We start from the raw sequence: 288,358 nt of genomic DNA on the forward strand, positions 1-288,358 counted from the left end.
AAACAACTTTTGTAAACTCTTGGAAGGTAGAGACTCTCTTCATTTTTAGAGTATTCCAGAAAAACCTGGTCTCCTGCCTTGTAGACAGACACTCAAGAAGGACTTCACCAACCATAAAAGAGTCCCATGCCCAGCACTCAGCCATGGCCCTCAAACACTCTGAGCTGCTACAGTCCTGGCCGGACTCATCTTTTCATCCCTGGGGCCCAGAGATCCACACTGTCTCGTCACAGAGACTGTTCTTGATGGGTTAGTGGCCTAACCACTCTCTGATTCCTGGCTGAAATGTCCCTGTGGCAGGGCCAATGGGCCCAGTTCTTTACCAGAGGCCCTGAAAAACCATCTCATCATCCCTTACACCTATCATCTATCTATCTATCTATCTATCTATCTATCTATCTATCTATCTATCTATCTATCTATCTATCCCTGGGAGGCTCTCAGGATTGTCCTGGTTTCCTCAAATCTAACTGAACCATGAAACCACCCTACGGAGTGGATTATCATCCCTATCTCACAAGGTATGCAAGCTGGAGTGTTAAGTGACTATGCTGACTAATTTAAGCCCAGGAAGCTATAAACAAAGTTCAATGCTTACTGCATAATTTGTTCACTGGGTTCTGCTCTCCTGGTACCAAAGGAGAAGAATTTATGGCTTTTATCCTTTGTGGTTGTTATTTCTTCCCCTTGTCTGGTTATCTGAGGGACTTTAATTCCTGAAATCACAAGGTAACAGATAGCCTTTAGTGTAAAAAAACTGAACTCACTGCAATTACTTTCTGAGGGGCTCTAGATATGAAGGAAACCTCTAGATAAGGATAGGTAACAAAGTTTCCTTGGTCTGTACACCAGTTTCAGTTAAGCAGTGGCTTGTTAAAATGTATTTATAAGACATCTTAAGTCAGGAGTTAATGAAATTTGTCATTTATTTCATCTGCTGTAAAAGGATAACCACACAACTTCATTCTTGGGCGTCTTCTCTTGGTTATTTGCATGAATTATTTATCTTACGTATGGAAATTTAATACATGTCATAGAGCTGCAAATTACACAATCCATCTTTGGTTTTGTAGCTTGTTGTCTAAATGGGTAATCAATCTCAGCTATTAGTTTTATTTATTAAACCCAGCTCAAGAAGTAGAGGTTTGACCCCATTTTACATTATGCTAAAAACATAGATATGGTTAGCCCAAGATGTTGGATGCAGGGAAACGAAGAAGAAAACCAATTTAAGTGAAAGGTGAATTAATACGTGTTATGCCAATCCTGCATGTCAGGATTGTGCCGGGGAGATTAATGGATTGCCCGTGCCAGGGCAGAAATCAGAACAGGTTGGCCAGCAGGTAAAAACATTGAATTAATTAGTGGTTTCAAAAGTCATTCTGAATCAGCAAAACACACTGGAAACATTAAGAAATGTGCAAAACCCACCAGCTTCTTGTTATCTGATATATATATATTTTTTATAGTGCTGTTTTCCATCTTTGGATCCTCAAGAAAAATGTATCAGAATAGCTCATTAGCTGAGTTAGTAAGTCCAGTGACAGACTGCCCAGAAAAACGAGGCTTGAAACTGTTCCTGAGTTAGTTTTCATGTGGCTGCCTTTCATTTGAAGGGAAGAGTATAAAATAAAGGAAGGGAAGATTTTGACCCTATGACTAGGCATCTGAGTTCGGGGAGGGGAAGAGGAAGGAGGAGTTACAAGAACAGAAACTGAATTTAAAAAATTCAGGACACACTCAGGTGTTCACATCTTTCTCTCTCTCTTTTCTCTCTCTCTCTTCCTCATATTATGACTTGCATTTATCACTCACCTTCTTCTTATTATTACTTTTTAAGATTTTGTTTATTTACTTGAGAGAGAGTGAGAAAGAGCACAGAGGGAGAGGGAGAAGCAGATTCCTTCACTGAGCAGGGAGCCCTATGCAGGCCTTGAGGCCAGGACCCTGGGTTCATGACCTGAGCTGAAGGCTGATGCTTAACCAACTGAGCCATCCATGTGCCCCTATCACCCCACTTTTAAAAAAATTTATTTATTTATTTATTTTAATTTCTTTTCAGTATTCCAGAATTCACTGTTTATGCACCACATCCAGTGGTCCATGCAATACCCACCAGCTGGCTCGCCCAACCTCCCACTCCCCTTCCCTCCATAACCCTCAGTTTGTTTCTCAGAGTCCACAGTCTCTCATGGTTTTTCTCCCCCTCCAGTTTCCCCCAACTCACTTCTCCTCTCCATCTCCCCATGTCCTCCATGTAATTCCTTATGCTCCACAAGTAAGTGAAACCATATGATAATTGACTTTCTCTGCTTGACTTACTTCACTCAGCATAATCTCTTCCAGTCCCGTCTATGTTGATACAAAAGTTGGGTATTCATCATTTATGATGGAGGCATAATACTCCATAGTGTATATGGACCACATCTTCTTTATCCATTCGTCCGTTGAAGGGCATCTTGGTTCTTTCCAATGTTTGGTGACTGTGGCCATTGCTGCTATGAAAATTGGGGTACAGATAGCCCTTCTTTTCACTACATCTGTATCTTTGGGGTAAATACCCAGTAGTGCAATCGCAGAGACATAGGGTAGCTCTATATTTAATTTCTTAAGGAATCTCTACACTGTTTTCCAAAGTGGCTGCACCAAGTTACATTCCCACCAACACCCCACATCTTAAAATAGTCTGTAATTTTAAGGTTTTCAAATTACTAAAAAATTGACTTTTATTAAATAGAGTAGTATGAAGAAGCCCAGGAACTTGGTCACCAAATATATTGCAGATAGAGAGAGGAGAGGGTGCTGTGGTCAAAGGATTGGCTTGTAAAGGTGTTTTTTCCTTGGTGTTGATAAACATCTTTTTCAGGCAGCAAAGCCTTCCTATGCACTACTTCCCTCTGCCTGAAACATTCCCTTTCTTCATCTTCTGACTCAACTTTCAAATGTCAGGGGATGTGTCTTTTCTGGGAAAGCTTTCTATTTCTCCAGACTAACTAAAATTCCTTTGTCATATAGAGTCTCATGTAATTTCCACAAGACCTTCTTTCATAGCAGTTACATTTATGTTTTTTTTTTTAATTTAATTTTATTTATTTATTTTTATAAACATATATATATATTTTTTCCCCCCAGGGGTACAGGTCTGTGAATCTCCACGTTTACAAACTTCACAGCACTCACCATAGCACATACCCTACCCAATGTCCATAACCCCCCCCCAACCCCCCTCTGCCCAGCAACCCTCAGTTTGTTTTGTGAGATTAAGAGTCACTTATGGTTTGTCTCCCTCCCAATCCCAACTTGTTTCATTTACTCTTCTCCTACCGCATTAACCCCCCATGTTGCATCTCCTCTCCCTCATATCAGGGAGATCATATGATAGTTGTCTTTCTCCGATTGACTTATTTCACTAAGCATGACACCCTCTAGTTCCATCCACGTTGTCGCAAATGGCAAGATTTCATTTCTTTTGATGGCTGCATAGTATTCCATTGTATATATATACCACATCTTCTTTATCCATTCGTCTGTTGATGGACATCTAGGTTCTTTCCATAGTTTGGCTATTGTAGACATTGCTGCTATAAACATTCGGGTGCACGTGCCCCTTCGGATCACTACGTTTGTATCTTTAGGGTAAATACCCAGCAGTGCAATTGCTGGGTCATAGGGTAGTTCTATTTTCAACATTTTGAGGAACCTCCATGCTGTTTTCCAGAGTGGTTGCACCAACTTGCATTCCCACCAACAGTGTAGGAGGGTTCCCCTTTCTCTGCATCCTCGCCAGCATCTGTCATTTCCGGACTTGTTAATTTTAGCCATTCTGACTGGTGTGAGGTGGTATCTCATTGTGGTTTTGATTTGTATTTCCCTGATGCCGAGTGATATAGAGCACTTTTTCATGTGTCTGTTGGCCATCTGGAGGTCTTCTTTGCAGAAATGTCTGTTCATGTCTTCTGCCCATACATTTATGTGTATCCAGGAAATTATTTTCTTGGTATCTGTCTCTCCTAAGGGAAAGTCAACTCCAAGAGGTCAGGGGCCATGCTTGCTTTTTCTCATTATTTTGCCTCTAGCTCTTCGCACAGTGTTTGGAGCATAACAAGAACTCAACTAATATTTGTTAAATAAATGGGTGAAAAGCAAGAACAATTTTGCTCTTGAATTTGGGGGGAAGAGGAATGCAAAACACAACTTTTATGCCTTTCAAAACCATGATGGAAGCAGTATTCTTGTGACCAGTGCAAGGGGAGGAGTTCTCTGTGGTATCTTAGCTCTGGGATGACCATGTAAATGAACAGCAGCTTCGCAAGAAGAGTGTCTGCCTAGTTTGGAAATGACTGTGAAAGGTGTTCTCATGGTTGATTCATTACTGTGCAATAGATACATTACTGACTTTAAAATTGATATCAATTTTCTATCATTTGGTTGAAAGAAGAAGAGAGGAGAGAATTGAGATGGACTCATTGAGCACCTTGGTTATTTATAATTGTATCATTCCTGCTTTTTCTACCATTGTTGCATCTACTGACCTTCCATGACATATTTCACTGCTCTTATGCAACAGGAGGGGCCAGCACCTGGACCATCTTGTGGAGAGTAAGGTATGATGCTTCCTTTTGTCCCATGATCTCCCCTCCCTGACTCCCTTGTGGCCTTTAGTTCCTTTTTGCTTTGTCAGGGAAGGTGTCGCCTATGGGTTTCCTCTTCAAACTGCAAAGGAAATTCATAATTGAGTTCTTTTTCAGCCTGCCACTTGGCTTAGTGACAAAATCCAGCTATTGTTTTCAAGATAAATATAAAACTGAGTGGTAAAAATCAAGATGAGTAAGAAGCGCTCTGTGGTTCCTTTTCATCTTGTCTTTAATGAATTCAACACATGTTTGTTGCATGTCTTTGATACAGAAGGCACTGTGGTATGTATTGACTAATAAAAAAAATGACTCACGGTATAATGGAGAAGCAAAGCTGTAGCTAGCGCTATAAAGCAGACGGTGATAAGTATTAAGGTAGACAAAAAAAATGTTATGGGAACACAGGAGAAGGGAAGAGTAATTCCAATTTAAGAATTTTGTAAGACTGTGTGAAGGATTTGGACCTTGAAGATGGGTTTTTAATAATGGGGAAAATTTCAGTGGGCTTACAAAGGAAGAGGGTCAGGGCACCTGGTTGCCTCAGTTGGCTGAATGGCTGGCTCTTGATTTCAACGTAGGTCATGATCTCAGTGTCCTGGAAGGGAGCCCTGTGTGGAGTCAGGCTCCATGCTCAGTAGAGCGTCTGCCTGAGGATTCTTTCTCTCTCTTCCTCTGCCCCTCCCCCTGCTCTCTCTCTCAAATAAATAAATAAACCCTAAAAAAAAAAAAAAAAAAAAAGAAGGAAGGAAGAGATTCTTCTAGGTAGAAGGAATAAGGGACACCTGGACAAGAAGATAAGAGAACAGAAAATGCTTTAGAAATATATAATAATGCTCTATGGCTGGAGTTCCCAATGTTTGGAGATAAAACGAGAGACAAGTTTATAAATGTACATTGAATCTACAGAATAGATCTTGGATGCTATAGTAGATAGTTGAGACTTGATTCTGTAGATAGTAACTGTTCAGGAAAGGTTGTCATTATCAGAATCTTAGAAAATTTGAGTATGTAAAATAGTATGGTTTAGTAAGAGAGGTGAATTTCTATTCTGATGAGGTAGTGAGAGATTAGCAGGGGGCTAGCCCAGTTTTTAGTGGCCATCATATGTCTGTATAGTTACTCTCTATGGTTTTTGGTGTTACTCTACTTGGGGCAGGTACATGGCTCTGTTGGGAAGCGGGTAAATGATACTCAGGTCATCAACATGTATTATCTGCAAAAGCAGCTGCCTGCCCAGTGTCCTGGCTGGTAATGACTGGATCCTTGAGCCCCAAGGAAGGCAATAGAAGAGGAACAATGCCCCTCTCTGTTGCCCTGCTGGTCTGCCTGTGCTTTTTCAAGACTCATAACATGACTCAACGTTGTCCATGGAGTTTGATGTTCATTTCAGTTTTGTAGATTTTTGTAAGTGGAATTTCCTCCCATAGTCTGGCAATGGGATGCCTGACAGTCTTTGTTTTCATTCTTTGTTTCTTTCTGAGTGTCGTTTATCTTTTAGTATACAGTCAAGGAAGCCTGAATCTTGGGCTACTATCCAGAAGTCATATTAGACTAGAAATGAATGCATTATTTTCAAGTTATTTTGGTGAATTCATTGTTCCACAATAATAGAAATAAGAAAATATCATGATGTATTTTTTCTCTGTAATTACTTACAAAAATCAGAGAAGATCAGAGAGGGTTGGAAGATCATCTGGGCCACTGTTAGAACAGTCCAGAGGGGAAAGACTCAGGGCCAGAACTCAGGCCAACATCATGGAAATGAAGTGGAGAGGATGGACGGAAGGGTTGTCAGATGGGTAGAATATATGGACATTTATTGTTGATTGGTTGTGGCTGCTGAAAGAAAGGGCAAATTTACAATATTACCCAGGTTTCAGGCTTCAGTGCCTGAGCAGACAGATGAATGTGCCACATCAAGAGGATGAAGAAGTGTGAGAGTAAAGCTTTCCATGAGGCCAACCGTGAGTTTTTTGGTTGAGTTGGGATTGAAGCACCTGTGAAGTTTTCAGGCACATATACAAGAAGAGGGTGGAAAATGTATGCGGTAGATCTTGGGAGACACACCTGGTTCAGATTTGCTGGTCATTATTATGTTACTCTTTTTTGTGTTTGAAGATTTATTCATTTATTTTAGGGGGAGGGGCAGAGGGAGAGGGAGAGAGAGAATCTTAGACTCCTGGCTGAGCGTGGAGCATGATGCAAGGCTTGACCTCACAACTCCAAGATTACCATCTGAGCCAAAACCAAGAGTCAGTTGCTTAAACGACCACACCCAGGTGCCTCTAGGGTATTACTCTTTATGCCAAGGAATTGAATGTATTTCCCAAGGGTGAACGTGTAGACTATGCAGATAAGATGGCCAAGGTCAAAAGCTTTAAGACCATGATGTGTCGTATGGACAGAAAAGGAGGAGAACACCAGGACATGAGAAGGAAAGGAGCATGAGCATCAGACAGAAGGACAACCTGGAGACTGGGTGAGCTGAGGAAGGCAGAAAAGAGAGTTCCCTTTCAGGAGCTGGATTGGGAAATACCCACCCTCCATTGACACACATGGAAATGGTGGCTAAAATACACATTTTGCCAAATACCTAGCCAAACTCTAAGGGATATTCTCTGCTTACTGGGGGAAGTGGGGGGAGAGACTCAGCTAAAGTAGTGAACAGCAGTTGACACATTAGCATTGCTATTTATCCCAGGGAAGTGAGAGAATTTCCCAAGGGGGAGCAGGTAGACTATGAACATACAAGGTCTTGACCTCGTGAATATGCTGCCATCAATCCATTCAGCTTCCAGGGCAGGAAACATCCCTTGGTAAGTGGGTCTACAAAGCCCCCTGGGAGTGAGAGTCGTGTCTGTAATTTCTCTGTCTAGTGGGCAGCCAGGCCCCAGAGAAGGGACTGTGTTGCCGTGGTCCTGTACAACTCCACCCACTGGCCTCATAAGGACGCTGGAATTACTCCATCCGCCATGGATGCTAGGCAGGAAAAGAAGCTCCTGTTCTCGGCAGAACAGCATAGAGACTCCCCCCGAAGGTAGTGGCCCTGAGGACTGGCTCAGAAGAAAAGGTTCATAGCACAGAGGAGACTGAACAGCATGGAAACAACACTTTACCACCACATGATTCACTCTCTCAGACTTTGAAATAAATGTTCAGAATGTTCAAAGGGATAAAAGAAAGAATGGTATCCCTACTTCAGGAACTGGACATTTCTGGGGAAAAGAGCATGGGGATTTGAAAAAAGAAGCATGCAAACATTCTATGTTATTTTTATTTTTTTAAAGATTCATTTATTTACTTTGGGGGGGAGGGGCAAAGGGAGAACGTCAGAGAGTCTCAAGCAGATTCTGTGCTGAGCTCAGAGCCTAACAAGGGGCTCTATTCCATGCCAGTGAGATCATGACCTAAGCAGAAAACAGGAGTCAGGCACTTAACTGACTGTGCCATCCAGGTGCCCCAGCATGCAAACATTTTAAATAATGAAAGATGTTGTCATTAAAATAAAGATTGACAGATAAACATTAGAGTGGATGCAGATGAAGACAAAATTAGTGAATTGTAAAATACACCTGATGAAACACAAAATGCAGACCAGAGAAGTAAAAGAGCTAGAAAATATGAAGAAAGATGGAGGATAAGATAAGCTTCAATATACAGCTAATAGAAGTTCCAGAAGCAGGAAGTAAAGAGTATGGTGGAGAAATAATAATTAAAAAGAATTATCAAAAGTATTTTAGAGCTAAGTTTGAAAAGACACACAGAACCCCAAGCAAGATAGCACAACATCTAGAAACATTATAACAAAATCATAAAACTTCAAAGATAAAGTGGAAACATTTTAAAACTATAAGAAGTAAGACAGATTATATATAAAGGAACGAATTAAATGGGCAGTTGACTTCTCACATGTGATCTCTCAGTGCATAGAAACAGAAGACAATGAGATAGTTTCAGATTGCTAAGGGACAATTAAGCTGTGCATCCACTTACATGTCGTGCAAGAAAAAGCAAATAGTTTCATATATTTCTAAGGAAGATTATTCCTCACTGGTTCTTCTAGAGGGAATTTCTAAGGGATTCCCATCAAATAAAAAGAAACTGAACCCAGAAGGAAGAATGAGAAAACCAGTACATATAGAAAATTGATGTCTGAGTGGACACTGCAGACCAGTGGGGAAAAGACACATGAGTCAGTAAATGGTGTGTAGCACTCCGTTACTCTCCAGGGAAAAACAAAATGAAATTGGATCCCTGCTTTACTCTGTATACAAAAATCAATGTTCAGTGGAATAATTTGCAAGGCAAAATTATTACAGATGAAAATTTAGGAAGACATCTTTACTACCTCAGAGTGAGAAAGAACTTATTAAACTGTAAAGAAAAGGCTTGATAAATTTGACTGTGTTAAAAATTAAAAGGAAAAACCTCCCCCCTCAAAAAAAAAAAAAAGAATTGGTATGCAGAATAATTTTCAGGAAACTCTGATAACCAGGAACTTAAAAGAAAGAGGCTTAATACTAGTACTAGTAATTGGAGAAATGCAAATTAAGTCACAGTGGGATAGCAGACTGGCAAAACAGATAAATAGACAATAGCAAAGGCTGAAGAGGATTTGGCATAGAAAACTGGAAAAAACTAATGTCCATTCAACATAGTAAATGGATATTTACAATATTTACTAATCGGGACATAAGTTACAGTATCTTTGCACAGTGGAATGTTATACAGCAGTGAAAAAGGATGGCCATAAGCTAAGTACCTGTGCATGGATAATTCTCACTCATAATGCTGAGTGAGTAAACTAAGTTGCAAGAGAACAGATATCGTATGACATCATTTATATAAAGTTAAAATTTAGAACAATATTTCTTGTGGTCTGAGGATTCATACATGATAAAATTGTGAAGAGAAGCATGGGGAGGGATGGTGTGGTTCAAATATAGGAGGGCAAGTCCCATGACCTAGAAGTGTTCACAGGGGTCTCCCTGTTATTTATTAGGTTGGGAGGTAGACACATGGACATCTGTTGTTTCATTATGTACACATTTTCAAGTCTCAGGTCATGCATATTGCTTTTCTAAAATGAAAAGAGTAAATCATAGAAGAGGGAATGGAGAGGCCTAGTGAGCACTATTCTTTCTCCCTGTGCCCCAGCCCCTTTTTTCTTTTTTACTGGGAAGGGAAGAAGAGAAGAGAACGTGTTCTCTTTCTTGACATAAGATGATCTGGAAGAATTTGAAAGTTTGCACCATTGTGTAGATAAACTGACGTATGAAACAGCAAAATGATGAGTTCAAAGCCAACCTGTTCAACTTTGTTAGTACTTTTTTATTTGGAGGTATCAGGTACAAGGTGTGAATCATGATGTACACAGGAATGATATTGAATTTATTAGGAAACAAAGCTCCACATGATTTTTTCCTTTACAGTCTTTCTTCTTCTCTAACTAACCTAGCTTTTTGAGAAGAACCAAAAGGATACTTATAGAAAGAAGATCAAAATTAAACATATTGGAAAAAATTAAACATATGGGATCATTGATGATATTTATAAAACATATTCTCCCAAAGAAGCTGAAATTTGATGATATGAAGATCTGAAAACCTGTCATCCAAAGGTAGATTTTGGTTGAAATTTTTTGTTTCTTGTTTTCAATTCCATGCACTAAACTGGGTATATTTACATAGCTTATGTCAATATTCACCATAAAACTTGCAAAAATGAAAGAACTCACCAACAGCATCCATATCTCTTCAGTAGATATGGGGTAGATATTTATAAGTGTGTGTTAAAAATTATATGCTTTAATTGTCTCCTCTTTGAAACTAAATCAGTCACCCTCTGGGTAGGGTACAATGTGTTCTGTACTGAATGAGAACCCCTGCTTGGAACAAAGGTGTTGCTGAATAGCTCTGCCAGAGACCTTTATTTCAAAGGCAGAATTTGATTTCACAGGAAATGTGAATCTGAAAGTATTTTACTAGTAATTAGCTTTTAAAATAGCAGAGGTTTCATAGTCTTCATTTATGCTTGGAAGCTGCACATGGATTCTGTGGGGGCTTTTTCTGACTTGCATTAAATTCTTAGGAACATGCTATATTCTAGCTAGGAAATAAAGAGATACCAAACTTGGCCTTCACTGGAGATAGCAACTTCAGAGTAGTCTTGGGGAGGCAGTAAGCCCAGAAGATATGGAAACCCTAAATGTTCTTAATGGGTGCTGTCCCAATCCAGGCCACCCCAACCAACCCCCTTATATTTTTGTCCTCATTTCCGGTGAAATTTTAAAAGAATTCATAATCATAATAACATTTACTAAATGTTCAATCTTATGGTCCCCATTCAGAGATGATAAAACTGAAAACAGAGAGGCTAAGGTCTTGCGAAGGCCCACAGCTAATAAGCAGCCAGAGTCAAGTTAAACCTGGGCAATATGATTTCCAAGTCACTCACTTAGCCACCACGCTACAACTCTTGACATATTGGAAGACATTAAATCAAGGTACTGGTGTGAGTTACTGATATAAGTAGATTCTATCACACTTCCTCTTGTCATGGCTGGTTGACGTTATCTCAGGTAAGTTGAGGCTTAGACTTTACCCCAGCTCTTTACGTATGCAACATGCTACTGGGTAATAATGCTAAATAGTTTTCTAAAGTGGTGATACTAGTTTAAACTCTCAACAACACTGTAACACTGCATGAAAGTATGACTTATTCCACATTTAAAGTGTTCGCTGATCTAATACGTATGAAATGGTATCACATTGTGGTTTTAAATCACATTTCCTTGATTATTGATTCAGTGGAACTTTTCTCACATCTTTTTGGGCCATATATGTTTCCTCTTCTATGAAATGTCTAATCATGTCTTTTACCCATTTTTAATATTGGGTTTTTTTTTTTTTTCTTATTGATTTGTAAGAGCCTTTTACATATGCCAGATACTAATCTTTCATCTCTTATATATTTATCAAATACATTCTCATAGTTTGGATCTTCTTGTCTTCCTTTAGATCATCTTGATAAATAAAAGTTCTTAATCTTAAAGGAGTTAAATTAATCAATCTTTTTCCTTTATGATTTTGAGCTTTTTTAAAAAAACCACGTAATATATCTTACCCTACCCCCAAGATAGTCAAGATATTCTTACGTATTATCTTTTCAAAAATGTATGGTTTTGCCCTTCACATTTAATCCTCTCATCTAATCGGCCCTGATGATTTTCATGTATGGTGCTGGGTAGGGATCCAATTAAAAAACCTTTTTTTAATCATCAGGTAACCAAATGTCCAAATACCATTTATCATGTGGCTTTCCTGCTCCTGCTGATCTTCCATGTCTCTCTGTCCCTCTGTCCCTCTATCATGAGTGAATCTTTCTGCTAAGGATGGACTGTTTTTGGCCTTTCTATTTTGTTCCTTTAGTCTGCCTGTCTAATACTCCATTGGTTCCACATTGTCTTAATTACTATAGCTTGATAATGAGTTCTGATGTGGGCTGGGCAAATCCTTTACCATATTCTCCCGTGCTGGTTTTGGCATTCTTTGTTTATTTATTTGTTGGCTTGTTTTTGTTGTTTTGCATTTCCAAATCCATTTTAGAATTAGTTTGTCAGGTACCATACATAAATTTGTTAGTATTTTGATTTGATTGCATTAAAGCTATAGATTAATATGAGGAGAGGTGATATCTTAAAGATATTGTTTTGTTTCTCATTTATGGTACTGTCCTTTCCTGATTTTATCCTTACTTTGTTATTAACATGAGTTGGGGCATGCATCTTTTTTCCTATCATTTAAAAAATCTTGTATAAAATTGGATTTTCTTATTATTGAATGTTTGGCAAAAATGACCCTTAAAGTTGGCCACACCTGATAATGTGTGTGCATGCATGCATGTGTGTGTGTGTGTGTGTGTGTGTGTAAGAGTGACTAATTTTTTTTTAATTTTTTAAATTTATTTTCAGCATAACAGTATTCATTGTTTTTGCACCACACCCTGTGCTCCATGCAATCCGTGCCCTCTACAATACCCACCACCTGGTTCCCCCAACCTCTCACCCTCCTCCCCTTCAAAACCCTCAGATTGTTTTTCAGAGTCCATAGTCTCTCATGGTTCACTTCCCCTTCCAATTTCCCTCAACTCCCTTCTCCTCTCTAACTCCCTTTCTCCTCCATGCTATTTGTTATGCTCCACAAATAAGTGAAACCATATGATAATTGACTCTCTTTGCTTGACTTATTTCACTCAGCATAATCTCTTCCAGTCCCGTCCATGTTGCTACAAAAGTTGGGTAGTCATCCTTTCTGATGGAGGCATAATACTCCATAGTGTATGTGGACCACATCTTCCTTATCCATTCGTCCAGAGTGACTAATTTTTAACCACAGATTAAATTTGATTGATTGGTAGAGTGTAGAATCTACTTTTATTTTCTATTTCTTTTTGGAGGAGTTTTGGTAACTTGTGTTTTCCAGGGATGGTATTGGCATAAATTGTGCATATGATCTTTTTCCTATCCTGTTAATCTGAGTTGTGTCTTCAGTTATGTCACTGTAAAAAAAAGTCAATCAGTATATTCTTTATTGATGGCCTCTCCCTCTGTTTTCATGACTTCCCTTTTCAAAGGTTTGTCTGTTGAATTATGCTTTTCTGGTAACCATATACTTGATTTCTTGATTCTCTACCTTAGACCTTTATCTTCTGTTTTAGGGGAAATTTCTCTTACATTTATTATTCTCTTCTTTATACTTTCTTGAGACTTATGCTGCTTTTTTGGTTTTGTTTTTTTAATTTGGATGTTGATTTATTAATTTGGGGCCTTTCTTTCCTAATGTAACTATCTGAGGCTATACATTTTCCTTCATCATTTTATTTGCATCTTTAAAGGGTACATACATCTCATTATTGTTCCATTCAGTGTTTTCTAATTTCCATTACACTTACATTCAGAAGACTGTTTTTAAATTACTAAAAAACTGGAATTTCTAGTTATTTTATCATTAATTTCTAATGGTTGTATTTTTTATCAGAAAAAAATGTGATTGGATGAGTGATAGTTATGATTTATTAATAGCCTGGCACAGAGTCAGTTCCTGTAAATGTCCCTTAGGTGCAGGAAAATCACACATACTACTTTATGTCTGAGTTTTGTGTTCATTAGAACAAGCATGTTGATAATGTTCTTTAAATATTAAAAATATTTCCTCATGTACTTGATCTTACTTGACCAGTTCATTACTAAGCAAATACATTAAATTTCCTACTATGATGATCACTCATCGTTCTATCAATTATTGCTTATATATTTTGCATGTATGTTATTATGTGCATAACAGTATAGAACTGATTTCCCTGGTGAATTGGCCATTTGATCATCAGAAAGTGCCCTTTTAAAATGGCTAACTTTGCTTTTGCCTTTAAAATTTATTTATCTGATATAAATGTAGTTATACCAGCTTACTTTTGGTTAGTTTTTCCTAACTTCTCTTTCATTTTTTGCTTTTCCAACTTTCTGTGTGTGTTTATGTTTTTGATGTGCTTATTGTAAACATCACATACCTAGATTTAAAAATAATCCAGTCTGGGGGCCCCTGGGTGGCTCAGTTGCTTAAGCGACTGCCTTTGGCTCAGGTCATGATCCTGGAGTCGCAGGATCAAGACCCACATCGGGCTCCGTGCTCAACAGGGAGTCCTCTCCTCCCTCTGACCCTCCTCCATCTCATGCTCTCTCTCTCATTCTCTTTCTTTCAAATAAATAAATAAATAAAATCATTAAAAAAATAAGACTAATCCAGTCAGGCAGTAATGTATTAGAGAATTCAGTCTACTTATATTTCTTGTCATTAATGACATTTATAATTATTCCTGTTATCTTCTTTTGTGATTTCTATGTATTTTCTTTTTTCAGTTTCTCTCTTTCTTTTTATTTCTCCTTTCTCACCTTCTTTTGGATTGGTTGATTTTTATCTTTCTGAACTTTTTTTTTTCCATTTGGAAGTTGGACTCTCCATGGTTACTCTTAGCAGATACCCTAGAACAGTATCTTTCAAACTATGGGTGGTGAAATCAAGTCCCATGGGGGAATTGATCAAGACTTTAAAAAAAACTATAGAAGAGAAGAGTACATAGAATAGCAAATATGTAATTAGAGAAAATCTTGTTTTCATGACGGTGTTGTTTCTCTATCTTAGAACAGGGATAACCTCCTAAATCTATGGATTTTATTTTCAATCATTCAAACAGCCAGATTGCAGGGTCCTATAGAGCCATATTGGAGCCTGAAGCAGAAGGAAAAATGTGTGCACTTTCCAAGATATCCTCACCTATGCAAAATATATATACTTTTCAGAATATCCTCTCATACTGTGGACCAAGGGGAAAAAGTGACCGAAAATTCAACAGTTGAAAAACCTGATTATAATAGAGCCCCATGTGGCCCCATCTGACGTCAGGCCAGTGTCTACCCTCACAAACCCAACCTGGGGTGGGGGTGGGGGTGGGATGTGCCCAGATTAGAAGGGACAGTTTCTGCTGCACAGTAACACAAGGTGGCAAGTCCAACAAACAGCAACAGCCAGGCTTTGTTCACAAGTTTGATATTTTGTTCATTATGGCTTTTCTGGTTGTTTTGATATTTAAAGATATTTCATTAACAAAAAAAATTTTTTTTTAATCGGCCTTTAAGCATTTCTTACTTTCTAGAAAGCTCCTCGTTGCCTTCAAAGAGATGTGGTTTTTGGTTTTTGTGGGTTTTTTTTAAGATTTTTATTTATTTAGTCGGCAGAGAGAGAAAGAAAGGGAGAGAGAGGGAGAGAGCAAGCGCAAGCAGGGAGGATCAGCGGGCAGGGGAGAAGCAGGCTCCCTGCTGAGCAAGGAGCCCAAGGTGGAGCTCCATCCCAGGAGGCAGCCACCTAAGGCGTCCCTCAAAGAGATGTTTTTAGTATTTGATTCAGCTGTCTTCTTTGTTTTCCACCAGAGACTCATTCCTTGCATTGACCCTGTTGTGCCCCCCGGAAATGGCAGTCTGGAAGGTTCCTTACTGTAAGATGTGAAAAGGAGCTCAGCCAGCATCTGAAGACTGGCATATGGGTCTACCTAACTCTGCACTGAGGCCCTCCAGGCTTTCCAAGTTCCCTTTGCCCCCCAGGAGCAGAGCAGAGGCTGTCTAGTCACAGAAAAGATATACAAAGAGAGAAACTCCTTTCAAAGGACAAACTTGTTGAAGTTTAATTTGTTTTTCAAAGACAACTCATGCTTTCACATTCCAGGCCCAGTTCTAAGGGTTTTGTGTCTGTTAACTCCCTTCATTCTCATGGTCCCCTTCGGAGGCGGGCACTCTTATCATTGGCCCCTCTCCACAGGGAAGGAAAACAGGATGAAGAGTTGTGCCCCTGGTCACACAGACAGAAAGTGGGGAGCTTGGCTACACACAGGAGCTTGTCTACCAGGGCCATGCTCCAGGTCACAATGCAGCCCTGCCTTTTAATGCTACAGAATGACGTGTGGTTTCTATCAGCCCAAAACAAGGCTCAGCAAAGGGCTTCCAGATTGACCCAGTTTCCATGTGCCCCAGCAGCTCCTGTGGGTCCAATATAACAGTTACCATCTCCATGTTTTTAGCTAGTTGGGCCCTAAATATGTTAATTGATCTCTGTGAGGATACCTGCCAGGGCAAAACCACCAAATATGTGGTTTTTATCTGAAACATACTGATGACTCTTGGAGGAGTTGGGATAATCTCGGTATCGATTATGTGTATACGTTTCCTTAATTACTCCTTGCTGTCTTAATGGAGAATTTCATCATCAATCATGCACATATCACCTGAATTGATTCCCAAGGGTGACCTGCTTCAGCTTGCAAACACTGCGAATGACACAGATCACTTCAGGTAGCTTTGAAAGGGCTGTGATGGGTTGAGTAGGCTGCGTTCTGGAGTTTTATATTTCTTGTGTTCTGTCACTGAATCCCACTCCAGGATTATGCTTACCAAACGCAGCCTTTGCTTTAACCTTATACAAAGATATTTGGCTTTCGTGAGAACCAATTTCATCATTTTTCCAGTTTCTTTTCAAATAAGAATTGACATAAGACTCAGGAATATAAAAGACTAAGAGTAAAAATTTGGACTAAGTTAAACGTGACTTTCACTAGTGTTTCTTTCTTTTTTATTTTTTTTTTTAATAAAAGCTGTATTTCCCCTTACAGTAGGTGATATATTGCTGGTTTTTGGAATATATAATAAAAAAAATACTTCAGTTTTGACTTCTTTCTTGTCATTCTCCTTTTTCTTCTATGATTGATTTAATATTCTCTCAGGCAAGGCATTTTTTATAAGCAAACAATCTTCTTTGTCAAAAAGAATCAAATTGTGACTTTAAATATATTTCTTGCATCAGTTTAAAAGGAAATCAAATGCTTGAATAATGGAATTAATCCATGGTAGATTTGCCTCTCTGTTAAAGTTCGGATGCCCTGAGAAGCAGACTCTGAGTTAGAGATTCCAACCCGTGTGGAGGGGAAGGAAGCAGGATTTGGAGGGGGAGAAAGGGGGTTGTGACAGTCTCAACAAAGGCCTCAGCTCACCCCATGGGGAGTGAGAGATGACCCTTCAGTGTTGCCTCCTGTTGGGCAAAGTTGGGCCTGTATACTCCTCTCTCAATCACTGGACAAAGGCTATGCCGGCTGAAGGAGGAGACATTGGACAAGGCGGCTATCAGTAACCAATGAAATTCCAGTTGGTCAATGATGCTGCCATGCCCAAGGGAGGAGACTGAACGTTTCAGGCAAAGGAACAGGAATTCAGGAAGCAGAAAGGACTCTGTGTTTTTGAGAAACAGAAGAGAGGTCTGAGAGATTGGACAAGGATTAGCACAGTGGAATATGACATTGGATGAGGTTGGAGATATTGTTGGCCATGGTAAAGGGTTTGGATTTTATCATAAGGGCAGTTCTCCAATGGGAAAACCATTGAATATTGAATCTTGTTCTGTTTTGGTTTCTATTTTTCTCCCCCACCTTTTAAAACTGAAGCATAATTATCATATAATGTTACATTACATACATATAATATTACATTAGTTTCAGATATATGATATAAAGATTCAATAATTCTGTGCATGCCCAGTACTCATCAAGGTAAGTGTGGTCTTAATCCTCTTTATTCACACCCCCCCCACCACTTTTCCTCTGGCAACTTCTAGTTTGTTCTCTCTATTTAAGAGTCTGTTTTGGGGGGATGCCTGGGTGGCTCAGTCCATTAAGTGGCTGCCTAGGCTCAGGTCATGATCTCAGGGTCCTGGGATCAAGCCCTGCATTGGGCTCCCCACTCAGCTGAGAGCCTGCTTCTCCCTCTCCTTCTGCCTGCTGCTTTGCCTGCTTATACTCTCTATCTCTGTGTCAAATAAATAAAACATTTTTTTAAGTCTATTTTTTTGTTTGTCTTTCTTCTTTGTTTGGTTTCTTAAGTTCCACATATGAGTGAAATCATATGATATTTGTCTTTCTCAGGCTGATTTATTTCACTTGGCATTATACTCTAGCTCTGTTCATGTTGTAAATGGCAAGATTTCATTCTTTTTTATGGTTGAGTAATATTCCATTATAGATGCCACATCTTTAGCCATCTAGGTCTAGACATTAAGGCTGTTTCCATATCTTAACTGTTGTAAATAATGTTGCAATAAATATATGGGGGCATGTACCTTCTCAAATTTGTGTTTTTGTTTTCTATGGGTAAACACTCAGTAGTGGAATTACTGGATCATATGGTATCTCCATTTTTAATTTTTTGAGGAATCTCCATACTGTTTTTCACAGTGGTGACCCCAATTTGCATTCCTACCAATAGTGCACAAGGGTTCTTTTTTCTCCACATCATCACTAACACTTATTTCTTGTGTTTTTGATTGTAGCCATTCTGACAATTTTAAGGTGATATCTCCCTGTGGTTTCTGTTTGATTATTAGAGAAGCTGAGCATCTTTTCATGCATCTGTTGGCCATCTGTATGTCATCTTTGGAAAAATATCTATTTGGGTCCTCTGCCCATTTTTAATTGGATTATTTATTTCTTTGGTGTTGTGTTACATAAGTTCTTTATCTATTTTGGATATTCACCCCTTATTGGAGATATCATTTGCAAATATCTTCTCCCATTGAGTAGGTTGCCTTCTTGTTTTGTTGATGGTTTCCTTTGCTGTGCAGAAGCTTTTTATTTTGGTGTAGTCCCAATAGTTCAATTTTGTTTTTGTTTGTCTTACTTAAGGAGACATATCTAGAAAAATATTTCTGTGGCTAATGTCAAGGAAATTACTGCCTATATTTTTTTTCTAGGAGTTTTATGGTTTCAGTTTCACATTTAGGTCTTTAATACATTTTGAGCTTATTTTCGTGTATGGTGTAAGGAAGTGGTCCAGTTTCATTCTTTTGCATGTAGCTGTTCAGTTTTCCTAGCACCATTTGTTGACTAAATTGTCTTTTTTCCATTGTATATTCTTGCCTCCACTGTTGTAGATTAATTGACCATATAAGTATGACCATTCATGTGACCATATTTCTGGGCTCTTTGTTCTGTTCAATTGGTCTGTGTATCTAGTTTTGTGCCAGTACCATATTGTTTTATTACATCTTTGTAGTACATCTCGAAATCTGGGATTGTGACACTTCTAGCTTTGTTTTTCTTTCTCGAGATTGTTTTGGATCTCTGGGGTCTTTTCTGGTTCAATACAAATTTTAGGATTATTCTTTCTAGTTCTGTGAAAAATGTCATTGGTACTTTTATAAGGATTGCATTAAATCTATAGATTGCTTTGGGTAGTATGGACATTTTAACAATATTGGTCCTTCTAATCTGTGAGCATGGAATATCTTTCCATTAGTTGTGTCATCTTTGATTTTTTTCTTTCATCATAACAGCAGTGGAAAACCATTGAATATTGGAGGTTGTTTTTAAAGATTTTATTTATTTGAGAAAAGGAGAGAGAGATAGAGAGAGAAAACAAGCATGGGGATGGGAAGAGAGAGAGAGAAGCAGACTCCCCACTGAGCAGAAAGCCCTACACCAGGCTTGATCTTAGAACCCTGATATCATGACCTGAGCTGAAGGCACATGCTTAACCTGCTGAGCTAAACAGGCACCCTTTGTTTTGGTTTTTAAGTAGAGCATAGAGGCAGATAAACAATGAAATTAATGAAGCTTAAGCCTTAGGACATCTTATTTGCATGAGTCCTTTCAAGGACCTGCGAGGAACCCTAGCAGTACATTTATCTTGGTTCTAGACAACTTTCAATGGTTGAGGACCGTGGTCTCTTTCCACATTAACTTCCCTTCTGTCACACTCCCTTTTGAGGGGTGGCTTTGGAGTGGCTGTAGTCAGTTTTAGGATCTGGCTCTGAGGACTTTGAGCAGGGATACATCTACCTTGGGTTTTGTGAAATATAAATATATGGGTCCATAGCCATTTCTGTACATGGCTCTGTTGCTCCTCACCATCTCGGTATCAGTACCACCTGACCTAGTATAAAGACATGAAAGTTCAGAACCAGAGGTTTGCCTTGCAGTGAGTGCGTACTCTATAGCCCCCAGGTCTTGAAGTAAGTGGGTGATGGGTAATGAAGAGAAAACATGATCTGAAATCTTGTATAAATGCTGTATATGAAATCCTGTATATGTATATAGTTCACGGACAAGTGCTCTAGACATCAGATGCATAAAATTCTAAGCAGGGGATTTGGTCTTTATTGATGCTTATCTCTCAGGACAAAAAAAATATAAACAATTATAAATGCCCAATAAATTTTCTTCTTTTTATTTATTTTTTTTTAAGATTTTATGTATTTATTTGACAGAGAGAGATCACAAGTAGGCAGAGAGGCAGGCAGAGAGAGAAGGGGGGAAGCAGGCTCCCTGCTGAGCAGAGAGCCCAATATGGGACTTGATCCCAGGACCCTGAGATCATGACCTGAGCTGAAGACAGAGGCGTAACCCACTGTGCCACCCAGGCGCCCAGTTTTTCTTCTTTTTAGGTCAGAAATATGAACACTAGAATTTAACTAAAATCTTTGTGTTTGTAGGGCATGAATCTGTAAGTGTCCAAAAAGCTTTGTGTGTGTGTGTGAACTTGAATGTTAAATATCAATTCAAAAACATTAATACTAAGAGAAAATGTAGCCGACCATGCTTGAAGATTGAATTACCTTTCTGTTCTCTATATGGAAAATGGTATTACAAAAGTGTTGTCACAGGAGGAGATAATCAAAAAGTGATACAGTAAAAAAATTAAGTATTTATAGAGGTGTGTCAAATGGTTAATTTATAAAAATGGCATGTTGTTTATGTGTTTTTGTATATTTATTTTCTTATTTAATTCCATATTCATTTTTTGGATTTTTAAAGATGCCTCTCCCTGCAATTTTATAACATTCAGATCCCACAAAAGCTGGCGTGGACCCACTTCTGACTGGAATGATGCTGAGATATCATGACCTGAGCTGAAGGCACAGTTGGGCCTTTTTTTTTTTTTTTTTTTTTAAATGAAAGTAGTGGGTATTATATGGAGAAAAGACAGGAGTCAAATCAAAGAGGCCACCATTTGCATCCAATTAATCACAATTCTTTTGAGTGTAGTTATTGGAGAGGGTATCAAAATGGTTAGGTGTTGGTATTTGTTTTCTATTGGTCTGCTTTCTAGAGTCAACAGAGCCTCGGGGGTGGGGGGGCATTGGCCCTGATTAGCATAGTGCCACTTCTCAGATTTTAATGTGCTTGTGAATCACCCAGGATGTGGTTAAAATGCAGCTGCAGCCTCAGTAGTCTGGGGCCTGGGATTCTACATTTCTAACAAGAGCCCAGGTTTTCCCAAAAGAGGTTCAAGGATCTCATTAGGGGGTAGTGGGATAGTAAAGCATTGTGGATCTAGAGCCAGACTTCCTGGTTTCAATGCCCATTTTACTACAGACTTCGGACTTTGGTTGAGTTGTCTAATCTTTCCAGTGCTCAGGTTTCTCATCCGTAAATTGGGGATGCTAATAATAGAATCAACCATAGAAGGTTGTAAAGAATAAAAGAGATGAATCATGGTAAGAGGTTATCACGATATACAGGCTCAGAAAATGTTTGATATCACTGTTCTTGTTGCAGATAGAACACTTAGCTTGGCTATGAATAGCCAAGCGTGGCTGCGACTTCTTGTGCTTGACTGCCGAAATTCCTCATGCATGTGGAAAGAAAGAGCCCGTCCCTACATCATGGATGAAGAAAAACCAATCCAATCACCAAAAACTTACAAACAATGACATAGATTTGCAAATCAACATTACCAACTAAAATAAATATTGAGGCTAGTCAAGAACATGCTACATTACTAACCAAATCACAGAATATTGCATCTAGAAGTTAGAGACCTTATAGTCCAACCACCTCAGTCTGCAAACAAAACAAAGCAAACAAATGAAAGAGGCCTGGTGGTCATGACTGGTCACATTACATTGTGTAGGTAGAATCTCTATTGAAAAGGGAACACATACTCGTTTATTGATACGTTGAGATCTATATAAACCAATCTTCATTAGGCTCCTATTAGTTGTAGATGGAATTGTGTTCCTCAGGATGATATATTGACATTCCAGCCCCTAGTACCTGTGAATGTGACCTTTTTGGAAAAAGGGGCTTTATAAGATATAATTAATATTTGATAATATAATCAAGGTCATGGAGTGGGTCCTAATCCCACAAGACTGGTAACCTTTTAAGAATATAGCTTTAGGGGCGCCTGGGTGGGTCAGTGGGTTAAGCCTCTGCCTTTGATGCAGGTCATGATCTCAGGGTCCTGGGATCAAATCCCACATCTGGCTCTCTGCTCAGCGGGTAGCCTGCTTCCTCTTCCTCTCTCTCTCTCTCTGCCTACTTGTGATCTCTCTGTGTCAAATAAATAAATAAATAAATAAATAAAATATTTTAAAAAACCCCCAAAACAAGGAAGATAGCTTTAAGACAGAGTCACAGGGAGAGGATCATGGGATGACAGAGGTCGAGATTGGAGCGATCAGTTGTGGGCCAAGGAATGTCAAGGACTGATGGCCACCAGCAGAGGATAGGAAGACACAGAGATGGATTCTATCCAGAGTCTCAGAGGGAGCAGGGTGCTGCAAACACCTCAGTTCCAGACTGCTAGCTTCCAGAGCTGTGAGGGAATACATTTCTGTCGTCAGCTGCCCTCTCTGGGGCTTTGTCATGGTATCTCTAAGAAACTCACACAGAGGGCTTTATCCTTTCCCTGTTGTTCCCAGCTCCTTTCTTCCTCCTCTGCTACATGGAAAGCTTCTTGAGGGTAGGGATTGGACTTTGCTCATGTTCACGTCCCTTGAGCATCTAGCCGTGCTTAGTCAGGGCTCAAGGAGCATTTGTTGAAATAATTGTAGGCTTCCACAGAAATAATGCGGCTCATCATTTGAGATTATAAATTCCCTATAATTTGCCTGTCAGCTTTTGACATTAATTGTCATTGAGGAAACAGAAGAGGTGCCTCTTCATTGCCAAGAGATGTTTGGTTAGAAAGGGGACATAAATATTTACAGGGAAACACAAGAGCTTATTTTAATATCATTTTAAGAACAGTAACTCCTGCTCACCGAGAGTTTGCCACGTGTCAGGCTCTGTTCTGTGGTCAGTATATCTTCTTTAATTTAATCCTTATAACGTCCTGGTGAGGTAGATCCTATTGTCAGCCCCAGCTTCCTGATGAAAAATCCCGAAGCTTAGTAGCTGTAGAAAGCCAAGTGGAGAGTCCGACTTGGGCAGTCTGATTGGAAACTTTGCTAGACCATTCGACCGTTGTGAAGTGCGGACCCTGATCTTCCCTTTCTGAAAAAGCCTCAACTTTGTGTTTATGTGTAATAACGTGTGTAGGCTGCTCTCCCTGTAACTGTGTGCACGTGTGTCTGTCAGCACGTGCTGACCAGGAATTTAATCTGTAGTGTGCTTGTTATTTCTGTGTACCTCCTGTCTGTTCGCTTGGACCTAGCTAGAGCGGAGGAAGCAGGTCTTTCTTAAGCTGTTGTGCTACTTGGTACGTACACTTCTCCCTGTTGGAAACCCCAGGTTTTTATCTGAGTGGCTTTGCAGCTCTGCACTGCAGAACCTACTGGAAGCTGCAGCTCAGGTGCCGAGAGCCCCTCGCCGTTAGGGCTCTTGGCTCCTGTTTTGCTTCGGTGCTTCTGTGGGGTCGCCCCTTGTGTGAAGGAGGGCTTCTCGAGCAAAGGAAGAGTTAGACTTCCCTAACTTGGACCATTTGAGTTTATGCATGAAGACTGATAAATAAATATCTTCCTGTGCTTCTACAAGCCAGAGTCCTGGGAAAACCCTGGTAAAGTTATCAGAGAAAGGAACACTACCAAAATCTAACATGGCGGGCTCTCTGGACACAGTTGGATTTTAGGGCTTCTGGGACCCATGTGGGATCTTTATCCAGAAATCCATTCTTTCCAGGGGCTGCTTCATCATGACTTGATGGCTTGTCCTTATTGAGAAAATCACAATGGCTTTCATTATTTTTGATTCCAAGAGAACCATAGAGAAACCTGGTAAAACAATAACAACAAAACAAAAACCGGTAACACTGGAGAGATGATTAACATAGGACTCCTTCCAGTCCCCTCTGGTCCTCATACAAAGAATTAGGCTCCATCCCAAATCTAGAAGAGGACTTTGGAGCCATAGCTTCAAAATATTTCATACATCATATTCTTGTGATAGGGAAGAAAACCTGCTTCCATAACCCAGTAAAGGATTCTTATTACAGCTTCACCTTAAACCTGGATGGATGCTTTACTCTGAATTCTTTTCTGAAATTCTGACCTGGAGGATGCCAGAAAGACAGTTCAAGTCAACCTGACCATAGAAGTAAGACAAGCCAGGGTTATCAGAGTTCTGCTGTTCTAAGTCATCTTGGAAGAGTTACATAATTCTTATGAGCCTTGATTTCTTGTCTACTTGATGGGTATAATAGCTCCCTGGTGATGCTAAGGATTATGTCAAGTGTATATGAACCAAACAAAGTTAGTGTCTGGCCGTATCTTATCATGAAAACAGATTGATGGGTTTTCACCAAATTTGGAGGGGCTATCTGAAGGGTTGGATTAAAATACAAGCCAAGTAGCAAGGACGACATTTACTTTGGGTGGTGGCTAAAGGGACACCTAGAACGGGTGGGCTGTTGTTTTACATAACAGCCACATGAGAGGGAGACAGTGAGGTCACGTGCAGTTGGAATGAGCCAGGCCAAGGTTTTTGGCCAAGCTGTAGCTCGAGTCACCCCACAGGCAGACCCTGAAAGGCAGTGCTGATCCAGAATGAGGCCAGTGCTCGCAGCAGAATCTCTGTACGCCTTGAGTCGGAATCTTTGTAGTAGTTAGAATTTACTTCTCAGTGATTAGTAATTCTCTTCAATGACACAGGATGGGCTTGTTAAAAACCTACAGAGACCGTTTAGCTTAGGATTTGGTGCAGAAGTTAGGTCAATTCCACCACATCCCCCCCTTCCTGCTCTCCACCTCCCCGACCAAGAGTAAGGAATTCATTATTAATGTTTCATTTTGTATTAATCGTACTTAGTCATAGCGACTCTGTCATTTCTGTGGAGATAGAGCAGTCCAAAGGCAATAACAGCCTAGTATTTCAGATGCACTAGGATGTTTTGGGGAAGAAGCCATCATTCTCTAGCACACCAGTATTTAGTCCCTGCAAATACTAGAACACTGAACTGTATTTTGGTTTGCCTGGCTGTCCCTAAAATCTTTTGAAGGGTTGTGAAAGATCTCGATTAATAATGAAAGAGTATATTTCTGGGTTTAAATAACCCTTCTCTCTTGGCAAGTAATTGTAGAATAATGATATTTTATATGTAACTATTTTCTATGCTGAAGGGGTGAACTAGTTTTACTCTCTCGGGTTTAAGTTTCACTTTTGATTTTGACGTGGTACCATGAAAAGTCAGTCTACTGATTGAAACGACACTTCCTAAAACTAGGTGTGAAAATTTTAAGGACAGTTTGTCTTAGATCTTTCCCTCAAGATAACAACTTGTTTCCCCAAGTTGATACCTTGAACTCAACTATTAACAGAGAATGTTTTCTTGTCACGAGTATCTGATATGACAGCAGCTTTTCTTCTGCGTTACAATAAAAACACTGCTGGTCCACACAGGCGGCCAGTTTTTCAAACCCCTGCAAAGGTGTGAATCCTGATGGCACAGTTAAAAAATATAAGTGCCTTTATTTTGCATCTGCCTGATCTGTTGAATGTTCGTTTCTTACTCTTCCTTGTAAGGGGTATCATAACCACTCAGAAGGCTGAAGCTTTAGATCTGCCCTGGACAAAACCTTCTTGCCCCCCAACCCCCGTGACCCCCATTCCTGTCTGGGCCTGTAGAGGAGGTGATTTCTGCCAATCTCTGCGAGACAAGGACTGTTCCAACCCAACAGCTAATGCCACCCTCCTTGAGAAATACCGTGAGGCCCAAAGGGCTGAGGAAGGAGAAAGGCAAGAAGGTGCGCACCACCTCGTTGGGGGAGACCCAAACAGCTGCCCTCAGGTGTCACGCTCAGCTCTTGTCTCCTTAGCGCACCTGGCCGTGATATCTGCAGGGAACAGGCCTCCCCATTCTGCGTCTCTCGGCAGCCACAGCTGTAAGCTATGTCCTCTTGCCAGAAGGCTCATGCTCTTGCCAGGAGCCTGTCCTGTGGGTTAGTGGACACTTTCTTGCCTTAATGAAACGGACATATTGTTCCCATTTGGTTACTAAAGTTCTCTTCGTTATTGGGCCAAATCCCAAGGAGGAGGGCCAAGTGGCGGGGTTTACCTTTATTTCTAATTTCAGAACTTCCAAAATGATCCCTTTAAGTTGCTTTTCTTATTGTTAGAAAGCCAAAACCAAAAAAGCAAAACCCGTCAATCTCCCACTTGAAGACCAGGGCTCGCCTTCGTTTGAAGTCACCAAAGGTTTTCTCCGCGACTGTGAAGACTGTTTCATGCGGCTCATGATCCATCTGTCTCAACACAGAAAGGAGAAAGACTAGAAATCCTTTTAAATGCTTCTTTTATTTCATTGGTTGTACATTGGGTGAGTGAACTGAATATTACAACCAAAACATAGAGTTGATACAAATTAGACTCCTGTTTACACTGTAAGGTAATGAATGAGGGAATTCTTTAAGTGTTACAGAAAGATTTAGTAGAAATGTTACCAGTGGTATGGCTGAAGGAATATTTCTGTGAAGTGCTGTTATATTCCTGAAAACCAAGAGTGAAATGTAGTTCCCATACAAGTGGCGAGTTCATCTCTTAACTACAGTATTTGTTGAACTGCTATCTTCATGTCTTGGATATTGGTGATTTTATTTTTGTAATTAAACAAAGCATTTAAGATTTATTCATCATAGTCAGACTTCTGAATATAAACAAACTTTTGGCAAATAATATTTATACAGAAAAATAGTTTTAGATCCTCTCAAATCCCAGAATTATTCTATAAAATTACATTATAAATAAATAAAAAGCAAAATCTGTTGTACATATATTTGTACATCTATGCATTTGCCTTGCCTCCTCCTTATTGTAAATGGCATATTTATGACTCTTTGCATATTATAATCACAATTCTGGAAAATGGATATCATAGTAAAAATACAGTCTTCTATATCTGTTTGGGGATACAGGTGATGTTTTTGATGCTCCATTATTAAAGGGCTGAAAATAGCTGTGTGCTAATAATTTTAAAAATCAAAATCATGAAACAAAAGAAAGACAACGTGACAACAATTAGTCTACAAAAATATTTCAGTGATTCCTGTAATTCACCTTTTCGTTATGTACTAGGTTCTCAATGAGTTTAAGTGAAATAACAAAGAAAGAGAAAAGAAAAGACGAAAACAAGTTTGAATGTTTTAGGCAAGTTGTAGCGTAACTACATTGTTATAGTTGAGAAAATTACAAATATCGATAATACATAAAGATGAAGCTACCAAAGAAATACAAGTTAGATACAATACTTTCCCACAAATTAAAACAAATGCCACAATACAAGCACTACGTAAGATCACACTTAAGAATGTGATTTTCTTTCGATGGGGTTATCAAATCTACAAGATAAGATGGTCATTAGACGTCGACCGACATGAATTAAAATGGCGGATCTCTTTTTTTTTCTCCAACAAAAAATGATATGGTTGGTGCAGCTAGTTTTCAGAACAGGCGGTGATGCCAAAATTTAAAATATTTTACATTCAATCTCAAAAGTCAAAATACTTCAATCGCTAATATGTTCACAAAGAAAATGGATGTTTTAAACAATTACACAGAATATTCATTTATAACAGCTGTTTTGTTTTTTAAACAATAATTTAAAAACTATGTAGGTACTGTATACGCTATGTGCAACATATAAAATGTGAAATATGAAATATTTGGTACGATAGTGTTTAAAATAAACTTTAAAACAAACTTTCTGAACAAAATGTAATTGTATCGCTATTACCTTGAAGATCAACCAAGTATTTAAAAAAGTAAACAACATTAAAATATGTTTCATTCATATATAGTATATATATGTATGTGTATATATAATATGTATGTACTTGTATTAAAGTTTTTTATACTTTTGAGACATAAAATATGCTTTAAGGTGAAAGAATTAAAAGAACTATTTTTTTTTCCATGCTGTAGTCAGTTACAACCCTTTAATCCAACTTTTGAAATGCAAAACAGTAATGGAGTTTTTAAAAAGTGAAACTATCTACTTTTTGTTTACATAGTAATTTAGATTAAAGTCACAGTCAAATTTTCAGTGACTAAACTCAAACTTACTTAAATTAGAATATTATACAGATCTCCTCACCTACAGCTTCGTTGTTTGACTAGGTTTTTAGTTTAGAAGTTATTCTGTAATAGGCAACCGGATGGTGAGTTGGAAAAACTAACCCCTTAGATTAGACTGTTGGCATGGGCCTCTCGTTCTTGTCAAGCTGGATGAAGTCTGGCAAAATCTAGGCACTTCTACAAAGTCTCTCTTATAAAACAACTTTAAAAATATACTTGTAAAATAATACCTTCAAGACTTTGTTTGGTGGGGTATGAAGCTCATACCGTGCAAAGTTTCTTTTTCAATCTAGTTAATGTTATTCTAGAATCACACGATTCAATGCGGCATCTCCAGGCAAACCAAATACCACACTCTGATGTGTCCCCCGTACTTGTGCTTGAATTTCCACTCAAATTTTAGACCTGTGGGACAGGTGTGAGTTTTACTTCACTTCTCACCTTTGCTGCAGCATTCGTGGTGTGAAGAAGCGAACCACACTCTTTGATCCAGTGGGCAAATGAAATGACAGTAATTGGCGTTTGAATCGAACCTGCCCTTGGAACAGATTTCTTAACTAATGCGAACTGTTTATTGCTAACTTGGAAAGAGTCTCAATTGAAATGAGTACATTGGTTGGACTTTCCTGCATCAGCTATGGTTATGGAGATAAGACAATATTCCTAGGACAGAAACTATGTTTAGAAACCCTTGAAAAGTAAACTTTATCCTTTATGTCTTTAAACGTCACAGCTGGTCTCAGGTAGTTAACTATCTTAGGTTGGAATATACTAAGCATACCATATTTAATACTCATATATGATGTAGCAGCACTAGCTTCTTACAGTTGTGGTCTGTCCGGAAGAACTAATTCTTTATTTAGCATGCAGTTTGTGGCAATTCTATTGAGGAGGAAACAGGATAGTATGTACAGTAACAATGTTTAGTTATTCTCAATGCAGATTCTTGGCATTCCATTCCGTTTCTGCTGATTATTTCAGAATTATCTGTTAAAGAGAAAGACAAGCGTGCTTTAGACATCCTCCTCAGAGGGAAAATAACGAGCATAAGTTTTACTCTTTGAAAACGGGAATTTTCTTCCCTTTCTCATTAGGATATATTTTCATCTTTTGAGGCAATCGTAATTTTGAGCAATCCCCACCCTTCGTGCCGAAAAATTTTACACGTAAGCACTCCTGCCATGTGGCCGCTGTGACAAATGGGGATTTGAATGCACGCTATCGTATTTTCTGTAAAACTCAGACAGCGTATATGTGGGCATCCAGTGTGCCTGGGCCCTGATCTCCTTTATTAGTTCCTGCTTCATGTCTCTTTCTGATATGTTCCCATTATCAACCAATTAGTATTTGCTAAATATTATGATCAGGGAGTCTAATCAGAGAATTAGTTTGTACATGGAAAGTTGTGGGAAAAGGTTAAATGTAAATATTTTTAAATGTATGATAAATTGTTATTTGTTAACTTGCATATAAAATTCAGAGATGTGTTCCCATCAAAAGTAATTTTGTTCCCAAGGTATAAAAACAACCAGTTTCAAATTCAGGGAACGTATGAATGTCCCAAATCAAAGGGAAAAAGGGGCAACATTCTAATAAAGCAGTTAAAACATTCTAAATAAATCCAAAAGCACAGACAAAGCTGAACTATCAAATGCAAATCATGGTCCCAGGAGCCTGATTTCCAAGTTCATTTCCAACTCCATACCTTTGCAAAAAGACAGGGAGTTTGCCCTGTCTGACCCAGTCCTCTAAATGTCAAGCTTTTAAAAAAGCCAACCTTTTAACACATTCTAACAAAATTATTTACTCTTTGAGCCATGCTTCAAAACCAATCTTTGCGAAATTACTGAAATATTTACTTATTAAACTGCTGAGAACCTATGTTTAGGGAAAGAAATCAGTGAAAATTCTTTACGATCAAGCTAATATTCCCGCATACTGGGATCCAATTCCTAGTAAGAGCCTCATTTCTATGTATAAATTCTTAGCCCACTATGTTAGAATTCACATATATAAATATTTTCTCTTTCAAGTGGGTGTTCCTGCAGTTTGCATAATATACTCAGATAATACCAACTCAGATAATTCCTCCCACGAAATAGACAGGAGTATCCATTGATTTATTGGAACCTACAGATTTGCGTGGAATTGATGAAAGTAGAGCAAGAACTCATTTATGTTAAATATTTATACTAAATGGAAACTCAAAACTTCAAAGTTCCTGAGAATTTAATTAATTGGGAAAAATCACATTCCTTGTCTTGCATCCTGATAGATAAATAAAAATGAGATATAATGATCTGATATGTAAATATTATCATGGTATCTTTGACTAGCCACTGCAAGTTGCCAATATCAAATTCTTTGGATGGTTATATTATAACTTCACTTTGGGGTTTACCTGTTTGGTTATTCAATAGGAATTATCCTATTTCGTCCCTTAGCTTCATTGCCATCTGTAAGGTTCCAAATTAAGAATGTGTTGCGGGACACCAAATCGTGTCCTTTTCTCTTTCTTCTTTCCTTTTACTTTAGCAAGACTCCCTCTAAAATATTTACAGCACAAAATCTTGCAATTTCTTAAAATCAATACATAAATAATATATATTTTATAATAGATTCATATCCTTGTTTATTAAGTGACACCAAACTGTCGTACAGAATGATATTCTTAGGCACCTGGAAAGAAAAGTATTCTACCGCATGCCTAGCAATGGGCTATTATAGAAATGAGTTAGAGCAATGCTTTGGACTCATACCTGACAGAGAGATATGTACAACCACCTGGGTTTAAGTGAACTGTAAATTAACCTTGAAGTTCACTCAGAACATTACCTAGACTCACCCAGCCTGCTCTTACCCCCATCCCAGCCTATATCAGATCCATTACATGGATAAAGACAATATAAATGCCTGTTACACGAGGAAGCCGTCCGCTATTACAGCTGCCTGGTGTTTAGGCCTGGAAATTGGCTCTACCCTGGTCTCTATCCTCAGCTAACTTGTGGAGTATCCTCTGGGATATTAAAAAAAAAAAAAAAAAAAGGAAAAAAGAATTACTCTCCTGGCAGCTGCAAGCTTCAAGAGGTCCAAGAGATTTGACTTTAGAAGGTAAGAAAGCTGTGCGTGTTTCATTTTTTGGGTGGTGACATTTTCTGGAAAATATAACTTGATTATTAATTTTTCCCTCCTGAGAAATAGAGCTCGCTGGCACAATCTTTAGTGTTCTCCGGGGGGAGACACAGTCTGGAAATACAGACAGGTGTCCGGTGAGGAGTGGCTACGGAGTATTTCTGAAGTAACCTGCTGCCCATTTGATTGCTATTTCTGACGTCAGGAGACTGCAGTGTGACGTCAGACACTAAGGGCCCGAGGGCCCTCAGAGGGACAGGGCAGTTTTCTGCTGGGGGATAGCTCTGGAGGGAAGAGAAGAGCCAAGTGTGTGTGTGGGTGGGGAGGGGCTGGGTGTGGGGAGAAGGGTGTAGAGAAGCCATTTCGAGGGAAAGAGGATTCTTCTGTCTAGTTTTAAATAGGGGTTTCCTTTACTCGGATGTTTTTAATTCGCATCAAGAAACATAATTTAAAATCAGATGAAAAGGTACATCTGTGTGCTTCTCTGTTGAGTCTCCAATTCTATACGGATATATAAAATATGTCCTACATAAAAACGTCTTCAATCTCCATTGTAATTTTAATGGCCGGCAGGGTCAAGACCTCCAGAGGGTGTCTGAATATTTCAATAAAGGCACAAAACGTTCATTCTTAGAACAGCAGGCTGTGGGCACTTGGGTGGCTCAGTTGGCTAAGTCTGACCCTTGATTTCTACTCAGGTCATGATCTTAGGGCTGTGAGATAGAGCCCTACATCAGCTCCTCCCTGGGCGTGAAGCCTACTTAAGATTCTCTCTTTCCCTCCACCCCACCCAACCTGAACTCTTTTTATATGTGGCCCTGAAACATGGGCTATGAATCCGATCTGACAAGTCCTAATCCTGAGCCTGTCCATTTTAAAGAACAGTTAATTAAATCGCAATTCACCAAAGTGACCTCGACAGACCGGCTGTTAGTGGCATCCTTCCTTCCCTGCGCTTGCCAAAACTGAGACCAAAGTTCCTTCCTCAACCCCCAGGCCCTGCAGCCTGTGTTTTCTTGGAAGGGGCAATGGAAAATTCTCCTGGGGTCTGCCAGAGCTATAAGTCAGAGAAATGGCTACCACATTGGGTCCCCTAGAAATCCCCTCTCTGTTGTTTTGTTTTTATTTGAATAGATGCCCCTTTGATTTCCAGGGGGCTCTGACTGGTTTTGGCCAGAACCCTGAGAGCTAGGTCAGTATCGCCAGTCATATTTTCGTAGACATAGAAAAGGCAGCACAAATGGCTTTCACTGGTTTGCACGATGTACAAAGTGCTTGTGCAAGCCAATATGAGTTCGAGATGTTAACTCCCTCCACCTACTGGCATGGGAGTCCCCTCCAGGGTATAGTGACAGTCTGCATTGACCAGGGAAAACAGGGGTTCCGAAGGCCATGTCTATACCTCTCATGGTGCCAGTGGCGATCAGTGCTCAGAAGAACCGTTGTGGGAGCCTGGGAACCAGGGAAAGGGGAAGCCATGGGGTATAGTTTAGAGCATTGTGGGGGGAGAAAGCAGTCTGTCTGGAGGAGCCAAATGGGCAGAGGGACCATGGGGCTGCTGGGCCCCTCCCCAGGAAGTCCTTGCCTGGACGGCCAAGCACATTCTACCCCAGGCTTCCTCCAGACCGAGGCCACGTGCACAACTGCTCACGGCAGCAGAAACCCTGCCTCAGTCCCAGGTCTGCTGTTTGAGCTTCTAAGGACCACAACACCATATAGGACAGGACAGAAATAAAATATACCGAACAGGGTGTACTTCTGTCCATCTTTCTGATAGGCTTGCCTCTTAAATTTAAGTATCTTCCCCTATAAGGAGAACCATGATGAAGAAGGGGGATAAATTACTAAAATAAGATTTTAGTCCATCTTGTATGATGAATCAAATTTCTGAACTTTTGAAAGGATTACTTTTAATCCCCTTCTCCACTAAAAGGAGAACACACAAAAAATGGGACTAGCATCAGCTAGTCCACGAAATCGGCAATTCTATTTTTAGAACAAAGATACACTTGATCTCAAAGCATGACCACATGTGTGAATCTTTGGTGGACCCTCTGGTTGGAACAGGCGTGTCTGTGAAGCAAAAATAGCAGTTGGCTGCCGTGGGGTCTACTTATTAATTATCATTTCCTTCAGGCAGTTGGATTTTTCAGAATCTGACAATTCTGCTTCATCCACATTCTTAATTTGTTCCCATATGAACGTAGTATACAAGTAGACTGATATTTATTTACTGAAGAGAGAATGTGAATGGCCCCGAAGAACATCCAGGGCGTTGTTTTCCCATGAAATGTGTGATGGGCAGTCATTGACTAATCTCTGTGTCCTTGGTGAAGCGTCTACCACTGCCTCGTGGTGCCATGGCAGTCAAGCTCGTTAAAAAGAAGTCTGGGTCCTCGTGCGGTAAACCAGCTGACGGGGGCGGGGCCCCAGCAGGCAGAGCACGTGAATGAGTGGGTCAGGTAGGGAGTGTGGCAGATGGAAGGCCCTGTGCCTACAAGGAATGGAGGAGAAGCTAACCAGCTCCAGCCAAATGCTATGTGCAGAAACCCGGGCTCTACATTGCTTGACCCAATCTTCATTTTCCAAAAGAAGCTGGAAATTCAGCAACTAATTCACATTACGGAAAATAACTGTGTGGCTCACGTATCTCTTTAGGCTGTGTCCTCTTTGAGCATTACTTATTGGAAGGAGCTATCCACTAAGCCTGGATGGCTGGCTTCCCGAGCCGGGCAGACGCCAGGGCTGGAGGCAATACCGAGGGAGCCAGCGGTCATCGCTGCGGGGCGGGATTGGAGGAGGAGGTCTAATGGGGAGTTAATCCTGCAACTTGCTGACATTTGACTTTCACCCAAAGAACACGGTACTTGACCAATAGGCACCATCTAAGAAAAAACTACTGTCCCTCCCTTTACTGATTCACCAGATAGGAAATATCCACATTGCCTTGTCTCTTCCAAGATGATGCTAAATTTTGGCTGAGCCATCCATATGCTCTGACCCTTGGTGGACACTTGAAAGAGAGCTGACTAGCGTGAGAAATGCACTTGGTCGAAACACCGAACTTGAGTGTGTCAGCACCATCAACTCAACTGCCGAACTGACCAGCCCTTGTGTCAGAGCAGGCTAAAGAGGACAAGTCAACATAGCATTTCTCCGGGCTTCAGAGGCACCAAGTATTACCGCTTTCTGAGTTTTCTACCTTGTGATGGATATCCAGGAACTGAACATATGAATAATTATGGAAATTGTGAGCTTCCAGACGACTTCTAGAAATATTCACGCTTTTTATATAAATGTGTTCATTACCACCAAGTTTCAGGGACGTCAGATGAGCTGTCTTTTAAAAAGTTAGCTCAACATTAAAGGCAGTAGGAAGGCTTACTGCTTGGCTTAATTGAGAGGAAAATCATTTCAGTGGGAAGACCCAACTGTTCCTATGGATCCAAACCACAGAACAATTCGAAGGCAGGAATAAGGTTTTACTCAAACCCTCCTGAGGAGAGCCATCCAGTAGTGTGTTTGGGTGCAGTTGAAGACGTGGATAAAGCATGCCTTATAAAATATTTGTGTAGTTTTGCTGAAATCTGAAGGCATCTCAGTGGATCTCAATAGCACTCACAAGGGATCTCAAGTGGACATTTCCAAGCAAGGAGGCTTCATTAATGGGGTCCATGGCAAAACTGGTTTTGTAACAAGGCAGTGTTTCATTTGTCTGTATATCCCTAATGTCGGGGGTGGGCAGGGCATGCAGGAGGCACTTACTAACTGCTAGGTGCATGGAGGGCTGAATCAATATTTACTGAGGACACAGTACCATGATGCTGGCATCGGCGGAAGGCCAATGAACACTTACAAACAAGACATGGCAATGGCAGCAGAAGAACCCTCTGGACAATACTGATCTCTGCAGTCTTTCAGGGTGTTTATGGATTCGGGAATATCCAAAGAAAACAAACAGGCCTCTCCTTCCTCTACTCCTTGTTATACACAGATAAGAGGAAAAATCTTCCAGGCTGGGGGAAGAATCCCTCACAAAGATGGAAACATGGCAGAGAAACAAAAACGCCACCTGATGAAAACGTCTAGACTTGGTTGATCCCTTAGAAGTCATCTTCTGCGGTTACAAGGCCCTATTTCTTCAGAAGGTAATTTCTAAGAGGATGTTTCACTATCTCCTTAAACAGAACTAATTATTAATTTTAAAACTGAAAACTGAATGGAATTTCCTAAAACTGTGGCCCACCTAAGGAGGCTTGTTACTCACCATCCTAATAGCTCGCTCGTTCTTTCTTTCTTTCCTGTCTTTCTTGTCTCTCTCTCTCTCTCTTCCTTCCTTCCTTTCCTTTTTTTTTTTTAAACAGTTTTTTCTTTTAATTCTGTCATGCATGTTTTTCTTCACTACTATCTACCAGCATCCCCCTCACACCACCCAATCTCTCCACGGCTTAATATTCTCTCCATCTTTTCCCCAATATTCCACACATCTTCCCCAGGGCAGTCACTACTATCTGAAATACCCTGATCTTATCTGAGAGGCCAGACTTGTGATATATTCTGGCTAAGGCAAACTGTACAAAGGCGGAGAGACATTTGTATGTTTTGGGCTGCAAAATAATTCTGTACTTAATCACAATATGAATTACCGAAGTCAAAAGTGAATTACTTTAATTTCGGTGAATGTAGCATGATCAGAGCAATTCTAATAATATATGTTAATAAATGAACACTTTTAAGCATTTTGGTCCATTTTAAGATGATGTGTAATGAGCAGTATATAAAAAGATGTTTTGGAAAATAATCCTATTCATTATCTGGGGGGGAATATTGTTCTGAGAGAAGGCAGCGTCTCAGGCCATATTTGACTTGTTTTCAGAACGGGGTTTTATGAATATAGGCAGGGCACATTTTGGGCTTGTGGGAGAAAATTCTCACATGTGACAATGGGTTTCACTCTTGAGAAGGGAAGCCGGAGGCTGGCTGGAATGCCCACAGTATTCAGCAGAACTAACGGGCAGTATATTCAGGATCACTGTTTTGTCCTCCGTCATTAATGGAAAGTTTACATTTAGAGTTCTAATTCCTTTGTTTTCAAGTGACGTCATTTTGTTGAGGACTCACTTCTGGTATTTTCCATCCTATAATGGCTGAACAGAAAGATTTTTCAGATATACCTTTCAAAATATCAAAAACTATAAGTTAAAAACATTAATAACTGAGTTTCTGTACAAAAGGCAAAAACACTGGCCTCATTGAAAACTGACCAGGGTCTACACTGACAATTTATATTATCTGGACAAAACAGGTACATAGAAATTCTTGATTTGATATTCTTCACATAAGCCCATGTCACATGTGGAAAAATCTAGACTCCTCTGAGTACGGGGAAGGCTCCGATCACGATCCCTTTTCTACCCCACACCCAGCCTTGACCAGCCCAATTCCCGGGAGGGAACTCTGAGGAACATTACTGCTGCTTTTACAGTGAGACAGGAATCTAGTCTAAAAATCCCTATGCTATCCAAGGGTGACTCCTTCTCCTGTAGGATATAAAGGAGGAAGAAGGAAAGGCATAGGAGAGACTTTTTGTTCACTGGGCTTCCCCCAGTGCTGCAGAAGTGTTTAAAAGAAAAACACATTCAGGAGTGTTGTGTGCTTGTTCAGGGACAGGGGAGCTATGGGACCATGTTAGCTCTGCAAGGGCCAGAGGAGGGCGAAACCAAATCCTAGTCTGGGAGGGCCCCACGACAACCAGGAAAAAAGGAGGCAGATCAAGCCATGGCATCCATGGGGAATGGGCGGGTGGGTGGATGAACGCACCTGGAGGTCGGGCAGGGACAAGTCCCAGATTTCCTCTTCCTATTCCTGCCCAGCATTCCTGACTGCACACCACACATCTCATCCCTACTCCACCAACCTACACCAGCCAACATCGCAGCCACAGAATTCACCAGAGGTGATGGTTCCTTTGCTCCAGCAGGTGGAGAAGGTGAAGGACTTTTCCATCACAGCACTGTCTGGGGCTTTGAGCTAGGCACGTGCTTTTGGCATCTGTCTTGAATCTCAAAGACAGAGAAACATCCACGCACATGGTATCTGGCCTATTCTGTGCTGTTAATACGGTGTTGTCCTTGAGCAAGGTCATGCATTAAGTGAACCCTGACAGATCAACCTGGAGAACTTACTATCAAGTGCATCACTGTCTCTATGAGAGAATTATTTGAGTTTTAAACCAAATGACAGAGGGAACTCTGAACAAACATTTTTGAAACTGGGGACTGTCTGCATATTAAAGGAGGCCAAATTTCTCTACTATCAAGAAACAATAGATAATATTTGGGCCACACTATTTAAGAAAATACTCTTAAACATTACAATAAAAATTATAAAACATTTCTCTAAAAATATCGTATTTAGAATATGTTCCCTGAGATGTGTGGCATGGGAGGCTAGCTGGGATTAAACAGACTGCCCACATCGGAAGCTATTTCCCTGAAGTTGACCTCTGGGCATGAAGGTGGATTCTAAGAAAACATTTTTTATACCTTTACAAAAGAGTTCATGCAGCAATGGAAAAGAAACTTCAAGAACAGTCATTTATACCTGTTCTTTTCAAAATGGGATTTTTACTCCAAGTAATAAATGGAAGATTTGGGCCCAGAAAAAGCCCAGAAACAAGATCCTGTTGGATTCAACCTCAAGTCCTCAATCCTGCTCAATACTCTGCTTTTGTATCCACCACCATTATGTCAGGCTTAGAATCCTGAGCACATTTTGGCTGTAGTACTCATCTTAACAGTGGAGCAGAATGTATAATTTATCCTGTTGACAACTGGCTTTTAGGACACCAAAGGCAGGGCAGTAAGCAAATGTGAAGCTTCAGTAAAAGGAACGGTAAGCTTAGTGTGAGGTGCACACATGAAGAGTGTCTCTGTGTCATCATCTCGTACATTTCAACAACTGGTGGGATGACACTGCCATCTAATAAAACTTTCAGCAAAACTATGGTTTTTTTCCTACTTTAGTCCTTTTCCTGTTTGAGTATATGTTTCACAGAGACAGAGAGAATGAGGTTGGTTAACAAGACTACTTAGTTGTGTGTAAAATCATAGTGCAAAAGTAAAATCAGAGTCCTGGAGTGGAATTTCACGAAGCTTGTCTATGCCACGAACAAACTTCTGACCCTCTGAGCCTAGTTTCTCACTTTGCCTGTACAGCACGGGCATCTGGGGAGCTACACAAGGGTACCATCTGTCTTCCCTAACAACTCCGAGGAAGAGCCCAAATATGGTATAATAGATGGCAAAATGGACACCAAAAAAGAAAAAAAGAAAAAATATAAAGAAATCTCCTACATTCTTTTTTATCTCTTTATTGCTGTCCTCTGTCAAAACTCAGTGGGTAAGACCTTCCTTTGGGTATTTCTATTTTTTGAGATGATCCTTATTAGGTGATAATCACTTTCACTGGAATTACTTGCATGTTGGTTTGGGGCCTGTCCCCCTTACCAGGTTAAGCTCAGGAGAACAGGGACTATTTTGTTTGATTCTGTATTCCCAGAATCTTGAATTTTAATGACACACAGTAGGTGCTTAATAAATGTCTGTTGAGAAAAAGTATAAAGGTGCGTTGCTGCTGAGCCAACAATGGGCTTTTGTTACGGCTTGGCATCTCAGGAGACACCCAGCTTCCAACAAGGATGGCTCGCTGAGGAAGGACTTGTATTTGCCTTCAGTTACCTGCTTTATGAAAACTCTTAAAGGAAAACACAGCAACGAGAGCATTTTTAATGTAATCAAAAAATAACTCTGAGCTATGGATTTCACAGAAGCACCATCAGACATCTTGTTTCCAACCATACTCACTGCTTCTTTGGAGAAATGTCTGTTCAGATCCTTTGTCCAATTTGAAAAATTGTGGTAAAACAGGAATAGCTTACTATTTGCCCTTTTAACCTTTTCTAAATGGTTAATTTCAGTGGCCCAGGGACACTCGCCAGTGAGCAACCATCCCTATCCATCTCCAGAACTCCTCAGCATTCCAAAACAGCACTCGGTTCCCAGTAAACTCCCTATTCCCCCTTCATCCCAATGCTTATTCCTTCTTCCCTCTCTCCTTCCCATGTTTGGGAATGGGTGGGTGGGTGGATGATCGATGGCTCTCTGTGTCACACCTGAGTCATGAGCAACTTCCTAGGCTCACTTTCTAAGTCAGCTCCCTGCCTTACTTACGGCGGAACACCCTCCCAGGGCTCCTTTCAGTTGCCTCCTCCAGGCCGCCCCAAACAACCACTCCCAAGTAGTGACGTTCAATGACCCTGGGACTGGTATGAAGGTACAGTTCTGTGGAGACCTTGGAGACAAACAAGGTCTCTCTTTCTAAATTACCATTGTTTGAAAAAGTCCTGGTTGAGAGGACTCCTCCTGGCAGACTCTTTCCAGCCAGAAGTTATTTGCCAGTTTGCCATCCTGGGAAGGGGGAAATGGTGCCCCTGTTCATCTGCTGTCTAGCTCTTGTTTACTAGACTCAAATCTGAATTCCCTAGTGGTTTCATCAAGCAACAGTATTTTCAGACTATTTATGATATTGAACTTGACTTCAAAAAGGCTTGCTTCTATGAGAACTTCCTTCTCAAACGGTTACAACTTTAAAAACTAAGAGTGAAACTCAAGAGACAGAAGTTTTTAAGGGAACCACATAAAGAGGTTCATCCTGACCCTACACTGACCACAAGCTCCAACCTCATTTAAAGATGGTGGAGACACAGGAGAATAGGATTTGGAGGCGAGCAAACCTGAATTCTAAAGCTGTCCAGTCACTTCCCACTTGCTTGAATCTTCAATTGTTTAAGATTTGCTCTCCTCTGGAAAATGGATAAAACCCTTCACAGAGTTCTGTTGAGAAGTAAATGAAATAATGTAGAGCAGGTGTCTGATGCTTAATAGTGGTTACTGGTAAGTGTTGGTTCCCTTCCCTTAAAAGAGAAGGGGATGAGTAAGATTTGGCTTCAGCTTCTGTTTAAATGGGCTTTCAAATAATAATACTGTGCATTTAAATATTCTATGATCTGTATGGCACTCCATCTGTGTTGGTAATAAACCCGATTTTGATGCAATTCAGAGATTAAAAATGTCAAATACACTTACTTTCGTTTCCATATTTGCATATCCTGACCTGTCACTGATAACTAACTATAGGCCAAATTTCTCATTTATTCATGAAAAAGTCTTGACTGTCACTCATGCTAATAATTTTTCAAACCCAAATCTTTTATTACGAAAGCATCAACTGCCATCAGCGTCTGATGATCAGTGCCATAGAAAGCGAACATCCTATGAGAGGCCGGATTTCCCACGCTTTAAACTTGAACGTCTAGCCCCACTGGGTGTGCTGCCATTGGTAAAGGATTTAGCACCTCTTATTCTTGGCACTCCTCATCTCTCCAGTGGGAACCAAACATGGTCCCTAACTCATGAGTTGACTTCTCAGATCATGTGTTTAGTAAGTACTGGCAGTAGGAAGCACACAAGATGGCTGTTTTATTTGGTAGTATTTCATCCATTTTAAATTCCCAGGCTAACACGGGGCACCTGGGTGGCTCAGTCAGTTAAATTCCCAGGCTAAGCCACAAAACATGAATATTTTGACAAGGTATACGCAGCATTCGCTAAATACTTGTAGATCACTGTGCTTAAAGCAAACCATGATTTATGGACACTTGTGCATACCAGTCTCTGCTAACACATGTCTACACCTCTATCTTCAAGACCTTCACCTCTCTTTTCCTGGATCCCACATACACCACGGACAGAACCAACAGGCTTATGAGCTTATGTTAAAAAACAAAAAACAAAAACCACAAAAAACAAAACTCTTAAAAACCTTTTTCTGTGGGGTGCCTGGGTGGCTCAATGGGTTAAGCCTCAGCCTTTGGCTCAGGTCATGATCTCAGGGTCCTGGGATCGAGTCCCGCATGGGGCTCTCTGCTCAGTGGGGAGCCTGCTTCCTCCTCTCTCTCTCTCTCTCTCTCTGCCTGCCTCTCTGCCTACTTGTGATCTCTCTCTGTCAAATAAATAAATAAATAAAATCTTGAAAAAAAAAAAACCTTCTCTGTGGCAAAGAAATACAATGGGCTTTTCTTTTCAATCTTGACACACTCCTTAGATTTCGCTTTTTTAACGTCTTATTCAAGACCATTCTTCACGTTGCGGGGGGTCAGAGAAGAGCAAAGAAAATGTGAACAATAGCAATCGATCCACACAATCCCTTTCTCCTGAATTCTCATCACTAGAGTGGTTCTCTGGCCCTTTCAAATATTTTGGTGTAACAATGACAAATATTGAAAGAATGGTGGAAGAACTATGAAATTATTACTGGAAAAAATATTTGGAGAAAAGAAGGATTCAAGTTTAATATCCCTGGCTTTCTTTTTGATTCCTCAAAAACCTTTCTAAAGTCTACAGGGCAGAAGCAAAGCTATTGACTATTCAAAAACAAATATGTAGACAATACACCCAAGCTACACTGTGGTTTGACAGAGGACAGGGTGTGGTGTTAGAAGAGTTTTTAACCCTTACATAACGTCGAGGAGTCACTTAACCATTCTAGGTCCTCCTCATTGTGCAACGGAAGGTTAGGGAGCTTGGGATGTTCTGCCACTGGATCCATGATCTTGGCCAAGCTCCTTGGCTTCTCGAAACTACCATTTCCTCATCGGCATACTGGGGATAAGAACAGTCCCTTCCAGGGCCATTTTGGGTTTTAATAATTCTGTGAAAGCCTTATTAGCACCATGTCATGTCTCCATAAAGGAGAGCTGTTGTCTGGGTGTTGTCTATGGGCTCTCTACTTTGTGGACCATTGGATGACCATTTAAAGCACATTCTCAGGAAAGCAGTGTGGTGAAAGGAAAAGCAGTCCTCTAGGAAGGACACAGATAATTGGGTTTTAGTCCTGGTTCTCTTAATATTTGTGTGACTTAGATAAGCTGCCCTGCTGACGTGGGTCCCTCTTCCAGTTTGTAGCTTGCGCCATAGCTTTCTTTTGTACGTTACCGTGGAGGTATGGCAGGATTATGGTAAATTTACCCCTATAACTTACTCCTTCCAGGACTAGGAGTTGTCGATGCCAGTCTTGGGTCAGACCTGCCTTGCTTGATGCAGCCCTGACTCCGGGAAAATGGGGGACATTTACAATGTCCAGCTTAACGATGTTGCTCCCAGAAGTGCATTGTGATACATAGTGACGAGTGTCTGTATTTGATTATGGGAAGCTCATTCATATGCGCTCTGAGAATCTCTGGAAACTCCCAAGCGAAGGGCATGATGTTAAGAATATAATTTAATCACTGAAAGTCAGACAGACCAAAAGCACCTGCGTATCATACCTGATGTGGAGGCGTGCCAAATTCTAAATGCTAGAACAGCTATGGTTTTTCCAACATCAGAAAATACCAGTGAACAAATTGGTCCTTTGTGGCACAAATAAAAGGGAAGATGTGTCAACAAGAACCATCTTTCCATGTGAGTCACTGGAGAGAGGTCTTATAGAAGCTGGTGAGGCAGGGTCAAAGAAGTTGGTAAAGGTTTTAGAGAAGCTGGAGAAGACCCTTAGAGAGCCCTGAATTTCCCTGATTCTTAATTATTCATCCTTCCCCATACTGTCTGTTTTCGCTCTATCCCAATCTTCAGTGATGAAGTAGCTTCCTCCCCAGGAAACCTGACCTTGGCCTGTCCCAGCTCATTTCTACCTGCTCACTTGTAGTGGATCAGTGTTTCCAAGTTTCTCATTTAACATCCCACGGTCTTGCTCTCATCCTGCCCTCCCAGAGCCTCGGCAACCAATCCCTCCATGCCTGCGCGACTGAGTTTTCCAGTCCTGACCAAACTCACCCTCTCCTCACTCCCGCTCTCTGCAGCGTGGCCTACCGCAAGTCGTTTTGCCCACGTGAGCAAGTGTCCACCCCCTTCCCAGAGATCTAACAAAATCATAGCTGTTTTCTTTGCCTCTGCTGCGGGATAAAGCTCAAGACTGATCCTGAAACTCCCGTCAGAACCACAGAGGCTATTGGGGAAGAGACTGGAGTCAGGGGGGAAGCACAGACTCCAGGGGCAGATAGACCTGAGGTCACATGCTGCTCTAGTACTGATTCGAGCTCTGGCCAATCTAAGCCTTGATTTTGTCACATGTAAAGGAGGGAGAATAGGACCCACCCGATAGGGTTACATACGGGAAGGCACGTAAAGCAGGATGGTGGTGCCTCGTGCCTGTGGGTTCCTTTCCCCTAACCCCACGCCCATCTCCAGCCCTTATACTTCACACTGGTTCTTCTTTGTCAAATTCCCACACATCCCTCAAGACCCACCTCCTCATCCCTTTAGGGGTAAGGGCCTGCCATGGAGCGTACTTCCCACGGAGTATCGTTTGAGTCTCTATTTCACTTTGTGACAGTCCCTGATCGCTCCGTTTCTCTGACTAGACAGTAACTCTGGGTAGTGAGCCCTCCTCCACACTGGCGGCCTCCAGAATGATCAGCAGGCTCCGCCACGACTGACCTTGGAGCCATCGCCTCAAGCACTGTGGCCCAGAGGGAATGCTAGCAGAGGCTGAGAGGCCAGACCTAATGCCAACTGTCTGCGACATGTGTTGGCATCACAGCCAGTCCGTGAAGGAACGGTCGGGGTGGCTGCCGTCCCTCCTCCTCATCAGGGAGCAGTGAGGCTCTCTCCTCCCCATCTGCCCACACAGAAAGCCTGGCAGCTCCCCAAACACACAGGTAGCCGTGCGAAAGGGCGGGCAGCAGTGGCCGGACTTGGGGAGGTAAAAGCCTGTAAATCAAAACTGTACTCTGTTCCTAACAATTTTTATTAAGACTGAGACCCCAGGGCACCTGGGTGGCTCAGAAGGTTAAGCGTCTGCCTTCGGCTCAGGTCATGATCTCCAGGTCCTGAAATCGAGCCCCAGGTCAGGCTCCAAACCCAACAGGGACTCTGCTTCTCCCTCTGCCTCTCCCCCTGCTTGTGCTCTTGCTCTCTGTCTCCCAAATGAATAAACATCATCTTAAAAAATAAAATAAAGAAAAGACTGAGACCCCATTTATCTTTCAATCCTTGAACATGGATCTGAATTCCTGCCCTGTAGCTCGACTCTCGTTCCTTAGGGATCTAGAGCTGAAATAAACACATATACTGCATGAATTGTACATCATTCATTCTGCTCAGAAGAGAAAAACCCCAAATTAGGAAGGTTGGACATGATTTTATTACCATCCACAAAAGCCCATATACTCCTGGGCAAAGAACTTCTCCGTCTAAAAAGAGTCCCCCCAGCTTCCATCAAAATGCAAAAGAGGATGGGATTTGAGGTATAATAAGCAGGACAATCCACCAGGCAGTCAAGTTCCACATAAGGACCCTTGACATTTTCTCTTCAGCTGTATAAAACTAGAGCTGATATTATGTCTTTAGGTGCAATCTACAAAAGAATTCTACCCAAGTGTCTAACCATGAGGTGTAAATTATTCATGAACAATGGAAATGTACTAGATGACAACACTTACATAACTAACTTAGCCTTCCCTCAGAGTCTGCAGATACATTTATTAATTAAACCTCACGGTAGTTAGTCCTGCAAAGCAGCGGCTTTGGAGGCAGAAAACGGAAAGGTCTACTGCCCTCTTCTTTTCTGATTTCTTGAAGAGAAAACATAATCTGCGTCTGTTTGGCTCTCTGAGATCCAAGACCCACCTCTCCTCCAAAGATGTTCTGACCACACCTGATGCCAAGTCTGGTTCCCGATGCCCTCGCCACACTGCACAGGGCATTCACGTTCATCATGCCAGTAGCTGTGACCAACAGCGTTCACTGAATGCAAATAACACAATTTCAAGAAATTCATTTATTTTTTTTACGTGAAGAGATAGGGCAGGTTCCCGTCTCCACACACCCATGTGCATGTGCACAGGCACACGTGCGTACACACACACACACACACACACACTCTTACTCACTGCTGCTGTTCTCCACAAAATACTTGACGGGACAATTCTGCCTCATTTGAAGCTACCCAATCCATTCCTGAAATGGAACCCCTTCTGTAGTTAGAACATCGGCAACAAGTTAATGATGGCTAAGCAGCTTCTGCAGTCTGGAGTCTATTGCTGGGATAGATGTCTCTACCCGAGTACTAGCCATTGGGGCTGGATTTTGACATTTGCTGTCTGGGTCTTTCTGGAGTGCAGTCTAGTTGGGCCCCAGCTGCTCTGCATAATTATCTGTCCCTGGGAACCAGCAAACAGGGAAGAAGGAGGACTCTGAGCTTCTGTTTGTGGAGGCCAGTTACTACTCTGTGTTCAGCAGAGGAATTTCACAGAAGCCTCCTCCCCACCCCCTGCCAAGGCTTTGCAGAACCAAGATTTTTCTTATGGAAATAAAATAAAATAAAATAAAATAAATTAAAAAAACAGGCTCCAAATGGGTCAAGTGGTGAATAGTGGGGGATGTTTAATGCCTCCTACATTTATCCAAATATAGTCCTGACAGATGGCTTTGCATAAGAGATGTGCTATAAAACTCTTTGAGATGAGAGTTTAAGTAAAACATGACCTTACCCTTCTAGATTTCTTGGTTAGTACAGGCTAACTTACGTATCTGCAAATCCTTATGCAAATAGTTTTATGCACAATTATTTGTGAGATAGAAGTAAAATCTGATGGTTGGAAGCTTTTTTTCTTCCCTCTCAAGTTATCTGTAGCAGGCTTGATAAAACATAACATGAATCTTGCTGCATGTAATTATTTTATTTTTTTGCTACAATATTGTTGCCATTGATTATCATATACAGTAAATTTATGCCGGGCAGGTGTGAAAAATGAGATTTTCTGGCTTATAAAATATTCTAATAAATAGAGGGTTATGTGTGTATATTATTAACTAATTTTCAATAAACTCTTCTCAGTTCAACTTTCTGTTGAATGGATTTCATCTCTGGGGGAGTGTTCAGAACATGTGACAAGACCTAGAGGTCATAATTTTAAAACCTCAATCATCACTTTCTGTAGATGTGATTTTTTTTTTCACATCTTGCCAGAAATAGAATTTGTTTTCACAAGCTTTGAAAGTACTTTCACATACTTTGAAAGTATGGGTGCTCCATAAAGAGTTTCCTAATAGTCAAGGGTAAGAATTTTTCTTCCCAGCACAGGCTCAGTTCCCAAAATGAATTAGATGGACAACTGTCCTCACTGTCCCCATAAGCCCTCACTGTAGAACATGGGCAATGACTATTCACTCCACATCTAGAGGGACTCTTTCTTCTGAGCAAAGGCTTGGGGGGGGGGTCTTTGAGCTTTCATGGCTCTGAAGTGTCACTGAGGTAAGAAGGGGGAAGCCACACATCAGGGGTAAGCACACTGGAGACATCTGACCAATGAGTGCATTCAACTGCGGTCCCTGAAGGGACTGAGCTCAAGTCCTTCGGGGGCGACTTCCTGTGGCTAACCCTTCCTGTCAGCCCAAATTTCTTTTTCTGCCAAGGGACATTTACTGGGATGGGTCTTGCCATAGTATGAAAGAGTTTGTCCATTTGTGTTGGGTTCAAAATAACACTCCACGTCAGGGGCAGAGGCAAGGGAGAGGAGACTTTTACCAGGGGCCACCGCTCAGTTTAGCTCTTGTTAAAACCCCTCACTGGTCTCCACAGACTCTCGTGCCTCAGATCTGTCTGCTCATTTTCCCCAGAGCTCTGTGCTGTCACTATCCTTCCTGAAGACCTTCATTGGCCCAATCAGGCAAAAGCCTCTGCCTTGGCATTGAAGGATCAGAGCCGGCTACAGCCAGCCCTGCACACTGAAGCCCTGACCCATCAGACTGTTGGATCTCGGCCTCGACTGTACACTTCCCTGCCCGCCTGCGTGTGGGAGCCTGCCCTCCTGTCTTTTGGGCAAAGACGCTCAGAGGAGCGCATGGGTGGAGTCCTTGAAGGACTCAGGGGCCGGAGAAAGCATGTCTACCTGCCGGGGTGCAGGGACAGCCTCGACACACAGACTGTATTTTAACTGGGCCTTCAAGGACGTTATTAGGTAAAATGAAGAAACTCTGTATATAGATGAACAGGCTGATACTTAAAATGTAGTTATTTGGAATTTATTTTCTCCCCTCGAGACAGATGTAGTTTTGAAATAAAAGCCAATAAAGCAATGACAGCACAGACTATTATAAGAATTCAAGTTACAGGAATTTCCATCTGTACTCGTTTTGTTAAATGAAATATCTTACAATATGAAAAAACTGGGTAACCCAGTATGCTGAGCGATCTGTATGTCTTTTAATGTATCCCGAGATGAAATCTGTCCCACTATAGGCATCTAGAGCCTTACACATTCTGACCATCTGTGAGGCTGAAACGGACTGATTTATACGGTATTCTCATTTTCCTTTCTGATTTTCCTTGTTGCCAAGCCATTTGTTGGCTGATGGGCCGAACTCAGAGTAAGGTCTAGGGCAGTGAGTCACAGAGAACAAGCCCATGAGCCTGCTTCACTAGGACTAATGATGAACTCTTTTTGACTTCTTATCTTCCTCCTTCTCATTTTCCGTGTACAGATACTGCTCGTCATTTTCAGTCTCCTCACTGGTTACGATCTCACACAGAATATTCACATATGGTTACATATTACAATTAATATATAACTGCTAGAGGGTTCTAGGTGGGAGCCGGTTACTACATCTCCGGCTCGAAGCCAGCCTCCGGCTCGGTTCATCTCCCTGGCTTCGGAGTGACCTTGGTTTGAGCTGAGACCCCTTTACACTGTGCTGCTCTTGGGTCTCACGTGCAAGATAGTTGTAATTGGGGAAAGAAGTGACCTTTGTGTATTTAGAATGATGAGAAAGATGGTATAGCATGGTGATGAAGATTAAGGCTTCTGGAACCAAACTGCCTAGGATTCAGTTCCAGCAAGACCATTTGTTAGGTGCTTAACTTTGGCCAACTTAGTTAAACTCTGTTTCGGTTTTACCACCTATAAAATAGAGATGACCAAGGTTGTCCTCATGAGACTGCCGTAAGGAATAAGAAAGTCTCTCTGTACATAAATACCCTCTCTCATATAATATAAAACATATGGTATGATATATAATGTAGTATGTAATATGTCATATGAGAGAGAAACCAATAGAATAGTAACAAGTCATTTGTAAATAATAAAACTAGGTAATAGTAAAATCATTAAATACAATTTGTATATTAAGGTCCAAAGAAGTCATTGCTAGTAAATGTGTTTATTATATTTTTGTTTCCATATCTATGCCCAGAGCCAAGCAATTGTTTTATAGTTCCCCAAAGTATTTGGATTTTGTCTTCGTTGAATTTCAAGCTTCAAGTGTAAGTTCAGCTGAAACTTTCATTGCCGGCACCTCAAGGAAGCCCTGAGGATAGAATTTACGGCTCTGTGGCTTGTTCATCTTGGCTCACCAGGGGCTGACATGTAAAGGAAACTGGACTGAGGATCTGTCTTGGGATGTTCTGGTCTAACTTCTGTTGTCTATGAATGACTTGGATCTAATTACACATACCTATGAGGTTTGTGCTATTTGAACGGTCTAAATTGATCCAATGAACTGAAAGACTGTCAAAACTCCAGCACGTTTTGTGTTAAAGACAGATGACTCCACGGAGGAAAAAGGAGGCAGGATGCTTAGCACACCCTGAGGTCTGAAATTCCTACCTCTACTTGCCAGGTCTGCTAGTGTCTGCCTTTCTATCATCCCAGACTCTGGGTCCAGCAGAACAACAGTGCGACCACAGGTCTGCAGGATCTCAGGACTAGAAGGGACTTCGGAGGTAACCTAACGCCAGGCTTCCTTTCACAAAGGAGGAAACTGAGACCTACTGCATTTAAATGACACCTCGTTCACGCAGATATGATTCCATCTGAGTTTAAAGGGTGAAATTAACAAAAGGATAATTTGTCATGTCACAGTCATCAGCAATCTCTGACTTCAGGAGCTCTGGAAAGATTTCTAAGTTCTTTTGCAGCTGCTTTGCTCTTTGAAACTTGTTGAAATTACGTAAAACATATTACGCCTGAAAAATTTGTATTTATGACTATTTCTTTTTCTGTGGTTTTCACCAAGAGCTGCTAAAGGATTTCTCCTCTTCATCACTTAAGTGCAATCCAGCAATTCTTAGATCCAATAAACTGCAAAATACAGGGTCTAGGATTCTCGAAGCTACGTCTGGTACCTCTTTAATAATATTTAAGTGTAATTGAAGTTAAACCTGTTAGTTCCTTTATCAACGGCAGTCTGCTCTAAAATGATATATTTTAGCTTTTGCGTGTCCCATGATCCCTCCTCCTGCTTCCCTACACACAAACCTACACATACATGCCCACAAACTCTCCAATTATTTTTCCACCAAAGGGAGCCCCAAAAATCATTAGGCTGGAAGAAATATTTATGATATGTGATTAAATATTTATCATAATAATGGAATTTATCCTCAAACTCCAAAGTATTCCTTTATTTTGACTTCCTTTCCATTCTTAAGAAAGATTTCTCAGTATTAGAAGTGCTTGACTTGCTGGGCGCCCAAGTGGCACAGTCAGTCACATGTCCGACTCTTGGTTTCAGCTCAGGTCCTCATTTCAGGATCCTGAGACTGAGCCCCATGTCGGGCTCCACACTCAGCATGGAGTCTGCTAAAGTTGGTCTCTCCCTCTGCCCCTCCCTGCTATGCGCTTGCTCCCACAGGCAATCTCCCTCTCTCTCTCTCTCTCTCCCTCTCTAAAATAAATAAAGGTGTCCCAACTTGCCATCATAATGAATACTACTATGTTATAGTTGTCCTCTTATGAAAGGACTTTGTCACCAAAATTCTGTCAAGAAACCACAAAAATGTGGTTCAAGAAGACAGGACTTACACATAAATATCCAAATATCTAGCTTCCTCGTAACGAACGAGCAAATGAAAGGGGTGCTTTGAACCTAGTAATGGAAGGATGCAAACTTTCTCTCTCTCTTCCATCCCATCATTTCTTTTGACTATTCCCAGCTTAAAAAACGTATTTGCTATTCTTTGTTATATCTGTTTGGAGGCTGAGTTGGCTTTCCTTAGAGGTAACCTGGAATTTTTGAGGTGGCAGGTGAAGAGCTAAAGAATTAGCAACAGTTTATATCTGCCTCTGAGAGCACACGTGGGATTGCCCTCCCCCCTCCTCCTCCTTTCCTCCTTCAACACAATTCAGAGGACACAGTCAGAACTATCAGGGGGTTTCACTAGTATTGCTTCATTCAAGTGCACTCACGCTCGTCTTTCCAGGGATGAAACCTACGGCCCTGGCATCACTTATTCACTTGAATGTAGAAAGTATGAATCAGCCTTTCCCCTCTGTAGAAGGCAGTGTGGAACCTACCACTGATGCCCCGACATGATCTCTCCCAATTTCTCCTATTAGCTCGGATCTTCCCTCCTGCTCACTCCTATGTCTCTTTTACCAGTAAAGTTGATTTAAAAAAAAAAAATTAAGCTAAGAACAAAGCCGAAACCATTGCTCTTGTATGAAGGGCAAGCATGCGTAATAATGCGTTTCTCTAGGCGAGCTCGGGCGGGTCGACGCTCACCCATCTTCATGCGCAGCTCCTGTGCCAGGAGCACAAGACTGCGAGCTGGCTGGCTGGGGTTAGGGGTACAGTCAGCCTGTGATTACAGAGTGGAAAATGGCCAATTGGTTCTCACTGAGAAACAGGACATCCGCGGTCTTCCTGGCACATGCGTTAAACCAACAGAGTTAAACAGCCCTACTCAGTTATATCCAGCCTTTGTGAACTCAGCGCCCCGCACTCCTCTTCCAGCATGCCGTGGCTCTTACACCAGAATCTGGACCAATTGTGAAGTGGGAACCAGTGACTTTGGGGGCACAAGCGACCAAGGCGAGATGTTGACAAGCATTATTCAGACCTTAAATTTGACACGAAGGCAAAAGGGGAGACTTCTAAGAGGAGAATTTTCTTTTTCCTCCCCAACAGAGATCACGGGGTCTGAATGAACGGAATCGAAATAGAGCCAGTTTTCAAGCACCCACGGGCGAGCTTTTACGATTTTTCTCTGGCAATTCACAAACCACTGGATACGTAAATGCTGTACTAAAAGGAATTGAAGCCTGTCAGGTTAATTACACAATATTAGGTACGAAAACAAACAGTGCAACACAAAACATAGCTACATCATTATTTGCAGTAAATGTTAACTCTAAATAAGTGCAACCTGTCCATAAATGCTTGCTATAAACTAATTAAAAAAATAAAATTTGATGGATAAACATGAAAAAAAAATTCTCACTGAGAATTTTTTTTTTAAATATCAGCACTCATTTAGAGTTTGGGATTTGTGAAAGAAAGCTTTAAAAGGAGCAAACCTGATTGGCTGTGGCTGTTGCTGCGAAGGGGACACTTGTTGCAGGAGTTGTTGCTGCAGAGACAGTGGCTGACGTAGCGCTGTGCATCATGGGTACTTTCAGGAGGGGAACCATGGGAGCAATGAACAGGAGGGTGTAGCATTATGGTAATAGAAGTGGTATTTTGGCATGGTGAATATCAGAGCAGCAAGCCATCATGGGTTAAACCAGCAGATGGCATGCAATCACAATGCAAAGCAAGGAAGCATGGGAGAGAAATAAAAAAGGGAAAATAGCTTATTACAAGTACAATTAAAGGAAGTTTTAAAACATAATCAGTGATTCCCAGAAAGGCCAAAGCAGACTACTTTGGTTGATGTATTTATTGACATTTTTACTTATGACAATTTATCATTCCCAATTTGGAGCCTACGGTTGTAGGTACTAATAGGTCTCTTCCAAAAATGTGAACTGTAACGTCCAAAGAAGTAAGACTATGGGATACTCGGCTTTTGTCATTCTAAAACATCCAAGGCTCAACACGTAGGCCTAATTTGGGGTAGGATGGTCTCTGGAATTAACTGCGGTTCAATTGAACATTTTGTCAATTAGGGACTGCTTTTTTTGAACTGAAATTGCTGGAGGTTGGGGTTTATCCTGGATTAATAAACAGTAGAGCAAAAATCGTGGCCTTGACATAAATTCTGACGTAGTTACTGCGAAATAGCCAGGCAAATTTGGCCGATGTTAATTTCTCTTTATTCTCAATGGAACGCATCCATACGTCCTAAAGACAGACTTTTCTACCAAGGCACTGGATGTGTAGAGATAACGATATGGTATTAAAATTTAACATCTAAGGGGGGGGGCTAACGTCCAAATAATCACCACAAATAAATTGACACTTATAATTAAAAAGGATGCTAAAACAAGGCAATTCAGACAGTTGTTTTCAAAATACATCCATTTATAATTTTTAAAAATAAATACTTCTGGGAAACTCTGATAACTCTAACACACAGCAAAGAGGAGATAAAGGCACACCACTATGAAACTTTAAAACATTGATGAAATTAGCCTGCCTTTCTGATAAAGTCAGCTTTTTATTTCCTCTTACACTAAACCGTATAAACTCTAAAGAGAAACAAAATACAGATCATTAAAAAGCAGTACTTGTGGTTTTATGTCTGGCAGTGGCTGTTCTAGCACAGTGGTTATTCTTGTCACATTAAAACGATTATTTTCTTAAATAATACAAAAATACATCTTAAAAAAAACCTATACATTAACTCTAAAGCCAAATAAAGCCTTCAGGGCTACCATCGCCTAAAGCATTTCTACCATCTCTGAAATAAATTTCAAGCAAGTGAAGGTACTGTACATAATAGAAAAATACAAATAAAAAAAGGTTGAAACCTACCAATACTGGTAGCGGGAGTCATGCACAAAACTGACCCTGCGTGTCATGCAATGGCAGGTGGAAAAAGTGAATAAAGGGAAAGAAACAGGTTAGCGGTTTAGAGTTAACATTCAAAGTGAGATTGAAGCACAAGCAGAAATCAGTAGGGTTAGTTAACACAGTCCTTAGAGTTATTCACGTTTTTAGTATAGAGACAAATATCTCTGACTTGTTGGAAGCCAATATTACTCAAAGCTCACTCCTTCGATACTTTTCACTTTTTTTACTTGGCTCCGTCGACATGATTCTTCTAAAGAATGGCATGTGACAATGTCGAGAGTGTCCTTCCTCTAAGACCTCCAAGTATTGTACAGACCTCATCGAGGTAAACCTCCAAGGTAGGAAGTGGGTATTTTACAGATGAAAAATCTGAGGCACAGGAACTACTCCAAGGTCATGCATAGTGGGGACTGAGGGTAAGGCTGGAATTCTACTCCTAAATCCAGGTCAGGGTTTCTATTCGTTGGATTACACTGACCTTATTGCATTAAACGTGTGTTTGCTTGTTTGGTTGTTTCGTGTTAAAAACAATGTGAAAATCAAAACAGTAGCTAAGACTCTGTATCCTCTAAATCAAAGCCTCACGGGTCAGGTGACTTTTAGATGATTGCCTGGAAGCCCTACAGCACAGGGAGGGAGACTGATGTTCTTGTGACAGAACGACCCGGCTGTGTACATGATCTGTTTTCATCACAATAAAGGAGACTAAAGAGCGTAGAGGCAAAACCATGCAGAGCTGGGGCAGACTTAGGACCGGGCCTAGCGAGTGTGTCATGGTGGCTAATAGGTGAACCCTGAGGGAGATCTTTGGCAAAACTCCTAGGAAATCTCAGGTTGGTGTCCAAGTGGCACGGGGAGGGAGGAAGATTTCAATCCCTCCAGCGGAATAGCTGCCTTCCCTGTGGTGGCCATATTAATGTACTTGAATCTGAAAATTCTGACCCTGAAGAGAAATGTTACGTGGTAAAGCACTGAAAAACTGAATTATCTACTTCTGGTTCAGTTCCTTAGGCTAAAAATCAAGGTATGCTGAGGATTACATACCTGAAGATGGGGTATCATGGAGGTGACAGAGGATTCGTTTTTAATGAATGAATGAAAAGTCTCTGTAACAAATGGGTGAACCCGCTTAGGGTTTTAGAACTGCCCTCTGAGATACCAGGTGAAGAATGTGAGAGGCATAGACCTGTGTTCTCTCTGCCGCACTGTCCACACCTGAGGGATACTTTCTGCCTGATCTGTATTTGGGTCAGGCTAAGTTAACCAGTTAGGGACAGAGGCTATTTAACTGGGTTATTAATGGATTCTTCAGCAAACGTGTGCCAATGAATCCTTTACACGCACGCACGCACACACACACACACACACTCCTCAAAATCCTTCTCTTTCTCCAGCCCTATCTTTCTAATCTTCATAAACAAACTTCTGGACAGTTGCCTGCTCATAAATTTTCACTTCCCTGACCCACATGCTCTTCAATCTTCTCCAAGCTGACTTCCATATTCAGGTCTCCTCCAACTGCCAATGTCCTCAAGAACTCCCTCTTTCTGCAGTCAGTAGGATCTCTTCCATCTTCATCTAACGCGAATTTGGTAACATTTAGCACTTGGCCACTCCCTCCATAATAAACCACTCTTTCCCCTTGGATTTTCTAATACCACCCGACCCCGTCCTCCCCTCCCACATACATAGACACACACACAGTCTACATCTTACATGCTGGAGTTTTTCAGGACTCAGTTCTGGTTCCTTTTCATCTACTCTGCGCTTTTTCTGGGCCTATCATTCAATCCAGCATTTAAATACTATCTATAAGCTCAAGGCTTCCAAATTTATGCATCTACCTTCCCTCTTGAAGTTCCCTGCTCTGGCTCACCAATAAGCCAAAGCAATCCTCTTTTGAAAATGAATCTTACATTGGTCTGTCTGTACATCTCTACTGCCACTCTTCAGGTCCTGATCGCCATTATCTCTAGGCTGGGCCATGTCATGACGTCCTAGCTGGTCTTCCTGCTCGCATTCCCATCCCCTGCCTAATATGCTCCACTCTACACCTTTCTAAATACAGGTCTGTTCACATCTGTGCTGGAAATGATTCACTGCTTTTTCATTGCGTTTAGGATAAAGACCCCCTATGGTTCACTCTCTGACTATCTCCCCAGCTCCATTCCATACCCTTCTCTGAGGGCGGGCACCGTGACCCAGGCAGATTAGCCTTTCATTTCTTTGAACTGAACACATCACACTTTTGTCCTACTTTTGGGCTTCCCACAAGCTGTCCCCTGTGCCTGGAATAATCTTCCTCCCACTCTTTTCATCTTCCTGGTCTCAAGGTACGTATCAATTCTTTAGAAAACCATTCCATTGTTCTTTTACCTATCTCCATCTGCCATTTATATTAGTTTATTATTTTCAAGCTTACTGAATTCTACTCTTCCAGTTGTTGGCCTTATAAAGCATTTAAGTTATATATTTATACTGACATTTATTGGACATCTCTCTTCCTCTCCTGTCAACTCTGGGAGGGCAGGACTCATGTTGGTCTAGGTTTCCGGGGCCCAGATTGACAGGGGATCAATCGGTTGAGTGAGGGTCCTTAGTCATCAGTGAGTGTAATGGGAGCACTTGGTTCCTAAAATGTATGAAAGTGCCCACTTTGTGAGTGACTTCATTTTAAAGAAAACCGTGGCTGGGTTCAAAGTCATCCCTATACAAATTCTGCTATTCTCTTGCATTCCAGTGTGTGTGTGTGTGGGGGGGGGTTCTTTTCTGTGTCGTGGCTGCGAATGTCCCTGGGTTGCAAACCACCACCACCAGCCTCTGTAGCCACGCTAACCTGGGACTGAACAAGTGACTTCAGCTTCAGTTCAGGATGTGGTTGAAATGCTTGACCAAATTCATGTGATGAGCCCCTCACCCACCGTGGTCTGAAAGTGATAAAAACATTAGAAATGCATAGCTTTGGCTGTGCATGGCTGTCTGACTCAGTGTCAGATTCTGCTCCCTGTCTTTTCTGCTCTGCACCCTCTTCCTACTCCTTCAGGATTTTGCTCTGCAGCTAAAATGAACAGCTTGCAATCCCTCAAATACGTTCTGCCCAACCTAGGCTCTCTCCCACCGGCCTGGGATGCTGTTCTGCCACTGCTAAAATCTTCCTTTCAAAGTCCTAAGCAAATTTCTTCTCAGTTTCTTCTTCTTCTTCTTCTTTCTCAGTTTCCCTTGTCCCCACCACCCACTGCACTTGCTGATGGCCTGAACACTGCTTTTCTCTGCACTCTCAAATAGCTTTGCAAGTGCCCCAAGGGGCCCTTAACGCTCAGCACTATATTGGTTTTTCCTAGTTCTGAACTCCTTTGTATTCTCATTACTGGATCTGGAACTCAGAACTTACTCTGTGTTTAGGAACTGTTTGCCCAATTAAGTGGGGGGGGGCATAAATTTTGCTATCTTTGTACAGGTCCAGTTTCCACCAAACACGGACAAATCTTTCACCAAGGTGTGTGATAGAAAACCTTATGTAACCTTATGATTTCAGGTCATTAGGCAATAATTATACTAGTGCTTTTCCTTGTTTTACTTATGCTGTGCACGCAAGATAATGAAATAAATCAAAGAGGGACTCAGTGGGTCTTTCTGTTCTGAGCAGCTGAAGCATTCCATTAAGGCACTAATTCTATCCACAGAAACTTCTCAACTGTTCTCTGCTGCGGTTGCACAAATATTTCAACTCTAGAATCTGTGAGTCAGGATTCTTTGCGTATTTCCATGCATTATGTATTCACCCTGCAGCACAGACACACGGCCTCAGTTTTTCCATCTGCAAAATGCAAATAGTCATGCCTGCCACTGGCAGAACTATCTTGAAGAATAATGAGACAATGCCTATAAGAACACTTACAGTAACACGATAAACCTGTCAGAGAAATGCCGAGAATTATAACCCTGCTGTTTTTGTGAGTGTGTGTGGTTTCTGCCACTGGCCTAATGCAGCAAAGAGAAAGTATTAACTCCTAGATTAAAATAATCCCTATCAAAAAAGGAGACAAGGAAAAGTCTCACCCACTACAAACGAGCTAGGGCATCAGCCAAGGTGATAATTATATAAGCATGGTTTTGGAGAAGAATCCCGTATTTTGAACAGTATTTCATATTCCTATCTCCACATCCCGGAGGCCGAATTCCTAAAATCCAAATTCACATGGTGTCAATGTATGATATCGTATATCATATATGATATCATATAATATCGTATAATAGCAAAACTCCACTGTGTGGAAGAGATGGCAGGTGGACTGACTGTGATGCTCACGTCACACGGTCTGCAAATACTGACCCATTATGTCATACACCTGCAACGAATTCGATGTGATATACTAATTATACCTCAGGGCAAAAAAAATGAAAGAAAAATTAGGGATCTTAAAAAAAACAACCCCCAGATTTTCACTATGAATGGCCTTTTAGTAAAGAGTAACCTCCAGGAGTATGTAAGATGCTCTGTGTTTCATATATATGATCATTGTTGATAAAAGTACTTACAGAAAAATCAAACTCTGTCATTTTAAAAATAATGGGCCCATCTTCTACCAAACGGCAAAAATGATTTTTGAACATTGTTACTTAATTTGCAGAGATTTAAGACAACAGTGATTAACAATGAATGATTATAGTCATTACTGTTTTAAAATTGAGTTGAAAATGTGGTTTATGAGTAAGAAAGCCCAAAATAAAACGATAGCCAAAACAAACACTGAGATTTCTGTTGGGGATTTAAATGGGGGAACAATTATGCTAACTTTCTTTTGATTTAATTGTTTTTTCTTTCATCATTTAAGAAAAACATGGGAAAACTTCTTAGAAGCTGAAATACCATTTCAAAGCATGAGTGCGATATAGCTGTTTACTATGATACTGATATCATGTTACAGATGGAAACACTTGTAATTCACGGAATGAATTAGGCTAGAACCCACTTTTGGGCTCCCAAAGTCCACACAACCCTGGGCTGCCGGACACACTGGGACAGTTTTTAAAGGATCCAGCAGGGGGCGGAAGTGCACAACCACAGCAGCCCATACAGCCCCCCCACCCGTCCTAGATACAATCATTTCATCAACAATAATCAGGTCATTGCATAAGGGATGCTTATCCATTCTTGCTTTGGAAGTCTTTAAATGGTTTCCGGGTGAAAGATTTTTAAATGAGGATTCCTGCAGTGATTTAACAGAGCTGTCATTATTGGACTGAAGTGTTAAAAACGAGTTAGAGGCCTTCAGACTTTCACACAACTTAGGTCCAAGGTTTCAAAGGCATTGCCAGGAAATGGTAGTGAAACTGCTACCCAATCTCCAGAAACACATTTGTCCTTTTATGCTTTACCCCTCGGTACATTCCTCCCACCTTCTTTTCTCCTACGATACCTAGTGACGAGGTCTATGAAGTAAGACACTTAAGGAAATCATAGAAGACCTCGAGGTAAGTTAACCCACTAGAAATTATTTTACAAACATGTTACATCCAGTGGATTACAAGTACAAGTCCTGCGGTGCTATAAACCTGCTCTGAAATGTCACTGGCTAAGGCTGTAATCCACCAGGAGGGAAGCCCCAGTTAAGCACTGACATAGAGACTCACCCTACAGGTTTGTAAGTCTCCTTAAGAGAAGAGCAGAAGGGAAATATGAAAACTAAACACTAAGAACAATTTGCTTACATGACTTATATGTTTACTATAATAAATATCATTAATAGGTTGATCACTGTTTTCAAAGTATAGCTTTTATACAAAAACACCACAGAAATATTTCTTCTACTCCCTCCTACGTTAATTCCTAATAGGCTACAGGATTTAAAGAGAAGGATAATAGACCTGAAAATTCCAACCACGTGGATTAGGACCAACAAGCTCTTTGTGATAAAATTATTGTTCATCTGTATTTACTTTTGAGTCACTCCCATGGGATGACAGTTTGGACTTCAAAACTAAGAACTGAATGGACAGTCTCCTCACAAAAGCCTAAGTCATTCTCTGGTTCTTTATTTTTTGAATACTAGGAAATTTTATTTATTTTGAGACTATCATCCTGCTTCTCACGCAGACCAAGGAAGTCAAAACCATGATCCATTTAAGGTGACTCTGTGTTTGTATATGGTGTACGTAGGTCTGTGGTCAGGGAGGTGGGTAAAAAATGGGGGAGGGCTGCCATGCATTATGCTTTTGTTTCTTCACTTCTATCTGCTGGTTTATAAGTCTCCCAAGCTCTACGGAGGACTCTGTGATGCCAAGTGTGGAAGCTGGGTAGTGCCATGTCATGGGACGTTGGCTGGACTGGTCACAGGGACACTAGGTGCCGGCTCTTTGTGCCACCTTGGGAAGTCACCTCCCACTTAGGGGGCCTCAGTTTTGTCATCTGTAAAACAATCGCCTGCCTGAGGAGATCATGAAGAATCCTCTAAGCTTCGAGATTCTGTGATTAACAGAATTCATCTCTTAGTGGAATGATGCAGTTAATGGACCTTAGCAGTTACTGTTATCAGGCATTGGCTTAGAAACCGAGGATACGAGCTCTATCTACTTGTGCGCTTGGTGAAGTTGAGAAGGATGGCAAAAGAGAGAGGATGAATGTCAAATATGAGTAGAGGATTGCTTTAATTTGAATAGCCTTGTCTCTTTTTTTTTTTTTTCTTTTAGTGCTCGGAACAGGAATAGGAAAAAAAAAAACAGGTTAGTACTTACTGGAATTACTATTTTTAGGTCATTCAGGGTTAAAGACAAATCTCAATGGTCACACAGAAAAGGTCTCGTTGACATAAACGATTTTACACAGCGTGTGTAAATGCGAGAAACAAAAAGGCCTCCCTGCTCTCTGCCTCTCACGGGTTCGGTCTGTCACTGGACTCTACAAAATATTTGGCTGTAGGAGCCTAGCAGCCTTTCGCTCTCATTCCGAGCACAGTACATCTAGCTCGATAGTTTAGGACCATGACGAGTCTCAGGCTGTACTGACTGTACCTTTCCAAGCAAACTAGATGCCACCGAACAGCTTAAAGGAATGAGAAGGAAGCACATGACCGGAAGGGCACACGGACACGGACTTGGGACTGTCGGGGCACGCACCTGTCGGGATAAACGCCGCGTGCTGCTGCAGCTGCGCACTGGTGAGAGCCTGCTGGTAGTGCAAGACGCTGGGATTGAAGACCGTGCTGGCACCGTTGCTTTTTTCAAGTGCTTGTCTCTTTGGTAAGGGATGAAGAGCACCAGGAGGAAAGGCCTATAGGCAGAGAATGGGATAAGACATGTATAACTCAAAGTAACCACACCTCCAGGGTCCGCAGAGATCATCAACTACGACATTCTTTTTCAAAATGACAGCTAAGGAGATGCCTCTGCCATGCACCTTAATTTAAACAGCGGCAATGTCGGGTGAGTGAGGATTTGTTATTTGAGAGCGAAAGCATGATTTCTGTAACCCAAAACGGTGGCATCTCAACTAAGGAAAAGAAAAAACTATCAAGCAACACCAACAAAATAAATAAATAAATAAAGGAAAAAAAATTTAAAAATGTTTTCAGCTTTTAAAATGAGTTAAACTACTCTAAGGGGTGGGGGAGAAGCATTTGTGTTATCATTAATACCTATTCTCTTCAGTAACTAAATAGCAATTGCTTGGATTTAGAGGTTAATAAGAATTATAAGGAGTATTTTCCGAGGCAAGTAATTTAAATTTGCTTCACTCTTTTGCAAAAGGTATTAAAACTTGTTAGGATTAATTTATTTCACGTATTACATATGAAAATGAGATGGCTAAACACCTGATTGAATTTTCTCCATTAATTAATAATAATGATTGTCTGCAACCAATTTTACAAGTAATACAAATCTCAGATGGTTCTCTGAAAAGCTACATGCAAAGCGAAAGGTGAAAGGTCAAAGTACCAGGTCTACAGATGCTTCGAGAGGTCGCTTCATTGCTTTGGCAGTCGACTGAGTCTTTTAATAACAGGCAGCGAGCACATGATGGCAGTGGGCCAATGGGATTCAAGCGAATTAACATACAGGTAAACAGCAAGCAGAGGTGCATCATGGGAACGGCATTGCATTGTGGATAGGTGAGAAGGAAAAAAATATTCTGAATGCAATATACAACGTACAAAACACTAGGCATGCACAACAACAAAAATGTTCTCTAAAGAAATGAATATTACACCTTAAATTAGTATCGAAGCAAAAATGCATCTACTATACCTTAGTTAAAAGCATATAAGAGAGTAAAATATAGATGTTTGAAATTCAGGAAAGTTAATTAAAACAGCAGCTTGCATACACACCATAAGCATTTTTTATATTGCTTCAGAAAAAAATGCAAAACTTTCGAGGGCCATAGGACTGAAGAACTTCTGATAAGTTAGTTTTCGAATGTAAAGTAACGAATGCGCTAAGTATAAGATCCGAGTCAAAAATAAAAGATGCTATTTTCAAATTTTGTAAAAATAATTTTTAATGAAGACCTAGCCTAACAAAATGAAGTGGCAAACTGAGACAAGAAATTCAGGCAAAAAAATATTCAAACACAAGATTATTGAGGCAAAACTGTTTGAGTTTGGATCTTAATTTTTTGTCTGAATCATGTGGGTAATTGTCTCAATTCTTCTCTTCAGTCTGCTAGCATGAATCTGGCAATGAGGGAGCAGGTTCCAAACTTGAGTTTTGAAATTGAATAGTAAGTTTATCAAATTTCCCATTCTCGATCCATTGTACTCTTTCTACCGACTAACTTATCATCCATTCTGTTTTCCACTACATTTGAAATTATAATTCAATTTATCTCAATCAACTTACCGGATTACATTAAGAAAATACCATTGAAAAAGGTATTTTGTGTTCTTGGTTATCAGAATCATTTATACTTAATAATTCTGTGTGTACTTTGAGTTATAATCAGTGACCAACCCAGTTAATGAGAAGTGGAACTCTCGGCTACAACAACAGCTAAAAATAGCAAATAGCTAAAAAAATAATAATAATAAAATAAAAAAGTAGCAAAGAACTGCTTGAAATATTAGACAGAAATAATATTTTTATAACCATACTTTGGGGCAGATAGTCTCATTTAAACAGCTGAAATAATAACAAAGATTGATTGAATCTTCACCACAATGAAACAATTTTCCTAATCCTTGATTATTGCTGTAAAAGATGGAAAAATTCTATGATGGAATTCTGTGAAAAAAAAAAAAAAAATCAAAGGAATAGCTCCAATGCAAATAAAAAATGAAATACCCCTTTTCTATGTGTAGCACAATAGGTAAATCCCTAAGGTTTGTGTAATCAATACAAATTGTGATATTCTAAGGTTCTGAGTTGGAACTACAGCATTTGACATAAAATGGGACAGTACTAAACTCTCAAAATGGGAAACGATGACATTTTCCTTTGCAAATCAAGGGCTTTTCATCATTTGATGATTCAGGATCAAAAGTACAGAGCTGACAGGAGGTAAGTTAAAGATAGGGGGCAGGGTGGGTAGGAGTAAAGTGGGTAGGGAAAGGATTGAAGGCAGAGAAGAGATTTAGAACAGCCAACAGAGAAAAGTTTTGGAAGCAATCTTGAGAGAGGCCATCAACTAATATGAAATCAGTGTTCTGAGAGTAGGATCACAACATTTTTAAAACCCAGAGAGCTCCACATAAGAAAGCTTATTTGTACTGCATAGTCTTTCTTCAGATATAAGTTCCCCATTACGAGACTCCCATGACCCCATGTTCATTTAAAATCTTTGGTTGCTGTAGAGCTTTTAGATTGCTAAAGAATGCAATTCTTTAATAAAGCTTAAATTAATCTGTGCTAACTACATAAGACTGGGCAGCCTGTTCTCCCAGAGTGCACTGAGAACACCAACCCGGAATCATTTTGGCCTCAACCTTCTAGAACTCAGTTCTCTTCTCTTTTCCAGTTCTGGGGAGTTTGAGAGCCAAAGCTACTGTTGGGTTGATTTTGTCTGCTGTGCTAACTGGAAGATTATGTCTCCAAAGGCTGGTATTGAGGAACAAAATTTCAACTTAACAAAGCATCACTTAATGAAGTCTCTGAGTAGGAAAAGAAATATTAAATATTTCTTCCTAGAATAATCACCTGGAAGGTTAATATTTTTTTTTCTGATCTTAGGTTGATGAAACTTAATGTCCACAGAAATTAGAATAATCTAGAAATGTGAAAAAACTGAGAGCTTTCAGCTGAGCTGGACAGCAACGGCATCTCCTTTTCTCCCACTGCGTACCGTGGGTTATCTTTACTAGATGCATTTGTCGGGTCTTTTCAAGGAAACGCTAAGGTTCTGGAGGGTTGAATATACCTATCAGTATCTTGCACACCTCATGCTTTAAAGCACATGTGTAGAGTGTATTTTTCAAAAAATCTGGGTGGATTAATAATTGCATTATAATATGGTTTTGGGGCACCTGGGTGGCTCAGTGGGCTTAGTCTCTGCCTTCGGCTCAGGTCATGATCTCAGGGTCCTGGAATCACGTCCCACACCAGGTTCTCTGCTCGGCAGGGAGCCTGCTTCCTTCTCTCTCCTCTCTGCCTACTTGCGATCTCTCTGTCAAGTAAACAAATAAAATCTTTAAAAAAATGATTAAAAAATTATGGTTTTGTAGTACACAGACATTCTGATCTAGCAGATATATTTGGCATAGGTTTAGCTACACTGGAAGGTCCTCAGGCTCAGACTAGACCCGAAAAATCACTGAGCCTGGTGGGTCTTGGGAGCTTCCATAGGTACCTAAGCAGAGAAAGAGGTTCTCTTTAGTTGAGCCTCTACTCTGTGTCAGTCACATGACATCCATTCTTGCTGGCCTCACCAACATTTTGGATCCCCTGCCCTCTCTGCACCCCCTGAAGTTTTATGTACAAGCAGACAGGTTTTCCTTTCTCTGAGTCAAAGGACAATCCAATTGTAAGTCAAGGCGTGCCAATCAAGGGCCCATGCTGGGCATTAGGGGCAAAGACCAAATCTGAGAAGTCAGAAAACCCTGACGACAGTGATCAGAGCTGCCATTTTGATGCGGAAGAAAGGGATGTGGACACATAGGATGGAATTCAAAATTCCTTTATATGTTTTCTTGGACAGTTGAAATTTCTCTAGCTGACGGCAGCTGGTCCTGTTTGCTTTTACAAAATAGGAATCTGTGTAGCCCCATTTGGAGTGTGTGAAGAAAGACTGCTTGCTTGAAGATCAGATACCCTTTGTGTGAAAATTACCAAAGAGAAGCTCTGTCTGGCTTATTTTCGCATTAAAAAAAAATCTGTTGAGGATGATGCTCAGGTTTTAAGACGTATTGTGCAAGAATCGGGCTCTAAAGGAAATAAATGTCTCCTTTTCTGGAATCAAAGCTTTAAGTGCATTTTCAGGGTCCAATTAATCAAAAGAATGGGAAATCCCTGGACAATAATACAAACTGCATTACAGAAATTCTTTGTGTTGGGAGATGGAGCCCAGGTGAATGGAATACTAATATCTTCTGACTGCAATCATCACTCCCATTTGTTCTTTTAAATAAGGAAATAAGAGGGTTTTTTCAGTGTATTGAGTAATCTTGCTGCTGGAGCAGGAATACTTCGACTTTATCCAGCTGCATTGAGGCTGGTTCAAATGAGCCTCTTGCTTCAACTAAAAAGACATGACAGATTCAAGTAATTTTCATGTCATTGTCAGAAAGAAGCTGGCTTTTGTCCTGAAACTATATTCCTTTGGGTTGTCTCTGAGGATGTTGGAAGATCCCCTGAAATATCAGAACACTCCAAATTTGGGCACAGTATGACAGTCCCAGGAACTGTGGTAACTAAATATCCTGACATCCACGGCAGTAACCTCCATGCACCTTGACGAGTATGATGTGCCAGTGTGTGGAAGGGCGCCTGGCAGGGCACGCAGAGGGGTACAGGCCGGGTCTTCGAATATATCAGGTCGAGGAATGACATGTTGGGGTCAATGGTCATTTCTTCTCTTCTCCCCGTCACCCACCACTGACCTTTATGGGCTGCACTGTTCCTTTGATGACTGAAGTGTACACTGATCGTGGATGTTCGTCTGGGTGGCTTCTCATAAACCAGCAGATACAATCAAGGCGCAGAGAAATTCAGGGCTCAGTTCTCCGGTCACGATTAGTACCAGCGGTTTGTTGTGGCAACAGGTATTTGAGGTATAGGAACTAATTTTTTTTCATACCCCCAGAATCTCATTTCCTACCCCACTGACCAGCACTGGCTATCGTGACCCAGACTGAGCCAATCATGGCATGCTATTATTCTAACCATGAGGACAGCCACGAGAATAATCTTTTTTTTTTTTTTTTCAGAATAACTTTAACTGCTCTTTAGTTGTTGTTGTTGTTTTTTTTTCTCATTAGAACTGCTGTAGAAGATGCTGTTTTCTCTCCTGTCAGAAAACAGAAGAATGTGTCCCCACAGGAGTCTAGACCCATGGTCATTGTTGCATTGAAGAACCTGGTCTTAGAAGATAGAGCTGATATACCAAGGGAAGCAGAAAAGAGGAAAAAAAAAAAAAAAGAGCGAGTGAGAGATCTACTGATTTTCCAGTTTCTGGAACAGGTGCCCCTAATCTCTATTCGACTTCCCTTTGGAGAGCACCACATGAAGTCTAACTTTTTAATTTAAGCTACTTCAGTTGGGTTTTTGTCTCTTGCAGCCGGAGTTCTGACTAGCCTTGGGGACATACCCTTGCTACCCAGTTATGATTTATAATGTCAGCGCAGTGGAAAAAATGTGCCTAACAATCACCTAATTTAGGCTAGCCTAAAATAATGATTACAGCGGAAACAGTTTTATTTCTTATAGGATGAGGTCTTCACTAACAGGATGGTGAGACAGATTCCACATTGGAGAAAGGTACAAAAGACCTCCCTCGCTTGCGAAAAGTGTTCCTTTCTCATCAGCATTAAGTAAGCGATTTACTCCTTTGTATTCTCAATACCGGATCTGGAACCCAGAACTTACTATGTGTTCAAGTTCCACCTCCACACACCCCCTCCAGCTCTACTCTCAATTACAATCAGTTTTGCCAACTGCTCTTTTAGCTACAACAAAAAAGAGGGAGAATTTCTCTGTATTGTAGTTAGAAGATTGCGTTTTAAAGCGTATCTTTCGTCTCTGAAGTCCTATCTGTCTCTTCTAAGGAAGGACTGCCCACTGGGTCCCCGCTGGACCCCATAGTGCATTTCCATCATCACTGAGGAGCACTGTTACTCTCACTTACTCAACTCCAAGCTCCTCAAGGGCAAGAAAATCTGCTTAATTTCTGGATGCTTCCCAGCAAGGGTCCAATGCATGTTAGCTCTCATCACGTGTTTTGAATGAATGAATGAATGAATGCACAGTGTCTATCCAATAGTATAATAGGCTTCTGATAAAGCCAGCGATCTCAGCTAATGCTAATTAGCAATTTCTACAACCTAGTGTGATGGTTCGCAAACCCTGCCGCACACTGGAATCCCATGAGCCGTTTCAGAAAAGGCCACTGCCCAGGCCACACCCAGACCACTAAAATAAGAAACTCTGGGGGAAGGGGCCGATATTGGAACCTTTCAAGACCCTTCAGGTAATTCCAGAATATGCCAAGTTTGAGAACCAGGGTTCTAGGCAGGTGCTTGTCCACTGTTAACGTGTATACAAAACACCTGAGGATATTTTAAAATTGGAATTCTAATCCCAAAGGGCTTGGGTGGAGCTGAAGGGCTGTAACAGATTCCCCAGGGATGAGGAGGAAGACGAGGAGGAGGAAATTTAGGAGGAGCAGCAGGAGGAAAACACGGAGGAGGCAGAGGAGGAGCGGGATCGAAGAGGAGGGGAGGAGGTGGTGGCAGCTGGTTTCTAAGGGACATTACAGTGACTCAGGAGGCGGGGCTGGGTTACAGCCCCCGCCCCCACCCCCGCCCCTTTTTTAAAGCACCAGTTGGTAGAGCTCCATTTTCATCTGTTTCCTTTCCTGACTTCATGTTCTGCGCACAATTTCAGTTAGGGGGAGGAAGTTTGAAGGAAAGCGGGGGAACAGGAGCGGGTTGAGCCAGTCACTGCCGGTCACCTGTTGCGGGCCGCTGCGCTCCGCGGCAGGGCAAAGCCATCCTTCCCTCGCCGGGGCGGCCCGGGGGGGGGCCCCCCTTCCCGGTGGCTCCAGGCGGCTGCCCACCCGGAGGAGGGGGAGGGGGAGGAGCAGCAGCCCCGGGAGGGCTCGCTACGGGGTGGGGTGGGTGCTGGCGGCTCGCGGGGGTGCCCTGCGCCTGAGGGATTTACTTATTGTGCTGAAGAAGGGAAGGAGGGGGGGAAACAAAAACAAAACAAACCGGGAAAACACCAACAGAACTTAGGCAGCGGAGCAGCGGGGATGGCAGCCTTCCCTAGTTCCCGGCGGCGGGGAGAGCGTCGGCATCCCGCGGGGCGCCCCGCGGCTCCCCGGGCCCGGCGCAGGAAGGTGCGCGGCGGGCGCGCCCCACTTACCATGACTGTGGCCGCGGCCGCGGCTGCCTGGGCGGCCACTGCCGCTTGGTTGGCTTGGTGCTGCGCAGCTTTGATTTTGGCCTGCAAGTGTGCAGGAGGGTGAAAATATTTGCATTTCTCCCTCATGCAACGCCCCTTTATGTAATCCATACAAACGGTTACGGTGTTGTCGTTTGTGTCGATCATGGTGCTGTCTGCGGGGTGTGCAAAGCGGCAGTCGGTCTCCCCCCGGGCACAGTTTCCTCGCTGGAACTCCCTGCATACCTAGGACACGGGGGGCGAGAAGAGCGCAAGATGCAGAAGGACGCCTGAGGGCCGCCGGCGCAGCCATTTATGTTTAAAATAATTTTTTTTAAAGGAATAAATGCTTTTCCTTTCTTTTCATGGTGGCTTTTGTGCCATTTCGATACAAAATCTGATTTTGAGTCAGGGACTCAACCAGGATCAAACTGATGAGTTTGGCTGCGACCTCTTTTCTGAAGTGAAACTCTGGATTGAGAAAATAAGGTGAAAGTCTGCAGCTGGGCTAAAATCACGAAAATCAACAAAGACTCCCTTTATCTCTGGGTAGTGTGCATATCTCTGTATCTACTTTACAATAATTAGGACACAAAGTATGTGTATATGTATCTATATATAGTATGGAATTTGGACATGTATGTCCATATCCAAATCTCCTCCTGTCCTGAGGACTCTGGGATGCCACAGGCTTGCGGTATCACAGACCAAGCCTCTAGGGAGGGGCTGTACAACTCCAGACAGAACTGGGGGAAACAGACTTGTTCCTTCCCTGAGGATGGGCGTGGGTGGGGTGGAACTAAATACCCCTGTTTCCCTCTAGGTCTCCCCTGCTCTACAAAGATAACTTACAGTGGTTAAGTCAGAACTATTGGACCTACGACATTGAAACTTGCATTTAAAGCCACTCTGTTATTGTTGACAGCACAGACAGAAAGGAAATATAAAAAGGAGAGAAATAAGTGGAGGAGAGTAGGAACAGTTTGAAATGATGTGTTGCTGTTGCTTTTATAGTCCTTAATCCTTAGTTATCCTGAAGTCTCACATACTAGAATGTTCCATCCTCTACGGATACTGGTGGATCAAAAGTTTACCATGTAAAGAAAGTTTTGTTCAGAATTTAAGGAGTATTCTTAATTCTGCCCTGAATGTCAACAACATAAGATGATATGGAAAATAAATAGACAAAATAATTATATTTATAAAATATCAGTAGCAGGGCAGAACTAATAGTAAAATTGTAAGTTATTTCCCTTTTAGGCTCTCGTTCCAAAGTCAATATGTTGAAGTGGTGGTTGGTATCTTGACCATCAGTGACGTCATATGAAGTATCACTAATGTGACAGATGAGCCCCGTGCAAGTCAAAGGGGCTTGCAAAATACAGTTTCACTGACCAGTGGTCAAGAGAGTTTGAAAGGTAAGCAGATAGGTCACAAAACTGCTCCTTCTTTCCTCCTGCTTTGGCTACAAGCCAATATTCCATCTTTAGTTCATAAAATGTACAAAATAAAAATTACTCAGCTGTTCCCATCAATTCTGAGTCAGCCTTCCTTTCTAAATGCAATCCTCCGGTCTGAGACTGCATCGGAGGTGCAGACTGGCCATCAAACGTTTTCCAAGGGTCTCTGTGTGCGGCCAACTTCCTGCCTAGTTTGAAATGAACTCTAAGCTGCCCTGCTAAAGTCACTGTCAATTATTTTTCAATGTCTTTGTCCACTAGTCCTGATGGGGAGGAGGATTTGTCCCCAACTCAGCTGATTTGATTTATTTTCTAAACCACACATTCGGAAACTGAACACTAAAGTGCCAAGGGGCCAGCAGGTGGAGCCCCAAACACTTTTGCAGACCATGAAAGTTCTGTTCTATACTCACAGGGGTGGACTGGATCAAAACAGTACTGTTAGGAACTATAGTCTTTTCATTTGGGGATCCATAAACTCCAGATTGAAGCTGATATTAGGGAGCCACATTTTACTGCCCTCAAGAATTAAGTGGTAAGTATTTATAATTAAAAAATTTTTTATTGGGTCAATATTTAAACAAATGCACCTTGAAAGAACATTCTCCAGTGATCCAGCGTAAGCACAGTGAACATCCTAACTGTGTATATATCACCTAACAACTCTAATGGGTAATGGCATTAAAGGAGCTTGTTGAAAAATCTACGAGAATCTTTACGTACCTGTATAAAATGCTCGTTAACTATCACAGCATATAGTACGTAAGATAAATCCTCTAACTCTGATGAAAGAGAAATGTTACCCCACAAAGGCTGGCTTGACTCATGACTTAACAGTTATGTTCTATAAATACATGACCTTGTTTTCTTGACTTTTATAGAACAGTTAAAGAAAATATCTCAATCGATAATTAAATTGGCCCAGCTTCCAGTTCCCCTGCTTACCAACAAGACAGCCAGAGCTGAGATTCTGGAACATACCAATATAACCGTATTAGTTCTTAAAATATTGACATATGATCACACCAAGTGGTCAACAGTCATGGTTCTACTTACTCCCACCCCTGTGCCCAAGTGTCCCCCCATTGGCCTGACTGCTGGGCCTCTGATTTGCCCATTCTCAGACCTTTCCAGGATCCATCAGAGGTTAACGCGTGGCACCTGGAGGCCTTCGGGAGCCTTCTCTGTGGTCTGCACAGTGATTGACTGATAGTTCCCTTCGTTGTTCAATACTCTGCCCCTGAACACACATTCCTGGTAGGTAAATTTTGTTTGTGCTAAGCTAATTCTTTTCCTACAGACTCATTTCCTTTATAGTCTGCCTTAAATGGAAACCATAGAATTACGAATGCCTGGCTTTTAGACGAATGTGTGTGTGCGCATGTCCGTGCACATGGCTGTTTGTAAGACTGAATGAATATTTTACACGGGTTCACTTACATAGAAGTACACTTCTACCCCAAATGCATCTCAAACCACAAATATAATTGAAGTACCTCCAGCTTGTCAGTCCTGAGAAGTTTCTGAGTTGCAGTTGAGCCCGGGACAGTGACGGGTGGACTTCCGGGAACAATAACGGGTGTGGTGGGTAGAATTTCCGTTGGGACTAACCCAACTCCAGGGGTTACAGGTGCTAAGTAAGGAGCAAAGCTAATCGCCGTGTTTGTCCCTATGGCGGGACCTACAGGAAAAGTGGGCTGTTAAAGGAAGACAACATAGGACAAAGATTTCTTTAGAATAAAACTTTAAAAAATCACCAGCAATTCATCATAGACAAGACTCTGTGTGTGTATAAACCGGTATCTGCGAAAGCTCATTAAGCTTCCCTGTTTTGTTTTGCTTAATAAAAAATGAAAGCCATATAGATCCTCTCTTCCTAAAACCATATCAAAAAATCATGGGAGAACATTGCAGAAACCTAATTACAGTGAACAGGTTAAACTTTTATTTCTATGAAGGCGTTCTCAAGAAAAGAAAATACTAATTCTCACTGTAATTGCTCATCATTCCAAACACTGGATGTTAGTAAGGGAGTAAAACCTACGGAAAGCTGACTCCAATTCTCTCCTTTCTCCTCCATGGCTTTCAAAAAGGACATGAATAAAGGAAAAACCTTGAATGGCGCCCGACTTTCCAGTTGATCAAGTTTGTACATTCTCAAAAAGCAGGGATTATTTGGGGCTGCATTTTCTCAAACTCACCAGCATGTTCCCGTAGCCCATCACTAGCATGCACGTATCCCAGTGTTCATAGGCAATATTCATGGAAAGCTGCTATTTCATTGTCCAGCATAGCCATGTCTAGATACAACCCTCCCTCCCTAAAAGTTTTGATGGAAGAGCATCATTTGGCCAATATCTCAATTGGCCAATTTTTCAAATGGCCATTCAAACTTAGTTTGGTTTCCTAGGTCAAAATCAGCACAGCCGTGATAAATGCATTCCGTACCTTATTTAAACTTCTATATCCCTACACTCCTTGTCCACAGCTAAGAAGAAATACACTAAGGGGTCCATAAGATGATTATTTTTAAAAGTTCCCCCTAAAAAATACATCTCTCAGAAAGGAAATAATATAAGAGAACAAGAAACTTTGCCTGACTCTTCTAGAACCAATGTTAAAAACTGAAGATGTTGGGATGCCTGGGTGGCTCAGTTGGTTAAGCAACTGCCTTCAGCTCAGGTCATGATCCCAGAGTCCTGGGACCGAGTCCCGCATTGGGCTCCCAGCTCAGCGGGGAGACAGCTTCTCCCTCTGACCTTCTCCCCTCTCATGTTCTCTCCCACTTTCTCCCTCTCTCTCTCTCTCAAATAAACAAAATCTTTTAAAAATGTATTAAAGAGAAAACTGAGGATGCTGAAGATTTTTCTTAGAATAAATTTTACACCAAATTGTACCCGAATGGTTTTTGTTGGTTGCTTGCTTTTTTAGTTAATGGATGACTTTTAACTTATTTTTAGGACCAGTATGCAGATATTTGCAATTATGTGTTAATGCAATTTTCTAATACCGAACCATGCCATTGGCCCTGTCACTCTGCTTCGCTATTTATATATTGTGAGTAACATTTTTGTTTTCTATTTATGGCTCTGAATGAGCTGTTGAACATATGGGAAAAATAACAATCTATGTTTATTAAACAAATTTTTTGTTGACAGCAATAATGGAAAAATATCTCTTATGAATGCTCATGTTAGAAAACAGTGAAATATTTATAGTCTGTACAGGGAGTTCTCAGAGAGTCTGGAAGTCTTTACCATAGTGGCTGGGGGCCACAAGAGGTGATTCTAATGGACTGCGAGCGCTGCCGTAGCCCTCCCACGAGGGGCTCTTAGATCTTTATGGCTCAGACGTAAAATTCACTTTGGGACAGAGTTGCAACATGAGGTCTCAACATGGGAAATAGATGGCAGTCAGGAATTTTTTTCTCCAAAATTTTATATGTGTATGTTTTCCATTTTCAACCCATTTGAGCCATAATTACAGAAAGTTGTGGTTTTCAGGAACTATAGCTTTTATAAGTTAGTGTTCTTGAAAGAAAGCCAAGTGATTTAAATGGTATGACTACATAATGTTAGAATTTAAAAAAAATCAACCCTGAAAGGTCATAAATCACAACAGATCAGTGATTCAAAAAACTAGCTCTATCAGAAATGTCTGTGGGGAATTTCTTAAATAGAGATATGCCAGACTCAATAGGTCTAGGCAGGGGCCCTGAAATTTGCATTAAAAAAAATTTACTACATGATTTGATGTGTGGCCCAGTTTAGGCACCACTGTCCTAGATGAATTGTGAAAGTATTAAAACACTTGTACTCAAAGTGTCATTTAACCCAGAGACCAATTATCAAAGTAAACATTGAAAGAAGAGAGTCCTCCCCCCACACCCCCAGTTTTGACTTTCTGTAGCAGCAAATTCTCAACCCCTCCCCCTGTGGATCATTTGAAGTCAGGGTCAGAGTGGTGACATAAACACAGCTTGAAACTTGACTGACAAAAGGATGTCAGAACCTCAAAACTCATTTCCTGAAACCTTTTCACGTATCAACAAATCTATTACAATTAGGAAGATTGTGTTTTCCAAAATGTATGTTACTGTTCATCTAATGTAATGATCTAAAATGAATGTTGCAGTTTGCTTTACTAATGATAGCTCCGATACGGCTAGGAGAGAGTATTATTTAAAAATAAAGCCATAGATTTTAGACTGAGATTGATCTGAATTCAAATCCAGAGCTTTGCCGGTTAATGTTTATCCTGGGCAGTGAGCTAACCTCCCCGGGGTTCAGTTTTCTCAAAAGCAGACAGGACATAAAACTTTAAGCTCAGCTTAAAACCTTAAGCTCAAGAGTTGGGGCAAACTGGGTATTATTTCTCCAGCCCTTTCCCATGGTCAGAACTCCGTAAACAATAGCTCTCATCAGTAGTGTAAAATCTAGCATTAATAAGGTTTTTCCCCCAAAAGGCCCACTGCTTCTAGAACAGGAATATAACCAGCATAGTAATGTGATAACAGAGGTATAAACTCTATTAGTGTTTAATAAATGATAGCTAATGTCTTCTCTTTTTTGAAATACGGGCTGGGAAAATATATACTTTCTTTCACATGTAGCTGAAAGTTAAAAGTTTATAGGTCTTAGGAAGATAGAGTCCATGAGATATTTTCTCTCTCTTTAATAAGGTGTTTTTCACTGAAGGTAATGAGTAAGAATTAAAGTTAAGGTCCTCTTTGGAGACGGGCACTCCATCATTATCACTGTTGACAGTAATACCTTATGCCTCTGAAGGGTTCCCAGTGTTCAAATTGTTCTCACACACCTTGTCTTCTTTAACCTTCTCAATATCCGTGAAGGGCAAGGGTGGCCGTGAGAACTTGCAGGTGAAAGCAATTTAGAGTAGAGACCAAATGGATCATGCAAGGTCAATGCCGCCGAGGCAGAGTCAGGGCAAAGCACCCAGTTTGGGGCTATTTCCCTTCCTCCGCACTCCCTAGATTGCTGGTAATTTCTTAAAACAGAAGAGGGACAACAGCCCCTGCCCCAGCTGCACTAATGTCTCTGAGCATAAGGCCAGAGTGCTGGTGGGGAGCTGTGTCCCACCATCAGCCTCCTCCACATGGGAGGGGCGGGTGAGGCTGTTCCCTACAGTGGTGCCCTGGAAAAGTGGATCCCAGATCCCAGATTCAAATTAAACTCCCCCAGTAGAGTCCAGGCTGACATCATGTCCTCGCATCTGAATTTAGGGCTTAGCTGCAGCTAAGAAGAGAAGAGCAGCACTTCCAAAGGATTCTGGTCCCGGGGCACACCAGCCAGTGCCTGGGAGCCTTGGCCCCATGGTTTCTGCAGAAGGCCTCCCGCCATGTTTGAGATGGGATCCACTGGGTTCTTGATCATCTCTCAGAACTAGCTGCAGCTAGAGAGGCCGGAGGACAAAGCGACGGCATCTTCTGGACAAAAATGGCTTCTGAAATGCTGGCCTTGCTATTTGTAATTTCTGTACTTCATTCCACATTCCTGTGTTTCTCTCTTCAGCTTCTCCCATGCTAGTCTTCTTTCTCAGTGCATTACACCAGTAGATCTGGGTTCAAAGACTTCTCTATCTCTCTCTCACACACACGTACACACACATTCAGCACGTGTTCTTTGATATTTTGTAGTGGAAGGAAAGATCAGTGCTGTGTAGTAATGACTAAGTGGCCAGAGGTGTTTTATGGCTCTAAAATTTAGTCAGTTAACTTTTTAAAAGAGGAGCGTGAGAGTTTATACATGTAGAAAGCTTTGACTTCAAAGGGTAGGTATTCAGCCCTCAAACTGAAAGGCTTAAAACATGGCATCCCTTAAGCCTGCTCTCTTTTCTTCTAGAAGCATCTCTGGAAGGCAGACTACTCAACGCAAGACCTTGTCCTTGAGGACTGAGTTGTATAGGCTCTTAAAACTCGATCCTAGTAAGGCTACCCATCCCCACACTTCTTTTTCTTTTTTTTTTTTTTTAATTGGCATGCAACATTATATTAGTTTCAGGTGTATGATGTAATGATCGATATTTGTATATACTGTGAAATGATCACCACTGTAAGTCATTAAGATTTATCACCATATGGAGGTACAGAATTTGCCTTCCTGTGAAGAGAACATTTAAGATTTACTCTCTTAGCAACTTTCAACTATGCGGTATTCTTTTTTTTTTTAATTTTTTATTTTTTCAGTGTAACAGTATTCATTATTTTTGCACCACACCCAGTGCTCCATGCAATCCGTGCCCTCTCCAATACCCACCACCTGGATCCCGCAACCTCCCACCCCCCACCCCTTCAAAACCCTGATTGTTTTTCAGAGTCCATAGTCTCTCATGGTTCACCTCCCCTTCCAATTTCCCTCAACTCCCTTCTCCTAACTCCCCTTGTCCTCCATGCTATTTGTTATGCTCCACAAATAAGTGAAACCATATGATAATTGATTTTCTCTGCTTGACTTATTTCACTCAGCATAATCTCTTCCAGTCCCGTCCATGTTGCTACAAAAGTTGGGTATTCATCCTTTCTGATGGAGGCATAATACTCCATAGTGTATGTGGACCACATCTTCCTTATCCATTCGTCCGTTGAAGGGCATCTTGGTTCTTTAGACAGTTTGGCGACCGTGGCCATTGCTGCTATAAACATTGGGGTACAGATGGCCCTTCTTTTCACTACATCTGTATCTTTGGGTAAATACCTAGTAGTGCAATGAACTATGTGCTATTCTTAACTGTAGTCCCAAGCTGACTATTACCATCCCCATAAATTACTTTTTTTTTAAGTAACTGGAAGATTGTATTTTTTTTTTTTAAGATTTTATTTCTTTATCTGACAGAGGGAGAAATCACAAGTAGGCAGAGAGACAGACAGAGGTGGGGGTGGGGGGGAAGCAGGCTCCCTGCCCAGCAGAGAGCCCGATGCGGAACTCGATCCCAGGACCCTGGGGTCATGACCTGAGCTGAAGGCAGAGGCTTAACCCACTGAGCCATCCAGGTGCCCCCTGGAAGATTGTATCTTATGACTCCATCTCACTAGCCCCTTTCCCCTGCCTCTGGAAACTACCAATCTTTCCATCTGAAAGATTGATAGATAGATTCTATCTACCTATCTCTCTATGAGCTTGTTTTTTTGTTTTGTTTTTCTTCGTTTTTTTTTTCTTTTTCTTGCTTTCTTTTCTTTTTTTTTTTTAACTTCTATGTATAAGTGAGATCATATAGTATTTGTTTTTTCCATGTGACTTATTTCACTTAATATAATCCCCTTGTGGTCCATTCACGTAGTTGCAAATGGCAAGACTTCATTCTTATTAATGGCTGAATGATATTTCATTGTATATACACCACATCTTCTTTACCCATTCATCCATTAACAGACCCTTGGGTTGTTTCCATATATTGGCTATTATAAATAATGCTGCAACAAACATAGGGGTGCAGGTATCTTTTCAAGTTAGTCTTCTCTTCTGTGGATAAATACCCATGAGTGGAAATAATAGATCATATGGTAATTCCATTTTTAATTTTTTGAGAAACTTCTATACTGTTCTCCACAGTGACTGCACCAATTTACATTCCAATGCAATGGATTTCCTTTTCTCCATATCCTGGCCATACTTGGTACCTCTTATCTTTTTGATAACACCATTCTAACAGATGTGAGGTGACACCTTTCTTTTTCTTTAAAGACTTATTTATTTGAGAGAGAGAGAGCATGTGTGTGTGTATGCTCGACTCAAGGGAAGAGTAGAGGGAGAGAATCTTTAAGCGGACTCCCCAGTGAGCGCAGAGCTCAACACAGGCCTCCATGTCATGAACCTGACATCATGACTTGAGCCAAAAACCAAGAGTCTGATGCTTAACCGACTGAGCCAGCCAGGTGCCCAATGTGAGGTGGTATCTTACAGTGATCTTTATTTGCATTTCCCTGACGATCAGTGTTGTTGGCCATCTGCATGTCTGTCTTCTTTTAAAAAATGTCTATTCAGATCTTCTTCCCCTTTTTAAAAATAGGCAGAGGATTTTGTTTTCTTCTTTACTATACTGTGGTATGAATTCTTACTGTATTTTGGATGTTAACCCCTTATCAGATATATGATTTGCAAATATTTTCTCCTATCCCATAGGTTGTCTTTTCATTTTGTCGATGGTTTCTTTTGGTGGGCAGAATTTTTTAGTTTGAAGCAGTCCCACTTGTTGATTTTTGCTTTTTGATGCCTTTGCTTTTATTATCAAATCCCGAAAATCATCACAGGACTGATGTCACCACCTATGTTTTCTTTTAGGAAAGGAGTTTAATGGTTTCAGATCTTACACTCAAGTCTTTAATCCATTTTGAGTTAATTTTAGTGCATGGCATAAGACAGTGGTCCAGTTTCCTTCTTTTGTAGGTAGCTGCTCAGTTTTCCTGCATTATTCATTGAAGAGACTTTTCCCATTATATATTCTTGGGTCCTTTATTATAAATTAGTTGACAATATATGAGTGAATTTGTTTCTGGGCTCTCTATTCTGTTAAATTGATCTAAGCATCTGTTTTTTATGCCAAGACTATACAGTTTTAAAAAAATTTTTGCTAACATATACTGTATTATTAGCCCCAGGGGTACAGGTCTGTGAATTGCCAGGTTTACACACTTCATAGTACAGTTTTGATTACAGTTTTGTAATATAGTTTGAAATCAGACAGCATGATGCCTCCAGCTTTGTTCGTCTTTCTCAAGATATTTTTGGCTATTCAGGGTTTTTTGTGATTTCATACACATTTGATGATTATTTGTTCTAGTTCTGTGAAAAATGCCATTGTAATTTTGATGGGGATTATTTGAATCTGTAGATCACTTTGGGTACTATGGCTATTTTAACAATATTAATCCTTCCAATCCATGAGCATGGAATATCTTTCCACTTAGTTCTGTCTTCTTCAATTTCTTTTCACCAATATCTTATAATTTTCAGTGCACAGACCTATTACCTCCTTGGTTAAATTTATTCCTATGTATAACTTGATGCAGTTATACATGGGATTTTTTTCCATAATTTTTCTGATAGTTCATTATTAGTGTATAGAAAGATGACAGATTTCTGTGTTTTGATTTTGTATACTGCGATATTACTAAACTCATTTAATAGTTCTAACCACTAACTTCTTTATCTTGAGTGTAGACACAAAGGCTGTGTGTTGGGTGGAGGGTGCGGTGTGCAAGGAAGGAAAGGAAAAGAATTACTGTTATGTCCAATTAGGAATCAGGGAGAGAAAAACTGCCAGGAGGAAAAACTGAAGGGGACTTTTAAAATATGGTGAGTTTGAGACAGAAGAGTTATAAGAGGAAAGAATGGTAGGTGTTTTCATTCACTCAGTGAGTTATTTTTTGGTACAAACATTGTAGCAGGCCACCATGTGTACACTTATTAAATGTAAACCCTAATGGGAAAGAACAAACAAAATTATGACTTACGTTTATGGATAGACAGAAAGGAGGAGCCTCCCTGACAGTGATGGAGGTTTGTGGTGGGTCACAGAGAATGAATCTGGAGTCCTTCTGGACAAGATCAAGTTACCATGTGATGAGCAGTAGGACACTTCCAGCAAGAGTTTTGTGTGTTCACAGAACTGAAAGCCGGGTTTGGTTCCAGTGAATACAGAAAGAGTGGCCCATGATGAGGTGGTGAGCTGGTGGGGCCCGGGGCACAGACCACATTCTAGAGCACAGTCATGGTTACATGTTTACACTTTGTTTCTAACGAAATGGGAGAGCTCTAGTGTGTTTTAAGGGAGTGGTATGATGCTCTTATGTGTTACAGATATTCCTCTGGTAATAAAGCAAGAGTGGAATAAAGCAAGAGTGGAAATTGACAGAGTAGAAAGGAAATATTTGAATAACGGACTGATGGAAGCTTGGGTTGGAGAAGGTAGAGAAGGAAGCAAACTTGAAAGCAGTTATGACAGGACCTGCTGATGGACTGGTTGTGAAAGAATCTGCTTAATTTTGGTTTTGAAACTGCTGGTTCCATTTATTGAAACGGGAACATTGGGCTTGAACATGTCACATTCCTGTGAGCAAATATGTGAACTTGGGGCTCCAAGGAGAAGACTGGAAATACATATAGGGGAGTACTCAGCTTACAGATGATTTACAGCCATGGGAATGAATGAGATCATGAAGGAAATGCCCAGTGCCAGGAACCTCCATGTACAGCAGTCTCCGCACATAGTAGAGGAACACAAAGGGCAACATCGCCAGCCTTTTCTTGGGGAGGAGGACAGATCAGAGAGGAAGGAGTGTTCTACAAAGGAGAGGCTGATTATGTGGGTTGAATATGGCTAAGAGGTCAAATGAACACAACAAAGCCAAAAGAGACCACTGGTTTAGCAATATGGAGGTCACTGATGAGATAATCAAGGGACTAGGTTTAGGGTAGATGGAAGTTAAGAGGGAGTGGAAAAAATATCCATAGTCCTTTGGAGAAGGAAACCTAAAAATGGAGTTGTACCTGCTACTCTGTGTTTATCAGTGTATTTGTCTTAAGCAATTCCATGTGTTATTCATTTCTTGTGGCCTGTCTGACAAATTGCCACAAACTTGGCGACATACAACAATGCGAATTTATCCTTGTATTGTTCTGAAGGTCAGAAATCTGAAGTCGGTTTCACCAGGTCCAAATCAAGGTATTGGCATTTTGTGTTCCCTCCAGAGGCTCAAGGGAAGAATCTATTCCTCTTCAGTCTTCTGGCGGCTGCTGGCATTCTCTGGTTTGTTGTCTTGCCACCTGTCTCTGCCTCTATGGGCACATTGCCCTTTTCCTTTTCCATATGTGCCAACTCTCCCTCTGCCTCTCTCTCATAAGGCTCCTTGTGATTGCATTTAATCCAGGAACACGGCCCCATCTCAAGATGCCCAACTTCCTCATATCTACAAAGACCTAGTTTCTTTATAAGGTGACATTTACATGTCCCCTATACCTTTCAGGGCCGTTATTTGGCCCATTATACTATACTAGGTCACTAATTCCTGAGACTCTGAAGTTGTTTGTAGAGTTGATGATTTTAAGTGCATCATACTTCTCATTCCGGGATTTCTTGGGATTTAGAAACATCTATTGAAATATTTAAATGTACAATTCCTTTTTCATAGATGAATCATGGTTATTAACTCCTAATTGATATTTGAGACAAAACATAAACATAACTTCCAAAAAGAAGTTCAACTAATAGTTAACAATGGGAATGGACTTTTCTTATCAACACTGCCATTATTAAGTACCAGGGTCAGTCTTTAAGAATTCTAAATAAATAAGAAGTGAATGATTACAATGAGTGAGACAGACACATAATGCAATGTTACTATGTTGACCTTGGTTCTAAATTTATTCCTATAGACATTATTTAATATGAATAACTAAATTATTTTTGTTTTAGGTAATTTAATAAAATAATTTACATGCGTATATCAATAGAGAACCATAAATTATACATGTGTGGTTTTAAATAGATCCACTTAAATGCCTATCTTTGGTGTTAAATGTATTCAAAATGCTGTCTATGGTGTCCTTAGATCTAAGCTCCCCTCTACTCATCATTTGGGATATACTTATTTGGGACCTCCTCCAAGTGGCATTTCCTGCCTCATTCAAAATCATAATTCCCTTTGCCTGAATCTTACTTTGCCTGTCTCATGGCTCTGTCTATGCCCAAAAGACTGTCTCATTTATGTTGGAGCCTCCTGCACCTGGCACTTTTTTTTTTTTTTTTCCTTTTTACTCTAGGCAGAGATGGGTCCTGGCTACTTCGTGCCACCATTTTTGAGCAGAAACGTGGAGACAAGCAGAACTGCGAACCATCTGCCCAGATTCTCTCCCTCTTCCTACGTTCCCACCCTTCCCATCTCATCATGCAGACACTCAACAAAGTACTTCTCAGGAGTAGCTATCCTTTTTAATTTAGCAGCTTTCAATAACATAGACTTTTCACACAATAAAGACTAATTTTTAAACAATAGTCTTTTGTGTATGTACTTCTTTATAAAAGCAAATTTCCCTCACTTTACTGGCTTTGGCTTTTTAAAAAAAATTAGCTTGTTTTTGACAATTCACCAATGTAAATGAAATTCCCTCAAGCCAAATGCACTCCTTCTCCCCTGGGCCTCGTTCCTAAAACAATTTCCAGACCTTTAAGGAAGTACTTTCAAACACTGAAATCAAGGAGAAAATACGACACAATACATATTCAAAGACTGAACTCCCTTGAGCATTTAATCTCGTGGCCCTGGGCACAGTTGCCACACCCTTGGCCAGCCTCAGAGAGACAGCGTGGGTGGCTAAGGCAGCCTGCTCTGGGAATGCCTTGGGGCCCCCAGGGGGCCGCCCCTCAAGATGTCTTGACTTCCAATGCCAGCCCCCCTGCCTATTAGCTGCATGACCTTGGGTAAATCATTTAACTACTCCGGTTTCTCACTTTGCTCACCCTATAAAACGATGCCAGGGAACCAAACAGTCCGCTAGGTTGCTAACAATCTAACAGGCATCGACGCCTCCTCTTTACATAGATCATCGCTGCATACTCCACATGCGAATGTAGAGAACCCTTTCTATTCTAAGGTGGTTCAAATGTGGAGTTTACCGGTGAGCAAGAGTTGGAGGGAACAGATTGCCCAGACACCGCTCAGTAACCGTCTTTGCCTACTGCGTCCACACACATTTTTTCGATTTAAGTAATTTCAAACACCCTATTTTCAGCATCCATTTAGCTTCAAAGCTATTTGCTTTAATTGTAGCCAGAGACAAAGTAGAGGGAGGCCATTTTAGGTCAATGTGGCACTGCCTGTACCAACACTTTAATCACCAAGCCCTTCATTAGATGCGAAGTACTCACCACTGGATGAAGTGGGGTTCCTGGAAACATAAATTGCATCTGCTGGGCAAGCATCGCGGCAGCCGTTTTTTGCTGGATCAGATTGTTCCTCCCATTAATTTCTAGTTGAGTTTTTAAATGTGTTGGAGGATGAAGATACTTGCAGTTCTCTCTTGAACAACGGCCCTGTAAAACGAATGTTTTGGTTTTAGAACTGTTGGGAGTAGCTTTCACCTATGGCCAGCCATTTCCCAATTGCTCCACGTACACAAAGGCAAGGATGCCGTGCGTGTGTGCGTGCGAGTGCGTGTGTGCGTGCGAGTGCGTGTGTGCATGCGAGTGCGTGCGCGCGCATGCGCACTCGTGTCGGAACGTACGACGGACTTGCAACATAGAAGGTGTGAATCAGGCAATAGATGATTATCGATCTTGCTCAAACCTGTTCAGCAGAGAAGCTTTCTGAGATTTTTTTTGTGGTGGTTCTTTGTAATGAATTCCAACTCTGACAAGAGACTCTAAAGAAATCTGAGTGCTAGGAACAAAGGCAGACCCTTCTCCTAGGCGGGTGGAAGGCAGCCAGAGGAGCATTTTTTAAAAAATTTTTTTTTTTTTTAAGATTTTATTTATTTATTTGAGAGAGAGAGATCACAAGTAGATGGAGAGGCAGGCAGAGAGAGAGAGAGAGGGAAACAGGCTCCCTGCTGAGCAGAGAGCCCGATGTGGGACTCGATCCCAGGACCCTGAGATCATGACCTGAGCCGAAGGCAGCGGCTTAACCCACTGAGCCACCCAGGCGCCCCCAGAGGAGCATTTTTTATGGGAACTTATCAAAAGGACTCTCTGAACTTGCTCCATGGTGGTTTGTGCATGCTGGAGTGCTGACCAAGGATGAATGGTTACGTGCCGAATTTGTGCAGTGGGGACAGTAATAAGAACTTCTTGAAATGCGTGTTCCAGATTGGCTGAAGATAACACTTGTCCAAATCATTGAAGAAGAGGCAAAGGTCTCTAGTGTAAGAGTGGATATTTCTTAGTAATAGATACATTAGTGAACATTCCAGGCATTAAACTCAGATAATTACCTGCAACTAATTAGTTTGATACTCAAAAGCTGTTACCCCACGTCCATGCCACCACTCCCATGACAGTTGTATCAAATTTAATGTCACAATAGGACACAGTGAAGAGTGTTTATGGCTAAAGTAATAGTTTGATGTTAAAGTCGGCCCGACGAAAACAATTAATTAGGTGACAGGTGTGCATAAAGCCAGTCTCGGAGAGTAATTGCAAACGTAGTGTTCATACTGAATTCCCAAGTTTTCAAAATTACCGATTGAGAGAATCATGTTGATGTGTGAATTATGCAATTTCTGGAGAACGAAGAGCAGACTGTGCTAACCCGTGTATTATCATTCCCTAAAGAATTAGTCTGTTTGCAACCAAAAACAGAGAATATGGGTTTGTTTACCAGATATAAAAATAATTTTAAGCGGCAAGCTTGGGGGATCTGGGGAAGCAAATTTGTTTACAGTCATCCTAATTCTAAACATCTGGAGTTCTCACTCAGTTTCCCGCTCATTTCAGCTGCACTTTTGGCAGCGTAGGCTCCCTCTCCAGCATGAACCTTTCCCCGCCGCCATGGGGAAGGGCAGATGTCAGTGGCAGGCGGGGTCTTCATGGTCTGGGCTCATCAACCAATGCTGTCCTAAGGGTCTACTTTTAGCATTAGCGGTCGTGTCACCCTCTGCAGGCAGGACACAGGCAGGTACTAACTAGCGACATCAAAAGGAACTGGTCACATTTCGATAATAAAATTCTGTAACAATGGTTATGGGTCAGTATGTCTCCTTAGTCTCAAACTTGTATTTTGAATGTGTCCTGCAGCTTCCTGTGTGTGAAACAGCCATCCCAAGTCAATGATTAGAAGGTCTGTTATAAAGACATATGTAAACTGGAACCATGATGAAAAATAATCTAAATCCAAGAGGCCTAGGAATCTCTCTCTTTCTCTCTCCATCTAATTGTCTCTGCAGTTTGGGGCAGGGTAGTTTTTATCCTAACTTTCCTTTGCTCTGTGTTTCATGATGTCCTCCCTTGACAGTTGCTGAGGTTGCTAAAATCAAGTCTCCGAGAAGCATGCGTGTGGAGTCAGCTCCTATAACACAGGTGTGTGACCAGTCTCTGGATTGGCTGTGTATAGGCCAAGTACCCAAATACGCTCTTATCATCCATGATGGGAAGTCCTTTGTGGGATACAAGATGTAGCTCTGGACCATCAGCAGGAGTGGGAAAGGATTAAACGGAATGCCATTTCTCATACAGAAGCTATGCATCCCAGACTTCTGACAACCTCACTCCACACTCTCTTTAGGCCCTTCATCTGGAGGCTGACCCCCAGAAAGGCTCAGGTATACAAGATACCCGTATAAGGCCTGTGTGCACAAACATACAGCTGGCCCTAATGAGAGAATTCGGGAAAGGAGAGTTCCATACCATGGGGATGGAATCTGTGAAGCACCCACACTTCTACCAGCTTGGCTCTTCAATTTTAATTATCCATATAAGCGTTCCTCTGATTCACTAGTCTAATGTAATCATTTGTAGCTATATGTAAAAATTTCGATTAGGCTAGAAAAAATACGGTTTTCTTATAAATGCTATTATCTTTTGATACAATTAGGACACTTAAGGAACAATATAAACTATTTTCAGCCAAGAGAACATGATTTACAACACTGAATTAGTAATTTATTGATGGAACCTTCTTTTTCATGAGAATTAATGCAATTTCCTAGTGTCCTTACTTACACACTTGGAGTAAGGCATGTTATTGATCACTCACGTGCCAGACAATCTATACATGGTTATCTCATTTTCCCCTTACAAAACAGCCATAATGGTACCTATCTTACAAAATAGCAAATGTACTCAGAAATATTAAGGAACTTTTCTGAGGTCATATAATTGGTAAGTGGTAGAGCTAGATTCTAAATTCATGTCTACCTGACTCAATTTCATCACTACACCAAGCTATTTATTAGTAACAGTTAAAATCTAGAAAAGAAAAATATCTGGCACTATCCTTGATAAAATAATATGTGTGATATATATTCTATAACAATAAGATGTATAACTCAATTTAAAATGTGGTAAAATATGAGAATTTGAGGAATGGAAAAAGATTATTTGCCGGGGTCTGTCCTTCTATAGGGGGTTAGAGAAATGGTTAAGCTCACGGGTTCTGAAGGTAGATTCCTGGGCACATAACTTGATGCTGCTCATTCCTACCTATGTAAATGTGAGCAAACTACTTAAATTTCTTGCGCATGCTTTATTTTATTTGTACAATTAAAAACCATGAATTGTGTTTTCTCTAAGGGGTGTTGTAGGATTCAATGAATTAATATATGCACAAAGTTTAGAGGTACATATGCCTGGTACATATAAGCACTGAGTAAATGTTGTTAGTATTACCAGAGAAGGGGGGCACCTGGGTGACTCAGTTGGTTAAACCTCTGCCTTCGGCTCAGGTCATGATCTCAGGGTCCTAGGATGGAGCCCTGCATAGGGCTCTCTGCTCAGCAGGGAGCCTGCTTCCCCCTCTCTCTCTGCCTGCCTCTCTGCTGTACTTGTGATCTCTCTCTCTGTCAAATAAATAAAATCTTTTAAAAAAATATTACCAAAGAAGGAGAAAATATTTGTGTATGATACTTTGTTTGCAGGAGGTGCAGATCACAGATTTATTTGTATTTTGTGGCTTTTTGGTTCTTCCGTAGAACAAAGTTGTATTTCAAAACTTGGCAGGAGCTACTTAATTACACTTATTCAACTATCTTACATTTAAAAATATTTACAGTTCTCTGGGGTATTTCTGTAAGTCCCCATATTTAAAGAAATAGCTCTGGAGCACCTGTGTGGCTCAGGGCATAATCTCAGGGTCCTGGGGCCCCGTGTCAGGCTTCCTGCTCAGAGGGGAGTCTGCTTGTTCCTCTCCCTCTGCCCCTCCCCCCAAAGTGGGCTCTTGCTCTCTCACTCTCTCTCAAATAAATTTTTAAAAATTTAAAACATTAATAAAAAATAAATAAACAGCCCCGCACCATAGTTCAGTCTAGTATTAATATGGTGTAGTGTGTTGCACCATGGATGTTTGAGGCATACTAATTCAAGAACTGGGAAAATCTAGGCAGAGTTTCAGTAAAGGATCCTCCAGGATTCTAAAATCCTAAAGGAAAAGCAACTGTCAAAATATAACGAGATATTTGACACAGTAAACAATTTGTAAGGAAGTTTTTGTGAAGGCCTAAGATCTGCCAGGATATGCAGCATCGCACAGAAACTGCTGATGATCACAGCAAGTTGTCAGAACCGAGAGGGAAAGGGCAGCGTGCGGAAGTGTAGAGCGTCTCTGGGTATCATTGTAAAACACAACGGCAGCGTCAAAACTAGTGTCTCCCGATTTCAGTCCAAGAAATAATGATAAAAATGTCTTGGAAAAGTCTTCCTGTGGCCTCTGGGACTGTTTTTTGTTTCATTTCAACTCTCCCTACCTTTTAGTTCTTGGTTAAACACTGTGTCTGGGAAAGGGAGAGAAGTAGGGTCCGGCCTCTAGAGAAGAGGACTGAGTGGATCAGGGGAGGCCAGGGCACCCATTTCTTCTAGAAATGAAACACAGGAGCCCAGGTGAAGACAGAGAGATGTGCCCATCCAAAGGGTCAATGTGGGGACCAAACTCCTGAGGACATCAGGCCTTCAGGTGCTTTGCTCACCCCCAGTAGTATGGAGACCACAGGTGGTCTGGATCACATTCACCGTCGTCCTTGGTGTACGCCCAGGGTAGGAGCTCATTCATTCACTCACTCAACAAATATTTCCTGAGATCTTACCATGTGTGTGCCAGGCATGGCACCATTTAACCAAATGATGACACAGATAACTGTATAAATTGTGATATGTGTTCCGAGGAGAAAGCTGAGGGGCGGGGGGTGGGAGATCGTCGAAACCGAGACTGGTAGGTCAGGGAAGGACACCCAAGAAGTGGCATTTAAACTGGGACCCAAAGGATAAGAAGGAATGTGGGAAGGGAGTGAGTGGTGCCCATGTGTGTGTGTGTGTGTGTGTGTGTGTGTAGGGAGAGAACACAAAATGAAAACGAGAGGAAGAGAATGTGCGAGGAGAATGTGCTGGGTGCACCAGCTGGCAACGTGCATGAAAAGATTCCTGAGGAAGGAATAGGGAAGGGGGTGCGCGCCAGAGCAGGGGTAAGAAGACAGCAAAACAGGAGCCCACCGGAGCACAGGGTAAGGGGTTTGACCTTGGCCACCACAGATTTTTTAAGCAGGAGCTGACCATTGTTTTATGCTGGCTACCTGCAAAACTGCACCCTGATTATTCGGTTTTGTACTACTTTCATTTACTACTCTCTCCACTATTATTATCGTGTTTGGAGACCACGTATTTAAAAGCAAAGGCAGAATTCCATCGGCGTCTACACAGAGTGGGTGCAGTTTATTCTACCTTCAAAAATAATCTCTATTCTGGGAATATTTAGATTAGGGAGGATTGGTTGGAAGTAAAAAATGTCAAGCCGAATTAAGTTTATTAAAGTAAGCGACCATGGAAGATTTGAGCACGGAGGACCCATGTCGATTCTCACTGGAACGCAGAGAGATGATAAGCTGGAATCTGTACTTGGCAGGACAACAGATCGGAGCCATCAGAATTACACGGCCATTACGTTCCACGGCGTGGGATTGAATAAATGCAGCCGTGGCTAAGAAAAGATTTCAGAATCAGGCCGGTGTGAGGGGGGGAAATACATAATTAGAAAATGAGATTTTCTAAATGCTTATTTTAAAACAAGTAATTTTTAGAATCTTTGTCTAGTATGCTCCTAATTGAAAAAGTCAATTAAAACATGGAAGCCGACAAGAAAACAGATTAATTAGGAGATTGCTAAAGGAATTCACAATAGGAGCTTTTGCCCACAGGAAGAGCTGACAGCATATATCCCACTCGTTTTCCATGGGAAAAGCTATGGATTTTATAGGATGTACAATTCAAAGAGTCCAGAGGCCCTAGCTGTTATGTATCGCTTGAGGATAATTTGAATTGGGTCTTGGTGTGGGCTGAGTCATTCATCAACGGATTCTAAAAAGATCCTTCTGGGGGAGAAAAATTCCAGTTGAGATTCAGGGTCATTGTCTGACCTACTGACTTCTGTCTCTTGAAGTTGGGTTTTGGACACTCCTTGTTTTCAGTACATGATGGTGTTAAGGAGTGAGCAGGCCAGGCTCTGGATGGGCAAGGGCCGACTGTGGTGACTGACGACGGATGTCTGTGCTCTGAGAGTGGCCTGCAAGGACCTTTCGAGTCTGGGAGTCTGCCCTGAGCTCCAAAGCTGGCCATGGAAGAGGTTCTCAGATTCCCTTGCGTTGCACACACGTGAGACCTGCTTAACGAACTCCTGATGTGATGACAGATTCTCATCCTGGAGTCCCATTCTTGAGACCTGGTCTGTCTTGGAACCTCTCTTAGAGATGCGGTTTGCAACTGTGGTAAAGGGAACAGACTTTCCCTGGACTTCTCTGGCTCTGGATCCAGCTCTGCTGTTCTTGCCCTGGGGCTCACAGCTACAACACGGGGACAAGAGTTCCCACCTCTAGACTTGTGGTGAAGATGAGGAGTTCATGCACATGGAGCATTTGACAGTTTCTGGGACACAGTGAGCCCTCCGTAAGGTTTTGATATTATTCCTCTCACCATCCTCGTCCTCATCAACACCCTTACTGTTAACACCTTTGCTGCACAGTAGAGGAAAAGAAATGGTATTAAAAATTGCCCCTCTAGGCGCCTGGGTGGCTCAGTGGGTTAAGCCTCCGCCTTCAGCTCAGGTCGTGATCTCAGGGTCCTGGGATCGAGCCCCGCATCGGGCTCTCTGCTCGGCAGTGAGCCTGCTTCCTCTTCTCTCTGCCTGCCTCTCTGCCTACTTGTGATCTCTCTCTCTGTCAAATAAATAAATAAAATCTTTAAAAAAAATAATCGCCCCTCTAATCCTCATTTGGTTTCTCCATCCCTGGGCTTCCAGAAGCTACGAAGCTCTTTAACCCTCTGTTCCTCTTGTTCTCATCATCACTGCCAACACTGGCCATTTCTCTCTTCAGAAGAGCCTCCGATCGGGTTCTCTGATATTTTTCCTGCTCAAACCTGCCAGAGCTGATTGGCATGGTATGACTCATCTAGAATTTAAAGCTAAGCATTCCAGTGGGAAAAATCTGGAACTCAGGTTGTGGCTTCATCCCCAAATGGTTACATGAACTTTTACAAACCATTATAATGGTCTGTGTATCAATTTTCTCATCCATCAAATGGGTACATTCATATTCCCCTACCTTGGCTTCTTCTGCTGGCTGTGACAGCTAGAGAGACAGCAGCAGAAGTTGCTCGGGAAACATCGTCATTTGCTCTAGGTTGTCGATTCTGCATCTTTTTTCCTCTCGAATGTTCTAGTAAAAGGGGAAATCTAGTAAAAGGGGAAAGCTACACATACCAACAGTTACAATAAAGAGTGACAACCAGGGACTTAGCTGGCAACAGCTCTGTAATGTTCTGAGAATAGTTGAGAAGTCGACGTGACAGACAAGGCATGGGGCACACCAGCAGAAGTGGCGAATTAAGTCAAAATTGATTAAGTCTAGGAGGATTTATTAAGTACCTACAGTGTATGCAGCTTGAAAGTGAGAAATTCAATCAAATAGACCACTGTTTTGGCCCTCGTGACACACAAAGTTGTCCAGCAGATGTTTCTAAGGAACTGAACTGGCCGGGTGAGTTTCAGAAACTCTCAAGTTTTTTCAGGGGGATTGGGCAGGGAAGAATGCCCTTGATTTGACCAGGGAAGCAGATTTATATTGGTCTATCATTTTTATGGGCCTATGTCAGGTGGCAAAAGGCTGAGTTTAACACTGGGCCTGAACCTTCTCTTCCTTCTGCAGCACATTTCCGGAAGGATATGGGCAAGTAAAAGTGTAGTGGAATAAAATGGTTATTCACATCAGGGCCTAATTTATAACATTAACTATGTGGCTGATATAGCCGTACTCGAAGGCAAGTGACAGATTAGGCTTTTAAGCTTCTTTTGAATTTAAATAAACTAATTGAACCACATGAGTTCCTTGTATTATTAGTTCCAACTACATAATAGAGCAAATAAAATACAACCACATAAGGACTTTGGAATTAGAAGAAGCTGAATTCGGGGAATCGCTACAAGCAAATGATAACCAGAACTTCCATCAAAATGAACAGTTGCCCAGATCATCAATATTATGTATGAATTTAAAATAAGCCCTTTCTGTTTATTAGTAATTTAGTTCAATTTCTATTACAACTCATCTTTTATAGTCTATATATGCAATATTCTTTTGGTAAAGAGCATAAAACACTGCACTTATTAAAGAGAGATTAAAAAGGGCACATTTATAATCTGATCTTCCCTTTTCTGGGGAGTGTTCCTTTATCTCCCGCTCTCACGGGATGGAGGAAACTCGTAGGAAGATCTAAGGAAAATGGGAGAAGTGGCCAGATGGGGACACTAGGGAAAAATCACAAATGCAACCCCTCCAATTGTCCCCACCACCAACACGTGCACAGCTACCAGTGGGGGAGAGAGAAGGAAGTCTGAAGCTCGTTGAGCAGATGACTGGCCCAAGTGATAGTGGGAACTATAGTTTAGTTTGCTTTTTCTTTTTAGAAAACCACCCAAACCGGCATTACCTGTCATTCCGCTGTTGCACCTGGATGTGGGGTGACGCCCAGAGCCCTCTGCCAGTGCTAATGCTTTTGTCTTCCTTAGAGAGTGCTTCAAATGCTTCTGGGTTTTCCCAGTTCTAGATACTGCATTTAGGGCCATTTGTTATCAATAGAGGACTGGGGGCAACTTAGGGCCATCAAGAGTACTTTGTGAACAGATTTGGGACTAACGCACCATTATGCCAATGCAGTGCCCCCTTCCTTGTATCTTTCTTTTTTTTTTTAATTTTTAGTTTTTGATTTTTAAATTGAAAAGTAATGAATAGACAGTGTTAATATTAGCTTCTGGTGTATAATATAGTGATGCAACACTTTTGTACATACTCAGGGCTCATCCCAGTAAGTGTACTCTTAATCCCCTTCACCTGTTTCACCATCTCCCCCCACCCCCTCCCACCGACAGCCATGTTTGTTCTCTGTATTTAAGAATTTATTTTTCCTCCCTTCCTTCCTTCCTTCCTTCCTTCCTTCCTTCCTTCCTTCCTTCCTTTCGTTTACTGAATTCCACATGTCAATGAAATGGTATGGTATCTCTCTTTTTCTGATTGAATTATTTTACTTGGCACGATATCCTCTAGGTCTAGCCATGTTGTTGCAAATGATAAGATTTCATTCTTTTTTATGGCCGGGTAATATTCTATTGTATGTCTACACCACATCTTCTTTATCCATTCATCCATCAGTTAATACTTGGGTTGTTTCCATATCTTGGCCACTGTAAATAATGCTGCATCAAACATAGGGGTGCATATATGTTTTCAAATTTGTGTTTTTGTTTTCTTTGGGTAAAAACCTAGTAGTAGGAGAATTATTGGACCATATGGTAATTCTATGTTTAGTTTTTTAAGGAATCTCCATACTGTTTTCCACAGTGGCTGCACCAGTTTGCATTCCCACCAACAGTGTCACAGGGTTCCTTTTCTCCACATCCTAACCAATACCTGTTGTTTCTTGTGCTTTTGATTTTAGCCATTCTGACAGGTGTGAAGTGAAATCTCATTGTGGTTTTAATTTGCACTTCTCTTCTCTGATGATGACTGATGTTGAGTATCTTTTCATGCGTCTGTTGGCCATCTGGATGTCTTCTATAGAAAAAATCCCCACCCCACTTCTTAAATTGGATTATTATTTTTTTGGTATTGAGTTGTATAGGTGTTTATATATTTTGGATAGTAACCCTTACTGGATGTATCATTGGCAAATATCTTCTCCCATTCAGTAGGTTACTTTTTTTGTTTTGTTGATGCTTTCCTTCATTGTGACAATGGCCTTATTCCTTTAAGCACTAATGGGGAGTGCAATTAAGACCTAATTTTATAACCATTTTAGGTAGGCAAAACATAAAAACCGATAAACGAGGAAATGAGACAAAGAGGGTTGATCGTTTGTAGTTTGCTATTTCAAAGCATGTTTAAATCTTTATTTTTTAATGGATTTTGATTGCCTATGCAGTTTCAGTTTCTCAGACCATTTTTTTCTTGTCATTGGAAAGAGCTGTTAGTTTTAATTCAGGAGCCACATCCTGTTTTTACTGGTCTTTTCACTTCAGATATTAACTGAAAATGTGCCAATTAAGAGAAACCAGTGACACCAAAAATTGCCCCCACATTCTTGAGAGATTTCAGGAAACTAATTTCTGGGCATCGGATGCTTCAGTTGAAAATGATTTTATCTGACTGGAAGGGGAATGTCTTTTGTCACAGAGGTACACTGGTGAGTGCGGACTGTGAGAAAATATCAACATAACACACAACCTGCTTGGTGGCTGTTGGACTTCAGTGTCTAGATTTCCTAACATCACATTCATAACTGTGTGCATTGCCATGGCCATGGGTGAAACAGAAGCTCTATGAAATATTAATATCACAGCAGTTGGAATTTTCCTGTGGGGAAGGACACACGTTTCTTGTCTATTTATTCTATTTTTCCTCAAAGCCTAGCAGTACAGGGACCCTTACACAGAGGGCACTCTGTGCATATTATCAAATGATTGTCCTTTCTTCTCCTTGACAAATCTCATTGAGCCCCTTCTATGTGCCAAGCCCTGAGAGAGAGACAGAGAGAGAGAGAGTGAGTGTGTGTGTGTGTGTGTGTGTGTGAGCCAACAGGAGAAGCGGCAGAGGAAGAGGGAGAGAGAGAATCTTAAGCAGGCTCCACACCCAATGTGCAGCCCCACATGGGGATCGATCTCACAAGCCTGAGATCGTGACTTGAGCTGAAATCAAGAATCGGATGCTTTACCGACTGCACCCCTCAGACCGTTTAATAAACGGTCAGCTAAAACAAGAGTGATCGATGCCAGGAGAGGGGGAATTCAGGGTGCCATGTGCACATACCGCTCCAACCACTTTTGGGGTCAGGATAACTCTAAAGGAAGGGACATTTCACACTTAGTTAAGATCTTCATCAGCTTATCCGCTGGACCTACGTTGGTGGGGGATGGGTAAGGAGGAAGAACTGGCCATTTGGAAAATTAAAACAAGCCAGACTCATCCACAATCACTCTTTAGAAGTTAAATTCCTGAAGCCTTAGAAAGGCCTTCACATGGCAGCTGGAACAAAGTAAATGCTCAGTAAACGCTGGCTGCCCTTTTTATTCTCACTGGTTGTTAGTGATCCTAGAAGCTGGCCACTTTTTAAATAAGTGACCTTTTTTCCAAAGACATAAAATGTTATTAGACATCTTCTGTTGTTGTATCGTCTTTTTCAGTCTGATCTGTAAACCGAGTGGTGAATTACCCACCCTCACTGAGGTCCTCCTGGAACTGGGACACAGAGAGATCAGCAGCCTAAATGGCTGGTGTTTAGGGGAGATCCCCCTCTACAGCTGGGCCATTTATCAAAAGACTGAAAGTGCTTCTGTCCTAGTTAGAAAACAGCTACTGTCCCAAGCTTGTGGAGTATCAGATGTTTTCCCTACTTCTCTGGTCACTCTGGCCACTCCCCTGAATCCTAAACTCTTCTCCCCCCTCCCCAACACACACACACACACACACACACACACACACACACACACACACTCTCTCTCTCTCTCTCTCTCTCTCTCTCCCAGGAATCCACGTGTTAAATCCCGCACAGCAGGGGGCCCTGTCCCAGCTCTGAGGTCTGACTGCTCCCTGCGCACCCGAGAGGTACTTATTTTAAAATACTTTGCACATCACACCTGATTATAAATATACCTGTGACAAAGCCAGAGTGTCCTGGTTGCTGGTGTTGGAGCTGGGAAAGCTTCTAGGAGGAGGTGGGAGAAGGATGGGTGAGGAACGCAGGGGCGCACGGGGAAAGGGGTGCACAGCAAGGGGAAGAGGACAAGTAAAGACACCTGGAAAAAGAGGAAGATCTGGTGAAGAAGTTCTGGAAAAAGATGGAAAGATCTAGTGTCCTTTCAGGAGTGCTCATTTTTAGCCACACAAGAAGGTAACGCTTCTCGCAGGCTTGTTTGCAATTCTTGGTGGCGTGGGCCTGGCCAGCCGACCAGACTGCAGCAAAAGGAAGCTGCACTTTGTTCGAGAAAACACCCCCTGGGCAGGTGTGGGCATAGGCTCTGTTTTGCAGCGCAACTTGCTGCCGGAGAAGCTGAATAGCTACATAGCAGAGGTGTGGGGCTGATCCTGCGGTCTCCTGAGGGAGAGCCACACGCCTCTCCCTTCCTTTATTCATTCAACAAACATTTTGGAAGCATCTGCTCTATGCCAGAAACTGGGATGGAATTACGCACCGGGGACTAAGATGTGGTCCCACCCTCAACAGAAATAGCTCAGGCTTATGTAACGGTGTGCGTATCATGTACTAGGCCGCCTCAGAGTGCGTTCTGTAGATTGTGCTCTAATCTTCGATATGAGATCTTAACAGCAGTAGAGCTACTGTTCTCATTTGATGGAATGAAAGGGAGGCACACAGGGGTAAATGACCTCCCAGGGTCATACAGGTAGAAACGGCAGAGTCAGGCATCCCAGGCTGCCGTCCGCAGAGCCCTTGATAAGAAACTAGAAATCCAACAGACCATTTGTATCACACCTTAAAAAGCATTGTGGAAACACAGTATCTTATGACAGCTTCACAACATTCTCACAATATGGCACCCAAATTTAAAGGTAAAAATGGAGATCAGAGCGATTTGAAGGTACTTTCTAAGGCTGAGTCAGAGTCAGCTAGGACTCAGTTCTGGTCCCAAGTGACTAAAATGCATGTCCCTCTTCACTGTCCCCGGTTGGTCACTGGAAGAGCTATGGGTAACAATTTTTGGCCCAACTTATGAAAGATGTGTTTAGAACAGAGAAGCAGCCTTGTGTGATAATGGACATTCAGGAGGGGACAAGGGGCTGCATTGGGTCAACCCAGAAGGCTAAGCCCCGGTACCTAGAATGTGATTTTATTTGGGGATAGGATCTTTACTGAGGTAATTAGATTCAGATGAGGTCATTAGGGTGGGCCTTAAGACAGTAAGACCGGCATCCTTATAAAAAGGAGAAATTCAGACACAGGAAAAACATGCACAGGGCAGGATGATGTGGACAGACACAGGGAGAAGTTGGCCACCATAAAGCCAAAGAATGATGGAAGTGACCGGAAGCTGGGACAGAGGTCTGGGATAGATCCTTCCCCAGTTCTTTGGAGGGAGCACAGCAGTACTGACGCACCTTAATTTCAGACCTCTAGCCTCCAGAATGGTGACAGAATAAATTTATGTTGTTCTAAAACACTTAGTTTTCAGTACTTGTTACAGCAGCCCGAGGAAACTAATACAGTGACCCACAAGAAAGGCTAGCTGATGGGCTTCACAAGACTAGAGGATTTCCCAGCAAAGCACCCTGCTGTCTCCTAACATAACGATTTGGTTCAGTCAATGTGTGTTCTAACTTTTTTCACCGACTCAGGTAACAAGATCCCTTGCCTGATCAAACACGAATGGCAACAGCTTCTTAATCCTTCACAAGCACGATGATTTTCCACAAATGAAACTAGCCAGCTTAAATGCTATCAGATTTTTCATATGGAAGATTTAATAGGAGAGATTTATTTCAGTAAAAGACAAAATGTTTCACTAAAGAACTCATTAGTAATGCATAAAGGCCTACTGAGTCTCTGAAGATCCATTTTCAAAGAGAAATGTTGGGATAATTTTTATATCCTGATTACAGAGAAAGACTTGATAAAAATTGTCCTTGATATTAAAATTGCATGGGGTGGGGGAGGAGAATCATTCAGTGAAGGAGGAGGGAAGTCAAAGAAAATGTGTAAATTTGGCCAGCATTTTGAAGTTGCTTTGACAAAGGTCGATCTGCATTTCTGTGGTCTCCCTCATGAAGCGATGCCACCTTCACAGGCACTTTGATGCACTGAGGGAACATGGCAGAGAAGAGGGTACAGAGAAGGGGCCTGCTGTGTTCGGCTCAGGTTTCCTGTTATCCCACCCTCCTGAGCCCCTAACCTGTTTATTCTTTCCTGGGTTCCTAAGACAAATCCTGAAATGAACCTGGGTCTTTGCCCTGGCTGATGACTCAGTATCCCCAGTTCTGAAGGTTACATGGCTGTTCTGACCCAAGCTCCAACTTTCTGCCTTCCTCTTGACTCTGTTTACCTGCTAGATATCCCAGTTCTTACATTCGAGGGTACCACAGGGCTTCTCTCTTCACCTCCAAGTTCAAGGTCTGAGAACCTACCTCCATTCAGCCTCCTTCCCTGACCAGAGCTTTGCGTGGCCCCTGCATCCTGAAAACAACACCCCCCCCCCCCGCCCACCGCAGCCTGGGTCCGGCAGTCCACTAGGGACAGCTGCTCCTCATCCACATCCACAAAGGATCATCTTTCTGGGTTTGCCCCCACTGTCACCCAGCCTCAGGGGACAGAAGCCCTGCAAATTTTTCTCAGACTTCTTGCGGCTGAATGTTTCTCCAAAATGTATCCAGGAGGGTAGAGTTTCTGAGACAGAACTCTTGGCCTCAGGGATAGCATCTCTTCAGTCCAGTGGGCAGAACCGTCTTCAGAGTTTGGGGTCCCTTTTGGTCAGATCTGGCCAAAAACTGAGATATGACATTTCTCCCTCTTCCTCTTAGGACCTCCCTATAACCTGTTCATGGAAGAAGTCTTTTCTCTTAGTGAGCACCAAATAGTCCCCATCCATTGTGACTGGTTGGATACTTAAGCTTCTGATATTCCAGAAACTGCTGGTCAAGTTATGTATAAACTGAATCTATCCATTATTTAAAGAACCTAATGTTTTTTTAAAAAAGATAATTACTTATATGATAATTATTCTTGGTAATATTTACCCAATGTAGATATTATTATTATTACATCATTATTATTATCTGGTTATTATTGTATATATGCCAGGCATTGTGTTAAGTGTCTCACGTGCATTGTCTCAGACAGGCCTGTGGGTCAGGGAGGCACCAGTAATTCCTCCTTGTGATAATTAGTTGGGGGAACTGAAAGTTGGGGAGACTGAAGATCTTGTCCTAAGTCAAACAAGCAGCAAGAGGTAGAAGCCAGAGTTCATCCCAGGCAGTGTGACCCCTGAGCCACTGCTCTTTATCACTGTGTTTCTTTCACTTGTTCATAGAATCATAAAAATTATGTTTAATGCATGCTTATGATATGCCAAGCATGGTGTTAAGTGCTTTCCATGAATGATCTTTTTGGTGTTCATACTAAGCCTCTGCAGTGGGTCTTATTTTTATCTCCCTTTTGCAAATGTGGAAACTAAGGCTCAGAAAGGTTAAGTAACTTGCCCAAGGCCACACAGCTTAGGAAAGGGAAGATCCAAGATTTGAACCTACTTAGCCTGACTCCCAAACTGCCATGCTCTATGAATATAGATTATGGATTTCTACCATATGTGTGGTATGATGCTGGGCCGAAGTAAATACAAGGATGAAAAGTAAATTGTTCCTATCTTTGAGTAACTCTAGACATGTATATCTGCAATGCATATACACATGAATAGAAGAAAGGGAAGAAACCAGAGTAATAAGTAATAGTTAAGTCTAGTATTAGCCGGAAGGATGTAACATTTCATAAATCATACATTCTTGCAAATCCAATTAAAGTGATTGAGTACATTTTATAAATACGGTTGAATTTTAATACATCACACTAATAATTGAAGGGAACAACCAAACTAGGCCTGTCTCAGCATATCTCCATATATCAGAGCAGCAGGACCACCAGCAACAGCAACAGGGGCAACCCTGTGATGAGGAGACTGCAAGCTTTCAAAATCAGGAGGAGAGACTCCTGGATTTCAGGGAAATAAGTGGATTATATGTATATCAAACTATAGCTTAAGAATTATGCACACATGTTTTAGACAGATACCTATGCTATGCTTATTCGAAAGGCCTAAAGCCCCAGCAGAGGGCAGTTTCCCCAGGAAGAATGGCGGGGGGTGCTCTCTACCTCCTTTGGATGATTCTGGCATGAAACTTCTGCTTGTCCAGGGCCCAGACTCTGACACTTCGTGGGATCTCTTGGGAGGTTTTGAGCTGTATTTATAGGGCCAGTATTCATTTTTATCTACTCAGTGTCACCTGGTTGCTTCTGCAATCAATAAGGACAGTTCCTGGCTCTGGAGCACAGTGAATGTCACAGAATGGACCACACGGGCCAGACTCTGCAACGGGTACCTCGTCTATCACAAAGTCTATTGTCCCCCATGTGGAGTTATCTGGCCCTAGATATATGGTGACTAGGTCCCCCACATCGTCGCTAGCCTTTCATTCCCATTACCACCTTCAGGCCAGTGCAAGCCACTGGATGTGGTGGGATGGTGACAACAGACCCTCATCCACCTCCCCTCCAGCAGCACTCTGCCCTTCATCCAAAACTCACCAATCCCTCTGTCTTCATGGGGCTGATCTTCTAGTTAGCACAGACAAGCAATAAGCAATGAGTATTACAAACAAGTAGGTTATACAGTAGAATGTGTCAAGTTCTGAGGGAAATAAAGGTGAGGTTAATGGGATGGGAGTGCTGTAAGGGGGTGGGCAGCTCTTTAAAATTCAGTAGGCAGGGCCAGATTTATGGAGAAGGTAATTTTGGAGCAAAGACTCAAAAAGAGTAGAGAGTGGGGCATGGCCTGTGTCCAGAAGAAGCACATTCTAGGTGGAGAGGACAAATGCCCAAAGGAGAAAGCATGCCTGGCATGTCTAAGGCCAGTGAACCAGGAGGTGTACCAGGATCCCATGCCCCTGGGTAACTTAAGTCGGGGCAGAGCTGAAAAGGAGGTCAGAGAAGTAACAGAGGTTCTGTCTTGTAGGGCCTGTAGGCCATTGGAAAGCCTTTGCTTACATTGAAGGAATGGAGATTCTGAGCAGAGGAGTGACATGATCTAACTGACATTTTTAAGAGTAGACAGATGGGGCAGAGTAGTCACAGGGAGAATGGCTGTGCCGTGGCAGTCATCCAGGGGACGAACTATGATCCTTATACCAGGCCAGTGGCAGTGGAGGAGAGAAGTGGTGGGTTCTGGTGATATCTTGGAAGACCCAACAGGACTCCCCAGTGTATGAGATAGGGATCATGAAAGAGATCAGTAAGGAGGATAGCAAGGGTTTGGGCCTGAGCCACTGGAAGGGTAGAACTGACAACAACCAAGAGGCAGAAATCATTGTTCAAGCAGGTTTGGGGAAATGCAGGAGTTGTGTTTTGGACTCACAGAGTTTGAGATGCCCATCGCCTAGTGAAGTGGGGGTTTCAAGCAAGCAACTGGATACTGGAACCTCAATTTCAGGAGAGAGGTGTGGTCTGGTGATGCCTGTCTGGTAGGCCTGAGCATGTGAAAGGCATTGACTGCCATGAACAATCCTCCTTGGTTATAGGCCTGGGCACCTTACTCCTCGCTCTGAGGACCCCACAGAAAATCCCTTCCTTCCTGAGTCCTACCCAGATGTCCTTATCAGCGAGCAAGGCCTCCCATGTTGTCAGAAAGAGAGCTTCCTTTCTAGGCTCACCTCTGCGAGATCTGTGCAGCCTAGACCAAACTCCATTTGAAGCTGGGAAACCTAAGACCTGATGACTTCCTGCCTCCTCTCTGGCTATGTTCCAGCCATTTCCATTCCTCTGTCCTCTTCCCCATTTCAAATTATCCAAATTCCACTTGCCTTGCAAGGCCTAGTTTCACTGACCTTCCTCCATGCGAACCATGCTCCACCTGTCCCCAGCCACCCCCGAGGAAGTATTTTTGCCTTACCTGCTCTTCTGGGGCAGCACCTAACCCCCAATGCCTGCTCTTATCTTTAGGACTTAGTCTCAGAGATTTACTGTGACCTGTTCCTGAGGGGAGGCTCTCCCCCGTGCCCCGGAAAAGTCAGTCATGAAGACCACCATGTCTGCTAGAGAACATGTACACCATCCATGTTTGCTTAACAAATGAATCTTCAGAAGACACAGCTTTTCAAGGCCAGACCATTGTGGGTGGAGATCTGGCAGGGTGGGGGTTAAAGAGGAACCGAGAGATGATTTCCACTGCTTCAGAGGCCATTTTTTCCCCATTTGAGGATCCTTAAATAACACCAATCCACACTGGAACCTAATAGAAGTGTATGTAGTAGGCTTTTTTTCCCCTATAAGAACAAAAATACTATTGCGAGGAGTTTTAAAATAGACTCAACGTGTTCCCTGAAACAAAAATGCCAGCAAGCATGTGATTTTCCACTTTTACCCATAAGGCAAACAGCTACAAATTAATACAAATGATTAACATCTCTGAAAATCGCTTTCATTTTCATGGAGGCTTGCTATACTCCGGATGTTTTACATGCACTGACCCTGATTCTCACGACAGCCCTGGAGTTCCACGTCATGAGCTTTCCCTCACAAACTGAGTGAAGTGAGAAGCAACTGACCTATGTTGAATAGTTTTTCGGAGTCCCAGAGCTCACAGGTGGTAGAGTTAGGATTCTAACAGTTCTCTTGAGAGTCAAGGGCAAAGCTCCTTGTACCTTGTTGCCTGGCCTCCTTGCCTCCCCAGGAAGCCCCCGGCCCTAGAGTTGTTGACCTCAGTGTCTAAGTCGCTGATTTTCTCAGTAGTGGAGAGATGTCATGGCAGACGCTTCCAATCCTCAAGTCCCCGGATGGAAGTCATTTTCTATCGGTCATTCATCCAATGTGTATTTAATACTTCCATTGTGGCAGGTGCTGCTTTCAACCCCAGAGAAAGAGTAATGAGCAAAAAAAAAAAAAAAAAAAAAAGCCTACCCTCAAGTACGACAGACATTAAACAAAGTCAATAAGTAAAACACAGAGTGCCAGGGAAAAAATATATCTGAGGGGGAGAAGAAGGTGGCGGGTGGATAAGTCTGTCATTTTCATTAGGGTGTCTGCAGAAAGTCTCAAGGAGAACTTTCCAGGCAGAGGAGGTAAGTGGGGCGGGGGCGGGGGGGGGGGAGGCAGGAAGTGCAATGATCCTGAGGCAGGGGTGTGCCTGGCATATTCTAGAATAGCAACAAGGACAGTCTGGCTGGAACAGAGTAAGGGCAAGAGTGTAGCTGAGACTGGAGAGGTGAGGGGAGGTGACTAGAGCGTGAAGAACCTCACAGGTCATCAGAAGGACTTCGGCTTTCACTCCAGTTGAGATGCAAAATCAATGGCGGGTTAATGCGTTGGACGCTATTACCCAGAGGCTTCCCTGTTCTTCACGGATTTTTCAAATGTGTTAGCCACTTTAATAAATTATGAGAAAGTGCATTATGTCAGACTCCCCATCACGAAATACAGCTGATCTCATACAGATCCCCATTTAGCAATGCTCTTGTGATGGGCAGGCAGGCTGGAGGCTGGGACAGCCTGAGGGGCTTAAATAACAGAGGCCCAGGAACAGGGGCCGCCATCTCTCCCCAGGACACCAGCCCCCAGACCTTTCCCACTCTCCTCCTTGAAAGGAGACGGCTGGCTCTCCTGGGGCCTCCACCCCAGCCTCCACTCCAACCAGCTGGGAATGGACTAGGCCGTCTGCACTGGGGGGATAAAGCCGTTCAGCAAAGGCTGTTCAAGCAACAGGCAGGAGGTGCTCCTCCTCGGAAGAAAGGCAAGAGGAGACAAGGGCCTTTGGACAGAGCTCGGAAGAATCCTGTTCACCCTCTGCCTTACAATATAAAATCATCCTCAAATCTCATGGCCTCCAGTTTTGCCCTTCTGTTTAATAAGATTTTTTTTTTTTCTTAATTTGATGAATAGCCCACAAAGAGAACACCGACTCTTTAGAACGTGGGTTTCTCCCTCTGGGAAGGGACCTGACAGTGTGCAGTGAGAGGGCAGGTGTGTGGCTGGATGTGTGGAAAAGAGGGAAAGCAGAGAAAAGCACTGAAACTCTGCCTCAGGATAATCACACGGATGGCTCAGTCTCTGTCTTCAGGATTTAAAGTGAACACGTTGGACCCACATTTAAGAGTGGCAAATGTTAGGAGGCTGAGACATTAGACCCTCAGAAGTCAGGATATACCACTGCGAGCCTCCGTCTTCAAGTTCACAGCCCCGAGACAGAGGGTCGTTTGCTTCCTTCTAACATACACACATGCAATTCCTTCAAAGAGTTTTCTGGAACTCACTTTACTCTGAAAGGATCAGTGCTGCCCTTCATTCAGGGGAACATGGATATACGTGCCCTCCCCACACCGCCTGATGGTGGACAGTGTCTTGCAAAAACATGTCTGAACAGCCTCCAAGGTCATAAAATGCTGTTGTCGGGAACAAAATGCAGATTCAAACACACGATAGTTAACTGAATTCACAACAACATTTGGAAGGTGTGTTTTCAACACAGAGATAAGAAAAACCTAACCGGTGGCACATAGGCTCAGAGAAAAATGGTCAATGTTCAAAAAGGAATTTTAGTTCTTCAAAAACCTGTGAGTAGTGAGTGATAAATAATAAATGAATGTAAGTTGCAGACTATTGACATTTCAATTCAAAGCTCAGTGGCTGTTGCTGGAGTGAACTAGACATCGGTAAGACAAAGGAAAGGAGGGCATCCTGCTGTCCTGGGTCCGAGCCTCACCAGGAGAGACGGATTTTGGGGGGATATCTCCTACTTATTTTTGGCCCAGGCCTTTGACAATGAAAATAACTCTGAAATGATTAAAACTTCAATGTGAAATAATTTCTTAATCACTTTGCTCAGGTAAAAGAAAAATAGTCGACATCATAAAAAATACGTGAAATTAGGAGAAGGACCTAGAACAGAGAGGTGAGGAGGAAGATGGGCTAGAGGAATTACCTCTTTTTATCGCAAGAGGGTGCTGGATTTTATCAAGCGCCTTTTCTGCATCAATTAAAATAATGTAGTTCCTCCCCTAGTTCCTCCCCTCCCTCCCCACCCCCTTCAGTCTGTTAATGTGGTTTTTAATCACACGGATTGTTTTCCGTGTTTTTGGGAACCTCTTTGCCAGAGGCTGGACCGGTTTGTGACCCATGTACCTGTGCTTTTCTTCCAGCCAGTTTTCTCAAGTTATTTCCTAGGGTGGTTCATTTCTAGACTGCCCCCACATGCCGTGGGGATTTGAAAATGAAAACATTTTCCATGTTTCAACTCAATGTTAAGAGCTAGTTCTTGGTCATAATTAGTCGGTTTCACTCAAATGGAAACTGGGGGTCCAAGTTCTTTTCCTTTTTTGAAAGAAAGAGCAAGAGGGAGAGTGGAGCAGAACATTCATATCAGCAGCGAGCCACAGAGCAGGTGACTCACTGGCTTGAGTCACCAGAAGAGTATGACCAAGGTGGGGAGGCCTGGGAGGGCCCCTTGGACAGAGAGTCGATGGGACCTAACCCATCCCGAGCCCATTAGCATTAGCCCAGGTTAGCATGAGCTTCATGCAGCCGTCTGGGCGATCAGGGTTTCCACAGGACCATCAACATCTACGCATGTTTACAAAAATCACTTCTGAAAACCAAAAGCTGTTTCAAGAAATTAACAGCTTTTTCCAAATAGTACAATTTCACTTTGCTGTTTTCGCATTTCTGGAATCTTTTCCTCTCCTTATAGCTAAAAAATGAGATCCCATTAAAACACAGCCAACAAGTACAATTTAAATACGTGAGTTGGCTTGTTCTTTTAAATTTAATTGTAAACTTTATTAAAAATTTGGGATCTACGGGGGGGTGATCACCCTTCAGAATTATTATTATTACTGTGTTTGAGGACTCCCTTGGATGTTGTCCATAATCTTGGTGAAATTATAATCTTGGTGAAGAAATAATTTTATCTCTTGATTATTCTCAAGGAGGCTATCATCAACTTGTTCCTCTCAACAGCTGGGGAGTCTTGTTTATGACGCGTACATTATACTCCCTGCATAGATGCATCACAATGAACTATTTCTCCCATTTTGGTTCTTCGCAGTTTTACACATTCATAAATAGTTTGGTGACAAGTGTTTTCTCCCACACAGCCCCTCCCCCCTGCCATTTTTCTTTCCTCCGTGTAAGTGGAATTATTGGATTAAAAAGTATGGATTTTTGCATGGCGTTTAATGTATCTGGAATCCGTGTATTCGTAAATGTAATCTTATCCGAGCACTCAGTATATCTAGATATTTTCCCAAGAACTAATCATATTACACTGATTTTTATCAGACAATGAGCACATGTTTTTCTTTTTTACCTTAACTGCCAGGAAACTCAGAGTTAAAGTTCAAATCCAATACTGTAGTGAGTTCACCTCAGGTGACCATAATGTGTTTCTCATTTCCTTCCCATTGATTTTCTACTTCGCTGTCCCTTTTAAAGACAATGATGTTGAATTCTGAGAGGTCCCTCAGATTCCTTTTAGAAGCAGGCTGGAGTTATAAAGCTCACTCACACACACACACACACACACAAGCACACACACAAATGTGTACTCACTGTATCAAACATAAAACTTCATATAATTAGCATCATAAAATCCAAATGATCTTGGATGTGGGGTCTGTGATGACGTGGAGTGGTCCCCTCCCTCCACGATGGCCACACCCAGCTAAAGAGGGGCCATGACTTGCCTGGGAGTACTAGCTGGAATCAGAGCCGGGACCAACTAGGACTCTTCATGCCCGATCCAAACCCTGAACAAAACACCAGGAGCCCATCGTTTGCTGTACGGGACACCTTGACATTTCTGCCAGAGGCTCAATCAGGAAGTGCTTCTCTCTACGACACTGTCATTGCTCTCTCTCCTTGTCTGATTTCCCATCACCACTGTCCTGCGAGGCTGCCTTCTTGCATTCCTAGAACAGCTAGTAGAGTCCTCGTTCTGTAGCCCATCTCACACATGGCTGCTGCAAGAGTCCCCTGGGGCTGCGAGAACATAGGACCACAGCCTGGGCAGCTTGAACCACAGAACACACAGTTTTGGAGGCTAGAAGTCCAAGATCAAGGTGTTGGCAGGGCCACCCTCCCTCTGAAGGCTCTGGGGAAGGGTCTTTTCCAGGCTTCTCTTGGCTTGTAGATGACCGTCTTCTTCCTGTGTCTCTTTGCCTTTTCTTCTGTCTATTGGATCTCTGTGTCCAAATCCCCACCCCCTTTTTTAAGTAGGCTCCATGCCCAGCATGAAGCCCAATGCAGGCCTTGAAATCACGACACTGAGATCAAGACCTGAGCTGAGATCAAGAGTCAGACACTTAACCTACTGAGCCACCCAGGTGCCCCCAAATTTCCCCTTTTATTAAGAGCACCAGTCACACCAGATTAGGGCCCATCCTCATGACCTTGCTTTATTTTAACTTCATTACTTCTGTAAGGACCTATCTCCAAACAAGGCCAAATTCTGACATACTGAGGGTTTGGACTTCAACATATGAGCAGGGGGATGCATTTCAACCTCTCAGAGTCACAAAGGTCATTTTGCTAAGTTTTCATCTCTCTGCTCAAAATCTTTCATTGTCCTATCCTAGTGACTTGAGTCCAAATTCCTCAGTCTTGTTCAGGCTCTCCCACAACCCTGTTTCAACGTATCTTTATTATTTTATCTCCCTCCATGCCCTATAGTCCTCGACATGGCAGTCCGCCAGTATTTCTTCTAGAATTCCAAACATCCCACACTTTCTTGCCTGCACGCCCATGCTCGTGAGCCTCCTTCTGCCTAAAATGCCCTCTCCTCCATGTCTACAGGCCCATCTCAGCACCCTCCCCTCCACGACGCCTTCCTAGTCCCACTCAGGCATGTCTCCTCCTCCCACAGGGCTTCGTTTTATGTACCTGGCTGACAGGGAAGGATCTGATCACTGTATTACAACTATTCTGTGTTCCCTCCTGCCAACCTGCACCCTCCCTCAGAGTCAGGACTTAGCCACCATCTCCTAGCACCTTTTCTTTTCTAATTTCCCCTACCATGGCTGCAGGTACCTTTTATGAACACAGAGGAGGAAAAGGAGATTTCTGCTATGGAGATTAATAATAACACCTAAGGGTCACAGGAGACAACTCTTGTCCTAAGAGTATGCCCCTGAAGCATGATACACATGAACAGTGGAATGAATAATGACCGGATGTATCATCTAAGATTGGTGGTTTGTGGGCACGGTGAACAGGAAACAGTTATTTTTACTAAGAAATTCCCTTTGTCCTCATCATTTTCCCCTCCTGACAAAAAATTCCATGAAGTTCATTTCTAAAGAAAAGTAAATATCCAGATGGCCAGAGGAATGACCTTTCTCTAATGGAGGGGATGAATTTGTTATCCAGCCAAATGTTTGAAATTCTTCTACCAGCATGCATAATTGAGAGAGATGTGTTAATTACCCTTCAGTGACAGCTGGTAGGACTTCCTAGACAACTCTGTGAGGAGTCTTGATCTAGAATCATTGTAAGTGGCTGTACTGTGGGGCTCCAAAGGTAAGGCCCTTGCAACAATTTTTGAATGGGCAGGTCAATGCGCAGTTCTCTATGAACTGGGGCCTGCAGGCATTATGGCAGCTGGCCAATGCTTGTCAGGCAACAAAAGCACTAGTGCAGCTCTTTGTGTGACATTTTGATGAGTGACACAGGGAAAATCCCAAAGATGCAATCCCTATTATTATACTAGCTCTATGGGTCAAAAAAGGATATTACCAAAGAAAAAGACAATTCCAGAAAGTGAGGTTGAGATCTTCCTATTATTCCCTATGACTGTGAATCCATAGCAATGATCCACATCGTGGACTGTTATTTAAAGGAACTGAATGCCCATCTCTTGACTCAGCACTGTGGATATTTTGAAGAGGAAGCAAAAAAACCAATCCTTGCTCTAAAGGAATCACCATCTTGGCATTGGTAGAAAATAATTTAATTCTCTAAAGTCTTTTCCAGATCCAAGATTTTATGATTCTATGATCATGAACAGCAAAAATTGTCTTTAAACAGCAAAAAATGTCATAAATATTCTTTTATCTTGAAAGCAACATATTCCCTGACTAATATAATTTGCCATATTGGTTCTACATTAAATTGCTCAGTTTTTATATCACGAATCTGAACAAGAGAGCTTTTGGATTTACTTTTCCTTTTCCTGTTGCCGACCAAATATTTTTTTCTTTCACCTGGAGTTGCATGAAATATGGAATTACCTGACCTCTCTGAAATCCAATATAATGGCATGTCAGCTTCTAAAGTAACCACTTTGTTGTTTATTCATACATTTCTGGAAAAACTATCTGGTTTTGGTTTAGTCTAGGGAAAATACATTCAAGTTTTTTCCCCTTCGAATGTGTAGAAGAAAAATATACATCTCTTTTAAACAACTGGAATCAATTTAAGGCTTTGGCACACGCAATGGAAAAATCAATGGAAGTTAAAAGTTGAAAGGTAAAGTTTCCCTCTACAAGTGTCAATAAATTTAGGTCCGCTAAGAAAAATAAAAGGAAGATCTCTGACAACAAACTAGAATGGTAGCTCAAATAATCCATCCATCAATTAATATGGTTTTATTGAAGATACACTATATGTTGAATGTTGGGAGGTAGTCTCCATAAGATTTAGGCATCCTTTCTATCCCTCAAATAGTTTTCACATGCACAAAAAATACTGAATAAGATGCTATGTTGACAACAAGAATCAAGATTCCAAAGGGCTAGGCATGCTGGAGGACTCATGAACATTGAGTGATCTAACCAAGGTTGAGCCTCCCTATAAATTCCAGAAATCTTGTTTAAGAACCCATCCATATACGCTTCCCAGCTAGAAAAGGATGTCCTTGAGCCTTGTTGTTGTTGCTGGCAACCAACATCAGTCTCTACTGAGCCCCAGGTGACCAATGTCCAAAGGCTTTCTACTTATCATGCATGTTTTTTGGCCACATGGAAAATGAGCTAATAAGTAGGACACCTATTTTTTTTTTTAACCTCCCTTACCAATGTTGGGAATCCCTTTAGGTTTTTCTGAAAGCATTTGCTATTTTGTTCCTTGCTCAGAGGGAGCAAAAGTTAAATGGGGATCACCAAAGGGTGAGCTTCCCATTTAGGTCCCAGGCATTTACACCGGTGGCCCAAGGCCAGACTCCCAGTAGTGCCCACAAATTGCTGCAGTATCATGTCATACGTGTCACTTAAGTTACAGTGGTGGCAAGAAGAGGACATTAGCATTTAGTCTCAGATGGCAATTAAAGGGTTTACAAGTAAAGGTTTTGAAGAAAAGGCAAGGAAAGAGAAGTTATGGCTTGGACAAAGGGGTATCGGGTGAGAAAGTGAAAGTCCCCAACATTGTCAAATACCGCTAAGAGGTCGAGGAAGATTAGAAGTTGCAAAAATGATCACGGAATATGGCATTTAAGTAGTCATTGGTAATCTGTTCAAGGTCAGTTTTGGTGGAGCACTGGGAACAACAGGTTGCAATGCAGCAAACAAGGGTTGGTAAGTGGTTATAGAAATGTTCTCTATGATTCCCCCTTCCTCTGTGTAAAGAGAGAAATGGAGTATGTGCAGGCTATCAGTGGAAGTTGCTCAGCCAGCATGCCTCCATGCTTGAGGCAGAGAAAGCCCCACTGGAACTCTGGTCTGTTGTTTTCCTTTAAGCGGCGTGTGCGCGCACGCTCATCCATGAGCGCGCACGTACGTGCATGTCTGTGTGCGTGCAGGCACGCGGGAATGAATGCGTTCCTTTCCTGTACCTTCTTCACCTCTACCCCTGCCCAGTCCCTCTTACAGATGTAAATGACGATGGGGGAACTTTCTGTCAAATGTCTTGAACCCTTGCAAGAACCGTGCTATAAGAATCTGACAAAAACTATTGACAGCGTATAGATAGATCTGAAATTTTGAAGTAATGATTTAGGCTTTTAACCAACTAAAACCATTATGGCCCGATATTAGCTGAACACTGGGCACTGAGCAGTTTTCTGATTCGCTCATTTTGCCTGATACATGTGTAAGTCTAAGATTTCACTCTTATTTCCAAGTAATGTAATAGATTATAATTAGCTACAAAGGAATTCTCTTATTATAGTAATTTCTTAATTATGCATAGGGATAGAAAGAAAATTAGAGAATAATAGTAATTCATCTAAAAACACACTTTAACCATTAGTTTTAAATTCAACCCAAGAATTTAACCAGAATTCCTGATAAGAAGTCAAGAAAGGTGATATCTCAATGTGGTTTTAATTTGAATCTCCCTGATGGCTAGGGACTCTGAAAAACAATCTGAAGGGTTTGAAGAGGTGGGGGAGGGTGGGAGGTTTGGGGAACCAGGTGGTGGGTATTAGAAAGGGCACGGATTGCATGGAGCACTGGGTGTGGTACAAAAACAATGAATACTGTTATGCTGAAAATAAATTAAAAAACTAAAGTTAAAAAAAAAAAAAAAGGAGTCAAGGAAGGAACCTAACTGGAATTTTACCTTTTTAGAATTTCTGTAGGGGTGATAATGAGCAGTTACTTGCTCAAGGGTGGGCTGGCAGTTAAAGAAGGAAGAATATGGGCAAAAAGCCCAATAGAACACAGAAGAGTGATTTCTAACCTTTCTCTTTTCTTTTCTTTTCTTTTCTTTTCTTTTTTTTCCTTCCGTCCTTCCTTCCTTCCTTCCTTCCTTCTTTCCTTCCTTCCTTTCTTTCTTAGCAGCCAGTTTCCAAAGAAGGCTGATGCAAAAAACCAATATATAAATCAGATACAAAGTAGAAAAGTCAAACAGAGTGTCTCCACATTAAGCAGGGTTAGAATCCCTCTCACTTTCCTCCCCTTAGGGACTGTCCCAGAGGTAACAACATAGTATGTATTATTTTAGTTCCATATGGCTATGCATTTATTTGTAAGAATTGAACAGTTTTCAGAGCACTGTCATTTTGGTCACATCATTCGATGCTTATGAAAATTCGATGAGCTAACAAGCAGACTAGATATTAGCAGTATTATCATTTCATTGCAAATCACTTGCTTAACGTCACCTAGTTATCAATGGTATAGATCTGGAATCCAAAGCCATGTCTTCAGAATTCTTATATTTGATATACTATAAAATTCTTCATTTGTCAGATCGTTACACTCCTGGTTCAGGTCAGGTATACTAAAGAATTTGGATAACACAGGAGAGGACAATAGCAAATATCATTAAATTAAAAGTAAATAAATTTGTTTTCATATGTTTGAACTATGTAAAAGGATACACAAAATTTTTAATATAAATTTCTAACCTGTAGTTGGTATAAGCAATGATGAAATAAACACCTCTCTACTTCACCCAACTAGGTCAATCCCTACAAAGTTTAGGTAGATAAAATACGCGACAAAGCTTTCTTGTCTGAATAACATAGAACTGTGTTTCTAAATATGACTTTCCAACAGAATTAATCAGAGAACTTTTTAATAATGCAAGTCCTTGCTCCTTCAATGGAAAACATAAATCAACAGGTCTAGATTGGAGCCACTTTTCAGGTGTGGAGTTAGGTTTTTTAAGACAAATATAAAATCAGAGAGTAGACTCAACTTCCCCAGTTACTGTCAGAGAGCGAGCTAGAAGTTTTGGGAGAGAGCATTTCAGGCCACAACAGTATCATTTATTCAATTATAGCATTAAATTTATCCCAGTGACCCGAAAGAATCGGTGCATATCCAATTATGCCTAATTTATACCCTGGGATGTGCTGGTTCTGGCTCAATGTAAAATCCTGGTAGAATCGCAATTTAACAAGCTTGACAGGACATCAAAATTGCTATGTTGTCTCCAAACCTCATTAAATGAAAGCCTACACTTTCCTATAATGTTCAGAGGGAATACACACTATTATTATTTTTCTATTTGTTTATGTAAAGCAAATGCTCAGCAAATACTTTATTGGAAAACAAGAACCAGTTTGAGGGAGTTGCTGTGAAAACAAGGCATTTACCACCCAAAGCAGTGGGTGCCCAAGAGAGTAAAGATTTCATTGTCCTTTGTGGTTACAGCATTTAACAGAATGTAATACATTCTTTACGAATATGACAGGATTCAAAACATCATGGTAGCAGCCTGGGCAGGCTGCAGTGAACCGACAGCCGGCTAGCTGAGACATGCTTGGATCCAGAACCTTCCTTACATGTCCTCTGTCTGGAGAGTCTCAGAACATGGCGCCCTCTTATTTTCCCTTTGGGTGCCGTGACTCTCCATCTCGTTTGCTATCACGTGTTGTTTCTCTTGGCCTCCACTTGTGGGCAACCCTGCTCCCCAGTCCCCAGTGCCCTCCTCTTCTGACTCTCTTTATTTTTCCATGAGGGGTAAGCATTAGCCTCTTGACTTCTGCCACTCAAATGGGGATGGCAGGTCCAGTCCCAAGATACTCAAGAAATTTCTACCTACATATACGCCTGCCACCTCATCCCCCACAAAACTTACTGTGTCCAATGCCTACTTACATGTTGTTCTCCCTAAGGATCCCCCCACTTCTGGGAATGGCCTTATGATTTTTCTCCATGCCCAGGGCTCAAGCTTGAAGCCATGTTTGAAGCAGGGCAATGAGGCACCAAGACAGCAGACTGGGAGGCGCTTGGGGCAGGGTTAGAATACCTGCTCCACTCCTCAGGTGCTGTAGAGTCCTTCAAATCTCTAAACCCATCTCCTCAACCACAAAATGGGAAAAATAAGGTCTTTTCCACAAATTTATTGTGGGAAGGGGCCCCTGGGTGGCTCAGTCAGCTAAGTGTCTGACTATTGATTTCTGCTCAGGTCATGGTAGCAGGGTCATGAGATCGAGCCCCACACTCAGCTCAGAGACTGCTGGAGACTCTCTCCTTCTGCCCCTCCCCCCACTCATTTTCTCTCTCTCTCTCTCTCTCTCTCTCAAATAAATAAATCTTTTCTTTTAAAGATTTATTTATTTATTTATTTGACAGACAGAGATCACAAGTAGGCAGAGAGGCAGGCAGAGAGAGAGTCGGAAACAGGCTCCCCCCAAGCAGGGAGCCCGATGCGGGGCTCGATTCCAGGACCCTGGGATCATGACCCGAGCCGAAGGCAGAGGCTTTAACCCACTGAGCCACCCAGGTGCCCCTCAAATAAATAAATCTTAAAAAAAAAGTTATTGTAGCGATTGATGATATGACCACTGACATCCTAGACTAAGTGTCCCCTTTCTCTCTTCCTTGACTTCCTTTTTGCTCTCAGTCCGCAAGCCCTTCCTGGGAATTCCCTCTCCCTTCCTTTCTATTCTATTATTCCTGGAGCCAACAGACCCTGGAACATACAGTACGGACTCCACACCAGTCTCCTGGAAGTTTCTCTGGCTTTACTCTATGGACGTATCTGTGCCTGCTGTATTTGGGTTGAAATCCTCGGCATGGGACTTGGGTCTGCCACCTACCAGCCTTCAGAAACAAGATACTCTCTACAGGGTTCAGTTGCTGCGTGTACAGAATGGGCACAAGCTCAGAGGGTTGGTGGTGCGGATTAAGTGAAATACTGCTTTTCAAGAGCCTGGCATGGTGCTGGGCATATAGTAATATTCTAGAATTGTGAGACACAGTCTCTTTTTCACTTGCAGTGAATCCTACATGGTGTTACCAGACTACAGGTTGTCAACTTCAATTTTATCCTTTCCTTTTCCTGCTCAAGGAACTCCGAGGCTTTCCCCCAGGGGATCGCACCTCCCACCAAAAGAGCTTTAGGCGAAAGTAGGAACTATGCCATTTGGCTTTCGGGTTCTCTGTAATATAGGCACCTCCTGCCATATCTTTCTAATTGATTGGGATTCTCTTCTCCCATTTGATTGGAATAATGAGGCCCTTCTAGAGAAAAGCTCTTCCAACAGCATTTGGGACTTGTCTGTGGCGTGGGTCAGAGAATGAAAGAAGGGGACCTAGCACAGGAAGAGAACTTCTCTGAGGCTTTCCAGCTGAGAGGGGCCTCATGAGGAAGAGGCAAATGGCGATGTCTGCAGCACAGGGAGAGAGAGAGCTGAGTGACCTCCAAGGCCAAGGACATGTTAGAGAATCACTGCAGAAACCCAGCGGTGTTCCCAAGGGCACAATCTCCGAAAAAACACTGCAGTACTGTCACCCCGTGAAGAACCGGGAAAGGGTCCACCCAGAAGAAATGTGACAGAAGTAACAGAGCTTCCTCTTGAGCCCCCCAGGTTAGGGACACGAAGACCCTGCCTGCTCTCCCTTCTAGTGACTGCATGTCGCCTGAAGCAAGGCAGGGCTCTCGTCACCATTTGCTTATAGGCTGAGGGTGTTTTCTGTCCGTGAAACCCCTTTTCTAAGCTGGTTAAATTGTTAAATTGGGCCAGTGGAGCTGGAGTGACTCGTAGAGTTTCTTGCTCCCAAGGCTGGGGGAGAACTCCGTGCCAAGCGAAGCATGATACAGCATTTCCTGCAAGTAACTCAATATGGTACCTGAGCGCTCAGACACCAGGGTGACCTCAGCCCCAAAGCATATGGAATGACATCCTGTGACTCAACCCACTCTCCTCCCTGTCCCTCAGCAGAGCAGACTCAGCTCCATCCCATGACATTGCCTCTGCTTTTCCTCCGCCTGAAGGGCTCTTAGACATACAGTGAGGTAATGAGAAACCAGACAAATCTGGATCCATCCAGAAAATAGATAGGTCTGGACACAAATTGCACCTGTTCCACTTACTACCTCTGATACCCTGAATTACTTAGCAGAAGAGCTCTTTGCCTCAGTTTCCTTATCTGTAAAATTAGGCTCTCTACCTTAATGATGTGTTGGAAGGGTAAGTGAAATAATGAATATAAAATAGCCTGGCACTGTACACAGCATACAGTAGGGGAACAATTAAGGATCCTCCCTCCTTTGAATACATGTGAATGGTTTTATGTCTTAATAACTACTACATATGTCTGGGGACCCAATTCCAGTCTCATCTCACTGAGAGGTCTTTTCTTAAGCTTCCTTCCCCAGTCACCATTCACCATTTTCAAGTCCTTCTTACCTTAATGGCTGTTCCTCTAACTTGGGCATAGCCACTGCCACTGTTACTCATCATTTAGACGCCAATGTGCTGTTTGGCCAGTTAGACAGACTTTCTGAAGGGGAAGGTTAGTGTCAGCCAAGATTTTCTCCTATCACTTCTATTTCCTAGTGTAGCTTGCATTGCCATAAATGCTCAATATCTTTTTGTGAGTTACGGAGTGAATGGGCAAATCTCAGTGCAGGGACAAAGACCAGGGGCCACATATCTTTCTAATACAATCATAGTCCAGTAGGGTTGAGTTTCAAAACTCAACACAAAAAGAAGCATTTCAATGGTGGCTAGCCGGAATGGATGGTGGAGTATAGATATCGGTGATGAGGAGTAAGATAAAGAGAAAGGCAATATTGCATGAGTTATGAGACGTCAGGTGGGAGGTCAAGGGGGCTGCATGGAGTTATCACCCAACTTGGACAGATCAGGCAACTGATCACCATGACAACTCCAGGCAGTCATAATGTCTCCTGCTCATGGTAGAAAATTCCAGGAACACTGATAAAGCAAAGATTTCCTTTGATATGCTGCCTCAACCTCACTCAAGAGTAAAATCTCATGTTCCTTCTGTTCTCTATTTGTATTATGTTCTCTATATGGTGAATGAGACAGCTAGCTGTCCACCAACATTATTCTTCCCACTTCCACCCCAATAATTCATGGTTGGATATATGGTCATCTAGCAGGGACCTGCATTGCCGACCCCTACCCTGTTGCTATAACAGGTGGATGTTTGGCCAAATTTTCACCGAAAGATTGGGAGTGGAAAGGCTGTGTGCTATCTCCCATTTGAGACCCTTGAGATGGCAAGTGGGCTTCTATATTTTCTCCTTTCCTTTAAGGCTAGTTGGAACTTGGATATAGCAGTGACCTAGCCTCGACCGTGCAAATTCAAAGACTCTAAGATTTAGAGAATTACAGAGCCATGATATGGGAGGAGCCTCAGCCCTGTATGACTGTGGAGCACCCACCACATCCCGTGTGAGAGTGACATAAACTTCTTGTTCACTGGTCTATGTCATGGCGTTAAAAGCCGTACAATTATTGGGTCTCTGGTTATAGCTTAGCTGTTGCAACCCAATTGTAGCATATGTATAACATATAAAATACTATACATTATATAATATTAGATATAATTATGTAATACATATCACACATAAATATCTATTATATAACATGTGCTGTAACATACAATATGGTATACAACACATATATAATAGGTACATTATATATGTACCTATAGAAATTCCAGTCTCATCCAGAAATATATCTTCTGGAATGCATTTTAAGTACAAACAGATAATAGTATACAAAATGTTGCAACTAGCTTTTTTCCCCTACTAAATAATATGTTTTGGAGATTTTTTCCAAGTCAGATGTGTATGTTTTTGATATAGAAGACAGACAGACAGAGGAGTGTTTCCACCACATTTTTTATGGGTCACATGTACTTTGTAGTGTCAGTGGTACATAGTTTATTTAACCATCCCTGCATAACCTTATTAATTAGTTTTGTGATGTTTTTACTTTTCACTGTTATTAATACTGCTGACACGAACACCCTAGTACATGCCTTTTGATTCAAATATATAGATATTTCTTTAGTATAAATATCTAGAAATGGAATTGCTAACTTGAATACTATCAATATTTAAGCATATAATCTGTATTTCCAAATTGTCCTCCAACAAGTCTCAGCCAATTTACATTTCCAGAGCATATGGGAGTGCATCATTCTCTGCAACACATTCAATATTAGGAATCTTTTATTTTGCCCAGCTAATGCTGGGCAAAATAGAGAGAGAAGAGTATTAGAGAAAGAACCAGAAAAATCTAGAGCTTCAATTCCATGTGATAAACTACCCTCGACAGCCACACTTCGTGAAACGGACTCACTCGGACTATTCTTATGATCACAACAGATTGCTGCCTCTCTCTCAAACCTGCCAGGTTCGTGACAAGTTAGGCACTTTACCAGCCTCTTGGACTCAGGATTACTTCTGCCCACACATGCCTGCTTACCATAATGACCATTATGAGGATGAGTCGTAATGCCCCAGTGAGTTTGTCTTTACATGTTAATAATGTAAGTAAATTCTGTTGAGGAAACTAAGCTGTGTTGTCCCCGCAGCTGAGGCCCAGTGCGCATGCAGGGGACCTGCAACCCCTTCTTCTTATCTTTTTATTTTAAAGATTTTTATTTATTCACTTGAGAGAGAGAGAGAGAGAGAGAGAGAGAAAACACAGGGGGAGAGAGAGAAGCAGACCCCTGATGAGCAAGGAGCCTGATGCTGGGCTCCATCCCAGGACCCCAAGATCATGACTGAGCTGAAGCCAGACGCTTAACCGACTGAGCCACTCCAGTGCCCCCCAGTTAACCCTTCTGGGTTTTCCCAACATAAGCAGGAGGAATAAAGCTTTTCCATTTCTGTTTCCCCTGCCCAAATCGTTTTTAGGAAAGTTGATAATTTCCATTATTAATAGGTCTGGGCTAAACATTCACCAATACATGCTCTAGTGCTAAGTCCGTGAAACAAAACCATAATGGTGAATGATAGATGGAAAAGTAGCTCTGGAATTCGAGCAGGCCTGAGATAATTAGAGAATGATTGCACAGGAGGAAAGGCCTAGACTGGTGCAAAGCAAAGGGAAGAAGAACATGGGTTGACATGGGGTCAAGTCCCCTAAATGGTCCCAGTTTATGTGTGATTTTGCATAAAATCTGGAATTATGCTATGTCTCTGTTTTCTTGTCTTTTGGAGGTGGCATGTCTATTGAGTGCCTGCCATGCACCAGCCACCATTGTAGGTGCTTGGCATACGGAAGATAGCAAAATGAGGTTCTGGCCCTCAAGGAATTTATATTCTAGGGGTGAGGGAGGGAGAAACAGACACCACGTGATTAGAAGCACTGATGTCTTCATTGAGTCAGGAAATAGTTACTGAGCTTATACTCTGTGCCAAAGACCCTTCCAGGACTTGTTTTGAGAATCCCACCTTCCAGGATTGTTTGAAGAATGCCATGTAATACCCAGACAATGGCTGGTACAGTTGACAATGTGTAGATAAGCTCAGAAAATGGCAGCCATGATTCTGATGTTGATTTTCTTGCATTTGTCTCTTCTCCTTTCGAAAAACATTTTGTTTATCTATCCATTTTTAAAAAATTCTTGAATATGTGTATACAGTTACTGCTGCTCTTTTTACAAGTTAGCATTTTGTCTTAACTCTTGTTTCAAAAGTTATTTCTTCAGGTCCCTGGATGGCTCAGTCAGTTAAATGTCTGCCTTCAGCTCAGGTCATGATCCCAGGGTCCTGGGATTGAGTCCCACATTGGGCTCCTTGCTTGGCGGGGAGCCTGCTTTTCCCTCTCCCTTGCTCATGTGCTCTCTCTCTCTCTCTCAGATAAATTAAAAAAAAAATCTTTAAAATACAAAAATAAATAAAATAATAGTAATTTCTCCTTTGGAATGGCAAGCAGAACCACAGTTATAATTTCACCTGCAACTGCATACAGACCTCTGGGAATCCCTGTGGGAGAACGAACGGTCAGACTCCTTTGACCTGCAGCAGGACCTTTAAGCAGAGTGTATTCTTTACTGTCCCACAATGGTTTGATGGGGGCCCTCACAGGGCCTGCTCTTTAAGCAGAGAAAGATCCAATAGGGAGACATGGCAGATGGAGATGAATGGAAACAGGCAAAAGGGCAGAGATGGGCTGACTAAGAATACAAGTGGTCTCATGGAGTCAGAGAAGAAAGACTCAGAGGTGGCATGTTCCACCCTCTTAACCACTACCACCACCACCATTTTCCTAGTCATGTCTGATAAGAAGTTTCCCTGATCTCCCCCAACACCCAGTCTGAATTGGCCAACTCCCAGGATGCTTCCAGAACACATGCCTGGAACTTTCCATGCTCCAGGGCACATAGATACTCTTCCAAGTACTTATCACACCAGATGATAGTTGCCTGATACTCATTTCTGACTCTACCCCACCCCCACCTCCACCCAACATGACCATAACCCTCACCAACATGAAGCCTTCACTGTTGGATTCTCTATGCCAAAGACAGTACCTGGGACATATCAGGATTCAATACATTTGGTTGTTTGATGAATGAATTAGGCAGAGACAGAAAAAGTAGAGAAGTTAATAAGCCAAAGACCTAGAGGGAAAGCCCAAGGACAAAATGAATCTCCACTGAAAAGCAACATAGACCTTCAAACAGTGGCTCTTATTCAACAGTGCTGAAAGATAAAAAAGCTTAAGAAAAAATTGGGAATAGGTAGGGCCACAGAGAAGACCTCCAGAGTGGAATGACCTCTCCCATCAGAGAAGGTGAAACTGGACTCTTGCCTTCTGAGATCCACTTGTCTCTTCACCTAGTCTATATTCAGCCATTTAAATGGACCTACTGTCCAAACGGCAATGAGCCAAGTTCACGTCATGCTTTATATATCGAGTCTGTTTTAGTAACATGGAGTTAGACTCGACTTCTGGGGCCAGAGATCTAGAGATCGTCTGTGGGACTGGCCTTCTTCATTTTCTAATATATACAGTGAAATACTCAAATAGAACATCTCAACTAATAATAATCTTTTTCTTCTTTTTTCAGCACCATTTGCAACTACCTGCAAATTTAAATGCTAAAGAAAAGTTGATGGCATCATCTTTACTATCTTATTAAGCCATACTTCTATTAGTGATGATTCACTAGAGTACCAAGAATAGGTACACTGAAAACTTCTATAGCATATTAATGTGTTAAGCATCGCACCACACTTAGTTCCTGGTATAATTTTGAGTTTCCTCTGGGGGGAAAAACAGTTCTTCTGGATTCTTTTTATAAAAAAACCACCTTGAAAAAGCTTTCAGATACTCAAAGATGTGAATCTTGCTCCATTCCCTTGTGTATATCTGATTTAAAGGTTAATAAGTAATTAGGAAGAACACTCATCCAAAAATTACCAATTAATATCCCATCATTTTCATTAAAAATGCTATTAATTATATTGTTGTACAAATGTCCTGGACTAATAAAAAGTTACCTAAAGCAATTCTAAATCTTTTGGGGAGAAAGAGAAATTAATCAAAATCAATCGCTTTTGAAAATTATGACTTGGGGTTGAGAGGTCAAACAAAAGAGGGTGTTAAAATAAAAAAATAGAGACCAGCCTTGAAAATTTTCTGAGCAGACAAAACCAGGTTAGTCATACAAACAAAGTTTAATTTATCTTATTTTGCAAGGTTAATCTGACCTGGCTCACTTCTTGCTTATGTCTCTGAACGTCATAAGCAAAATGTGAACTGTTTCCCAAGGTAATGGGAGGTAACTGCTGACAAGTTCTCTATGATTCAAGAAAATTCTAGTACTGTAACCAGTCACTGTGAAGGATAAACTTTCTCACAAGAGAAGCTACTTTACAATAACGTACCCCTGAGCCTCACTGTTTTGGTCCAAGTGCTCCCGGTTTTCAAACTGTCTTTTTGGTTGTGTGTGCAATAAACTTAACACTAATTACTACTTCAGTGATTTGCTGTTTTTACTTCTGTTATTTATGAACTTTTGACAAGGGGAAATGAATGTCTCTGGTATTTAGTGTGGATAGAATCTGACATTGACAGGGTTGCATGGTTTATTTTATGTACCCAGTCATTATCACTAAGAAAACCTATCTAATAAGACATCTTGGCAGATGCTTAATGTGGAAGTCTGGCAAATAGTAGTCCTTTGGTTTTTATAATGTAAAACAGTCCTTATAAATGAGATCAAACTTCAAAACTATACACATATATTTTGCCTGTTTCTAGGAGACTGTGATTGGAAAGTTATGATTAAAATCTTACATATTTTGTTCTATACCTTAAACTTTGTTCTACACCTTAAATGCTGGTGTTAGTCACTTAGTAGAAATCCACAGAATTCTGAAGTTGGACAGTTCATGATTAAAGTTGTACCATCACTTTAAGGACTCCACTAGATTTCATTTTACTTAACAGTGTTACAGACCTCCAAATTACTCTGTTCTCACCCTCTTATCCATCACCTCCTGTATGGACCAAATGTCTATTTCTACTGTGTGCATTTAGGCTAGGCTAGGCAACTGGCTAGTGTTTGGTAAAGATTAGAACTGGGTAAAGCTGCAGTTCAGCACCATTTTTTATATGTAACAAACCTACCAGGAATACTTACCATCAATGAAATGAACCAAGTGTGGTATTAGGAACTATATAATCAACCCAGACACAAACTAGTGATTTTCCATTGCATCATAGATATTTACTGGTTGCTAGGCAACCAAATATTCTGCCACTGACACCAGGGAAAATTTCTCTTGCTAAGCTTGGATTGGCCATTTTAGTAATTAGTTTTGCCCAAGACTGCCTCTTAACATCCCTGGCATAGAACTTTTTAAAGGACCCAGTACAAAGCCCACGCTTGTGTTATTTGTACAATTCCTGAGATGGGAACTGTTCCCCTCCAGGCATGTTCGTCGACCTCTTTCTCACGTGGAATGAATGTCTGTCTTCACTGTTTCCATAGAGCCCGTCTCCTTCTCTTTCATCATTCCCACTCTGAATATTTGGAGACGGCTTTCATGTTTTCTCCAAATCTATCTTTCTTCAGAGTAAACATACCTAGTTCATTTAGTTATTCGTTCCCAATGCTTCATGCCCTGTTTGCTCTCCCTTCCCAGTGGCACCAGTGGCATTAACTGGGATGGGTTGATGTTGTTCTATGGTTTACAGTTATGGTTAATCACTTGGGGGCTGTCGTGTTGTTGGTTAGTCTCATTAAAATGGGAGTAGGAATAAGAAATCAGAGGGTATGGGACAGGGGTCTGATCTTTTTACCCTGACTTGGACAAGGCCACCTGGGAGACACCATACTTTTGTGCCTTTACTAGAACCTTGGAAGACAAACAGAAACATTCAGTAAGACCTTCAGGGATGCTTACTAGGTTTATGCAGCATGAGAACAAACAGCTTCAGGGTGTGATGAGATCATCTGGAGTAATATTTTCTAAATTGGGCCTTGCATATGAATCATGGAAGAGTTTCTAAAAATACAGATTCCTGGTATCTATACTCAGACTTACTGAATAGATGCCTCCAGAAGTCCCCAAGAAAAAAAAAAGAACATGTGGAAGCCACAGATAAGGGGTATCCAACGTGAAGGTCAGTCCTTCCTTTGAGCTGATCTCTACCTAGCCCAGAAAGTTCTTTACCATGACCTGTTTTGGCTGCCTTTTTGCAGCCCATACTTTTCTCTTCTGAGAAAAGCTCTTTCAAATAATTAGTACCAAATAGTTTAGTATTTAGTTGTTAATTTTTCGAGGTTCTTAGTCTCTCTGGTTATTTCATAAACCCATCAGAGCCGGAACTACATCTTGCACATCTGGGTCTCTGGAGGAATATGGCACAAGACTGGACAGCCATGGATTGGCTGGTGAGAGGTTTGGGGGCCAGTAGACAAAAAGGAGAGAGATGCAGGAGAGCAGCTGTAACCGTTTACGATGATGGAGAATTAAAGAAGCCTTTCTTTTCAAAGAAGTTTCTTCTGCATTGTACTTGGGGCCTGCTATCGGACATAAGTGCTAGAGTTCCTGGAGGACGTTGGTCTCTCCCCACCACATCAAGCCTGATCTTTGGAGACACCAAGCAGTCACTCACAAGACTATGTTATCTAAACATGGTCGGGAGGCCTAGGATCCTTACATTTCTAGCCCACTGGAGCACCCGAAGTAAACGAATTCTCTCTCTTCTGGTGCAAATCTACCATCTGACAAAGTCTATAGTGAGGATACTGTAATAGAATAGAAGGGTCCCTGGGACAGTTATGTCGGCTTGTTACAAAATATCAAAGACCCATGAGGTTTTAAAATTAATTCAGTCTGGAGGATGAAAGACTCTCGAATGATCTTAGACCCTGGTCTCCTCCTGCCACTCCTTCTCCAGGCAGAGTGGCCTCCTCACCAGGCAAATGGGAACACGTCATCCTCTCCTGTAAATCTTAGGAGGCAGAGCAGAGGACTCAGACTCCTACACAGTTTCTCTCTTAGTCACTGTACCGGCCCCTTCTCCCCCTGACGGACTCATCCAGCTCTAGTCGTCCTGTCTCCTGTTTCCAGAAAGAGGGAAGTGCTTATATCTCCAGGCTTCAGGGCTCCCTTTCCCCTGTGCCTGGCAAAGCTCTTCCCTCTCCACCTGGTGACCTCCTCCTCGTCCTTTGGGTCTCTGCTCAGAAAGCAGCTCCTTGAAGAAGAGATCCCAAGCCACCTTTCATGCTGAAATTCCTCCCCAAGCACACTGAGTTCTATCCAAGTTTATTTCCTGCTTAGCACTTGTCATGGTTTGAATATAATTGAATTTTATTTTTCTGGCGGGTCGGGGTGGAAAGGGGACTGTTTCTGGCCCTCCGTTTTCTGTCACTCTCCCTAGAACAAAAACCCTGTGAGGTCCAGAAACTGTGCTGAATTTATAACAAGTTGTATTGCCAGGGCCTGGCCCACTGCCTTTCACTCTGCGGGTACTCAGGATTTCCTGAATGCACAGCAGTCTGGAGAAGTTGTGATTCTTTGATTAGTTTGTTTACTTTCCTCTTGTTTCCTCTACTCCACTGTGAGTTCCCCAGGAACAAGGTGCCTGTGTCTTGTTTAAAACACAGCGCTCAGCACTCCATGGCGGCCCAAAGACGCCTCTAGAATAAATAAATGAACAAAGATATTGAAGTTCTCGAGGAAATGAAACTTCTTTCTCTGCGGCTTTATAGACCACTCCGAACATCTGGATCTACTAGAATTCTTCATTAAGAATTCTGCTCTCCCCATATTTTCCTGCTATCCTTATGCCCGCTAACAGCCAAGTGCCCGACGGGAGCAGGAGAGAAGCGATATGAATTAAATTTCTCAAATGAGGCTGCTGATGATTAATTTTATTTCCCAAGCATCTGGGTCAGTGCTTCGTTTCATGGCAGGTGTGGAAATAAATAATATCTTTGGTGTCATTATTAATGATTCTACGGAGAGCTGGGAGCACTTGCAACGTTCTTCTGAATGAGATTTGAGATGCGGACCAGACAGGTATTTTTGAAAAGCCTAGATGGGCTGCATGCTACTTTTCAACAAACACGCTTTTGTATTAAGATGGATCCCGAATGTGCCTTGGTATCCATATCCCTTATTCAGTGGAAAACTAAAAGCGATAATTTTTTAAGAATACAAGATGTCACTTAAATAAGATGACAGTAGACTAAGTAAAACGTAAACATGCCTCAAGTTGAAACCAGTCATTTTGTTTTGTTTTAACTGGGTTAAAACCTCTGAGTTGCTCTCCCTTCCTCCTTCTCCTGGCAATAGCTCATCTTTGAAGGGTCTCACCACCCATTATCCATAACATTATCACCACCTCAGTCCTATGAAATGGTCTCACCAGATATACCCCCAAGGTGCTGGTGGGTCAGGCAGGATGGCCAGGTATGGTCAATTACAAATAAACATCCACCCCCCGAATCCCAAAGGTGGGTGCTGGGCTGGGGGAAGGATTTGTTTTCTGCCAGTTTCATTCTTCTTGGTCATGATGGTCTTGAGAAAGAGGAATAGAGACTAAGCTATAATCTTTGAGCCAAAGGAAATGGAACCCAACCAAGTGGAAAGAATATGATACTTAGTATCATCAGGTCAGTTCACAAGGAAATTATACACCAGGTGCAGTCTGTCATTGGGGAAGATCCCCCAATGGGCCCCGGTCTCCCTGGCCCCAGAAGCCAGTCCCCTGCTGTGGCTTAGACCTTAGCACTGAATGCCTGCTGCCTCCGGCTCCTTGGGGACTTGCTCCCGCACACTGAAACAGACACGTTCTAGGTCTGTTCCAGATTTCAAAATCTCTGGTCAGAACCATTCCCTGCCCCACTCCATCCACCTCCGCCCACCATGAAAATTTGCTTATTCGATGGATCTCAAGTTCTTCTCCTTTGTTAACACAAAAAGGCCTGAGGAACTTCTGGGTTCCTCTCAGGTAACGTGTGGACCCACCAGCGATTTTCTAATGACAAAGTCTTTCCTGTGTGCATGACTCAAACAAGGGAGTCTGATGGTGGTGAGTCAGAGAGTATGGACGGGTTAGGCCCTACCTTTGAATTTTACGGAGTAGTAACAATTCCTTAGTAGAATGGGAAACAGACACAAGAGTGGCTCACTTTTTCTTCTGCTGAGTAGGTCTATTAAGGGAAAAGGAAAAATAAAGCTCACCTGTTACAAAAACCTCTTTAGAAACAAAAGGAATATTATGACCATCACGAAGGAAGGAAGGAAGGAAGGAAGGAAGGAAGGAAGGAAAGAAAGAAAGAATCTCTGAATAAAAAAAAATAAGATTTGCATTGAAAGAGTTTCTCTTCATGAAAAACTGTACCTTAAATAATTTCTGTTGCTCAAGATGAATAAATTCTAGAGAGAAGTTCAGGACAACAGCGTGTCTATAAATAATGACACTGGGTCGTGCCTTTAAACATTTGTTAAGATGGTGATCTGGTGTTACATGTTCTTACCACAATAAAAATGAAACAAAACTAAAAGTTTTTCAGCATCCTTATTTTATAGCAGACTAGTGGAAACATTGTCCAAACCCAGAATAAGTCTCTAACCAGTCTTTCAGAACTGCTGAGTTGCCCACAGTGGCCCAACGAGCAGATCTGTGAATTTTAATAGCTCGCTGCTGCCCCTTGTGAGCGAGTCTCCATGTGACCTGTCTATCAGGGCAGCCAGAAACATGAGCATGACCCAGAAACACCTTTCGGGTTGTAAAGCAAAGAGCTTATTTGTACAAAGCCTTTAGCTTTGAGGTTTTATCTGTCTGTAGATTGACGGAAGATATTAAGCAGTAGATAGCTAGGGAAGTGATTTGAATTTTGTCAGAGTAGGGGTATTTAGAAGTGTAAGACTTAAGGATACATTTATGTATTTGCAAATACGATAGGGCACCCCATGAGCACTGGGTACAGGGATAGAGCAATGGGATCCCCGTGCCTTACAGCCTCACCTTGTCATGATGGAGGCAGACCACGAGGAGACACAGAGATAGATCACATTCCATAAGGATAATTTCTGAGCTGGCTTTTGTGGATAGAGGTGTGCCCTCTGAGCCAAGCCCAGACCAAAGTCAAGACCTAAGGCAGGCAGCTCCGTGGGGGGAAGAGCATTCCAAGTGGAGATAGGCAGTGCAGAGGGTCCTGAGGGATAAAGAGGCCAGTGGGATAGGAGCTCAGTGGTGAGGGGGAGCGTGGTTGACTTCCGGGGCCAGAGGGCTGCAGGGAACCTGCAGGGGGTCTGAGGGGCTGTGAGGTCAGAAATGAAACAGACAGCTCCTAGAAGATTTGGGGAAGAGAGTGACATGACCTATATAGGTCACTGTGCTTAAGGAGGGTGTGGCAAAAGCCAGAGCTATTACAGAGGCTGTTACAAAAGTCCGTATGTGATATGTGGTGGTTGCAGCCAGGGCGGTCATCGAATTTAGGATATCTTCTGAAGGCAGAGAAAGTAGGACTTATTGCTGGTGGATATGGTGGTAATTGGAAGAGAAGACTGAAGCTGGGTTTTAAGATGTTTTATTTGATCAGGTGAATAAACAGCACCTTCTGAGAACAGGGACAACGGGAAAAGTAGGTTGAAGGGGAAACCAAAAGCTTATTAGTAGACGTACTGAATGGGAGAGGTCACTTAAATATCCAGGTAAAAATGTCAGGCGGGAGATCGAACACATGAGTCTAGAGCTTAGGGGAGAAATCAGGGCCAGAGCTGGAAATTAAGAAATGTTCAGCATACGAACGATGCGTAGAGCTATTGGTTGGATGAGGCCATCTAGGGAGTCCAGTTCTCTGGAATATGGGCCAGAAAGTACCGAGGCTCTGAGGCAAGATCACGCTTGGTGAGTTACAAGGGTAAGGTGGTGGGTCACTGTGGCCGTGAGGAAACACAGAGCTGTTCAAAGACCAAGCCTGGAATCATGCGGGCATTTAGAGGTCAGAAGGAGGAGGACTCAGGAAGGAAGACAGAGCAGGAATGACCAGTGAGGTAAGGGGAAACCAGAGAGTGATTCAGCAACACGATGTGCATAAAGTCTTCCAGGGATGATTCAGAACAGGTGATAAATTCGGTCTGCCCTCCGTGATCGCAACCGATGGGAGGAGGGGTGTACACTCTTCTATTCGCAGTGCCCAGCGGCCCCTGGCCCACGATCAATACCTGTTTATTGGTTTTGAACAGAGGTTAAACATGGCGGCCTACAGATGGAATCCAGCCTTTAGGTACGTTTTGTTTGAACTTCAGGATTTAAAAATATTTTAATTGGTTGCCAAGGTTCAGAAATTGGGAAACTTTACACCAAAATAACGCATCTCCGGATCTGGGAGGTTCTGTCCGTTAAGTGTCTGCCTTCAGCTTGGGTCACGATCACAGGGTCCTGGGATCGAGCCCTGCGCTGGGCTCCCTGCTCAGCAGGGAGCCTGCTTCTCCCTCTGCCTGCCACTCCCCTGCTTGTGCTCTCTCCCTCTCTAATAAGTAAAAGTTTTTTAAAGATTTTATTTATTTATTTGACAGAGAGAGACACAGCGAGAGAGGGAACACAAGCAGGGGGACTAGGAGGGGGAATGCTGGCTTCCTGCAGAGCAGGAAGCTGAATGTGTGGGGCTCGATCCCAGGATGCTGGGATCATGGCCTGAGCCAAAGGCAGATGCTTAAGGACTGAGACACCCAGGCGCTCCTCAAATAAATAAAATCTTAAAAAAAAAAAAAATCCCAGGATTCTCATAAGGCAGGCCACAGCTGTGCGTGGGTGAGTGGTGGCTGCCATATTCAGTGGGGTCCTGAGTTCTTCAGTTTCCCCTCTGCAGCCTGCACTGGTCCCTGGGTTTCCCCAATGGTGAGTGCACAGTGCCTCCCTCCTATTTCCTGCTGAGCTCTGCAGATCTTGGTTCACACCTCTTATTTAGTGAAAGAGGCAATGAATGAATGAATGAGTGAGTGAATGAATGAGTCATCCGGGCACCTGGAGCCCGCTCAGATTGGGGAACTGTACAATAATGCACAGAAAAGCCAGGGCTCAGATACAGACCCCCAGGTCAGGGCTTTGACTTTAAATCTTCGCTTTGTCCATTATATTAACAATGTCCTAAAATAAAACTCAAAGTCTGAATGAAAGGAGGAGGGGTCCTGACAACATGCTATTTCCATCTTGAGAAAAAAATAGAGTATTAAACAAATCATGGTAAATGTGTCTTTCTTCTTAAGCTTTGGTGGGGAAATGGTTTCATAAGAAACTGCTACACAGACGAACAAAAGTTAGCATCACCGCCCAAGGCAAAGTGAATAATAAATAAATGTAATTATTAAAGAATATAATTAAGGTTAAGAGAGATATTTTACTCCCATTTGGTTTTTGGAGAAAATAAGTTTTGCCATTTTTCTCTATGAAATATTTTTACCTATTTTCACATGTTCTAAACACAGATATTGTAATCATAGAATATCAACTGATCGTCTCTCTTCCTCTACTCAGTACCAAAGATTGGAGTTTTTCAAGCCTCCTCTCTCTTGCCAACTCCGATGATGGCTCGTGCCTATCCAGGGCGGTGTGTAGAGACAGTTTCTGAAACCAGTCTGGGCTCATGAATTAGACTACGGTGTTTGGTTTCTGACGTTTTCCAGGTTTCGATATTATTCTTATGGTTGAACTAAGTCCCCCTCCACCCAAAAGAGGAATTGGAGGATGAACCCCTATTCCCCAGAAGGTGGCCTGATTTGGAAGTAGGGTCATGGTAGATATTTATGGCTAATTAAGAAGAGGTCCTACCAGAAAAGGGGAGCCCTAACCTAATGTAACTGCCGTCCTCATAAGAAGAGGAAATTTAGACATAGACTCAGAGGGAAGACCATGTGAAGAGAGACACATGGGAAGACACATCTGAAGCTGCAGGCAGAGATTGGAGGTGTGTTGCCACAAGCCAGAGAACACGGAGTTTCCAGAAACTGGAAGAAGTGTCGGGGGAACACGGTCCTGCCAACGCTTGACTGGACTTGCAGCTCCCAGAACTGACAGAGGATACATTTCTGTTGTGTTAAGCTGCCCCGTCTTTGGTAACTTGTTCTGACAGCCCTAGGAAATGAATACAGAGATCATTTTGTCTAACTCTTAATTTTAGACAGGTTCGAATGCAGGTTTCTCGATGGTAGATGCTGTGTCCCCAGGAAGGGGACATACACTCATATACACCACATAGGTGCTATCCCTAAGCAGGACACTCGAGAACTTAAATGGGTTCCGACTGCCCTTCACGGGAGCAATGGCCCTCCTCTTGTTCCAAAGTTAGAGGTAAACTCTTCCTTAGCATAGAAATATCTTGAGTATCAGGAGGTATCCGGTACTAATCTTGGCCCAGAGAAATAACAAAAAAGCATCTTTAATGACCTTCTGGTCTTCCTGTGCCCCCTTTCATGTATGAGTCATCTCTGTAGATGAGAGTTTCTTAACTTGCAGTCCATGGAGAGTTTCTAGAGGCCAACATGAAACCCTTGAGATCTTGAGATTTGTTACAATAGTCTGTATTTGGGGAAAAACTCTGTAGTTTTTATTCATTCTTAAAGATGCTATACTTCTCTACAACTGAAACGAGAAGGAAAAAGAAAGCCTGAGGATCCTCGGCATGGTGGTCAGGATCAAGCTAAGGTTTTGTGCCGGGGGAACAAGGCGTGGGGATGGAGTGGGCTGATGACATTGGGTGGGGACAGGATGAAGAGTCTGGATTTAGATACATGGAGCAGCAGGTGAGTATGGACCATGCATATGGGGTGTTTGGTGGGCATTCAGAGCCAGAGGGTTGGCAAGGAAAGGGCATACACCCAGAACGGTGATGGATGGGCACAGAGACGGGAACTGAATGCTGAGTTGCAGACCCCCTTTCAGAACTGACCACCAACCTGACCTAGGAAGGGCCAACACTGAGCCTTGGCCAGTATCCACATAGAGGAGCAAGGAGAGCAAGAGGTGGCCCTAGAGGTGAAACAGGAAGGAAGGTTGCGCTGGGAGAAGAACTAGGGGTGTACCATGGGGAAGGGGGGAAGAGCAGGAGAGAATTCCAAAGCCGGGGCTGACCAGCTTACAGAAGGAAACAGAGATGTTAAAGACAATGATGAACCGCCATGCAGAGACGTTTGGGGTCTGAAGTTCACTGATGATCATCCCTAAGTCCCTTTTGAAAAGTTGTGGGGATGGCTTTGTTAATTTATGCATTCTGTGAATGGTTATTCTTGCCTTTCTGCTACACACCAGATGCCGTGCGAGGTGCCTGGACACAGAGATGAGTAAGACGCAATCCTACCTTTAGGAAGCTTACGGGCTTATGCGGGGACACACACTTAGGGGTATAAACTGTTACATGGAAGTCTGAATAATGTCACGAAGGGGTGAGTGGCTGATTTGCCCTGAAGGGCAGAAGTCGGATAACAGGGAAATGGACCTCTCGTGCCGGAAGTAGAATTGGTGGGTCCAAGAATCCTTAAAGTAGAATCTGTCCTGCCCTTTATCATAACAGCCAAAATCAGAATCACATGGGCATGTACACACACACACCAACATCATGGACGCACACCACTCTTGTTACGGAGACCTAGTTAGTGATGGTATAATGTTTGTAAACAAATACAAATAAAAATAAATATATGTGCCTTGCTTTCTCTCTTTTTCAAATATTTCGTTTTTTAGTACCTAAACTGGTTTATTCCTGGGGGCTTCTATTTAAAATGTTTTTGACACTTCAATATGCTAAGCTTGTTAAACATGAATATTATTAAGACATTAGGAGACTTAGAATTCATTAGGCCAATGATTTATTCTATAAAATGAGTTAAGAGGAGGGAAGAGGTGGCAGCTTTGGAGTCACACTTACCTCCAAGTAGGTTCCTTCCCCACCATTTATAAGTTACATGTGAGTCACTTACAATTTTGAACCTGCATCCACAGTTACAATGGTTGGGTGAATAATATTTACCTCACAGAGTTGTTGGAAGGAACTGATAAGGCATGAAAAAATGCCTGGCAGATAGTGGGCTCTATATGACTACAGAGATTTCTATTGGTAAGGAAATAATTGACTGAGATTATATTTTCAAATCAGGCCAGAATTGAGCATATATTTTTAAAAACACTCAAGCAAATTTTTTTAAAGATTTTATTTACTTATTTGTTAGAGAGGGGGGTGGCGAGCGAGAGAGAACAGGAAGATGGAGGCAGAGGGAGAAGCAGGCTCCCTGCCAAACAAGGAGCCCGATGTGGGACCTGATCCCAGGACGCTGGGATCATGACCTGAGCTGAAGGCAGCCGCTTAACCAGCTGAGCCACCCAGGCGTCCCAACACTCAAGCAATTTCTACAAAGAATTTCCCTTTATTTGAAAGCAATTCAAGAACATGAAGTTAAGGTCAAGGCCAATGATATACCTTTTTTAGTATGTTTTCACGAACTGTCCAAAATGGTCACCTATCATTTTCAATTTTGAAATTTTCACCCATACATATGAAGACTAAAATTTTATTTGCCACCAGCCAACTTATAGCCAGCATCCTGTAAATAACTTGAGCAGGATCTAATTTTTTTTTTCCATTTTTGAAACTTAGCACCAAAGAGAGAACAATAAAAAGTAGTTTCTGCATCATATGTAGCTTCAGAGAAAGTGAAATAATTTACTTGTCAATTTTCCAATGGTGTATTACACTTCCAGGGTCATACTTGTGTCTCCAATTCCTGCACAGAGCTCCCTCATTTTGAGATCTACTGAGATACTGAGAATGGGGGCAAAGCACATGACTGCGCAGGTTGTGCACTGCATAACTCCAGGGGGTGCTGGTCACGTAGACTATGTTGAGAAATGCACCCTACTGTACAGCCGTATTGTGGAAGCCCTATCTGAGAGGCTTGAATACTTTCCTGATAAACACGCTCTATCATTCAACATTATTTATTGAGCATCTAATGTGTATGAAACACTGTTCTAGGCTCTGGGGATACAACAGTAGTCAAAAAAGATACAGTCCTCATCTATATGGGGCTTACATTCTAGCAGAATGGAGCAGGCGCAGATAATGAACAAAATCTAAGTATGGATACGGTTTATCAGAAGGTGATCATTGTTAAGGAGAAGAGTAAAGCAAGATGATGAGGAAATGGAATGACAGTAGTAGGGAAATAACTATTTGAAATAAGGTAAGCAGAAAGGCTTCACCATTGGCATTTTGATTGGAAGCCTGAAGGGAATGAGGAACAAGCTGCTCATACAACTGAGGCAAGAATATTCCAGGCAGAGCAAAGAGCAAATACTAACACCCTCAGGTGGAAACCTAGTTGGTACATCCAGGGGGAAGGCAATGAGGTGGGGTGGCTGAGGGGACAGGGGTAGGACTGTAGTCAGGTTACTGGGGTGAGAAACAGGTCTCCTAGGGCCTAAACAGCTTTCCTAAGGATTGGTCTTTACTCAGGTGAGATCAGAAGCCACTGGAAGGCCTTCAATGGGGGAGTGACATCATCTCATTCAGGTGTTAAAAGAATCATGCTGTCTTTGAAGGAAGTTTTATTATGTAAAGTCTAAACAATTTCCCCAAATAACTCTAGGAGTGTTTTTTGCTTCTGTTTTGTCAAAACTAGCAACATGATTTAAAAAATTGTTTCCTTTCTTAAATTCAGTCTGAATTAACATGTTGAAGTAAATATATTAAATACTTCATCAAGTGGTAAATACCAAAATCTTTCATCTCAAAAAGCATTACAGCTAATTCATTTATTCCTTTCTGGATGTTTCAATTTGCAAAACAAGCCAGATTAGTTCCTCTCTCCGTTACAGGGAAAAGAACCTGGAAAGAAAAATCTTAAACATCTCAACGGTGAGGGCAACTCTTTCATGGATTATAAAGGCACAGAGATAGGGTTGGTCAAGGCTGCAGGGAAGTTAACTGCTCACGAAGGAATTTGCATTTTGTCAAGTTAACCTAGCTTGTAAAACACAATGTTCCAGAATGTTCTGGCCTTTTGGAAAAAATGTAAGCAAATCCACTGTTAAAAAAATTATCACAAATGCCATGCATGCTCAGGGGTTTCAGTTAAACTGCAAAAAGGTAACTGTTGGGAATAAAGTCCAGTTGTCATAAAAACTCTGCTCAATTTTCTGAATCCTCTTTTATGAAAGTATTTATGTACGTACAATTCTCTTCACAAAAGCTTCAGCAAATCTCTTGTCTAACCACCCTCAGATTTGTTTAGTATGTATTTATGGACATTTACTCATAGATGCAAATGACTCATAACAAAAAATAAAACAAAACAAGGAATAACTTGGGTTTGAACTAGACCAGTCTCTTTACTGATATGCCGACACAGTTTCCTCTTACCTATTTTTGTACATAAAAGTATTCCACAGTGTTTGAGAAAATACCTTGTAGCAAATAATAACAACAAAAATAATGCCTGCTTCAAACCTGATTTCTTGTAATGTCATGACTAATTTGCATCACTGAGCTGTTAGCACTCATACCGTAGACTCTTAAGAGTTTGGACACATGAAGAGTTGGACGCTTTATAGGTTGGACACGTCTTGGCTATAAAGCCAGTCATCAGAATCAATGTCTATGCTGTGAGACTTTATTAAGAAGGGAAAATAACTACCATGACTAGTCCCTACCATGTCTTACCCTATGTTAGGCATCTCTCACATCTTAGGCCTGTTAGTCTTTTTAGTAACCTTACAAAGTTGGAAATATTACAACAATTTTAAATAAAAGGAAACTGAAGTCAAGGAGGTATAGTAATTTATCTCAATAATTTGCCTGTAACCAGCCAGAGTTCATTCAAACCTTGCACTTCTGTCTTAGGCTTGATCCACTGAGTGACGTGGTCTTATTTAAAAGAGTAAATAAGATTAAACAGCTTAAGTATGTTTGTCGTCATAATTATTCTTATTAGCTACCATTCTTGACTATCTTTTTTATTTACCTGTCCTTACCGTAAGAACTCGTAATTCTTACAACCACCTTGCAAGGTGATTGGGCCAGCATGGTGCTGGGTGTTGCACACGCTCAAGCCAATTTCACTGGTGAATATCCTCATTTTACCCATGAGACAAGAGCTAAGAAGGGAGGGACCCACCCAAAGTGGGGAAGAGGTCAGGTCCGATTCTTGGGTCTGTCTTATTCTTCTGGCTGTGGACTCCTTTCACATTCTTTACATTTTGACTACTTTAAAAATAAATAACATCACACTCAAACTGAATAATCTGAAAATTTACAATTCTCAAAGGGATCGGGTAACTTAAGGCAATATGTAATTTTGCTTCAACACTTGAAAATGATTCTACTAGACACTCTGGAAAATGATCTTTAAAGCTCCACATTTTCATGGCTTTGTTCATGTTTTCATGCTAAACATAACTGTTCTGGATCCTTTCTCTATAGGTTGGAATCCTCAAACAATTGTGGTCCTGGGTGAATCCAGAGGGAGTTGATAAATTAGAAGGAAATGGAAGTTGTTGTTTTCTTGACATTCAAGAAATACTTAGCCTTGATACATTGGGTATATCTTCCTCATATTTCCTTAACTAGGTTAAAGAATTGGAAGTTTTAATCCTAAAACATTGGCTTCATAGTAAATGGCAACAAAAGGTTTGGATTAATACAACAAAGGAAGTGGGATGACCTGGAAAATGAATTTCTCATCTCTGACCTGTTTCCACATCTTGAAGTTCTTATGATCTAGTTTTTAATCTACACTACTTTTTATAGTGGATGTTTCCATTGGTGACAACCACAGAAGCAAATACATACTTAGTTTACTTGTTTGACTAAAAGCAAAATAAATACTAATACAAAAATGTGCTTATACTGTTATATAACTATGATTTATCCATCTATTTATTTCTGTATAGAAAAATAATTCATACTTTTAAAGTCTAATCTAATAAACTTTTTATGTGAAAAGTAGTAAAATAGGGTAGTTATTGAGATAAATAGCCTATCTAGTTTTTAAAATTTTAACCCTCAAAAGACTTCTCTTGGTCTATAAATGTATCCTTCTGCTTTTAGTGTATAGACACATTTTCCCTTTAAGACATACCTAAGTATATGAAATCATATTTCAGTTTTGACTTACAAATATCATAAGATATAACTTCGTACTTCAAGATAGAAATCATTCCCCAAACATACCCAATCTTTCAATATCCAAGGAGAGGCTAACGTCACTATTTTGTAAACCCACAGCATGAGTTTTCCCAAGAGCATGGATAAACTTTTTTTTTTTTTTAACTCTTTGGTAAGCTTATTTATATGAAGTTTTGCAGACATGTAAACCTTAAGCTCTTTTCAGACCATGTATCTTATCTCCATTGCAAACTATATCATGATGATATTAGAACTGTCTTAGACAACTTAAGACTCACAGAAATCATATTTTAGGGCAAAATAAACCTCAAAGAATTATGGGTTAAGTCACCCCTATTTCTTTCAATGAGATATTTCATTATAATTCTGTTTCTACAACCCCAAGCCCCACCAGACTCGGTGTATACTTAGGTTCTTACAACCTCCTAAAAAATTTCTTGAAATGGCCAGCTGGAAGCTAGCTTTCCCTTCTATGGATCCCCACAGAGGTCTCTTTCTCCCTTAAGGCACGTGTCCCTTTCTGCCTAGTATTATAGTTATTTGCTAACATGCTGTATTTTCCCTCCCAGACAGTGAGCTCAAGGATGCCATCTTGAATCACATTCATTTCTTCTGCGATGGGTTAACTTACGCATAGTGGGTTCTCGGGAGTATTGAGTGTGACTCAAAAATTTCTGTTAGCCATGACAAACTGCCAGAGAGAATGAACAACCTATTAAGAAGTATTTCAGGAAGCCCTTGGTCAGGAAAGAAAGCCACAAGAGTAGAGAATTCTTCGAGAGGAGAAGCAGATTAACTGGCACATAAAAGTGACACATTCAATTTCTTCACCTTTATATAACCTCCAGAAGATCAAACGTTAATAAAATATTTATCTTCAGTTGTCACAAGCCAGACTTTGATTTAAAACTCTTGGGTACATGAATGTCATGCCAGGCCCAAAATATACCATCATGTATTTTTAATTTAAACATTGGTCTGTGAAAAATTTATGTATGCCTGGTATAAAAAAAAAAAAGTGGGTGAAAATCTCTCAAATAGTCAACAGAAACAAGAAAACAGAATCTAGAAACAACTGTGGAACTCCCATACAAGTACCATGGAAAACAGTCCATTGGGAAACCCAATGTGCCATTGATGTGACCCAGAAAATGCATCCCCTTACCTTGAGGGAATCAAAGCAGGCAATGACTCTTCCATTCTCCACCTGGCAGCTCTTGGGGGGGTGAGCAAATTTGCACTCCTCATCGGAGCGGGAGCAGGTGCCCCTCTGGAACTGCCTGCAGACCTCTAAGGTCAGCCATTTTGTGTCTCTGACAGGGGCCACGTTCAAGGCCATGGTGCTCAAGCGCCGGGGACTCTGCTCGTTTCCGTCAAATGATGAAATCAATCCAGGTCCCAATGATTCTGAAACTACTGTTGTGAAAAACCCCACATGTGCGTCTGAAGGTAAGTGATAAATTGCTTAGTGAAGTCCAACCCAGGAAGCGGTGAGGAAGGGATTTGTCGGCAGTCAGTTACTCATCAATCAATATGCCCCACTTGAAGACTGCGGGCCGCAGCAGAAGCACGCGCAGTGTCATCTCCGGCTGCAAACGTCCGAGTCTCTTGACCGATCTGCAGACACAACTGTTTTTAATAAAGTGACTTCAAGATCATGGCACTCCTTGGGAGAATATTCAGTTCTGACGCTCACCGCTCTTGACGGTGCTGGAAAATAAGCCACCTAGACGCTCAGATCTTGGTAGGATTTCTCCTTCCTCCCAACCTTCCCAAATTTTGAAATCGAGCAGTTGGCAAAGTCAGACAATTGAGGTATCTTCATCCACTGTAAGGTCAGGGTAACGTGTCTTTGACGGAAGAACAATTTGAACGCCACAAGAGCTCGGGCTGCAGCTTCCAGCAAAAGTGACTTCGCACAGGCACTTTTAAATCACGAAACCTGCAGAACACAAAGAAAACATCAACTTACACCCAAACTCGGTAGAATCGACACTTTGACAAACTGTTTTCAGCTCTTATCTAGAATTTGCAAAAGTGCAGTTTCGAGCTTTGAGCTTAGAGACTAGTGAAGAAGGTTATGCATTAGAGAGAGAGAGAGACAGAGACAGAGAGGGAGGGAGATTACGCAACTGCAACCGTATTGCAGAAATGATCTAGGCAGCAGTCCAAAAGTTAGGAATGACTCAAACACATGAGTGTGGCAGACACAATAATTAGGCATTCCGAAACAATCCCATCTAATGTGCCTCATTGCCAAAACAGTGTATTAGAACCGTGGCTTCCGATTAATTTCACATTTAGGCCATTGATTTTATTGTTGGAAATGCTATCAACAATCATTCGGGATGTGTCTCTCCTATATAATACGGGTATTGGCATTTTGGATGAAGCATGAGCTCCCTATCCTTTACATCCTTTCCGGTTTACAGAGATTTGAACTTAGAAATGGATCTGGTAGAAGCCTCCTAGTATTTATTTTTAGGTCTCTCAGACTTCCTCTCTACTGTTAGTACTTCCTTCACGTTAGAATTCCCCTCTACCCTGTATGCACTCGGAGGGTAAGGACAATTTGTATTTGTCATTTCCATGTCCCTGGTGCCTTAGTTCATGGCCATTAGGTCCTCAAAAAATATTTACTGACCGATTTCACTGAGGACTGCCTCACCGACTCAAGGGATGAATGCAAACTAGTTTTAGCTTAGTTTGGTATAGGTTCTAATGGAGTCATAGTCTGCTCCATTCTGGGGAATGCTGGAGTTAAATCACATTCCTACAACAAAAATGTAATTAGTAGGGGCACCTGGGTGGCTCAGTGGGTTAAAGCCTCTGCCTTTGGCTCAGGTCATGATCCTGGGGTCCTGGGATCGAGTCCCGCATTGGGCTCTCTGCTCAGCAGGGGGCCTGCTTCCCCCTCTCTCTCTGCCTGCCTCTCTGCCTACTTGTGATCTCTCTCTCTCTCTTTCTCTCTCTCTGTCAAATAAATAAATAAAACCTTTAAAATATGTAATTAGTAAATTCAAATTTCTGAAATCACTATATTTCATTGTTTTTAATATTTTCAAGGATTACAGAGTCATTAAAATATTAGAAATTTAACACGGCTGGGTTCAGGATGCATAAAAGACTGAATATCAGACATCGATCATTTTCATAAATTTTATGTGCTACAAGCTACGTTCACCGCATGCCTCACCTTGATGTCCTTCTAAAAAATTTTTAAATAAGAACTTAATGGAAACTGGAAGTCGATTATTTAAAATCAGCATGTACAAATACGTTCAGGCAGTAATAATTTTTGTATGGCTCAGAAATGTTCCCTGAAAAAGTAGGTCTCATGGTAATTAGGTTTTGTTAATTCCAGGTAAACCCGGGCCGAAAGGGCTTCCTTGCCATAGGGTTTTGTTTTGTTTTCTTTTCGTCTGCTCTCCAGTGAGTCTCTAACAGGGGAAGAGAAACAATGGCATCTCTCAAGCTTATCTGATCAATAGAACATTTATTTAGCAGGACACCTCTTGGGACTAGTAGGAAACGCTACTTCATCCCAGGACTTTTTTTTACTTGTTAGCAGAAGTGTTTGAATGAGTAATAATTGTATGTGCATTTAAGGAAATTGGCAAGCTCGGGAGCTATGACACATACCTAACTCCGAGTGTAAAATATTTGAGGGGACAGGCAGGCTCCTGCTTGTCTGTTTGGCGGCATTGTGTTCCCAGCAGCTAACATCAACTCGCTTAACTAGGCAGTTCAAGAAGAGGAGTTTAATAACCAAATTTACTTGGGTCAGGTTTCGCAAACCAGCCTGGACCTGCACCCTCATTACCTCAACCCCCATTACTAACCCCCATGGAGAACAAAGGATGAGGGAAGCAAAGGACAAGAAAACATTCCTGCCTGTGTATTCTGTGGAGCCAAGGGACTACTAATGAGGTTTCAAATGATAGGTTGGCCCCATCTAGTTCGAGTTCCACAATATTTCATAGAGCCCCTGAGTCCTATGGACCAGGGTCTGATGGGATTCCAGGACAACAAAGATGCAGGAGAACTCATCCCCAAAGGCAGCACAACCTTGGTCATGGCTTCATGTGTAGGGAAAGAAATAGGCAAACATGTATTTATGCACAGATGGTAAATGAGTAATGACTCAAGTATTCCTCAAAACCACGCAGGAGCAAGGCTTTCAACTCAGTCCAGTGAATGGGGTGCCCATTTGCTTATACTTTTGGGTAAAAAAGTATTATTTTCCCGGGAAAAAATAGATTGCCATTTCTAGTTACTATGAAAATCCAGCCAGAATTCAGCGGGTCAGGCTTTGGGGGGGTGAACTTGCTTTTAAAACCAGTGGAGCTGGGGCACCTGGGTGGCTCAGTGGGTTAAAGCCTCTGCCTTCAGCTCAGGTCATGAACCCGGGGTCTCGGGATCGAGCCCCACATGGGGCTCTCTGCTCAGCAGGAAGTCTGCTTCCTCCTCTTTCTCTGCCTACTTGTGATCTCTGTCTGTCAAATAAATAAATAAAAAATATTAAATAAAATAAAACCAGTGGAGCCATGCTTTCTGATGGCCAGAGTCCTGTGACCTTCCAGAAGGAAATGGAAGTACACTATATTGTACCTAACAATATTGCTATCTTCTCATGAATACCCTCTTTCTTCCAGCTTACTCTGTTTCTATCCTAAAAGTTACAGGGCTACTGTTGTCAAAGACACTGTCTCCCTTAGGCCATCCCCGCCTCCATCTTCTGGAATGGGTACAAGCAGGTACTTGTGGAATAAGGGAGAGAGAGCAGATTGGAAGGAGGTTAAGGAAGGCCACCAAAGGAGGTGGCCAGTGATGGGTAAGGATGGAAGAAACCAACTTTTGACACAGTTATCAAAGGATAAGACTAAACTCTGCTAACACACAGACCAAAATCTGTATTGGATCTACCAGATTACAGACTCCCTGGAGGAGGGTGGCATGTTAAGGCTTTGCTCTCCAGTAAGGAGGCCACCAGCTATGTGTAGCTTCTGAACACTTGAAAGGTGGTTAGCGCCACTGGGGAACTAAATTTCAATTTTTTATTTATTCTTAATTAATGTAAATTTAACTTAAAGATTGATCCTTAGTTTAGTGACTGGAAAACTTCCAAGTGTGCTTGGATTGACTCAAGTACATAAATCTACTTTTCAGTTGTACATTTTATGAGACCGAAATACAGATCCAGAATTTCCAATGAAATCCACTCCTGAGTTGTGCTTTACGTGTGAAATTCACACTGTTTTCACATCCTTCATACAAAAAATAATGTGAAAATGTCCCGTTAATATTGTTTCATATTTACTACATCGTGAGTTGCTAATATTTTAACTCACTGGATTAAATGTTACTATGAAAATTAAACTCACTTGGCTTCTCTTTATCCCCTCCAGAATTCAGAGCAATATGTAGCTCCTGTTAGATTTCTATTGATGGTAACGTCTTAGGAGCGTTTGCATTTTTTTTCTCCCAGCCAACACAGAAGGTAATGGAATGGTAGAAAGTACCCTGCCTTATGAGCCAGCTTCTAGCCTCATTTTGCCAAGGTTCCTTCATGAGACCTTGGGTAAGTCAGTTTCTTTGAGATCCAATTCCTTTATCTGTGAAATGTGGATAACAATTCCTAACTCCATGACATGGTTGCTGCCATGAAGGACAGAGGACGGAGGAAACAGAAAATACTTTGTAAACAATGACATGCTGTCCTCACGTAAGGCGAAAGGAGGAGCTACTCTATAAATATTTATTGAATAATTCTGTTTCAGGATTCTGTATCAACAGGCAGGCTTATGGCTTTCGCAGATGCACAGATGCCAAAAGCAGGACAGTGGATTCAAGATCAAAGGAACCGAGAGAATGGGGTCCTGGGGGCCACGTATCTGGAGTATCCCTTGGTTCTCAGACTGATTGGTTCTGCACCCAAAGAGAACCCACAGAGACGTTTCCCCAAGTACCAATCCCACAGTGTTCTTACGAAAGCCTCACCGGTCCCTGCTTTCTTCCTTCAGTTGCTACCAATCCAGAAATGCATCAAACACTCTGGGGCCCTGATAGTGACCCTGGATGTGATGCATACCCAAGTATTCGGGAAGCATTGCCGGGAAGCCTCCTTGGTTTGAGGGCTTGCTGGAAACACGGAGGCGGAGGCCATCCCCCAGCGCTCTGGGTGCATGGGGAGGAGTGGGCAGCATTTTTTAGTTCATCTGCCCAGAGGAGCCCTCGGAAAATGTGTCCGAATGGAGGGGGCACCTTTTTCTCATTCTCAAAAAGGTCCCATGTACGCTGCCATTGGTCCTGCTTATATGCAAGGCACCTTTTACCTTTCCCAGAGGTTTCTGGGCTCCACTGGGAAAGCAGGATCTCCTACTTACATGATTTTCCAGTTCCTTCTCTTTTATACTTCTCCCAATGCTCTGCTCGTGCAGCCATTTTTCTCAGTTCTTTTTGACTCATGCTTCAGTTTTATTTCCAACATTCCAATCAATGCTATCCCCAATTAGCTCCTTCCGGTGCAGAACCCAGGCAGAATTTAGAAGTAGTTCTTCCCAGTGATTTCTCTAGCCTGGTTTCTTCATTGGGGTTCCTCACCTTGTCCCCTTCAGGCCTTCGGAACCTTGTGTTCTTCCCGCTCCTGGCTTTCTGAGCCCCTCAGAGAGGAGGCGGTGACCGTAGCCTTGCAGGCTGACCATTGATATGGCCTCTGAGTCTTGATATCCTGCTCCTCAAAAACCCCCACCGCTCCCTCTGCTGATCTCTCTCTAGCCCACTTTCTAACAGTACCTGGTGATCGTTTTTAAGTGTGACCCCCTAATTCTCAAGAACTTAAATATTGACTTATCCAACCGCCTGCCCCCAGGTTTTGCCCTGTGTCTGTAACAGACCTTCCCATTAGTTTCAAATCCTCAGAACTCAGAATATGCTCAACAAATGTTTGTCAAACGAAATCCTGATCCTCCTCCAACAAACATCTGCACTATAATACGGACCAAAGTGGAAACAAAAGGAATAAGGCTCTGAACGGGGAATCTCAGTATTATCCTGGAAGGGAAATCAGAGCCGGTGGCATTGACTTACCCTGTTTCTTGCCAAGGAGGTCAGGGGTGAGAGTGAGGATCTGCCTCCGGGATAAATGATTTGATCTTCAAAACCCAGCATCGTTAACCCTGCGATTTGCAAAGTATAATAGCTGGGCTAGCACAGCAGAGGCCTCTGGGAGCTCATTAGGATGCAGATTCCCAGGCCTCGCCCAGAGGTACTGACTCAGAAACTCTGGGGGTGGGGCCCAGCAAGCTGTGTTTTAACAAGCCCTACCAGGGTGACGCTGAAGCCTGCTCCAGGCTGAGAACTGCCATCGTAAGCATTTCTCCCTGGCCCCCCTGTTTGTGCCGAGGGCATAAGGGTGGCAGCCCTGAGTTGATCACAGGGTCTCAAGGTCACGGATTCCCCCAGAAATCACTGCAGGAGGGCTGGCTGAGGGCCTCTCCCAGAGGCTGTGTTTCTGATGGGTCGAAACATAACTCAACTCAACAAAAGACACCTGAGAGATCCGTCCCAGACAAGACTTCATTCTACGAGAATTGCAAGAATAAATGAACTCCCAGCCTGTAGGTTTTGTTCGGGATGAAGCAGGCCTTTCGTCGGGGCGCATGGGGCTTTGTTTCGAGGAGCCTTGTCTGAGGGAGGACCGTCTCGGAGGCCCAGTGGCCCCTAGGAAGCAGCCCCATCCTGCTGGAGATCTTTACAGAGGAGCTGCTTTGTAGCGCCCCAATGTAACGAATATCGAGCTCCACTGCGGGACCCGTCTTCAAAGGAAAACAAGATTGAAGTTCAAGGATAAAGAAATGAAGTTCTGTAGTACTTCCTGAAATACCAAAGGACTTGCTGCTCGACTACAAAATAATCACGGGCTATTTTTAGGGTCTTTACTCACACGACACTTCATTTTTCAAAATACACTTAAAACTCCTCTAGGGGTTCGATTTACTGAAAGCTGTGGCTTTGGACTGTAAGAAGGAATGGGCCGCTCACGTCCGCTCATGGCTGCAGGACGGTGCAGCAGGCCCGTCTGGAAAGCACGGCCCGGGCCCCTCAAGCGACGCGACCTCCCTTCATTCCACACCCCTCAGCTCCCAGGCAAGCCCAGGCCGGGGACCCCAGGTGTCCTCACCTTGCTGACGCTTTGGAGCTAGTTTGTACATTTTTGAAGGGAGAAACATCAATCATGCCCGATCTTGAGGCTGAGATTGATCAAAATTTGAGATCGCCTTAAGGAAAATAGCTCACTTTCGGTCACCTATGGCATTTAGCTGTCTGCCAGACATTGGCCTCCTAGCGAGCTCATCAAAGGGTCCTTGCAAAACAAACAGATTTCTGAGTCAGCCAGGCAAGGACTCATTATCCATTAAGTAATTTATGGGATGCCTTTAATTTTATTTTCCATAAATCTCATTACCATAAAGAAACTATGTCTCCTTGAGTTTCCTAATTTCTAATTTGGAGCATCTTTGGGTTTCCTCTTTTTAATGTTTAAAATTCTCCAAATATATGTTTAAAGCATGATTTTTTCCTTCCTGTGAGCAGCCTGACGATTGAACATCCCCACTTCTATTTCTGGAGCTTGATTTAAAATAGCTCTCAGTGGGCTCTCTTCCCTGATCAATGACGGGCCGTATCCCGCACCTATCAGATGCAGATGCCTGGACGGGAGACGGACGGGAGAAGCTGCCGGCTGGAGTGCTGTGTTGAGAGCCACTTGACCTCCAGGAGAGGGTATAATCCTGCCCTGTAATCACAGTCACCACGGAGAAGAGGTCCCTCCTGGGGCCTTCCCACAGGAAGCCCAAGGCACCAATAAAAATACAGAAACTTGAGAGGCCCCACGGCAAAAGTAGAAAAGGACTTCATTGACTTCTTGAAGAAGAGGGAGTGGCAGAAGTGACTGTCCTTAAAAAGATGCTTCTTTGTAGAACCTTGAAACAGGTTTTTAAATTTCCTGAAAATATACATGAAATGGCATTCTGAGACTTCTGCGTGCTTTGGGGGTAAGAATCAATTTTTCTATGTGGGGTTCTAGTTGCTCCTCTAGCCTGATTAGCTATGTGATGTCACCTGAGCTCTCTGAGTTCCAGTTTCCTGTTTGGAATCAAGGGGTCGAAAACAGCAAAGCCATAAATACATGTACTGCAGCCAGTATAGATTAAATAGTGTAAGTACTCCCCACACAGTATCTATCCCTTATCAACATTAGCTATGGCATCTATATGCCTAACATCTATGTGTACGTACACACAGTCACACACACACACAACCACACACATACACACATGTAAGTGACAGGTGGAAATAACTTCCGCTCACTAAAAGTCATAAAGTTCTAGAAAGTAAATGAAATCTAAATAACAGAAAGTAGAAAGGGCCTTTCTATGAAGTTAGTACACTCTAGGAAGTCCTTCCCAGAATATTACTTAGACCAACTTTTGATGGATACTCTTCTAAGACTAATTACAAACCCACATCCATTTTAAGCAGAGAAAGAACCAGGCTAACAATAATAATGCCTTCATCTTATGTGGTACTTTTCTTCTGTGGAACACACTTTCAAATACATTTCCCTGGGGAAATCAAAACACTGGCCACCCAAGGTCACCATGGTGGGTCTGATAAGTCAACATTCAAGACAACAGTAATAAAAGGAGAAATTCCCATCCCCAAATTTTCTCTTGTATCTTAAAAGGCAAGCGAAAGATTCATAAAATCCGGGTCTCATTTTAACACATGAAAATTTCCAGTCCATTTTCATTGCGGTTTCCAGGAATGGGCAGAGAAAGAAATCCCATCTTTAATTAGAAGAGGAGAAATGTCTAAATATATTCCTAAAACGACAGCCAGATATAATATATTCAACACATATTTGTATTCAAATTATGTTTTTTCACTGTGTCTGTGTTTTCTATCTAAACATTTATAATTCAGTTAGGAGATGCTCTTATGAGAATAAAAGCAATCGTATTAGATACCATTTAAGACTGACCGCACTTACCGGTTTCCTGGATGTCCAGGACCCAGTGGCTACAGTCAGAAAAAATGATTATTGAGCTGCAGGCTGCAATCTAGCCCCTGAATTCCCAGAGAAGTCTTTGTCAGAACTTCCATTTCCTTCCCTGGCCACAGCCCTGGTGGACGGGACTGCTTTTCAGCTGACCTTTTCCCCTCTCTCTCTCCACTATCACCAGCCAAAAGGCTATTTTATCTATCTATACACCTTAACAAATGTCAATCCTCCCTTTTTGGACAAAAGTTTTTAACATAGCTTTGATGATCACCAAATGAAAATAATAAATCACAGAGCCAACAAATTCACATGTTGTAAAAATCAATATATTACACCACACTGAAATACAACTAAGATGTCAAAGGAGGTTAATGGTTAATAAAACAATGTGTATTTTGAAATTTCACTGCTTAGGGACACGTATGTTAGAAGAGAGAATGAGGCGGTCGGATGCTTACCCCCCGATGCATGTAACCATGATTATGAGTGTGACAGGCACAAATGTAGACTAAGAGGTGTAACAAGTGATGTGGCTTTTCAAAATGTCAAACAATTCTTGTTACAGTTTCTAACAAGTTAAAGGACAATCTTGCCTCAACTTACACGATTGTTGCCTTCTTTAAAAATTCAGTTATCTTAAAACTGTCTAAAAAGTAAAAATAAATAAAGAAAGAAATACTTTGCACAAAAAGAACAGTTAAGATCTTGACCCAATCACTATGAACAGGGTTTTTAATCTCTGTGAATGTCCAGCAGGACACTCGAAAGTCACAAGCCATAGGCCGGTTCTTCATTCAAGAGAGTCACGAACATTGCAAGATGTCAACATCCTTCATTCACTCCTGCCCATTGCATTTTCAATAGGCTCCCTAGTCATCTGGACAATGGGGAGAAAAATGTTCCCTTAGATTTCCAAAGAAATTTGTCCTTAAATTTATAGGGTGGTACTGTCCCCACTGAGAACAGTGCCACAGATCTGCCTAAGTCCGACTGAGTAGTGTCGGGTATAAACTGTCAGGATCATTAGCGGAGTAGATACTGGGGAGCCCCAAAGGGATCTAGATAAGACCCCAGTTGAAGGAAGCTCTGGCTGGTAGATTCACCCAAGATACATTAGAATGAGAAGGTCTCCCAGACGTTACCCTTGGTTAGAGATGATAGCAATGGTCCAGACAAGAGGCAGAATTATATTGCAGTAGTGAGAAGGAAAAGGAAGAGGGTAAATTCATTAGAGGGTAAATTCATTAGAAACACACCATCTTTGGGAATGAAGAGAGCAGGGAAGAGATTAGTTAAAGAGGACTTCAGAATTTGGATCCTGTGTGGACACCAATGCTCTTCCCAGGAAGAAGGATGTCGGGGAGTGGAAGCTAATTGGAAATAGGAGCATCGAGGTTGAAGAGAGAGGGAGAGAGATTTATGTCCATATCTACATCTATGTATCTATCCAGGGAGACATGAGAAAGGTTTGAGCCCGGTCAAGGACAGTCCATTCAGTTACATGGAAGTGACAGAAAGAAGAGGGCTAAGTGAAACCATGGAAAAAGAAGAACGAGAAACAAATGGTTCTTTGGATATTGCAGCATCGAGGGTGCTGAAGAGAGTTTCAGAGCTCCAAGATGGAGGTAGTAGCCAGAAGGGTCCACTGGCAGCAGACCACAGGCACGTGGACAGACGTCATCGTGAGGATGTCACTGTTGTTGACTCTCCAGGTGGCAGCTTCCCTGGTTCACAGTTGTGGAGGGGGAGGGCAGCTGGGAAATGAACGCTCAGTGCCTGGAGCTCTTTGGAGTATCTGGTGTTGCAAGAATGCCATTAGCAACAGGAGAAGTTTGGAACTCGCTTTGCTTTGCAGTCTGATGGGCACTGATTACCTGCGTGCTCCCAGGGAGGTGACCCTTTGTAAACCTGGGCTTTGCAAGCAGAATTGGAAGGCTGCACTAGGTGAAGCCCCTGGGAGAGTGGGAGTGTGCTTGCTTCTCCCGTCTCACTGCCAGTCTTCCCTTTCTTTCCTGAGTGGAAGGAGGGAAACCCAACAGGAGTATGGAGAAATGGCAGGACAGAGCTGTGGGCCAGAGAGCTGGAATTGTCCCAGAGGACGAGGTGGGAGGAGGCCACCAGCTCCAGCGGAGGCCCCTCGAGAAAGAAGATGTTCATTTCTCAGATGCAGGGCTGGAAGAAGGTGGGAGGTGAAGGAGACAGCCTGGTTTTCATCAGGAGAGCAGGAAAATGAAATGGGGCCACTTTTGTCTCGTGGCCCTCGCCCTCTGAGACTGATAGGAGATGTTCTACCTGCCCAGACAGGCAAGTGTGGGTCTGGGGCTTGCAGAGAGCTCTCAAAGCTTCGGATGGCCCTTGCAGGCAGGCAGCAGAGATGAGATCAAGGCAGAGAATGTCAAGTGGCCCAGGAGGCAAGACCTCGGTGTGAGAGCACAAGCTTGTTCTGATAATCAAAGTATGGTTTCGTCCCTTTCTCCATCTGCCTTTGGCATCTGAGAGCCATGATAGAGAAGGGATGCTGTCAATTTCAAAAGTCAAGGCCATGGAGACAGAACACTTTAAAACAACAAGAAGGCCTGAGTGCTAGCAAGAGCACCCGGAGAGGTGACTAGAGTTGACGACGTGGGGGACCGTGCTGTTGTCTTCTCCTTGTGGAAACGGTGTCTGCTCTCTGAGAGGGTGTCTCAGAGAACATCTAGGTTTGTTAAGTATCTTGCGGGTGGGTGTGAGTGACGTTGGAAGCGGGCATGGCGGGTATCCCTCACCAAGAGGCACTGGGTCAAGTCCCATATGCTCTGGAAAGGACAGAAGAGCCCGTGGCTTCCGTTGGCCCGAGCAGCCGCATGGAAGGAGCTGTGAGAAGTGCCCACATCTCAATGGGCTGAAAAAGGCAAGTGCTTCGAGCAGACTGACAGATTCCTGGGACATCTTTAATGGTGAGATAAGACCCAGGTACCGGCTTAAAACAAACATTTGTTGAGAACCTTTTGCTAGCACGTTTTTGAGGTGAAAAGTCCTAAAGCCGAGAGATCAGAGTGTATGCCCGGTGGCCAGTGTTCGCTGGAGGCAGCGGAGGCTAGCAGAGCCATGGCTGGTGAATGTGGAGGGGGTGGGGAACGGACTTGAACACAGGCAGTTTGGTTGCAAAATCCACCTGGCTCTGTTTCACTACTCTCTCCCCCAGTTTATGACTCTAAGCCCACCAGGCAGTGACAACTCCCCAGAGTTGCGCCCTTTCCCTGGGTCTTGTCTCTGTCGCCTCTGTCACCTCTTCCTTCCCCTTCCTCCCTCTCTCTGACAGACCACATCTGATCCATTAGGAGGTTCCTCTGGCTCTAGCTTTCTAACAGATCCCAAATCTAGCCCCTTCTCACCACCAACACGGCGGCCACCTTCCTCTAAACTACCATCATCTGAGTGAGTGTGATAGGCTCCTAACCAGTCTCCTCCGCTTCTCCCCAGACCCCACTGCAGTCCCATCTCAACACATTATTCTGGGACACCCTCTGCCAATGTGATCAGATCATACCACTTCTCTGCTCAGGAGCTCCCAATAGCTCCCCACCTCCTGGGTGTGAAAGCCAAGAGGCATGACCATGAGCAGCCCACCTTAAGCCACCTTAAGCCACCCTTCCTTGCCTGGGGCTGGTCCTTGAGCAGCAAACATTGGCCTGCCCCAGGGCTCTGACCTCACTGTTCCCTCTGCTGGAAATGTGCCTTCTCCCAGTTAGTCACATGGCTCAGATGTCTTCCTATAGGGAGGCCTTTCCTGATGTAATATGGTTTCAGTCCTACTCCCTCACTCTAGCTCACCCTGCTTTATTTCCCTGCAAAGTCCTTATCCTTATTAGATCCTCACAAATAGACTTACTTAACTTTTCAGTTTTTCCCCCAACCAGAATGTAACACCTGTGAGGGCAGGTCTGTGTGTATCCCTGACAGCTAATGCCACACAAAAGCTTTAAGACATAGTAAACACTCAGTAAACATTTGCTGAATGAGTGTGTGGATGAATGGACAAATGAAGGAATGAATGTACTACAACAGCTCGTAGTGTGTGCCTGCTTTATGGTTTTGTTCCATCCTCATGATGTGATTTCAAATATTCCTCAACTGTTGTCCTCGTTATTCTGTCGGTCCTCTGGGACTCCAATTTCTTAGCTTTAAACTAGAAGGGGTGCAACGAATTTTAAGGCCACTTCTGCCCTTAAAGTTCTGGGATTGTACAGTGATTGGCAAGGTTGACTTAAGGAGAGATGTATTTTTAGGAACTCTTCTGGAAATCTTATCAGCTCTGCTGGGTTTGGCCTAGATTTGTTACCAGGCTGTTTGAACTGTGAGATCTAACAGGAGCATCTGCATGGTGGCGGGGGGAGGCATTTGGAGAGACCATTGTGCTCCTGCTCCAGAGTCCAGATCCAAGGGAGCACCCAGGTAGGGTGGAGAAGTGACCAGGTTTTGCACTCAGCACCAGGACGGAGCAGGTGTCAAATACTTAAGCTCTAATCTGCAAAAAAGGACACAGATCTAGGGTCTTGGCACCCCAGAGATTTAATACTTTTTAACATTTTCTCTCCTCCTTGAAAAGCACATAGAATGCTACTGTGCACCAAGAACTCTCCAACACCCCCAGCCCAGTCTTCATGGGTGCAATGGTGGGAGCTGCTATGGTCTCAGTCCTAGAGGAGGGTCTTGAACTTTCTGAATGGGAGCCATACTGGCTGCTGAAGGTTGTCAGCAGAAAAGTTTGCTGAAAGTGGATGTGAATATGTTCCTTGATATGAACATATGAACATATGAACCCCAAGGGGTTCCATCGCTGGCCCTGGAGTTCTGTAGCAAGCGAAGGTCCAATTTTTGAGCCACATGGACCCTCAAAACAGCGTACTATGGAGTTCTGACATATATCTGAAGACAGACCAGAGAGAGCAAATCTTCCTCTGCTCTTGTCCCCTGAGACAGTAGCCCTAGCCAGGTCCCCTTGTTCCCGAGATGCAGAATCCAGCAGTTGATAACATCCGAGAGAGGTTCTGATGAGAAGAATCTTCTAGTTCTACAACCTCTTCTCACATCCAACCCCACCCCACCAACTACATAACATGGTTATTCTGGCATGGAACCAGATATGGGATACGCAGATTGGACACTCCGAAGATTCAGAAGACCCCAGAAGGAAGCGGAATGCTACTGGTGTGTTTGAACACTATGAAAAAGATAGCCACCAGGGTCAGACATGCCAAGACGATGGTATTTCATTAATATTTAATGAAATAGGTATTTCGCTACAAAGCACCGTTTGACTTAAGCAGAAAAAGAGAACCCAGAAAATCAGGATGAGGGAGCGGTCCATCTATTAAAACAGGATTTTTAATGTCATTTCACTCACCCTAGAAGTTAAAAAAAAAAATCAATTTCCTGCCATAGTTTTTAAAATCGCTGCGGACAAGGAATGACTCAAGCCCTAAGGATAAAGCAGGCTACAGAAATGAGTCTGAGTCAATGATTCCTTCCTCTTATCTTTCAGGAAATTGAACTAACTGCTAGAATGGAAATCAACAACAAATATTTACTGCACTTAAAACTGGGAGCTCTGAGTAATAAAAAAAAATTAAAAAAAAAAAAAGGAAAAACGTGACAACAAAGTGCATATTCTATAAAAACATAACGCACGCTGATGTAACCCAGGCAGGCATCATCAGGTAACAGGATGCTAATCCCTGGAAGCAGGTAGCACCACAGGATACCTGTCAGATCCAGCTCCCTGGGCCCTTTCTTTCCTCCGCACCCTGCCCCCCTCCCCAGCAGACGGGGCTCCTCTCCTCCAGGCTGATCACTGCCTCCCTGCTGCCACCAGTTGACGTTATTTCTAAGCAACGGCACCCGGTGCTGTGTCACCATGGCAACAGCGGGCCACCACTCCACGGAGTGCAACCGGGAAACTGGGGGAAAGGAAAAATAAGTCACGGGCTCCGCTGCTCCTGGTCACGAGCAACTTCCGAGGAGGTCAACGTGCTTCCCATTTTATGGAAGGGGAAACTGAGGGGCCGGCGTGCTCCCTAATTCCTGCGAAAGGAGAAGCAAAGTGCAAAGCCTAGGGATCACCGCCTACACCTGGGGCTTTGCTCCCTTGTGACAGGGCCATTTCTAGGAGTCCACTGTGAGGGAAACAAACAAACAACAGAGAGAGAGGTGCTTCGGTATCACGGAGATGAACCATAAAATCTTCAGACGTCTATTTTAATGTATATAACGCTGCTCTCTCAACGACATATTTTGCTTCCCCCCCCCCCCGCCCCGCCATATACAATTCTTATTTAAATGTGCCTACTTTTGCTTTTCGGGGTCTAATGACCTGTGGACTTCACTGGGTTCCTTAATCTCTTCTACCAAAACTGCATTTCTCTTGAAAACGTATCCATTTTCCTCTAAGTATTTTTTAAGAGGCATACTGCTGAGTTGGAAAATTAATAACCTGGCATAACCTGGGTTACCACCCTCGTGACAAGCTCTCAAGTTACTTGTTCATTATTTTCCAAAATGGTTTTATCACCTGCGCTCCCATGTGCCTATTTCTATGCTCTTCTAAGGTTGCTTATTTCTCAAACTGGTCTGACCTCCTTCTTTAAGAGAACCAATAGCTTTGAGCCAGACCAAATCTGACAAGATAAAGCGAGAGAGAGGGAAAGAGAGAGAGTCTGAACAATATCTTTTCTGGAATGTAGATGATCCCATGGCCACTCTATATATCCCAGTAACCCCCCGAATTTAGGGTCATTAATAGTGTGTATGAAAAAGCCAACTTGTCCATGTAACAGTGCTTTTACATGTAAAGCATTACACGTAAAGCATTATTTTGCTAATGAAGTCTCTTTTTAACAGGGGGTAAAATGCAAACTAATTTTTATGATTATAATAGAACTCTATATGCAGGCATAAATGATGTTTTGCTTACTGCCATATAATCAACATGACTTTCTTAGAATTTAACAAAAGCGTGTATCTATATGAGAAACAACTGTTAAGAGTCGAGAGATGCCGTTTGCCCTTGAGCAAACCACTGAACTTGAAACTTCCATTGCCCCGTCTATACTTGCTTGTTGCCTGGACCAAGAGATACGCCGTCTATGCAGGAATCTAGAGGACCGGAAGCGGAGCCCCAGTAGAAGGCATCTCATCCCTAGGTTCTTCGTTGACCCAGAGCAGCAAGATTGCAACACTGAGGTTGGAGATTTTGGTGAAGGCCACATTGATAACCTCTGCAGCACTTGGCAGAGATGATCCTGTCTGCACTACTTTTTTTTTTCCAGTAAGAATGACTCAGCAGCAGAAAAATATTAAGCTTGGCTTCAACTTCTTCACGGTGCTGGTTGCTTGAACTAACTCCCCATCAACTATGAGATCTATTCCAGCTTCTCAAATGGTGGTTGCTCTATTTCCAAAGAACCACTGAAGATGGAGATCTTGTCCCCAAGCCAGCAGTTTTAAGGGTTCACTCTTACGCATCTTAGGCCAGTGCTTTAGGCATTTCCCATGGCTTCCTTCAGATTTTGGATACCAAGGGTCAGGAAGAGGATGGGGTGCTTGAACACACAAGTCCTTGGGTAGTTTGCTGACACTTCGTAGGAAACCAGCTCACTCCTCTCATCCCCCACCAAAAACACACTTAGCTTACTAGATTACAGGCAGTTTCTGGAAAGAAAGGGCCATCAACACTTCTTTTTCCAAAGTGGAAAAGTGTAAGAAGTAAAGGCTGTCTGAAATATACTAGACTACCTTGGGGAGGAGCCTAATTGCCTAATTGTCAGCAAATGCGTAGGGCTGGCAGTTAGAAGAGCTGAGTTAGTTTCTGCACAGTCACACGGAGATTTGGGGTGAGTCACAGTCCCTCTCTAGAATTTGGCTTACCCAACCATGAAAAGGAGATGTTGGACCAAGCAATGGTTGTCCGACTCAGGTGTGAGTAACCACACAACCGAAGGCAAATATATCGTGTAGCTTGTGAAAGCATCAATTTTACTAAAAAAAAAAAAAAGTTGGGATAAAAGGGAAAATCAAATACCTTCAAGGGTAAGTAATTTTGAATTTTTTATATTAGAGCAGATATATACAATGGAGTAGAAGGTACCATTTAGAGTCCTCAGATAAATAAGAAGCCTCCTTCTGTCAGTCATTCTCAGTCTCAGGTGACCAACTATTCTCTCCTTTACTTTAAGGATGCCTCAGTGGAAACACTTCAGAAATACTGAACAACAGGGTCTCTAGGGCCACCACTGCCTTGGACGCGCTAGGAGTCACGTTTCTTGCACAGTAGTGGCAAAGATCTTTAGGGAGACATAGGTGACCCCATGGGGTTTGCTTTGTTACCCTGCAACAGAACACAAAGTTAAAGCTCAAGATTTCATCTGCATCGCTAACCCTCCTTGGAGAAGAAAACAGTGCTTCTCCAGATCGTTCCCATGCCTAAAATGATCATGACGGCATACTTTGGATTCAGTGTCACAACTTTGGGGCTGGGAAATCTAACATACTCACTTATTTACTACAATATCAGAGCCAGCCAAGGGCACCTGGGCTGTTCATGTCAATGAAAAGTTGTGTCCATTTGGTTTCAGTTGTGTTTGCTCTCACTTGACAAGATCAATCTTGCTTTAGGAAATCTATCAAATTAACTATTTTTCTTAGGAGTCCATGCTGTGACTACGGATAACATGTATTTGGAATTGCAGATCATCTTATGTCCCTACAAGTGTAAGAATTAAATGTTAAAGGGGTGATAGATTTAGGGTCAAAGAAGTCAAAAAGGCGAGTTCAAATCAAATGGTTAGACTGAAAAATAAATTTTCAAAATAGAGGCAAATGCTTTGCAGAAAACATTTTAGAGATAAGTTAGACTTAATACATTAGAGTAAGTTGATAAATTAGTTTTTATTTTAACTTAAACTTTTGCAACCAAAGTTTTCATGAGCTACTCCTGGAATATTACTAAATGCCTTCCTTTTTATCATAATGTAACTAAATCTTCCATCATGCTAGGAAAATTAGAATATGTTATGTTTTATTTTTAGGTGTGGATCATAGTTTATTTTTTAAAGAGAAATCATAAATATTAACACATTTGGAGATGGTTCAGTGTTATAATATTTTAATCTAAATATCTAAAATGCTTCTTACTCAGCAACATTTATCATTAAAAATTTTATATGCTTGAAAAATTGTTGGGAAACTCCTAAGAAAAATCTAGTACATTTTCACACATGTAAGCTTCCAAAGAACACTATATGGATAACTTCTATAATAACTATTAAAAAGAAGTATGGTGTCACTATAAAAAGAAAGTTTTTGTGCATCACTCTTTTACAAAGGGAGGATTCCTAAAGGATTTTTGTGTGTGTGTGTGAGTGTGAAAACCAGTAAACTTGAAACATGTTTACTTTTTCCACATTCACCTGTATAGCAGCAGACTTTCCTCAACTCAGGGGAAAAAAGAACTGGACAGGCAGAAAGAGAAGTAATGATGAACAGGATTCCCAAGTGATATTTGGTTTTACTCACATGTCACAAGTGTTTGTTTTTCAGAAGATCAAGTTTTAGCTCATAAGCATATAAATAGTGTAATAAGAACCTAATAAGTATGTAAGTACTCACTTGATATCATTTAATCAAGACATGAACATTTTTGGGGGCGGTTAGGTGAGCAGAACATACATCCCTAGTAAGTGTAAGGGGGGGATTCTATTGGGTTGGGACTAGACTTCATCGTTCTTCTGCTTTAAGTACAGGGTTCAAGAATATTTGTTGAGTGGATGAATGGATGGATGGATGGACAGACGGATGAGACAAAGGAAAAAAAAAGTAATTGGCTGTCTTTAATTTATATTTCAAACTTATATTTTCTGTGAAGCAGGAAACTTAAGTGCCATCAGTCTAAAAGTACCGCCCTCCATTTTTTAATATCATAAAACTAATATTTGTGAGATACTTAAGTATCTTGGGTTTCAGTTAGCAAGATGAAACATCTACTGCTGGTTGCTATAATTAGTTTAAGATTCCCTGGGGAAACTTGGATTCATAGCAGGATATAAAATGTAGAGAAACCTCTGTCACTAACCATTTATTTTTGAGAATTTTCAGAAGATGAGCTGTTCAAATTTTTTTTAAAAGTCAAGAAATAGTGCAACCAATACATTAATATGTAAGAGAAATATCTGGTGTAACTGTTGAGAAAGAGGAGAAAATGTTGTCATTATCTTGATTTGATATGATTATATATCCAGAAAATTCAAGAGATTTAAATTAAAATCTCACAAGGAAAAAGTGATTTCTGTTAAGCTGCCAGAAATGAGATAACTAAATAAACTTAAATGGAAACAACAGTTTTCTTGTTTTCTTTAAAGAATCAGGTAGAATATATAATAGAAAATATATCACTCATAACGGCTACGTAAAGCATAAAACAATTAGGAATCATCTTAACTGAAAATGTTTTGGACGAGAAATTAACAAATTTTACCCGGAGATACAAAGTATCACTTAAAAAAAAACTGAGAGCTATTTCTAGATTAATATTCCTATCACTTAAAAGTACTAGTTCTTGCCAAATTACTTTATGGATTCAACACAGTTTTAATAAAGTCTCTAAAGGATATTTGGTTCTTATTGGAGGAGGCTGTTATAAGTATGGGAATGAACTTAATGACTTTGAGATTTTTCTGAAAGAAATAGATGAGGACAGAACACAAATTTCATAAAAAGAATCATAATATATGGGATTGACCCTAGAAGAGGGATATTTGTACTATCAATCAAAATCAATTAAAACTGTTTGTTACTGCTAAAGAGTACACAGACAAATCAATGCAATTGACTAAAAGCATCTTGGAAGGGATGTCAGTATACCCAAGAGTTCAGGATCCAATATAATAAGTACTACACATGGAAAAAGGATGTCTTATTTGAAAGGAATTGTTCAGAAAAATTGGGAAAATGGAGAATAAATTGAATTTGTTGAATTTATTAACTCAACTTATACTAGCCACCAAAATAAATTACATGTTGATTTGATTAAAAAGATACTCCACAAAAGGGCAAAATAATTTATTGGTGAATCTTTGGTAAGAATCATGGAAGTCATCCTGAGAATAAAAACACAACGCAAACAACAAAAAGGTCAATCCACTTTTAATGACTTCGATAAATTTTAACTGAAAACTTCTGACTTCTTGGTACGATGTCAACTTGAGCAGGAGAAGCTACCTAACTCCCTCATCCAAATCCCCAGTGAAATAACTACAAGTTGATAAAAATATGGAAAGAGAAAACTTGGAGCTAGAAATAGGGAAACTGTGTCAGTTTTATGTTTTGAAATCTCTGTTGCTACTAGTCCTACTGAAAAATCCAATATTTTGCCGAGTAGCTACACGAAACTGAAAGTCAGCGTTTCAGTGGTTTGTCTCCCTTGTGCAGTGGGAAAGGCAATAGCAAGGAGGCTTGGCTGGGTTGAATGCTTGGCATGAAGGCTAAGCAGAGGAAACGCTGGGTGGAGAGTAGTAATCCCTAGGGCAAGAAACTGAAGCAGAGATGACATATCCGCTCTGGGTATCCCCTGGCTGGAACTCCCTCCCAGCCACCCTGAGCCTGCTTGCTGCACCACTGAACGCCATCCGGCTCACACTAAGGAGTCCTCTGCCTCCTATCTGGGAAGAGGAGTCTCTTGATAGTCAGGTGGTAAGTGGGAAGCAACGAAAAGATTTCTGTGCCCTGTCTTGAATAAAAAGAATCAAGCCTGGACAGGCCTCTTTTTGATAAAAACAAACAAACAAAAACTTAGATATGCCAAAAAGATCCAAGTGACACCAGCAGAAAGATTCTGCAAATTAAAAAAAAAAAAAAAAAAGAAGGTCAAGATGGACAGCTCAAGGTTTATCATAAAAGAAAATGAAGAAATGTTAAGATAGCATCTTGCTTTGTGTTTTCGATAAAATTCAGGAACGCCCATCCTTTCTTCATAATCTTTGAAACAGAGAAGTTAAGATGGTAAGAAGAGACAAAAGACGGAGTTGAAAAGGGACTGAAAGAGGCAGGTGCCTGGACGGCATCAGAAAGAAAAGTGAGGAAACCACCATTTCAGTAGCAGAATTAAAACTTAATTTTATGCAATAAAGAGCACTGTCAGGGTACAAAATGGAGTCACTGAGGTGGAGAATACACTTGAGACATATTTATACAACATAGAGAAAAAGGAAAAAGAGGTTGAAATGATCCAAGAGCTGCTCACAGATACACAGGTCAGAAAACAAAAATCTAAATGAAGAATGACTCATGTCCCTGGAGAGATAAAAATAAAAGAACAGTTGAAATAGCAGAATTAAAAGATACAGACCAGAAAATTGGGGGAAGTGCAAAGGGAGCCAAGAAAGAAGAGACCTCCATGTCCTAGGTAAAGCCAACGAAAAGCTCTGAGAACTTAGAACATTCTAGAAATCAACTAAGATAAGGGAAAGTTTCTAACATTATTTAGCCCCTCTGCCCAAAAAAGAGTTAACTACCAACAAATTGACTGGCTTGTCTCTTGCATACAAAACATTAAAAGTCAAGAGAAAAATGTCCATAGAGGGTGCCTGGGTGGCTCAGTCAGTTGAGCGACAGCTTAATTTTGGCTTAAGTCACGATCTTGGGATCCTGTCAAGCCCTGCACTGGGCTTCACGCTCAGCTTGAAATTCTCTCCTTCTGCCCCTGCCCTCTCTCTCTCTCACTGTCTCTCTCTCTCTCTCTCTCTCTCACACACACACACACATATAAAATGATAAAATCTTAAAAAAAAAGTTTATTGGGGTATAAAACATTAAAAGCCAATAGAAAAGTATCTAAAGAATGTTCAGGGAAATTATTACTCCAAATAACATACTCTGTCATGTATTTCCTACATGAAAATAAAAAGAATTCCCCAATAATCAAGGGGTCAAAAAATATACAGTTCCTAAGGATCCCACTTTGAGGGATATATCCTATAGGAAAAAAATCAGGTATGGGATTACATACTTAATGTATCAGGATATTAATCACAGCATAATTTATGAAAATAAAAAATTAGAAACAATGTCAATGTTAAGTGACAGGAAATACCAAAATAATTTATTATATGTTCATATTATTAGACACTAAGCATCTCTTAAATTCTAGCAATGCAGAATGTCAGATTCAAATGCTTACCATGTGACAGTATATATTTTGTATCTTTTCTTCAGGAGGCAAATATTTTATCATCAGAAAATACAATAAAACAAAAAACATTCCGAAAATTCTAAAAATGCCCCTTGGGCTTTTATGCTGGCAACCATGTCATTTCCTCATTTAAAACTGAACAATAGGTCAAATGTCACGAAGATCTAGAGACGAGCATTTATAAAATGTGAATATACTTTCCAGACTGAACAACCTAAAAGGCAAGAAAAGTAGTAAACCAGGGAAATCACATTATTTTGCTAAGTTTGGACACATTTCCATTGATAGGGACTCTGCCCACTTAGTTGATACAATAAGCAATATTGCATATCCTAGTCTGTTGTCCAAGTCATTCAGCAGAAGTTATTATAATAAGCGTGACTGAAAAATAAGTCACAAGTAAAATACAGTTTAATATTTAAACAACTTGATGTTCATTTGAATAATTCAAACTCGCAGTGAGTAGGTTGTGGTAGGGGGCTGGCCAACTTTTAAGAAAAGAGATTAAATAAAAGAATGAACAGAGTGACAATGGCTTGCAAATTGTAGCTTCCTAATATAGTAAAATTTGCATAACACTTTTCATGGAACTTGGCATAAAAATGTTAAATTATAACTCCTTATTATTACTGCTAATAATAAAACATAATTAATGTAAAATTAACCACTAAGGAACCAAATGAGACCGTTTTAACATTACATTAAAGGTACAGCTCCACCTCTCTTCACCTCCTTTGATTTTATAGGATTGCAGAATAAAAGGGGGGATCCTAAGGGAAAAAAAATTATCTGGATTTTATTATTCATAACAGTGATAGCAAATATCGAGTTTCTTTTTTGTATTTTACATGGTTAAAATATTATGCTAGGGCTTGATCCCTTTGGGGACTTAGAGCACATATTTTTAGAAGGGTTGGCTAAGGCTTGGGATGAAGCACGAGTCCATGATATCAGCAACCCGTAATCACTGTCTCTTCCTTTAATCAGCTAAGCTATTCAACCGTGTACAAGAGCCTCAAACACGTCTACGAAATATTATGAAAAGTAAATTGTTATGCAATGAGTAAATAATTACATGTTAAATCCAGGACTACTAACAAATATGGGAAGGAATATTTGCCAAGAAACATTGTTTCTAGTGCAACATAAAAACATTGAACTAGAATGAAACTGTCTGATGACAAATTATTTTAGGTTTAAAAAGTATAATGAAGGATTTGCTCTGTCGGCTCTGACACAGACTGAATGTTTTCAAGACTTGGGTACAGCCATGTTTGGGGGTAAAAATCACAGGTACAGTAATTGGTGTGCAGATTCAAATATTAATTTCTTCTAAACTGTTTAAGATACAAATAATAACCACCCAATCAAAATGTGATTAAAATACAGAGTAGGTGACATTGTTAATCTTCCAACCACTCTGCTTTCCTTTCTTTCAACTGTCTGACTAATGAATGAACTAAAAACATCTAGAATTCTACACAGTTTTCATATAAACAGTGAGACTGCCTCAATCACCGCAACACTTGACGTTTGAATCCACACATTATCATCCCAGATCGTGTCATTATGTTCAGCCAATAAGCAAGAGAAACAGGAGAGAAATTATGCCTTCCCTAAGAGCTCTGAGAGTGACTATAGTAACATTCTTCTAGAATTAAAAGCTGTCCTAGATCTTAGGAAATATCCCTTCTCCTGTCCCTCTTTCAGAGGGAATCAAAAGACAATTCAGAATTTTAAAAATCAGGGTAGCATACCATTTTAAAGGGAAAAAAAAGTCTCAGCCTGTTCTCTGATGGCTTTTATGGGGTTCAAGCATTATCAGGATTCAGATGCCTATTCCTCCAAATATTCTTGAACATAAAGAAACAAACAAAGCGTACTGTAGTTCTTAATGACATATCTTTTTTTAAAAGATTTTATTTATTTATTTGACAGAGAGAGAGAGACAGTGAGAGAGGGAACACAAGCAGGGGGAGTGGGAGAGGGAGAAGCAGGCCTCCCACTGAGCAGGGAGCCTGATGCAGGGCTCCATCCCAGGACCCTGGGATTATGACCTGAGCCCAAGGCAGACACTTAATGACTGAGCCACCCAGGCGCCCCAATGAATTACCTTTTTAAAGAAACATGGTGGACAATCTCAGAGCTCTCTTCATGTCTTCATTAAAAATTTTAATACAATTATGATCATTAATATTAATCATATTTATGGAGAATTTTATAGAGTGAATAAAGTACTTCCAGCATGCATTATCTCAATAAGTGTCAGAGGTAGACAATGGTGCTCAAAGGATCGGTGTGGAGACCATCAGCCTGCTCACTAAGAAACAATTCTAATTACTAGCTTCATTACTGAGGTTACTCAACACTTTCTCCCCAAGATTACCAGTCTCCGTCTCATTTTGACTCTGCAAGTGATTCAGATTCATGACTGACTGCCCCTGTGCTATTTACAGAACAGCAATAAGTATATTAAGAAAATCTACTGGCTTTGCGATAAAGCGGACTATAGCCAGCTCATAAAGCTGGTATCTGAGTCCTTCAGCAGGAAGGAAAACATCCTTTCTGGGGGAGCCTGTCCTGTTGTGCGGTTTGGTACAATAGCTCTCTTTTTCTTTCCAGGGTCAAAAATTCAGCAAAAGAAATTAATAAAAAGCCTTCTCAGAGAAAAAAGAAGAAGAAAAAAAGAAGTTTCTCTCTACCGCCCACCCCAGACTGCCCCCTCCCACCGAAGGAGAGATGGAGAATTTTAGAAATAGGAGTTTATTCACAGAGCTTAACTAAAAGCAGACTTCCTCTGGATTAGAACTGCAATTTACATACTGTATAAAATGTCAGGATGATATTCTGGTTTCTTACACACACTGCTGATTTTATTGTATACTTTACTGTCTTTATCCTCCTCTAAAAATTTACCCTTTCTAGGTTTAGATAATTTTCTAACATAAAAAGTAGGTATTCACTTTTTTTTTTTAATAAAAAGGCAAAGTGGTTCGCCATAAATGTTTGAAGTTCCGTAGGCATTCACTCTATATAGACACATACACACCTAAATATGTATATGTAGACACAAGAGAGAAAGAGAGAGAGAAGGAGAGAGTGTGAGACAGAAGGAGAGAGAGAGAGAAACGGGGGAAGGGAAGCGGGAGGGAGAGGGAGAGAGAGAAATAGTAGTAGCCAAAATTTATTGAGGACTCTTAAAATGCTAAAGTTCTAGAATTACTAGTCAATGCATTAAATGTTCTTGCAAAAGTCCTGTTTAAAAGTTGGCACAAGTGGCTTATGTTTAAATTCTGAACTCCACACAGGAATTGCAGCCTGCTTTGGAAGCTGATTCCAAATTAAGCCCCATATTGACCTAACAGTCTAACCTTCCTAAACCTTATTCGTCTTATCTATAAAATGGGACAATATTCCATATCCCTCAGGAAGTTGGGAGCATTAAGTTAGAAAAACAAATGTTTTAAAACAATTTGAAAGCAATTGTCAAGGTACCTAGAACATTTTAAAGCAGTTGCTTTAAAAAGAGTTAGTTCCCTTCCTCTGTCCTATTGTTTGCCATTTAACTTTGAAATAAAAGAAAACTGTGGTGCTCTGTGGACCTGGCCCTGAGCTTCAGATTTGTTTTAGTGAAGGGAAAACTAGCACTTGTTCACTTTCTTTCCCAAAAAAATGTAATGACTACACATGAAATTAAAACAAAATATCAAAATACCATTTTAAAGGGCTCATTCCCATGTAACAGCACCCTGCACTCAGTTCCCCAAATACCATATTCAGTAGAAAGAAAGGTCGCAAAAATATTCTGTTTTTCAAACTTAAGAAAAATAAAAACGCATTCACGTAGCTACATTAGTAAATTCAATGTACTTTTCTCACTTAGGGTTTAAGTGAATTAAGGGAGTTCAGTGACTACCACTCTGGTAGAAAGAACCTTCAACTGCTGGATTTTGGAGCTCCCTAGAAACTGTTACCAGAATCATGGAAGTTACCATCAGTTTGCAGTCTGTTCTGGGGATGATTTTGTAACAAGACCAACTGCACAGGACTTCTGAATCACCCAGCCAAAGGCAGCAAATGGATTTCACTCAGTTTCTCTCTTCCCACCTTGCCTGTCCACAGCAGGCATGACTAATCAATCCCGGCACTTTCTCCCTACAAATCTAGTCTTGGCAAAGGAAAATTTCTCAAAACAAGTTTCCAGGCAGGCAGCCACTACCAACTGATCAGAGTTCCCTTGTGAGTTGAAACCGCCCCCAGACTAGGCTAAAGGTTACCTTTGAATTGCTTATGAAAAATGGGGGCAGAGGGGGTGTGCTTGCTGAATAAATTAACAGTCTTAACATGGTTCTAATGGGATTATTTACGCTCCTTATGAGACCAAACTTCTTAGGCATTTCATTACCGTTCATTTAGATATAAATACCTATAATACTTCTTATAAATCCTTCCTATCTCTTCATTAATAAGAACTTCTTAAGAGCCATTATGAGAAATACTCTTGGCCAGTTCAAATTGCCGTATGTTGTTATAATTAATAAAAGTGTACATCGTCACGAACAGCCTATAATTCAGGCTCTTTAATAATTAGATTGAAATGAAGTTTTATTATATTTCATTTTCATTTTCTATAGCAGGGGAAAGATGGATGCCTACCCCAGTACAGACCTGGGGTATCTTTCACCCAGATAAGCCTCTGTTTTTATGGGCAGTGTAAAGATGTACCCAGAACTGATTTCTTCAAAACAAGCAATGTGAAACAAAGGTCTGATTCTTTGGCCAGTGGGCACCAGCAGCAAAACAAACAGGCCATTATATTTGTGGCAAAGAATGAGATTGCAAAGTCAATGAGGAACAAGGCACATTATCAGCTGGTCTACATTGTAAAACAATGACACAAAAGGGCCGTTAATACATGAAAAAGCCAAAGTTTCATGGTTCTTGGTGAACATCAATGGTTTGCGGGACCATCGTGAATGTAAGTTGACTTGTCTGTATTAGTTTCCAGATTTTTCTTGGCTTTCCTGAGCCTATCTATTTATTCAGCAGTGTTATTGGGCAGTGGCCTCCTCCCCAACCCCCACCTCCGGCCACCAACACCCGTATCCCTCAATTTGTTGCTTTCAAAATTACAGCCTGTTTTTATTCAAGACAGCTAAAAAAAAGTCATGCAAGCAAACTGAAATTCATTTCAAAGATCTTCACCAGTGGGGTTTTTCTCGGGGTGTGTGGTAATATTTGCAACAAACTACACGTAAGTAAATCATCACATTGGAATTTTACAGGCATTTCTATGACCTAATCCTGTAAATCAGTCTTTAAACTATGAGGAATTTTGAAACCACCATTATCCAGTGTCATGTGAGATGAATTGTGTTGTAATTTCGTCATTTTTCGCCAGCGGGGAGGGCAAAATACTGTCCACACTGTGGCCAAGAGAAGGGTGTGGTTCCTGTTCCTGCCTTTTTGATGCTGTGAGAGACAGAGATGTGGGGAGAACCAGGAGAAATCTTTGGACAAGTTTTTACTCCATCTCTTTTTTCTTTCCTTGCAGCTTCTGATGAATGATAACAAAACAAGATCTATGCTAGAAGATAAAAATCTCCCTAAATATCCAGCCTTATCCATGCTGAATAAAATAGTTTTGCTTCTGTGCATTCACATTATGCTGTTTGCTGGCAAATTAAATCTTAATTCATGTGTTTTTCCCTTGAAGGGTTGGGAGGAAAAAAGAAAAAAGGAAAAAAGAAAAGAAAAGGAAAGGAAACAGAACAAAACAAACCCCTAACTGCCTATTAGTTTTAGTTTATAGATGAGGCTTGATAAGCCTCAGAAGCCCCTAATTAGAAGGAACGTGCTAATTAGACGGAGATGGTGACACCCTTCTTGACTTTCTTTTCGTGCTGCCCTTTGGTTTGTCTCCACTGCCCTGGAAAACCACTCTCCCTCTCCTGGCCCACTGCACCCGCCCCCCCCCCCAAGTCCTCATGTCCTTGGAGTTGACCTTGTTGCTGTTGTGTCTGGCTAGAACATGATTTAAGGACCCTAATTTTTCATCCCCCTGAGTAAACCGGAAATCTATCTACCTAAACCACAGTGGAACTCGATGTGTTCAGGGAACACAGTCTTGTGATCACCTTTGTCTCCTATGTCCACTGCACACACCCGCCACTGGCCGCTGCTGCAGACAGTCACTTGGGGAAGGATGGACCGAGGATGCCCAAGACATGCCCTAGCTCTGGGGCTCTGGGCAGAGGCAGAAGGAGAGAGAGCCCAACGGAGGCTCCTTCACGGTGAGCACACTGCTGGGCCCCCGGACCAGCGTGGAGCCCTCCTTGGTCCTGCATTTTGCCTTTCTCAGGCAACACCTTGGGAGGATGACATCAGCAGAAAGGACTCCATGATACGTGCCACTTACAGTAGCATCCCTACAGATCCAAGCCTAACTGTACTCAAACTGTCGATCAGGCAACACAAAAGAGAGAGACAGAGAGAAAGAAAAACAAACAAACAAACAAACAAACCATAAACCCACAAGTCCTGCTCATTTCAGGCTTCTTAACAACTCATAGGCGCCCCTCCCCCACCCAAAAGCTCTCTGGGGCCTGGGAAATTCCTATTTCTTATTATATTTACTGAAATGAATGCTCTTCTTCTAGTCTCTAAGGTCCTTGGGGACTGGCAATGTCATGCCTGTTTCTGAGTTCCCTATGGGGCACCAGGCTGCACCAGGCTGTACCCTAGAGAATCAAAAGCTCATGGTGAGGATTATATTTTGGACGGAGGATGGCAGGTAGCAAAGCTTGGGACACAGCTGCTGTGTGTTTTGGGGGCCTGCCTGGAACATGTCTCTGAGCCCAGCAGGGAGCCTCCACCCAGTCGGCCTGGTCCACCCCAGGAAGCCAAGAAAGGGCCCTGAAGAGACAGGGCTCTTGGGCACAGGCTGTGCCTTACCTGCCTGATAGAACCTGAAGAATAAGTGAGCTTTACCCATAAAGAGATGAACCTCTGAGCCCAGCGCCCGCTCCCCACTTTTTCCTAGATTCAAATACCGTAAAGCACAAGGAAGAGCTCAAAGAATCGCCTTTTGGGTTCCCAAGGACACATGTTGTAATCGAAGTTTCTGGAAGTCTAAGAATGTAGGGCGTTCTGCTAAAACCCAACCCATTTCATGGCAGCCAGCCCTTTCTCCAGGTTGTGGGAACACAGGCCCAGCCTTTCCTTGTAGCCAGCTTTAGGAGGCATCAGAAGTGTCCTGAATCAAGCAATTTCCTTTCCGTGGAACCCCATGTGTGCACACAATACGAGCTCATTTCCTCCTATTGGCTTTTGTTTGAACAGTTTCCTTTGATAGGGGATGTCTTCCGCTCTCCTCGGAGGTCGAAATCCAGGCATCCTTCTCAATTCAAGACCCATTCCAGTGGGAGGCGGGCCCAACTGACCACACTCTGACGGCTTCTTCCTCCCTCCCATCTTCCATTAAGCATTAAGTGTCTGGGGTCCCCCCATCCAAACAGGGTTCGTCCAGGGGTCTCACTGGCTTTACAGTGTGCACCTGCGTACGTGCCCACATGTGTCCTCACTCCTCACCATGACTGCTGGCTGCCAATCAGCTTTGTTTTGCTTGCTTTACGTAGCATCAGCGTACTAGGCACAAGTCGGATTTTAATCAGGCCTTCTGAATGGAGGGAATGAGCATTTTGAAAAACGATTCACAATGGATTTGCAGATTTGCAGATATACTTTGATTTGGAAACACTTAGAAATCTTTCTCAACTGAAAGCTGAAACGGAGACTTTTCTATCCCAGAGTATCATAAATTTCTCTTTGTACTCCCTCCTCTATTTTTGTGTTTCTTTTTTCACTTTTCTGTCCTTATTTCTTCCTGGGTGCTGACCAAATAAATGGACTCCATACCACATTTCTTTCCTGTGTGTGTGTGTCTGTGTGTGTGTCCCAGATCTCAGGCCCGGAGCACCAGGACCTAACTTGTGAAAATGTCTCTGCGGTTGACAGGTTCTCGGAGGGAAGAAAAGGACATGCCATATTGAGTCTCCCAACAGAGGCAACTGGGTCACTACATCCAGGAAGGAAGAAACACACAGTTGCAGGAAACACCTTGGAGCAATCCTTGCTTATTTATTCTCTAAGTCACAAAGGGCCAACCTTTCCCCAGAGACCAGAATGTCAGAACGGACTGGCAGATGTCAGGAGTGTTTCTTGGCCCCAGAGGAAATGCATTCATTTATTCATTCATTTCCAGAAGTTTAAGTTTGGGAGTTTGGTCCCAATGTGAGCCAGTCACCATCTGCTTGAATGACCTAAAAACGGCCCGAGTGGGGACAGAATCGGTTTTATCTGTGCCAAAACAGCTCAAGGCATGGGCTGTCATGGAGCTAGGTCAAGTGCTCCATTTTCACAAATGCATTGTATACAGCTTTCCAAACATGGCCCAGTCCTTCTGTTTTCAAAAGCGACCGCATTCCTCTGGTCTGTGTAATGGGCTCCACTGTCGTACCAGCCCTACCAGATGTAAGAGTTCCCTAAAGTCTGGCATAAGATCTTTTTGGAGAATATCCTTGCGTTTTTGTGGCAAAACCAGGGACGTCTTTGTGAGTGATAACAAGACTTGAAGAAATTTCAGAAATAGTCATGTGGGAGTCATTACTCCTTATGGAATTATTAATTGGGGATTATTCCCCAGTAGCTTCATGTTCACCCAAAGAAATATATCCAAACATTGTATATTGAGTGTTTATTCTGTGCAGGATAGAGAGTTCTTGGCATAGATGATCTCATTTAATCCTAATCATCACCCAGAGAAGTGGGCCTTATTAAGTACATTTTTTTTAAAAAATTGAGATGCAAGTACATGTTAAAATGTACTTGAATGGCTCATCTAGTCTGTGGTACAACCGGAATTTGAATGCAGGGTTTAAACGGTCTCTTAACCCCTGTGCCGAGAGGTCTGGTCATCTGTTTCTGCAATGAATACAGGTTCGTGGGCCCTGCCCCACACATCCCAAGTGAGAATCTCAGGGGCTGTGGTCTAAGAATCTGTCACCTACTTTTAAAGAAGCTTCCTGACAGTTTGGGCACAGCAACAAAACCAGCATTTGGAGGAATTGGTAAGGACTTTGAAATGGGTTGGGAGGAAAACACACTTCTTTCTTCTCTAGGGGTTGGAGTTGGGTGGGGCAGAGAATGGAGTAGAGGAACACGACCTTGGCCCAGTGACTGCAAGAGCTCATTCTGGCCTTGACTGTGGGCATACTTGTCTTTTACTTGGTTTCAAGTGGCCCTCAAGGGTAAATAAATAGGTCAGTCCATTCTGGTGAGATGTGCTATACACATCATGCGCAGAACATAACCAGAAGCCTGTGTCCTACGGCAATTAAGCAACTATGAAAGTTCGCGTATGAAAGTTAGTGTGCTCTGGATCACTCCCCAGTTGATGAATTTTGCTCTTGGTCTCTGACTGTCATTGCCTTCATCAGCCAACTTCTTCTCTGAAGTTCAAATGCAAAAAAGCACCCTGGCCAAAGGGGCTAGGGCTTAGCTGGCCTGTCTTCAGCACTATAGTCCAGCTACACTGACATGTGTGCGATCTATAGGGGAAGAATGCATCCTCTCTTCACCTGTGATTGAAACTTCTGGATGCCTTTCAGTGGATGATGGACTGTGAGCTCCTGTGAGTATGACTTGTAGCTAATAATCATCTATACAAATCTGTGACTCAGTAATAAGACACTTTGATCATTCCTGTGCATTCCACAAACATTTACTGAGCATCTACTACCTGCCAGGTTCAAGTTTAAAATGCGTGGGGGGTTGCTACAATAAGGAGACTCTCTGTGTGGCATCTATGTTTGCAGATCATTATTTAGGGAAAGAATGCTAGGCCCATGATTATCTTTTTGCTGACCTCAGTGAAATGAGGGTAAAAGCTAAGGAAAATGATAAAAAAAAAAATCCAGAAGAACAACAAACAACATTGGTATATGCCTTAGGAAGAAGCAGCAGATGCCGTATTATCAGGAAGCCTACAGTGAGGCAAAGCCGAGCTCTTATTAATAATTGGGGATCGATGCAGTGTGTTAGCCTCGCCACTATAGTTATTTTGAATAAAGCAGGATTCATTTCAAGGCAAAGACTTCTGGGAGTCTCTCTGGAGAAGCATTTAGTCCTCGAGTTACACTTTCCTTCCAATTTATCAGATGGTTTTCACCTTTCCTGTTATAGCAGACTCCCACCTGTTCCTACAAATCTTCAAAAACCCGATGGTTTCATCCCATCCATCCCCGGCAGCCTCCTTGAGTTCAAAGCTGCACCAGGTGCTCTCCATCAACCTAGCCAACCCTTCCTCAATCCCACATAGTTTCATCTTAGCCCCGGTTCCTCTCCTCCTCCCTCCGTCATCCCTTTGATTGCCCCGAATATTCCACACCCCCCCAATGTTTTCACTTCCGCTCTCCTGGCACCTGGCCCTTTGGCCTCCTAGCCCCCACTCTCCAGGTGTCTCCCAAAGATCAGGGCACTGTCTTTACTTCTGCACGTCAAGGCACCAGGCTCAGTCCTCATTTCACTGAACTAACTTCCTTCCTTCCTTCCTTCCTTCCTTCCTTTCTCCTTCTCTTTCTTTCTCTCTCTCTCTCTTTCTTTCTCTTTCCTTCCTTCCTATTATCACTTGGTTTTAGGAAAACCAGATACTCATCAGTATTACATCACTGACCCATGTCATTTCTAGGACCTAGTGAAAAGCCTGATGGCTTCTCACATATCCAGAGCATTGAGATGCCCTGAGCCCCACACACCTGTCTCAAGGACCACATGACATCTCCGCAAGGCTCTTCACTCCAGGCTTCCGTGCCATTGGAATGTGCCTAGGAAATTCCCCCAAATGTCAGCATTCCCGAAAGCCGTGCCTTTGACCATTTCCTAGGTCACACTTACTTCTTTACCTATCTCAAACTCCTCTCTGATCAAACTCCTCTCTTTACCTATCTCAAACTCCCACTCCCTATGAATGAGTTCCCAATGTATATCTAGTTCTGTATTCAACAGAAGCCTAGACCTATGCTTCCAGGAGAACATTCCAACTTCAAACTTCCAAAGACCAGAACCCATCACCTGTCTTCCCCTATACTCCCATGTGTTTCTGTTCCCAATGTCATGAAAGTTTCTGTCACCGACGCTCATGGTCTCTGAGTCTTCCTGGACTCCCCCCTGCCCCACTCCTTTTCCCTCAGCTTCTACCAGTCCTGTCCTGGCCTTTTGGAAAGATGCTTCCACTGAATCCTTGTCACCACTACCCTCTCCATCATGACTTCCTGGGGACCTGCAGTCCTCAGCTCTAAACCGTGCTCACAGAGTTATCCCCCCAAGCAGTGTCTGACACCTACAATCACATGCTCACAAAATTTGGTGGATCTCTGTTTCACTTGGAATAATGTTCAAAATTCCAAGTCTGGCATTCAGGGTAGGCCATCATTACGGCACAATCGTGCCAAGCCTTTCCGCCGTACCCCCACGAGTACTCTCTAGACCCTGCCCCACGCTCCAGGAAACCTGCCTGGGTGCTCTCCCAGGGTAGGCACCGTGGTCTTGCTTTCCTTCCCAGGCCATGTCAGAGCCCGTCTCCTCCAGGAAGACTTCCATGCCTCACCTGGACAGCAGGAATCCCACTGACATGGAACCTTATGCCTCCCTTGTGGCATGGATCCCCTTCACTGTGGTGGTTTATTTATATACCTTATCTGTCCTACCAGCGTATAAATTCCACGAGAGCAAAGGAAGTGAGGAAAATTTAAGATATACTTCTTCAACCTTTCACATGGACTTTTTTTTTCCTCCTCCTGCAAATGTTTCTGTTGCCAAGAAAACATCACTGAGTAGAATGCATCCACCCTTGGCAAAACAGGTAAGAAATGAACAGTGATCCACCCCTTCCCATTGACAAAGGGCTTGCACTGTGCAGCAGGCACTTCTGGCAACTTGTCGCCTCAGATCTTCACAGCAATCCTGAAACACAGTACCATCCCTTGACTTGTGCCAACCAGGAGATCAAAATTCCAAGTGACTTGGTGACTTTTGTTCATCTGAAGTTGGGGAACCCAGAATTCAAATCCCTGTTGAGGACCCGCGAGCTTCACATTCTTGCCATCCTTAGTCATCCTTACTTACTTTTTAAGACCCGCATCCCCTTGACTTATATGGACTCCCGTGAATCTAGGGTTGCAGGGCAAGAAAGGGCCAAGGGTACCATCCTCTGCCACCCCCGTGCGGTTCCTTTCCTCCATGAGTCTTGTTTGCCCAACAGGATTAAAAAGAAGCCCCAAAACACTGAAAGCGAAACTTGCAGGTATTTGGTAAAACATAAAACATAAGCACAGGGAGAGAAAAGGACATGCTTTGTACCCTAGGACAAAGCGGCATGATTATTATCATTCTTATTTAACACTGATGATCTCCTTTTCAAGTCTGAGTTTGAAGCATTAGCTTCCCACTGGCCCCGGGGGTAGGATGTTATGGGGCTTCACAGAGCTCGTCATTAGAGGGGAATGGAGCCCCATTCCCTGCTGGAGCCCAGAAAGTATGGGAGATGCAGATAAGGAGCGGAGGCTGCAGGGGGAAAGGATACAGGGGCCCCTTCCCAACTCTCTTTCCCTTTATCTTATGAGAGACGGTGTCAGGTAGCTAGCTACGTTTTAAAAATTTTATTAGAAACAGAAAGGTCACACATCCGAAGTGTCCAGCTGACTGGATTTTCACAGAGGGAACACATCTGTGTGACCCACACCCAGATGGAGAAATGCTCTATTAGCAGGACCCTGAAAGCCCCTCTCCCCAAAAGGGTGACCCCTCTCTTGAACCAGCTACTACATCGCACTAACCGGCCACATTCTAAATGAACCCTTTGACTGTTCTGGCCAGGACAGCAATGTGTTCTTTGAAAAGCTTTTCTGGCAGCAATCACCATTTCAAAGCAGGGAGGGGGGAAAAGTGTGTGTGTGTGTGTGTGTGTGTGTGTGTGTGAGTAATTTTGTGTGTAGGAGAAAAGTGTTTCTAATTTTCAGTCTTGCAAATGCGAGGGGAAGAAGGAAGACGGGAAGAAGGGAAATAAGTCAATAAATGTGTCTCTTTCTGAGTCCCCCATTAGAGCTGAAAGAGCTCCAGCGACATGCCATTTTGAGAAAAGAAGGGAACAGAATCGTCCTTCTCTACCTATCTCAGCTGGGGCTGGAGCCGGTCTGCTCCTATTCCCATAACCTTCAAATATGTGGATAGGTTGATGCTGATTATTTAACAGCACAGTGTTCTCTAGAAGCCTGATATTGTATGGAACATATGGTTTTGATTTTGGTGGTTCTTTTTTTTTTTTTCCTTCTGTTTTTAGCCAGTGAGCAAGATGGAGAGTGTCACAAACCTAACTCCAGAATTTGCTGGGTTCTGCCAAACTGTACAGGGAAATCCACTCCCATGCCGCTGGCCCTCCAGCTTTGGCAGCTTCAGGGGGCCCACGGGGGAGCCACAGAGGGCTGCGGGCTCACACGGAACTGCACTGACCAGATCTAAGACAGCGACTCCGTACTGTTGACAAAGCACACAGCCCTGTGTCGCCGTTTCCCATGACTCTCTGCACTAATTGTTCAGGTTGGAAGGAAGAGATCAGAACATCAAATAAAAACCCACAGGCGCAGAACCATTAACTCAAGACCCGACATGTATCTGGCTCAACAGACTGACATCCACTCTGGTTTCCACGATGTTTTAAACAGTGACATTCTCCAACTTCCCATCCAGGGTTACTGGCTGTCAATGTTTCAAAAAATAATCCTTCCTCTCAATCATTTTTTCTGATCAATTATTTAGCATGGTCTGGGTTATACGACATAAATTTTACCCGGGGTGGGGAGGCAATGGGAATTTATGCTCCCTCGTAGTCAGCTAGGAAATTTGTAGTTTTAATTAAAAAGGCAAATTTTAGCTGGGAAGAGAGTGCTGGTTGGGTTTATGGACATTAGTAAAACTAGTAGTAAAGGGTTGGGTGGGGGGGAGAAAGGCAGAGAGAGGACCTGGGGATCTTTAGGTTAAATTTCAACCTGGGAATTTTCCCAAGAAAAACTGGAAGGCTTGTCTCAAGTTTGAGAGCCTTTGAACTGGCTTTCTCTAGACGAAAACCTGGCCGGCTAGTCGGGAAATAGTTGACCAGCCCTTCCTTTGTTTGCTCAGGGTGGCCCTGAGTAGGGGCCCCAGGCGGAACTGAGGGAGAAAATCCTTCCTGGTTTCTCCCTCTCCAAGGAAGGACAGGTGAGCACAGCCCACTGTTGACCGGTGCTGGGATTAATCAGTTCCTTTGGTGACCTTGGCATCTGCTGATGGCGAAGTGCGTCTCCAAGCTGCTGAGGACTGTGTTGAGAGCCACAGAGGATCCCAGGAGGACTAGAAGCCGAGGCTAAAAGGATCGCCATTTTGTGGAGCCGAAAAACAGAAACAACAAAACAAAAGGACACCCAAAACATGTCCTTGACCTCTGAAAACTGCTTTAGTGTGGTATTCAAATTGTGTGGATTATTTATCTGTATCTGTGTATATACTAACCTATACCTGTTGCTGTGTGCGTGCACATATATTAATATCTGTGCGTATATATTAATCTAAATATGTAATATATTCATCTAAATCTCTATCTTTATCTGGATATAGAAATATTAATCTCCACTTATATTAATCTAAATCTGTATATCCATTATTAATTTTTATCTCTACCTATCTATGTACATACATACATCTAAATCTATCAGTCATCCTATGGATTTTTCAAGTCCATGTCTAGCACCTTGCCAGATATTTCCAAAGGTGTCTAGAGCCTATTGTTGGGACTGAAGACACTTTTCAAGCATTCCACATCACTGGGAAGGTGTCTGTCCCTCCTCACCTCACCTCTACCTCTCAGCTCTTCCCGCTGTGCTCAGGCCTGAACAGAGCTCAGGGAGCTCAGTGCCCCACCCCCGTCCCTTGATCTCCGCTGGTTCAAGGTTCAAGTAGGATAACAATATAGGTCCACGAGAGAAACTCAAGAGTGTCCTAAGTTGCATAAATAAAAATATTATAGCCTAAGTAAGGGAGTGACCAACCGCTCTCATCAGAGGAAGCCTGATTGCTATAGGTTAACTTGTGACGAGGCATTTGGGTCACTCTGAAGACCCAAACGAGGGCTGAGGAGTGAAAGTCCCTGGAGTCACACCTCATTTCAGCACAAGGATGAATTTTACAATAAGACATCGTGGTGTATGAGCGTCCTGAGGTAATGACTGTCCAGTCAACGGAAGAGGAGAAGCCGCTGCAAGGACCTGCTGGCCCGGGCTGCGGGAGGGGGTGAACACACACGGTGCTCGCTAATCTCTCCAATTCCTCCCAATTTGGGATTCCCTCTGATTTGCCTCTCATGCTTACGGGTTTTGTCAGTTGGGGGGCTCTCTGGAGGAGGCGCTGTTTGGCCCTCGAGCGTGTGAGGGGCCCCTCTGTGGGCTTTGACGTGGCTCCCCAAGCTCTCCCTCCCCCGCCCCATCCCGCCACCCGAGCACCAGAGGAACCGAGGTACAGGTGAGCCGCAGCTCCCGGGGAGTAAGGAGTTAAGGAGACCAAAGCTGTCCGTGGGTCCCTGCAGCCCCAGAGGCAAGCGAGTCCCTTTGATCCTGACGCTTAATTGCAGCCTAGTTGCAACAGGGAACTTTAAAAGAAAAGAAACCGAGAAACTAGAGATAGGGTTTGTTTAGTTTCCTGAGGGGATGGTCTTTGTGGTGGCTGCCAGGAAGCTGAGACTTTAGGGCTGGAAGGATGGGCTTCCTAAGGGGGCAAATAAAGAGACCTTTCTGCCAGCTCGGGGCCAGGGGTGAAGGGAACCCCAGAAACTGCGGGCCCCTATGTGTGCCCTTCAGCAGGGAGGCCAGGGACCCAGAGCAGAGCGAGGGAGAGGAGATGGTGGGCAAGCTCCGGAGCGGGCCCAGCAGGCGAGCTGGGGACGGCCACCCCTGGCCTCAGAGGGGCAGCGGCGACACGCTTACAAGAAAACACCACAGGCAGGAGGGAGGGCGGTGGACAGGAAATGGGATTTTGAAGAATTCTCACAGGGTGCCCCGAAGCCCCAGCACCACACATCTCGCCTCACAGCCGATAATGGGCTCTTACATATGGTATCTAATTAAGGTAGCCAGAAGTTGACATCTTTAGGTCTTTAAGCTTCTTACACACACACACACACACACACACACACACACACAGGGTGAAGAGTCAAGAAACGGCCAACTAATGACAACAAATAATGGAGAGAAATCTCCAGCCGTCCCCGGTGACTGATCCTGGCCCCTTGTGAGGAGGAGCTCCTGACTAAAACTGAGCTCAGGCGTGCACGGGGACGCCAGCCATTCCTTGTTTGTGTCCTGCCTCACCATTGAGGGAGTTGGGCCAGCAGTGTGTGCAGATGCCAGAAAAGTTTCTCTACAGCAAAGCCCCAAGGAAGCACCCTTGGGAAAGGCCTGGGTGTCTGGAGGCCACCGGCAGCTTTCGCGGACCCTGGCGAGTAACTCAGCCTCCCTGGACTTTCTGTTCTTCATCGAAAGGCGTAACTGAGTCCATGTACATGAAGCTCTCGGCAGAGGGCTTGTCATACAGTAGGCACTCAAACTCAATAGACACGTGTTTCCTTTCATTCCTAAAATGTTATTGGTAAATTAAAAATGCCTAAAAACACTGGCCATCTGTGTGTGAAGTCAGTGGGCATCTGGGCAGGGAAGACGTCCTCTAAATCAGTTTAGCTCTACTCCTGGGCCAGGAAAGTGGGGCCACATGTGGGACAGACAGGAAAATGAAGTGTTCAAGGAAGGGGAGACAGATGGACACAAAACCAGGTGTAAGACTTGTAGAGACATATAAAGCTGTCCCCAGTCAGGCCTGGCCATTTCACTGAAGCCACCACATTAGACAGCCATCGTTTCTAAAATTGTCTTCATTGCTATTGCAAAATGTGAAAACGAGCATTTTGAAACAAATGCAATTTTAACTGCATATAACAATCCTTCTTCTCTACTCTTCGTATTCTTTGGAGAGCATGAGCGGAGAATGGCATTATCTGCACCACTAAGAGAGACGACGAGCTTGTCAGAGTTCCCTGAACTAATCCACGGAGGGCGTGAGGACTAGAGTGGCTATGTCACACTCTCAGGCCCCTGTTCTGACCACTGTCCAGAAGAAACAGTCTAAGGCTGGTTTCGAACACAGAGATTTCATAAGAGAGAAGGACGCCTGGAACAGACGTGTAAACACTAGTCTTCCCTCGAGACAGTGATCACATCTCTCAGGGAATTGGTAAGAGTCTCTGTCCACAGAGAAGACAGCTATCATGAGCACAGGGAGACATCCACAGACCCACAGCCCATAGCCACAGAACCGCCGGAAGCCATGCAAGTCCCTACCTCTCGCCCTTGACCATGGAGGTTTGGGGGCAAGGCTCAGTGGATAAGTCAGTTCAACTTCACCCCCACGCTGAGCCTGAGCAGCCCGGAAAGGCTTACTGCGTTGAGGAGGTGGGTCCTGGCCCCAAGCCCTGTGGAGTCCTCCTTTAAAACCATGCCAGACCCAATCATTGGCCACCATCTACACTAATGCTAGCAAAGCTGCCATTGCGTTCTAGAGCCTTGTGGATGAACAGCGTGTTCATCATCTGGGAGCTTACTAGAAATGCACACTCTCGGGCCCCCTCCAAATTCACCCAATCAGAATCTACATGTTTGATAAGATCTCCAGGTGATCCATTATGGCACGTGGAAATTTGAGAAGGGTTCTGCGGTGTACACACTGTAGGATCTGGTATGAGGACAACCATCATTTGCCTACTTTGAGTGCTTTCTCATTTTCTTGAGCAGGCCTCATGGCTGGGTTTAGCAGAGACCTGCTAGATTCAAGAACAAATGGACCTCTGGGCCTGTGAGACTAGGATGACCAGTGTCCAGGGAAATCTCCAATCACTCTGGAATTCCCCTCCTAACCAATAACCCCACCCCAAAAATGTGTATTTCAAGGTACAGATGCTGAAGTCTTGATAATTGCTAGTTTTAAGTGTCTTCTCGTGGTTATTACTGAAAACCTACTTTTTAAAAAGTCAACTGTATATATGAAAAACACAGCTGTGAGGATCTCCTTAGCCATCCAGTATTCTTTTAAGATTTTACTTATTTAAGAGAGAGGAGGGGAGGAGGAACAGATGGAAAGAGACAAGCAGACTCCAAGGTGAGTGCAGAGCCCAATGCAAAGTTTGATCCCATGACCCTGAGATCATGACCTGAGCTGAAACCAAGAGTCAGACGCTTAACTGACTGAGCCACCCAGGCGCGCTCTCCTTCCGATAATCTGTGACTCTCACCACTACAGTGAACCAATATTTCCCTTCAAAGGGCCAGAGAGGGTAAACTTTGTGCAGTGGGATAACACGGTGTGGGAGGCTGCTCTATCATCCTGTGGAACCGCAGAGACTGCTGTATGGTGCTTAAAAGTCTTGGTACTCATTTTTTGGCGGGGCGCTGGCAATTTTGCTCCTTGGTGGGTATTTCCTTTCTTGATTCTTTGCCAGCTCTTCTTCCCTCCTAGGCTTCTGGCAGTCCTCCCCCCATGGCTCATCCTTGGTCATCTGCTTGTCTCCTAAAGGTTACGAGCATCCATGGCCTCAATTATGATTTCAACATAGGTATGTCTCAATTTACATTTGAAACCTCGTATTGAAGCTGTTCTCCATCTCCACACTGTCGAACGTCTATGGGGATAGCCTGCTTGGATGACCCATCATTAGCTCAAGCACCATGACCAGAATTCAAAATCCATCCCCTCCTTCCTCTCCTCCATCTCATTCCTTTCGGTTGGTCCCTTTTCCCATCTACTCCAAATTTCTGTTAGGGTTCCATCGATATTTCTCCTAAAAGAAAAACCGGTGTCATTTTGGCTCTTCTAAGCTCTCACTAGCTTTTCTTACATTCCCTTCAAGACACCTTCTGGATTTGCCCTTTATCCTCCATCCTCATGCTGCTAGTCTAATTCAACCCTTTCCACATCATACCTAGAACTTTCAAACTTCCACCTCTCCCTTATAGGTCATAACTGAACACTGTTAAAGCATTAGATGTGATGTTATAGGTCACAAATAATTAAACTCCTCATAGCTCTTCAGGTCTGCTGTATACGGACGGACCTCCCCACTAATGCTATCTCCCACTGCTCCCCAACATTTCGTCCCTGTTCTCCAAAGACAAGTTTCCACACTGGCTTCACACATTCCATCGTGCTGTTCCCCCTCTCGAGAGGACCTCTGATTTTGACCACTGCCTTCTCCAACTTTTTTGAACATATCCCCCTATCAGAAAAATACTTTGGAGCAGGAACAACTGTTTTCAGGTTGTTACTTATTTCTAAACGTTATACTTGCCTAACAGTACTAATATGTTACATACATTACCAAACATATGAAAATTGACATTTTAAAAGGATGAGTTAAATAATGTATAAGATGCAAGTTCAGCTATTCCTCCGCTAGTGAATAACCTTGCCCTACCTCGGCTTAGGGTATAGACATGGCACTGTAGAACCACTGATCTGGACAAAATATATCCACCCAAAGCTGTAGGAAGCATCCCTTCCTCTATGAAGTTATCTTCACAGATAATTCTACCTTCCCAAACTACCAGAGCATTTAAAATTACAAGTAGTAAATCACTGATGTAATATATATTTCACCAATACTTTCTAGTTGATTAATTGAAGCTTGCATCTAGGATGCCAGAAATTTATATTTTTAAAATAATTCAATATCTTAATTAAAAACATGACTGTCTTTCCAAAATTCCTTGGGTTGGGCTCGATGCACTCTATGCAACATCCATAACCAGAAACTCCAAGTCAGACCGCAGGGTGATTTCATTTAAAGACTGCTTTATTTCATGGAATATCACGTGTACAGATCCCCCATAGTTTTGAGGACCAGCTTTTCTGGTTTTTGGCTACTGACATTTTTGAACACAGAGCTTTACCTCACTCAAGTTCAGTTTCTGTGAACTGAACTCAGTAAAAAGGGGACAAAAGGGGATGCTGTGATCAAAAAAGAGTTGATTAAAAACTGATTTATACACATAAGGCATTATTATTATTATTACCCAGCATTTTTGCATTATTATGTAAATGATATCAGGTATGTCTGAGATTTCTAAAAATGACAGGCCTCCCCAGGCATGAGCAGACTCAATGAGATGCTCTCATGGGCAAATAGAATAATCTGAATTTTGGTTTCATTCTTGACTTTGGTTTTTCCCAGGTCTACAAGCCATCTGCAACCATTAATGAACTTTATGTTCTAGAAGCTCCTTCCTGTCATCCACAGCCAAACTCACCTTGCTGCTGTGTGGCTGGCTCTGGGCATGAAGCCACTAGAGGTTCTGTCCCCTGATGCCTTCGGAGCAGTCAGAGCCGAGAGACGCAAAGCCTATCAACCTCTCTTCTTGCCCTGCTTGGCAACTAGACTGCCTCCAGTACTCGTCATAACGGGTTGTCCAGGAAAAGTTGTAGGGACAGGAGATAGTGACGTGCATACACGTACCAGGGACACTCAGAAGTTTTTCCTGCTCTTCAAAATTCAAGTCAACTAACCACAGACAAAATAAAAATGAACTTTTTTTTTTTTTTTTTTAATCCAGGTTATAACTCATCTGTTCCAGGGGCTTTACCTAGTGCTCTAATATTAGGCTCCTGGTTTTTAAAACCCTGTTTTTGAACTGTTAATTGAGATAATGTCTGTGAAAGCCCTTTTGTAAAGTGTATACGTATGTTAATTATCCTTCTGGGGACAGTTGTGTGCTGACCTATTCTTATCTTATTTGTAAGTATCTTGTTCCCTGCCGATTGTGGATTGCAAATGCTTAAGAATGCTTAAGAACCAGGACCTGCCTCGCCGGCTGCGGCTGTTTCCTGCCTCCTCCCTTTGTCCTCTGAGGGGGGCTCAGCACCCCCAAATCTCTTACAACAGTCAGCTTGCATAGACGCTCATAAACCTTAGCACTGCCTATCTGCCTGCCAAGACTCATAACTAAAAAGAATTCTTTAGTTTCGTTTACCCCATAGGTCTGCCCTCTCGGCTCTCCCCAAGCCGGGTCCCTAACCTTGCAGCTGGTCTAGCCTCAGAAAATACACAGAGATGTTAGGGTAAAAAAGAAAAACAAAACAAAGCCAAAACTTTGTGTTTAAAGGGGGAAATAATTTTTTTTTTAAAGTAACTGTTTTTAAGGGGGAAAAAAGGTGGGGGAAGTTTAATCCTCCAAGGTCGGGAATCAGGTTTCCTTGCTGGGATTGGGAATGGCAAGATAATTGCATCAGGGGCTCCCCAGGTGCCCTGAGGCTCAGGAGTGTGGGAGAGGGTCTAGTATTTCCTTTTGGTGACTGGTGTTTAAGGCTTTTCAGATGACGCGTCCATGTTCCCCAGTCACTTAGGGGCTGAATCTCGGCTGGCTGAGACTGGGCGATTGCTCTCAACAGCCTCATATTTGGGATTTTTCAGGGCACTCTCATTTGTCTGCTGTTCCTTTTACATCTCTATATGTTACTTCAACAGCATTTATGCCGAGAAATGTAACAGAGGTGAAGAAAGTATATTTAGACACTTAAAACTCAAAATTCCTTCCTTTATTCTCCCCCCACAAACACCAAGAACTGTCTGAACCCACAATAAGTGCCTGATAGTCAATGAAATTAACGTGAGCCAGTAAATTTATCATTGAAGTCTTTGAAACTTTCGATTTTGCATCATTTCTGTCTGCCCTTTATTTTGCACGTACAGTGAGTCAGTTGTTAGGTAACTGACTTGTTCTAACCAAAAGAACCCAAGAGGTATTTAATAAACACTTGTTGACTGATTGATGGAATATACTGACCTCGCATCTCCTAGACAACGTGTTCTTTGTCAGAGCTCTAAGGTAGGTCGGTGGGTCCACTTTTATTACCCAGCCTTTCTGCCACACCGAGGGGAGGAGGCCCACTGAAACTCTGTGCACCGGCCTGTGGTGCAGGTTCACAGAAGAAAGCCTAGGGCTCTCCCTTTCACACCTGTTTTCACTCTCAGCAGCAGAGGCAGGACTCGCCCCAGCCAAACAATGCTGAGCTGTGGGAGGCACAGGCCTGATGCGGACCGGCCATGATGCCACCTCGCACGCCTTACTAGGAGTATTACCACGGCTGCAACTCACAGTTTGTATACATTAAAAAATAAAACATAAGACACAACTGAGCTGAGTAAAATAAAAAAGAGAGACAGAGAGAGAGAGAGAGAGAGAGAGACACAGTATTCTTAACTAATTTACAAAGCCCAGATAAGTCTTTCTGCCTCATTCTTCCAAGAGAAACCGAAGCGTGAAATATCTAGTTCCTGGCTCCCCATGGCCAGCGCATCTCTGCCCATCCGATTCAGCTGACCATTCCAGAAAAGATGCCTGCAGGCACGACCCCTTCGTTTCTCTTCACAGCCCCTTCCTCTCTTTCCTTGCTAGGCCTAGGTAAGTGCCCTTTACCCTGTTCTGCTCGGCCCCTGGGGTTCCGGGCTCACCTGGCCCGACTCTGGACGCATGGCTTCCCCTTGACTTTGTTCCTGGCTGGCGTTGATGGTTTACACTCCCCGCCCTTCTGCCATGCCCCTCGCCTCCACTGCCCACCTGCTCCCTAGAGCTGCCAGATTTCTCTGCCTGACACGGCAGCCGGAAGTAACTGCTTCTGACCCTGTCAGCTCTCAGGTGCAGCTGTACCTGAAGATATTAAAGGCACCCGAACTACGTACCCTGTGCCCCACGTGCCCCCATTCATTAATCAGAACCCCCTTGCAATGTTAGCAACCTGCTTCTCCGCTGATGATGTGTTTTTTCATTTCGGAAAATGTAAACAAATCACTGTGCCCTCCTTCCCATCTCTTGTTATCGGTAAGAAAGTGCAGGAAGGAAGGGAGAGAAAATGCACGCAAGACTGAGCCTGGTCCATCTTCCATCAGGAATTCTCAACTCAAATCTAAATGCTCTTCTCCTAATTCTTGCTCGGAATCTTGAGTACCTGATCTTGAATTTCGATGGCGCTCCCTGAGCGCGGGACTGGCTGGTAGCCATGTGATATTGATTTGTTTTCACCATAGCAACAGCAAATTAAAACAACTAGCAGAGAGGAGGCAGGCTGTTAACCAGTAAAGCTACATAACCGGTATGTTTTGCAAGCATATTTTCCTCATTTCCTCTTATTTTCCGTCTTATTCGTTCCACTTTCACAAATTTAATGCAAAGTCAAGGCAAAAATAGCACGAAATGCTTGGGCACTACAAGGCCTATGTCTGAAATAGTCTGATTGGCACAGCTTCTAGTATATTAGACCAGATCGATGGAGAAAATGCAAACACTGGCGCTCTGATCTCCTTGGAAATTTTGTTCGTTGGTCTAAGGAAAAATAACCCTAGAAAATGGACATGAGCATAAAGTAGAGTGAAGGGGTCTGGAAATATGACTATCTCAATACCCTAAGGCATTTGCCAACAGTTCGTTAATACAAAGGTTTTATCCCTTTGTACTTTAAATAGCTCTTTGTAGCAAGAGACAAACGACTTTTTTTTTTTTTAGTACCAGATCAAGGCCTCTCAACATGCTAGAATTATGAGAGAAAGCGTAGCAAGTATTACTCAGTTCTATTAAGAGAAAGAGAAACGGAGGTGGGTGCTTACTTATTAAGGCTACACAAGTAGCACGAAAGGGAACGTCAGCTAGAACCAGGAACTCCCGAAAACTCCCATCTGTTCTGATGTAAATTCTCTCTTAAAAGGCTCTGTGGTAAAATTGAAACAAAACAAAACAAAACAAAAACTAACCTTCTTCTGATCTCTTTGACCAAGGTTACCACCTGTGACACGGATTAACAGCCCGCAGGACTGGCCTTCCCCTCCGTCAGCCCATCTGCCCTAGGACATGGTGCCCTTTGTATAAAAGCAGCTGTTCCCACCATCACAACCAGCCACAGAGTTGGTGGCATAACCTCGGTCCCTAATAGTGGCTCTAGGGGAACTGGGAATGAGGACACAGGCACTGTCCACCCAGGTGGCAGTACTGGGCTGTGCCAAGGGGAAGTTGGGCCAGAAGCAAAGCCGTGCTCCGCTCCCTGCAGCTTTCTGCCAGTGAAGCCAGAACCCTGCATAGAACCTGCCCGGACCCGCCCGACCTGAGGCAGGTAGGAGAAGATGCCCTAGTTATGTTGGAGACTGGTTGGGAGGTTCGAAAGGCCGGGGTAAGCTATGAAGACATAACTCAAGACCTGCTAAGTGAGAGTCAGAATGTTCCTAGCCAGGACATAAAGCAATATTCCTCTCCACGAGCCTGAATAAAAGAACACACAGCAGAAATAGTTGGGGGATGACGTCAGAAGTTCTGGGCTAGTGTCCTGCACTTCTCCTTGAAAGTGAAAACAGTGGGTCTAGAAGAATCTACGTGGCATTGCCCTTCTTTAAATGAATATTTGAATTGCCCCTCACAAGACAGGAGGGTAGCTGGAGAAACTTAATCTTATTGAAAGATGAGAAGCATGCCCTCCTCTCTCTCTCTCTTTTTTACTTTATTAGCCCCCAATTTCACATATTAACAAATTAACAAATATCTTTGCACTTAACCTTTGTCTTTTAAAAGGACAGCGATGTTTCTTGAAGAACATTCACGGTGGTAGTGGTTGGGCAAGTCAGATTTTTTTCTTCGCTTCAGTGCTTGCTAACTATTCTAAAAATGTTACACATTTATTGTAAACACATGCTTCCGAGGCCTAACAAAAAAGCACAGTTTCCTCATGCCTGGCAGAAATTTAAAACGGAAAAGGGCAGAAAGAATTCTTTAACAAATATATCATTTCCTTCTCTTGGGCCAAGTGTGTTAAAAATAAATCTCCATCATTTCTCCCTGCTGCTTCTCGGCAAGAAAGTTGATATGGTTCGGCATAGTGAGACACAGCTTTAAAAGCTAGCCTGCCCTCATTAAATTATTCTGCGGGCTGTGTGTTCTCATTAAAAATGCATAAAGATCAGATAATTGCAGTAAGCATTATTAACCCAGCTTTACTTTTGAATATAATGGTTCCACTTTTAAGCTGAAAACAAAGGCTCAGACATGCCAGAAAAAGAAATGTAAACATTGAACTACAGTATCGAAAACTTGTCAGAAAGCTACCTCTTGCTAGCTCGTTCAAAATGTGCTTTTGAAACTCAACGCCGTGGCATTACAGAGCGAGGCAGGTCCCTCATTTCCAATAAACAGACCCCCCCTTTTTTTTTTCTTAGCTAAACCTTCCACGCATGATGATTTACCGCGAAGTTTTCTTTTTCTCTTCTGAATTACAAGCCCGTTTTTAAATAATGGGAGCCACGTAAACTTTATTTATTCGGGAGTTAACGACGGCAGGGTTGTAAACGCTCTCTCCCAAGCAAAGCAAGATCGCTCCCAAGAATTCAAATGGTTTCTGTTGAAGGAATAAATAGACCTGCTCTTGGAATAAAAACTCGTTTTATGCCTCACCCCAGACAGGCGGCATCGACTCAAGCTTTGCCATCTCTTTCCCTCCCATCAGAATGTTACGTAAAACTCCAGGGTCCCCTGCAAGTATCACATTTGAATTAGTGGAATCCGGTTTCCCTGGCTTCCCGGAGCCACACACATGGAATGCAGCATACTGCAGCAAACTCTTTAAACATTCAAAAAAAAAAAAAAAAAAAAAAAAAAGGGGGGGGGGTGGGGTGGGGGGATGATTCTCTTACCTTGTTTAGCTCTGCTTCTTCTTTCCGTTTACAGTAACCCCGGGAACATCTGGCAGAATCAGGCGGCCGAGGCTTCTCCGCGGCATCATGAGGCAGAAATTTCCATGTAAATAGTCCTCATTCCCTGGGTATTGTACTCTGCGAGCCGTCTGCCGTAGCTGGAAAATTTTGCCTTCAGATGATGAAGCAAAGACAGTCTAAACTCTGTTGCTGTAAGCGGCGGCCCTTCCTCCCGGCAGGCCCCGCCCCCCCCGCGGGCGGCCAATCGGCGGCCGGCTCGTCAGCCCTCCTCGCCGCCGGCCGGCCCCCATAGGGTGACTGACACAGCAACACCGCGCCGGCCGTGTGTGGAAACAGTGCATCCATACTGATGAAAGAGGAATTTCCCTCTCGGAGGAAAGCGATCGCAGCCCCGACACAAAGTGGCACGTAATGGGCAGAGCCGACGGGGGAGGAGGGGTGGTAGCTGGAGAAAACACCCTTGAAGGCGGCCGGCCCCGAGCTTGCGGCGGCCCTGCAAATACTTTCGAAATATACCAACTCGGCAGATTCCGGAGGGATCCAGGTTTGTACCGGAAACTGAAGTCCTGCTCCCCCAGTTGACAAAGCATGGATTTGTTTTTCGGGGAGAAACCGCTGGCACGTCGACCCGGGGCTGGGGAATACCTTGCAGGGCGTTTTACAGCTGATTTGCATTAGCGGGGGAGGCTGCGTGAGCCCGGGTGCGTATTTGAAATCAAAACATGCTTAACCCCCTCGCAAGCAGCTTCCCTGAAGAACAGCTGGTAACTGCAGTGCCTAATTAGCTGGAGCTCGCAGAGCTTTCATCCAAGTTTTTCCAACCACTGGGGTCTTCAATTAGGGGATTCTGAACAATACAACTGATAGCTACACATTACCCTTTTGTCCTGTTGGCTGGCACCCCTGAGAGGATTAGGTGTGCTTTCCCCTAATCCTAAGCGACCTCAGGTACCATTTGATAAATACTGCGCGTTGGCCCATATTGTCATTAATGAAGCAGTGATTACAGGAAGATAGTCACAGCAGAACGCACACGGCACACGATCCAAGATCCAAGGGGCACCATCGGGTGCCAGTCGCCAAAGGTTGTCTAGAGGTGCTGAAGTTCCCCGAGATAAAGCAGGAAAACAGAAACGGAAAGGTTGGCATGGGTCATTTATTTTCCCCCCAGTCAACAGTACTTCAGCATGCTCTAAACAAACAAACAGAAACCATACGGCATTTGGAAAACACAAAAAGCATACGTTTTCCTTCCACTGAAACACAACATTTTGAATTTTAAAAATGAAGTCTCATGACTCCATGACTAGACCAAAGCAGGAACAAAGCCCCATTCATCTGAAAGGTTGAACCAACGCACCATTGTTTATGAGCAACTGCTCAGTGTCTCTGTAATGAAGTAAGAGTTGAGGTGGAATGTAGTGGTTTCCTTTGATTTTGCTGACTGTGGTTTAGAAACACAAGGTTTCATGTGATGTGTAGGCTATGTCTTTGATAAGGGCTATCATGAGCTATTCCCTCTTGAATTTTATACTTCTAATGAAGATTACGACAGTTTTCATCCCGATGTAAATCCATCATCTATAACTTTAAGGCCTTTGCCTACTATAATTTTTACTGAAATTTTAAATAATCTCTGTGATCAACCAGATTATTTACAGCTATCGATATACTTAATATCATACTGCCTGCAAACAGACAATCGCAGGTTTATGAATCTCCTCCTCCCGATCTCTGATTCAGATGATGAGGCTACTACCATGTCCTTCATTTCATTCCTGAAATTTTAGTCATCTTTGACTCATTCTCCTACCTTCATGCAATGAAAGGAGGTCTCATTGATTTTTTTTTTTTTTTCCTCCAGGCCAGTTTAGAACTCTGACCTGCTACCTAAATAATACAAATACTCGTAAGTTGGCTTTTGGGACCCAAGCTCCCAAGCTTTTCCATGTTCGAGGTTCCCTGTTGCCAGACAGGTCTTCCGTCATGTTCCTTTCATATTCAAAGTCTTTTCTTTTTAAAATACAAATGACAGACTTCCAAGGGTTTTCATAATTCAGCCCCTCTCTTTCTACTCAACTTTTTCTATACAGTTTTCCTAAGTGAACTTTTTGATTGGGTCATGCTTATTTCTCCGAGACCTGGCTCCCGCAGTCCATCCCCAGACCTGACTCCCAGGAGCTTCACTTAACAACATCTGATCTAACCTTTAGACCTCAACTTACATCCTCTTTCCTCTGTTACGGCTTCTCCGTTCACATTTTCTTCTCTGACGTTCTTCTCCTCTGAAAGCATGCTGCTCTGTTCATTTTACCAGACCTTTAACCTCCTAATGATGAGCTGATCTCTCCACCTGGAAGCCAAGGTTTGTACAGTAGAGTAAGATAATGTACTTAAAACATCTGTACAGTGGCTGGCACGTGATCAATGTGCACTACACAATGGCCACCCTTACTGCTGTTTCTGCATTTCCAGAGTATCTAGCAGCATGCCATGAGTACACTTGCTGATTTTATGATTCCTCTCTCAAGAGCTGGTATCCTGTCCATCCAATTTGCATGAGCCAAACACCTGTGGTCCTTCTTGATCCTCTCCCCCCAAACACCGTATGAAATCCACCATCAAAGCCTGTCAGGTTCGGCACCTCGATATCTAGAAATATTTCACTTCACTCATTTCAACTGATGCAGTTCCATCCAAGCTCTCGCTGTCTTTCCCCGTGACTATGAAAACAGACTTCTAGCTGGCCTCCTGCATATTTTCTTGACCCCTTCGGTCTACGTATCGGTAAACATAAGAATCCAGAAGTAGAATTCTGATTATTCTACAGTCCTCTGCTCAAAATCTTTGCTATGAACTGAGCTGTGCCTCCTCCAAATTCCTATCTTGAAACCCTAAGCCTGAGTGGGGCAGAATTTGGAGATGAGGTCTTTGGGAGATAATCAGGTCATCAGGGTGGAGCCTTCACGTTGGAATTAGTGCCCTTCTAAGAAAAGATAACAGGAAGAGAGATCTTTTCTCTCTCTTACCCAAGCGAGGACACAGCACGAAGGCAGTCATCTCCAAGCCTGGAAGCAGGCCATTACCAAAATCTGTCCATACTGCACCCGATTTCAGACTTCCAGCCTCCAGAACCCTGAGAAAGTACATTTCTGTTGTTTAAGCCACTCAGTCCACACACCATTTTGTTATGGCAGCGTGGACTGGGGAACAAGATGGAGGTTCTCAGCATGGTCTACCAGGTCCCATGTTATCATCCAGCCCTGGCCTACCTCTCCAGCCTAATCAGAGGCCTTTTCTTCAGGGAACCCTTCCCTGACCCCCATGATGAGTTTAGGTCTCACCTGTTGTTTTCTCTCCCAGCCTGTGCACTCCAGAGCAGGGCTTCTCAAATTTAATGTGCATGCAAATCCCCTGGGGATCTTGTTAAAATTCTATCTCAGTGGTTCTTGAGTGGATACAGAGATTCTGCGTTGCTAACAAGCTCCCAGGTGATGCTGCTGCTTCTGGTCCATGAACTACTCTTTGAGTAGCGAGATTTTATAGACGTTGTTTACTTTAGAGCACTTTTTATAGGGCATGGGGAGACGCTTATTTGGTTAATTACTTAAGATCCATCTTCTCAACCAGGTAGCCAGCATCAGAAGTTACTACTGTTTCTCCAGCATCTAACCTAGTATGTGCCTGGCACATGACAGGAGATGCTCAATAATAAATATGTGTTTTGAATTAATGAGTTGATCAATACAGCATACTGCATATCCAAACTGGGCTTTTCTTTTTCTCATCTGCTCCCCTTCCTCCCCGTCTCCCCTCACCCTTCTTCCTCTTCTCTTCCTCCTTCTGTCTATAACTCAATGGTGGAAGCCTTGAAACTTTGGAAAGAAAATTAATGTTTATTTAAGTCATGATATACTAAATAGGAAGGAGACTGGTGAGAAACCAAAGAGAACAAGTGTCAAGAAGGTGATGAACTGTGTCAAAGTAAAGAAGGTGGCCAGAGGAATCAAACCCAGAGACATTTGTCCAACAAAAGTTGTCAATTATCTCCTCCAGCTTGATGAATTCAAGATCTATAACTCTGTCCCTTTCTCTGGACCTCTATGTCCAATTCATCACTTGAATGGACCAGAGAAAACTCCTTTTCACCTTGTCCCTAACTAAAATTATTTTTTATTCTATTGAAACATATTGCTCTTACATTTCCCAAGTTAGTGAATTGAGCCGCCATCTTTTGACACCGGCCTCTGTCTCACTACCAAAATGCAAATACTCCCATGTCCTATAGATTCCTATCTTTTGAATTCATTGATATTTCCCTGTCGTCACTGCTGTGTCCCAATTTCATGTCCTCATGCTCTTCTGTCTTGTCTTCATCTCTCTGCTTCCAGTCTTGGCCCTACTTTTCCCACCACAGCCATACCACAGCCAAACTGAAACACAAATCTTATCATGCCATTATCTATAAAAGTCATTCAGTGACTCCTGTTATCTTCAGGACGAACCCCTTGCCTAATTCTTGAGTATATTCTCTCACCAATCCTCTTAAACTTACTTCCCTCCTACTAAGTAAGACCCAGTATTACTAAACTAGTTTTAATCCCTAGAATGTGTGATGCCGATGCTAATTTATAGCCTGGATTCCTTTTGTATGAAAGAGCTCTGATTCCTTTTATACCCATATGACATCTTCCCATCCAGCAATGCTCACTTACATATCACCTCTTCTAGGAAGCCTTCCCTGACCACCATGACATCCTTGGCCTCTTGACATTTTATTCATCATAGCAATGACCACAGTATATCATAAATATAGTTTGCTTTCTTATGTACTCACTAGTGTCTGTGAGAGAAGTGACCATGTCTTTATCATTCAGCAGGATATCCCCAGTACCTAGAACATGCAGTGGAATACTAGCAGATACTAAACTGTTGTCGAATGATTAAGTGGGTAAACTTAAAAACAACACGAGTACACCCTGGCAAAGAGAAATGCAGAGTTCAAGCAAAAAATTGATAGTGAAGGGGCAGGCATCTGGGTGGCTCAGTTAAGTGTCTGACTCTTGATTTCAGCTCAGGTCATGATCTCAGGGTATTGAGATCGAGCCCTGTGTCTGGCTGGGCGTGGAGTCTGCTTGGGATTTTTTCTTTCCCTTTGCCCCTCCCCAACCCACTTGTGTGTTCTCTCTTTCTTAAAAAAAAAAAAAAGATATTGAAAGCATAGGGACAATGGATGTTGTGGATTTCTTTTTTTAGAAAAAGAAAGTTAGGCTAGAGAAGGGAAAGGGGGAATAAGAAAAAAGCTGAAAGGTACAATGCAGTTAGGAGAGTGTTCCTGTTGCATCAAAGTTAAAAAGCTCATGGGCTAGAAGAAAATGATCTCCGATGATGTTTAAAGTGGAGGTGACTTCCACAGAAACAAAATCTTCCTTTGAATGGAAAAGGATAAGTGTCCTAGAACAGAGGGAGGTGTTGACTTTTCAGAAGAGAGGGCTAGAAAGGAGGAGAAGGTTGTTTACAGCAAGAGAGGTGAGACAAGATGGCCCACTGCAGAAGGGTCGGGCCTATGACAATTCGTTCTCTCTCAGTATAATCTCCTGGTACGCTGTTTCTAGCCACTTGGTATTTTAATATATATTGTTCTTTATTTTCTTCTAGTTGTTTTAGGTAGAAGCCTTACCCCAAGTCCCTTGAGGGCAGAGACCATGCATTAAAGCCTTTTTTGTATCCTCCACAGTGCCTACCATGGAGCAGTATTGAATTAATTTTTGCTTGATGGATTTTTACTGGAGAACGTTTGCATAGTTTAGAAAAGATTGGTACTTTTTGTTTGATTGCTTTTTTTTTTTAATGGGCAAATTGTTGAAAATACAGCAGGGAATAGAAAACTTGGTTTTATATTTGTCAGAAAAAAGTTATAATGTTTTCAACTGAATTGATAACAAGGGAGGTCAACTGTTCCTGAATGTTCTCTATAGGTCTAGGGGCAGAAGATTCTGGAAACAATCAGGACTAACATTTCCAGGGTAAGGAAAGTAGAATGAATTGAACTGCACAAAGCATGTAAATAAAATGATGTCTGAGAAAACCTTCGCATAAAACATGTCACATAATTATTAATATATGTTAGCTACTACTATTATTACTACTGATTTTATCATCATCATCATCCCTAGATTCTAGGATTCTAGTGAGATTTCACTGAAGAGTGACTGTGTCAAAAAATAATCACTAAAGTAGAGATTTCCACACTTTCTTGATTTGTCGCACTTTTGATACCCTGTATTTTTTTCACCATGCTCCTAGGCCAAAAGAAATACCTAAATGTTCTATTTAAGAAGTATTTAGGTCCTAACAACTTAGTTGAGTGTTTATGTTTTAACCACTTTGTAGTTATTTAAAAAATTAATACAAAAAGTTTGAAAGAAAAAGTAGTATTTTTATTTCATTCTTAAGTAACCCTAATGAGTTATTAATGGATTGTGAGTGCCTATTGGGCACTGCACACAATTCCCAAAGCCTGAAATCAAACTGGAATCACTATTCTTCATTTTCCAGTCCACATTGATTTTTGTGTGGTACTTGTTTTTCGTCTTTGCCACCGCTAAAAATCCAATTTTGCAAAGATAGAGGATATCATTGAGAGGAATGTAGCATGATTCTCATACTGAAACTGAATTACCTTGAATTAGTAATTTGCACACCATCTGACACATGTTGAGAGTACTTCTGTGTTTTCCTTGGAAACAGAAAATGTTTCACGGAACCCCTGTGAGTTCACTGCAGTTCCCTGGGGTGAGTCATAGCACAGTTTGGGAACCACGCACTAAGGCATGGGCTGGCCAATGTCAACTGTCCCATTGTTTTTGGTTTTGTGTTGATATTCTGATGTGATACTTGCATCAGGCCCCCTGTCCTGAGGTCCAAGAACATTTGGAGTTGCAGAAAGAAAATCGGGTCGAAAGTCACTGGACACGAGAGCCCTGACAATGAGGTCATTTGAAAACAAGGCTTCTGAGATGCAGAAGCTTACAGTTCTCCAGAATTTCAGATGGCTGTGGGGCAAAGAGAAGAGACTAAGAGCTAAGGAGGAGGAGGATGCTGTCAGTTGTTCAGGGGAATAGACACTTGCCAGTGACCATTGCCTTTCAGAATGGTAAATTCTGGAGGTAAGTATAAAGAGGAAGGAATGGCGAGACTTTTCCTGCTTGGTCCTCTTCATTAAGACCACACATATCTTTTCCTCTCATCCCTACTTTTCTCTTAGGCAGGCCGGGGAATTACCATGCTTCTATCATATGCACTATAATTTGGCTTTTTACCTGTAATAAAGGATGAGTATTCTTAGGCCCAGTCTCCACGTCTTTGTACTAACGCAGTGTTTCTGATGGAAACGAGAATCTTCCAAAGCTGAAATGCTACAGGCGGCTGGCATGCTCTCCCTTCTGTTGAATAACTTGGAAGACTCTTCCCCTATCACCTCCTGCCCATCTTCTGAATGAGAGGTCAAGCTGGACAGGGGTCCAGCAGCAACTGGATGAGAAGGAAATTGCTTCCTCTACTTTTCCTTTCTTTTCCATAACAACCACCCCCCTTTGTCATAACGTATAATCGACTTTTACATTTGCCGTCTATCCCCTCCACTAGCATATAAGCCCTCCCCCCACCATGGGCAGGGGGGCTTTTACTGTTTTGTTTATTGGTATATTCCAAGCGCCTAGGATACAACCTGACCCTTGGGACTGATCATACAGGTCTGTTAAATAAATGAAGAAAATGTGGGGAGGACTGAACTATGGTATAGGATGAGTAAGGAACTGTGTTTGAGGCCAAGCATCAGAGCCCCTCCTTAAGGTGCTTCCCAGGGTTGCTGGAGTCACGAGTGTGAAAACCAGGGAAGAGTCAACTCCCCTTTTCTCTCCCTCCGCCACCCTCATTGAGAATAACTTGAGGGCTGCCCACTGGTGTGTTCTGTCGCGGAGTTAGGATTTTAGTGTTCCCCGATGTTCCATGAGCAGCACAGCTCCCTAGACAGGGTCTTTAATGGAACAGGAGTGTCCTCTTTTCCAGAAGGTTAAGAAGTGGGTAGGCTTGAGGAGAAAGGCAATCTTGGTGAGGTCACCGGTGACCCCCCACGACAGTGGAGGTATGTGAGCTCACGGGACTAGAAGAGACACTGTCATCCCTGAGTGAATGGTTGGACTAGCTGTGGGAAGCAACAGGTGCAGCTTGATTACAAGCTTGCATTTAAAGAATGAGTGCAACTGGTGTTGGTTTTTTACCATTATATGAAACTCTTCCTTGATGAAACTCTTTCCAAAGCTCCCAGTCCCCACTTTGCCTCTTTTTGTTTCTCCCAGGATTGCCTTCCTACCTGGATTCACTTCTTCACACGTCTGATTAGGATTTACTGAATATTTGACATACATTGGTTCCAACCGAGACAGGGACGATCTGAAGATGAACAAGACACAGGCGTGACCCCGAGGAGCTTGAAGAATGACACAGTGATCCCAGAAGCAAGATCTATGGATGCTTGTCTCAAAATGTTCCCAAAGAAAAAGATCCACAGCCAAGTAGGTTCGGGAAATGTTGGAAGAGCCATTAAACATGTGCTTTCACCAAACGACTTGTCAGAGCTTTTATTCTGGGAATGGATTTTGCAATTCTCCAAAAAAGGGTATATCATTTGCCACGACTGAGGATTTATGTTATCACAGACCCTTTTATTTGAAAAACATCTAACTGGTATGATATTCTAGGAGATGCATTTTGGGAAACACTAGCCCAGATAACCGCCCCCCCCCCAGTTCTTTGGGCCATACCCATATCGGCTTGCCTCATTCCACTCAACATCTCTTTCTGACGCTCTATCTTCTGACTTTATAAAAAGTCCGCAACTTTGTCAACAACTTGTGAGGCATCTACCATGACTCAATGCTACTTTCCAGTCGTTTCTTCGAACCACAGTTACCTTAAAGTTCTCGTGGCTCCAGGATATGCTGGCTAGACCAGACCTTTGCAGCCTTCTTCCTTGGTCAAATCTCTGAGACCATTTGCCCAGGTATTTCTGGCCATCAAAAGGCCCCTGGTGGCTCTGTAGTGACTGAGGGGCATAACTACACTTTCAAATATTAATCCCAACTCTTATGTTCCAAGAGAAACACCAGTTTATAAAAAACGTGTTACTCATCACTTTCTTCTACCAAATGCCACTCATGACAAGTGCTTCTCGGGAATTCCTACAGGCCTGGGGGTTGAGAGTGGGTACAGATGATTTATTTATTTAGCATTTACTTAGCAAGTACTATGTGTTGAGCACAACACTATGAAATATCCACTGGTACCGTCCTGATCTTACAGATGGGACAAGTTACCTGAGCATCTAAGTAACCTTTCTGGGACCACAGAGCTACCCAGTGATGGTGCCCATTGGCCCCAGGCAGGCTGGATCCACAGTCCATTTCTTAACCACTGCGCCATGCCGGCTCTAAATTTAACAGAACAGGTAACACAGGGATTAGAAAGTGTTAAGTGTTAAGGAAAAAAGAAAAGAAGAAGAAGAAGCAGTAGCAACAGCAGGACACGGCAAAGGGGGCCATAGACAGGACAACTGAGAAAGTCAGTTGAGAAAGTCCCTCCCATGAAATAGATTAGCCGAGTTGAGGAAGCATGTCCTCGGCCCTCTGGAGAAGCGTGTTCCAAGCAGAAGATGCAAACTCCAGGCTCCCGGGAGGACTCTAGAAGACATTCGTGTGGAAGGGGCTTCTGTGTTCAACTGCACTGGCCACAACTTGTCATGAAGCTCTATCCCTTGCTTCTTAACACTTATTTCTCTTATTTATGTTCTCTCTGTACTAACCATACCAACCACTCTTCAGTCTGATTCAGCCTGGCTTCTGTCTTTCTTTCTTCACACCCAGGGCACCCCTCACGACCACCCCTCCATCAGCAATCAGAAGGGGCCAGATCCCTCTGTTTACTTCTAGATGTTTCTCTATCTTCCCTTTCTACATTCAAAAATACAGCGACCCCTCTTCAGGATTCATCAAACGATCTCCTCTGCTTATCCATTTAGACCTCAGTATATATTCTTGATAAATGAAAAATTTCAAACTTATATAAAATGTTGTGAATTTTCTTCCAAGAACATGTGTTGTGTTTTATAATAAAATTTTAATCTGTATTTTAAAAATAATTTGTGCAAAGAGAAAGCATCTGGCTTTGTTTTATCTGCTACAGAAAAGGGATCATGTCATGGATATATTCTTTACCAGAAATGGGCAATTATTGAGCCTTCCATCTGGATTAGAGAGAAAAACAGCTTCACCTTAGCAACAGCATTCTGACGCTGATGTCATCACCTGACATCATTTGGTCTCATGTCACTGTGTTTCTTTCTCTAACATCAAACCTTAAAAACCTCAGAGCTTTATAGATCTCTGCATTTAAAAGGCTTAATGAAAAAGGAAGAAATAACTGTGTTTAAATATTCACTGAGTCATAATAATCTTGAACTCTGTCAGCAGGTCTCTCTGCTCCAGCAAAACAAAATGAGAATTGTTCTTTTTGAACTCACTCCAATTTCTGCCACTGCGTTGCCCGCACCCTTGGATCACCCGAGCTCCCTCTCTGCGCCCCCCACCTGTGGCCTTGCCGGCCTCCACAACAAGCCTGGTCACTTACAAATGTAATTGTTCTATTTTGCAAAGCAGCCCAGTCCTGAAGGGATTATGGTGAGATTACAATCATGGATCCCGGGGCTGGAAGAAATCTTATTATTCATCCAGATTCTAGTCCCTCATTTGAAGGCAAGGAGACAGACAGAAACACAATGTTTGGCTTTTGTTAAACACAGGAAAGATTCCACCCCTCTGCAAGTTTGTGGTTGCTCAAAATTTCAGTGAGGATCCTCACACAGTGGCAGATCCTGCAGGGCTCCCCCCACCATCGCCCCATCAGACTCCCCTCCCCCACCACCCCCTCCTACCCCACCACCTACCCCCCTCCCCCAGCTCCTCCACACACAAAAATTCATATATCCTAGTCTCTGAATCAGCGCCCAGGAATCCTTCCTGAATTGGGCTGAGACTCCTCCACTTAGAAGTTGAAATATTGGCTTTGGTCTCAAAATAAACATTTGAAAACTCACAGTTGTGGGCAGTCATTTCAGTGATGTTTATTTATAGGAACAAACATTTGTATATATTGACGGGAAATATTTGCTGTCAACGAACGGAAAACTCTCCTCGTACATCTGACACTTCTGGCAAAATCAGGTTCTCCGTTTTGGAAGCCTCAGGCCGTGCTGCTGAGACAAAGACTTCCTTTATAAGCTTTTATCACTTTTATCATGCATTAACCGTCGTGCTCCAGAAGTAATTTTAAAAGTTCTCAATTTGCTGGATCCCTGACTAAGAAGCACAGATGATATTTTTAATCTATTTTAATCTTAAAGTTATTTTTAACATAATTAAGCATTTATAACTTTGCTTTATATATATATATATATATATATATATATATATATATATATATATTTGGAGTTATATAACATCGCTGAGCTAATAATTTGGACCACACTTTTAAAAATTCTCTATTCTCAAGATCTCACATTTAAGTCTAATGAGGAAATTGCTTTTGGTTAGAAATCAGTATCTTCCTTTTAAAGGACTTTTTAATATTGAAAATAGCAAAACAAAAGATTCTCAAACTTTTCAAAAAATGTAAATTTTACCAAATGAGCAATTAGAACACATTTTTCATACTGAATCAACTAATAAGTACTTATTGCCCCAATTAGACTAACTGACACCCAAATACGGATTCTATCATTGTTCTCACAGGAGACAAAAGGGCCGCCTAATTTATCTTTATGTCTTCAATATTGGAAAGATTATTATTAAGCATTCATTGCACTTCTCGCTTTTGAAAAGCACTTTACAATAATTTATCACTTCATACTCATACTCAGTCTGGGAGGTTACTGTCTGTATCTTCGTTTTACAAGCAGAGACACTGAGGCACAGAAGGTTGAAAACTTTATCCTGGGTTTCTAAAGAACCTACTGGCCAAGGTGGGTGATGGGCCCAGATTCTCTGCAAAATTGAGGTCCCTCAGTGGCACAAAAACTCAAGACACAGTTTCATCCTAAAATCTGTCCAAAGATTCGTACTCAACTGACATGTTTTGGCAGGGAGTTGGTGAGCAAAATTTTGGTGGGTTCTTGCATTCATGCAGAAGAATATAAGAAGGGAAGAAATTTTCCTGGAAACATGGAAATATAGAGAACTTCCCAAATGTTCTAAAGGAAATAGAGAGGTTTACTTAAAAAGTCATAATTAAGTAACTCAAGTCATATCTTTATAATATTTTGAATTGATTCCTTTTGTGTTTTTAGCTGCTTTGGGGGCCTGTTTGATTTTTTTGCCCCTATCTTTAAGAGCTGTGCTAAATGGACAAATCAGTTAGAGACTGAGAGACCAAAATGATAAAACATTTTGGTTTTGTAAAAATCAAATGTAAAAACCAAATGTAAAAACAAATGTAAAAACCAATGTAAAAACACATTTTCAGTTAGTTTACTTAACCACAGAGGTTAATGTCCAGGGGCACTATGTATGACCACGGAGGTCATGTTTGGCAAATCTCCAGTCCACTATTCAGGTTACAGTCAATATTCTAGAGTCATCATTCTTGAAATATGTGCACCCCTGGAGTTGTGCAGTACACAACCTACTCAACCATACATGTCTGCCCAATTAGCATCTTCAGCCCAAGAGTGAGTGGGTAGATAATAAAAGGGCTGGTCACAGACTCACTGCTTTTAGATAATCCTTGTGTTTCTCTTCTGACTCTTTTCTAGTCCTTTATAAATCTCGTCATTATTTTCTCAACTCTTTCTCAGGCCCCTGACCCATATACATCTACAACTGAGACTTCACTACACTGTCCCTAATAGCCCAAGGACTAATAACTAGAGTTTCTATATCCCAGGAGATTGATAAGATAAATCCATGAATCAGCTTTTACTTCTAGAGTTCTCAGAACAATCTTGTTCTGTTGTACAATCTGGGCCAGGCTGCAGCTTCTTCAAAGGGCTCGAGTTCCAGCTCCACAGTAGAATCAGAGGTATGGTGCTAGTCTCATTGCCCTACACCCTAAGTCACAAAAACAATCCCAGACAGCGAGTCCTACATTTATTAATTGGTGTCACTGGAGTCCAAAACATTTCCAGATATTTTCCTGCCAAATCCTAGTCCTACAAGAGGATCTGGGAAAATCAAAAAGGATTCCTTTACAGATTTGTTTGGGAAACACTGCATACTATATTGTCTACTTGAGGATTCATATAGTTCATTAGCATTTTAAAAGCTCTGAGAAGTCCTGCAAGAAATAAATCTGTATAATTTTTTTTAATCCCTAAACTTTATTATTTCTGGTAACTCCTAGTAATGTCAATAATGCACTTGGGAAATGCAAATCTGCAAAAAGCAAGTTCTCCAAACAATGCTCCTTTACCTGACTTAAGACTCTTCCCTGATCTCACCCTCATGAATCAGCTAGATTTTAACATCCATGATAGTAGGCACAGCACAATCTAGGCCATTTACGGGTTTTCCTGAGCACTTCGCAGGTTTTCACTGCACAATGAGTTGCACTTTGCAACAATGTGCATGCAGGAAAGAGGAGGAGGGATACGGGGCTAGGGAGACAGACATGAGTAGAGAGAGGGAAGTGAGCCAGACAGGTGACAAAGGGAACACCAAAGGTAACCCTGTTATAGGGCCTGTTCTAGTAAAGTCATCTTACATAAGGGGAAACTGAGGCTCAGATAAGTTAAATAACTTGCTCTAGTTCCCTCTACTGGTTGGGTGCACAGCTTTAACAGGAACCCACATTACTGACCCCAAGTTCCAAGCTCTCCACTTCATTACATTTTGCATAACATGACATTATCATGAACATTGCTACTACTGGAAAGGTCATGGTGCAGTGGTTGAGTGCAAGCTCTAACCCATTCCCAAGTTCAACTCCTACCTCTCCCAATGGCCATGCCTGTGGTCCCTGTACCTAGGATTCATCTCTGCGACAGGGATAGTCATCCTCACCAGATCCTTGAGAGAAAGAAAGGAATCAGTCTTCCAAAAATGCTTTGAATAATTCCCATCAATATTCAAATAAACACAAGTGTTGTGGCAATTATTTCTGAATTTACTACTCCTAGCTGAATTCTCGCATTTCCCAGACTTCACAGCCAAGGCCTTGTCCTCAACTGTCAGCAACAACTGAAACCAACCATGAGGTGTAATTCCCCTGTCCCGCCTTTCCCATAAAACTGTGAGAAGGCCGAGAGGTCTTCATGGGCAAAAAAATCACATACTTAGCAAGGGGACCATAGGACATCCTCCGTCACTGTGGGGCGAAGGAAGAGCGGGAGGGCTGAGCATGGAAGCAGCAGGCAGAAAACATGCTCAGAGCCTTGCACTCTGAGGCTCAGAATTGTATGAGTCCCAATTCAGAACCACGGGTGAATTTTGCTAGGTCAAGTGCTTTCTTGCTGATTCATTATTGCGAATATAGCTGATAGAGACCAAGGGATGTTTCCTGAGAGCTACAGCCCTGCTCCAACTTACTCAATGGCTTTCACATTGATTGATCTAATAGCTCTGATCTATAATCTCAAAAATAACTCACGTTTTTTGTTTTTGTTTTTGTTTTTTTTTTCCATAACAGTGAAATGCTGTTAATACTCTCGTGATGAGGCAGGCTGAGCACTTTGCATGGTTTAAAAACAAAGGAAAATAAATGTAAACTATTTTCTACTATTTTTAACACATCTGCCTTCAAGTTGCCTTTTGTCGTAACAAGTTTGATTACATTTAAATTAAACTAACTCTGGTAGGGCATCTGAGACATCAATATATTTTGATGACACATTACTGCAGAAGAGATGAATTTTGTCTTCTATTTAGGTCAGCTATGTAAATCAACCACATTAATGAGCTTTATTAAATCATCTTAGTAAAAGCTCCACTGTCTTTAGTGTTTACTTAAATCCATGTGCAACAAAAAACAGCTGTCACCTTCTGACAAATCTTATTCTGAGTGAGAGTTTTCTTCTTATAAAGGAAAACTGACATAAATTGTAATCCAACAGAAGTGTCATCTTTAGACTCTTCTAATAAGATACTGTTATAAAATGCTGGACTTAGAAGATGCTAACTTATTGTTACGGGAGAACGTTGGTGAAAGGAAGAGTCCAAGGGGAGCACAGTGTTCCTACCACATAACTTGTGTACAAATGGTCACTGCAGAAACCACTCAGTTACTTTATAGACAATTGCCTTGGCTTGAGGACTCAATGTCTAGAAGGTCTAGGTTGGCAGGCTGAAGTAGGGCGAGCTACAACCCTCTCCTGCTCCCTCAGAAGAAAAGGTTGCCTAAATAAGTTGATGCATCATTTAACTGCGACATGGTTTAAAAAAATTTTTTTTTCAATATTCTTTAGAAAGTATAGTTGATTTCTTCCTTAATCAGGAAATTTAAACAGCCTATACAAGTAAATGTGTCCACAGTAAATGAACTGCTATGTGTTCACGGAAACCAAGAGAGGAGTTTCCCATATTGGTAAGATTTTGTTAACAGCTTCAATGGTTTCTATGTGCTTAAATGAACAAGATCGTCTTCTTTTGAACATATTTTGTAAAGTATTTAAAATTGATGTTATATTATTTCAAGAGGAGCCTTTTCCTAAGACATTTGGTAACTGACCCAGGCACTAAATCCAAGCACTGTCCTGAAAACTCTCTCCAGACAAGCTTGGGGGCCCTCTAATTAGTGTAGCCTCTACCCCATGTGGGCGTCTCTCCTGCCGAAGTAGTGTTTACTGCCTTGAGATGCTCTGGTGTTGTGGGCTAGACGAGAAGGTCATGCGGCAGTGCGCCCAGGATGGGGACATCCATCACTGCTGTGAATATCTGGGGCAAATCAGATCCTCAGACAGATAGCTGGAACTCCAAAGATAGACCTTAGGTAGGCAGGAGAGGAAACTGGTCTTTGTCAGGTAAAAATGAATGTGTGACACCTTGTAATGACAAGTTTCACCTGCATTTCAGTACTAATTCCCTTGTTCATTCATTCATCATCATTCATTCAATGACATAGATATTTACTTAATACTATGTGCCGGGTAGGGTTCTAGGCACTGGAGATTTATTATTTATTTAGTTTAAAGATTATTTATTTATTTGAGAGGGAGAGTGAGAGAGAGAGCATAAGCACAATCCAGGGGGAGGGGCAGCGGGAGGAGGTGGGGGGGCAGAGGGAGGGAGAGGGGCAGGGGCAGGCTCCCTGCTGAGCATGAGCAGGGAGCGAGAGGCTGTGCTCCATCCCAGGACCAGAGATCATGACCTGAGCAGAAGGCAGACGCTTAACCGACTGAGTCACTACGCATTTATTAAAGAAGAAAACAGATACGAATACATGCCTGCAGAAGGTGGGGGACACTCATCATTAGCTAAGTGAATAAATTACATAGTGTGTAAAAGGTGATAAATGCTACACAGCATAGTAAAGTGAGGCACAGGATAGGAAATGCGGGTTCGGATGGGGATTTACGGTATTTATATGCTGTCAGGGAGGCCACACCCAGAAGGTTGTCTTTGATCAAACACTAAGGAAGCAGGCCAGGGAGATACCTGAGAGGTCAGTTTTTGAGGCAGAGGCAAAAGAAGCAGGAAGACCTTGGAGCGTGGGCCTGCTTACCAGGAGCTTGTTGGGGGGGGTGATGCAGGTGGTTAGTGCAGAAGCTGGGCCGGTTACCATGTTGGGGGTGGGAATTGTAATGGATGCTGTTCAGACTCTTAGAACATTCCAAAAACTTGGGCTTCTATTCATAGGGTTAGTAATCTGTTTTGTATTTATCAATGCATACGTAAATTAACAATACTGGGTTTTTGTTTCCAAATCCATACACTTAACAGTGTTTAAAGTGGGCACCAGCAAAAGAATGATGAACCCCCAAAAGTCTTCTGCAAAGCATTAGGTCTTGACCTTTTTTATTAAAAGTGGGCTATATTATGAATAAAGTGCTGTTCTTTAATTCTGGGCAAAGGCATCCTTTCCCATAGCACTCCCATCTCCCATACATCCCTTGGAGACATATCCTTCTGGTCTCCCCACCACTCTGACATGGCACTTCTCCATAAATGTCAGTGCTGGAAGGGGGACTGAGGAAGACAGCAAAGCACAGAAGAAGAGGAGAGGAGTAGCTGAAGGGAATGGAACAATTCTTTGGCAATGAGCCAAATCTGCTGGCCTTGACAGACAACTCATGGTCCAGCCCCAGGGAAAAGCCACCTGCGGTGCCCACTTCTCAGCTAAGTGGGGAAGATCAGGTTGCTGTGATTTGGGTACAGGTTCATCTTTCCAATCAAGAGGAATTCTTTCTGCATCAGGCAGTCTAACCTTTCATCTTCCTTGCTGCGTGTCCTCTGAACACCAGTGAGCCCTCCTTCTAGCTCAGATCCTGGAATAATAGTATTCACAGGTTTTATTTATTTCACATTTATTTTTTAACCATTGCTGTAGGTTTGGAGGGGGAACAGTAGACTATGGAGACAAGAACAGTAAGAACATTTTAGGTAAAATTTGAGTGATTACAAATGTGCGAGAAGCTGTTTTAAGGGTTTTACTATGATCTTATTTCATTTTTACAACCCTATGAGGAAGCTATGTTATGCCCATTCTATAGACGGAGTAAGAGGATGCTGGTAAGTGGCAGATGGGGCATGAAAATCTCCCCTATTCTGACTCTAGAGATGAGGCTTATCACGTTTAATGCTTCAGAAGCAGTGTTTTTTGTTTTGTCTTGTTTTTAAACTTTTTGTTATGAAAAAATTCAAATGTTAACAAAAGTAGAGGGAATAGCGTAATAAGCTCCTGTGTACGCATCACCCAGTTTCAATAATCAAATACAGCCAGTCTGGTTTCATCTGTTTTTTTCCCCAAAACTATTTTATTTTGAAGCAAATCCAAGACATCAGATCATTTCATCTATAAACATCTGAGTATGTATTTCTAAAAGAGAACTGCTAAAAAAATATAACCACAATACCATTTTCACATCTAAAAACATTAAAATAATTTATTAAAAACATAAAATATCCAGTCACAAGCTGTGGTTTAACTATAAGGCCATAATCTTATAGGTGTAATATGATTCCGTCCAGATGCAGAAGTAAATCTACTAGCCCTCTAATTGCATCATTTGTATTCCAGCATTAACACTTAAATGGTGTTTGATCAAATGAGACTATTTTACATGCAAGTGGCTTAGGCCATATATTTCTCTAAGTGGTAGAGTAGGAAACAATAGGATTTAGAAAATCTAGGTTCAAGTTTTGGTTCCAAAGCTTAAGTTTGCTACTAACTATTTTAGGGTCTCAATTTTCTACATATAAAATGAGGGGTTTCAGGGGTTTGTAGTTCAGAATTCTTAAATTCTAGAACTTTCTAAATGTTATAGTTTCTATAAATAGGTAGAGCCCTAAAAGATCTTATTTCATAAATAGGATTTTCTTAGTAGACAAATTTCTTAACTTGAAAAAGTGATATCATTGTTAAAATAATTGATTTAACTATTAACTATTTAAAAATTGATTATTGTTAAAAATGAATGATTTTAAGTAGCCCCTTCCTCTCTGACACTCAATACATTTATTTATATATCCTATCCATCCACCCATCCACCATCCATTTGTCCATCCATCAATGTGCCTACCTATATATCTAGCAAGACATATGTCTAGAAGTAGTTTTTTACATAATATGTGAAAAGAAGCTAATATTTTTCACAGAACTCAAAACATAGTCATGCACATGAATGATCCAATTATAAGTACGATTGCTTTGTTGTGTAATATGGAGAAAGAAAGAAACAATGGCAAACTCAGAGGAGAGTCAGACCGGAGGGTTGATGTGTTTCTAAAGATAAGATGGTCTTTGAAGTCCTACTTTTCTTCTTATGGGCAGATGACTCTGACCCCCAGCCTCGTTTCACCAAGAATAAAGTGATAGATCATTAAAAGCTCATCATTCAAGGGCTTCAAGGAAGAAGTGACTTTCAAAGAACTTTTTTTTTTTCCTCTCTTGCCTGTCTATTAGCTTAATGAGCAAGAGGGAGGAAATAATCTCAGAAATAGAAAAGAATCTGAGGTCAAAAGGAGGGGAAAAGGACAAAGATGGATAATGAATAATGAACTTTCATAAACAAAGGTAGAGTTTAAAAGGAAATAAGTAAGAACATAGTACGGGGGGACCCTGGGTAGGTCAGGCAGCTGGGTTCTGGAAGGAGCCACTTAGCTCCCCTCCCTAAAGCAGCAGGACCCTGTCCCAGGAATAGAGAGAACAGTGTGCTTAATTACCATATAATTCAGTAAGTCCTTTAGTTTAAGATACTCCATCTTCTAGTGTTGTGTGTAGGTGAAAGAATATTAAATAAGATACTCAAGTACAAGGAATTTTGGAAGTATTAGGTAAGTTGCAAATTTCAAAGAGATGTGGCCACGACTTATTTAAAGCTGTTTAGAATTAAAATGTTTCCAAAACATTTTTTGGTGTTATCCAATGCCCATTAATTTTCTATTATGCCCATTCTATACATGGGAGAGAGATAACTTATAAAATGCAAATACTGTGAGCAGAAATTCTTACAGCCGTGTTGTGTCAACTTATCTAAGCTGGAACTGTTTCCCAGATTCCTTTCCATGAAGGGATTTGGTTTAGTGGTGGCCCGGAGAGACATTTGCTGTGAATGTAGAATTGAAGCAATAGCCATATTTCTTTCCAAAGCTGAAGGACAGTGTCAGGCTCCAGACTCTATATCAGATCTTCTAGCTGGCCTGCTTGATATGGCACCTCATCTAACCCATCAGGCCTCTAGCTCCCATAGGATTTGCCCTCCAGCTTTTCCAAGTCTTAGAGCAGGTGCACGTGCTGAAGGATACCAACTTCTCCCCACCTTGGCATCATGGTGATGGTGGTAGAGGTGGTGAGGGACAGTGGAGTGATGGTCCAAGGCTTGGAGCAGGTGCATGTGCCGAAGGACACCAGCTTCTTCCCACCATGACATCATGGTGATGGTGGGGGAAGTGGATGGAGGTGATGAGGGGCAGATGTAGGCTCCAAACTGTCTCTTGCAGATTCCAATTAACTTTGTGGGAGAGCAGTTCATCAATTTAAGTTCCTGCAACCACATCCAGCTTTCTTCCCCATTCATCCATCTGGCTGACCAAAGACTCTACATCTCAGGCTCCACATCAAGTACAGTGACACAGTCCGCAGAGATGGTGCCACCAGCTTCTGCACCTGTCTATAGGTCTAACCCTGATAATGGATCCCTTATGTTTTGTCAGACATAACAATCCTGCTTCAACTCCTGATCCAACACTGGCTGATACGACAACCTTAAGAAGTAGGAAAATGATTCAGAGACTAAATTTCACTCAGTTCTTGGAGGAAAAAAAATCCTCCAAAATCCAGAGAGGCCCCCAAATTGGCAAACAATGTAAATACTGTGTATAAAATTGTATCTTATCTTTCTTGATTCACCAAGCTATTTGTTAATCGATATTCTGTTCGAGTCTGTAAGATCAAAATTAAATAATTCTAAAAATTAAATAATTCTAATAAATACTATTTAATATTATTTAGTTAATTTAATAAAGAGAAAATAATTCTAAAAATTAAATAATTTTAGGTTCTGTATTATGTTAATCAAACATTAAATAATTCTAATTCAAAAATTGAGTAATTGTTATTTATTAAAATAATTCATTATTTTAAATGAATTAAATTTTAAATTAAATAATTATTTGACTTACAGGAAGATAAATCTGTTGCTTAAAGAAATCCAATATCATATATATATTTTTTAAATTCATTGAGTATTTTTTACTTTACCAGCTATAAATAAACTCTCGAAATTAAAGAAACAAAAGCAAGGAGAAATGTCCTAAAACCATGAGTATAGAACATGATTTCACACACTTGCTTTGCTTCAGCAATTTCCACCTCTGTATGAGTCATCCCCATAATACCATTCTAAACTCCAAATCCACATTCAAATGTCCATTAAATGTATCCCATTGGATTACTCCACAGGACTCTCTATTCCAAAGTTAGTTTTTCAGTATCTCTTCACCTTCAACCTCTTTCTCCTGATTCCTAATTTCTGTTAATAGGAGAAATTGATACTTGTCGCAATTGTGGTCTCTGACCCTCTTTTAGATACAAGTCTTTGCTGGCCTTCTTTGCTGCTCTGATGGAGTCTGATACAGGCTACCACCCACAGCAGTAGCCAGGCAAGACTTCCACTTCAAGGGGACCCATGGGACAGAGTAGGCACCATTTAAAATTCACTTCCTGGCAAAGGGGACCATTCAACCCTTTTGGACAGCAAGAGTAGAGGTTCTGGCTTCTGTTGCCCCGCTCTGAGGTGTGAACTGTGGTGTCTGCTCCCAGGGGCAGCAGTAGGGACTTTGCAGGATGCTTTGTAGGTGGTTCCTGTTCAACAGACACAGGGCCTGATTCTTTGGACCTTCTGAAGATATTATGAGCTCGGCAGGTGGGATTAAACACTTTATGCAATGAGGGAAGATTCTCTTACTTGTCATTAAGAATGCTAGCTGATACAGTTTGAAGTCTGGAATTGTGATGCCTCTAGCTTTGGGTACTTTTTCAACATTCCTCTGGTTATTCAGGGTGCTTTGTGGTTCCATACAGATTTTAGGATTGTTTGTTCCAGTTCTGTGAAAAATGTTGATCATATTTTGATAGGGATTGCATTGAATATGTAGATTGTTTTGGGTGGCATAGACATTTTAACAGTATTGGTTCTTCCAATCCATGAGCATGGAATGTTTTTCCATTTCCACTTATGTCTTCCTCAATTTCTTTCATAAGTGTTGTATTGCTTCCAGATTACAGAACCTTTCCCTCTTTTGTTAGGTTTATTCCAAGGTATATTATGGTTTTTGGTGCAATTATAAATGGAATCAATTCCTTGATTTCTCTTTCTTCTGCCTCATTGTTAGTGTATAGAAATACAACGGACTTCTGTGCATTGATTTTATATCCTGCAGCTTTGCTGAATTCCTGTATCAGTTCTAGCAATTTTTTTTTTTTTCTGGAGTCTTTAGGGTTTTCTACATGGAGTATCATATCATCTGCGAAGAGTGAAAGTTTGACTTCTTCTTTGCCCATTTGGATGCCTTTTCTTTCTTTTTGTTGTCTGATTACAACTGATGAACCCCTAAATTCTACCTCTGAAACTAATAATACAATATATTTTAATTAAATTGAATTTAAATTAAAAAATATTTTAAAAAGAATGCTGGGTGATCCAGGTGCCTGAAAGCAAAGAAAACACTCTTCAATTCTAAGTGGTAGAAAGACCTCTGTCCTTCTACATCCATCTGTAAAGCATCTTCAGAATTTGTCCTCTTCTTTCTCGCCCAATGTCACTACCCTAGTGAGGCTCAGAAAATAGCTAACAGAGTGCTTTCCACATATCAGAACAATCTAAGGTTTTTGCATGTATTAATAATTACTCATTTAATCTTCATATGCACTCTGTGATATAGGCTCCATGACTGCCTCCAGGAAGCAGATGAGCAGACTGGGTCTTGGAGAGATTAAGTAACTTGTTGGCATGCTGCAGAGCTGGGGTTGGAGTCCAGGCCTGTCTTATTCCAGACTCCATGCTGCACTAGTAACTTGCACACATATACCCTTCCTCCCTGCGAACTAGAATCAAATGATCCCAATCATGTCATTCTAGCCAGGCTTCTGTGCTGTGCCTCCCTCATACCTCCGTGTAAATCTCACACCTGTGGCTGCCATCCCCGGTCTTCCGTGGTCTGGTAACACCATTTCCTCTTCATCTTTCTTTCACATTCCTTGTGTGTGCCTCCCATGTCCAGAAAGATCAGATGTTCTGCTTGGCATAGGCCACAGGCTGTGCTCTGACTGACCTCTGCACCCAGGGAACTTGTTGAGCAAGACCAACCACACACTGACGTGTGCCTCTCATGCCAGGCTCTGGCGAGCTGTGACATATACGAACCCCTTCAGTCTTCATGTGAACTCTAGCAAACAGGCATTAATACCACATTTCCGGGTAAGAAAATGAAGAGGCAGAAAGATGAAGTGACTTTCCAAAGGTCACGTAACTTGTAAAGGGCAAGGTCAGGATGTGAGTCCAGGTATGTCCGATGGAAAGCCTGAGCTTTCAACCACTGTGTTGTCAGACTTCGTTTCATCATAAAGTAGATCAGAGGTTCTTTAGGTGTAACCTGCCCTTGGTCTTTTAGCAGGAAGTAGTCTTCATGTCCACAGGCACAACACTTGTCTCAGACGTCTTGTGTAGCAATGCCACATTCAACATTGAACAATGGTCGCCCATGCACATGCGTATTCATTCATCCAACGGCGATTTTTTTTCCTATAGTCCCTGAGCTGTACTTTATATCCTGTGACTTACTTAGTTTATAACTGAAATTTTGTACCTCTAATCCCCCCACCTCTTTCACCAACCCTCCATCCCCTCCCTTCTGACAACCGCCAGTTTGTTCTCTGTATCCAGGTCTCTTTCTGTTTTTTGTTTGTTCATCTGTTTTGCTTTTTAGATCCACATATACGTAAAATAATATGGTGTTTATCTCTGTCTGACTTGTTTCACTTAGCATAATACTCCCTAGGTCCAACCACATTGTTGCAAATGGTAAGGTCTCATTCTTTTTTGTGGCTGAATAATATTTCATTATATATATAAACACACACATATATATACACACATATTATATATATGTATTCAAAAATATATATTATATACATATATACACACATATACACACACATAAATATACCACATCTTTATCCATTCATCTATTGATGGTGGATACTTTGATTGTTTCCATGTATTGGCTATTATAAGTAATGTTGCAATAAACTTTGGGGAGCATGTATCTTTTCGAATTAGTGTTTCATTTCCTTTGAGTAAATACCCAGAGGTGGATGTATGGGATTTCTATTTTCAATTTAATTTAATTTCTATTTTTAATTTAGCTAATGAATTTTAAACTGTGTCTTAGGTACCCATTTCGTGCTAGGCAATAATCTTCATGCTAGCGATATAACAGGGAAGACAACAGGCAAATCCCTTGCCTTCCTGGATCTCCCATTCTAGCGGGAAAATGTTATATTGAAGAGTGCATTTATAATTGTAAGGTGGTGATAGCTGCTATGGAGAAAAATAAGATCAGTAGAAATTGTCGATTTTCAATAGGGTGGGAAGGGTTTTCTGACAAGGTGATACTTAAGAGGTGAAAGAAGCAAGGGACCAGCTATGGTATCTCTGGGGGACAAGCATTCTAGGAAGAGAGCAGTGCTCTGTAAAAGCCTGTAGCAGAAGGGGGATTGGCACATTCTAGAAAGAGCAAGGAGACCTATATGACCAGCATAGATGGGAAGAAGGAAAGTGGAAGCCAACAGGCCAGAGACGTAGCAATGGCAAATCATGTTGGACCTTATGCAAGCAATCTGTAAGGTCTTTTGCTTCTACTCTGAGTAATGCAGGACTTGGCTGGAGGATTTTGAGCAGAGGAGTGGCATGGGCTGACTCATACATTGAAGGCAGACAATGCGGCACAATGGTGGGAGCAGTGAGGCCAATGAGAAGCCTACTGATTATTGTATTAGGCAAGAGAAAGTGATGGGCTGGAAGAGAATGGAGAGTTCAGAGGTAGAACCAATGGGTCTTTCTGAAGGATTGCTGTGGAATGTGATAGGAAAAGAAAGGCCCAGGATGGCTCCAAGGATTTTGGCTTGTGTTCTTGGAAGGACGAAGTCACTATTTACTGAGGACGGGAGAACTGAGGGAGAAATAGGTTAGTGGAGGGAAGTCAAAAGTTTGTCCACATGCTCAGTCTGAGACACCCACTGGATACTCAGTAGAAAGCAGCTGAATGTGAGTCTGAGGTTGAATGCAGGGGTCTGGGCAGGTGATACAGTTTGGTGGGGGAGGGGGTCTTATTAATAAAAAAAAAAAAACTTCCTGACCGCAGGATCTGTGCTGGCTTAACCTTTGCATCCAGCAAGGAACTAGGGGTCCAATGTATAACCACAGTGGAAAACAAAAACAAAAACACAAAAACTAAAGGTAAAAATCAGGCAAATGTTTAAGGAGTTAACAACCTTAACTAGTTTAATTGGATCCTAATAGAACCCAAATACCCATTAATATTATTCTCTAAGGAAACATTACATTAGTGAAATCAAAATTAGGGGAATTGTAAATACTTCAAATAAAGTAATGGTGCATTTGTAGATCAAAGAACACAAATATTTTGTTCATATGACTTTTATCAAGAGAGCTAAAAGTATAAGGAGAGCCTAGAGAATGAGCATGAATGCCTGGAAAAAAATGGCTAATCAAAAGGGCTTGAACCAATGAAAAACTATCTTGGTGGCAAATGAAAAGAAAATGGATTGCAACAGAAAACTTTCAAGAGATTATCAATACTATTCGGGGAGAACGAATAAACAGAAAGCTGTGCTTGACACACTAATGGGATAAACATAAAAACTCAATAACTAGGAATAGCAGAAATCATCTTTTTAATCATGGATGTATAATGGCTAATTTCACTTAGAAAAATCTACTGCAGAGATTATGAATTCATTCTGCAGCCCACTGTGATTTAGTGGAAGGCAGGGTGTGCAAGCAAAGAACAGTAGATTTTTTAATACAAGTGGAAGCAGGGTATCAAGACAATCCATCTACATGCGAAACACAGTGTTATTTGTTACTGCAACTAGAGAAAAACCTTTCGCTGAGTTTACAGGTAGGAGAATGAAAAGGGGAGCTATCTGACCTTGCCCAGTCAAGTAGCAGGCTTGGTAATCAATGTCTTTTTGAGGTTCTGTGACTCTGCTTTTTAATTTGCAGTATCACTGAAAGCAATTTCCTGGCATTCCACAATCTAGCTTGAGGGGCAAAGTAATTGGTGACCCTTGGTCTATGTAAACAATCTGAATAACAAAGATCACAAAAGGGACATTAGAGAGACATTCAATTTAAATTGCATGTTTCTAGGCTGCTGGTTCTCAGAGCCATATGGTGGCAAAGAATAGGTTGGAAATGGGAAAGGTTCAAAAAAAAAAAAAAGTGTGTGAGGGAATCTTGGTAATTAGAATTGCTTATTCTCCTCTTGCCTCTCCTTTAACCCCACCTTTCTGTGCCCTGCAGTTGATTCTCTATGGACTGAATCATTTGGACATCTAGAAAGAGGTATTTTCCTTCCTGGTTTTGAAGCGCATTTCTGGAAGTGATTGTGACCTGCCATAGTTCCAGAGCTGGCAGGGCCCTTCCTCCAAGCCCCTAGAAGAGGAAAGAATGGTTTCCCACGAAATCTCCTATAGGTCGCCTTTATCTTGCCTTCACCTTCTTTAAAGTCTTCTGCACCATTTTAAATTGGATTCTGCTTCCCTACATAACAGGTGGGTTAAGCAATTTTTAAGTGGCAACAAAAAATTAAAGGGTATGGAGTCTGTACTCTTATAATCCCTGGGACACCATCTGTGGTACTTCACATGCAGTGCAATTTTGATATTTTTGTGTAAAAACTGTTGATGAATTATAGGCTCTATGCAAAGTTGTTCACTTCCCCTATCAACTGAATCCACTCCCCACCCCCGGGCATTTCTCCGTCTTTAAGATTATTGTCATGCCCATGGAGCATGCTGGAGGAGCAGAGTTCCAACCTTGTCTGGCAGAAGAAGGTGGCTGTTATTTGTTATTGTTTTTTGGAATTAATATAGGACACAGCAAAGGAAAGATTAAGAGTCAAATTATTTGAAAATTTATGTTCTCTAGGCTGAGACAAATGTAGTCACTTACACACCTTCATCTTGCTGAGACTATGGAAACCCTTGGAGATGATACTCCAGTTGCTTTTGACTGTTGCTGTCCAGTGTAATGAAAGTGTAAAGCCGCATTTGCTGTAGCATTAGAAAGACAATGTGCTGTAGAATATGAGGCTCTCGCAATGAAAATGGAGTATCACCAAGTAACATGTCAATTGGCAATATTAAAAATGCCCATGATTACAAAGAATCAGCCATTAGTGAAAATGCACCTAGAACCTTTTAAAGTCACTTATCACATCTAATTATCAAATTCCAGGTTTAATGGTGCTATTACATACAATTTTAGTACCATGGCTTATATCATGCTAATTCACCCTATATGCAGTATTGACTATCTAGTCTAAAATTATCAACATATTGACTTCGGTGACACTAATATAGGACTAGGCTTATATAGTTATTCTAAGAAGCTTCCAGAGAGGGATATTTATCGGACAAAATTTTCTGAGCACCAATTATGTGCTATATAAGGAGCTAGATTCTATACGGTAATATGGTGACAAATATGTCCTTGAGGCACACACAGTCCAAAGGAGAGCAGGATTGGGGAGAGACAAATAGCTCCAAATGGGCAGCCATGCCACACTGGAGATATATGAGGGGTATGAGGGTGCCAGCTAGCATCTTTGGTGGAGGGCGATGGTTGAAATCATAGAGATGATGACTGAGTTCTCAAGGAGGACGAGGACACAGGCAAAATAATCCAGGAAGAATTAATATCCTGAGAGAGGATGTTCCAGTTGGAGGTTGCCGAGGGATTGCTATGGCCATAGCACCAAGCTTAGAGATTTTAGCAGAAGGGCCTGGATGGGTGGACAGGACCTTGTGTGCCAAGGGCTTTGATCTGTGCTGTGTAATCTCTGGAGACCACTGCATTTAATCAGTTTAATTTATCTGGTCATTTAACAAGTATTTAAGAAGCCTACCCATGTTTTGCGTACTGCGCCAGACACTACAGGCATAGAGGTGAATCAAGTGGAAAAGTTCTCTATCCTTGGGGAAATTAGGTTCTAAAGGAGGTGTGGTGCACACTGAAAGAAAACCAGTTTTAATGAGTACAATAAGTACAAATTATGACTAATGCTATAAAAGAAAAAAAGAGCTCGTGCTGAGAATGATGGGTCAGGGGAATGCACTTTAGATGAGGTGTTCAGAGAAGACATCTTTAAGGAGGTGTCACTGAAGGGAAAGCCTGAAAGCCGAGAAAGATTCAGTCATATCCAGAGCAGGATAAAGAATGTTCTAGGCAGAAGAATGTTCTGAAAGGATGATCCAGGTAACATTATGCCTGGAGATAGGCAAGGAGCTAAATTTGCTCCAGAAACTAAAAGACCAGTGAGGATGGAGCATAGCAAGAGGAGGGGAGGGATGGAAGATGCTGTTGGAAAGGTCATCAGGAGTTAGATCAGAGGAGGAGGCTTGTGAAGTCCAACGCAAGAGATTTTGATGTCTATTAAAGATGCCAAAAAGAGGCATTTCAAGGCAGTGAGCAGTGAGCTGACATGACATGACCCCGGCTACCAGGTAGAGAATGGATTGCAAGTAGGCAGGTATGGAAGCAGGAAGACCGAGCATATGACAGTTGTCCAGGAGGGAAGCCATGGTGGCTTGGATGGTGGCAGGAGAGGTGGCAAGACTGGGATACACTTTGGAGGTAATGCTGTTCAGACTTCTGTCAACATGGCTGTGAGATATGGAGTAAGCATTGAATCACAGATGATTCCTAACTTTGTGGCCTGGAACCATGTCCATGAAGCCATTTAATGAAATGTGGATAACTGTGTGTGGGCATGGGATAGGAAATGTAATAAACTTATACTTTCGAAATAAAACCTTGCTTGTAGTTTGATGGATCTATTAAAATTTGTGGGGTGTGGGAGGCAAGAGGATTTCCAGACACAGGAAGATTCTATATTCTCAGGGTAGGAAGGCTGCCCTAACATAATGGAGAAATGACCACAATAGAGACATTAGTAGTGGGAGGATGGTGCCGGGGAGAGATGGCTTCATGGTTTTGAGAAGGTACAATTTGCTCATTAAGTGGAGAGCCTGGTAGGATAGCCGGCAAGGAGCGAGAGAAGCCCAAGAAGGAGGGAGTGGGCCAGGGCCGGGGTGAAAGCCTCTTGTGAAGTGCTCACAGACTCGGCAAGTTAGATGGTCAGAGGTCCTGGCAAGAGCAGCTGAAGGGGTGGGGAGGGCGGAGAGGCACAGCTGAATGGTTGGTGAGAAGATAACAGAGTGAAGATGAATTTTTCAAGCAGCTTCATTTTATTTTAGTTATTTTTTTTTTAAGTTTGTTGTTAAAATTTTTTTTAATTTAAATTCAGTTGTTCAACATATAGTACATCGTTAGTTTTAGATGTAGCATTCAATAATTCATCAGTGGTGCATAACACCCAGTGCACACCCCATCATGTGTCCTCCTTAATGCGCATCGCCCAGTTGCCCCATCCCCCAACCCACCTTCCCTCCCACGACCCTCAGCTTCAGCTTCGTTTTAAAGCACGGCTGGGGTGGAGTGTCAAAACATAGAGCAGATCACAGCGTGTATAGTATGGGCTACAAGGAATGAGTCAGTCGTCAGGGAGTGCTTCAAAAGGAAGGTGGATGGATACAGAAAGGCCTGAGAAGTTGAAGAACTTCATAATGCAGCAACATCCCACCACAAGGACTGTCTCCTCGGTAACCTCTGGCCACACTACCTCGATGGTCGCATTGAATACCCTAGAGAACCCTAGAGGTAGAAACGCTAATCATCTACATTTTACTGATAAAATAGTTAAGATTCAAGTATTTTGCCCATAGTTTCTCAAGCCAAGAAACAGTAACACCAAGATCCAAATTCAGTTTGGCTGTAGAAGCTGTCTCTTCGCCCCTATGCTGTACTTCCTTCCCATTCTGCCAGCGTTAATCCCAGGAGAAGCCAGCCAGTTTGTGTCTGCATCAGCTCAATGCCCATCATTCATGACTTTCAGTGTCTGGCCTTTCCAGTGAGGCCACATCTTGCCTTCAACCATCCTAAGGACCCTTAGGATGTGACCACCGTCTAGGCAGAACCAAGTCCAGCTAACTCAGTGACTCTTTCCCAAGGGCTGGCTTATCCAAGGAAGACAGTCCTTAGAAGAACATGTCCATCCTCTGGACAGTGGAGCTGCTATTACTTTTTCAACTTCCAACCTCCTCTTGATGATCTACACCTGGCCCAGCCCTCCACACCAGGTCCCTGCTGCCTGCAACCTTCTCTCAAAACAGCTCCTGTTTTCTCTGGAATCACCCAGTTAAAATCATGTCCAGGCTCTTCAGACTCAGGAGTGATGGGGATAGGTAGTAGCTTGGGGCAGAGTTATCACGCTGAAATACACACCAAGTCCTTCTTCTTTTTTTTTTTTTCTTTTAAAGATTTTATTTATTTATTTGATAGAGATCACAAGCAGGCAGAGAGGCAGGCAGAGAGAGATGAAGGGAAGCAGGCTCCCCGCTGAGCAGAGAGCCCAATGCGGGGCTCGATCCCAGGACCCTGGGATCATAACCTGAGCCGAAGGCAGAGGCTCTAACCCACTGAGCCACCCAGGCACCCCTCACCAAGTCCTTCTTAATTCAATTGTCTTGGAACCTAAGTTCAGAATGGTTCTAGTTTTTATTCTTCATCTGTTGGCTTTCTTGGAGTGTTTCACCCTGTACAAGAAGCCGCTGACTGATACTGGGCCTCTGTACACACTTTGACTTCCCCTGCCCTTGATCTTAACTTACTCCCTTGTTAGTGCCACAGCTGACCTACTTGTTTGGGGTGAAATCTAAAACCATCCCTTAGTCCACTGTTTTTCAAAGTGTGGCCCACAGGTTCCTGGGCTTGCCATAAGTCGAACGAATCCCAGTCTCTGCAGGTAGAGTAATTCTAACCTCTGGTGAATAAAAGCTCTTCCTGGCCTCCTCTCAGGATCCTGGTTTCCTGATTGCCAAACCACTGACAGTTAAATAGGGCAGCTCACCTGGGTACCTCTGAGACTGTTCAGATTTAACAACTCATGGGCACCTTTGTCTGCACAGAGGGGCTCAATTTCCTCTGCTTTCCTAATAGCCTACCCCTTGAAGTTTTAAGGATTTCCTTAAACTTAGCCCAGCCTTCAATTCCAAATTATTCAGTCTCACTTCTGCCTCTGATTGTCTGCACTTCATACCTGCCAGGTGGATCAGGTCTGGTTCTACCTTTACCAGCGACAGTTCAGGTCCAGTCCAGCGTCCTACCCATCCCAGCAGCAAAAATCACACTGGGAAGTTAGCAGCAGGGTCAGATAAAAGCTAAGTTGAATAACTGTTCATTTTTGTGAAAGCATGTACAATGAAGTTGTTGTTTTTTTTCCCTCCCTGAATAAATATCCTTCAATCTCATGTCTGCCTCAATTTCTGAAGATGTTAATCTCTTATACTGTTTTCTTCCATTGGAGGATTTGAATGTTAAACTTGAAAAGGCCAACCAAGCTGCCATAGTAACAGGGCTGACCATCCTGGGGCCAGGTTATTTCTGTTTCTGTTTTTTAGATCTTACAGTTAAAGACCGCCTGTCTTACATGGCGACAATGGGGAATAAAAATTAGGAAATGCATCATAGTCACTCCTTGACCTATAAACACCTAAATTATGAATATCCTATAAATAGGAATGTCCTGTACTGAGCCCCAAAGCATAGGTGATGCATTTTCTTCTTTTCCTTTGAGATGCCATGACAGAGGCAAGGTGAAAGACCCCTTCTCTTTCTGTACTTCGTGCCCAGCACAGCTGCAGAAGGAGTCTCCTTCCCCTGGGGACTCCTCTCGTGAGCTGGGGTGTCTTCCCACCTCTGGCTAAAATAGGCACGTGTACTCACAGTACCTTGAGTTGCCATTCATGAGGACACTTGCCCATAGTCCATGGATCACCATGCTGGTCCACAAAATTCCTTTTAATTCCAAACACAGCAGAATTATTACTCTTCATTCTGCCTACACTATGATTATGCAGGCATTGGCTGGGCTGGCCTGATGTGGATACCATGTTTTATTGTGTAACTTGAGTTATAAATCTCAAACAGCCAACATATAAGGTAGCTTGTGGAACACAGTCTTCACGTAAATTAAAAAATGTTCATACCCCTGGAGCAGGTGACAACTCTTTTATCAGAGCTACTCGTTCTGTTGTTTTATACCCAATAGCATGGCTTTATTACAGGCATTACTTTCCAACCGAATGAAGAAACTGCCCATTGCATTTGACAATTTTTAATGAGAGTGCCCATCTCATATTAACACTTGGTGTTATCACCTGCAATCAAAGCAACAGAAGCTATTTTATCCAAAAGATGATAAGTTACAATAAGGCATTAAACCAGATCGTGATTTATGAATGTGTCACATGTTCTCCTTTGCATAAAGAGTTGATGTAATCTAGAGATATCACAAATTCAGCCTCTGGCTTCAGACTCTGTCACACTGACCTGTGCAGCACAACAATCACAATGGGGATGACAACCATTCACCATGGGGGCAGCCAGCCCCTAGGGGAGTTAGCACTTCTTAACGGACAATGTTCTTGCATATGCACTAACTCCTTGGGTATGCAAAGGGAAGACGTTTCCTTTTTTTTTAGTGATGAGAACAGCAGGCCCAGAGGAAGCAAATGACTTGTCCAGGTCCTATCAATGTACGTGGACAAACTTAAATACTTTCTATCCCTAAGCCCATTGCTTTTCCACTGTATCACACTTCTGTTTCAGAAAAAACATCTCACCTAAAATAAACATCACTTTTCCAGGCTTACCTTGAGTCACTTTGGGAAATCAGCTTTACCTCTCTATTCTCATTTTCTTCATTTGCTTTTTGAAAAAACAACAAGAACAACAACAAACCAACAACACTGTTTTCCCTCTTCTATCGTTGTAAAGAGCAAACAAAATGATACGTGTGAAACACCCAACAAACTGTGAAGTGCCAACCAAAGGAAAAGGAATTATTCTGGTTTTCATCAAACATTTTTCTATCAGTGTTGATGATTGCTTCCTTTTAAAATTTATTTACACAGAACAAGGGAACTGGAAAATTTATTCAGAACACTGTCAGCAGCAGCAGCGCGGCCATGGGTTGGTTTCAGGAAGGGCTGAGCCTCAGCTCCTGTCACCTCCTGTGGCCAGGTGGATTTGCTTTTTGCCATGCTAACACAGCGCATGGCAGCCGGGTGAGGGATCCACTGGGGCAGGTGGCCAGAGCCTCACACCATCCCACACGCCGCAGATGTGCATGGTTTGGACACCTTTGCCCAAACACAGACTAAGTGATAAAATGTATATGGGGTGGGGCTATCTGGTATTTTTCTCACTCGTCTTTGTAAGTAGGCATTACCGAAGAAGCATTAGGTAGCAGGTGGCCCAGGCAGTGTCACCAGCTGCCCATGCTATGCATGTGGTTTCGAAAGTAAACACCAATAACCATTTGCTGAAAACTGGTTAAAAGTCCTTATTTCTCCCATAGTTAAGAACATATTAATTTCATTTTCATGCACTGTGGGTCATGCAGATATGCTTGACAGATGATCCAGGAAAATCAGAATATCGATGCATGTGTGTATATACACATATATGCATACAGACCCAACACACACATATAAGCATGCACAATCTTACATATGCATATGTATGCAGATTTATACATACACATATATGTGCACATAAACACACACGTGTGTTTCCTCCCACACAGAAACAACTTTTTTGGTTCTTCTATCAAAACATTTAGTTTCATCTTAGAAAAGCAAAATGTACTGCTTTCGTTTTGAACAAACTCCCTTCCTTCCTTCCTCACCCCCTCCTTCCCTACTATTTTTTTTTTTTTTTTTTTTGCAATAAGCATTTACTGCATTCTGGCATGGGCCACGTACCTGTAGGACAAAGATGGAAGGCACCATCCCTACTCCAACACTGAGGGATCCAGACAACTAAACTGACCCCTTAGAGTTCAGTGGCTGGGTGTGCTGACGAGGTAAATATAAGTGGCATGGAGCACATTGCCCACTTTGGAGTTATAGGATACAGCTTCCTATGTCAGGGGTACACGAGCTGTTTAAAGGACAAGGTGGTATCAGCAGATGGGGACAGGAGTGTCCCAGAGTGGCAGAGGGGCATGTATGGATGAGGGTGTGGCAGCCCAAGAGGGCAGGGTTCTTCCAGGAGTTTTACGGAGTACTGGCTGAGAGTGAAAAGGTTTAGTGGAGAGTGAGGCCTGGGTTGGGGGAAGGGAGCGTAGGGTGGGGCAGTGAATGATGAGCCAGGAGAGATGGAACAGAAGGTGAGTAATGGAGAACTTTGGATGTCACAATGAGGAAACTAGAACGTGTGCCCAAGGGAGCCCTGGCTTATGCTCCAAAGGAAATCAGTGTGGGTTTAGTGAAAAATAAGGTGGGTATTAGAGAGGGCACGGACTGCATGGAGCACTGGGTGTGGTACAAAAACAATGAATACTGTTATGCTGAAAATAAATTAAAAAAAAAATAAGGCTTCAAAGATTTGTATCTTGGGTTCTCTTCTTCTTTTGTCTTGGTTTTTCCGAGGCTCAGTATTTCGTGGAAATTATATTTGCATCAGCTGCATACAGATGGCCTGGTTCCCTCAGCCAGCTGACCGAGAAAGCTGTCAGATGCAGCAGGTCAGGTGAAGGAAGAAGCCTTGTGTATTTCAGGATGTGTGTGGCAGATGTGGGCTGTGTGATCTAAACAGAAACGCAGTAGGAAAGGCAAGTGCATGCGTTCCACGAACTTCCACTGCTCTGAGATGACGGGTATGATTATGGCCCCAGGAGGGATGATAATTCTGGGTATTTGTGTATGATGGGAGTCATCCAGCCCTCATGCCCACTTGCTCTCAGGGGAAGCCTCCTGGGAGGGGTCTTGAACATGGATTTCCAGTTCTACTCTACAGTGGAGGAGGCCAGGATCTGGAGAGCTGCTGGAATTACCCTGTCTTTTCTCTAATGGCTGCGGTGGAGCCATATGTCAGCTCAAGTGCCTCCTAATGACCTTCTCACCTTTTGTAGCTTCACTTTAAGGACAATTATGCTGTGGGTGAATTTAGGGAAAATATTCCCTCTGCAATCGAAAGCTGCCTTGCTCCAAGCATGAATCTGTCAGGGACGGCAATGAGAAACACAATGTTCCCCGGCAGATTTTTCTAGTAAATCAAGGGCTACATCAATTCTCCACAGATTAGGGGCTGATATCTTAGTCCTCAGTGCATTTAAGGAAAGATATTGTGTTGGTTTCATTTTCATTTTTTTTAAGCTACATATTGCATAGTTTGAGGGTTCCCAATGGCAGAAGGAAACAGATAGGTTTGGCTTCCTAATTACATTAGGGAATATTATGTGTGGCTCTGGGCTCTGACTCCTTATGTTTGCTGCCACAGCACAAATAGAAGATTGCTTCTCCTATTTTTGAACCTTTTAGCTTCTCTGTTTCATTTTTTTCCCCCTCTGGCACAGACAAAAGCCTCTGAGTTACTTGCTACTTAGGCAAAATCCTGGAAGAATTCAAACCAAATGTAAACAGTGACAAAATCTTAGTGGTGAATGGAAGATGGTATTTATTTTGTATTTTAGTTTATACTTACATTCATTTCTTTGTCATGAAAATATATATTTATAGACAGGAAAACAATAAGGCTGGATCCCATTTGGAAAAATAAAAATTACTTACTTTCTAGTCTATTCTCCAAAAAGTACAGGGTTTGTCCATCATCTCTGTATTGCCCGTACTATCTAAACTCTTAAGTACTCATCTTTTAGTAAAAATCAAGGAAATATATTTATGAATCTCATCCCCAGTAGGACAAAGTGTTCAATACAGGGAACTCTTTGAAGATGACTTTTTGCTATTCTAATTGAGGGTCAAAATAAAGTAATGGAAGTCAGTGGGTCTCAACAAAACCAAGTCATACAGTGATCACCAGGTGAGCCCCTGGGATTCAATTTCAATACACCTTCTCAACCCGGTAACACTTTTTGAATATTGGACATAACACATGTGGAATTTTACTCCTTCTTTTGCTACATATGAGCAAAATATTAATGCCTATATCATGATTTACAGTGGTCATTTTTACTGCTATTGCCAGGGTAACCTGGAAAGAGGAATAACCTCTCTCTAGAACACTAGGCTGATATTAAAAGGAGGACTTGCTGTGACCTCCAGAAGAATTGGAAAGTATTCACAGTGGGAGGGAAAAGAGTCTGTGATCAGACTGGTAAGGTCCAAGGAATTTTTCTAGTTAGTAGGGGGAATTTTTCTACTTGCATATTTAAGAACTCATGTATCACATATGGTTAGATTGTCACTCTGGCTGTTTTATTAATTGACAAACAAATTTTAAATTATATTTATTTACATATGAAAATCATATGTAATTTTTGTTAATCGCTGATAACAGCTAAGTTATCCTAAAAAATAAGAGCTAGACTCGACTCTAAATACAGCCCTTGATGGATGTACAAACTATAAATATCCCAAAATAAACGAGTGAGAAGTTGTCCATATCTGAGCACGGAAATGGCATACACTCTACAGGAACATACACGGGTCACAAATAAGACTGAGGTTTGAGGAGGAGATGACTGGATATTGCCAAGAGTCAGGATTGAGAATGCAAGGGAAGGGGAAAGATTTGGAGAAATTGTGAGTTCAGTTTTAGAAATGTTGAGTTTAAGAATCTATTGTCACATCCAAATAGCATGCCCAATAAGTTATCAGACACATGCTACTAGAGCTCAGGGAAGCTTGGGGATAGTGATAAATTGCCTATGTCTTATGGATCTGGAAACGCTGGTCTACTCTTCCCTTTTGGACAAATGTTGCACTAGGTGCTGTTATTGGCCCAGGATTCCAGGTAAGGCCAGACACTGAAATCATCAAGAAAGAGGATCAGGTAAATCAATTTGGTTCACTCATCAAAATTCAAAGGGACAAGGTACAAAGGAAAAAAAGGAAAAACAAGCACCACAACAAAACAAGTCATGGGGGAGAAGCAGAAAAATGAGGAGAATTAGTGAAATTACAGGTGGGAGGCAGAGTTCTGAAGGACACCCTGAGTCGTCAGGACAAAGTTTGATATGGAGCTTCTAGAGTTTGGGCCCTGAGTGTGGAAGAGGATAGCGTTTGTTTCCTGTGGCTGCTGTCACAAATTACCACAGACTTAATGGCTTAAGATGACACAAAATTATTATCTTAACAGTTCTGTATGCTGGAAGTCTGAAATGGGTTCTACACATTAAAATCAAGGTGTTGGAAGACCTGCATTTCTTCTGGAGTTTCTAAGTGAGAATCCATTTCCTTGTGTTTTCCAGCTTCTAGAGGCTGGATTCTTGGCCAATGGCTCCTTCTGTCTCCAAAGTATATCATCCCAACCTCTGCTTTGATGGACAGATTACCTTCTCTAACTCTCTTACCTCCCTCTTAGAAGGACCCTTGTGATGACACTGAGATCAACATGGATAAGCCAAAATAATCCCCTGAGGTCAAGATCCTACACTTACTCACATCTGCCAAGTTCCTTCTACCACATGAGATAACATATTCATAGGTTCCAGGGATCAGGACTCAGACATCTTTGGGAGAGTGATTATTCAGCCTCCTGTAGGGATGTAGAGAAAATCTAGGAAAACCTGATTCCCCTTCAGAGGCATTTCCAGATTCAAGAAATCTTTCTTTTACAAAACTAGTCATTATTTATTCAGTGAACAATACTGCATGTCAGCTGCAGGTCACATACTTCGTACTCAGCTCCCATTTTGGAAATTTTCTTAGAGTAATTCAGTCCTTTATGGATATGAATTTTGTTCTTTATTATGGACACCAAGTATTATTATAAATAAAGGTATGAACACTCTACTGCATCTTACGCAACAACTAAAAGCATGAAAAATATACAGAGACACAAAAATAATTGAGTTAATATATGTAAAATGCAAAAATAGATCAGAAGGAAATACAGCAGTTCAATAATTGTTTCATTAGAAATAGGGGAATATAATCATACTTTGGTTCTATTCTCTCTCAAGACTTCTATAATTTAAAAAATAATTTAAAACTGTTTCTAAAAAGTGTCATGCCAAAGAACTCATATATGTCTGACTCCGAGAGGCAATGGGTGAGTAAGTCATTAATGCCAAATGCAAAAAGGATGTAAAATGATGGAAATGTAAGTGTCACAGGATATGGAAATACCTGGGATGGTCAGGGGCCACTGGTGGTGGAGGAGCAATCTCAGGGGTGACAGCGGGAATGCAGGCAAGACAGGGCGGGACAGTGTTGGAGTCCACAGGACAGCAGCTAGAGGCTCCTGGTTAGGGAGGGAAAGATGAGAGCAAAACATTATGGAAGCCCAGAAAGAGTCCAGTCTAGTGAGGTCATTGTTTTAAAGAGAAGAGGGGGACTCTCACGTCTTACCAAAGCATTGGGCAGAGCTGTGTAACAAGAGCTAGATTATACTGAATGTACACTTGAAATTTTCCTAAGATGATACAGCTCATATCCTGCAGGAAAGTGAAGTAGTGTCTGGTAGGGGAATGAATGTGAGAATAGCCTTTTCTCAAATAACCATGGGAAGTTTCTTCCATTGGATGCACCTCAGTTTCCTCATTTTAAATGTGTGGTTTGGACCAGATGGTCTCTAAGGAGCACTTAAGCTATAATAGTTTATACCCGTCACTGAAAACTCCTGCTCCATTTGGGAAGCCTTAGTTTCACCCTCAGAGTGACCATACCAAAGCATAATGCTGAAGACAGACCGGGGATTTGATTTCATATCCAATTGTCTGATTCCCATGCAAGCCAAATCATCAGCTCTCTCAGCTGGAAGCACTTTTATGCAAATGATTCACCAACTGGAAAAAAGAAATGGCGATGGTACAGGAAGCAGGACAATAAATTCTCCATCTTAATAATATCAGAAGGCAGGTGAGCACCATCCATCTATGCAAGGATCAGAAATTACCATTTAAGAGAAAAATTTCTCGTTCACAGGAGAAAGTGAGGGCGTTCACTGGAGGATGTGGAGTCTACCTTCATTTGGGGAAGGCTAGGGAGTTTTCTTAGTGTACCCAATGGCGGGCATGAAATTCTCAAATGTCAGGTGGTTGCCACTGTGCCTTTAGGAGAAACACAAATGAGGGGCTCCTGGTGGCTCAGTCAGTTAAGCTTCTTTCTTCAGCTCAGGTCATGATTCCCCAGGTCCTGGGATCCAGCCCCGAGTCAGGCTCTCTGCTTAGCAGAGAGCCTGCTTCTCCCTCTCTCTCTGCTTCTGCCCCCTCACTCATGCATGCTTGTGCTCTCTCTCTCTCTCTCTCTTTCTCACTTGCTCTATCTCAGATAAGTAAATAAAATCTTAAAAAAAAAAAAAGAAAGAAAAGAAACATAAGTGAGTATCTGGACAGGGAGGGAAGCCTGCTGGGTATTGGGCAGAGTATGATGGCAGACTGGGGAGGGCTCAGAGAAAAGGGGTGGGCCCATGGGAAGGATTTGACAAACTTCATCCCCCAAAGAGAAAGACCCTAGTCTTGGGCAATAAATGAAGAATTTTATAGGTACAGTGGAAACAGAATCTTCTTTTGTGTACCTTAGAATAAAGGTAGATGGGGTTCAAGAAACATAGCTGCTGAATTTTGAGTAATTACTCTGAGAGAGGGAATTTGCTACAATTTCCATTATAATAGAAGGAGGGAATGGTTGGGACAGAGATATGCAGAGAGATCACTGGTACTGAACAGTCAAAGCAGAAGAGAAAACCAAATTGGAGACACATCCTGTAGCCACAGTTCAACTTTCCTCGAATCCTTGTTGAAAAGACATTACAGTTTATGAAAGAACCCTCCTCTGAAATGTTTGATTTTGATATACCTGCATTCATATAGTAACTGTATGGTAAACTGCATACACTTTCAATCTGTTGTGGAGAAACTGGACATTCTTCCTGACACTATAAAAAACTCAAGTTTAATTATGCTCCAAATATGGCGCTAGACATATCTATAGTTGATGAAACCTGCTATGGACATTTGTCCTTTCTAGTTTTGTTTTGTAGTTGGCTGTCAACATACATTTCCCTTCCCAAGGTTAACTCCATTTTCTTGCCAAGATGAAATACACAATGGAGGGGAATAATTCCACAGAAGGAATTCAGTGTACCCTTGGAAAGGTAATGGTTCTGTGCCATAGGGAAAAAAAAAAAAGCTGGTGTATTCCTAATACGATCCACTTGGGTGCCTAAAATCCACATCTTTATTCTCATCTTGATAGTTTAAAAAAATGCCCAAACTAGCTAACCTAAGTTAAATCTCCTGACATATCAAAAGTGCACTGAAAGGAAGAGAACCCAAAGTCTTGCCAGTTACTCCATCCATCTCTAAGTTTAGATTATCTGAGTGACACCCACTCCTCCCCTGGTTCCGTTGTGTTCCATCATTCTCATTCCACCTACGAGCTAAATGGCATATATGTCACTAATAAGTACTATATAAGATAGTGGAGCTCAAGAAAAGGAAAGGGAAGGGAACCAAGGTATAACATTTAATATATGCATAGCACGGCAAGGAAGAAAAAATGAGTAGTGGTTGCCATTGTTACTTCCGTAACTTGCGGTTGAATATGAACCAAGTATTCTTAGTTCCTTCTTCCATCTCCACTTCTTCTTCCCTTTGGCAGGGGTCTTTTGCCACGCATATCCTTCTGAGTCCTAGACCAGTCTCTCTATTAAGGCTGCATGAGTCATCCAATGGACATGGTATCGCAAGGCAGTGTCCATGGGATTCCCTGGGTTCTATCCACACGTTTTCCTTCCACCTATTGTCCCTTGACAGTCAGGGTCAAAGTTACCAGCCTAAATGCTATCCCTGCTTTTGTTTGTTGGTCAAGGGGCATGATGAAACAACCAGACTAAGAGGATGTTGCTATTTCTTTGTCTCAAACAGTACAACTCAGAGACACAGAGACAGGAAACAACACTTACATGAGTACCTCACTGAACATAATCTTGAAAGAGATCACCTTCATGGTGGCTACATACACTGTGTCCTGTGACTATGGCAAAGAAAGTAAAAATGCTAGTACTTAGAGTGAGCAGACCAGGAAAAGTAGCCCCCTTACCACATGGTGTTTTAACAAAACTTGGTATGCCATATACTACAACTCACCAAACTCTAGGTTACAATGCCTCCATAAAAAAGTGGAACAAATTCTCAAGATGCCAGGATTCAGACATCATTTATTTTTCCTATACATGTTCAAAAGGGGCAATTTCTTTAGCATTAAAAACACCTACAATTTTTTGGGTAAAAACAATTTGGGTTTCAGCAGTATTGTAAATTCCATTATTTTCCTTAGCTCATCCATTGTACTTCTCTATCTTTCTGAGTTTGATTCTGTCATAGTAGAGGAGGATAAATGAGTCGTTTAAAATACTTTTTTTTTTTAAGTCATCTATTCAGTAAACGTTTGCAGAGTTGTATCTTTGTGGTAGACAGAAGGATAATCCCCCAGAGATGTCCACGTCCTATCCAGGAATGTGTGAACATGTCACATTACATGACAAAGGGAATTTTTTTTTCCCTAGACATGATTAAATTAAGAATCTTGAGGTGAGGATATTATCCCAGATTATCCTCAGGGACTCAGTGAAACCATGAGGGTCCGTATGAGAGGGAAGCCAGAAGGTGAGAGCCATAAAGAGAAAAGTGAGAGAGAAAGAGCCAAAAAGAGAAAAAGGAGAGAGAAAGAGTAGGGAGTGGGGAGACAGAGACACAGATTTGAAATGCCACACTGCTGGCCTTCAAGATGGAAGAAGGAGCTATAAGCCAAGGAATGCAGAACGCAGGTGACTCTAGAAGCTGGGAAGGCAAGGGAACAGATTCACCCTGAAAGCCAACACCTTGATTTTAGCTAAAGGAAACCCATTTTGCACTTTTGACCTCCATTTTGGACTTCTGACCTCTAGAACTATAAGATAATAGATCTGTGCTGTTTCAAGCCACTAAGAGATTGTGACAATTTGTTACAGCAGTGATAGGAAGCTGGTACACCTGTGACTACACCATTTTTATCTGTCAACTCAGATAATTCTTCTGTGGTCCAGAACTGTATATTCAACTGGCTTCTTAAAAATCATCACTTAGCTGTCTCAAACACATGTCAAGCTCAAAAACTTATGATCTTCTCCGCAGAACTTGGTCCTTATCCAACATCATCTTCATCTGTGATTGCCACCACTAGCTACTCAAGGTTCAAGTCAGAAACGCGGCGCTCATGTGGGGGATGCCTTTCTCTCTTCACTCCTAGCCAGGTCATTACAGAGGTTTGATGATTCTACCTCCTAAATCCATCCCTGTTTCAATGACATCTCTCCACCTCTGCTATCAGCACCCTAATCTTAATTACTGTTACTATTCACCTGAACCATTCCTAACTGCTTTTCTCTCATCCATGTCTTACACATTCTCCACACTTCATCCAAACTCATCTTTTATGGAAATATGACCAAAAGTATTTCATGCTCCAAACAATTCCACTGGTCTTAAATAAAAACACAAATCCTTAAAAAAAAAACAAAAAAAAAAACAAAACAAAACACAAATCCTTAAGCAGAATAAAAGGCCTTGCCCCATGTAGCTCTAGCACCCTGCTGCAACCTTATCCCTAGCTCTTTTCTTCTGAAGTTCTTCTCTGGACATTTTTTTCTGTCCCTCTGACATGTGTTCTTTCCTTCCTTAGGGCCATGCTGTTTGTTTGCCTGGACGAGTAGAAACTAGAATCTCTGACCCAGGCAGCAGTCTCAGGGGCTGGGGCTGGGCAGAAGATTGAGTGAAAAGCCAGAGATTCAAGCCTCAGTTCAAGGGAACCTGGGGACCTTCTGTGAAATGAGAGCAGGTGAGGAGTCAAGCATATTTGGAATTTAAGTACAAGGAAGCAGAGAGAAATACCCCGCTAAAGGTCAGTCCCAGAACAGGGTCCAGAGAAGAACCTGGGAAATGACCTTGAGCACATCTGCAGGTCACATAAAGAAATCAGAAGTTTCGGAGGGAGGAAGGAGACAGGGAATGATCACAGAAGCACAGAAAGTAAGAGAAATTGTAGGGAAGTTCCAAGAGAAGGCTGTTGACACTGTCAAATAACAAAAGAGAAGTCATGGGTTGGACCAGCACAGAGGTCCACAAGCATGATGGATGGAAAGTAAATGGGAACAGTGAGGATAATCACCATGAAGAAGCTGGTATGTGAAGAGAAGAAAACGGAGGAGCAGGTTGAAGAAGCCAAAATGTCAAGGCAGGTTTGTGGTGTTCTTTGTCCTAAGATATGAGAGAGTGGTAGATGCTTAAATGTTTGTGAATTACTCATTGCTTTTTCTTTTTGGGCAGATGACTGTACTTTTAAAAAAAATTAAGTAATTTATATTATATTATAATATATTAATATTATATTTTATATTATTATTATTTTGTTATGTTAGTTACCATATAGTACATCATTAGTTTTTGATGCAGTGCTCCAAGATTCATTGTTGACATATGACACCCAGTGCTCCATACAATACTTGCCCTCCTTAATACCCATCACCATGCCCATTTCCCCAACCCTCTCCCCTCTAATTAAGTAATTTCTATACTTAACATGGGGCTTGAATTCAGGACCCCGAGACCAAGAGTCACATACTCCTCTGACTAAGCCAGCCAAGTGCCCTGGAAATGACTAGGTCTTTAATTCTATAAATACATACATGTACTAAGTTTTAAAAAAAATCTAATGAACTTAGAGCTTCCCTATGACCCTGCAATTGCACTACTGGGTATTTACCCCAAAGATACAGATGTAGTGAAAAGAAGGGCCATCTGTACCCCAATGTTTATAGCAGCAATGGCTACGGTCGCCAAACTGTGGAAAGAACCAAGATGCCCTTCAACGGACGAATGGATAAGGAAGATGTGGTCCATATACACTATGGAGTATTATGCCTTCATCAGAAAGGATGAATACCCAACTTTTGTAGCAACATGGACGGGACTGGAAGAGATTATGCTGAGTGAAATAAGTCAAGCAGAGAGAGTCAATTATCATATGGTTTCACTTATTTGTGGAGCATAACAAATAGCATGGAGGACAAGGGGAGTTAGAGAGGAGAAGGGAGTTGGGGGAAATTGGAAGGGGAGGTGAACCATGAGAGACTATGGACTCTGAAAAACAATCTGAGGGTTTTGAAGGGGCGGGGGGTGGGAGGTTGGGGGAACCAGGTGGTGGGTATTAGAGAGGGCACGGATTGCATGGAGCACTGGGTGTGGTGCAAAAACAATGAATACTGTTATGCTGAAAATAAATTAAAAAAAAAATTAACTCTTTCAATCAAAAAATAAATAAATAAAATAAACCTAATTCCCCTGTCTCAAACTTCCTTCTCCAAGACTTACTCCTTGGAAACACATTCAATGTTTTTAGCTATCTGCTTTGATATTTGTCATTGTATGTCTAAGTAATGTTCATTTTGGACATTTCCATTGACTCTTTATTACGAAAGATCAGGTGGAAGCCCTCAGAGAAATTTCATGTACCCACATATACATTTCTTTACCTCTTTTTTCCCCAAGATGGTTATATAATAATTTTTCTTTAAATATCCAGCATTCACTATGTAATTATTATTCATGTTGAGCCACAAAATACACTATTCCTATTTTTTTTCTTGGACAGCTTGTTTTTTCATTACATTTCTCTGTGCTAATCATGAATTCTTACCCAACTTCTCCAAAAGAATTGTGTATTCCTCTCAGAACAGGCAAGCACATGAATACATCAGTTCTGCTTTGGTAAATGTTAGTGGTATTGAAGACTTCCTTACTGCCATCCCCATATTTCTGCCCCAATTCTCTCTTCATGCCCAAGGGCTCTCATCCTGACATTTTCTTTATCAGAATCCTGTGGATTAATTCCCACAGACTGTTTATATATTCAAGCCCTTGTTGCTGCGTTTCTATATCTTTTTCTTTTTTGGTTTACTCTCTTTTTGGTAGTGGCACTGTTCCAGTAGCTTTCTAAGGACACACACATAGGAGGTAAATTTTTGAAATCTCAAATATTTAAAAATGTAAGGAATCTATACTCATACTTAATTGATAGTTTATCTTGAAGAATTCTAGGTAGAAAATCATTGTCCACCAGAATTTGATACCTTGTTCCATTTTCTCCCAGCTCTTAATATTGTAATTGGGAATTCTGGTGCCATTATAATTCTTGACCCTTCACACGTGACACATTTGACCTTTAATGGCAGTTTTTCAAATTATCTTTTAATTTTTACTATTCTTCAGTTTAATGATTTTGAGTCTTATGTATATTTTCAGTCATTTATCTTTAGACATTTCCTAAAAAGACATTTCTTTTAATTTTGGAAAAAATATTACTGTTAGTTCTTTGATAATTTTTTTCTCTTTTTCTCTATTTCTGAAATATTGGATCTAATTAGCTGATCCCCTATGTTCTTATTTTCTCTTCTATTTGCTTTTTCTTTTTTGTCCTCTTGTTCTATTTTACCTTGAACTGTATCTTCCTAAACTTCTGCAGAGTTATTGATTTGTACTATAAAAATTCTAAATTTCAAAAGCTTCTGTTCATTCTTCAAATGTTCCATTTTGATGATATCCTATTGTTCTTTCATGGCTGTGGTAGCTTCTCCTATTTCTCTGATAAGGATAACCCTGTTTTTATTCTTTTGTCCCTGTTTCACATCTATTTCTGTTTGTTTCCCCTTTATTGTTTTGTCTCTGCTTCTCAAGTTAATGAATTTTCTTAACTGTCTATGGAGTCCTGACTACTGATTCATATTCTTTATCTGTTGACTATTGGTTTATATCCATTATTTACTGGATCATGCTCATATTTAGGTACTAAAGAATGCTGTTTGGAGGAATCTCCTTTCTATAAAGGCTAAGTAGATCATTGTAGACTAACCTTCTACTAAGTATAACTGAAAAAGACAAGGCAATATACATCAAACATCTGCTGGGGGTATCAGAAGGCTACTAAGATGTCTAGGACTTGAGGGACGAAGGTCTCTGAAAGAAGAGAAATATTTTGAGGTAAGCTTGCATTCTTTGGAAGTTTTCCCTTCAGAGCATTTGCTAATTCTTATCCAGCATAATCTTCTCTTTTAATGATGCCATTTACCCTCTTGAAAGTGCATTCCTGATGGCCTGGGTGACACATGCATCTTCCGAGTCCTCTGGAGGGGAATAAACCTCAAGAGGGACTTTGGGCCTTATATAATTTATCTACTTCAGCAGGCCTACACTCTAGCCTTCTATGCCTCCCTCTACCATCTTCCAGGGAAACCCAAGCATTTCCACTTTACTCAGTGTGGGCCACACATGTTCAAGCTTATTTATGTAACTGTGAGTTTACCCCAACTTCTGGGATACAGAGTATTTAATCCTATGTTGCAAGAAAGTACCCCCAAATCAATGTAACTTTGCTTAGCCAGATTTATTCTAGCCTTCTTGATTAATCACTCTCAAGTTCTAATCTCAGGCATGCCTACTCTGCTGGATTCTCCCAGAACATACCAGCTAATTCTTTCAGCTCTTTGGTAAATAATCTCTTCCCCCACTATTAGACCCACTATGTCCCCACCAGGTTATGCTGGGATTTAACTCTAGTTATCCACCTGGCAGGAAGGAAAGGAGAGAAGATTTTGTTGCCTTGCAAGGGAACAGCTTCTGTTGCATCCTCCGCATTGCAGAAGTAAACGCTTTTACTAGGCAGGAGGGTTCAAAATGTCTGAGTGTTCAAGGGCATCTGAAGAGCCAAAGTCTTTGGGGTCATCCATCCAGATATCCCCAACCATGTTTGAAAGTTCCAGGTTTTCCTGACCATAGCCTGACTTAGCATAAACAACTTGGTTTGGCTTGCATTGAAGCATCTCTGCAGGTCTGCAACTCTCTCAGGTCCCGAGTTTGCTCCTTATTTGTGTCTACTCTTGAACTGCAGCAAGATAAGGGCCTTGTTGTAAGCTCCGAGAGTCTCTCGAACTCTCTTACTCAGCCTTTAACTATGTGGTTACTACCTTCAGTTTCTTATCATCCTTCTATAGGGTGCCAATACAAATTAGTAATTATTAGCCAACTCTACTGTGGTTGTAGGCATTGTTCCCCCTCTTAGCCTTTAAATGTGTGGTTTTCTTGAATCATTGCAACAGCAAAGGGCATTCACTTCTACTGAAACATTTTTCCAGGTCGCCACCAGTGAAATCTTCAGCAGTGGGGCCACCACCTCATGCCAGGGACTATGTATGCCTCACAGTCCACTCAGGATGGGGTTCTTCTCATCAGCCAGGTGGTGAATGAACCCCATCTTAGCACCTGTTTTCTCAGACCACACCTATTATCCCTTTGTTGGTCAGCTCCTCTGAGAAAAGACCTCAGAGCAGGATTAGATGTGCAAGAGATATACTAGAGGAAGCACCTATAAAGGATGAAGGAGGAAGGAGTGGGGTAGGAATGAAAAGCCATCAGACTACAGTGCAGGGCTGGGGCCTGTGGGAGAGGAGAGGAAAGGAAGGAGCAGATAAGAGCTCAAGATCACAGTGCAGTTATGGGAACATCTTGGCCAGGCTGTTGGAAGTACCTGATCAAAGCTTGCCCACTGAGAGAGTCCCCTGGCAAGCTCATATCCTTGAAATGTTCAGTCATTGGCTGGATGTAGTCAGTGACAGTGGTAAGCATGTGGCTGCAGAGTTGGGATTTGAAGCCATTCCTTTGTGAATATTCTTCTGTTTCCTCTTGTAAGCCTGTCTCCCCACCACCCCCACTCCCTGCTCAGCAACACGTATCATTCCAGAAGCAGCTTGTGATAATTCCACTCTATTAAGAGAAACTTCCCTTTTCTATTCTTTTATACAGAATATAGAAAAAGTTTCATTTAAAATTTTAAAAATTTACTTTCTTACAAGCAATGCATACAAATCCCTGTGTATACAAAAATGTATAGAATGTGGCCCTTGTCTTTAAATAATTTACAACTAGTCAGACAGATGACCTAAGAAGACTACTTGAACATAATGTGGGTAAGTTTTTATGGCACAGGGATTTAGAGTGTGGAAACATAGCAAAGTGTCCCTAAATCAACCTGGGAATCAGGCAAGATTGCTGGAGGAACTAAGGTCTCAGCTAATTGCTGGATGATTCTGAGTTAGCCAGGCAAAGATAGGAGGGATGAAAATTCCAGAAATGGGTGACAGAACAGCCAGGGTGTGGATATCCTGCTGCCTCTACAAAACAGAGAGGGCAAGTGTGGAGGTTGGAGGGAGGCCTTAACCTTTAACTGTGTGGTACAAGGGCTGGATCATGGGTCCTTAGTACTGCTTCAAGCAATTAAAGAAGAGTGACACAGTCTGATTTGGGTATTGATACAGTTTGGCTTAGGCCATAAAGAGTAAAAAAGAGACCAGGGCAGACTGGCAAGTGGTAATATGGACCTGAACTGGGTGGGTAAAAGCAAGAATTGAGAAGAATAAATGACAGCAACAGCAGCCAAAAGACCAGGCTGGAGTCATTATGCTGCCACTCATCCACGCACGAGGTCACTCAGCCTCATTCCTGCAGAGCAAATCCACACTCTCTGCCCTGCGGCTAATTCTGTGCATCAGAGAAGACAGTCCCATGAAGAGTCTACTGCAGTGCTTGGCACATAAGCAGTAATTTCTCTCCCTTTCCTCACCCCATGTTTTTAAGTAACTTCCAGTTTTCCTTACTGTTGTGCCTTTGGTAGTTATTTTAGAATGACAGGAATGATAAGTAAACATGCTTAGTGGATCTTCTTGCTTTAGATTAGTATTCACTACAGTCCATCCATTCACTGTTACCTTAGTCTATAGACAAGTGTACACACACACACACACACCATCCATCCATCCATCCTTTCTCTCCCCTACTTTTCTACCATAGTCACCATTGTCCATTGCTCCCTCCTCCATATGCTGTGCCAAGAATCCCAAAGAGTTTTGAGGATATCCAGAAATTCAAGATATATTAAAGATTTCATGACATTTATGTACTTATATGACTTGATTTTTTTGAGCACCCACTCTATGACATCAAACAAGAGAACTCCTTGCCCTCCTGGAGCTTTAGAAGGGCTGAGCGAGTTGGGAGTCTTCTGGTCATGCACTGACTTTCTCAGTCATTTGCAGGCAACATGTTCTAGAGCTCTTAACCAATGGCAGTGAGTCAATCAACGGGTGTAGTGTATGTTGTTTTATTTTGCCAGTGGAATACTATGGTGATTTCACTTTTTCACTTTTCAATCTCATGGTACTACTCTAGGAGCAGTTGACAACACATTCTCACTTAACCACAATCTTCATATATGTAAGCTTCTCTGATACCTACAGAGCATGAGTCCCTGAGCCAACTCCAGTGGAAAATTTGCTATCACATCTAGATTAGATGCACATCCAAGAATCCATCTTCCTACTGTGGGACAAGACTTGTCACAAATAGTTTGGATTTATGGATGCTCTTCTGCAGCAGAAACCATTTCACCTTTTGAGGTAACCTTTACAGAATCATAAAATCAATCAGTTTTATTTGACATCCAAATCAGAGCTCTGCCCTAAATAGATCTCTAGCATTTTACGTGGAGAACAAAACAGAGAGGAATGTGCCCAAGGGCAGGTGGAAGAGGACACTGGAACAAGAGCAGGACTGCTGTCAGGCAGTACCCTGAGCACGTTGTGCATTGGATCCCTGTCTGTGATTCTGGATCTCCGCCCTCATACTGGAATGGGCCAATGAAAATGAGGTGGTAGGCTAAAAATGAATTGTACACAGGCTGATTCCCCTTTTTATCCTGTTTGGTTTGGTGCACACAGGAATCTGTGTAGACTTGTCTGGTGGGAAAGGGGACACAGTTCTAGATGTATTCTCTGTAGACAGATGGAATATATTCAGCTTAATATGTTTCAAACCTTAAATGTGTCATATGTTGAAGACTTCAAGAAAGGGGTATGAAGTACGCAAACATCTGTGTGTGTGTATGCATGTGTGTGAGGAGTGTGTGTGTAGTGTACTATGTGTACACATGAATCACACTTAGGTAGCTTCGAAGAAAAATTTTACAGCTCTAATGCTTTTGCAGAACTATCTTCAAAGGTATTTGTTATACTGAAAAGCCATTGTAACATAATGGTTATCAGTAAGCCTCTGGCAATAGGTTTTCTGATTACAAATTCCAATTCTATAACTTAAAAGCTGTACGACTTTTGGCAAGATCCTTAATCACTCTATGCGTCAATTTACTCAATTATAATAATGGCACCTATCTTATTTATGAGTATTAAATGACATAAAATACAAGCACTAACACTGCCTGGCTCATGATGAGTGCTAAATGCTATGTATTAACTATTATTATAATTAAGTGGGCATGGTTGAACTCTGGATAAAATCCTACAGCTGGAGTAGAGAGGCAGTCCTATGTAGTGCTTGAGATCAGACAAACCAACATTTGGATTCTAGCACTTCTATTCGCAACCTCGGGCCAACTTACTTACTTGTTTTGGGGATAATTATGTCCATTAATTATTACTGGGAGTTTTAAATGAGATAGCACCAAGCATAATGGCTGATTCATTGTTGGTGCTCGATAAATGGGAGTGATAATTACTAGTATCATTCACATACACACACACCCTTTAAATAACATCAAAAACCTACATGTAACTCTTGACTATCTCTTAGCATTCCGAATTTAGAATGAACTCAGGCAAGTAAGAAATTGATGTCCTTGTCGCAGAATAGTATCCCAAATGAAAGGAGTCAGGGTAACCCTATAATGTGTAGTGTCAGAATGATTAGAAGAGCCACTGTTAAAATGGTAAGAACTTCAGCCTTGGAGTTCTGCTGATGTAGGTGGCTGTCATGAGAATGTGGTGGCAATGTGAGTAAAGAACGACCAGAAGCTTCTTTATTAGCAATCGCATTTCTTTTCCAAAATGTGCTAAATGGAAGCCATCTCATTGTGATTAAAGTTGTAAAACTGAATGTACTATATGAGTTCCATGTTGAAAGGCCACATCAAACAATATGGTGACATTTTAGGGAAAGAACCTCCCAGAACACTGCCCTGTCAACAGCCCAATAAAATAGGGGAGCTCCTGTGGTACGTGGACCAGACAAGGTTTGGGAAGGGTGGCCCTAGTCGTAAATGGCTGTAAAGTGGTGTAAAGTGTTGGTCCTGTTATTAAAACTTTCTAACTTGACCTTTTCACATAAACATGGGGAAAGATGGAGAATTTTAAGTGCAAAATACAATACATGGTTATTTTGTATTTGTGAAGCCATTTAGGGACACAAAAAGCTCTCAAAGTACAGTAATATGTTTGGCTTCAGCCAGCTTGAGTTTCCTCAGAAAACTACGAAAGCAGAGAAATCTTATTTTTGCAAAATTTCTTATCTCATTTATCTCTGGCTGAGGACATTTGGGGGAATGGCCAAACACTGATTAGGCATGAAACCATTATAGTGTGTGTGTGTGTGTGTGTATGTGCGTGCACGTGCACACACACGTGGGCAAGCATGTTATGTGTGTATTTATTAAGATTTTATAAGATTTTATTTTTTTTAGAGCAGTTTTAGGCCCACAGCAAAACTGAAGAGCAGGCACAGAGATTCCCCATGCATTTCCTACCCAGACACATTTATAGCCTTCCTGATTATCCTCTCTGTAGTGGGGGAGGAACATTTGTTTTAACTGATGAATTTACATTGACATATCATTATCCCAATGGTTTACATTAGGGTTCACTGTTGGTGTTGAACATTCTATGGGTTTGGATAAATGTGTAATGACATGTATCTACCATTATAGTACCATCCAGAGCAGTTTTGCTGCCCCAAAAAAATCGTCTGCATTCAGGCTATTTATCCTTCCCTCTCTCCATCAACCCTTGGCAATTACTGATCTTTTTACGGCCTCTACAGTTTTGCCTTTTCAGAATGTCATGTGATTGGAATAATACAATATTTAGCTCTTTCAGACGGGCTTCTTTCACTTAATAATATGCTTTAAGGTTACTTCATGCCTTTTTGTGGCTTGACAGCTCATTTCTTTTTAGGGTTGAATGATATTCCTTTATCCTAATAGGCCACAGTTTATTTATTCATTCACCTATTGAAGGATATTTGGTTGCTTACAAGTTTTGGCAATTATGAATAAAGTTGCTATAAATATCCCTGTGTAGGTTTTTGCATGGATGCAAGTTTTCAGCTTCTTGGGGAAATACCAAGGAGCAGGATTGCTAGATCACATGATAGGAGTTGGTTTCGTTTTGTAAGAAAATACCAACCGTCTTCCAAAGTGGCTGTACCATTTTGCATCCCCAGAACTACTGTATGAGAGTTCCTGTTGCTCCATATCCTCATTAGCATTTGGTGTTGTCAGTGGTTTGGATTTTGGACACTCTAGTAAGTATACAGTTGTATCTCACTGCTGTTTCAATTACATTTCCCTGATGACATATGATGTGGAGCATCTTTTCACCTATTTATCTTCCATCTATATGTCTGGTAAAGTCTTTTGCCCATTTTTTAATTGGATTGTTTGTTTATTTTTGAGTTTTGAGACTTTTTTGTATATTTTGGATGACAGTCCTTTATCAGATATGTCTTTTGCAAATACTTTCTCCCAGACTGTGGCTTATCTTCTGATACTCTTGATATTGTCTTTGTAAGAGCAGAAGTTTTTAATTTAAAGAAGCCCAAATTATAAATTATTTCTTTCATGCATTGTATCTCTGGTGTTGTATCTAAAAAGGCATCACCATGCCCAAGGTTGTCCAGGTTTTCTCCTATGTTATTATTTTGGAGTTTTATAGTTTTGCATTATACATTAGGTCTATGATCCATTTTGAGTTAATTTTTGTGAACGGTATAAAGACTGTGTCTAGATTCTTTTTCCCCCCATGTATTTCTAGTTATTACAGCACCATTTGTTAAAAAAAACTATCTGTTTCATTGTATTGCTCTTGTTTCTTTATCAAAGATCGGTTGACTATATTTATGGAGATTCTGCGCTCTCTATTCTGTTCCATTCATGTGTTTATTTGTTCATTCACTAATATCATATGTCTTGATTGCTATAGGTATATTAAGTCTTAAAGTCACATAGGGTCAGTCCTGCAACTTTGTTCTTCCCTCAATATTGTATTGGTTGCTCTGGGTCTTTTGCCTCTCCATATACACGTTAGAGTCAGTTTGTTGATATTCAAACATAACTTGCTGACAATTTCATAGGATTGCATTGGAACTATAGATCAAGTAGAGAAGAACTGGCCTCTTGACAATACTAAGTCTTCCTATCTATAAACATAGACCATCTTTTATTTTAGTTTTTTTTTATTTCATTCATCAGAGTTTTGTCATTTTATTCACACAGATATTGTACATATTTTGTTAGATTCATACTAAAGCATTTTATTTTGGGGTATGCTAACATAACTGGTGGTGTTTTTAACTTCAAACTTTGCTTGTTCATTTCTGTTATATAGGAAAGTGATTGACTTTTGTATATTAATCGTGTATCCTGCCACCTTGCTATAATTGCTTATTAGTTCCAGTTTTTTTGTTGACTCTTTCAGATTTTCTATAGAGATGAATCATGTCATCTCTGAATAGAAGTAGTTCTATTTCTTTCTTCCCAATCAGTATACATTTTATTTCTTGTTATTGTCTTGCTATATTAGCTAAAACTTCCTGCACAATGTTAAAAAAGAAGGGTGAGAGGGGGATATCCTTGTCTTGAACCTTATCTTAGTGGGAAATCTCTAATTCCTCATTAAGTAGGATGTTAGCTATAGGTTTTTTTAAATAGATATTCCTTTTCAAGTTGAGGAGACTTCTCTGTATTCCTAGTTTACTGAGAATTTTTTTTTTCCCATGGAAACCATTTTTAAAAAATCTTTCTTGTTCATCACTGTTCGTAAAGTATAGCAGAGTGCCTGACACAATGTTATATATTTTGTTTTTGACCAACTGTTATGGGACATGAATGGAAGAAAATGAAACTGCCTGGGATAATTATCCCTTCTATTTGATTTGTTAAGTTGTGTCCAATAAGAACCGTAAGAACATGGCTGTCAAGTAAGAGTTACCTGAAATTATGAAACATTAAACAATCTGACCTAGATGCATTTATGATAAATAGTCATTGGTCACTGAAATGGCCATTTACAGGGATGCTGCATAGAGAGCAGTCTGGGTGCAGCCCGCACAAGCCCGAGAGGAATCCAGAAGTGAGAAGTCATCAGGCTTAGGGGAAAGCAGATAATCTTTACTCTCAAAGGGCCCAGCTTCCCTTCTGGGTGCTAGCATTTTCTGTCTCTGATGCTTTGGGGGAAGTCCTTTAACCTGAGATTCAGTAACCTCCTTTGTGACATGGTGAGAATAGAAAAAGCTCCCTAAGAAGCTGCTGGGACATCAAATGAGACCATGCATGAGAAGCACTCTGTAAACTGCTTAGATGCCATAGAAATGGTATTCAGTTTATTGTTTTTGTAAAGCATAACCTAATAGACCTCAAGAAAACACTGTACCACATTCTGTTCTAACTAAACACTGACAGAAAACTGGGGCTCTGAGCTGTTGTTTGTTTGCAGGATATCTGAAGTTCTTCCCTATTTTAACAAATACTTACTATGTGCTCACTATGTGCTAGGCACTGCATGAATACTAAGGATGTATTAGAAAATAAAACATAAAAAATCCATGCCCTCATAAAGCTTACTTTCTGGCAGGGGACAGGACAATAAAGTCTAAAATTCTATGGAGTGTTAGAAGATAGCTAGTTCAAAAGGGAAAAAACAAATTAGGAAAAATGGTAGGGATGAAGTGTGGAGCTTTTGTATAATATTTCTAGCCTTTTCTGTTTTCATAGTATCTGTTCTTTCTTCACTGTTTCTCATTGGTTCATAGTTCTGGGGAACCACAAAGCAAATAAAAGTTAATTTGGGAATTAGTTGTGTTTGATCAGTTTTGAAGTTGAACTTTTTTAAAGTTTTGGACTTTCTTTTTTAATTAAAGCATACACGGGCAAAAATTTTAAAGCTTCCTCTTCTGCTTGCCACAGTGTATGCTAATATAGCAAGAAATTAATCAATTTAAAACTTGATAAGTAAATAGGTTAAGAAGTAATATAGATACTTCCTGAGACATAGTAGAATGCACTCCTTCCTCAGATCTCATTTTCTATTTTTAAAATGATCTCTTCTCATTGGGACACAAAGAACTCTGGAAGGATGGGAAAAATATGACTTTTTTTTAAATCATTTTTTTAATTTATTTTCAGCATAACAGTATTCATTGTTTTTGTACCACACCAAGTGCTCCATGCAATCCGTGCCCTCTCTAATACCCACCACCTGGTTCCCCCAACCTCCTACCCCCCCACCTCTTCAAACCCTTCAGATTGTTTTTCAGAGTCCATAGTCTCTCATTGTTCACCTCCCCTTCCAATTTCCCTCAACTCCCTTCTCCTAACTCCCCATGTCCTCCATGCTATTTGTTATGCTCCACAAATAAGTGAAACCATATGATAATTGACTCTCTCTGCTTGACTTTTTTCACTCAGCATAATCTCTTCCAGTCCCGTCCATGTTGCTACAAAAGTTGGGTATTCATCCTTTCTGATGGAGGCATAATACTCCATAGTGTATATGGACCACATCTTCCTTAACCATTCGTCCGTTGAAGGGCATCTTGGTTCTTTAGACAGTTTGGCGACCGTGGCCATTGCTGCTATAAACATTGGAGTACAGATGGCCCTTCTTTTCACTACATCTGTATCTTTCGGGTAAATACCCAGTAGTGCAATTGCAGGGTCATAGGGAAGTTCTATTTTTAATTTCTTGAGGAATCTCCACACTGTTCTCCAAAGAGGCTGCACCAACTTGCATTCCCACCAACAGTGTAAGAGGGTTCCCTTTCTCCACATCCCCTCCAACACATGTTGTTTCCTGTTTTGCTAATTTTGGCCATTCTAACTGGTGTAAGGTGATATCTCAATGTGGTTTTAATTTGAATCTCCCTGATGGCTAGTGACGATGAACATTTTTTCATGTGTCTGATAGCCATTTGTATGTCTTCATTGGAGAAGTGTCTGTTCATATCTTCTGCCCATTTTTTGATATGATTATCTGTTTTGTGTGTGTTGAGTTTGAGGAGTTCTTTATAGATCCTGGATATCAATCTTTTGTCTGTACTGTCATTTGCAAATATCTTCTATATCTTCTCCCATTCCATGGGTTGCCTCTTTGTTTTCTTGACTGTTTCCTTTGCTGTGCAGAAGCTTTTGATTTAAAATTGAAGCAGAAGGAAAACTTCCAGACTCTTTCTATGAAGCCAGCATTACCCTGTTCCCCAAACCAGGCAAAGACCCTACCAAAAAGGAGAATTTCAGACCAATATCACTGATGAATATGGATGCTAAGATTCTCAACAAGATCCTAGCAAACAGGATCCAACAGCACATTAAAAAGATTATCCACCATGGCCAAGTGGGATTCCTTCCTGGGCTACAAGGATGGTTCAACATTCACAAATCAATCAATTTGACAGAACAAATTAATAAAAAAAGAGAGAAGAACCACATGGTCCTCTCAATTGATACAGAAAAAGCATTTGACAAAATCCAGCATCCGCTCCTGATTAAAATGCTTTAAAGTATAGGGATAGAGGGGACATTCCTGAACTTCATCAAATCTATCTATGAAAAACCCACAGCAAATATCATCCTCAATGGGAAAAAGCTTTCAGCCTTCCCGTTGAGATCAGGAACACGACAAGGATGCCCACTCTCATCACTCTTGTTCAACATAGTCTTAGAAGTCCTAGCAACAGCAATCAGACAACAAAGAGAAATAAAAGGTATCCAAATTGGCAATGAAGAAGTCAAACTCTCTCTCTTCGCAGATGACATGATTCTTTATATGGAAAACCCAAAAGACTCCACCCCCAAACTACTAGAACTCATACAGCAATTCAGTAACATGGCAGGATACAAAGTCAATGTACAGCAATCAGTGGCTTTCTTACACACTAACAATGAAAATACAGAAAGGGAAATTAGAGAATCGATTCCATTTACTAAAGCACCAAGAACCATAAGATACCTGGGAATAAACCTAACCAAAGAGGTAAAGGAACTGTACTTGAGGAACTACAGAACACTCATGAAAGAAATTGAAGAAGACACAAAAAGATGGAAGACCATTCCATGCTCTTGAATCGGAAGAATAAACATTGTTAAAATGTCTATACTGCCTAAAGCAATCTATACTTTTAATGCCATTCCAATCAAAATTTCACCGGTATTCTTCAAAGAGCTGGAGCAAATAATCCAAAAATTTGTATGGAACCAGAAGAGACCCCGAATCGCTAAGGAAATGTTGAAAAACAAAAATAAAACTGGGGGCATCACGTTACCTGATTTCAAGCTTTACTACAAAGCTGTGATCACCAAGACAGAATGGTACTGGCATAAAAACAGACACATAGACCAGTGGAACAGCGTAGAGAGCCGAGATATGGACCCTCAACTCTATGGTCAGTTAATCTTCGACAAAACAGGAAAAAATATACAGTGGAAAAAAGTCTCTTCAATAAATGGTGCTGGGAAAACTGGGTAGCTATATGTAGAAGAATGAAACTCGACCATTCTCTTACACCATACACAAAGATAAACTCAAAATGGATAAAAGACCTCAACGTGAGACAGGAATCCATCAGAATCCTAGAGGAGAACATAGGCAGTAATCTCTTCGATATCAGCCACAGCAACTTCTTTCAAGATATGTCTCCAAAGGCAAAGGAAACAAAAGCCAAAATAAACTTTTGGGACTTCATCAAAAAACATGACTTCTAAGACCATGTCTATGATCCATAGAGAATGAAGCCCTTTACTTGAATACCCAGCTTTATGATCAAAATAAAATTCAGCTATAACCTGTTTTAAAAGCTGGTTTATAAAAATATAAAATACAGTATGTAAGTCCATTTTGAGATTAATTTTATTTTTTATAAAAAAATGAAATACAGATTTATAAACAGAAGGAATTAATTCCCTATAATTTTTGTTTGTTTTTAATGCTTTACCTTCTAGACTATCTTAAGAATTTCTACTTTCTGGTTCCTATTTCTTAGATCTATGTTTAAAAAAAATGGTTAATTGATCTTCCCATGTTTGAACAATACGAATAACACCATCGTGCAGTATGTAGGTGAATGCTACAGTTGAGAGGCAGTTCTGGCAAAGATTCAATTTTGTTACCTCTTTAAACAAAAGGTACACCCTCCTATATATGTTCTGCTTGATTTATTTTGTTATTTTGGCTGTTGGCTGCAATTCCTGAGATTTCAAATTGAATGATTCTTTGTTACTTTGTTCTATTAATTACTATTCTTAATAGAATAGTAATTCTATTCTATTCAGGTATTTGCCTGATATTTTAATATTCATTTACTCATTAATTCAACAAATATTATTGGTCACTTACTCTGTGTTGGGTAATATTCAAGACATCCTCTTAACTTTGTGACAGGCAGCAGAGCCCTGGGGTAGAAGAGACCTTCAGGCTGGTACATCTTTTAAGTTGCTAGGGCTCTCCCACCCCTGCATGCTGCAGTCAGAATTAGCAAGAAGAGGAAAGAACTGAGGCAGTATATGGATGTCTCATGCTTTATCTACCTGTCTCATCCACACCTGAAACTAAGTTGGAATGAAAGCCATCCCTTATTGTAAGAATATGAACATGTTGATAGACTTTCTAAAAAGACTTCTGGAATTCATATAACTCATGTGCTCCCGGATAATTCATTTAATTTGGGAGAAAACGTCCTGAGCAATATATCTCCTAAGTTAAAAATCACCACATCTGCACCTAATATTATCTTCAAACCAACATGAAATACCATTTTCATATTCCAAAGAGACTCAAGCAATTTTTTTTCTCCTCTCCTGTTAGATCTCTAACAAAATGCTACCTTGTGTTTACATATCAATTATCCCCTGTGATTAAAAAGGGTTTCTAGTTACTTGTCTTAAAAGACTGACCAACAATCGCCATACAGGGCTCACCCACAATTTTAATGATAAGGAAGTCTATCCAGATTAACAGGTTACAGCTCTCAGGTATGGGAACAGATTTCAAGGCTCCTGATATCGAAGGGCAGAAATATTTGTCATAGATAGTGTGATTTTTACGAAGAGAAAATGAGAATATTAGACATGCTGGTAACATTTTTAAAGCACATGCTTCCTTTCAATAAGTGTAAATATCCTATATGGTGTTGGAAGTTCAAAACTGATAAACTGCATCCTTGGGGAGGAAGTCCTACTGCAGGTGAGTTGCTAGTACTCAGATGTCTGTCTTTTGTACGCCCAGACTGGTGAGGATTTGTCACTCTTTACAGTCCTAGTTTTTATTATTAAAAACCTTAAACATTTTTTTCTAGGAATAAATCTGTATCATAATGTCGAATATGCTTTTCAAACTACTCATGCCCCAAGCCTTCCAACTGAAATTCTGACTTTATCTCTTTTCCTCTGAATAATTAATTCAGAACGAAAGGACTCACAAAAGACATTAGAAAAGGATGTCAGGAAGATTTCTTTTTTTTTCTTTTTTTTTTTTTGAGAAAAAGTAGCTCATCTTGGGTCAGTGCTTTAGATAATAGACTTTAACTGTGTCACAGAGAGAGAAGAAATGTAATAGCAAAGCTCCAATTAAATTAAGGTGACATTTCCCCCTTTAAGGGATTATTGTAAAAACCTTCATTTCTCCTCATTTCCCTCAGGCTGTGTTTTTGCATTGCTCCTCAGAGTTTGTTTTGGAAATAGAGCTTGTTTTCTTTTTCTCAGTGTGGGAAGTAAGGAGAACAGCCCAAATGTGCCCCCAGAAGGCCCACACCAGACCTTTATAGTGGTAAGAGACCTGGTCATTGAGGGGATCACATCAGGGCAAAATCAGAACTGGGGTTCCTTGGAACTTAGAGCCATTCTTCCTGTTGGCATTATTAAGGAACTGGGAAAAATGGTCACCTGCTTTTTAATTGTGGAGATGTGTCTAAATTCGGATTACTCTAAAAGAGGGAGAATATAGAAATGAATGCAATACTTTGAAAAATTTCTGTTAGGCTATAGCATAGTAGGAATATCTGCACGGTATTTCCCTTTGTGTTATAGCTGCTACTTCACCCAAACTCATCATTGAGTATTTATTTTTTTTCCCTTCACATGAACCTTCTCAATTGCTCATTCACTGACTCATTCTGTATTTATTAAGTTCCTCTGTATGCCAGGCACTGTGCCAGGAGATACCAGTTAACATGGTAGGGTAGCCACACTTCACGAAATCACAAGTTAATTAGTTGTACAGATAGGCATGGAAATCCTAAAGATCCCAATGGGATAGTGCCTTAGTGCCATCCACCTGGGGAAACAAGCTGTGCTTGGGAGTTTTGAGGATGGTCACTGTATGAGTTTCCTCGGGTTATCATAACCAGTACCACAAACAAGATAGCTTAGAACAATAGCAATGTGTTCTCCTGCAATTCTAGGGGCTAGACATCCAAGATCAAGGCATTGACAGGGTCATGCTGTTTCTGAAGGCTCTATGGGAGAGGATATTCCATGCCTTTCTCTGGGCTTCTGGTGTTACCAGAAGTCTTTGGCATTCCCTGGGTTGGTAGATGCATCACTCCAATGCCTGCCTCCTTGGTCACAAGGCTGCCTTCACTCTGTGCATCTGTGTCTTCGTAAGAATCCTCCTTGGTGTGTCCGTTTGTATCTCTCTCCTTTTATATGGACAACAGTCGTATTGGATTAAGGGTCCACGGTGCTTCAATATAACATCATATTACTTGACTGCATCTGCAATGACCAAGTTTCCAAATAAGGGCATATTCAGAGGGGTTTAGGGTTTCCGTGGTTACTTCCTTAACAAAGAGGGTAAAAACTGATCTGGGTCCTGACTGATGAGCAGGAATTGCCAAAAAGGAAGAAATGCTCTATGCGAGATGTGCGTGTGTGTGTGTGTGTGTGTTGATAGGCGTTCCAGGCAAGGACAGCACCATTAGTAAACAGGAATTTGTTGTTGGCAGTGGCACCAGATGAAACTAGAATGCCACCTTAAAGCTGGGCATGGACCAGACCGTGTCACGCTGGGTCCCACACTTCTGGGTCCCCATGTATCTGACACACCACAACAGGAAGCATTTTTCCTTCAGTATCAAAGAAATTTTCGGCAAGCCATTGACTTGTCGAGCAAATAGGAATGACTTGGGGAGGGTACAGGAAGCAAACTGGGTGCCCAGGCCCGAGGATAGGAGGCAGTTGCCGAAAGGGTGCGAGGGGGTGCACGTGCGTGCGGAGGGAGGAGACAATCCCAGACTCTGCCCGTGGGAACCAGAGGAACAGTGGGAGCTTTTGTCTAATGCTGGCCACACCAGTCACTCAGGCAATGCTTAGGCAAACCAGGATCCTCTGATAGCTGCAGCCCTCCTTCACACTGCTCAGGTGGCAAAGTTCTGAAAGGGGCTTAGAACTGCCTGATTTGGAATCCTGAGTTGGAAGAAGAGGTAGCTGCTGGCACCTCGCAGAGCTGTGCAGGGCAGCCCCCTCCTGGATACCTCACATGCCTGGACCAGCTTCCCCCTGTCCTATCTCAGCAGATGTGTTCTAGGTCCCTGTGAGGCTCATGGCAAGGCTGCGCTGGGAGAGACATGGCTCCCTTAGCCCCGGACTGGGTTTTAAAATTTATGGGTTTAAATACCTGGTATCAGACCTCCATGCGTCCTCAGGTCTCACGCACAAATACAGCCCAGAGGGGAATAAGGTAGGGCCAGTTCCTGAAAGGCATACAAGGAGCCCTCCTTGGGAGATGCTCTTTCTGCTCATGGCTCTGCTCCCCTCCCTTGACCCTTAAGCACAGAGCACGTTCTTTGTTGTGATTTTGTTGTCATTGTGGTGGGTGGTGGTGGTGGTTTACAGCTGAAGGTGGGCCCATGCTCAGGTTGGCATGGAAATGATCTTCTGTGGTATCCCTTTGTCTTCCTCTGAAGGTCCAAATCCCCCACCTACAAAGCCAGAGCTTCTTAAGACCCTTGTTTCTTTCTTGCCATCATTCTGCCAGTACCCTGACTTTCTAATCTCCCCCACCCAATCTACAATCTTCTCTAGTCACCTAGATCTCAGCTAGGTATTAAAAACACACCTTTTTTATGTTAGATCTTAAAAGTAAATCACTAAAAAATACAGTTTTGCACAGGTTTGCACTCTTGGGAGCAATATGCAAAGATGAGTATATTGATTCTAACCAATCTGAGTCAATGGGGAGAGGCTGAGTTGCCCAGTGTCCTTTTCATTCCTTAGTGACTATCTTGACTTCCTCCTGAGGACCATGAAAAAACAGTGAGGAGCACAAGATGCCCATCTTTTCCAGAGTTTTAGGACCTATGCTTCATAGTTTCATAATTATCCTAAGCCACAGGCAACAGGAACCACAGTCATAACACAAAGAAAACTATGTGCATGGATGTGAGTATTAAAAGTAACAGGTGCTCTATAGAACATACACTTGTCTCCACCTAGAAGCCCTGTCTGCAAGATTTCATGGAGATGAGTCGCTGCTTACATACTGAGTGTTTCCACTTACCCAAGGTTAGAGTCCAGTAACCAGTCCGTTTCCTGTTCCCCCACTAGACTTTTCATTCTTAGAGTTGGTTTGATACAGAACTCAGCTGGATATACTCCTCAGACCCTGTATCCTTGTGTTAAAATATAGGGCTTTTATCTTAAAAAAAAAAAAAAAGTCACTTGCCATATTCAAAATGCATCCCAAACATCGTGCAAGTGGGGCTACCAATTCCAAGTAATTTTTAAAGCTTGGGGCAGCTGGAGGCATGACAAGCTTTCATTTGTCAACTGCTCTTAAGTCCCCAGTTCTATTAGGAAGGCTTATTAGCAGAGTAATGACAGAATTCATGGTCACTTAGAGCATGCTATTCTATGTGCATATTTTAGACATTTTCAAGGTGATGCTTGTTCATTCATAAAAATATTATAGCTGTAATATTAATTATAATGTAAGCTCATAATAACCCTTACAAGTTTTGCCACAAACTACTGGAATCCAGTAAAAGTAGTAAAATTTACTAGAATAACTGAAAGTTCCAACATGCTCTGGAAATTTCAGACCTTAAAGTCCAAACAAATGCATGGAACCCATTTAAAGACTTTGCCCACTATCATGAGGTACACCTGAGCTGCAAAAGGAGTTGAGATAATGATTTTAATGAACAAACAATGAGAACCAAGCTAAATACTTGAAAGTCTCTAGAGGTGTGTAGGCAGAAGAGGATGCTGGGTCCTTAAAACCAGAGTATGATATCCAACTGGATTAATTTTCCTTTCAATGCCAAATGCCGCTGGAATGAATCTGCATTAGTATCAGTGAAAGACAACATCCTACCCAGGGCTTCTCAGACTTTACTGTGCATATCAATCGCTTGGCATCTTGTTAAAAAGAAGATGGAGATCTTGGGATTCCTTATTTCTAAAATCAGCCCGATGATGCTGAGGCTGTTGTCCATAGACTGCATTTTGAGTAGCAAGGACCAACAGACAGCTCCCACCAAAACACCAAAAATCCCACCTTTGATATCACGACACAACTGTGCATGATCTTCTCTATCTCCTTGGGAAAATTAAGTGCGAATTACCTTGCCTCTTTTCACGTTTGCCTAAAACTATGGTGTCTGGGAAAAAAAAACCAAACAGATTTTAAAAAGTAAACAACTGTGCTACACGAAATAAGTCAATCAGAGAAAGACAATTATCATATGATCTCAATGATATGAGGAATTTGAGAAATAAGACAGAGGATCATAGGGAAGGGAAGGAAAAATGAAACAAGATGAAGAGAGGGAGATAAACCATAATAGACTCTTAATCTCAGGAAACAAAGTGAGGGTTGCTGGAGGGGAGGGGGGCATGGGAGGGATGCGATGGCTGGACACTGGGACGGGTGATGGACGTTGGGGAGGGTATGTGCTATGGGGAGCGCTGTGAATTGTGTAGAATGAATCACAGACCTGTACCCCTGAAACAAATAATACACTATATGTTAATAAAAATAAAAAATAAATAAATAAAAGGTAAGCAACTGTTGAATGAAATAAAATAAAGCCCTCCTCAGCAGGCCATAAAGCCAATCTCTGGCTGCAACCATATTAATAAGAGCAAGTTTGGAAAGTGGAGATTCCTGATTTTCATTCCAAGGTGTTTATCTTTGAGAATGAAAAGCCAATGCCAGGAAATACGGTTAGCTTGGTGCTAATGAAACAGGGGGCAGCCTCCCAGGCTGTGGAGGGCGCGGGAGCACTGTGGGCAGATGGACTTTGACCAGCAAGGGCTGCTGGCCTTAGCGACACCCCCTCTGAGGCCCTGACAGCAAGTAGGAAAAGCACATCCACACTCAGAGAACAAATGGGGGCCGAGAACTGGCTTAAATGGTTTGTTACTGCCTCATCCACTGCGTTCCGTAAACACAACCATCCACTCACTGCCTTGAGTTACCTACAAAGCCAAGAGAGTTAAGTGCTGAGATCCAAAAGAGAATTGAGGGATCTAATATTTTTAATTTTCAGAAGATGCCTTTATAGTTGGCTGTATACCTTTTAAGCACATTTATGAGCTCACCTGCCTAACTCTGTGTGTGTGTGTGTGTGTGTGTGTGTGTGTGTTTCGGTACCTCACAAACTCCTGAAGTTAGTGCTACCTGTTTCCACAGTTTTCAGAGTTGAGTGCAAGCTAAATGTGATTAGAAGCAAACAAATGTCTGCTCTTTATTTCTAGTAAGCAGAAGTCATCCTGTCTTGGCGGCCCTACATTTCTTCCTTCCTTGAAGCGATGATTCCTTTCAATGAAAGCAGCCTGAGATTTATGAGGGTTGTTTCTTCCTGCCTTTTGCAGTGAGCAGGGGAGAAGCCGGCTCAGCAAGGTTAGCTGAATGCAGTCTGGACTATCCTTAGAACGCAACTGAGATCACTCAGCTGCCTTGAGAGGCAATTGCTTGATTCCAGAAGACTCTTTTCACTGCAGAGTTAACATTGCAACAGGGATCTGTCTCCTAACAGCTATTAATGTCTATTAAACATAAGAAAATAACTTATTTCCCAATACATATAATGACTTTGGATTAAGAGAAGGGTGAGAATGAGAGAAACCAAATTTTATTTTGGGTGGAAGAGTTATTTAAAACCTGGATTGATGGGGCGCCTGGGTGGCTCAGTGGGTTAAAGCCTCTGCCTTCGTTCGGCTCAGGTCCTGATCTCAGGGTCCTGGGATCGAGCCCCATATCAGGCTCCTTGCTCGGTGGGGAGCCTGCTTCTCCCTCCCCTCTGCTACTCCCCCAGCTTGGGCTTTCTCTCACTCTCTGTCAAACAAATAAAACCTTAAAAAATTATTAAAAAAAAAATAAAAAAAATAAAATCTGGATTGATTGATTGATTGATTCCTTTTTAGATTTTATTTATTTGAGAAAGAGGGAGAGAGATGGAAGGCGAGAGCACAAGCTGGGGGGAGGGGCAGAGGGAGAAAAAGAAGCAGACGCCCTGCTAAGTAGGGAACCCAACTCAGGGCTCAATCCAAGGACCCTGAGGTCATAACCTAAACTGAAGGCAGGCATTTAACCAACTAAGTCACCCAGGTACCCCTAAAACCTGTATTTAAAAATGTATACATTTATATTTTATAATATATTTATATTTCTATTTTAATCTCCGTAAAGAGAACCACCTTGAACGAGAGCATGGAAAATGTGTTTCTAACTCAGATAAAAAAAATACCTAAAAGGGCGCCTGGGTGGCTCAGTGCGTTAAGCCACTGCCTTTGGCTCAGGTCATGATCTCAGGGTCCTGGGATCGAGTCCCGCATCGGGCTCTCTGCTCAGCAGGGAGCCTGCTTCCCTCTCTCTCTCTCTGCCTGCCTCTCTGTCTACTTGTGATCTCTCTCTCTGTCAAAGAAATAAATAAAATCTTTAAAAAAAAAACACCTAAAAAAAAATTCCCAAGTCTATGTGAGTAATCAGTCTTGTGGTTCCCTGAAATCTAAGTCAAGGAAACAAAGAGCTCTAAAAATGACCACTTTTAAAAGTGTGTAGCCCCTGGGGGTCTAGTCCAACTCAAAATTGTACTATGGAAGCTGAAGGCACAGGAGTCCTCATGTTCTGACTGTACAGAAGAATCCTTAGAATCAGATCCATCCAAAGATTTCTCTTTTGGGATCAACACAAGTTATTGACAATCTCTAATGTATGGTCTCTCTACTCTTAGAATCATCCTCTTAATAAGCCAAGGTGAATTTCAGATGAACTAGCTCATCCATCCAAACATCCATCCATCCATCCATCCATCCATCCATCCATCCATGTTTCTGCCATTTATTCATTCAAGAAACATTTAGATCTACCAACCTTGTGCCAAGAACTCTGCTAGGCATTAGGAATAGCAACAGAACATGATGTGCTTCTCTTCTGTGTTGCCTTGCCTGCTACTTCCAGACAGATTTAATCACTCCCTCTCTGTGCTGCTGATGTGAATCCATATATTTCAAAACTCAACCGGGTGAAAAATAGGGTTAACATCCTCTTGTGAAAACTAAAAGCCTTATCCAAGATTATTTTGCAAATTGGAAGACCAATTCATCTCCAGTATAATTTTTGTACACATGCAGAGGAAGAAATTCTGTTTTGCTTACCAAGTTTTCCCAGCTTCTACACATATTGGATGCAAATAGGTAAGGAAGGAAGGAAGAGAGGGCGGGAGGGAGGGAAGGAGGGAAGGAAATGGAAAGAAGGAAGGAAGGAAGGAAGGAAGGAAGGAAGGAAGGAAGGAAGGAAAGTTGAGAGGGAGGGAGGGAGGAAGGGGCTAAGGCCAGCCTGCTGGGCTTTGGTTCATGAGCAAACTGCATGGTTTGGCAGAGAGTATTGTCCTCTAGAAATATATAATATATGAAACTGAATTCACAAAGTCAACATCTAATGCGAGACGGACACAGAACTTGGTCATTAGAGTTCGGTTAAGTCCCTTCTACACAGAAGTGTGTCAAAGGGTAATGGTAGCATATGGGAGACATTTATAGGCATACTTCATCTGGAAGCCAACACATTAGCAAGTTTTCCAAATATTAAGAAATCTCATGATAAGGTGGACATGATCAAATTGTTGGCCACTTTGTTGTTGCCCTTTGTGAATGGGCACCAGACCTCTGGGAATGGGCATGCAACTTTATGGCTTGCTTCCTTCAGCAGCATACACCATCTTTGTTCCAATCACTTAGAGCTCATTCAGATATTCACAGATAGTTCTACCTTATTAAAGGTTTTCCATTTTTTTCTAAATTTTCTTTATTGTTTTATGTTTATTGTTTAATCAAAATTAAGTGTGTTCATGACATTAAAATGAATTTTTTTCTGCAAATCTCATTAAAAAAAAAATCCCAGTAGCGTCTTCTCACCTGTCTTCCAACTACTTTAACTGTTAATTCTTTCTATTTGATGACTGCTATTGATTATGTCTTTTGATTATGCTTACATTTATTTAAATAATGTGCTCATAGTGTTCCAATTACTGTTTTTAGTTCTCCATAAAAGAACAGAATTTACTTTTTTTTTTAGCCCTTTTCCTCCCTGCAGACACACACACACACTTCCCTCCCCCTACTCTTCCTACAGAATATTACAATATTGGGTTTGGATCAATATATGGCCTTTTATGTTGCTATGAGGTTAGAGAACCCTATTTCCAGCTGAGCCATATAGTGAACTACTGTTACTTTTCCTTTCTTATATTCATTTTTAAGTCCCTAGATCGATTGAGCTTTCTTTTTCTTTCTTCCTTCCTTCTTTTTTTTCTTTCTTTTTTTTTTTTTCTCTTTCATTCTTTCCTTCTTTCTTTTTTTTGGTGGGGGGGGTTGGGGGGGGTAGCTCAGTTTCCTATGTACCTATTACTAATTAATCCCCAAACGCTTTACCATATATGCAAATCTCCTCTTAACAGACACACATTCAGTATGCTATTGATTCTTCTATTTTGAGACACTCTTCCAAAGCCCTGTGCTTACTTCTATACTACAATCTGGTGTTAATGTTCCCTAGATTTACTGCTCAGATGTCCTTCCAGGATATCTCACCGTGACCCTTGGGGATTGTCTTGGCAACTCCATGTTTGATTATTTGTTTTCTGGATCCAGTGGCTTTTTTAATTTATATACTCCCTTGTTTTAAAATTTTTCTTCCTTCATGGGTGCCTGGGTGGCTCAGGGGGTTAAGCATTCAACTCTTGGTTTTGGCTTGGATCACGACCTCAGGGTCATGAGATCAAGACCTGTGTAAAGCTCCACAATGGGCATGAAGCTTGTTTGAGATTCTCTCTCTCCTTCTCCCTCTGCTCCTTCCCCACCCGCACCCTAGCTTGTGTTCTCTCTCCCTAAAAAAAAAATTAAAAACTAAGCTAAACTAAAATATTTTCTCCTCTTGTTGTTTCCTATAAAAAGGTCCAAGGGAAGAAAATTTTGTTTTTTTAAATTTTTTAAGGGAGGAAAGTTTGGGGACCTTGAATATAGGACCATATCTTTTTTTTTTTCATTTTTAATTTTTTATTAACACATAATGTATTATTAACCCCAGGGGCACAGGTCTGTGAATCGCCAGGTTTACACACTTCACAGCCCTCACCATAGCACATACCTTCCCCAATGTCCATAACCCAACCACCCTCTCCCTATCCTCCTCTCCCGGGCAACCCTCTGTTTGTTTTGTAAGATTAAGAGTCTCTTATGGTTTGTCTCCCTCCCTCAGTTTGTTTTGTGAGATTAAGAGTCTCTTATGGTTTGTCTCCCTCCGGATCCCATCTTGTTTCATTTTTTCCTTCCCTACTCCCCAAACTCCCTACTTTGCCTCTCAACTTCCTCATATCAGGGAGATCATGTGATAATTGTCTTTCTCTGATTGACTTATTTCGTTCAGCATAATACCCTCTAGTTCCGTATAGGACTGTATCTTCATTTTATCCCTCAGTGGATGGTATGGTTGAAAAGAGAGTACTAGATTGCAAATCATATCCCCCTATACATTTTAAAGTTGTGCATTGACCATTTATCTCTACTTTCCAGCATGGTACTGAGAAGCTCAATGCTATTCGGAAACTTGATCATTTGTTTTTACTTTCCAAAAGCTTCCTGAAACTTTTATCTCTAGTGTTCTGAAATTTGACTGTGATGTGCACGGGCTTGGGCCTTTTCTGTCCATTTTGCTCACACTTGGTAGTCCCTTTACTATGGAAACTCATGGACTTCCATTCTGGGATGCTTTATTTGTAGCATTTGTTGGATATTTTTCCCCTCCTTGCTTCCTCTTTCTTTATGAAACTCCTATCGTTTGATTTTATACCTCTTAGGTTAATAATCCATTTAAAAATATTTTCTGGTAATTGTTCATTTATTTGCCTTCTCCTTTCTAGAAAGTTTCCTGAACTTTATCTTTCCTGAACTTTATCTTATTTATTGAGCGTTTCCTGATTTCCTATTATACTTTAAAAAAAAATTTAAGATTCCTTTGTGCTTTCTGAATGTTCCTTTATAAAGGCTTCCTTTTCTTGTTTCATGAATGTAATAAATTTGCTCTCAATTTTTTTCACCTCTGGCTTTTAAAGTTGGCTTATTTCCTAAAATAACTGGTCATCTTTGGATATATGCTTACATATGAGTAAGTCTATAAAGTGCTATTGAAAGCTCTTTATAAGGAGGGCTTGTTGTCAGAGGGACTTCATTATAGAGCAATCTGGTTGGCCACTTCATGAGGGCACTCATGACTGTAAGTTTGCCAGATCCCCTTATCTCTTACCAACCTGTCATATTCTCCAAGGGAAAAAACCTTTCAATCTACTCCTTATAAGGCATTATCCAGGATGTCTGAATAGGGGCATCAAATAGAAGAGGAAATGAAGGTGGAAGTTCTCTCGCAGCTTGGTGTGTAAAATTCCATTTAATACTTCTACTTGCAGCATTCCTGGTGGTCCTGGAGCCAGCATGCCCAGTTCAAAAAAGCTAATTATGTGCATCTCTTTCCAACTCCATGATCAGAGACTTTATGTTGTTAGCTTAAAATTAGCTTTGGTGGGAGAATTTATCCCTCTGAAATTGGCAGCAACTACAAATTAATCCCCCCTTTCCCCAGCCCAAGCTGATTGTTAACAGAACCAGTGCTCCGTGGAGGGCTCTACGCCTGCCCCAAGCTGTGTCTGGGTTTTCCCCATGCCAGAACCCCTCTGGCTTACCCCACCCCCACCAAAACACACTTTTCGTTTCCTGCCCAGGTTGGGGGAAGGGAGCCTGCTCATGGGTTGATGCAGAATGGAAAGGGGAGAGGGAACCTAGCCTCTAACTGCCTCTCAGACTTTCAACCCACTCTCCTGTTTTCAGCCCTCTCTTCACTCCCACTTTGAAAAGCACCTGGCACCACCACTCCTGGTTTTCTGAAGCACAGGCTGCTTCTTGTCTCTACCTGCTGCTGGGTTAGGTTTCAGCTTCCTGGGATCTGCCAAGTCAGTGGCCATTTATCCATCTGTTTTGCAACATGCAAAATTAGGTATCTGTGGTCTCCTTTTTGTTGAGGGTTTATATCTTTTTTTTTTTTTTTAAACACTCCTTTACACTCCTTTTAGAGGTTTGAGGGAAGAGTTTGATCTGTTTTTTTTTTAATTTTTTTATTTTTAATTTAAATATCATTGACATATAATATTCTATTAGTTTCAGGTGTGTGACATAGTGATGTGACAATTATATTGTCACCACGGTAAGTTTAATTACCCTTTGTTACCATTCAACGTTATTAGAGCATTATTGACTATATTCCCTCTTCTCTACTTCTCATTCCCGTGACTTACTTATTTCACAACTAAAAGTTTGTATCTCTTAATCCGTCTCACTTGATTCTTCCATCCCCCCATCTCTCTCCCCTCTGCCAACCACTGATTTGTTCCTTGTATTTATGAGTCTGTTTCTTTTGTTGTCACTGTTGTTCTTTTGTTTTTTATTTTTGACTTACATGTGAAATCATATGGTATTTGTCTTTGTCTGACTTATTTGCCTTAGCATAAAACCCTCTAGATCCACCCATGTTGTCATAAGTGGCAAGATTTCATTCCTTTTCTATGGATTAGTAATATTCCTCTGTGTGTGTTTGTGTGTGTGTGTGTGTATGTACATGTAATATATACATCTTTCGTTATCCATTCATCCTTAGATAGACACTTGGGTTGTTCCGTATCTTGGCTAATGTAAATAATGCTGCAACAAACGTAGATGTATATATGTCTTTTCAAATTAGTGTTTTCCTTTTCTTCAGATAAATATCCAGAAGTGAAATTACTGGGTTGTATGGTACTTCTATTTTTCTGTCTTTTTTACATGAAAATCCGACTGAAGACTTGATGGTGTATTAGGGCAGGCCAAGAATCTGAGTGGTCCAGAAACAACCCTCCTATCCTGGGCCCACCCAGAAGGGCCGCTCAAGACTCAGGGAGGCCTCACGGCCAAGGTGGCCTTTCTGGTTCTCCAGTTAATAGTACCCAGGTCAGCACTGCCCCTGAGGGCATGGGCAGAGGCACATTACGTGAGGATGGAGTTACCATGTATGTTTGCTGAATTTTTGCCCGGTGCTATTCAGGGCTTGGCCAACTGCTACAGACTTAGTAACCTCGACTTCCTGAAAATCCCTCTTTTTGGCCTTTGTAAAACACATACATATTTCTTCTTGGAAAAGTTTCCAAGTACCAGGGCAACCTGAAGAGAGCCTGTGGATTTGAGCCATTACCTGTTGGTCTATAAATTGGTTAGAATTTATCTGGCAATTGAGAAATAACTAATCTTGCTCCTGTTCCATGCAGCCTCAAGGTTCACACCATTCATCTTGTTAAATTCAGTTTTTCAGCTCCAAGAGGTAAGAAGGCATCTCAGCATGAATAACTCTGAAGAACAAATGGCATTTCTGGGCTGATCGCTTCACAAAAACCTGTGCTGGGCAAGCAAAAAGCCATGCTGATTCCTTTCATTCTGTGCCCGGTGGACCTGCCGGCGGTGAGTGTAGGCTGGCTGATTATTGACAACTGGAAAACTTTTCCACTTTCGGTTACAAGATTGGCAACAATTTCTGAGACAAAAAACACTCTTGGCACCTCGGGCAACCACGCAGCGCCAACCTACAATAGGAAAACATGCTCTAAATTGTTGGCCCAAACTCTCAGGAGACCTCGTTCTCAGTGAGCTGGTGTGTGGCATGCTGGGGCCCCAGCTTCACTTCTGGGAGAACGACTCCCCTGTTGAGACCAGAGGGAAAGGCCTCCATCCCATTAAGAAGCATCTTTTAAGCATGGGAACCCAGGAGTTAAATGATTCTTGGACAAAGGTGGTGCCTCACGGGGACAGAAGAAGAAGGAATCCATGACATAAACGTGTGCTTGCAGCTAGATGCCTGTGGGTCCCAGCCTCCGCTCACTGTTTCCTAGCCACTCGTCTTTGGGCAAATGGGCTTTCTCTAAGCTTCGCTTCACTCTTTTTGACAACATGGAAGTAATCATAAAAACTACCTGGAGAAGCTGCTGGGAGTGGGGAAGAGCAGGCAGCCCACAAAGACTGCTATGGTGGGCTGTTCTGTGGGTGACACGTCTGCCCCACGTCAGCTCCAAGTTATGCCAAGGTGGCCTCTTTGGAAGGGATAGATCAAGGAGCAGGGCCTACCTTCTGAGAAAGTACCAGGGCTCCTCCCTGAGAAAGCAGAGAATGACTTAGTGAACCTGAGGAAGATGCAGAGTTGACATTAAATATTTACTGAGCATCTGAGCACGTGAGAAAGCAGAGGGATTTATCTCCAGGAACATTTCACTTAACTTAAGACAAGGCATTGAACATCCACCGGAAGCATGAACATGTCCTCATTGAATCACTAATGAGAAGGCACCTCGGGAAGCATAATATTACATTCGTTAATGCCTGCCAGAGCAGAATCTTCCCCTATCACTTTCCCTCCTTGTTTTACACCCGCACAGTTCACTGGCAAAGCCCTGCATCTTGGAGATACACAGCCCCAGTGACAGTGTATTTTGGCTTGAGTGCAGGCACATTTCATCAAATCCACACACACAGCAAACATATTGTGTGGAGAGTTCCCAAGTTCAAAGCTGGGTGTGAGTCTCTGCTCCTCTTTAGGCATTTTAAATATGTTCTGAATGGTAAAACTTCGTGTGTGTGTGTGTGTATAAAAGTGTGTGTGTGCTAGTGCACAGGAGTGCACATGGATTTACACTAATGGATCTAATCACCCCACTTCTACTTTTAAGAGTTGTCATTATTACCCCAAACATCTCTTTGGATTCCATCACGTCCTTTGCAAGACAGTTACTAACTGAAAATACCAGGTATAAGGCCTATTTACTTTAGCATAAAAACCTTGAAATTTTCCACAGAAGATAGTAAATAATTCAGTAGTGCCGATCCATATCTTATTTGATGCTGCCTCTTCACTTCTTCATCTGTATGATCACGGATTGCTTTCTTTTCTTTTAAAAATAGACTTCAGTTTTAGAGCTATTTTAGGTCTACAGCGAAAGTGAGCAGGAGGTACAGAGAGTTCCCACAGGCCCTCTGCCCCCACACACGCGTGGCTTCCTCCACTATCCACACCCCCTACCAGAGTGGGACGTACGCCACAACTGAGGAACCTACACGGACACATCACAGTCCCCCAAAGTCACAGCGTACCTTGAGTTCACTCTTGTACATTCTATAGGTTTTCACAAATGTATCATGACACGTGTCCTTCGATGATGTTAACAGTGCTTTGGCCTTACTGAATGGAAAGAATGGGATGCTAATACAGATCTTTTCTCCCCAGACTCCACAGGCAGAATGGTGTCAGCTAAGAAACACGGAGCCAGGGGTGCCTGGGTGGTTCAGTCAGTTAAGCGACTGCCTTCTTCGGCTCAGGTCCCGCACGGGGCTCCCTGCTCAGCACGGAGCCTGCTTCTCCCTCTGCCACTCCCCCTGCCTGTGCTTTCCTGCCTTTTCTCTGTCAATAAATAAATAAAATCTTTAAAAACTACATGCACGCAGAGTTACCCTTCTACTCGGAACATTTTCTAATGATATAACAAGGCTCCAACACTTAAAAAAAAAAAAAAGGCCTCACAGAAATCTCCAGTGAACACTGTCAGTCAGTGAGTATGTCTTCTGGGACTGAGCCTGGGCTGTTACTCTTTCCCCCGTACCCGGTCATTCAGCTTCCCTGTTTCTCAACTATCTATCCTCCAGCATGCGACTCTGGTTCTTCCCAAGGTCAAGTTCACACACTGGCAGCCTGATCTGAATGGAGCCCTGACCCATGCTTGATTCTGTGGTGATTTCTTCCTCTTCTCTAGTTCTCTCCGTCGATGCCCAGAGCCAGGGTGTCCTTGGCATTTCTTGTCCCGCTCCCCTCCTGTTCTGCGCATTATCTGTCTTTGGTTATTTCTTGTCCCTTAATTCTGGAGTCTGTTTGCTCTCCTCACTCACTCTCTGGCACCTCTCTTGTCCTCAAACCACAAATTTCTTCTTTTTCCTCATGGAAAACACGCCCTGGACATGAGACAAAGCAACCTCTGCCTTCTTGCCTTAGGTACCCAAGTGGACGCTGGTTTTAATGCAATTTCTTTCCTCTCCAGGTAGTAAGGGCAGAGAAAGTTCTGGTTTTCATTGGCTCCATTACGTTATTCAGGGCCAAATATCTCCTCAACTGTAACCAATGTGAGAAATGGACTGTTTCATCTGCAAGCTGAAGAATCAGGTAAATATGAGCGTTTCTTTATTTAGTTAGTAGAAAAAATCATTCTAGAGTGTCCACGTGGGACCATTCCTAGCCACTGGTGGGCTATTGCTTTACACTCAGCCTAAGTTACAGCGCCGGGTGGGGAGGCATGATTATAGAAACAGAGTTAGGGACAAATGCCAACATGAACATGTATTATATAAACACAGCTCAAATTACCTCCATACATTCTGAATTTAGAAATCTCACCAATCCACAGATGAAAAACATTCCCGCAAGTATCTAAGTGTGGGATAATATAAAGTGAATGGACAGTGCATTTAGCGCTAGAAGCACAGTTAGGGATTTCTCATGCTTTATGCAACTCGCCTGCTTCACAAGCAACCGAGGGAATAGGGGAGCCCATCGCAGTAGTTCATTTAACTTTTCAAATTTCCAGATGCTGTTCTTGTCTCTGCTTCTGTTTGGATAACTGCCATTACGTTCCCTTTCCAATAAAACCCGGTGTGCAACGCTCCCCTCGGCTTGCGGCTGCTCTTACCTCATTCCTACCAAATTATCCAAAACAAACAGGGGTCTGTCATGGTCCATAGGACAGCAGGAGCCTCCCCAGTTCTGCTGTGGACCCAAGGGTTGCCTTTCCCACTGAGAGGTGGCCAGTGTGGCTTTTCCTGAGAAAAAGGTAGAGCCATACCAGAAGTAGCCCCTAAGGCATCATTCTAGTCTTTTCTCATCTCATCTTCATAAGCCAATGAACTCTGTTGTTGCTGGGTGACTGATACCCAGAGAACAGATCCATCCTAGGTATCCCTGGCAGCGGCTCCTGGCTTTGGGAAGGAGGTTAGATTAGCCATGCATTCTAGTGAAAATGCCAGAAGATACCTTTGGATTTTGAACACACAGAAAGGGCTTTCTATGAAGTGAGAGCTCCAGGCCATTTTCCTATTCCAGTCTATTCCCTCAACATAAAGGGTCCTCCCTCCACAGGACCCCCACTACAGATCTTTCATTCCCCACTGACCATTCTTAAAGCCCCCTGATCAATGGAGATCCCTGGCTGACAGCAACCTTCCCTGAAAGAGTCATATTTTTTCAGCTGCAAACGTCATTTCATTCTGAATGAAGAGTTAATTTTATGCAAGATGTTTGGAAGGAATATTAGAGAAGTGTTTTTTTGGTTTTTGTTTTGTTTTAGAGAGAGAGAGAGAAAGAGAGAGAGCAGAAGAGGTGCAAAGGGAGAGGGAGAGACAGGGTCTTAAGCAGGTTCTAAGCCCAGCGTGAGCCTGACACAGGGTTTGATCTCATGACCCTGAGATCATGACTTGAACCAAAATCCAGAGCTGGACGTTTAACCAACTGAACCACCCAGGCACTCTTAGAGAAGTGTTTTGATATCTTGTCCCTGATGGACTGGATCTGTTGTTAGCAAACTTATTTTTTTCTTTTAAAATGAGAAACTCGTTCTTCAAATGGGTTTGAAGCCTGTTATACACATCAGATAAAAGTGCAACTGCCCAGGGATGGGGTGGGGGGAAAGTAGTTCAACTGTTTGGTCAATGGAACCCCTGAGAGAGCCACATGGAAGTCTTATCTTGGGAAGCCCCAAAGTGAGGCTTGGGAAGATGCTCTGAAGAACTCAGTATCAGATGATTTGTCAGACTCTTTCCTTTGACAAACTGTTATTTGCCACACTCTCTGGTCTCAAACACTATCTCATACCCATAGGTTTTAGTTGGAAACCAACTAAAACCTAAAAAACTACTTGGAAACCAAGTAGAAATGATGCCAGTCTTAAATATACAGATCACAGGCAAAACTACAAAGGTACTAGCTAGCAACCACTTACAAAATAAAGGAACATGCACAGCAATATCAAGACCTACACCCTCACTTCACGTGATGAGTTATCACCCCAGATATACTGGGAAGCTGTGCCCTCCATCACCGTGGTTCTTCTTCCTTTGTCACTTTCTCCTTTCCCTTTCTTCTTGCCATCCTCTACTCCTTCACTTCTCTCTTACATTCTGGTTTTTTTTTTTTTTGCTCACTCCTTTTCTCCATCATATCTTCCTTGATCTCTCTTTTTTCCCTGTTTTTTTTTTTTTCATCTTTAACTCCTTTACTTTCTTTCTTATTTTGTTTGTTTTTGGCCTTTTCTGAACTTCTGCCTACTCCTTCCATATCAGTCAGGCTAGGCTAAGCCACATGGCAGTAACAAACATCCCCCAAATCTCAGGTGCTTCAAGCAACAAAGTTTGTTTCTCAATCATTCTACATGTCTGCCAGTTTGGCAGGGGGCTCTGCTCATGGTAGTCATCCAGGGATCTGGGCTGATGAAGCAGCCATTTTCTCAAATGCTACTGGAAGAAAAAGAGAATGGGGGGGCAGGAAGAAAAAGAGAATGGAGGGGGGCGAGAATCTGGAAGCTTCCACCTAGACGTGAAAGACATATCAACTGCCTCCTATTTCATTGCCGAAGCAAGTTACACGGACCCACTTCGAGATGGTGGGTGAAGCGCACTTTTCTCCTGTATCCATGAGCTAGAAAGTCCAAACACATAGAAATGCCCCTGACAAGTACCGGTCATTAAGTAAACTCTGCAGATCTACCCCAGATTCCTGCCACTCCTCAGCTTCTAATTGTCTTTCCCTCCAACCCTGTTCCTTATGCCTCTTATTTTGGTTGAGGTCCTTCCTGATTTCCTCCTCTTCCTCACCCCGTCATGCGGTGGAAACACCAACAATAGTCATAGGAAGTATCACTTAACATGGAGAGAGGGGGGTGTCATGGTTTTATGCATAATCCCTAGTGTAACAGGATAAGGGCCCTCTAAGCAGAAGAGAAGGCTGTGTCAGGCCGTGGTTCAGGCTCCTCCCTCTTGACAGGTACAGTCCTGACAGACACTGGTCTTTTCCGCTGTTGGTGCTAAAGCCATGCTGCTTAAGGCTCACATGGAGCACACTTTTCCTTTTCCCATTCTACACCGCTTCACATTAATATTCATTTAAACTCTTTCTCCATAAACATCACTTAGCTGCCCTAAAATAAGCCAGGGCAAAACCATTCCCACTATACTTTATAAGTATATAGTAAAGGCACAAAGCAAAAATATAAGGGCAATTACCTAGTATTGATTCTAGTTACAATGAATCCAAGGAAATAGCTGCATTGTAGAATTATAAGGAAATCTCTAGGGTAAAGCCAAACCTTACCTATCAATACAACAGTTCCAAGAGCTGAAGAAAAGCAAGTACATATTATTTGAATATAAATGTTACTCACTTCAGGTGCTTAGTCAGATAGCACTGAGGACCAGTAAACCAGAAGCCAATATGTCTACTGTAGCTGCTCTTATGTTCCAACTTGCTGAAAGTCATGAGCAGCTTTGCATCTTACACCTCTTTCCTGGGTAGCACTCAATGTCCTGGGGCACTGAGGAATTTATGAGGCATTGACAGCAGGGAGATTCTTCAGAAACTTTTTTGTGTTACCTGGAGCACCATGGGTCAGACCGGCAAAGGGCTATGTGGCAGGATCAGAGACATATTGGGCTGGCCTTGGGAGGGATTGCACGTAAACGGCCGCATCTGTGAGATGATAAAAGACGAAGAAAGCTTCTCAAATGTCTCCCCAATGTTCACTATATTGACACAATTTTACAAGTAGACAATTATTCCATTGAGAACTAAGGTTTTTTTAGTTTTCAGAAGAACCAATAAAAATGTACCTGGGCGGAGCAATATTAATTTTTTAAAACCATCATCAACTACTGTGGTATTACAGGGTTACTTGATACCATAAATCTGGATGAGGTAGTATGGGGCAAGTGAAGTGTCCTTGGTCTTAAGAGGAGGTAGTTGGTAATTCTTGGGAAACCAGCACCAAAACCAAGATTTACCACCTTCTCATTTTTCCCCAAGGAATAGCTCTGATTTTTCTCAAGGGAAACTAGAAAATTTTGTAACACAGAAACAAAACTGAATTTTCCAAAGTTGCATGTTAGTCCTATTCCTTGGGCCATGAGATGTGTCCCAGATTTCCCCTTAAAGTAAGTAAACATGTTTCAATTACCTAGGGAGTGTCCCTTCACATTGTGGGTTCCAAGATGGAGGGCAGGAAGCTGGTGTGGAGGTCAGGCAAGGAGGAGATATTCACAGGAGAGCTGAGGACACAGAGCAATGTGGATATGGGGACACGCATGACCCAGGATGAGCCAGGCCACAACTATTTCAAGTTCATGGGCAGTGTTTAGGGATATATGTCTGGCTTATTCAACTCCAGGTTTTGAGGAACTGATACCTGAGAGGACATCTGAGTTTTCATAGTACTTACAGACACTATCCAATACACAATTGAGGTGGGAGTTGTTTTTAAAGGAAAAATAAAATAAGATGAAAACAGAGAAGGAGACAAACCATAAGAGACTTTTAACTATAGGAAACAAACTGAGGGTTGCTGGAGGGGAGGTGGTGGGAGGATGGGGCAACTAGGAGATCGGTATTAAGGAGGGCACATGATATAGTGAGTACTGGGTGTCATATGGAACGCATGAGTCACTAAATTCTATCTTTGAAACTAATAATACAATCTGTTAATACAAAAATTAAAAAGATGTTAGTTGAAAGATGCATTCTAAAAGTTAATCAATTAAAAAATAAAGGGTTATAGACAATGACCCTGGGACATTCAGTATTTCATGATTCTATTTACAATTGAGAAGTCTGAGGTGAGTATCTCATTTCAATAAGATGAGCCACACTCCATTCTTTGTAGAAAATCAAGTACTATTGATTGATAAATGAAAAAATGCAGAATTATCAATATTTTACTCTTACTAAAGTTTCTTATCAAAGCAACCACTTTCTACTGTTTTGTTTACAATTAATAATAAATAGTACAGTAATCACATGCATTAATTTTCATTAAATGAGAAGGCTAGCATCCCAGGGGTTTCCATACCTCTTTTGTTTTCCTTCCTTTTTTACCCTCTCTATGAAGAGTTGTTACCTAATTTTTTTTTCTTTTTCGTTTTACAAATCAATCTTCTCTTTGGCTTAGTTCCTTAGGTGACCAATGTTGGCAGGGATTTACTTTAGCGAACCAAATATGCAGAGATGTAAAACCCAAGAAGCAAAGGTGACCTGGCTCTGGCTGCCTCTGTTGGAGGGAATGCTCCATCAGTCCTGGGTCAGAGCTCTTCCCGCTCTGTGGAAGCCTGATCTCCATCTGATTCCAGAACAAACAAACAGCCACAGGCCATGTAGTAGCTAACAACTCCAGCTCTGCACGGGAGTGACTCATGACACAGAGAATGGGAGTCATTCTGTACTCCTGGGAGTACACTCTCTCTTCCCACCCCACTCAACCCCCCAAGCTTTGAGGACTTTGAACTCCATTAAAGGATCTATAGAATGCAAGGGAGGAGTGACAGTGTGTATAAACTGTAGTGGGCACAGATGCTTCAAACAAATTGTAGGCATAATATATTTACATTTCAAGACAGGAGGAAAAAAATACGTGTGCTACTTTTAAATGAAGAATATTCAGCATATACCAACAATTTAAAGAATTTAACGCGCATTACTGTCTCTAAATAAATACTACTTTCTGAAAGGAATGGTTGGGGCTGGGCATCTTTCTACTCTTAGGGAGATGGTTTTAAAATTGATTTGCATTTCAGATTTTCTTTTTAATCACTGAACATACATCATGTCATCAGACCTATCCTATTAAATGCCATCCAAGGAGCAAGCTCATGAGATCCTGTTGCTACTGCTGTGTCTAAATGTCAGATGTAGGGCAGGTATAAAGAATGACTCTGATCACAACTTAGGGTCCAAATGATTACCTTTGTGTTCTTTTCCTATAATAGTCTTTCCCAGAGAGCTTACGGTTTGTCTGTTTGTTCCTAAATAAACCATATTCTTTTTCATACAGGAAAAAAATGGAGTTTTTATGATCTAAAGATGGAAACATATAGCCAATATATTATCAGAAGCAAATATAGTCTCTTTATATATATATAAAACAAACAAACAAACAATGCAAAAGCCTTTCTGGACATTATTTCTACCAGAATCTGCCAAAGACAGAGAAAGAATAAGAGGGGCACACAGAGTGTTTCTCAGAAGCCAAACCAAAAAGAAAAATGTTAAGAGAGATAAACATTATGTCATGTTTCTGAAACTTCCTGATCATCCTTAAAGTAGACCATCTGTCCCTGATGACGAAACTCACTGGATGAGACCTTGAGGAACGTAACTCTTTGTAAAATTTCTGAAACACTGAATTTGTTCCCCAGTATTCCAACTCTGTAGCAAATCTGTTACCCAGATGTAAATTTAGAAGCATCAGAGCTCTTGGCTCCCTGAAAGAAGAATTTCAATTTAGAAAAGGCATTATAGACTAACAAGAGAAGAATGCTCAAAACCTAAATTACCCCAAACAAACCAGGATGCAACATAAGGGAAACAACTAGAGAATTCAGCAATAAGGGAAGGTGAGTTCAAGCTGCTCTTACCACTGGGAGGAAAAGACTCTGACAGCCAACAAAAATGAAATTCAGCAACAATCTCCAAATGCTAAGCACATAGTACAATTTAGATGAACAATTCTAAGCATTTTCCTACATGTCACTTAGCACATGAACAATTTCAAATTTCACATTCACCAAAGGCATGTGCGTACGCGTTTGGGAGTAACTCTGCAGCCCCAGCCCTCCAGGAAGAGGCAGATAGGACCGGGATAAAGAAAGTTGTTATGAAGAATCCTTAAGCAGAGTAAAAATGGGAGGAGTCATAAAGTTCAACAAGAAAAGCTTCCGGAAAGGACAGGTGAAATGGTGGACGATGTCAGGAAGTGGTGCTGACTTGGAAAAATCCAGCGGGAAATGTGTTAAGCCACAGACACCAAGTACTGGCAAGAGGAGCGAGAAAACAGGTCCAGCCTGGATATAACAGCCAGAAGCAAAGACAGGAGATGAGGGGCCAGAGGACAGGATGAAAGAGAGGACAGCCTCCACCTTCCCAGCCTTGCTCTGCAGGGGCTGACCCTGCACGCCTCATGGGCTGCACAGCCTCCAGATCTGCCCAATGGAGGCCCATGAACCCCCTGGCTCTGGGGGTCCTCAGAACCTCAGACAAGCTTCCTTCCATGTGTTTGTTAAGCTGGAGCACCCCACTCAAGTTTCCGAGAAGGTTCTTTCCATGCCACATACAATAGCCTTCCCAGTACACTTGAGCACAGTGGCTTGGGAATCAAAAAAGACTCACCAAAATGAATCTGACATATTCATAATAGGCCTAATAGCCATTGTATATGTGGCAATTATCCCGTAAATAGGTCTTATAAATCACTACGTTGCAGTTACATCGCTAAACCAAGGTGGTAATTTTCCATTTCGTTAGATTTATCAGTCACCATAGCAGAGTATAATGGATACCATAGACCCATTACCAAGAATGAACAATTATTAACATTTTGCCACGTTTACTTTGTTATTTCCTGATGTAGCATTTAAAGCAAGTTTCATGACCTTTTCCTCCTGAAGACCTCAGCAGCATCCTTTAAAAACTAAGGACAGTTTCCTATATAACCACCATCCCCTACTGCCCTCGACCCAAATGAACAGTCGTACCTGCAAATCTGACAGTCCTCGTTCCAAGTTCAAATTTCCCCCACTATCCCCCAAGTGTATTTTAGGACTCATCTATTTAAAGCAGGATTCGACCAATGTCCACAGGTTAATTGCACGTGGCCATTACCTGTCTTTATGCTTTTTGATTCTAGCACGCTTCCTCCACATGTCCTGCCCCTGAGGTTTTCTTTTCCCATTATTGAAGCAGGTAGCAGAAGAGGTGAGCAGGGGGCCTGTGGAATGCCCACCTCCTGGATCTAATTAACTGGCCCCTTAAGTCATGGCCCTTTGTTCCTAACCCCTCTGCTCCAACAGTTCTGGTGCAATGATTTCATTGCTGTGGCCGCATGCTTCTGAGCAAATTGCAGCAGGAGTCACGTGCTGTCCCACGACTCGTGATGTAAAGACGGAAAGCTAGTTAAGGTGTGATAACCCGAGCTACACAGTTCCGGCAAAACCCCATCCTTGACACTTGAATCTCGGAACGCACTGCCCACCAGCAATCCTTCCTGTGCTTCACCCAGAATAAGCCCATGTGACTGGCAGCGATAAGTGCTAACTCCTAAGAATTCATAGTCTTCCAGGCCCTCGGGTGCCAAGACATAGTTGTATTTAAGAACAAACGAACTTAGTATCAGCTACTCTTTGGTTTGATGGAAGGACAGAGGGCAGTAAGCAGCTAAGAGGACAGAGAGGAGTAGAAATTTTAGGTGAAAGGAAGAGGGGAAGAGACAAAATAAAGATAGGAATTTGGGGTCACTTTTTCTTTAAACTCGTAGCACAATCTATCATGGGACCTGAGAGTTTAGACTCTAAAATCAGGACACTGCAGCTCTCAGTGTGTGACTCTGCCCTGGGGTATCTTATTTAACATCGCTAGACCCTCCTTCCTCAGCAGGAAGTACTGATACTAAGGGCACGTCCCTAGGAGGGTTTCAGGGCAAATCAGTGAGTGAACAATGTTTAGCACAGGGCCAGACCCACAGTAAGAGTGTGACAGGCAGAGGTTGCTACCATGGCTAAATTCTGTACTTAGCTAAGAAGCCATTTTCTTGCCTATATTTTTCCATTAAACATTCACAGAAGACTTTCTGAGAAAGTCAAGGGTGAGGGAAAGCCATCAGAAACAATGATTGTATGGGGGTCAGGAACACTGGTCCCAAATCCCCCAAAGATGGGGTCAGGGCGGGATGGGTAGAACAGCTAACATGGAAACCGTCCTTCCCCTCAGTGCCACTGGGTTGGAGTCTGAGACATAGGTTCCTGTGGTCTTCTTTATTTGTGGCCACAGTGTGGACAGGATTCAAGGGGTCCAGTGCGCTCTCTCCATCTCCGAGCTCCCTAGGGGACACAACCTGAACTCAGCAGGTTTAATGGTTTAATGGGTAGTTTATGGCATGAACTGACATCAGTGGACCTAGTAACTGGCCAAGTGAAGGGCAGTGAAACAGGACATCACGCAATGCTGAGGAGAAACGCTGATATATCCCCTGTGGGATGCTCAGAGGGTCAGGCCCATGATGGAATGCCTTCCCCTTCTTCTGAATCATTTGCTCTCCCCTCCGCCACACCTGGCTCATGGGGGCGCCTCTCAGACAAGAAACCTCATGTTCCTTTGGGACATTCATAATGTGGTATTTCAATAATCAAGGCACTCTGCATTCCCTAAAAGGGAAAACCAATGAATTCTACCACTTGCAATTTTACTCTGACAGGAATTAATGTGGAAGGTTTCCTATTTTATTGAGCCACCCACAAAAGGGAGTGGAGAAAGCCTCAAATTCCTCTAAGAGCTTGAATTCAAACAAAATAACCCAGATAAACATTTACATTTCACCTCTATGATAGTTTTCCCAAGTTCCATTTTTAACTTATAGGGCAGCAGAATCTTATCAGGATGGCTGATCCCCTCCAGTTGGGGCATCAGCTACCAGGAAGAAGATGACACTCAACTCAGAAGAAAGTTATTAGACACTCCACACTCAGTGACCATCCTGAGACCAGGGTGGGAGGCCTCCCAGGAGTTTCAGAAGGGGGCCACAGCACGAGACATTTCCCTAGGTCCTCCAACAAGCACGAAGGATACCTGTGGGGTAGGGAACGAGGTGAGGTGGAGGGGGGAGGTTACTGCCGGTGATCAGCCCCTCTTCCTACCCGTCTCCACTCATAGGTAGAATGGGAAGTCACCCCGTCTTTCATCTCATCAACAGCTCATCAAACTAGTTCTTCAAGGGTGGCCTCCATTTCCAATGCATTAACAGGGCCTGCACGGAGGGGGAGAAAACAGGAAACACCCAGCCGCTGGGAGCCCTCGGCCACTCTCATCATGGATGCTAGTGGGTATACACTATAGCCTGAAAGGGCCTTAAAAAAGGTAACACCACCATGAGGGAATTATTGTCAACTTATAAAAATAATTATCTACTTTGGTTTCTTCTAGGGCTTTGGGTCAGTCCACAAATTCCTAGACGCCTTTAAAGCCTCTGCAGTATATGAGAACATGGTCATTTGGCTTCCTGACATCCCTCCATCACTTAAGCACAGTACTGGGATCACAAAATGTGCTCAAGTATTTCTTGCTGGGTTGAACAGAAATGGTCATAAACGTGCAGTTAAGTACTCTACCATAACTTTCATTAGTTGAATACTTAATATGTGCCAGGCACATATATACATACTAGTCTCTTCACATGTGTTATTTCAGTGAGTTCTCAAAACAAACAAATGAGGTAGCTATTATCCTCATTTAAACATAAGAAAAATGCATACCACTGAGGTTTCACATGGGTAGAAAGTGTTGGAGCTGAGATGTAAATGCAGGTCCATCTGGCTCCATACTCCAAACTCTAAACAGCAGGAAAAGGAAAGAGAGAGAAAAAGTGGGGAAATGTCAATCTGCCTTCAAGAGATTTATAATCTCACCAGAAAAACAAGACACACTCCTACGAAATAACGGGAACACAGAACATAATATAATGACCTAAAACAGGCACTAGGTTCAACAAGTGCTTCTAGAGGTCAAAATTGGTGTCGTTCAATGTTCACAGGATGGTTAGGGAGGCAGTGAGGTTCAAGGTGGGGCCCTGAAAACTGCCATACTTCTAAGAGATGTTAGTATAAGGAGAGGGCTTTGGGTTCAATGAGAGGGGGATGGTAGAACCACATCAGCAGACAAGGCGGCTAGCATTGTTCAGGTGTAACACAACCTGGGTGTTGAGCAGCAGTGGCAAGTTACAAGATGTGCGGGAAAGAAGTGGTGAATAAAGGAGTTACAAAGCTCAGTGGATCTTAAAGGAAAAGATGAGTTGTGTAGATTCAGGCAGGAAGAACAACAGCATGGTGAAAACAGATTTCCAAGATGGCTTGTCAGGTAGTGGTGGGCAGGATTCACTCCAGGCAGGGGCTCAGACATAGAGAAGGCACCTTCCAGGTTTTCAGTCCCTGGAGGGATTGAGGAAAAAACAGAGTATCTTCCTTCCCTTAGCAAGGCCAAGTGGGTTTGGACAGTTCCATGGAGAAGGCACAGATATTTGCCATGGTTAGGACCAGAGTTAGATATGGGTAAATATTTGCTTTGCCTCAGCTGGAGAAGATGGATTTTTAATAAAGAGACAGCATGACTCATGTCACAGAGTGTACCAACAATTCAGGAAAAAGCCACTTCAGAAAACGCCAGAATGGCAGGCAGTGTCTCTTGATGTGCTCTCAGGAAGGTTCTCCTCTGTCTCTGTCTTTGTCTCTGTCTCTGTCTCTGTCTCTGTCTCTCTCTCTCTCTCACACACACACACACACACACACACACACACACACACACACACATTTTCTCCTCCTAGAGGCACTGGCACTACTCTACCCTGTGATGTCACTATGGACTTGACAGGATCTCCTGAGGACACCTTGAGTCTGGCTCCCATGGTCATTCCAGAGCCCTTGGAGATCCTCCTCTCCAGAAAGCAGTGCAATGTGATTTGGTTGTGATTAGAGAATGCTGAAGGCCAACCATACTCTGCTCTATGACACCTTCAGAATGAAACTCACCACGGTATCTGCAAAGAGCAGAATTCTAAGATGGCCCCATCATCTCCATCCCCTGGTATCTTGACCTGTGTAATACCCTCCCCTCAGGCATGAGCAGGACCTGGACTTGCTTCTAACCAATGGAATATGGCAAAATAATGAGATCTAGAGACTCTTTCCTGCTGGCTTTGAAGAAGTAAGATGCTATAAGACAGCCAGATGGCATTAACCACAAGTGGAACCCAGCTGACAGTCAGCAAGCAAATGCACACCTCAGTCCTACACTGATACGGAGGTGAATTCTGCCAGCAAACCAAAGTGAGCTTACAAGTGACTCCTTCCCTGTTTAAGCCTCCAGATGAGAACACAGCCTGGCCAACATCTTGATTGTAGCTTTGTGAGACTATGAGCAAAGGACCCAGCTGAGCTGTGGTGGGAGTTCTCACCTGCAGAAATGGTGAGATAATAGATATGCATTATTTTAAGCCACTATGTTTGTAGTAACTTGTTACATAGTGAAAGAAAGCGAACATAGCCTTCATTTTCTATCTTTCCAGAGGAAACCCTATAAACTCGTGGTAGTATAGGGAGTCAGAGAGTTTTCCAAAACAAGGTGGAGGAAAGGAGCATGACCTGGAGTTAAATCTGAGGATATGGAGTCCAAAGAGTGTCGAAGACTGCTGGCTATGTAACCTTGGTCAAGTCATTACCATTCTCTGAAGTCCAGTTCTCCCACCTCTAACAGGTAGAATTAGATGAGAGATTTCTTCCAACCCTAATAGATTCTGATTTATAAAACTGATGAATGAACAACTTTAATGTCTGTTGAGCATCTACTGATGTGGATCCCAAACTATTGCACTCTGTCTCATTTGGACGTCAGAAAACATCATACTCACCTTATTATTACAGTCTCTTGGAGAAACAAGTAAATTGAGATTCAGAGAAGTTTAATAATTTGCACAAGGCCGCATGGCTTAAAAGTGCTAGAGCAGGGAATCAGTCTTACGATCTTTTCACTGCATTGTGCTGGACCAGTGCCCAGGAGAAAGTCTACTCAACTATTTAACTAGAAGCAATCAGGGAAACAGAGGAGCAGAGAAACCTCGGGAAGGGACCTGGAGTTGTAATAATCAAGTGGAGAGCCATGTAAGTGGTAATTCAATCTGACAGCTAAGATAGAATAGATTCCAAGTGATGGCTTTGAAAAAGTTAAATCACCAGGAAAGTTCATCAGAGGTCATTTTAGAGTGGAGAGAAGGGAGAAATTAGGATTTTAGGAGAATATTTTCCACCACACATGAAACACTGATTGCTCTAAATGGCTTTCTGTGGCCCAGACATCTCTCCTCAACCCCAGACGTATCTCTGCAGCCCTCCTCATGGTCCCAATTTCCAACTCAGCATGTCCCCAAACCAAAGTCATCCTTAGACCCAAGTCACCTATCTAGGTCCCCTACTCTGGTTAATAATTTATGATTTACTCATATGGCTTTCATTGCCAGCAATTCCCTTTGCTTATCCATTACTTCTTGTAGCCACCCAGACCTACGACCTATGGCCTATGGATTTCATTTCTTAGATGTCCTGAATCATTGTGCACCTTATCACTGTAAGTCAGATGTCCATCACCTCTCTGCTGGGCTATTTCAATAGGCTCCTAACTTATTTCCCTCTCCTCCAGCCCACACCTCTACTCTTTCCTTACACAAATCCATCATCCACATTACTTCCAAGGTGAACTTTCAAAAATGCAAGTCACCATCATATTTAAAGACTCTCTAGCACTAACTGGATGCATTTCAAATTCCTTGATATGACATGCAAGACACTTCTTTTCTGGCTTCTGTCTCCTTGTACAACCCCATCTCCTACCACACCTCCTCTTGTCCATTTAACATTATTCTTACCTTATCCGTATTTACCCCATTGCCTGGGTCATTCCCTGCAATGTTTATGTTTTGTCTACATACTCAACATTTCTTTTCTTTTTTTTTTTAATATTTTATTTATTTATTTGACAGAGATCACAAGTAGGCAGAGAGGAAGGCAGAGAAAGAGGAGGAAGCAGGTTCCCTGATGAGCAGAGAGCCCGACGTGGGGCCTGATCCCAGGACTCTGGGATCATGACCTGCGCAGAAGGCAGAGGCTTTAACCCACTGAGCCACCCAGGCGCCCCATACATACTCAACATTTCAAGGCTCAACTCAAGTGTCTTATCCTCTATGAAGCTTTTAGTGACTCTTCCCAGAACACCCATGTTGCACATCTCCAGGATATCACTTACATTGTATCAAAGGGTCACCATTCCCATAGCAATTCACATACATGATCCCTCTGGAGGTGTGCAATACAGCAGCACCACACGCCATCCTAAGTGATCTTGGTCATTCTCCCACTATGACTACAATCTGATAACATAATTGTCTCCATCAGACATTAAACTTAGCTCTTTAACTGTAAAGCCCATGCTGTATTCATTTTTGAATTCCTGATGCCCACCACAGTGCCCTACATACTGTTAAGTTCTCAATAAGTCTCAGCCAAGTAACTGACTGAGTGAACAGTTGGATGAAGTCATCAAAAATCGACAAGTGACTCTGAGAAACAAACTGAGGGTTTCAGAGGGGAGGAGTTGGGTGAGCCTGGTGGTGGGTATTAAGGAGGGCATGTATTGCATGGAGCACTGGGTATGGTGCATAAAAAACAAATTTTGGAACACTGGAACACTAAAAAAAAAAAAACACTTTTTTTTAAAAAGTCAGCAAGTGAAAGGGGAAGAACCTAAACTAGATATTCAGATTCAAAAACCAAAAAAAAGGACAAGTTTCTTGAGCCAGTTTAGATTGGGCCCTTCTGACTACACACCCCAAAAGAACAATGCCAGCTAAGTGACTGGAAAGCCATAAGTCTGAGGATACTGGTGTAGAAAAATATAGCCAGTTCTTTCCAATTGTTTTTGGTAAAAATACAGGATATTTTTGCTCTTGGTAAAAATCTCAGTGAGACTTATTCCAGCCCCATGGAATGGATTTTTGTTTGTTTGTTTGTTTTTTCTTTTTTGGTCAACTTAAAAGAAATTTAGCTATTTCAGCAGAGTCAAAAAAATGTCTATGGAAGGTAAAATGGTGTCCTAGTAGCTTTCTGAGGCAACGTTGGTAATTACTTAGTTGCAGCTAAAATATCCAAGTCTAGTACTGTAGGAAAACTTAATTGTATTTATATATTAAGAATTTAGGGTTCTTATCCCATTGTTTCTTCCTGCTGAAGAGCTGAGTGCACAGTTTTTTTTTATTTTTAATTTTTAAAATTTCTTTTCAGTGTACCAGAATTCATTGTTTATGTACCACACCCAGTGCTCCATGCAATACATGCCCTCCATAATACCCACCACCAGGCTCACCCACCTTCCCACCCCCCGCCCCTTCAAAACCCTCACATAGTTTTTCAGAGTCCATAGTCTCTCATGGTTCATCTACCCCTCCAATTTCCCTCAACTCCCTTCTCCTCTCCATCTCCCCATGCCCTCTGTATTATTTCTTATGCTCCACAAATAAGTGAAACCATATGATAATTGACTCTCTCTGCTTGACTTATTTCATTCAGCATAATCTCTTCCAGTCCTGTCCATGTTGATACAAAAGTTGGGAATTCATCCTTTCTGATGGAGGCATAATACTCCATAGTGTATATGGACGACATCTTCCTTAACCATTCGTCTGTTGAAGGGCATCTTGGTTCTTTCCACAGTTTGGTGACTGTGGCCATTGCTACTATGAACATTGGGGTACAGATGGCATTTCTTTTCACTATGTCTGTATCTTTGGGGTAAATACCCAGTAGTGCAATTGAGTGCACAGTTTTAGACTGCAGGAGAGTCTGAGATGCTCCAGGGAATGAATGGATGAATGCATGAATGAATGAATTTATCTATTTTTCTTTTTTTCTTTTTTTCTATCTATCTATCTATCTATCTATCTATCTATCTATCATCTATCTATCTATCCATCCATCCCTCCATCCCTAATCTCTCCAGGGAATTTTAACTCAGCCACATAAACAACAGCACAGACATCTACATACTGGGAAACTGATTATAGACTTTCTAGCCTTAACTAGTTGTTTATAAGTTGTTTACTAGTTGTTTATGGGCTGTGTGTATGTGTGAGTGTGTGTTTACTCCAAAGTCCCAAGAACTAGTGTAGTGTAGAAATTCTTCTGTAATCTGCTCTGGTTCAGAGTAGACCTACTGTCTGGGAAGAGTAGCTTCATAATGGCATGGTATGTACAGCTTCTCCTTAGTTTCAGAACCTAAAACTAAGCTTCTCCAAAGTCACAGTTGCCAGACTCATTGTGAACATAAGCAGAGTTCACTGAATAGCCCCAGTCTGGGGCACTGGGGAAAAAGAGAAAAAGAAGACATGGCATTTAGTCTCAAGGAGCTTACCTTAAATATTGGTAAACTGTTCCCCCACTTTATTCTGACATATCTCTACTATTCCAAATTCTCTAGAATGGAGACTTGGAATTTTCAAAAATAGCCTGAATGCGAGCCTCACTGGTCAGTGTGTATCTGAGAAGTATACATGAGTCTGAGTTTCTGGAGTCAAAAGTTTTCAGCCCAGGAGCATCTCCATATAGGAAAATTCCATAAAGGAAATCTCCATTAAGGAAACTATTACACTGCATACAGGGTATGCCCTTTCCCCAGAAATCTGTAGGTCAGGATGAACTCTCGGAAACCCCCAAAGCCCTGTTATATCTCTGAGTAAAAGCTGACAATGCCAATCCAACCACACCAACAAATCATACTTGACATGGCCATTCAGGCTAATGTACTTGGGTCTTTGGGAAGAGGTCACAATAATTATGCTTTTAAATACAAATGAAACTAATTTACAGATATGGCCAGTAGCTTTGGGTACAGGGTAAAGAGTGGTGTATATTGAAACAAAATGTTGTTCAAGTATCTGAGACCCATCAGACTTAGTTGAACCAATTAAACCTGATAGATACTATTATCTGAGGAGAGGTTGAGTTTTTGGGTATGTGAGCTGAAGTGTGGCTGAATGCAATAGGATCCAAGGTGGATATAAAGACAATACTCCAAAAAGGCACCACAATCTCCCAATAAAGCAATGATCCCTGTATGTTCCATAGGTATAATGGCAAATGTTGACTGTACTAGTTACAAACACAATGGGAAATTTCACTCAGCCACAGTCCCATTTGCCTGAACACATTTTTTAAAATCTCTGAGCTCATAAACTCTTATATATTGCATGGTTATCAGAAAGATCCTGATATATTGCAAAGTGTTCAGAGCTGAAAGATGGAAAGAGCAGGATTTTAACTTGGTTCTGGCACTAATTGGCTAGGAAAACTTCGGCAAGTCATTTCAATTCTCTAGGTCTCATACTTTCTTATCTGTGGGCAAAAATTTTTGTCCAAGACCTCTCTCAGTTTTAATTTGGTTACTAGCTGATTCCACCCCCCACACACTCTGTATTAATCATCTCTCACATCAATAAGGCAAGCCAAAAGGCTGAATCTTATTGTTCCAGACAGCAAAGAGCACTACGGAGAGGTTAAGAGCTCACCAATATTTAAGGTAAGTTCCTTGAGGGTAAAGACCATGTCTTAATCATCTTTCTGCCAAATGCCCTGCACAGTGCCCCATGCATTCTAGAAGTCTGCAAAAGTCACCACATAGAAGGACAATTCCTAGTTAGAATGGTGGCTGGAAAGGGGTTGTTCAGGTGAGGACTACATTCCCCAGGCTCTCTTGCATCTAGGTGGGGCCATATGACTAGTCTTCCCCAACTGAATATGAACTCTAGTGATTTGTGTCCCTCCCAAGACAAGTGAAAATGCCTTCTCTACCTTCTTGTAGATACTCTATGCTGAAGAAGCCAAAATTCCTGGGTCCTTGAGTGCCCATGTGGATTAGAATACCCCATTACTCACTTGTATCAGATTGTTTCAAAAGTGAGAAGCAAACTTCCATTATGTTAAGCCATTGAAGTTTAGGGGCTGATTTGTTATGACAGTTGTTTTTAGTTTAATGAGTACATAGAGAGTAATAACTGCTCAAATGTCAAAGCACATTAGATTTGCAAGAGATAGGATGAGGGAAAGAGAGAGAGAGACAGAGGGGGGGGGAAGAAGAGGGGAGTGGGGAGAAGAAAAGAGGAGAAAAAGGAGAGAAAAGGGAAAGAGAAAGGGCTGGTTTTGTTTTGAATGAAATGCATTTCATTTGGAAGATTGAAAGGTCAAGCTTGTAGGACTCAGACTGCAGAATTTTTACAATAAGCCTAGAACAGAGAAGTACCTAGGACATTATGTAAGCATGACATAAGCAGTTTCCTCTGCACAGAAAGGGCTGGGGCTTGAACTAATAAAAGTGTTGCACAGAAGAGCATTAGAATTGGGTCAATATCCCTGAGTAGATTGGGTCCAGCCCCATTCCCAGCTGAAACTGTGTTGGGAGAGGAGCCTGATAGGAGATTAGAAACACCAAATAGGTTAAGAGGAATCTGTGACCCTCGGGGCTTGTGCCCACCATTGGACTGAAACCTTGGATGATTTGGAACACTTTGTATTATGCTCTGAGCCAACACAATGGCCTTGCATGTTGAAGTAAAGAGGGCCTAAGAAACGTTCACTGACTCTTCCCCGTTAAGTGTAAGGAAAAGCAGCCAAGAGGCTGAGAGGGTCAATAGGCTGCAGGCTAAGAAGGAGACACAAACCTATGACTGGAGTTGCAGGAGGACTCTGGGCAGCAGCAGCAAATATTGGTGCACGGCGGCAGGGAACAGCCCCAGTAAGTGCATTGGCCCCAGCTGTGAGGACCACTCCAGGATAAGCCAGAACAGAGGATTCTGACCACACATCCTCTGTGAAGGCCAGCGGCACACATTTACCCTAACTTCCCAGGGGAGAAGAAAATACAAAGGACTGGAGCATGATCTGTTTGTTTCTTTGTTTTTAAAGATTTATTTACTTATTTTAGAGAGAGAAATTGGGTGAATGGGGGGAGGGGCAGAAGGAGAGGGGGAGAGAGAATCCCAAGCAGATGCCCCACTGAGTGGAGATCCCTATGTAGGGTCTGATCCCAAGACCTTGAGATCATGACCCAAGCCGAAATCAAGAGTCTGATGCTTAACCAACAGAGCCACCCAGGCACCCCTGGAGCATGATCTTCAACAGACTGAATTTAGATCAAGAGTTTCACCTAAAAAAGTCTAGTCTTAAGCTGAACAATCCTCAAAGGGGAAAATGTTCCCCTCCATCAGTGGAAAGGAGGGCTCAGGAGGAAATTTAATTCAGCTATAGAAAAATGAATTTTCTACACATCCTAATTACAGTGTATAACTTTTATGCCCATAAAGTATATGTAATATCTTTCTAGAGAGAACATAAACCTAGTCGAAAAGCCAAGGTTATTGCCTTATTCTGCAGTCCAGAAGAAGAAACTTGAAGAACTGTCCTCCTCTCCATGACCAGAGCTGACCTCATTGTGCCCCAAAACTGTCTCCTGACTCCAGGGCACGGAATCCTCTTGATTTCCTGCTGGAGCAGGAAGGCCAGGGTCGAACCCAGGACCCAGGGCTAATGTCTACATCTGAGGCCAGAAATGGTCAAGCAGACAGACCTGTGAGGGTGACCAGAGGTCCCACTCGACCTGGTACAAAGTGAGTGGGGGTGTAGTTTCTGAAACACAGGACTTTCTGTTAAAACCAGGAGACTCCCAGGCAAACCGGGCGAGTTGGTCACTCTATCCTCTTCCTCACCAAAAGGCCAGGCCAGGTGGAGGGAGGGGCAGAGGCCCTTCTGCTGGCTGGAGCGTGGTTGGCTTAGGGGATTTTACAGCAGAGTCTTGGAACCCTTCTTCTAAGTGTGGAGTTACATAACAAAATGAAGATGGATATGATTCATCATCACCGCAAGTGAAAGAACATACACACACCTAAATATAATTTACAAGTGGCTCCTCTTGATGGTATTGCACAACCAAATTAGCTCCTTTAAAAAAAAAAAAAAAACACCCACTTTAAAGCACAACAGATGATCTGTGCTTATGCTCGAAACCATACAAGTTAGCTCCGGTGGCAGAAATGGCTGCGACGAACAGGACAGACTCTGGATTCAGTTCTGAGAGAATTTTATCTTGTTACCATATAGCACACACGTCCTGGGCAACATCCAAGAAGAAAGTCCTGACCCGACTCCCTGTCAAACGCCTGGCCTTCACACGTGCACGCACAGGCAAGCACGTTTGATACATCTGATTCCCTCCAATGCCAGGGAGACACGGATAATGACTAACAGAGGAGGGTTTGCAAAAGCTCGCATCTGGAATGGTGGAGATCTTGACTGTGCTTCAGAATGATTGATTCCTCCCAGGAGAAGCCGGGGCTCATGGAAGAAGGCTGTAATGCTCAATGGTATATTGAAATTTCAAGCAAGCGTCCAGAACTGGGGGGAGGGGGGCAGGAGTGGGGACAGTTGGGGGGTGCTGGCACTTCAAGCTCCCCGAGCGCTGCCCTGCTGAGTTTATTTTGGAAGTCTGTTTTGAATTTACAGCACTGCCTCTTTAGGAGGGTATTTTAAGATGCTCTGCCAACCCGCAAGGGCTCCAAGTAGCTTTTGTTTCTGTACTCACACAGATGAGGAGCTAAACTAATTGAGAGAGTGACCCAAATTTGTGAGCATCACAAAGTACCACAATTGGCCTGAATTCCCTGAACTCTTCGCGTGTATCTGTGTTCATGTCCATTTGGAAGTCGCTCTTGGAACCCTTGCAAAAATCTCCTCACTCACATATAATCAGTAAATAAACCATCAGTTCCGCTCCTAAGTGGTAGTGTTCCAAGGTCCCAGGAAGAAAAATTTCAAGGGCTAAACTCTTCCAGGGGCTTTTGTTACTATAAACACAGCTTAGCACAACAATTACTGTTTTCTTTCTTTGTGCCATGAAGGCACACTGCGGCTTGTGCTCAGATAGCGTCCTTTAATTGACATAATTTGGGTGTCCTAGTGCCGATCTACCCAAGGTTGTAAGAGGAGATTCGCTTTACAGCCGTGGAATGTTTTCATTTTTATCCCTCCAAGTACAGTTTTCTAGCCAAGAGCATTTCAAATTATTGTCAGAATTCACTGAGGAAAATAAAAGGGGAGAAACTCCCCCCACCCCACCCCTGCCCTTCTGCCTCCTTAAGCCCCTCCCCCCACCCAGACACACACACAGAAAAGGGAGGAAGGCATTTAAGGTAACTATAGGAATGTAAGTCCTCATGGGGTGGGCGGGGGGGGGGGGTGGCGTCAGAATTTTCATTTCAAATGGGCATTTTCCATTTAGTTTATATGTATGTCTCTTTCCTCCCTTTCCTTAGTCCCAGCTTTCAAACCCCCTCATGATTAATAGATATGCCAGAAAGCTTCTTATTCTCTCTCTGGGAATTATGCTCATAACAAAGAGTAATTTGTGCAAAAAAGCCAGTTGCTGGGAGAGGGTGGGCAAGCGGAGCTCAGGAGTGTGTGAAGAGGAGCAGCGAGGCAGGCGGAGCAGGAGGCATGTGGGTGGCCTGCCAAGCGCAGCAGGTGGTGGGGACAGAAGGCTTCAGATGGACACGTCCAGGTCCGGGCTGCTGGCTCATACTTACCTGCACTGCGCCAGGCTGCGTGCCACCAAGCCGGAGTTTGCTGAGTCTCATCTCCAGGACGGCTCAGCCGCCATCCGAACCCAGAGCTCTTCCCCCCTCCTCTCTATCGTTGTTGGGTTTTTGTGTTTTTTGGTTTTTTTTCCCCATTTAGGCACAATATCAATAGGGATTTGGGAATGGCAGGTCATTCGCCTGCCCTGGGAGCAGAAAAGACAGACTGAAACAAACACTGAATGAAAGCTTAGAGAGAAAAGTGAGAAAGAGAAAAAAGAGAGAGAGAGAGAGAGAAAAAAGCAGAATCGAGAGGCTAGCTATTCCAAGTGCAGTCCACCGACCAGCACGGCATTAACATCTTCTGGGAGCGCATGAGAAATGCATCATCTCAAACCTCAACCCAGTTCTGCAAAAAAGGGATCTGCAGCTGACATTCCTAAGTGATTCATATGCAGAAGCAAATTTGGGAAGTGCTGACCTGAGGTATCACAGGCGAGCTTTTAACAATTACCAACAGCTCATCCTCTGGTCTGGAGTTAGGCACACACCTCAGGACTTTTTTAAAAGCTCCTCTGATTATTTGAATGGGCTTCCAGAGTTGAGAACCAGTAGTACGCAACAGAACAATGGTTCTCAAAGTGTGGTCACCAGGCCAGCCTGCACCAGCATCAGCTGGGGAATGTGTTAGAAATGCAGATTCTTGGACCCCTACGGAATCAGAAGTTCTGGGGTGAGGGGCAGCAATCCGTGTTTTAACAAGCTTTCCGAACATTTATCCAAAAGAGCTGTAGAAATAGAATAAGGGCTGCAAATACATGCAATTCTACTACTCAGAAACCCCCAGAAATGTTCATTTACCTGTGGTGGGAAGTCCAGACTTTTCAACTGACATTCCAGGTTCTCCATGAATTAATCCAACATACCTTCCGAAATAAATCCTTCATAATTCCCTTAATAAATGCAGCTAACATGAGTGGATTGGACTGTAGGGTCCCTTCTAGCTATAAAAGAGTGACTCCATGCTTCCAAAGCTCTAACTTCCTCCAAGTTCATTGTCTCCCTGAATACAGTAACCTAGGTGCTCAACCTCTTTGCCTACCCAGGTCTCTTTTCCTTTATGTATTCCCAGGTCAGATCCTGCTCACTCTGTAAGGCTATTTATAAATGCTATCTCATCCACTAATTGGCGCTCCCGGCCAGAATGAACCTCTCTCCCCACATTTCTCCTATCATTTGCTCACTGCATTCATTTCCCCGTGTTCTATCATTTGCCTGATGCTTTGGCTGTCAGCCATATTTACTGTTCCTTGAAACAGAACAGTCTTTTATCCTTCCTTAACTACTCCCAGCTTCTAGCACTGCCCTCTGCACATAGGAAGTAGCACATAAATACTGACTGCATCGAAATGAATGGGTTTGAGGGCTCTCCAGAGAATGTGGATTGGAAGAGGAATCATGACTGCTTTTTTTTTTTTTAAATACAGTAAGCAATCCCAGAATTCCAAACCAGCCAACGAGAGCACAGACATCATGAGTCTAATAAAGGTGACTCTGTTCTAAAAATTTGGTTTCGAAATAAGTCTAAGTCACATCTTCAAAAATCCAGAAAAAGAAATTATATCAAATTTTATACTAGTTGGCACATATTAGTCATTCAGTAATTATTTTGTTAGATGAATTTTTAGATGAATATTGATAGAAAGTTTTTTGAACAAGAGCTCAAGAAGATTAAAAATATCTTCATGTGTGTGTGTATGTGTGTGTATATATGGAATCCTTTATTGAAATGGAATTTGGCTTAACCCTCTGCCAGACACATTACAAACTTTATTTCATAATCTTCAAAATCCTAAGAGAGAGATATTTTTATTCCCCCTTCTGTGGGTAAACTCAGGCTCCAAAAGGTTAAGTAAGGCATTGAGAGCTAGAGAGGAGGCAGAGTAAGGACCCACACTCAGACCTTGCCAATTCCAGAATGGTTCTGCTCTCCAGTATATAAAGATGCTTCGTGTTTTAAAGATTTCCAACGATTTATTTCTCCTCTGTTAACTTTGTAGACTTGGTGTCCATTTCTCCTTTTTATGTTTGTCATTAACTACATGCTTCTGAATGATGAAGCAACCAACAGAACTTTGTGGGAATGATTCTTCATGAGCCCTTTCAGTGAGGAGATTAAAGCAGGGAGGAAAAAGAGATTGAGAATGAGAAAGGAGCAGAGCCTCTGTTCTAAGTGGAGTGGGATATACTGCATTTGTGTGTCTGCTATGCCTCTAAGAATTTAAGCTGGATTTCAATTGCATCTGGTGAAGAAGGACCTCACACGCACAGGCACCACAACCTACCACAACAGGCCAAGAGCAAAGAGTAAAAGGGTTCATGGTGGTCTTTTGCAGGTGCTGCCAACGGTGTGCTGAAAAAATCTGCAAAAAGTGATTTTTCCCTCCTACCTCCCTTTATCAACAGCACTACCAGCTCATACAAAGTGCTATCTCATATCCTCAGGCTCTGGGACTTGTGTTTTTAGAATGTTTCCCTACAGAATCTGACTCTCTGCCTCTTTCCTTTAAAAATGACCCCTCTTCTCAATCTCAATCTCCTACCTTTATCCAGGACTGCCAATTTGTAGCTGAATGATAACGTCACTTTATACTAAGGAGTGAATGACTGATAGACATTCCCTATCAGGGAATGCATCTCAGAAAAAAAAAAAGGACACATAATCTTAAATGAGTTTTCAATTGATTAAACATGTAGAATTAGTTTGAAAGGTGACCAGAAGTGTGTGTGTGTGTTTATTGAGGGTGGGGTTGGATTTCCTTGGATTTTTTTTTTTTCTTATTTAATCCTTATTTTCCAGGGCAGAAAATTAATGGCCACCACTTTGTACAATGCAGGAGACCCTTGACCTGACCTAGTTCTCTGTGGTGGGCAGGGCTTAAAAGTATGACTTTGATTCTGATTCTTTCTGGTTTATCTGAGAACAAAACTCATCCATATGTAAACGGAACTCAGAGAGGCTGAGGTCAAAGTCAAGCACAACAGAAGAACAGAGAAGAACCAGAGATGTTTAGGAGAAGAGCTCAGTGCCACAAAGGAGAGATGAAATAGAGTTCTGGAGTCAACACCACCACAAACAGAAGTTGTCATGGAAACCCCCGTTGGAAAGCAGGCGGTTGGATTCTGGAAACTGGATGAAGCAAGACTTGATGGCAAGGGAGAGGGGAAAGGCTGAAGCCCCCAGATGTAGACAGATACTTCAGAGGAATGGAATCATCATACCATGCTTGTGCCCATGAGCGTGCCCATCCCTGTTACAGGGCTAGGGCTGACAGATCTGTCCAGCCAGGAGGTCTATGATTAAATGTGTTAGAATCTTCCTTTTATGGCATTGCGGTGCTCATGACTCATCCTGCAGAACAATGTGATAGGTGGGTGGAATCTCTTTTAAAAGATTTCCAAGAAGAATAGGTAGTGTGTCCACATCTAATTTTTAGCCAAAATTCTTTCTCCACTCAGATATTAAGAATAGAGGCAGGTAAGACAATTGTTGCCGTGATTTTTTTGTATGAAGTACTCTCTTATGAATATGGACATGAGGATCGTGCAGGCACACCAGAGACTGACGCCCCTGTTTTCTGGCTGAAACACACTCTGAAATTATATGATTACACGGACTTATAACATTGGCACTCATAACGCACATGGATTGGTTTTCCATAAATTACCTCTTAAAGAAGAGTCTGTAGTACTAAATGTACACATGTGGTTACAAAAATTTTCCAGAGAGGAAAAGCAGACAGTGTGCCAGAGAAAAGAAAGAACGCTTTCAGCAGCACATAAAAACTATAGAGGGCTAATTCAAAAGCACAGTATAATCGTATGTTCTGTTACCTGGATATGGAATGAGAGATTCTTTGGGAACAGCAAGTAGTATCCATGAAAAAAATGGTACAACAAGTTACCCTAATGTAATAGGTAGGGGAAAAACGGCAGGGGACTTGAGCAATACGAAGATGTCATGAGTAGTTCTGACCAGACTAACTGGTCTACGCTTCTATGTTAAAAAATATAACGTCTCTTCATGATGATACTCGAGACTTCCTTTTGTATTTGTGAGTTATGCCCTAACTTGAAGTTGGATACAACAAGGATTTGAAGTAGAATGACAGGGTTGGAAAAATGTCATACTTCTAAGCATTTAATACATAATTTGCTTCAAACTAAAATCACGACAGGCATGGGGTGCGTGTGTGGCTCAGGGGGTTAAGCCTCTGCCTTCGGCTCGGGTCATGATCTCAGGGTCCTGGGATTGAGCCCCACGTCAGGCTCTCTGCTCGGCGGGGAGCCTGCTTCCCCCCTCTCTCTCTGCCTGCCTCTCTGCCTACTTGTGATCGCTCTCTCTATGTCAAATAAATAAATAAAATCTTTTAAAAAAATAAAATAAAATCACAACAGGCTCAACTAAGGGACACGCTGGGTCTTCACACTAGATAAGCAGTGGAAGGAAGGAAACAAAACAAGGATGAGGTAGGACCCAGGCCATGGAAGTAGACTTGGCTGTATGACTTGTCACCTGGAGGGCTGGGGCAAGAAATCAATGGTTAACCAGCATTGGCTGGAGCCAAAACGTGAATAAAGAATGAAGGCAGAAGGGACGCCTGGGTGGCTCAGTTGGTTGGACAACTGCCTTCGGCCCAGGTCATGATCCCGGAGTCCCAGGATCGAGTCCCGCATCGGGCTTCCAGCTCCACGGGGAGTCTGCTTCTCTCTCTGCCCTTCTCCTCACTCATGTTCTCTCTCACTGTCTCTCTCTCAAATAAATAAATAAAATCTTAAAAAAAAAAAAAAAAAAAAAAGAATGAAGGCAGAAGTTTCCAGGCAGAAACAAATATCAAAGTCGGGTGTTTGACAGCCCTGGGGTTCCCAAGAGGTTGTCTAATTTGGGGCACAAGTCTAAGAGGTAGAGTAGATAAGAGGCCACAGTGAGTTCCTTGAGATGATCATCCAGCAAAGTTTAGGAAAGGTACCAGGGTCTTAGCCAAGTGGGCTGGGATCTATTGCAGGTTTGTATTTTCTTGCAGAAGATTCAGAATACAGTTCAGTATCTGACACAGGAGTGGAATCCTATGGACACATGCAACTGTGGGTGGAACAGAAAGGTTTATCTCAGTGAGCTGGAATCTGTGGCTTGGCTTAAACTCATTTCCAAATCATCGGCTGCTTGATCTGCATTCATCAAAGTTTGATCAAGAAAAGAGAAACTACTCCACATATTTCTGGAAGAAAATTTTCCATGCAGGGTGTTAAGGGCTTGCAAAACCCTTGGGAGGTGAGGGGAACAAAGGTCAGTGAAAACAGCTTCTAGAATTTAGGGAAGAACGACATGCAGGAGTTGTGGGGAACTCTAGTCAGTAATTTCAGATGCCTGCAACAGCACAACAGGTGACCACGGAAGGCCTCCTGAAGTCATGGTCAAGGCCTTCAAAGCTGCCTGCTATTGCCACAGGAAAAATGTTGATGTCAACTTCTTTCCTACTTCCAAATCTCCCTTGCAATTTTCCCTTTGGTACAATCTAAACTGAAAAAGCTTCTGGGAAATATAGTTTCCATATTTTATAGCCCATGCAATTCTGGGAGAACACAGAAGGGGGAAAGACGCGATCCAGCACAAGGTCTAAACACTAATAATATCCCATTGGCTGGTGGAGATGTGATCCTGAAATGAGTTGGTAAGACTGACCCAGAAACTTGGTAAGGCTGAGTCTGGGTGAGACTGATGCTGGGAAGCAAAGTCCAGTAGACTCCACAGGCATATCGAGATGGAAGGATGCCTTGATGAGTGTGTGTGCCCACATAGGGAAAGACAGTGACATGCCACATGGGAGAACACGTCAAGTGCAATGTGATGACCTCCAAAAGTGACACAAGCCACGTTCTGTTTAGAACTTTCATTGAAGGGGGTGACTGGGCGGCTCAATTGGTTAAGCATCCAACTCTTGATTTCAGCTCAGATCATGATCTCAGGGACATGGGATCAAGCCCTGCATGGGGCTCTGTGCACAGCAAGGAGTCCACTTGAGATTCTCTCTATCCATTTGCCTTTCCCTTTTTCCCTCTCTCCCTCTCTCAAATAAATAATTTTTTTTTTTAAAGAATTTTCATTGGAGTGTGGAGCATAAATGGGAGACAGAAAACACAACTGACTGGGGCAGACAAGTTAAGAGGAAGACTCTATAGCAACCAAGACATTCAACTGATAGTTATTGAGAAAGTTTTATGAATAAAGAAATTAGTTCAGACCAGGCAAAAATTAGAATAGCCTAAAGTAGAGCAGTGATGTTGGAATTAGAAAGAAAGAGATAGAAATGTGAGCCACTGAAAAGAAAGTTGGTAACTCAGTGGATAGTAGGAAGGGGAAAGAAAGTTGGGATCTGGGTAACCTTGTGAATGGTACTACTGAGATGCTACTTGAACACAGTCTAGAAGCTGGATTTGAGTTGTTCGGTTTGGGTCTGTTCAAGGTGAAGCCATTAAGATGTCTAAATGGAGAGGTCCAGTAATTTACTGAAGATGGGGATGTGGGTCAGGTTGGTCTTCCCCATTTCTGCGGACCAACAAGATAGATCTTACAGATGGAAGTAATGATAACCTAAAGGTGTGACATTGGATGTCCCCTAGTCTTCTTATTCCCTCACCACCTTTAAAGTCTGAAATGCAAACGTCAGTACTTCACATTGTTTGCTTTATGTGAAAGCTTAAGCTTTTGTACTTGCATGCAGCACAGGTAACAGGACTGCTACTTTCTCCCACCGCTTGGCCTGAAGACAGTTCGGAGCATTTCTGTGTCACACTTACAATTCACTGCTGCTCTCAGATCTAAGACTATAGCCAGGAAGAAGTGGAGCTAGAAGAACCTTTCAATCCTACATGACGTCAGACTGTTAGACATGTAGGGTTTGCAGACAGAGAGAACCTTCCTGGGATTTCTCTTCTGTTTTCAAAGGCTCCTTTCCTGATTCAGAATTTTCTTTTCTTTTCTTTTTTTTCCTTTGTAAATAACTTGATCCCTGAAATCTCGGGCAATTCCAAATCTATTTCTCCCATCAAAATAAAAAGAGTTCATCAGCTTGAATCATGAGTCCATGAAGATCGAATGATACATTCCCATGAAATTATAATCTACGTTGTAGGACAGATTAATAAAAATGGAATCACTCTGTTGGAAGGGAAATATACAAAAGAATCTCTTAGGGCTATCTAAATTACATGAAATAATTTTGTGAGAAAACCTGGTGAGAAAAAACAAGAGACAAAGAAAAGGTATTGACTGAGAAAAAAGCAGGACTGAAAATCCGCAAGCCAGTTAAGTGGTGTGACTCATTCCTCTCAGTTTTGGGTAGACAGCTGAAGCCAGAGAACATTCAGAGCTGTAGACAAACACTTAAATTAGGCATCCTGGTAGAGCAGGGGCTCCCACTGCAACGGCTTGTCCTACAACTCGTATGAGGTCATTATCAGTATGTTGACTAATAGGGCTCCTGAGAGCCCCTCCTAGCCAAAAGCAATGGGCTTTACAAGTGGTTCCAAGTGGACTAAAATCATTGTTCATTTCAATCTATTCCAAAGAGTTCAAGAAAACGATCGTATGTCACAAACTATGTAATATTTTCCATATAATACTGTTTCCAATCATCAAAAACACTAAAAGGAGTGGGGACCATAGCTAGAGGATAGTATGGGGACCTAAAACCCTTCCCAATCCCCCATTCAGGCTGGCATTGCTTTTAAGTACTTTATTTATTGAAAGAAACATAAAGACTCTTGGCCAGAAAACAGTTCAGAAACCACTGGCTTAAAGGATTGGTATGTCGGACAGAATTAGATGTTAGATGGGAACAAGACACAGAATGGGACATGAAAGCAAGATCAATGGTCATGTTCCCCTGAAAAGGAGATGACTTCCATGACATGCTAGAGCCTGGCTCTATGTGCCAGCTTGCAAGGAGGAAGGGGCACAAATTTCCCTAACTCTGCATTCAGGGGCTTCGTGTTAGCAGCTCAAAATTGGCCATGGTGGGAGTATTTACACCATAGAAACTGCCAAATGCCACACGAATCGGGGCCTTTTCTTTTTTTTCCTCAGACAGCTGGTTCTAAAACACTTGTTAGCATACCACTGGAACTTAATCCCAAGACAACGTAGCCAGCAAAACTGCCAAGGCCCTGTGAGGCTCTGACCAATTGCCTTCCGGG

At 42.0% G+C, this 288,358-nt stretch overlaps 1 protein-coding gene across 9 annotated transcripts; it reads right to left on the reverse strand.

Moving 5' to 3' along the window:
* Nucleotides 1-26,719: 26,719 nt before the first annotated feature.
* MBNL2 (muscleblind like splicing regulator 2) lies at nucleotides 26,720-184,055 on the reverse strand. 9 transcript variants are annotated; one of them, XM_032864131.1, is made up of 11 exons: nucleotides 148,025-148,035; nucleotides 145,729-145,736; nucleotides 141,780-141,786; nucleotides 135,856-136,632; nucleotides 82,369-82,533; nucleotides 70,983-71,183; nucleotides 68,009-68,272; nucleotides 61,433-61,486; nucleotides 60,614-60,767; nucleotides 53,459-53,494; nucleotides 26,720-29,501 (listed from the first exon to the last, which is right to left on the reverse strand). In XM_032864131.1, exons 4-11 carry the CDS (start codon nucleotides 136,027-136,029, stop codon nucleotides 29,374-29,376), a joined length of 1,176 nt encoding a protein of 391 aa, XP_032720022.1. In that variant the 5' UTR covers nucleotides 136,030-136,632; nucleotides 141,780-141,786; nucleotides 145,729-145,736; nucleotides 148,025-148,035; the 3' UTR covers nucleotides 26,720-29,373. The 9 variants fall into 9 exon arrangements, with proteins under 9 accessions (XP_032720022.1, XP_032720021.1, XP_032720025.1 ...); XM_032864132.1 differs by lacking the exons at nucleotides 141,780-141,786; nucleotides 145,729-145,736; nucleotides 148,025-148,035 and adding exons at nucleotides 52,060-52,154; nucleotides 183,828-184,055 and having other exon boundaries at nucleotides 29,362-29,501; XM_032864130.1 differs by lacking the exons at nucleotides 141,780-141,786; nucleotides 145,729-145,736; nucleotides 148,025-148,035 and adding an exon at nucleotides 183,828-184,055.
* Nucleotides 184,056-288,358: the final 104,303 nt, after the last annotated feature.

Source organism: Lontra canadensis, unplaced genomic scaffold, assembly GCF_010015895.1.
Source record: "Lontra canadensis isolate GAN:19392208 unplaced genomic scaffold, GSC_riverotter_1.0 scaffold26, whole genome shotgun sequence".
In the NCBI taxonomy this organism is placed as follows: Eukaryota; Metazoa; Chordata; class Mammalia; order Carnivora; family Mustelidae; genus Lontra; species Lontra canadensis.

Excerpts from the sequence above, each read along its gene's own strand:
- MBNL2 (XM_032864130.1), bottom strand. The coding sequence starts at position 136,029 with ATGGCCTTGAACGTGGCCCCTGTCAGAGACACAAAATGGCTGACCTTA. Across the intron at positions 71,184-82,368 it reads GAACCCCACTTCATCCAGTG|CCCACTTTTCCTGTAGGTCC; the intron begins GTGAGTACTTCG and ends TTCCTTTAACAG. Across the intron at positions 68,273-70,982 it reads TCAGGACTGACAAGCTGGAG|GTATGCAGGGAGTTCCAGCG; the intron begins GTACTTCAATTA and ends CCCGTGTCCTAG.